Source organism: Pongo pygmaeus, chromosome 17 (assembly GCF_028885625.2).
Source record: "Pongo pygmaeus isolate AG05252 chromosome 17, NHGRI_mPonPyg2-v2.0_pri, whole genome shotgun sequence".
In the NCBI taxonomy this organism is placed as follows: Eukaryota; Metazoa; Chordata; class Mammalia; order Primates; family Hominidae; genus Pongo; species Pongo pygmaeus.
In genome coordinates, this window is record NC_072390.2 from 20,174,995 (window position 1) to 20,463,352 (window position 288,358).

The 288,358-nt window shown below is 40.7% G+C and overlaps 1 protein-coding gene, 1 non-coding gene and 6 pseudogenes across 4 annotated transcripts; 4 read left to right on the forward strand and 4 right to left on the reverse strand.

Annotated features, from left to right (window-relative positions):
- The first annotated feature begins 29,780 nt into the window (after positions 1 to 29,780).
- On the forward strand, positions 29,781 to 31,784 carry LOC129019041 (protein fem-1 homolog A-like; annotated as a pseudogene).
- Positions 31,785 to 65,194: 33,410 nt separating this feature from the next.
- Positions 65,195 to 66,393, reverse strand: LOC129019028 (glucoside xylosyltransferase 1-like; annotated as a pseudogene).
- Positions 66,394 to 68,244: 1,851 nt separating this feature from the next.
- On the forward strand, positions 68,245 to 69,165 carry LOC129019061 (calponin-2-like; annotated as a pseudogene).
- Positions 69,166 to 82,185: 13,020 nt separating this feature from the next.
- On the reverse strand, positions 82,186 to 136,583 carry LOC129018832 (ankyrin repeat domain-containing protein 18A-like; annotated as a pseudogene).
- Positions 136,584 to 141,436: 4,853 nt separating this feature from the next.
- Positions 141,437 to 202,668, reverse strand: LOC129018833 (putative ankyrin repeat domain-containing protein 20A2; annotated as a pseudogene).
- Positions 191,223 to 191,329, reverse strand: LOC129019260 (U6 spliceosomal RNA). The gene has a single exon (XR_008495591.2). It is a non-coding gene; the product is annotated as a U6 spliceosomal RNA (small nuclear RNA).
- Positions 202,669 to 216,505: 13,837 nt separating the features above from the next.
- Positions 216,506 to 230,591, forward strand: LOC129019158 (serine/threonine-protein phosphatase 6 regulatory subunit 2-like; annotated as a pseudogene).
- A 12,529-nt stretch (positions 230,592 to 243,120) lies between these two features.
- ZNF519 (zinc finger protein 519) lies at positions 243,121 to 272,975 on the forward strand. Of its 3 annotated transcripts, XM_063653338.1 has the most exons (4): positions 243,146 to 243,336; positions 251,103 to 251,229; positions 267,444 to 267,521; positions 269,225 to 272,975. In XM_063653338.1, exons 1-4 carry the CDS (start codon positions 243,334 to 243,336, stop codon positions 270,715 to 270,717), a joined length of 1,701 nt encoding a protein of 566 aa, XP_063509408.1. In that variant the 5' UTR covers positions 243,146 to 243,333; the 3' UTR covers positions 270,718 to 272,975. The 3 variants fall into 3 exon arrangements, with proteins under 3 accessions (XP_054317308.1, XP_063509408.1, XP_063509409.1); XM_054461333.2 differs by lacking the exon at positions 267,444 to 267,521 and having other exon boundaries at positions 243,121 to 243,336; XM_063653339.1 differs by lacking the exons at positions 243,146 to 243,336; positions 251,103 to 251,229 and adding an exon at positions 259,306 to 261,749 and having other exon boundaries at positions 267,407 to 267,521.
- The last annotated feature ends 15,383 nt before the right edge of the window (positions 272,976 to 288,358 follow it).

Genomic DNA, 288,358 nt, shown 5'->3' on the forward strand with positions numbered 1-288,358 from the left:
GGCTTTGGGTCCAAAGTCAGCATTTTATGACACTTAGGTGCTCTCATCAAAGACGTGTGTATGAAATGGCTTAAGGAGAAAATAGACACAGAACAGCTTGCCTTTGCCCTGTAGAGCTTTCAGGTAGGTCCAGCCCATCCTGGGGCCTGGAGTGGTTTCAGATACTCTGAATGCCTCTGGTTCCCAAACTGCCATGGGCTTGCTGGTGGAACAAAAACAGACCTTGATACCCTTACTATGAATTATATAGATGATTGGCTAACTGAAAGCAAAACCATAATGGAACATGACTGCAGACACGTATATATTCTCCAGGGGGTCCATGTTTTGTTGGGGCAAACATATCTCACCAGGTGAATGACCTCAATGGCTGAAGCCAGCACGAACCCTAAACTCTTAGATACTTGGATAATTCATTAGGAACAACAACAGACAGAGTTGAAGCTAGTCTTTAAGAATATTCCCTACAAGGCCGCACAGACCAAAATCTTTCAGGTATAAAATTCTCTTCTTTCTTACTGTAGTGTCTCTTTGGCAACAGGGGCACACAGACTATGGAAAACTTAAGAATGTAAGTTACATTTTAGTAGCTCCGTTGGTGGAATATATATGTGTCCAAAGAGCTTTCTTAATTGGATGTGGGCTTACCCTGGTCTACTTTACTCCAGATTCCCTGTTATTAAGCTTTTTATTGCTGCAGCATATTCTCTAAATATAATTTACTCATGATAATAATTAATCAACATTACAGAAGAAAGCTATAAATATAAGGTGATAATATAACATAAAATATATATTTATATGTCATATATTACATAGCAAATAAAATACATGCTAAATCAAAATAAAATAGTATTATAGGCTAAAATATATATGTACACATAAACATTTAGTGTAAATGTGCATATAAAAGGAGAAAAAAGGAAATACATTAAGATGATAATACTGTAAGTAGGTAGGGAGATTGTGGTAGTCTACTTTTTCACATATTCCAAAATATTTAATTACTATTTTATAACTTACATAAATTGTAGAATAACTTCTCTGGTTTAGTAACAGCACAGAGAGGGGTAAAACTGGCAGAAATGGATACGTTTGATCAATGTTGATCCTTCAAACTACAGTGATCCACTTCTGAGAACAGGGACTCACATTTAATGAGGGAGTAAGCCAGGTTCTTACAGAGCCTGAGATTCAGCTTCTCCTGTCATGAGATGGGGTCAGGCTCTGGGCCAGGAGAGCAATGGCCAGCTTTGGAAGCTATATCTCAGGTCACATTCAAAAGCACGCCTTTCCAATTCTTTTCCCAACACTGCTTTTGTCACATTAGAATGAAATTTGCCCTCTGAGTCGAAATATTCTATAAAAAACACAATCTTGCTTAAGTTAAAATTTAAAGTTAGCTTGTCTGACAGCTGGGATGTAAAGAGACAGTGAAAGGATTCTGACTTTTGGCATTGTCAGCAGTTTCCCTTGAGAGTGGAGCCCTGTCTTCCTGCAACCTGCAGCTCTCGCTTTCCTGCTGTGACTGAGCCAGTGGGATCGTCGGCCAGGAGAGGGCGCCTCACTCAGTGAGACATAAATCCAACAGCGCCCTACGAGGGCACTAGGAAGGTGAAACGCAATCCTCACCTACACTTGCTCTGCTCTCTGCGGTTTCAGCATTCCACCTTAGGGCGTCAGGCTTAACTTTGCAGGTGTTAAATCTCCGTGTGTCCGTGAAACACTTCAAGTACTATTTCAGCAGCTTGGAGAAATCCCAAACACAAGTCAGGAAGTTATCTCCGTCAGAGGCTTGCCGCCTCACCCCTGCGTGGCTCTCAGAGAAAGCTTCCTTTCTGTAAGACACATTCCAATCATCGCACTGTGGCTAAAAGGCCAAATATAGGAGAGACATTTGCCCAGATATAGCAAAGCCGATGCTGGTTTGCCTAGGCAATTTGATAAATGATGATTGTGTGCAGGTGTTGGCTAAATAGACCATAGACTACGTATTACGATAACTTATGAGGTCTGCTGGAGAGAATGGGAAAGTGGGTGTGTGTGGATGTTTGGCACAGCTTGGGGCTATGGCTATAAGAACCTGAGTCTAGGATTTGCCATAGAATATTCTGTGAGCAAAAAAGACACCTACTTCTCAGTTATCATCCTTATAAGAATTTTTATAATATTTTTTAAGTTGTGCAATCCACAGCTGTGTAACTGAGACAAATCACTTAACCTGTCTGAACCTAGGTTTCCTCAAATATATTCAGTCTGCACTCCCAGGACCTCACTTTAAGAGAAACCTGAATCTCTTGAGCACGAGCATTTGGATGGGTGTTATTCCCTTCCTGCACACATGCTGTGCTTCAAAGAGAGAACTTATATAACCTTTTTGCTTATGTATCCCTGCTTTGAAACCTGTAAATTTCTATCTTTCTCTGCCCCTTTCTGACTTCTTTTATTATTAGTTTCAACCTCATCGATTTCTTCAAACTACTTTCCATCCACTAAATATTTTTAATGAGCCCTGTACATTTTTCTGTACCACTGTGGAAAAAAAGTAAATAATTTCTGTCTTAACAAAGGATTGCCGCACCCATCTAACATTAAAAGGAAGAAGAAAAAGCGGGACACATTAAAAACAATAAGACTTGATTTCTCTGGCTCTACCTACAGACCTGTTACTGTGAGGCCTTTAGTCCATCTTCACTGCCACTTTCTTCCTTTGCTTTGTCTTTTAAAGTTTCAGGGGACTCTCACAAACAGGGTCTTACTCAGGGCCTCCTGCTGCTGCTCTGTGGCCTTGTTGAGCCTGTGGGGCTGGTTCCTGTGGCTCCTCCTGGCCGGTCGTCCACTGCAGGTGCCATGGATTCAAGAATTACCTCTGCTGGGCAACTCCCTCCCACACAATGGCACCCTGCTTCCAGGACATGCTGAGTCCTATCTCAAGGCATTCTTGGTCTTCCCTCAATGTTCCAGAGTTATATTGTTTAATCTAGAACATTCCTGTGTTGAAGCTCAGTAAATGTCAGCACAAGTAAGCAAAAGTGTAATGCTTTGGGTAGTAAACTTTCTCCGTGCTCTCCCCGGACCCCTTCTTATCCACTTTACCAGCCATGTGCATGCATCCTGTAGCTTCTCTGTGCTTTGTTCCAAATGGCCTGCCCCTGTAACCTTCTTCAGAGGCTGACCATGGGCCAGTCCATCCCTCCCAGAGACAGCCTGGAATGCCTGGTAGTGTAGATCTAGGGAAGCCTATAGCCAATGACTGTGCAAGATTCTGAAAGCCTGACTCCCTTTCCTCAAATGGGGCAGATTCTGACATAATTTATGGTCTAGAGCTCCCCAAAGATCTGGCTAAGGCCAGGGAGTTGGCTAAAATTGTGCCTTTCTCTGTTCTTCATTTCCTTTTCTCTTGCATTCTTCTCCTGGCCCTTAATAAATACCTTGTTCATGGTCTGTGTCTCAGAGTCGGCTTCTGGAAGTCCAGCCTAAGGTATTTGGTTAGGAGTGCAAGGATGATTTTTGGAGGCAGATTCTAAGGATGGGATTCTAGAGTTAAGTCACCAGCTAAGTGGCAATAAATACCCCATCACAGGGGGTATATGGAGCCCAGAGGGGCCCTGACACACTAGAGCATTGCAGTTGCTAAAACTTTCACCTGGAGCGAATTAAGATGATGTTATGGGTTGAATTATGTAACCTCAAAAGATGTTGAATTTCACCCCCAGTACCTGGGAATGTGATATTACTGGGAAATAAGATACTTGCAGATAATCCAATTAAAATGAGATCATTAGGGTGGGCCCTAATTCAATATCACTGTTGCCCTCACATAAAAAGTGAAATTTGAACATGGAGACATACATGCTTAGAGGAAAGATGGTGTGAAGATACAGGGCATCCACAAGAACAACTTGAGGCCAACAGGGAGGTCATGGAACAGATTCTTCCCTACGGTTCTCAGAACCAACCTTGCCGACACCTTGATTTTGGACTTCTAGTCTCCAGAACTGTGAGGCAATGAATTCCTCGTGTTCTATGCCACCCAATTTATTGTATTTTGTTATAGAAGCTCTAGGAAACTAATACAGAAGGGATTCTGACAGAACGGGTATGCTAGATTGTGCAATTTTCTTTGGCTTTTGATGGTACAAGGTAAATGGTCGTTACAAAGGCTGTGAATGGGTTCCATGATAAACGGAAAGGAGAAAAGGACAGACCCCAGTTGGTCAGCATAACGCAAAGTGAGAAAGTCAGAAAGTCCTTTGGCAGCTCTTAAACAAACCCCCTTTTTCTATAGCCAAGGGAGACCATGCTGAAGACCAGGCCAGGACCAACTGTAAGAACAGTGGACCTTTGGTGGCTCATGCCTGTAATCCTGGCACTTTGGGAGGCCGAGGCAGATGGATCACCTGAGGTCGGGAGTTCGAGACCAGCCTGAGCAACATGGAGAAACCCCATCTCTACTAAAAATACAAAATTAGCCAGGCATGGTGGCATGTGCCTGTAATCCCAGTTACTCAGGAGGCTGAGGCAGGAGAATCACTTGAACCCAGGAGGCAGAGGTTGCAGAGAGCTGAGATCATGCCATTGCACTCCAGCCTGGGCAACAAGAGCAAGACTCCATCTCAAAACAAACAAAACAAAACAAAACAAAACAAAAACAAAACAGTGGACCTTCAGGGACGCCCAGTTTATATCTTCAGCAATCCCATGTAACAGCCAGGACCTTGGTAAGGAAGAAATGGCATCTTAAGACTTGGAATCAGAAAATGTGAATAGATGCCATTGATAAATGTGAACCTGCAGCTGTCCCTGAATCCTCTGGGCCTGCAGAATGGGCCCACATCTTCTTTCTAGAGAGCAGAGCTCTCTTGCTTGAAGATTGTAAGCAAGTGTACAAATGTAAGCGGAGAAGCCTAACAAGAGATTAATTTTATGGCTTATATCTTTATTAGAACTTAAATCCAATATGTTTATTAGACCTTACAGTTCTGTCTGAGAGAAAAGAGGGATGTGTTAAAGTCCTTACTCCACAGAATTTCTAACCATAGGCATAAAACCTTTAAAGGATATACTTTATGGCACTGCATTCCAAATTTACACATAAAACAGATTTCTGCTATTGCATTCCAAATTCAGACATAAAACAGATTTCCAACTTCTTTCACCTGTTGGGCTGGTCCCATGTCATATACTCAATGTGCAGTACTCACTTCTTTGAGCCTCAGTAACACATGAGTAGAAATGGGATCATTGTAATAAATCTACTTGCATCAATTTATGTTCCTTGTCTCATAACAGCTGTTTCTCCCCAACCTTAATTAAATATTTCTGAGGGGTAACTAAAGAATACTGGATTGCTGTTGGTTTCAGATGAAATCTGTGCAGAGTCTGTGCCATGAAGGGCTCTGCCTATATTTTGGTTACAAAAGTTATCTTATTTTGGCAGGGTGCGACGGCTCATATTTGTAATCCCAGCACTTTGGGAGGCAGAGGTAGGAGAACTGCTTGAGCCCAAGAGTTTGAGACCAGCCTGGGTAACACAGTGAGATCCATCTCTACAAAAAAAAATTAATTAAAAAAATTTTATAAATTTGTAAAGATCGTTGTGCGTATATTGTCTTACGTCATGTTCTCCTCAAGCAGCCCCTGAGATGAGGAGTCACCTGGGAGTAATTCATTAAGAAGGTGATCTCAAAGGAAGACAGGGAAGGAGAAGGGAAAGAAGGATATGGAAGAGAGAGAACCCAAGAAAGTGTGTGGTTTTGTCAAAGTCCAGCTTCATCCTCATCCAACTTCAGGCCAGGGAGTCAGACTGTCAGACACTTGGACCAGTCAGTCATTGCCTAAGAACTGCCCAGAGGGTTAAAACTCCCCATTCTCCCAGCTCCATGCAGAGATCCTTAAAGACAGTCCCAGTTGCGGCTGGGTGCGGTGGCTCATGCATGTAATCCCAGCACTTTGGAAGGCCGAGGCAGGCAGATCAAGAGGTCAGGAGTTCGAGATCAGCCTGGCCAATATAGTGAAACCTCATCACTACTAAAAATACAAAAATTAGCCAGGTTTGGTGGCAGGTGCCTGTAATCCCAGCTACTCAGGAGGCTAAAACAGGAGGATTGCTTGAACCCAGGAGGCAGAGTTTGCAGTGAGCTGAGATCATGCCACTGCATTCCAGCCTGGGTGACAGTCTCAAAAAAAAGAAATCTCAGTTGCAGGCCTTCGGAAGCAAAGCACAAAGCAGCTGGAAGAGGCTTACAGAAAGAGCAAGAGGAATGCCGGGTATCTGTGTGTGGTGTCAACAGTGCTCACTATTACTGTGAATGAATATCTGTGTCCCGCCAAAATTTATATATTGAAGTGTAACCCCCAAGTTGATGATATTTGGAGGTGGAGCCTTGGGGAGGTGATTAGGTCGTGAGTGTGGAGACCTCTAGGTGTGATTCCTGCCCTTATAAGAAAAGATATCTCTCTCTCCACCATCTAAGGATACAAGAAGACAGCTGTCTGCAAACCAGGAAGGGGGACTTCGCCAGTCACAGAGTCTGCTGACATCCGGACCCTGGACTTCCTAGGCTCCAGAACTCCAGAAATCAATCTCTGTTGTTTAAATCACTCAGTCTATGGTGTCTTGTTATAGCAGCCCAAACTGACTGAGACAATTACACATGTCAAAATCCTTTCTAATCTGTGGATCCAGGCTTTGCAACTTTGCATGTCTCACAGCCAGCAGAGGATTCTATTATTAATGGTAATCCATGTTGAATTTAATACTGTAAGAATTTTTCATAAAATCAATTTGTTTTTAACTTTTGACTATCAAACTAGTTGTGATTTGAAATCCAAGACAATTAAATCTTTGTAAAATGTGGGTCTTTTTGTAAGATGACTTTAACCACAGAGAAAATGTAAAATTTTAGAAAGCATAAGGCATGTAGTTGGCACTGAGATTACTATGTGAGGCCTAATGTCATCTATGTGTAAGGCAATCATCAGTGTTACATTTCATTAGAAAGATGGTTTTTAAAAAACAACTGGCGCCAAGGTGGGCAGATCACCTGAGGTCAGGAGTTCGAGACCAGCTTGCCCAACATGGTGAAACCCCATCTCTATTAAAAATACAAAAAATTAGATGGGTGTGGTGGCAGATGCCTGTAATTCCAGCTACTTGGGAGGCTGAGGCAGGAGACTCGCTTGAACCCAGAAGGCAGAGGTTGCAGTGAGCCAAGATTGCTCAACTGTACTCCAGCCTGGGCAGCAAGAGTGAAACTCCATTAAAAAAAAGAAAAGAAAAGAAAAGAAAATTAAAGAAAACTAGCCAGCTTCACAATGGAGGCAGTTCCATAATTTGTTGGGATTTTGGAATGGCAGTGAGCAACATATCTTTTCTTTAATGTTCTAACATATAGAAAACAAACTAAGTCTTTGTATATTGGCTAACTCAGCAGAACAGTCTGTGGGAGATTATACTGATCTTGAATACACAGTGTACACGTATTGGATATTGATGCATAATTTGGGTCTAATTTCTTGTCATATCTAAATACCCATAAACATTTAGAATGGTTTAAATGTACAGGCTCAGAATGACTTTAATAGGCCCTTTAAAATTTATATTTATATATTTAAATAAGTGCTGATAGCACTGTTGTTTATAATATTAGGTTTCTTGCTGACCTCTCAGAATTTTCCTTAGAGCCTGAGACAGGCTGACTGGTTGGTTCCCTATCTTAAGATTGTCTGAAGGAAAAGGATAAAAGCCCCTCAACTCAAGCTCTAGCTTATCTAACTCTCAGCCAATCAGCAATAAAAGACCAAGGAAGCTATTAATTGCAAATTTCTATTTCAGGGGGCTAGAGGCTTTCCCAGAGTCCCATATATGGAGTCAGACTTAAACTCCAACCTAAAGTTGTCTTTTCCTCATTTTAACACTAAAGTTCATGCCCAGGGGTGGAGATTTAAAATGCTAATGCTACATTCAATGTATGAAGAAACATGTTGAGCCATTGTGCAGGTGCTAGCAAAACTCCCCCTATACATTCCCCGAGGGAACTCTTCCCTATGGAAAGACCCTATACCTAACCTAACCACACAGTATCTTCAGGGAGCAGCCCACTCCTTTTTGCTCTCTCATGGCTGGCTCCCTGAGAGGTAATAAACTCTCCTTCATTGCTGCATCTGGTGATCTCTCTTGATTTCTATCCTGGGAAATCACAAGATCCCAGGGCACTGGTAAGAAGCTTATCACAGATTCTTTGAATTTCTTCAATGGTTCTGAAACAGGAGTGTTCCCTCGACCCCTTTGCGGATCTTGTGACATGAGTGACTTGTTTACTTGTTTACCATGCTGAATCCCTTGTGGAAGGAAGCACATGAGTGGATGGGTGTGGGAACCAGAGCAAATGAATGCTGGAACTGGCCTGTTGCTCCTCTCCAGCGGGAACAGGCTTTGTGTGGGTTCTGCAGCAGTGTCAAAGTGTGTTACAATGGTCTTTTAGCTCTGCGGTCTGGGAGAGACTGTCAGCAACCCCCCGAGCCCCAGAGGGCATGTGTTAACAATCAATGCTCCTTTAACATTTGCTGTCTGTGGATGGCTAAGTGTTAACCAGCTCAGTGGAGGGTCAGAGTGACAGCCTTTTACACTTTGCTGTCTTGGTACCTGAGTTCTGATCCAGCATCCAGGAAGAATCAGGTCACATGAACAAATTGAAGGTGGTGAATGTGGAGGACTTTATTGAGTGGCAAAAGTGGCCCTTTTGGGAAAGGGAGCTGGAAAGGGGATGGAGCGGGAAGGTAATCTTCCCCTGGAGCCCGGGTGTCTCTAGCTGAACTCCTCTCTGATCATAGTCCCTGACCTCCAGCTGCTTCTTCTCATCTCAACATCCAGACACTTCTCTCTTCTGTGTGTGTGCCCACTGAGTCTTGGGCTTGGGGTTCTTATGGGCACAGGATAGGTGGTGGTGTGGGGTGGGCCAAAAGGCAACAATCAGGTGGGAAAACAGGGATAGTTCTCACTTTGGGCTGCGAGTCCAGGCTTGTGGGTGGAGCCCTTGCCAAAGATCCTGCCCTCTTCTGCCAGTATTTGCCTGCCTTCTGTCCATTTCAGTTCAAGACAGTTTGTGCAATTTGGAAACAGCCAAATCTAAACAGTGTAAAATCTGGATAGTAAGGTGGAATAAGGCTGGAAAAAATATATAATTATATAGAATAAAGCTGAAAAAATTTGCTGAGTAATACTCTGTGTGTGCACCTACATGCACATGTAACAAAGTGATAATTTCTATTTCCTTAGATGTTTCAAAATGTATCTTGAACATATGACAAATATTTAATGTTTTCTGGGTGACTACATTGAAGCCCACACCTCACTTGGGTCAGAAAAGTCATTTTTTGCTGTGTGATTTTACTTGCTATCTTATGGTCACAACTTTTAAAAACTACATAGAAGCATTAATATTTTTATTTTTCCTTTTAGATCCTTCACTGAATTCAACCCAGTCTGCTCAACAATTCACCAAGGGTCTTGCTATCTCCAATTTCAGGATATGTTTTCCATCACCAATACCCAGGTTAATGGACACTCCTCAACCCTTTGTCAGTCCCTGCCCAGCATTGCCTTTGAGACTGAACTCTGGACGGCCTTTCCATGTGCTCTTTTCTGTAAAAAGGAGACTTTTTATTTCTGGCAGCACTTGCCTAGGAGATAGCAAAGTTAAATGTTGTGTTTCATCACAGTCAGTTTTAACTAACTAAAACTAATTAAACACTAGGGATTTTGAGTAACCCACCTACCCTCACTAGACCCTTTCTGGATCTAACTGAAGATGTTCATGATCAAGAAGCAAGAGGCTGTTTCAGCTCTCATGTACAAATCTCAGCCTTGTATGAAAGGTAGTTCTCAGTGCTTAATTAGCACCAGCAGCATGGCCCTACACTTCATAGCATTTAAAACCTTCAGTTTTGCCCTTAGGTCCACCTATGCAGTTGTTCCCTAATAAGCTCAGCTCAGCTCCAGGCCACCCCTGGCTCTGTGGCCCATGGTTTTTGTATTATTCTTTGTAATCTCTGATTAGCCTCTTCTGTCTCACAATTACTTAATTATTTATCCTTCTCAGAGCTTCTGGAGTGTATTGTACTATATTTTACTTTTAAAATATGTTGCCAGTGTTCTCAGTTTGTCATTTATATGACATGTTCCATGACAAAGTCCATCCCTAATACAAAGCCTTAAGCAATCTCATTAAGGACAGATTGCTGATATCTAATTTCTTTTCCCATTCCTAGAGGCAGTGGTCTTCAAAGTGTGGCCTCCAGACAGCAATATCAGTATCATCTGGGAATTTGCTAGAAATGTAAATTCTGAAATCCCAGCTCAAACTCAATGAATCAGAAACTCTGGGTGTGGGGCCCAGCAGTCCTTCAGGTGTTTCTAACCACATATTCAAATTTGACAATCATTTACTCAGGGTCTCGCCCCTGGTAGTGTCTTAATAAATGCCTGTTAGGTTGGCTCTGATAACCCTTTCTCTCAAGCCATCTTAAAAAAAGGGAATCCAAAAATTCCAGAAAGAACTGAGGAAAAAAGTTACAAAGAATAAAGTGGGGATTTTAGGTTTATGAGCAATTAGAGCGAACTGAGTCTTCACAAAGAAACACAATATCCTGATTTCCTATCTCATGCTTGATTTTCCTACATTGTCTCACCTGAGCTGCGTGATTCCGTGTATCTCGCTAACTCTTCTGTTTGCCTTCTGTAAGGTTACATGTGGATTCTGAGAAAATTCTTTTTCAATTTTCTATCTCTTACTCCCATTTCAGTCTATGTCTTCACAGAAAATTATCACTGCAAAGCTGAGCGGTTTCTGGAGAATCTTGGCACATTCACTGAATTTTTCGGGAAGGGCTGGTTCCCTTTGTGCATCTTCACTAAACTTGGACCTTTTTGATGACTCTCATTTTCTATCACCACCATAGTCTTTAGATGTCCAGTGAAGCAGGGAAACTGATGGTTTCCTGCACAGGTTGCTCGGGGAAAAGATGGAAGTTGGAAGTAAGGAAAAGCATGCAGTTGGAATTGGATGCTGAATGCTGAAGCAAAAGAGTACTCAACGTCACTATGGTTTTGCTTTGTGCTGGGCCTTCCTAAACCTTGTGAACACCTGATAAATGTTCATTTGATTATGTCAAGCTCTTTGGAGCAGTGGCTTTCAACCCTGATTAGGATGTCAGAATCCTTTGGAAGAATTTTTTAAAAATCTATGGGCATGGAACCCATCCATCAGTATTTTTAAAAATTTCCCAGGTGGTTTCCATGAGTAGCTAAGGTTGAGAACCATGGTTTTGGATTTCCCACTTGATGGTTGTAAACCATAACATCACTTTGCCTATTTTTCTAAATATTCCTCTTTCTACAGTCAGCTTTCAAAAGTCAGACTACAACTGGATCAAAGAATTACACAAGAAAAGGGAAACTGAGCCATCCTTCAGCAACTCCAGGAACAAATCAAGGTACATATAATGATGGGGTAGTAAATGCTAATACCATCTATCTCCTTCCCTTGTATTTATCCCTGTTTTTGTTCCCCTCTTTCCACTCTGGCTTCCTATTCTCCCTTTGTGGCAAAATATCCACTATTCTTGAAGAAGGTGAACCAGCAAACCTGCTAATATTAAAGCTTCAGTGACCCAAAAGGTAGCTACACTTTGAGGAACATTTGTATTTCCAAAGAAATTATCTGAAGACAAAAATGTCTAATTCAATGGGCTGAAATGCAAATTGTTATATTTCAGGCTAGAAAGATATCTAACCCAAGGAACTTCCTTATCATGCTCTGGGAGACAGTATGCTGCCTCATGGAAGGCTGTTATAGATGTCCAACTAAACATTGCAAAAAACAGGTATAGAAGCATTGGCTTGGGACTGAGAAACGATATTCATTTGGTGCAAAAGTAATTGTGATTTTTGCCCTTGAAAGTGATGGTTAAAACTGCAATGACTTTTGCATCAACCTATGGATTAATAATTGATACACAAAGACATGACACATGAGAATACCAAGTGCACTGCTTGGCACATAGTAGACAGTCAACAAATGCTTCTCGCTAACAACTATTGCTTTCCTCCTCAATCACCCACTTTTTAGGATCCTTGAAAAAATCTTACAAATTTTTCAAATATTCAGGAAATTTAAATAACATCAGATCTAGAGAAGAATTATTGACTGTAGCCAATTTTTGGACCTATACATTTTTAAAATTATGTGATGGGAATCTCTTCATTTTTTAGAGCAACATGGATGCATATCAATTACAAACCTTGCTAAATCATCCTTTCTATCTCTGAGGCAATAAAATTCATTATCCTGGTTAGTTTGAGGATATACTTAACACATAAACACCAACAGCAAGTATAGATTCAGACATTTGTATCTATAATTTAGACAGTTTAAAATGCAATATTAAATAATTCAAAAATTGTTCAAAGCTCAGTACGTTTTCACACATTAATACTTTGATTATCAACTTCCTTTTAAAGAGTAAGTGAGTAGAAAACGGTTAGTAAGTAGAAAAGAGTAAAAGAGGCCTTTCTTTCACAATTTGCCAAGACATGCATCACTTATTTAAAATCAAACAAAATGCTGTTTGAAAAACAAGAAGAATGGCAAGAATGAAGCTCCTTCATGCAAGGTACCTCTGACTGCCCTCTGAAGACAGATACTATGGCATGCTCATAGAATTACCACAGGAAAAATTTGTCCACTGAGGCTGCTTCCTCCAGAGGAAAGGTTTAACTTATGGTAACTTGCTATGGATCAACAGCTCAAGACGATGTGTGTGGCTGGCAATTTAAGTGTAAAATTAGATTTCCAGTATAATCAGTCATCTGATAGCCCATCTAAATGTATTCTGCATTTGCACATTTAATTAATTATGTCTTAATTGAAAACATTTTGCTCATAACAATCGGTTCTAATTTTATTCCAAATTAAATTAGTAGGGGAGAAATTTAGTTTGGAAATTGATTGATTTGTATATATATATATTAAAGAAAAAGTAAAAATAATGGATTTTCTCTTTTCTTCTTAAAAGGAAATATCTTTCTGCTCATTTAGAGGTGCAAAGGAAAACATTTAGAACTTTCCAGATGAATAAATTGCATTTCATCTGAATGAACATCTAACTTTGGAGATGGAGAGAACATTCTTTTGTATTGTTGTAGATATGACTAGTATAATATTGGTATAATTACTTTTTCAGCTACAATGCAGATTCCTGGGTCAGTGCAAAAGACCTTGTTTATTTAGAAGTGATTCTCTGAGAAAGTGGTTCATTAGTCTTAGATTCCTGGAATGCACAGTCTGGTCTACAAATTAAAATAGCTATTTAAATTCCCTTTATGAAAATTGTGCCTGATAGGGCACTTCCATATGCAGTGAGGTTTGTAGTTGCACATCTAGGGCATCCAGGAAATCAGCGAAGGTGGGTTTTGTGTCTTTAGATATGCTACAGTTGATAAACCCTAAGATTCAGATATTAAGTATTGGATAAGCTCTTGCATTTCCCATAACTTTAGCTTTGAAGCCATTCATTACCTTAATACTAAGGAAAGAATGTCAGAAAATCCAAAGAGAGAGAATTCTCAGTTATGATTTTTGGACATATAATTGGAAAGAAGTCAGATTTGGCTTTTACAATTAGTGCCATATAATGTCACACAAAGTATTTCCTGCAGTGTGCTCAAAGAAGTCAATTTGTGATTTATTTGCCAGCCATAGTTCTGAAATTACTGACTTGTGTGTGTATCAATTTAGCTTTAACTTGGGCACTTAATTTAGCATTAAGTGCAACTCCTCTTCAAAATTGATCCTTGCCCTGAACAAGATGTCATTTCATAAACTCAATTAAACATGGTATCTACTGTGGTTTAAATACCAAGACAGATTACATTATTGTCCAGTTTCACAGATCAGCAATGTTTCTCTTCCTGTATCACTAGCTCACCATAGTAACATAAGGGACCAGTCTGTGCCAGTGGATGGGCCAGAATTAAAAGAGGATAAATATTGATGTCCTGTCTGAAAGAAAACTGGGCACCCAAGGTGTCAGAGAGTTGTCTGATATACTGTGACATGAATGTCCCATATATATAAATTGCAGCCTTTTTAAAATAAGGTAGAATTGTGGAAGATTAAAAACTCTCTTTCCAAATCATTGAATTAAAATATTTAGTGAATAAATAAATCACTGCTATTTTCATCAATATTGGAGTTGTTTCTTCAAGTTTGTGTGTTTTCTCAATTAGAAAAAAAGTCTAATTTGTTTAAATAGTGAGAAGTCAACATTGAACTGTTGTCTACTCAATAGCCACAATTCCTTATTTCTTGTTTACAATGACCATAGATTGTTTATGTTTGTATTGTTGCAACAAGTTCACAGACGATGGATTCCTCTCCCAATCTGAGAGGATGAGCCATGATTGGTCTAGGCCACGAATATTGTGGTAGATTTTATTGTGTGTTCATAATTCTTTGTTCTCTGGCCAGCTGCAGTGTCTCACGCCTGTAATCCTAGCACTTTGGGAAACTGAGGCAGCCAGATTGCCAGAGCTCAGGAGTTCAAGACTGGCCTGGGCAACATGGCAAAACCGCTCTCTACTAAAAATACAAAAAATTAGCTGGGCATGCTGGTGTGCACCTGTAATCCCAGCTACTTGGGATTCTGAGGTGTGAGAATCACTTGAACCCAGGAGGCGAAGAATGCAGTGAGCCAAGATTGTGCCACTGCACTCCAGCCTGGATGACAGAGCGAGACTCTGTCTCAGAAAAAAATAATTAAAAAAGATGATTCTTGTTCCATCCCCATCCTTACCATGTTTTAATGAGGAAAGAGAATATTTCCCTGTATCACTGACTTTGGGCTTGGCTATGTGACTGCTCTACCCAGTAGAATTTGGGTAGGTTAATAGTAATAGAAGTAACTAAGCAGAACTTTAAAGAAGCTTCTCCTCTTCAACTCTTGCTCAGCATTATAAAAATCAAATGCCCTAAGTAGTCTGTGTCCTTCAACATGGGTCCAGGAATGAGAGACTCCTGGAGCACACCTGAATCTCATCTGTAGTCTAAGGTAGAACTGCAACCAATTCACAAAACTCATGAGCAAGGAGTAAATGCTTGTTGTTATCGGTCATTAACTTCTTGTCATGTTTCTTAAGCATTATTGGAGCAAAAGCAAACTAATACAAATGTTAATGTAATTCCCTTTGCTTGTGATTGATTTAGAGATGAACATTTGTCCTGTTTCCAGCTAATAGAATGTATTTAGGAAGAATGCCAAAGGAGGGAGCTTGGTAGTAGGATTTTGACCTCTACTGAAAATGATGGCCAAATATATGAAATTTTTTCTTTCTTTGGTTTTATTGTTTAAAGACATAATTATTTAAGTTGTGTTAGTTGTGTGTGATCTTATAACTGTGAGGAATTACACAGAATGAAAATGCAATGTGCTGTGGTGGCAGAACAGAAAGAAGTTGGGTGATTGACATTGTCGAGCTGCTGCAGGGAATCTGGTACTCTCCATTTCCAGAGGTCTTGTTATGTAGAAAAATTGGATAACTTTATTGCTTAAGTCACTATAAGAATGTCTTCTGTTACCTGCAACCCACTGCACCCAACTAATAAAGAATGTTTCTAGAAATACACTTGCCTGCACTTTTTTAAGACACACAGACCACATACACAAGGAGAGATATTTTTAAACGTCTTGTACTACATAAATTGTACTGTTTTTCAACCTAAAAATATAGGTCAGGTGCAGTGGCTCACACCTGTAATCCCAGTACTTTGGGAGGCCAAGGCAGGTGGATCACGAGGTCAGGAGATCAAGACCATCCTGGCCAACATAGTGAAACCCTATCTCTACTAAAATACAAAAAACTAGCTGGGCATGGTGATGTGTGCCTGTAGTCCCAGCCACTTGGGAGGCTGAGGCAGGGGAATCACTTGAACCCAGGAGGCAGAGGTTGAAGTGAGCTGAGATCACGCCACTGCACTCCAGCCTGGTGACAGAGCGAGACTCCGTCTCAAAAAATAAAAAATAAAAAAATAAAAATGTGATTTTTTTACATTACAACACTTGTACATTACAAGACTGAAATCTGTCTCATTTTTTAAAGTAACTGCCTAGTACTTTGTGCATGAACATCCTTTGCCTTCAAATTGAATTTGAGGATCGACCTCAGCTATTTTCATAAAATAAATTTAAAAATATATAAAAAGATGAAAAATGTGAGGGAAACATTAACTGAAATGGAATTTGAATTCATAAGTTGTGATATCCATCTAAATGAGTCATCAAGAGATAAAACATGAAAAATGAAAAACACATACAGAATTTATAGAAGAAAACTTTAAAAGGTAGAGAATAAAGAAACACGTGCAGTAATGTCACTACCTACTCAGTGCTAAGTTAAATGGATAAGTTGAGAAGACTCCAAAAGCCGGTATAAATTTTGAGTGTGTATGTGCACGTGTGTGTGTATGTGTGCACTCCTATATAAAATATTTTAGAAATCACTTTTATTGAAATATTACATATGCACATCTAAGAACAAATTTTAAGCTTGATGAATTTTTACATTGTTAACACAGTCATTTAACTATCAGCTAAGAGAGGAAATAAAATATAACCAGCAACTCTCACCTTGTTTATATTCACTATCAATCCTTACTCTTTTTTAGATTTGAGACAGAGTCTCATTCTGTTGCTCAGGCTGGAGTGCAGTGGCGTGATCTCAGCTCACTGCAACCTCCACTGCCTGGCTTCAAGCAATTCTCATGCTTCAGCCTCCCAAGTAGCTAGGATTACAGGCACTCACCACAATGCCCAGCTAATTTTTGTAATTTTAGTAGAGACAGGATTTTGCCATGTTGGCCCGGCTGATCGCGAACTCCTGGCATCAAGCAATTTGCCCACCTCAGCCTCCTAAAGTGCTGAGATTACAGTCATGAGTCACCATGCCTGGCCTATTACTCTTTTTTAATATCCCAAAGGCAACTAATATCCTAATTTCTCACACAAGAGATTGGTTTTGCCTGGGTGTTGAACTTTATACAAAGGGAATATCAGTACGTTATTTGCCATATTGATCTATGTTATTTTATGTAACAATAATGTATATTTATTCGTTGTTCCATAGTATACCATATAGAAATACATCACAATTTATTTGTTATTTCCTCTCCTAATAGATGTATTTGGGTTGGCTTCAGTTAGTGTTATTATGAATATGATGCTTTAAATATTCTTTTTTTTAGTAAAAATATGTGCAGATTTATACCTGAACAGAAAAAGCTCTGTCTTTTAACCTAGATATCTGGATTTTTTACTCTTGGTGAAGATAACTGCAATGAGATTTATCATGTACGATTTAAAGTCAAGAAATGCCTCCTGGTAACCTACAGGGTCAGTTTTTCACTGATGGGTTACAACTGGCCTAATTGGTTTGACAAACCTAGCTTGATTACATGGACAAGGAGACACAAAAGCCTTGTTGAGAATTTCTCCTCCAAGCCCTCCTGAAAGCATGACTCCTAGCACAGAATCCTGGTGGTTCACACTGGAGACAGAATGCACACACTGTGTCTGTGAATACTGGGAGCCGTGGGTAGCTTTCAACATGGGATGTCTTTCAGACTCCCAGTCCATGCCTGCACTCTCTTTCACTTGCTGCACCATATCCTTTGCCTTTAAATAAAAGCCCCACGTAAATATGTTCTGTGGAATGTGGTGGTTCCTTTCAAATATCCAAACAGGAAGCTTTTCAGTACATATACATTTCTATTGAGAATATACCTAAGAATGAATTTGCTATTTGCCGGTTCATAAAAGTATATATATTTATATATTGAGCTTTAGACAAAATTTGCAAGTAAAATACAAAAAGAAATTTCTTGAAACAATAGAGAATAAGTTACTGACCTGATTCCCAATTACCACCAAATATTTTGGGGTTTAATCCTTACAAACAGGTTTCTCCTACATGTTCGCAACACAACTATCAGCATTGGTTGTATTCCCACTAACACCCTGTTACTGTCTAATCCTCAGACCCCATTCAAGACCCTGGCACTCTACATTAAGCTACCCCTGTGTGTAGTTACCCTCTTCACTCTACTCTGACTCCAACACCTCATGCTTGGCCTCTGTCATTCTTGGATGCCATCTCTGGGCTCTGACCTACTCCCTAGATTATCATCCATTTCACATAGATACTCTTCTCATCCTTCCTGGGTTAAATCCACATGGGTGCTCACCCCACCCTGCTCAGTCAGGCTGACACTCCAACCATGCTACATCACTGCGGTGATGCCCTTTTCATCTTGCTTGGGTTCTTCCACCACTTCTGTGTGGACTCCTTCTCCTGTTCTTTGGCTTCGATACCTGGCACCTTGGAGCCCTTCTGTACAGATGCCCCTTTCATTCTATTTAGACTAGAAAATCCCACAATGATCTGACTCTTCTACATGCAAATCTTTTATATCCCATCCTGTGCCACTGCCTTACATGGGTGTTCTCTTCCCACTAGCCTGTTGGGTTTAAACACCAGGTGATGGATAATACTTCTATCTGGATTCTCCCTCACCTTGTTTTGATTCTGACACCCCACGTTGGTCCCCTACATGCACTGAAGCCCTTACTCAGTTGTGGCTTCAATCCACATGAGGCAGCCTTCCTCTGTAGACAGAGGAATTAACCATTTTTCCCTATTCTAAAAATTAATCATTTCCCCAAAGAGCATGGGTTTCTTTCATGGAGTAATAGTGTTTGGATACAAAGGTCTAGAGGCTAGGTGTTCTACTAGGGTGTCATTGCTTCTAGGTTCTTTCACTTCACAAAGCTGAGAAATACATATGCATATACCAAGCAAAGCATACCATAAGGGTAAAATGATGACTTTTTTGAGGTTGGAGGTCACTATCTCTCCATCCTGTCTTCCTTAGAGTATTTCCTTGAAATCTTAATAGGTCCAAATAACAGGTTTACACTTTTTATTTTGCAATGGAAGAATGGGGACTTTCTGACCCTTGGAATCGTAAACAAATGCCTCCAAAACTTACTTGGGAGTTTTTCACAAGAGGACTATCTTAGGATGTAGCCCTTTGTCTCTTGAGGAGATGAGAAGTTATTCTTACTTCTGCTTTGCTAAATAAATTATGTGAAAGTCTGTCTAGACATTTTAGTCACTTTTGTAGTACCTACATGCATAGAAATCTGACCATGTTCATGTAGTAATAAACTGTGTTCTGTTTTCTATGTTGGTTCAGAGAGGTCTTTGTTAGTGTTATTTTATTTCCAACAAAAACACACCCTATATTTCTGTATTGTTACTTTCTAGAGATGGATGACTTTGGATGGTCAAATATTGATAGAAAGGCACTAGTGAAACGTAATTCAGAAAAAACACATTTACGGATTTGGTGACAAGAAATGAAGAAATTTTTCATGTTGAGCTCCAATTATCTCCGAAAGGTAGAAGGGAAGTCATTAGTTGAGAGTATACATGGCATTGGAGGTGGAAGCTTTGAGAAAAGTGGAGGCTTATAAAATTAAAATAGTTGTTTCCAATAATGTGAAATAGAACTGATTAAAGAACAAGCAAACATGATTGCCGAGGAGTCTCTCAGACAAGTTCACGTTGATCACTGTAGTCTACTGTTTCACAATAACTCATTCCAAAGCAAGCTGCATATTGGATTCACATGGGATCTTTTAAGATATACCGATTCCTGGGTCCCATCTGCAGAGATTCTGTTGTAATCACTCAGGAGTCTGACATCAGCATCCAGATTTCAAAGGTTCCCAAAGTGATTCTAAAGTGTCCTGAAGATCAAGAACCATTGACACAGATAGAATGTTATCACTTTTACTGTTTTCCACAACAACCTACCCATGTAAAGCATTTGTGAGGATAGAAAAATTTACTGAAAATTAGAAATTGAGAGTTGAATTGGCAAACAAATTTAGTCAAATTAAATTCTGAGTTTTAATGCTTTCCTATGGCCACTCCAAGTGTGTGGAACTTTCCCTGAGCCTTCACCCCATTGTCTCCAAACTCAAATCATTTCACTAACTCTTCTCCACCTCCCCAGTCTCTGCTTTCTGAATGCCTCTTCCTAGTCTACCTGACTCGGGGAACTATCGGTTGGAGGAAAAGTAATTGCACTTTTTGCCATTAAAATTGAGGTCAAAAACCACAAATTGCTTTTGCACCAGCCTAATAAAACTTCTCACTCCATAACTTAGAGTGATTCAGCTCTCACTAACAACCTGGTGTTCTCCATTTTCCTTTAGCGTGGACTATAGCTATTCATCACTTTTGAGAATTTTTAAGAGGCAACATTCTTACATGTGATCTGGTTTATAGAATCAGGATAAAAGGTCAATGTTGACTCCAAAGTTTCCCAGGCCCAGGATCTCCTCAGAAATATGTGGCAGAGACAGACCTGCAGGATAAAGACAAGATATGCATTCTTTTCTCATTCACTCCATTGATAGCTAGTAACAGCCGACCATATCTCAGTTCAATGAAGGCAAAAAGATAGACAAATAGATACAGTAGAGTGTAGTCCATATAATAGTTTAGTATACATAGGAAATACACAAGTACAGTAACATCTGGACAAACTAGAGAATGGAAGAAGAAGGGAATTGAGAGAGCATTGCAAGAAGTGAAGAACACAGGGTTTGAGCTAGCCTCCTGAATCCACATGCACAGAGTTGTAGAATTGGAGTACTACAAAGGATATCAGAAATTGTCTAATCTAGTCACACTATGAGACTAGAAAATAGAAGTCTCATAGCCTAGGAGTTGAACTGAATTGCAGAAAGTCCCATAACAAGTCAGGGGCAGCACCAGGATTAAATTGGAATCGGGATTCATTGACGACTGGCCCAGCGATACTCCCTCAACAGGTAATGAATTTCTAAGGTTCTATGAGCACAGCTACAGGAGGTATTAGGCCAGCAATAGGGTCGCTGGTGGCAGTAGAGGCCTAAACCTGCATGGCTTACACCTCTGTCTGCAAAGTGACTGACTCATTCCAGCCCTATCTGTGCACTCTGCAGTACCTCTGCTCAGAAGGTGCCAATGGGGGAAATGCTAGATAGATCATTTGGCTTGAGCATAGAGTGCGAGGGAAGGACACATACTGAAAATAGGAAGGAGAATGAGAAACCGGAATCAAGAACCAGCCTAACAAATATTAGGCCTTTGAATTATAAAGCAGAAATATGGTATGGCTTTAGAAAATTACAAGATAACAAAGATGAGCAAATAAGACTAGAAAATTATGACTTTGGGACCTTGTGTCTGAAGTAAATGGAGAGGCACTTTGGGGAGTGGCAGGCAATGAAAACACATCTACCACCTGAGGAGGTGACTCAGAGAAATTCAAAACAGCCTCTTTTTTTAAAGTCCAATTCAAATATAGTCAAGTGAGGGAGCGTAGATCGTTCTTTCTCAACTCACTGTGTTTAGTTTCTTAAAAGCTGGCTGAATTGTAAAAAAACATTTTTGAATGGGGCAGTTCTAGTGTCAGTTTTTCTCTTTTCCTTTTTTACTTACCCACTACTATAAACTACCGTAGATAGAGAGGGCAGCCAAGATGGCCAAATAGGAACAGCTCCGGTCTATAGCTCCCAGTGTGAGCGAGGCAGAAGACGGGTGATTTCTGCATTTCCATCTGAGGTACCGGGTTCATCTCACTAGGGAGTGCCAGAAGGTGGGCACAGGACAGTGGGTGCAGCGCACGGTAAGCGAGCTGAAGCAGGGCGAGGCATTGCCTCACTTGGGGAGTGCAAGGGGTCAGGGAGTTCCCTTTCCTAGTCAAAGAAAGGGGTGACAGACGGCACCTGGAAAATCGGGTCACTTCCACCCTAATACTGAGCTTTTCCGATGGGCTTAAAAAATGGCGCACCAGGAGATTATATCCTGCACTTAGCTCGGAGGGTCCTATGCCCATGGAGTCTCACTCATTGCTAGCACAGCAGTCTGAGATCAAACTGCAAGGCGGCAGCGAGGCTGGGGGATGGACGCCCGCCATTGCCAAGGCTTGCTTAGGTAAACAAAGCAGCTGGGAAGCTCGAACTGGGTGGAGCCCAGGACAGCTCAAGGAGGCCTGCCTGCCTCTGTAGGCTCCACTTCTGGTGGCAGGGCACAGACAAACAAAAAGACAGCAGTAACCTCTGCAGACTTAAATGTCCCTGTCTGACAGCATTGAAGAGAGCAGTGGTTCTCCCAGCACGCAGCTAGAGATCTGAGAATGGGCAGACTGCCTCCTCAAGTGGGTCCCTGAACCCTGATCCCCAAGCAGCCTAACTAGGAGGCACCCCCCAGTAGGAGCAGACTGACACCTCACATGGCCAGGTACTCCTCTGAGACAAAATTTCCAGAGGAACTATCAGACAGCAGCATTTGCGGTTCATGAAAATCCGCTGTTCTGTAGCCACCGCTGCTGTAACCCAAGCAAACAGGGTCTTGAGTGGACCTCCAGCAAAATCCAACAGAGCTGCAGCTGAGGGTCCTGTCTGTTAGAAGGAAAACTAACAAACAGAAAGGACATCCACACCAAAAACCCATCTGTACATCACCATCATCAAAGACCAAAAGTAGTTAAAACCACAAAGATGGGGAAAAAACAGGGCAGAAAAACTGGAAACTCTAAAAGTCAGAAAGCCTCTCCTCCTCCAAAGGAACGCAGTTCCTCACCAGCAACGGAAAAAAGCTGGATGGAGAATGACTTTGACAAGCTGAGAGAAGAAGGCTTCAGATGATCAAACTACTCCGAGCTACAGGAGGAAATTCAAACCAAAGCAAAGAAGTTAAAAACTTTGAAAAAAATGTAGATGAATGTATAACTAGAATAACCAGTACAGAGAAGTAATTAAAGGAGATGATGGAGATGAAAGCCAAGGCTCGAGAACTACGTGAATAATGCAGAAGCCTCAGGAGCTGATGCGATCAACTGGAAGAAAGGGTATCAGTGATAGAAGATGAAATGAATGAAATTAAGCGAGAAGGGAAGTTTAGAGAAAAAAGAATAAAAAGAAATGAAAAAAGCCTCCAAGAAATATGGGACTATGTGAAAAGACTAAATCTACGTCTGATTGGTGTACCTGAAAGTGATGGGGAGAATGGAACCAAGTTGAAAAACACTCTGCAGGATATTACCCAGGAGAACTTCCCCAATCTAGCAAGGCAGGCCAACATTCAGATTCAGGAAATACAGAGAACGCCACAAAGATACTCCTCGAGAAGAGCAACTCCAAGACACATAATTGTCAGATTCACCAAGGTTGAAATAAAGGAAAAAATGTTAAGGGCAGCCAGAGAGAAAGGTCGGGTTACCCACAAAGGGAAGCCTGTCAGACTAACAACGGATCTCTCGGCAGAAACTCTACAAGCCAGAAGAGAGTGGGGGCCAATATTCAACATTCTTAAAGAAAAGAATTTTCAACCCAGAATTTCATATCCAACCAAATTAATCTTCATAAGTGATGGAGAAATAAAACACTTTACAGACAAGCAAATGCTGAAAGATTTTGTCACCACCAGGCCTGCCCTAAAAGAGCTCCTGAAGGAAGCACTAAACATGGAAAGGAACAACTGGTACCAGCCACTGCAAAATCATACCAAATTGTAAAGACCATCGAGGCTACGAAGAAACTGCATCAACTAACGAGCAAAATAAGCAGCTAACATCATAATGACAGGATCAAATTCACACATAACAATATTAACTTTAACTGTAAATGGACTAAATGCTCCAATTAAAAGACACAGACTGGCAAATTGGATAAAGACTCAAGACCCATCAGTGTGCTGTATTCAGGAAACCCATCTCACGTGCAGAGACACACATAGGCTCAAAATAAAAAGATGGAGGAAGATCTACCAAGCAAATGGAAAACAAAAAAAGGCAGGGGTTGCAATCCTAGTCTTGATAAAACAGACTTTAAACCAACAAAGATCAAAAGAGACAAAGAAGGCCATTACATAATGGTAAAGGGATCAATTCAAGAAGAGCTAACTATCCTAAATATATATGTACCCAATACAGGAGCACCCAGATTTATAAAGCAAGTCCTGAGTGACCTAAAAAGAGACTTAGACTCCTACACAATAATAATGGGAGACTTTAACACCCCACTGTCAACATTAGACAGATCAATGAGACAGAAAGTTAACAAGGTTATCCAGGAATTGAACTCGGCTCTGCACCAAGCGGACCTAATAGACATCTACAGAACTCTCCACCCCAAATCAACAGAATATATATTTTTTTCCGCACCACACCACACCTATTCCAAAATTGACCACGTAGTTGGAAGTAAAGCTCTCCTCAGTAAATGTAAAAGAACAGAAATTATAACAAACTGTCTCTCAGACCACAGTGCAATCAAACTAGAACTCAGGATTAAGAAACTCACCCAAAACCACTCAACTGCATGGAAACTGAACAACCTGCTCCTGAATGACTACTGAGTACATAACGAAATGAAGGCAGAAATAAAGATGTTCTTTGAAACCAATGAGAACAAAGACACAACATACCAGAATCTCTGGGACACATTCAAAGCAGTGTGTAGAGGGAAATTTATAGCACTAAATGCCCACAAGAGAAAGCAGGAAAGATCCAAAATTGACACCCTAATGTCACAATTAAAAGAGCTAGAAAAGCAAGAGCAAACACTTTCAAAAGCTAGCAGAAGGCAAGAAATAACTAAAATCAGAGCAGAACTGAAGGAAATAGAGACACAAAAAACCGTTCAAAAAATTAATGAATCCAGGAGCTGGTTTTTTGAAATGATCAACAAAATTGATAGACTGCTAGCAAGACTAATAAAGAAGAAAAGAGAGAAGAATCAAATAGATGCAATAAAAAATGACAAAGGGGATATCACCACCGATCCCACAGAAATACAAACTACCATCAGAGAGTACTACAAACACCTCTACGCAAATAAACTAGAAAATCTAGAAGAAATGGATAAATTCCTCGACACATACACCCTCCCAACACTAAACCAGGAAGAAGTTGAATCTCTGAATAGACCAATAACAGGCTCTGAAATTGTGGCAATAATCAATAGCTTACCAACCAAAAAGAGTCCAGGACCAGATGGATTCACAGCCGAATTCTACCAGAGGTACAAGGAGGAACTGGTACCATTCCTTCTGAAACTATTCCAATCAACAGAAAAAGAGGGAATCCTCCCTAACTCATTTTATGAGGCCAGCATCATCCTAATACCAAAGCCGGGCAGAGACACAACCAAAAAAGAGAATTTTAGACCAATATCCTTGATGAACATTGATGCAAAAATCCTCAATAAAATACTGGCAAACAGAATCCAGCAGCACATCAAAAAGCTTATCCACCATGATCAAGTGGGCTTCATCCCTGGGATGCAAGGCTGGTTCAACATATGCAAATCAATAAATCTAATCCAGCATATAAATAGGACCAAAGACAAAAATCACCTGATTATCTCAATAGATGCAGAAAAGGCCTTTGACAAAATTCAACAACCCTTCATGCTAAAAACTCTCAATAAATTAGGTATTGATGGGACGTATCTAAAAATAATAAGAGCTATCTATGACAAACCCACAGCCAATATCTTACTGAATGGGCAAAAAGTGGAAGCATTCCCTTTGAAAACTGACACAAGACAGGGATGCCCCCTCTCGTCACTCCTATTCAACACAGTGTTGGAAGTTCTGGCCAGGGCAGTTAGGCAGGAGAAGGAAATAAAGGGTATTCAATTAGGAAAAGAGGAAGTAAAATTGTCCCTGTTTGCCGATGACATGATTGTACATTTAGAAAATCTCATTGTCTCAGCCCAAAATCTCCTTAAGCTGATAAGCAACTTCAGCAAAGTCTCAGGATACAAAATCAATGTACAAAAATCACAAGCATTCTTATACACCAATAATAGACAAACAGAGAGCCAAATCATGAGTCAACTCCCATTCACAATTGCTTCAAAAAGAATAAAATACCTAGGAATCCAACTTACAAGGGACATGAAGGACCTTTTCAAGGAGAACTACAAACCACTGCTCAATGAAATAAAAGAGGATACAAAGAAATGGAAGAACATTCCATACTCATGGGTAGGAAGAATCAATACCGTGAAAATGGCCATACTGCCCAAGGTAATTTATAGATTCAATGCCATCCCCATCAAGCTACCAATGACTTTCTTCACAGAATTGGAAAAATCTACTTTAAAGTTCATATGGAACCAAAAAAGAGCCCACATCGCCAAGTCAATCCTAAGCCAAAAGAACAAAGCTGGAGGCATCACACTACCTGACTTCAAACTATACTACAAGGCTACAGTAACCAAACAGCATGGTACTGGTACCAAAACAGAGATATAGATCAATGGAACAGAACACCGCCGTCAGAAATAACGCTGCATATCTATAACTATCTGATCTTTGACAAACCTGAGAAAAATAAGCAATGGGGAAAGGATTCCCTATTTAATAAATGGTGCTGGGAAAACTGGCTAGCCATATGTAGAAAGCTGAAACTGGATCCCTTCCTTACACTGCATACAAAAATTAATTCAAAATGGATTAAATACTTAAACGTTAGACCTAAAACCATAAAAACCCTAGAAGAAAACCTAGGCATTACCATTCAGGACATAGGCATGGACAAGGACTTCATGTCTAAAACACCAAAAGCAATGGCAACAAAAGCCAAAATTGACAAATGGGATCTAATTAAACTCAAGAGCTTCTGCACAGCAAAAGAAACTACCATCACAGTGAACAGGCAACCTACAAAATGGGAGAAAATTTTCGCAACCTACTCATCTGACAAAGGGCTAATATCCAGAATCTACAATGAACTCCAACAAATTTACAAGAAAAAAACAAACAACCCCATCAAAAAGTGGGCGAAGGACATGAACAGACACTTCTCAAAAGAAGACATTTATGCAGCCAAAAAACACATGAAAAAATGCTCACCATCACTGGCCATCAGAGAAATGCAAATCAAAACCACAGTGAGATACCATCTCACACCAGTTAGAATGGCAATCGTTAAGAAGTCAGGAAACAACAGGTGCTGCAGAGGATGTGGAGAAATAGGAACACTTTTACACTGTTGGTGGGACTGTAAACTAGTTCAACCCTTGTGGAAGTCAGTGTGGCGATTCCTCAGGGATCTAGAACTAGAAATACCATTTGACCCAGCCATCCCATTACTGGGTATATACCCAAAGGACTATAAATCATGCTGCTATAAAGACACATGCACACATATGTTTATTGCGGCACTATTCACAATAGCAAAGACTTGGAACCAACCCAAATGTCCAACAATGATAGACTGGATTAAGAAAATGTGGCACATATACACCATGGAATACTATGCAGCCACAAAAAATGATGAGTTCATGTCCTTTGTAGGGACATGGATGAAATTGGAAATCATCATTCTCAGTAAACTATCGCAAGGACAAAAAACCAAACACCACATGTTCTCACTCATAGGTGGGAATTGAACAATGAGAACACATGGACACAGGAAGGGGAACATCACACTCTGTGGACTGTTGTGGGGTGGGGGGAGGTGGGAGGGATAGCATTAGGAGATATACCTAATGCTAAATGATGAGTTAATGGGTGCAGCACACCAGCATGACACATGTATACATATGTAACTAACCTGCACATTGTGCACATGTACCCTAAAACTTAAAGTATAATAATTAAAAAAAACTACCGTAGATACATTCTCTACATTCAGTTAGTTTAGTGTTACGTTTCCCAATTTCCACATTTGTAATTATAGCCTAGGAAGCTTCTTTGCTTGGAGAAAAATGTTCTTATATTAAAACATAAAACTCTTCCTAAGCATCCACTAGTTCATCCAGTAAGCAATTTCATCGTTACACACCAGAGGTCAGTATTGGATTATTAATTTACATGAGTGATTAATTTTTACTTTCCCAGTAATAAAAATGAGAAACAAAATACCAAAAATTATTACTATATTAGAGCTTTGGTGTTAGTTCCTTAAGCAAGTATCATCTGTGCAGGCATGCATAGATCATGAATGGCTTAACAAAAATACAAAAGAAAAAGAAAAAAGCCATCACAATGAAGGTGGCCTTTTTTCTTTAGGAAGACATTCATAACTCATTCCAGGCATATTAATTATGCAACTTTTACAAAAAAGTTACTTTATATTGAGAAATGTTCACAACTAGCAGTATTAACAGACATGCTGGCAGTGAATTAAAAAGATAACAATAGTTTTTAGAGCCTCATTCAAATCTGCATATCTACAATAGTGTATCAATTCGCGATGGCCAAAGTTATAGATAATTTGGATAAATAAAATAGGGGCCCAGCAGTAAAATAATGACTGTATCTCCAGAAACTTTAAGATTAAATGAAAAGAAGAAAAGACTAAAGGCAGATCAAGCTATCATGCTGACTACAGACATATTACAGGCTTTCCACAGAAAGAGAATATAGATTAGTCTTGTTTTACTCTGGTCAACAAAGGGTGGAATTAGGGAAACGGAGATTGCTGCTGCGTGTAGATAGAACTGTTAAGACTCACAGCTATTCCAACATCTTTGCTTAGGGGGCCATAGGGAGTGCCAACATCGAGTATCAGAACAAACTAGATGAATGCCAAAATCTCTTATATTCTAAGGTTATATGAGGAGGTGATTTTGATGCCAAAGAGTAAATATTCCACAAATTCCAAACCTCCTTCCAGGCATATATATTCGGGTGGCACCTGCTTTAAGAAGTCTCCCTTAATCTGCCAGAACACAGTTTGCTTGTGCTTCTAATACTTTGACCATATATTGTCTTTTGTCATCTTTTGACCATATTGTATGGTTATGTATTATTTAGCTTTGTGTTGTTATGTCTTATCTAAAACCAAGATTCTTCTTTTAGGAATACATGTTATTTTATCCTCTATGACACCTAGCACAATACAATGAAGTTAGTAGATACTCAGATAATATCTGTAGTCTGAACCTATTTCCTTATCTAAAAAGTGATGAATAAAAACACCCACTTTACCTGTCTCACTGAGCTGTTTTGAAGATCAAATGAAATAATGTGCCTGAAAGCACTTTGAAAAGTATAACATGTTATACAAATGTAAGGCATTCTAATTTCAGAGGGAGGTTTTCTCAGTTATAAGCTCCATGTCAGCTTGAATAAAGGAACATTTTTTAAAACTTAATCTGAAAAGAAACTTGTCCCTTCTGGGCACAAATTATAAAACTCCCCAAAAAATGTTTGTATATATTTTTGTTTGTTCCTAAATAGTATAATGAGCTATGATCTTTCAGGGAAAATGTTGCTCTGATACTAGTTCACAACGTAGAAAATTGCCCTTATATACTTTCAGGAAAGAATTGCAAACAAATGAGCTATTTTCTCTTCTCGAGTAAAGGGACTTCCCAAGCATGGGTGGCAGCTGTTCAAGTCTATCTGGTCAAGAATTCACTAAGATCATAATGTGAAAGTTGCTGAAATGCAGATTTGCACGACAGCCTGCAAATGTTCCTTTGGAGACAAAATGGTTTCTCAGGTCAATAATCTGCATATTTAAAAGTCTCTAGACACCCTAAGATGGCTGCGAGGGAGACGGTGAAGGTTGGCTCCCGCCCGTCTGGGCTCTGATCCTCTGTCTCCCCTCCCTCTGCGGCCTGCTCATGGCCTGGCGGAGGCCCGAACCATGGACCTCCGCACCGCCGTGTACAACGCCGCCCATGACTGCAAGCTGCAGCTGCTCCAGAAGCTGCTCACGGCCGGAGCCGGGAGGAAGGGGACGAGCTGACTGGCTAGGTGGCCGGCAGGGGGACGCCGCTGCTCATCGCCGCCCGCTACGGCCACCTGGACGTGGTGGAGTACCTGGTGGACCGGTGCGGCGCCAGCGTGGAGGCCGGTGGCTCGGTGCACTTCGATGGCGAGACCATCGAGGGCGCGCCGCCGCTGTGGGCGCCGGCCACCTGGAAGTGGTGCCTGGCCTCGGTGAACCGCACCACCGCGCGCACCAACTCCACGCCCCTCCGCGCCGCCTGCTTCGAGGGCCACCTGGAGGTGGTGCGCTACCTGGTCGGCGAACACCAGGCCAACCTGGAGGTGGCCAACCGGCACGGCCACACGTGCCTCATGATCTCGTGCTACAAGGGCCACCGTGAGATCGCCCGCTACCTGCTGGAGCAGGGCGCCCAGGTGAACTGGCGCAGCGCCAAGGGCAACACGGCCCTGCCCTGCACTACTGTGCCGAGTCCAGCAGCCTGGAGATCCTGCAGCTGCTGCTGGGGTACAAGGCCCGCATGGAACGTGATGGCTACCGCATGACCCCTTTGCTCCTGGCCAGCGTGACTGGCGACACCAACATCGTGGAGTAGCCCGTCCAGGAGCAACCCGTCCAGGAGCAGGTCACAGGGGGAGAGGCTCAGCCTGGGCTGCCCCAAGAAGGCTCCTCCACCAGCCAGGGGTGTGCGCAGCCTCAGGGGGCTCCGTGCTGCAGCTTCTCCCCTGAGGAACCACTGAACGGGGAATCTTACCAAAGCTGCTGTCCCACCAGCCGGGAAGCTGCCGTGGAAGCCTTGGAATTGCTGGGATCTACCTCTGTGGATAAGAAACGAGATCTGCTTGGGGCCCTTAAACACTGGAGGCGGGCCATGGAGCTGCGTCACCAGCGGGGCGAGTACCTGCCCAAACCGGAGGCCCCACAGCTGGTCCTGGCCTATGACTATTCCAGGGAGGTCAACACCACCGAGGAGCTGGAGGCGCTGATCACCGACCCCGATGAGATGCGTATGCAGGCCCTGTTGATCCGGGAGCGCATCCTCAGTCCCTCGCACCCCAACACTTTCTATTATATCCGTTATAGGGGCGCCGTGTACGCCGACTCGGGCAATATCGAGTGCTACATCCGCTTGTGGAAGTACGCCCTGGACATGGAACAGAGCAACCTGGAGCCTCTGAGCCCCATGACCGCCAGCAGCTCCCTCTCCTTCGCCGAACTCTTCTCCTATGTGCTGCCGGACCGGGCTGCCAAAGGCAGCCTAGGCACCCAAATCGGCTTTGCAGACCTCATGGGGGTCCTCACCAAAGGGGTGCGGGAAGTGGAATGGGCCCTGCAGCTGCTCAGGGAGCCCAGAGACTCGGCCCAGTTAAACAAGATGCTGGCCATCATCCTCCACCTGCTCTACCTGCTGGAGAAAGTGGAGTGCACCCCCAGCCAGGAGCACCTGAAGCACCAGACCATCTACCGCCTGCTCAAGTGCGCACCCAGGGGCAAGAACGGCTTTACCCCTCGGCACATGGCTGTGGACAAGGACACCACAAACGTGGGCCGCTACCCCGTGGGCAGATTCCCCTCCTTGCACGTGGTCAAAGTGCTGTTCGACTGCGGGGCGAACCGGGACAGCAGGGATTTTGACAACAACACCCCGCTACACATAGCAGCCCAGAACAACTGCCCGGCCATCGTGAATGCCCTGATTGAAGCAGGGGCCCACACGGATGCCACTAACGCCTTCAAGAAGACGGCCTACGAGCTGCTGGAAGAGGAGCTGCTGGAAGAGAAGCTGCTGGCCAGGGTATCATGCAGCCCTTCAACTACGTGACCCTGCAGTACCTTGCGGCCCGGGCCCTGGATAAGAACAACATCCCTTACAAGGGCTTCATCCCGGAAGATCTGGAGGCATTCATCAAACTGCACTGACCTGCCCAGAACATCTGCACCCTCACCTCTCCCCTCTCCTGCTGAGACGGGGGAAATCGGGCTGGGGCATAGCAGATGCTCGTTCTTGCCTCCTGCAGGCACCAGTCAGGAGAAGGGTTCTGCCTCTCATCCCCTTTACCTGAAGACAGGGTCGGAGGTGTTAGCCAGCCTTTGGTGCTAGAAGTCTTCAGGGTCACGTGCTAAGAGGACAGTCTTTCTCTGGGAGCCACTGACTCAGAAATTCTGAGTTAGGAAAAGACACAAGACCTTCCCCACATCCTGTCTGCCTGCGTTAGGGAGGCCTTTGCCTTGTTACTTAGAGGCAGAGGAACTGAAGCCATTGCCTTCCTTCCCTGCTAGAAACACAGGAAGAAGTTGAGGACGGTCTGCCTTCCCTCGTCCTTTTACATGGCCAGGTAACTCCAGCTGCTGAATACAGTGTTAGGACTGAGGGCTCCTGAGATGAGAGTTTGAAAGTCAGGGAATGAGACCACCTCTCATTTCTTCCAGCATGATCACGCCCTGCTCCCGTGCCACCGTAGTCCCTGTCAGACGGGCAGGGCTCTGCCCAGGGCAGCCTGCCAGCTGCGTAGCTTTTGGTTAGTTTGGTGTTCTGTTTATTTAATAAGTGGGCAGGTTACAAGCGTTGCACAGAAATTCTGAGATTTTACTGCCTTTTTTTTTTTTAAAGAAAGTTGTTTGTTGAACTCCATAAGTGAATTTCAAGCAGTGAGGATTTTGTGGTGCCTGAGATGGCCGAGGCCGCAGGGAGTGAGCTGTATGTGTGAGGAATTTGGTGAGTGAGATAAAAGTCCATGGTGTCGACCCCTAAAACATGGGTGAGTGTACATTTTATACATCTCCACTCTACAGCCTTTTACAGGCTTTCCAATTTTACAGGCCTTTCCAATTTTCCGTTCTCATTAGAAAGAGAACTGTGCTTCCAAACAGAAATCAGGAGTGACCACAAAGCCTGACAATACTTTGCCACCCAGCAAGAACTGGCACAATTGGTTTGGGTCTGCATTGCCATAGTGCCCGAGTAAAAACTACAGGCCACTCCACCTTGCAAACCTCACGTGGCCTCTGATTTCATTGTGGGTGCATCCACAGGTGGCGCTAGCTGTTTTTTCAGCTGCTCCGAAGATTGGGACCCAAGTCATCATGAAAAAGGCCCAGGTACAGTCTTAATGTGATAAATCCACTAGCTAAGAGTTGAGTGCCAAGACAAGCCTTCCAGCCAAGGTTTGGACAAAGTCTCAAGTTCCTATGACTCAGGGTAAGGTGCTGGGGCTGCCAGAGGACCTGCCCCAGCAAGATTTTTCTCAAGAGTGAGACTCCATCAGCCCGGGCAGATGGGAGCAGGTTCTTGGCCAGTGCAGACAGCAGCAAACAGCAGAAGGGAAGCCATTCTCACTACATCCTCCCTTCAGTAGCCACAGCCAGGCCCTTAGGAAGAGCAGCGACCGGGGGTGTCCAGAAACATCCTGTCCCTGGATGGAAACTAGGTCTCGTTTGGGCTTTTTTTTTCTTTTTTTGCCATGTTAGTTAGGAAATTATTTATTAATTTACAAGACATGTTTTATCTCAGCCAAGGTGGGAGATGGAGTCCCTGTCCCTCCCAAAGCACAGAGCAGACAAATGAGGCTGTTTACATCACGAGTCTCCACGCTGGTGTATAAGTCATTAAAAAGATATTTTTTAAAAAAAGTCTCTAAATACAGGTTTATGGAATAATTCATAACAGCTTTAAGGAACTATCATGGTACACTGGGAAAGTCACCCATATTGCAGGATAGATTTCTTCTGTTGGCTGGTGAGCATTTGTTTATAGGCGGCCTTGACTCTACCACAATTTTATAAGTAGCTCTTTTGTTTCTTTAAAAGCAACATTTTGGGACAAAATATTGGGAACAGATAAGGAATATGACTATATTTGTGAAACCCCTTGTTAATTTCCAAGTGATATTTTAAATCTTGAATAAGACATGTATGCTCATAAATAAAGAGGGAAAAGAAATAATTAAATCAATGTTCATAAGAGCTTCTCAGAAAATAAGAAAGAGATAAGTGATAGAACTATAATCTACAATCTACCCTAATAGTATATTTGCATCACTTCTTAAACTTTGTTTAGTTTAACATGCTGTTTCTTATTGTATGTGAAGAATGCTGTGAGGTAGCACGTCAATGTTTTGCAGATTAATAAACTGATGTTAAAAGAGGTTAAGTGACTGATTTTGTATTTTCATTATCTCAAAAGTGCAACTAAAACTGCACTTAGGATTGCCACTCCTGTTGGGGGCCATGGCTTTGGTCCTATTTTCTGCAAGTCTCTGGATGACGTCTGTCTGCCCACTGCTTCTGAGTGCTCTCCTCACCTCGGCCTTCCTCCCTTATTTTAGTCCAACACCTGTCACCACTCTTCAGAATCCTCATGAAACTTCAGGAAAATTGACTGGGTAGGGCTTGTTTCAGAATTATCATCCAGCATTCTAGGGCTGATTTAGAATTCAGAGAAAGAAGCAAAAGTACTTATCAAAGTGTCTGTTCTAGAGGTAAGCTCAGAGGCACCATGGCAATCCCCACATTTCCCCAGGATGTCTTCAGAAATACCTGATACTGTCATCTCAGGCCCAGATATCATCCACCAGCTGAAGGCCATGGGCAACATTCACATCTCAGGGTAAAGAGTGTTTTAGAAGTCTGTGGGCAATCACCAGTCAGGCAGGGAGTTCCAGGGACCAGCCAGTTGTTCCTTTCCTGAGTTAGGAGGCAGTAAGGACATCACGGTGATCATTTCCACTGAAAACACAAATTTAAGTCCACTCTGCTACTCAGCAGTTAATGCTGACTTCTGAAAATTATGAAGTATTTATCACTATGGTCTGCTTCTAGGTTTATCAGTGCAGTCAGCTCAGAAAACTTTCATTCCTTCAGTATATCCAGCTCCAGCTAATCAGGTAGGGAACAATGAAAACAGGTTGACATTTGATTCAGAGGTACTGGAAAGAAAGTGGACCTGGCAACAAAGTGACTGCACTTACAATCCCCCAACCTAATGTCATCAGGGTCCAGGGTAGAACATCTGGGGCTACTGGGGAGAGAAGCCAGTTTCAGAGGCTGTCCGTTATAAGCAGCTCCGATTAACATCTTAGGACCACAAGACAAATTATCATTGGTATTTGAAGGCAAAAGGTCGTGGATGTTCTGGGCCTGGGCGAGTATCTGAGTCTAACTCACAATTCTCAGAAAGGCCCTCTGGGTCCATTCCCAATGTATTTACAAAATGCCTGAAACACAGTGGGGTTTGAGCAAATGATAGAATGAATGATTATGGAAGGACAATTGTCTAACCTCCTCTACTATATACTTTTGAGAAAGGTTCTCAGAATGTATGGTTAAAGTATTGTATAGGTTGAACTTTCCCAATCCAAAAATCTGAAATTCACATTTTTGAATGCTGACACAATGTTCAAAGGTCATGCTCAAAAGGAAATGCTCATTAAAGCTTTTTAGATTTCAGATTTTTGAATTTGGGGTGTCAACCAGTAAGTTTAACGCAAATATTGAAAAATATTTTAAAAATCCAAAACACATCTTGTCCCGAGAATTTTGGATAAGGAATATTCAACCTGCATTTCAATTGTTTGCTTGTTTGCTCTGTCATCAAAAATGAGCTAGGTGCAGTGGCTCATGCCTGTAATCCCAGCACTTTGTGAGGCTGAGGTGGACGGATCACTCGAGGAGTTGGAGGCCTGCCTGGCCAACATGGCAAAACCCTGTCTCTACTAAAAATTAAAAAAAAAAAATAGTCTGGCATGGTGAAAGGCTAATTTTGTAATCCCAGTTACTCAGGAGGCTGAGGCAGGAGAATTGCTTGAGCCCAGGAGGCAGAGGTTGCCGTGAGCCAAGATTATGCCACAGCACTCCAGCCTGGGTGAGAGAGTGAGACTCTCTCAAAAAAAAAAAAAAAAAAGAAGAATGAGTTTCTTCAAGAGAGAAATTGTACCTTGTTCATATCCATCACTCCCATCGATAATATGGTTCCATTAGAACTCAGTCCTTATGAAACTCCATTCAGTAAGGACTGTTTTTTCAGAAGGAATGGACCAAGTAAGAGCAATTACTTATTGTCATATAGCTCAGATGAGAAAGGGCTGGGATTTGAGAAAAGGCTCTGTTACTGAATAGGATCTGAGTGGATGGATTCCACCACAGACGTAAAGCAAGACTACAGTAGTCTGTCCAACAGGATTGAGTGATAGCAGGCTGTAGTGCAAGTAAGTAGATATCCACGAAGGGTTGCAAATGAAATGTTGACCTGTCCAAACAGATGGATGCAGTATGAGACAATTTATCCTTACAAGAAGGATAGCAAATTGGAATTAGGAATATTTGTCATTTCAGTGGAGGGTCCAAGACAATGGTCCAGGATCCAGGACTTGGGAACCCCATCCTGAGGACGATGACAGGTAACAAAAAAGGATCAAGCTGAAGCTCAGAAATCAGACTTGGGTGCCCTGAGAGCAGGAGACTAAGGAACAGACTGAGATCCACTTACCAGAACCAGAGTATTATCTCTGCATTAGCTCAGAGACAAAGAAAAAATGATGAAACCACAGCTGGTAGACACGTAGTCATGTAAATCTCCTTACCATCATTGCAGGATTCGTGCTGAAAGTCAAGGCAATGGTTAAGCTGCAAGAGGGCTGTAGGTGGCCGTAGCTCAGGAAGGAAGGGTCTTTCAGAGACTAGAAACTAGGCCTGAGCTAAAATATTTGCAATCTTGGATTTTCTTGAGGATGTTCATTCTACTAACAAACAAACACCAATTTAATTTCCTGATGTTTATTTTGGGAGGTCTACAAGTATTAATTTCCTTGGAAGTAATTTTTTTAAACATCCATTATAGAAAATTCTTTTTCTCACTTGTGAACACCTCTGAAAATGAAGTATTATTTATAAAAGTTGGTACCTGTTGAACTATTAGAGAGTTGTAGGGAAAAGCCTTTACAGGGTTCACAAGAAAAAGCCTTCTCCAACTATGCCTTACAGATGTATTTTTAAATAATGACTTGACATATTTATATGTACATCGTTAGTTTAATATCTTACCTAATTGTCCAACAAACTAATTCAAAGTTGTTTGCAATGCATTAAATGAACAAAAGATAAACTGGGTAATAGAGAATCCAGAGAGCCTAGTGGTCCATGAAATCACTAGATTTGCAAAGCTATTTTCTCTTCAGCGCTGTGCACTATCTCAGAACAAAATCTCTTGGCAAAGCACTTTAGTGGCAACCAATGGATTAGAATATAGAGACATTAGGAATGCCACATGGGGTCCAATCAATGCTCCTTCCAGGCCAGCCTAGTGCAAAGGCAACATGACAGGATTTTGGAGCGTGAGGTTGCCCGATGTGGTATCAGTTTGTAGTGTTGGAATTATTTAACATATCTTCCCGAAATCATTTTGTGAACTAACATGTAATTCTGATCTATCATTTTATGCAAATCCCTTGATTTTTTCCCACAGCTCTCCCTCTTTGTGTTAGAGTTCCATTAATATAATGCCCGATATGTGAAGAGAAAATTAACATTCCCATTTATCTACTTGGAGACTTGCAAACATTTCCTGAAACCTTAAATTCTTCCTGATTCTTTAAACTCTCCCCAATTCTTTAAATTCTCCCCATTCCACTTTTCTCTGCAGCAAGTAGCTCTCAATGGGTAGTCCTCAGATTGGCAGCATCCACTGGACAACTGCTAGAAATGCACATTCTCAGGCCTCACCCAAGATCTACTGGATCAGAAGCTCTGGGGTGGAACCCAACAACCTGCATTTTAACAAGCCCTCCAGATGACTCTGAAGTATGCGCCATACTGACAACTAATGCAATGCATTATGCTAAATTTGCCCACCCACCCTCTGGCAAAAGTAACATCTAATTGCATTTACTTTTTAGTTTGATGAGTACTTATCTTGGTATCTTTTAATTCACCTGATGTTTCTGTTGGTAACAAAACCAACAAAAACGTTGTAAATTTGGTACACTGAAATACAAAATAAGAGTAAAGGAGAGGACACTGGTAGTGAAATCAACAAGTATAAAGCAGTTTGGGGCAATTCAATTTAGGGACAGGCATTATATCTCAAAAACCGAGTGAGCATCACATTATAGAAGCACAGCTCCAAAGGTGATGATTTCAAGTGAGGACCCTTCAGTCACAAAGAGAGGATTAGTTCACATTCATTATTTCCAAATTTCCCTCACTAAAGCACACATTATTAAGGCATTTTTGAGACATTTTTATCAAAATGAAAATGTGTTTGACAAATAATGGAGCAAACTGAGATATATTAAATATTTACTTGTTTGAATATCTGAAGACACTAGAAAGGTGTCCTTAATTTACTCTGTCTTATATGAAATGTAAACCAATGCTATCCATTAGCTTCTAAACCTGTTCCAACCGATGCATGTTCCAACTGCTCCAGCCCTGTTGCATAGGATAAGACTCAGTTTTTTCAGTATGAGCAGACCAAGTAAGACCAATTGCTTATTGTCATTGAAGTTTGTGGTTTCTGATCACATTTTATAAGGGCAAAATATAATGTATTTAATCATCATGATGGCCACTCTTTATACATAACTTTTTAAAAACTTAAATGCAAACTTCACAACCTTTGCCTCACACTGAATGAGGCCTCATAACAAGCCCTCCAGCTGACTCTGTACCAGTAGAAGTCTGATTTCACATTTCATGAGTGTTTGTTGAAAGAGAATATGTGTCCCTGTGTTCTGCTGGTCATTTCTGAAGGATATTGACCAGAACAGCATATAAATCCTATGCTAGCTGTATCAGAGATTGGCACAATGGCAGAAAGAATATCTCTGAGAATTTACATCCTGGCAGAGGCAAATCAATCAGTCAACTATGAAGTAAAACATTGTTAAATTCAATTGGAGAAAGAAGTTGAAATTTTCTAATATTCTTTGTCATCTAATATCTGATATGTTTTTCTCCATTCAGTTACTCTTCTCTGGATTTCAAATACAATTTCTAATAATAAACATGTACCAATTCTATCATCAAGCTATGTTCTTTACATTTCTGTTCTTGATAATTATATACTAGTCTTTCAATATGAAGATAATGCCTCTGACCCAATATTCACAGTGTATGTGCCTCGAGTTGTTATGTTTTGCAAGAGAAATAAGTTTATTTTGATCTGATGCATTTTCTTTCCCAGTCTTCATGTGACCAACAGCACCAACTGCAAGACTATCTGTCACCTGAGTGTGGCTTGCAACCAAGCACATGTGGGAATTCAGTGAAGGCCCCTGCCTTGGTCTCATTATCAACAGGAACCAGCCAAAGACAGTGGTCACTCTTTATCCATGTAAATAGACACTGTAATTTATTTTCAAAAAATCCAAAGGACAAAATCTGAGGCCATTGTAATATCAGAAATTGGCACTGTGAGTACTTGGAAGATGACAGTTGATAAACCTGGGAGGTTTACAATGGCTAGATTGTCAGAAGGAGTTAAGTGTATGTTCCAATAATAAGAGAACAAGAAAAAAGAATGCCCTGGTGATGTGTACATTTAAAATACAGTGGTACATGTTAGGAAAACCAAAAATCAATCCATGAACTTTGAAATGAAGGGAGATAGTTCTGAGAGAACTAGAGGAACTGGACTTGAGATCCAAGTTTACAATTTACTCAATTTTTTATAGATACTTTAAGTATGGAGAATTTAATTTTATTCTTATAGATAGTAAGGTATAATACAGAATATAAAGTCCATTAAATTAAGGTGGTTATAGATCCTGGTTTTCTTGACACTCCTATATCATGCTGATGGTTCCTGTGTGAATATTAACATTATCCCCTTCAATTCACAAGTGTCTTGCGGTGTGTGCGTGTGTGCATGTGTGCGTGTGTAGCTTTTGGTTTTATTCTTGTTTGTTTTGCAAAAATGAAGTGATAGCAAACATGTGATCCTGAAACTTTCTTCACTGAATACGTGTCTTAGAATCTTTATTTCTCTTATTATTCAAAATAATTCCTTTTTTAACCTACTACTCACTCATCATTAAATATAGTTATTTAATCCTCCTTTAAAACCACTTGAATTGTTTTAAATTTTGCTCTACTGCAAATAATTTCATCATATTCTTTTAACCTATAACTGCACATATGTTTTAGTATTTCTGTAGGTTAAATTTTGGAAATGGCATCAGATCAAAAAATTGACATTAAAATCATAATCAATATTCCCAAATATAGACACATTTTTGAATCTTCAATTTAATCACTTTCATACAATTTCAACTTTCCTTAATAATACTTCCAATTTAAACTAAGGAGCTTTAATTGTTTAGGACCACAAAGATTTCTATCAGAGGGAGGACAAAATGTGAAATATTTCATTTTGTAATTTATTTGTTGCAAAAAACATCACTGCTGTTTGGAAATTGAGAAATTGTCCAAACAAGTACACTATGGACAACAAATGTCGTGAACTGCCTGTCCGCACTGAGGTTTGAGAGCCACAGGAGACTTGAGACTTCTTCCAAGACAGTTTAAAGAAGTCTCATTTATTTGTCTTTTTATACAATGTAGCAAATCAATATATTAAATATCATAAGAACACCAAGTTTTCTTACATATAAAACTGGAATAACTTATCAAACAAAGCTGTTCCATGTAACTGAGAACTCATTAGCCCTGAGGTCCTAGGACTATATGAAGTCAGTGCAATAGCAGGCGATAGTCTCTCATGTGCAACTAGGGCTGCTGGTGGGGAAAAGTACAACATACCAGATTCATCAGTGATGTGGCTGGATCGTTGGGCGTGAGAAATGCACCAGCCCTGACTCAGAGATGCCCTCTCTTACTCATCTTCCTGGCATTCTGGTGCTGAACACCTGTGCCACCCATAGTGACCTGTGACCGAGGACAAGGGCACAAACACTTTCCCTATCTCCCTGTCTTTTTTCTTTCCCTCTTTTCCCTTTATTCATTCCACCATCCTTCTTCCTCCCCCTCACAACCACAACTCTTTTCATATCATCAACAAATGGCAAGTACAGGCCCTGAGGAAGACACAGCTGACTAAGACAGAGCTTCTGCCCTTGAAAAGCCCCTGATCTAGTCTGGGAGACTGACGTATAATCAGAGGATCAGACAGCCTGATGGACACCATGATCATGTGCCTGACACCTTAGAATAAAGAAAATGTGGCAACTCATGTTGCTAGGAGGAATCAGGACAGCTTTGCAGAGCACCTGGCATTTGTGATGTGTCTGGAAGTTCATTGTCTTTGAGTGTAGGAAACAACCGTTGGAGCATATAGGCTGGACCTAGGAACCCTGGGCTCTGCACCAAACACAGGCTGCTGAATGGAAGATAGGTGACATTGTCACTGTCCTCAGTCACTGCCCTGGCTTGCCTAGAAGGCAATAAATTAGGTTTTTATAGGTGCTGTGTACTTGTACCTAAAGACGTCACTGCTAGCTGAGGGGAAATAAGGCCCTGAAGATTGTTAGGGCAGTGAAATTATTATTTAAGATACTGTCATGGGAAATATATGACATAATACATTTAGCAAAGCCCATAGAACTGTACAACACAGGGACTAAACCCTAATATAAATTGTGGATGTTAGTTAATCGTAATGCATGAATATTAGTTCATCAATTGTAACAAGTGTGCCACACCAACACAAAATGTTAATAATAGGAAAAACCAGAGGCTGGTGGGGGAAGAGAGTATACAGGAACCCCATATATTTTGCTCACATTTTCTGTAAACCTAAAACTGGTCTAAAAATCAGTCTGTTAATTTTTTCAAACACCCTGAAACAGTATGTCTATCTTCCCTTAGCTCCCTGCCTTTGTGAAAATAAGAGCAGAATTTTGGTTTTTCTTCTTTAGGACAAGAATTATATTTTTATAAAAATTCCTCCATTATGTTTGATATATCTGATTATTTCTTTAATAACTGATCAAACACTTTAATATTAATGAAGGTAGAGCCAATAGGCTATCTTGGTAGATTGGAAGAGACAGTGAGAGAAACAGAGGCATAAAGGATGATGCTGAAGTTTTTGGCTTGAGCAAGAAGCAGCAGGGCTGGTACTAGGGTGAGCCAAGTGAGATGCTGAGGGCATAAAATTTAAGGAGGCCCTTGCATAGCCATGCGAAAGCAAGGTCAGCACTTCCTTGATGCTCTGAATGCCTTAAAGCTTGTGCCTAAGTGTTTGGCTTACTTCACTCTTGTCATAGTCCTGACTGGGTCAATGGTATCGCCATCCACTGAGTTGGTGCAGGCTGAGCAGAAGCAAATTTGGGGAGGCTGGATTGAATATAGAAGCCTGGTTCTGGACATGTTGACTTTGAGATGGCCATTGAACACTCTGTGGAGACATCAGGTAGTCAGCTGGATCTCTGAGTCTATATCTCAGGAAAGAGGCTGAGACTAAAGTTATGTATTTAGAAGTTATCACAAGCCTAGATGAACTCATGAAGAAAGTGAGTGTGGATGGATAGTTAGATAGATAAGGGAAGACTTTCAAGGCCTGAGCCATGAAATGCTTGTATTTGTCAGAAAGAAAAATAGGAGCCAGCAAGGAACCTTGAAAAAGAGCAGGCAATAAGAGAAGGAACACTGGCAGTGTATATTCCTGGAAGACAAGACAATGCTTCAAGGAGTAGAGAGTAATAAATTATTTCATGCTGCTAGAGTTGAGTTAGACAAAGCTTGAAACTTGAACTTTGGTGTTAGCAGCATTGAGGTCATCGACGATGTTGACTAAAACAGTTTTAGTGGAGAGATGACAACAAAAGCCTGAACAGAGTACACTGAAGACAGAAGAAGAGAGGAGAGAAATTTGATTCTGCAAATACATAAAACTCTTTCAAGGGCTTCTTTTAGAAAGAGGAAGGAAGATAGAGAGAGAGAGAGAGAGACAGACAGACAGACAGAGTGAGAGAGGTGAGAGAGAAGCCAGAGGGGGAAGAGAGATCCAGAATTTAATACTTTTCCAGTTTTTCCAACTTGCTTCCCAACCCCTTATCTCTGGGTTTAGCAGTGGATACTTTGAGATTCTAATATTTATCTCCTCAGAAGGTGAGATGCAGAAGAGGAGATAGGAAATTGAGATAATAACTACTTTCTTCTGATGGGTGGGAAAAATTCTATATGAGAGTTTTTCTACCAAGACACAGGTGAAAGGAAGTGGCAACATGTAGCAATTCATCTAAGATCAGCAACTTTTTTTCTCTCTTTTAGTTTGTTGATTTGGAAGTTATTTGTCTGGCTCTGCAACTGAATCATTATTTGCTTTACCAGTTTTTCTAAAGTTTCACATACAGATGCCAGTTAAGAAAGAATACATTTCAGTATGTCAACTTCTGCTTACCAAAGAGGATCTAAAAGTGTGTTCCAAGGTAATTTTAACGGACTTTTTCAAGATAGTTCATCTTTTAGTAGATCCGCAGAACAGTAAATATAACTTGATAATCACGCCAAACATTTCTTGCATTGTAAAATTGAATTGGCAGCTTTGCATAATAAAGGGCTAAAATTATGACCCACACAAGATTTGCCCGAAACTTGATTGTTCAGGCTCAAGATTCTCTACTGAATACTCTTGTGCTTGCTTTTGTATTTATCCATTTTCATGTAACTGCTTAGAACAGACATTTCTTTTTAAATCTTTTTTCATAAAAATAAATTTTAATAAATATGCCAAACTCATTCAATGGCATCCATCATATCATATGTATTATATAAATACATATTTTACCATTATAATTGACAAACCAGCAATTATGAGCTTGATTCTTTGTGGATGCATTAGGAGCAGTGTTTCTTCATAGGATATAATATTTAATAATTTCTTATTCTTTACTGCTTGCTGCACTGTGAGATGTTTATAAAATGAGTTGCTTTTGGGGTGTGAAATGAGCAATCATCAGAGGAAAAGCATTAAGGACAAGAAAGTGGAGTGAGGATCATGAAGAACTTGCATTTCTTTCTCAAGGTCATGGGTAAATTTCAGCTCCATGGAAAATCTTGAGAAAGAATCCAGCAAGAATGAGATCATGAAATGTTAGCTTTCCCCAAGTAGAAATTCCATAATAGAACTATAAAATTGCTGCTTACAAATTTTTTCTTCTAAATTCTACTTGAAATTAGGGAATTGAAAGGGCCAGGAGGGACCTTGGAATTCATCTAATCTGAACCCATTATGCATAGGAAAAGCTAAGCTGAGCCATTTTGCAAGTCACACTAATGTGACATGGAAAATACTAGAACCTAAGGTTCTGAATTACTGTTTCAGGTGTTCATCTGCTACAACAAACATTTATCAAACACCTAGTAGGTATAAGAGATCATTTAAACCCACCCCAAAGGATACAAAGTTGAGGAAAGCACTCTTTGCCTTTGCAGAAATCACTATCTATTACCAAAGCATATGATAGAAATTTCAATATCTAAAACACAAGATCTAATTTGTTAAGTGCCATGAGAATGACGTAAGAGTTTAAGAAGTGAGAGACACAATGAAGTGTGGGTAAGCCAGTATGTTTCTTGAAGGAATAGCACTTAATTTGTGATGTGAAGGTAAAATCTCATTAAAGAAAAATGGGGAAGAAGATGGTAAGCCTGGCAGAAGGAATATTATTAGCAAGTGCAGGAAAATATACTCTAATCAAAAAGAGCAAGTAGCCTCCTAATGTGACTGGATTTCAATTTACCTTTACATTTTTCTATCATGCTATTTCATGCCCATAAATTATGGCAATAGCCTAAACAAACTTGAATATCAGACCAAATTGACTTGTCCTATGTAGTAACCCACTCAAGTTTCTATGCAGAAAATAACCTGACCCCCATTCTCTGAGATTTGAGAAAAAAATTTGTGTATCCTTTACTAAAGTTTGGAATGTATTTTGGAAGGAAAGAGGAAAAGAGAACGAATATGTCCTGACCACGTGTATTACTCATTTTCTCTGAAAGCCATACCCTGCCCTTTTATCTGCTCAGCTCTGAATGTTAGTCTCACAGTTAGGTTTAGCTAAGTGAAGGCAGAGGAGCGGGCATCCAAAGGGTGGAAGGGAAGGAAAAGCCACACTATTTCTTTTCACTCTCTGTACTTGAAGTAGCATCTCTTCCCTGGTTTCAGTTCCTGTTGTGCAGTCTTTGCCATGCTTCCAGCCTGGCAGCCTCGGCATTTCCTAAGCAGTTCCTTCTCCATGATTCCAGGTCCTGCTGAGGCCCCAACTCAGAGAATCCTGCAGTGCCACCACCTCCCTTTGAGCTCCATTTCTGATATCATAGAGACTTTCTGTTGTTGCTAACCTCTGGGTGCTTCACATTTCCTTATTAACCTCTTCCACTCTTCCAATATAGGATATTAAAAAGCATATCACTGAAATGTTAAAAAGCATAACTGCCTTTAGATATAATTAAACAAAGGGCCTCAAACAAAGTTACCAGGGACCTGCCTCTTTCTCCCTATTCCTGGACTCTTCTGTGCTCTATTTGCATTGTCTTTGATGTCAGGCTAGTTCTTTCTATATAATTTGAAAGATGACTGTTGCTTGGCCCAAGTCTACAACCTTATGGCTCATAATCCAAATGAAAAAGAGATTCTCTATTTTCCAGAAACCCTGTATTAAATCTCAAAGTTGAATTTGACTGATTTGCTAGAGGGTAGGGTGATGAAGTTCTCTGGTCCTGGTCATTGGAGAGGGGTAAATGTTGTTTCAGTCTCATTCAAGTTTTATGGAGCGAGCCATAGCATCTACTCAAAAGAAGAGCTACTGGGCAAACAACAGCCATCTAATACAGAGAGATGCTGAAAATTATCTATTTGCTCCTCCATATCCACTCTTCATCCTTTTCTAACCTGATTTTGTGCAAAGGAAGCTCACCTCCTTGTCCACTCTCTTCCTTTGTCCTCTGACTTTATGTCAAGTGTGGCCAATGGAGCACATTGCCATGGGATTGGAAAGCAAAAGGAAAGAGCCTTAGTGGGGTTTATTCCACCCTCACCTGGCCAGGCAGGGATGTGGCAGTGGCGGTGGCAGCATCCCTCAGTGAAGCAGCTCTTGCTGGGTAGTGTCTCCCATGTGCAGCTTCCCCAGTGCTCTGATAAGAGCTTCCACCTCCCCCATCCCTACAGGCCTGATGGTGGGAATGGCCTTCACCACCACGAGTCCCTGGGTGCCTCACTGCTTCTAGTGGGCTCCTTAGCTTTGTCCATATGCTGAATGAACTCTTGATTAAACCGTCTTCAGGTATCCTTTTTTTTAGCATGCCAACTGATCCAGCCAGGACCTGGTACTTATGGGTTAAATGATTATTGCCACTTTCTGGCTGACAAAGCCAAGCTTAAACATTTTCAGAAACTTACTAAAGACCACACAATGAGGAGGAGGTGGTGTTGGGACTGAAATTTTGGTTTATTTGCCTTCAAAGTCTGGATCTTAAAAGAACAATTTCTCCCCCTTTGACAGACATAAACCCAAGAGCATCTATGCCATTGTCACGTGCCTTGTCTGTCTACCTTCTACATACATCCGAGTATGATGGGCCAGGCCGACAGGGATTTTGGCTTCCTTAGCAAAATTGGCTCTTAAGTTACAAAGAAAAACAAAATAAGATGGAGAATCCCCTCTCTTACATTCACAACTTCATGGCTGACTCCAGTTTGCTTTTTGATAATATTCACATTCCACTTCTTATAGTCTGTGAGTAAATGGGCCTTTCATAAGCCCATCCAAAGGGTAACTTATAATTTTCATTCTGTCCCCTCTCCTTGCACTTTTCTTAGAGTGAATTGCTAGTTAATGCCTGAGAGAGTAAAATTCCTGATCCAATTTTTTCACAAAATGTGTAGTTTTATGTGGAGGAAATAGGAGTCTGGAAGATACTCAGTCTCAATGAACTTTACTCCTCTGAGGAAAGTTAGCAACAGGGATAGGAGTCAGTAGAGGCACACTCATTAGTCACCAGCTCTGATTGTAAACAGTGGGATAATCGGTTTCAATTCTTTACCATAGAACTTTCCCTGGCACCAGATTCATGTAAGCATGATTCAGAAATGTAAGTGGACAACAGCTTATTGTCCAAGGCTCCCAAGGACCAAAAGAGAAGGTGTGAAAATAAAAGCTTAAAAGTAGCCAAGTAACTCTGACCTGGAGTGCTGAAGTTCATTCCCTTTCTACATCATTTCCATAATATCTCCATACCCAAATGGTATCCCAGAATACACGAAGGAATTAGGAAGTCTAAGAAGTTAAATGGAAAATAATAGCAGGGGTAAAGTGCAATTAATGCCATAGGCAGGAAAGGCAAATACACTGATTTAGCTGAGATTTAACACAACTTTGGAATTCAACTTGGCAAAGCAAGAGGGGACACTGGAAAAGCCATACCTTGCTAAGAGAGAAAGTAGCTTTCTATTCTGAAGCAGCTATATATGTGCAGTCATAGAAGGCCCAATCTATGAGAGAAATGAGCAGTCCAGTTTATGGAAAGAATCTAATGCAAGAAGGCATTTACTTGTAGCTAAATCACTGATCTTGAGGGATCAAGGAAGATAGAAACCTTATTTAATGACAAGGTAACAAAAACAGAAATAATACTTTTAAAATTATTTTTAAAATCTTACTTGTGATGCATTCTAATGTCCCAGAGTTGTGTGGGCTTTTCTCCACAAGTACAGATTCACAAAGGGTGATACATGTACAGAATGTGCAGGTTTGTTACATTGGTATACACATGCCATAGTGGTTTGCTGTACCCATCAACACATCATCTACATTAGGTATTTCTCCCATTGCCATCCCTCTCCTAGCCCCTCACCCCCTAATAGGCCCCATTGTGTGATGTTCCCCTCCCTGTGTCCATGTGATCTCATTGTTCAATTCCCACTTGTGAGTAAGAACATGTGATATTTGGTTTTCTGTTCCTGTGTTAGTTTGCTGAGAATGATAGTTTCCAGCTTCATCCATGATTATTTTGAGAAAAGTTTAGAGTAAAACAAAGGATAGACCAAGGGCCTCTGTGGTCAGAGTTTGTGCTCTGAAAGGGGGTCCCTTTCTCCATGGTGCTAGGCAGTCTCGGTGATACGCAGACAAAACAGAAATGATCTCCCTGTTTTCTTCAACAAAGTTCCAATTACTCCCAGCATCTTCACAATGGGTGAGAACGAACCTCTGTTGAGTGCAACATGCTCCATGGTTTGTGTTTCTTTACTTTTTTGTTTTGCTGCAAGGTTGCAGGCTCCTTTGTAGTCTACAAACACCTTGAGAGCAGGGATGGCCTTTACTCATCATTGTTCTTATTCCTTAGCTCAAGGCCTGGACACATAGCAGATATTTAATAAAGTGAGTTCTGTTAACTTCATCTTTAAATGTTGTTGTTGTTTTCTTTTCAGGAGAAAAACTTATTTAGGTTACACACATACACACACACCACATGCATTCACACTCTGGAAAAGTAAATCCAACACATACACACACACAAAGAACAATTGATGTAAAAAATAATAACGGTAAATGGAAGGCAATAAAGCATTTATTTTTATACTAAAATTAAAAAATAAGATATGAAGAAAGCTGAGCATAAAAGATTGACATATACAGAAGCTACAGGCAAACAGACCCACAAAGCATTATTTCATGTCTTCATGTATTGATTTTTTTTTCTCTAACATGGGGAATGAGGTAGGATTTCCATTGCCTCCCACTTTCTGTTGGCTGCTGATGGCTACATTTCCTTTTCTGAGAATCTCACATATTGACCATAGATAGTGTTGTCACTAAATTAACCACAGGCACCATTAATCAAATAGGAATTAGTGAAAGGGAAAGAGGTATAGTGGGTTGAATAATTTTTCCCTAAATGTATACGCATCTGTGTCTTAGTTCATTTGAGCTGCTATAACAAAAATACCATAGACTAGGTAATTTATAAAGAAAAGAAAATTTACTGCTTATAGTTCTGGAAGCTGGGAAGTGCAAAATCAAGATGACTTCCTATTCAGTGTTTGGTGGGGGTTTACTCACTGCTTCATAGATGGTGCCTTTTTGCTGCGTCCTCACATGGCAGAAAGGTTGACCAAAGTCCCTGAAGCCTCTTTTATAGGGTATTAATCCAATTCATGAGGAATCTGTGTTCATGGCTTAATCACCCCACCCCCCAAAAAAAGCCACATCTCTTAACACTCTCATATTGGGGATTAAGTTTGAACATATGGGCTGGGCATGGTGGCTCATGCCTGTAATCCCAGCACTTTGGGAGGCTGAGGTGGGTGGATGACCTGAGGTCAGGAGTTCGAGACCAGCCTGGCCAACATAGTGAAACCCTGTCTCTACTAAAAGTACTGGGCGTGGTGGCACACACCTGTAATCCCAGCTACTAGGGAGGCTGAGGCAGGAGAACCACTTGAACCCAGGAGGTGGAGGTTGCAGTGAACTGAGATGGTGCCACTGCACTCCAGCCTGGGTAACAGAGCAAGACTCTGTCTCAAAAAAAAAAAAAAGTTTGAACATATGAATTTTGGGGGTACACAAACATTCAGAGCATTCCAACCTGGAACATCAGAATCTGACCTTATTTGAAAATAGAATCTTTGTAGATATATTTGGGATATAAAAAGGATTCTGGGATAAAACCATCCTGGATTTACAGTGCATACAAAAATCTAATGTAATGACTGATGTCTGTATGAGGAGAGGGAAAAATACAGAGACACAGGGGATAAGGCCATTTGTAAACTCTAGCAGAGATTGGAGTTATCCTGCCACAGACCAAGAAATGCAAAGGCCCACAAGAAGCTGAAAGAGGCAAGGAAGGATTGCAGCCTTCCAAGGAAGGGTGTCCCTGCTAACACCTTGATTTTGGACTTCTGACCTTCACAACAGTGAGAGAATACATTCTTGTTGTTTAAGCCACCCAGTTTGTGGTACTTTGTTACAGTGGCCTCAGGAAACTAATACAGGAGGTTTTTTGTTTAGCATATTACAAGATATTGACTTGAGTAGGAACTCAGATTCCATAGAGATAGTTGGATGAGGTCTATGTATTAACACCACATGGAATATGAACTCTATAAGTGGGAAGCATTGTTTCCAGGAAGAGCAAATACCACATTCCAACCATATTGATGGTTGTTGAGTGAGGGCCCTCTTATTCTACGAGATTCCTGTCAAAACTACCTTATCAGCAACTGTCTGGCTGAGAGCAAGAATAATCTTTCGCCTCTTTTATACACATATTTTATGTAGTTAAATAAATAAATGTTAATTTAAATTAATAAAAATCATACTAAAGCAATTTCTAAAAATATATTTATCAGCAACTTTTCTTTTTTATGTCTTCAATAGAATAATGAAATCCATGAAAAATCCTCAGGTTTTCAGAGTTTCATCTTGATAGCTTATCATTCTGTCAAACTATAGGCTGAGGGAGAAACATTCTGCAGCTTCCCCTAGAAGACCCACTTTGGATCCACCTTTCCACAGAGGCATTTTTCAGGATTTCTGTGTCTGGATTTCTCCCTGGGAAAACCAGGGATAAAATCATCAGTCACATTAATTGCAGCCCAGGGAATGTTCAGGTGGCACACGTGACTAGACCAGTGGTAGAAGGCATGCAGGACTTAGGATTTCACATTTCTTTACATTTGACCTTTACATTTCTAACAAGAAAGGCATTGTTTATTAATGTCTTCATTTTACACAGGAAAAAAAATGAAGATCAGGATAGTTAAGGCAGTAATTTTCCTATGTTTTTCACTCTTTTGAGAAACAGGCTGGCCCTGGGAGATGGGCTGGAGTGAGAAGGAAGAAAAGGCAGCCTAGCTTTTATCCAATCAAAGTCAAAAGCCTTACGGACACACCTTTGCAATACCTCCCTTGGAAGTGACTTAAGTGTTATGTATTTCCATGTGCCCTTATTTTAGTAATTTTTCCATGGGAAAACAAACCCATGACTCAGTAAAATTTGACAAAGTAAATCGCCTAAAATTTCACAACAAAACTCCCCCTAAATGGCGGTGGGAAACCACAGTTAGAAACAAATTTTGGCCTACTATTTTTCAACTAGTTTTGAAAATAGTGGTAAAATACACATAACATAAAATTTAGCATCTTAACCATTTTTAAGTGTGCAGTTCAATAGTGTTAAGTGAATTACATTGTTGTGTAATCAATGTCCAGAACTTTTCCATCTGTCACAACTGAAACTCTATCCCCATTAAATAACTCCTCATTTTCCCCTCTCCTCAGCTCCTGGCAACCATAATTCTACTTTCCATTTCTATGCATTTTATTACTTTAGACACTTCACATAAGTGGATTCATAGTATTTGTCTTTTTGTGGCTTGCTTATTTCACTTAGCATGTCTGCAAGATGCATCCACGTTGTAGTATTGTGTCAGAGTTTCATTCCCATTTAAGGCTGAATAATATTCATATATATGTATATACAAATTTTGTTTCCATTCATCTGTAGATGAACACTTGGGTAGTTTCTAATCTTGACTATTGTAAGTAATGCTGCTATGAACATAGGTGTACACTCTACCTACTACTTTTAATCACAATTTAAACCCTTCCATTTTGAGAAAAGTTGTAAAATAACAATATGTGTTATTTAGAAAATTAATCATTTTTATTCTCAGATATGAGAACAACACAAAGAAAGTATTTTTCTTTGAAGTTCATAAAATGCCATTGCATAATTTATTTTTACATAAAAATACTTTCTGGGTTGAGCATGGTGGCTCATACCTACAATCCCAACACTTTGGGAGGCTGAGGTGGGAAGATCACTTGAGGCCAAGAGTTCAAGACCAACCTGGGCAAGAAAGTGAGACCCTATCTCTACAAAAACTTTAAAAAATTAACCAGGCATGGTGGTGGATGCCTGTAGACCCAGCTACTCAGGAGGCAGTGGTGGGAGGATAGTTTCAGGCCAGGAGTTCAAGGCTGCAGTGAGCTATAATCATGCCACTGAACTCCAGCCTGGACAACAGAGTGAGAATCTGTCTCAGGAAGAAGAAAAAGAGAAGGAAGGAAGGAAGGAAGGAAAGAAGGAAGGAAGGAAGGAAGGAAAACAAGAAAGAAAAAAGAGAAAGAGAAAAGAAATGGAGGGAGGGAGGAAGGAAGGAAAGAGAAATAAAGAAAGAGAGAAAGAGAAAGAAAGAAAGAAAGAAAGAAAGAAAGAAAGAAAAGAAAAAGAAAGGAAGAAAGAAAGAAAGAAAAGAAAGAAAGTAAGAAAAGAAAGAAAGAAAGAGGTGAAATTTCAGAGTACATTGCTGCTTTGAATTGAGTTGTGCATTGAGAAGCATCAGTCTCCCAGGGAGGGACAGAGAGCTGATAAGGTAGCATGGATTCTCCCAAATCTGTCCTACCCAGGGAATAATGTGCTAGATTTTTCTGGCATGCTTCTGGAGGGTGAGAATGCTAAAAGTCCCTCGCAGAATCATTTCCCATTACTAATCATTACTAATCATTTCCCATTACTAAATTCACCTGGTTTTTAATTAATTTAATTAGTTTAATTAATTTAATTTTTCAATTAAGTCTTCCCCTTGTTTTTGTTGTGTTGCAACTACTTTAGGATGACTGTTCTACTTACAGATGGTATCTTAGTCCATTTAGGCTGTTACAGATATTTTTGTTACAAAAATACCATAAACTGGGTAGGTTATAAACAACATAAATTTATTTCTTCAGTACTAGAGGCTTGGAAAGCTGAGATTAAGTCACTATCAGAATCAGTATCTGGTGAGGCCATTTCCTGGTTCACAGACAATGGCTGTCTTCCCGCTGTGTCTTCTCCTGCAATTGATTTCTCTTGCAGTGGATCTGTTGCATGTCTTTGATAAGAGCACTAATCTCATTCACTAATTCATGAATCACTAATCACTTATGAAAGGCTCCATCTCCTAATGCCATCATATTGGGAATTAGAATTTCAACATAGGAATTTTGAGGGAATATTAGTCTATTGTTGATGGTTTGATGACCTAATTCTCATGGTGGTTTTAACCCATGCTCCCTTTTAATAAACATAAAATGTTGTAAAATTATATACTTTTTCTCATAGACAACTCCCCCCTTCCTCATACTTTATCCTCTTTAAAATCGCTGATATATTTAGAAGATGGTTTATTTTCTAGGCATTTCTGCAGACTGATTAGGTAGAGCTTTTATTTTTCTTTGGCCAAATATTATATTTATTTTCAAGTATGTGCATTCTACTTTGATCCGCCTAATTCTGATCCTCTCTCCATTACCTCCTCCCCAAAAACCTTCTAAGGATCATATCATTTTAATTAGGAAGTTATTTGGCTACATTCGAAATATGATTTTTCTTTATAAATATTGGACTAATAACTCCAATTTGTGCACACGACATCTGAAGAATGTTACAAACATGTGTGAACTCTGTAAGGCTCCCAGTCCAACTTTTTTTTTGAGATGGAGTTTTTCTCTTGTTGCCGAGGCTGGAGTGCAGTGGTGTGATCTTGGCTCACTGCAACCTCTGCCTCTCAGGTTCAAGTGATTCTCCTACCTCAGTCTCTGGAGTAGCTGGGATTACAGGCAACTGCCACCATGCCCAGCTAATTTTTGTATTTTTAGTAGAGACGGGGTTTCACCATGTTGGCCAGGCTTGTCTCAATCTCTTGACCTCATGATCCGCCCGCCTTGGCCTCCCAAAGTGCTGGGATTACAGGCGTGAGCCACTGCACCCAGCCCCGGTCCAACTTTTATTTCATTTTCATCTTTCCTAATCCAGCCTTGTGTTGGAAGCTTCTTCAGACTAAACCAAGAAAACCTTAGGTCTTCATGTTCATATGGGGACTTTAATGTTGATATGGTGTTTGTACACTTTAAAATATTTCCACATACGTTAACCTTGTGGTGATTATCTGAGGCATGACAGATACTATTTTCCTTGTTTCATAGAAGAGAAAACTTGAATTACAGAGAGGTGAAGTGACCGCCCTCAGGGCTTCCCCAGCTAGCAAGTTCAGGATAGGCTGAGCTGGATTCCAGGTTCTCTGGCTTCCAGTCTGGTACTCTTCCTGCTATTCCATGCTGTGTTTTCTGATTGAAAATTCATAAGTCTTTGGTATTTCTCAGCTTGGTCAAATCTGTTTTAAGATCACTTAGCCCACTTTTGTCTGAGTCCATATGAACCCAGTGATCCTTTAATCTGTCTTACTGAGTAAATGCATCCTTCCTGAAGTAAGTGAGTGCCCTATGGAGTTAGGTGCCGAGCTGAGCTGCAGTCCTGGGTTATTTATCGCCAATTTGGCATCACCAACTCTCCCTTCTAAGGGTTCCTCTGTCTTTCAGAAAAGTTGGGAGCTATATTTGCAGAATGCCCTTCCCATATGCTTACAGGTTGGTTTACCAAGAAGTCCCTTCCCTTGCTGAAGATTTGGAAGGCTGAAACGAATGACAGGCTAGAGGGGGTTAGAGGCAGAAATGTGGACAGCCATGAGATTCTAAGAGGCTCCACCAGAAAGCCACTCCCTTCATCACTGCAGACTGTGATGGTTGAAGAGAAATATCTAGAAGTTCAAGGACAATGGACAATGAACAGGAAACTGTTCAGCTGGGAGCTGAGGCTGAGGTTGTCCACCATGGCTTCGTTGACCTCAGCTTCCCCCAGTCTTCCAATGGTTGTATAGGCTTCTTGACATCTGCATTAAACCTTTTTAATTTGGATTATCTACAGCAACCAGTTTTTCTTGACTAAACCCTGCCCGAAAGAATCATTCCCATGCTAAGTGCTAACATTTTGATTATGACTTTTATTCTTATTGCTAAAGTATAATTTCAAAAGATATAATTAGGACACTGATGCAAATATAATTTGAATATATGGCAAGGATTTTGTTCAACTCATTAGTTAGGTGGGGAAACAATTAGATATTAAGACCAGTTCAAACAATATTTGAGGAGCTAGGTATTTATAGACCATTTAATTTTAAAATGTTAAGATATTTGGGTTATACATAAAACTTGTTAATATCTTACAGAGCAATGCATAATAACATTTGGGGTTATATTTTCCACCAAATAATATGCCTTTCCATGGGACAAAAATCAACATGTTAAAGTAAAACTTCTGGGACCTTCAATAGATATTTTTTAAATTAGCATCATCATCATAGTTTTTACTCAACTTTGGTACTGTCCTTTGAGAATCTGCAATGTGGTTTGGATATGGCACTTTTCATCAGGATGTCACATCAGAGTTGATAATTCAAAGTAATATTGTTCTTTTTCTTGCCAAAGTCAGCTCTTCCTTTCCACTGCAGTTTCCTGCCGATGCCACCACTCTTTCTCCTTTTGTGTGGGGAGAACACAGGTCGCCTCCCTGGCATGAAATGTGCAGGTGCTCAATAAAGATTTGTTGAATACATGAATGCATGTTCTTAGAGTACACCCTTGTAACTTGACTGATCATTACATAGGTGTAAGTTTTATTCTCTAAAAGGGGTGAGTGAGAGTTTATGCTAAGATTGTAAGCACCCCTCAGGGCAGACTCTGAATGTATATTACAGAACTGCTGAACTTGTGGAATGTGCATATTTATACTGAAAATATTTAATGCCATATGTGTAAGACTTTTGCCAACTGGAATCCGAACATCAACAACTTTGAAGGGCTTATTCTACCTTCTCAGCACAAAAATACTTTTTATGAATGCACATATTTATGTGCAAAATATAGAAAATTGACTTTAAAATATACAACAAATTCATTTTAGCAATTGGCCCTGGGGACCTAGAAGGAGAATGAGATTGGGGTGGTAGGGGTGGAACATTAGCTAATAATGCTTTATTTTATTGAAAATAATTACTGAAAACCAATACAATAAAATATTAACATGTTAATTGAGTATAGTGCTATATTCTTCTTTACATGTTTTAATATCTTTACGATTCCTTTTTTTGCTTTTGTTAAGGAAGTCACAGTTTAATTGGCAGTATATCTATAATGGTACATGAAATAATGTCTGATTTCTAAACATTGACATCCTACATTAGATGAAATATATTAACCAGTAAGCTTTGATATTACACCATAAAATTAATGGAAGACAGCCACCCCTCTTTGTTTCTTTTTGTTGTTGTTGTTATTATGTGCCCCATATGATGTGCAGGAATTTTTTTTCTAGGCTTTGATTATTTTAAATAAAATCAGAATTTGTTAAAGTTCAGTTAACCCTCAGCTGTGAACCCTAAGGTACTGGGGTCTTTCAATGGGAGATCTTTAAGCATTATTCCAAACTATTCTATGCTAATTGATCTATTGATAATTTATAATTTATTATTAAATGCATTAAATTTCTTAGAAAAAGCAAAGAAGCAAAGGGAAACATTTATTACAATTTAAATAAAGAAATTAGCAGTTGAAAACAAGAAAACCTATTCTGAGCATCCATACTTCTTGGCAACCAAAACAATCAATGAAATCAATGCATTGGTTTAAACAGTTCCCAATTTTCCACTATGTTACCTGGAGAAAAACACCCTGTATCATAGGGTTAAACTTTGGGAAGGATTTGCCATAAGAATCTTAATATAAAGGTTCTTGAATGGCATAATGTACAAGGTCTTTGATAGCAATGCAACCCACAGTGCAAAGATGTTTTACTAGTCCTGTTGGTGTCTCAAATTGGCTCTCAGTAAGTAATCTGGACATACTGTGAAATTATAATTCTGTGTAGACAATTCAATTTAAGGGGTTAGAGTGATGCAATCCAAATAGATGGCTTTCTTCTGATCTGGCTTAACAGAAATCTTGAAAAATCTGGGAGTAAATGTTTAATATGTCCTCAGTTCTCAACCACTCTTCTTCCCTGACAGACAACATCACAGGCAGGACATCCTCCCAAGGGTACACACAATATTATGTACAGTTCCCACACAAGAAAGCACATCATAATCTTAGTGAGAACGATGTTCCCATAAGGTCAGTTATACTCAGTGTGCATAGTTGTCCAAGTGTGAGTATGCAACCAAGTCATTCGCAAGTACCACTACTCTGATTATTAGTAATAACAATCCGCTTGGGACACAGCTTTTCTTTGCTGAAACAAAATATTGCTTTCACATCATGGTCAAAACATTGGTCTTAGGCCAATGCTCTCTATTATCTATTGTTGTTGCCAAGCCTTTGAGAGGTGTTTTATGTGGGGCAAAATGTCCCTTCCTGTCTCTTCGGTCAAAGCAAAGGAGGAGTACAGATGACTGAGAGAGTGATCACGCTGCTGTGCCCACCTATGAGGTAGACCTTGTTCCTGGATTGGGAGATGTTTTATGCTGAGGGTGCAGTAGAAAGAGCACACAGCTAGCAGTAAAGAGAGGGGACCCTGACTGCAGCTCTGCCTCTAATTTCCTGAGTAACCTCACACTAGTCACGCAGTGCCTGCTCCCACATTTCTTTTTGTAAGCTGCAAGGATTGACTCAGACAATAGCCTCTGAGTTTCTTCTGAACTCTCATACTCAGGGATGCCAATGATGTTGGCAGGATGAGCTACATAGTTTGTAGGGCCCAGTGAAAAATGAAAATACAGGGCTCCTTGTTCAAAAATTAAGCATTTCAAGATGCAACAGCAGAGCATTGTAAACCATGTGCTCAACGCTTCTGAGACCATGGCTCTCTGCAACTGCCCAGTCATAGCCCTTGAAGACAGCCTGGTGTCAGCTTCCCGTTACAAAGCTGATTTGTCACTCAGGGCTCAGAAGTTGGATCTTCCAGGCTGAAAGTGGGAGGAGAACACATGTTGTGCTAGTCACAGCCAGAGATAACACAAAGATGGCTTAACAAGGGCCCAGACACAACACACATTGTTATAAAGAAGAGAAGAGGGTCACCTAGCGACTCAACACAAAAATGATCCTCTGTCCACATCTCCTCTCCAGGTTTCAGTCATGGTAAGGACTGTCCCAGGTTTCAGAGCCTTCAGAGAAGATCCTAACTCTGAAACCTGTGCAAAGTCTGGGGATAGCAGGTTGTGTACCACCTCACTCTCCTGTCTCTTTCTCTCTGAATAAACATCTTTTATCAGGAAGCCCAGCAGAACACAGTCAAGAAGCAGATAGGTGACTGCTATTTCCCTCTTGCTGAAAATGCAGCCACTTGGAGTCAGCTTGATGGCAGTGGTGGCTCAGGCGTTGAACACGTGAGAATAGACTGTGTTGTCAAGGTGCTGATGCAACACACTTCAGCCTGACTTGGTGCATTGTCTCAGGTCTCAGCACTCACAATGGATGCTCATAATCCTACACACAATCCCCAAATGTCAATGAGGATCATTGGCCAACCATACCTCAGTGCATGGGGGACATTAGGGATATCCATTAAGGCCCCACCTTCCACCTCACAAATGCTTCTGATCAGAGGGATGAGCTTGGGTAATTTGGGGATGCATGACACAATGGTGTCAGCAGATTGGCCAAATCCACATTCAGTATTTCCCATCATGAGGTCTTTGGTGTCAGGTGACATTAAAGAATGAGAGTGGTGAAGAAACACCTCTGGTGAACCACTTTCCAATAGGCTGAGAATGCAGCTTTCACGTCACTTCCGTTACTTGGCTTAAAGAAACTGGAAAGCTAGGTGAAATGGAGAACACAGGGCTGAAGTTTGGAGGACCTGAGATCCCGCTCTCAATTCCCACTTACAGACTGAATGACCAAAGGTAAGTCATTTGTCCTCCTGTATTTCTGCTTTCCTATTGAAAAATGGCAATAAACTACTTCCTTCGTGGGGACCCTGTGACCAGAAAATGAGGCAATTATAAAACACACTTTTAAATATAAAATCACTGCTGGGCACGGTGGCTCAAGCCTGTAATCCCAGCACTTTAGAAGGCCGAGGCAAGTGGATCACCTGAGGTCAAGAATTTGAGACCAGCCTGGCCAACCTGATGAAACCCCATCTCTACTAAAAACACAAAAAATTAGCCAGGCATGGTGGTGGGTGCCTGTAATCCCAGGTACTCAGGAGGCTGAGGCAGGAGAATCGCTTGAACCCAGGAGGCGGAGGTTGCAGTGAGCCAAGATCCTGCCACTCCACTCCAGCCTGGGTGACAGAGCAAGACTCCATCTCAAAATAAATAAATAAAAATAAAATCACTCTGCAACTAGTGGGTACAACCTGAGTTTCTTTTTTTTTTTCTCTCTGTCTGTTGCCCAGGCCATCACTTACACCGGTGCAATCTCGGCTCACTGCAACTTCCACCTCCCAGGTTCAAGCGATTCTCCTGCCTCAGCCTCCTGAGTAGATAGGATTACAGGGGCCCACCACCACGCCCGGATAATTTTTGTATTTTTTGTAGAGACAGGGTTTCATCATGTTGACCAGGCTGATCTTGAATTCCTGACCTCAAGTGATCCGCCCAGCTCAGCCTCCCAAAGTGCTGGGATTACAGGCATGAGCCACCATGCCCGGCCCAACCTGAGTTTCTTAAGACCTCATAAGCCTCATGGATTCAATAAAATAAGTCATGATTATAACAATAATTTTTAGAGGTTCCCGTAAGGTAGAAACTGCTGTTATTGGGCAACCCGCTCAGGTTCCCTTCCACACTGTGGAAGCTTTGTTCTTTTGCTCTTTGCAATAAATCTTCCTGCAAAAAAAAAAAAAAAAAAAAAAAGAAACTGCTATTATTTCAACCCCCGAAAATGCCTTGTGGGGCCCTAAGGCTATCTGTAGAATCTAGAAAGAGACACATTCAAATTAGCCATGTCACATCAAAATTTGGAGAAGAAGAAAAAAATGAAAAGAGATTTAAGAGATTTACTCCACCAATCTCTTGGTAATTTTCGTGTTCATTATCAATAAGCTGTGTGCATTGTTTTAGAGGGTTACTGTTTAAGAAAAGCAACGTTGAAGCTGCTGCTGATCTTTTTAATGCATTTGCAGAGCGTGCTTATCAGCAAACTTGGATGCTATTGGGGTTCTGTTTTTGATCTGAAATTTTTCCAGGACAGGCTTTCTGTTGCCCAGGCTGGAGTGGGTAGCTGCTGTTTCTCAATAGACAAGTCCTAGAAGTAAAGATAATTCAGTTTTCATTCACTCTTAGCTCTTCTGCCACTGGTGTTCCTCTTTGACCCCGACAGGGCTGCACCTGTCTTCTGGGCCTGATGTAGCATTTGCATGGTTTGCCACTTGCCAGAAGATCCACAAGCCATTCTAAAAGCCTTTTGCCCAGTAGAGACTACTCCAGTGAGCACAAACTGTCTAATGGGTTTTTTTAGATGGTCTTCCTCCTTAGCTCATTTTTCTCCAAGAACAAAGATATCAAGGTGTTGATTTAGCAGCAGCTCCTGAAGGACAATCCAGCTTGGTTTAAATCTTTAAAGGTTTTCACTGTAATAGAAAATATAATAGCAACAGTAGCATCCCCTGTTACACTGAAATTAAATGACTTCTCTTTCACTGTTGGGGTGGCAAGTATAATTTCTATCACTTCTTTGGAAAGCAATACAACTTGCTAAATATCACCAAAATGTTTGTACTTTTTGGAACAAAAACCTCACTGAAAAAAATTATTCCAAGAGTATATTTCAACAGAAAAAAAAACAAGTAATATATATGTGCATGTTTCTCCCTGTGAAAACAACAACACAGAATTTATTAAACAAGTTTTGAAACACTTAGCTATGTGGTAACATGGAACAATGTTCTCCTATAATGTTAAAGGATAAAAGCTTAGAGAATAGAATATATTCTATGACTGCAACTATGAAAGAAAACATAGTTCTACATAGGGACAAAGATGATAAACATGCAAAAACAGGTGTTTGTTTCATGGATTATGTGTATTTTTCCTGCACTCAAATTTATCTTTTATTATTGCTTTTTTATGTTACCCCCTCCTCTCATAAAAAATCCTAAAGACCTTGAATATGCCCCATCAGTATTTAACATTTCGTCTGAAACTGGTTCTAGATGACTCAATCTGCTCCAGTTTTTTGAACAAGATGAATAGCAAGGTTATTCTTTCCATTGTTTTTTTTTTTTTCTTTTTTTCAACAGCCAGACACAGGTCTTTAATTGTACAGCTGGCTTCTTTGTTTGGGATACGTTACTTTCAATCATTTTCCTGATCCTCTGCGTGATTTACAGAGGCCGAGTGGGAGGCTTTAGCATTTCCACGGTCCTCCTTCTCCACTATCATGAGATTCTTAGGTGAATTTTTTCTAGAGCCATCATTCTCCATTTACAAAGGCAGAATGCAGTGGCAGGAGCTGGGACTCTGGGAAACCAACAGCCAAGAATTCAAACTACAGCATACTATGAAACACTCAGATAAGAGTGTTTCATAGTCTGTCATTGGGCAAAGTAAAATGTAAACTATGTACTCAAAACAGAAAATATGGTGGGTGACAGTGACACTGGTATTCGGAAAGATGAAGAAATGCAATTAAGAAACCAGACAAAGAAGTAAACATGCCATGTAGCTTACAAAAGACCAGCCACATTGTGTGTATTTTAATATTATTTAATGGTAACACCTAATAGAGCATCATGATTGTGTGAACTACGTTTTCAGTCATAAAAAATGCTACAAACTTCACCTCCCAAGTTTAAATAGGCTACAATGTCTTGGGAAAAATGCAAGAAGAATTATTTGATAAAGCGGATGGTTTTTCACACCTGAAAATAATGCTTTTCTTCCAGCCTATCTTGGTCAACAGCCAGCAGCAACACATTGCGGATATAATCTCAAGACCTTGTGGCACATACTTGTCACTTCGTTCATAACTTACTGTGGACAGAGGATCATGGAGATTTTGAACATAATTTCCCACATGACAGGAGATTAAATAGACCCCATTGGAAGAAGGCAAGAAGAAGCTAGCTCTCTGAAGTAGCAAAAAGTAAACTTCAGCCAGTTCTGGAAGCAGATAGACAGCAGGAAATATACTTTCAGATGGGCTAGTTTCTCAATAGTTCTTGCTTACAGGAGCTCTAGGGAAAGTATGAGTTAATGGGTAAGAATGTAATAGAAAAGGGGCCAGCCTTAGGAAAATTTGCAATGAAAGAAAATCAGTGTCTCCTCATTTACATCTTTCTTTCTCCTCTTCCTTTGTAATGCTACCTTTCTTGGGGTATTCCTTCCCCTAGAATACCCTGCCTGTCACCCCACGAGAACCTGCTCTTGAGACTGCATTTCTAATACCTATAATGAGATGTTATGTCAATGCCTTCTCTCTCAGTGTGTGTATAGACATATTAAGCTTTCTCTCTATGCTGTGTTTTCTCATGCAGGAATATCAGACATTAATGAACCAGTAAAGAGGATACTGGGGTGCAGAAGAGCTTTCCCAGTGTCCCGGGAGCCATTCCACACAGCATCCTACAGCATGACTGTGGATCTGCTGTGCTTAGTTTCTTTACTGGTGAAAACAATCACAGGATTGTTCTGAAAATTAGAGGGGTTCTTTCATGGAAAGCTCTAGAGCAGTGCTTGAGACATGGTAAGTGCTCAACATGTGTTCATTATTATTATCATTATCATTATTTGATGTAAAAGCCTTTCTGAAAGAAATCACACAAAAACATGATCAGTTAAAAAATATATATGAATGAAAAATGTTTGGTGCTGTCACAACACAGAGTGGCATAATGGTTAGGAACATAGACTTTTGAAGTCAACCATCTGTGCTCAAAGCCTAGTGTCACCACACGGCCATTGTGGGACCCTGGGCCTCAGATTTCTAGCCTGAAAAATGGGGGAAGAATGTCTGTCATATAAAGTTGCTGTAAAGATCAAACCAGCTAAGAAATGTAAAATACTGAACAGTGCCTGACACAAAACAAACACCCAATTAATGGTAGCAGGAAGAAAAGAGCACTCTTCAACCAACATTCTACCTTCAGAAACTGGTTAAGAAGAAATAAGTGCTTGGGAACCTTCCTGTTAGAGCTGGGGAACACAAATAACCCCAAGATGTGACCTAACTGGGAAATGAGGCACCGGAGTCAGCAGGTCTCAGGACTCGAGAACATGTCATAGATCTGGGGCCAAGGGGACTTCCCAATACCCCAGTCCTGAATTAGCCAGATGTGCCCTTCAGTCCTTGGCTGAGGTGGACTGAGGCCTCCTCCAAAGGGAGAAATAAATGTGCATCCTGAAGAGAGCTGACTCTGAAAGAGAGAGAAACCCACAGAGGCTGAGTTTCACCAGCACAACTACTTCCAAGCACATTCCTCAGGTAAGTCATTTCTCTTCCCAAGGGGATTGAATGAGTTTATGGTGAGAGGCTGAAAGCTTTTCTCCTTTATTTTCCCTCATGGGAAAGGAGTGGAAGTGCTATCCTCTCTGTGGGAATCTGCAGACTACGGACGTTTCCCCCAACAGTTGGCACTGACTGATTGAACTGCATGTCTCTCTGTCCACGTCTTCTATATGAAGAATCTAAGTGGGAATAGCCTCCAAAGTAATCCGATAGTACCAAAGCACTATTCTAGTTTTGTATAATTTTTAAGTATCTTCTTTAAATTTTTTTTGCAGACTCCATCTAAGACACAGCATACCAGAGTCTCCAAAGGGCTAAGCTCAGGAATCTATTCTCAAGCTCCCAACAGGAGTCTTATATAGCCAGGCAGGCAATGATCATATTTGGGGACCATTAGAAATAATCTAATGCATATCCTCTGAACTTCAAATTTTTAGTATTCTCGTTTTCTGCTCAGTAAGCTCAATTTCAACACAGTTCACAGTTTCTCATATCCACTATGGCATTCTGCCAAGGAACTACAATTTGTATTCTCTAAACCCATCTGTTCTAAGAATGCTGGGCTGCTTATCAACTTCTAATGTACCTTGCTTAAACTTTCCTCTCTCGATGTGTCCCTGACTGAACTGCAGAAGACAGAACAACTGTACTCACCATCTCTTTCTGCATACCCTATGTCTCCACAGAGGCCACGGTGTCTTCACAAAGCTAACTGCCACGATTTTCGCAGGTGATATTTTCCCTTCATGATTTTCCATTTTCTACTTGAGCATTAAAATATCAGGAAGAAAAAGAAGATAATCATATAGCAGTTGAAGATATCTGCCCCAGCACAGTCCATACTAAGTATTCAGAATTTACAGTTATATTAGATAACTATAAATTAGATAACTATTAACATAGTTATATTAGATAAGTAATATTCTTCTCATCTTCAAGACTTAAAAAATTAACTGTTTTAAGTGATATTCAAAAAAGGAAGATACTCACTCATATCAACCCAATTAAAACCACATTTTCTATAGCTGGATGTAACAATCTTAATCCAAATCATTCACCAAAGTTGTTTAACTTTCTTAAAGTAAGGCTCTAGAAGTTTGCTTCTTTAAAAGTATCTTGCAAAGCCATTATGAGGTAGAAGAAAAGTTTAAATGCACCACATTTTTCTACTCCATCGTAACTAAAATTACTACTCACGGGACATATATAGCTTCTGCATTTTGGTCCATCACATTTTCCACCATCAAATGAGTGTACTGTTAAGGTTCTCACTTTATCATCAGCATAATATATTTTGCTTCCAGAATGCCCAGTAAAGCTGAAATTTTTCATTTAAAATGATTTTAAAAAGTCACAAATATCTGCTTAACAATCTTAGATCCGAGTTTTGGCAAGACAGTTTAATGCATACACAATGAAAACACTTCATTTGTCACTCTCTCACACGTGCACAGATTAAAACCCCAAAGTTTTCACTGTATTTCCTCTTTCTTATACAGCTCAATTTTTAACATGCAGCTTACTTATAATCTAAAAACAATTTTAAACATGATTGTCATAAAAATATTTTAAAACAGAGATGAAATGTATAAAGGCAGACATAGATCATCCATGGTTACATCAGTTACATTTCTTTAGAAACAGAACTGTTTCTGCTCCTGTAAACAAACTTTTTTCTCACACATTTAAAGTGAGGTTAGTGCTGACATAAAATTATCACTCTACTAACAGTCTGAGTGTTTGCACTGTGCTTCAGGTACATTATCTTCATCTTCACAGCCCCAGCACTCTCACTTGAGAGTATGAGTCAACAGAAGTTTGTAGGCTAAAACCATTCAATAATATTTTCATCAATACTAGAATGATAGTAACATTACAAAACATCAGAGGCCAAAAATGTTTCTTTGTTGGAGCCCAAGATTTTAACTTACTCTTCATTGCCTGAAAATACTGTTCATTTAACCTCTTTAGGAAAAAAAAAATATTCTGGAGATGAGTAATTCCTTCCTTAATACTTCACCCAAGACGATTCCTTCACACTTATCCTCCAATGCTTTGTTGTTTTCATCCATTTGATGTACCAGGCACCAAGAATCACCTTTCCTTTGGTGATCTGGCATAACGATCTCTTATGCTTTTTGCTAGTTGTTTGATAAATATTTTGTAAATTTTTCCACGGTATGTATGCACTGTTTTTTGTAGTTCCAGTTCTAAAGGTTTTATTAGGGAATGAAATCTTAAAAGAACAATTTCTCAGTGCTTCATAAACAGCTCTAAATGGTGGTTGCTTATCATCATGGTAAACACCTCTGTTCCCGTGAAAAATAAAGATTCCTTCTTCTGCTTCTTGGCAACTGCTTCCATATAGACAATGATCTGGACAATAATTCCATTGATACAGAAAGACAAAAATGCTTTCTGGATGACGAAAAAACATGATATCCAAACATGATATCGCCCATGTGATGTTTAGTTCGTATTTTTTAAGCCATGTCATAAGTATATCTCCTCATTGTAGTCACACCGTTGTCATATCATTCTTGAAATACTTCCTTCTCATTCGAGTCATATTCCTCAACGTAACTCCAGGGTTTACTCCAGTTTTTCCACAGTATGGTTGCCTAGCGAAGCAACTATACCATCTTATTTGAGGTTCCCTGTGTTCTGAGGCCACAGCAGCAATTTATGTGGAATTAAATTTCTTTAGTAAAGAACAAATATGATCAACTTGTCATAAAAAAGGCTATCAGTGTGGGAGTCAACTTCTTTCAGGAATAACAGCAAGAACAATCTCTGCGAGCTACACGGTTTAAAGAGATTTTCCACTGCTGCATTCTCACTTGGAAAGGTCATGGGGTATATTGTATAATTAAATATTTGGAGAAATGACCCCTGTCTAGCCTTCCTTTAAAGCTATGATGTAGCTGATCTTCAGCAAAAACCTGGAATTGAAGAGCTTTGATCCTGAAAATGACAGCTGACTTCAACATAGTCATAGTTTCTTCCAGTCTTTCACCACAGGCAACTACAGCCAGATGCATTTTCTCAACAGGCTGTATTTTCAGACTACACCTGTCCCACCCACCAGGATGCGCAGCGGGACCAGCGCTGCCCGCGCCTCTCACGGCACCACATCCGCCTCCTGCCAGCCAGGAAGCCACTGAGGCCTGCGGCTTCCCGACACCACCGCCTGCTGCTTCCTCCAGGGACATGGCGAGCTGGCTGAAGGCATAAAGGAGCGAGCAGAAGCTGCAGGCCAGACACAGCGCCACCACGTGCGGGTAGCGCCGCATCGCCCCAGCAGTGTTCCTCGGTCTCGGTCTCCGCCCCGCCCACCTGGCGAACTGGAGCACAGGGACCATAGTTCTGGAAATTTACCCTTTTTCTCTCCATGGATTCAGCAGCAGTGTCTAAAAGAAAAAAATTCATCAATCAATCATTTATATATATTTTAATATAAAGATAAAACACTGCGAGCCAGTGGAACTGGATAGAAAGTAATTCAATTTTACAGAACACATCTGTTTTTCAGGCTCTTTTATATTTAATATAATTTTATATTTAATATAATTAATATTTATATTAAATATTAAATAGAAATATTTTACATTTAATATTTCTGTGGAATTCCCCTTTTACTTAAGAATTCATTATCAGTGAATTAGTTTAAGGAGGCTGTTTTGTTAGAGGCTGTGGTTGCATTAAAAAATTAAAATAGGAAAAATGACTTGTAAAAATTCAACATTTTATTTTATTTTTGAGATGGAGTCTCGCTCTGTTGTCCAGGCTGGAGCGCAGTGGTGCGATCTCGGCTCACTGCAACCTCCGCCTCCAGCGTTCAAGTCATTCTCCTGCCTCAGCCGCCTGAGTAGCTGGGATTACAGATTTGTGCCAGCATGCCTGGCTAATTTTTGTATTTTTAACAGAGAAGGGGTTTCACCATGTTGACCAGGCTGGTCTCGAACTCCCAACCTCAAGTGATCCACCAACATCGGCCTCCCAAAGTGCTGGGAGTATAGGCGTGAATCACTGCACCCGGTCAAAATTCAACATTTTAAACTACCACTTATTATATTCACTGTGTCTGTGATTTAACATATCTGTTTCAGTGGCCACAAAATTATAAAATGTATACAGAAGAGTCTCTTAAAAAAATTAAGGAAGCTCTTTCTTTTTTCTTTCTTTTTTTTTTTTGAGACAGAGTCTCGCTCTGTCACCCAGGCCGTACTGCAGTGGCGCTATCTCAGCTCACTGCAAGCTCCGCCTCCCGGATTCACCCCATTCTCCTGCCTCAGCTTCCCGAGTAGCTGGGACTACAGGCCCCCGCCACTACCCCCGGCTAATTTTTTTTTTTTTTTTTTTTTGTATTTTTAGTAGAGATGGGGTTTCACCGTGTTAGCCAGGATGGTCTTGATCTCCTGACCTCGTGATCCGCCCGCCTCAGCCTCCCAAAGTGCTGGGATTACAGGCGATTTTTTTTCTTTTTTTTCTTTTTTTTTTTTTTTTGAGACGGAGTCTTGCTTTGTCACCCAGGCTGGAGTGCAGTGGCGCGATCTCGGCTCACTGCAACCTCGGTCTCCTGGGTTTAAGGAATTCTCTGCTTCAGCCTCCTGAATAGCTGGGATTACAGGTGCATGCCACCACGCCCAGCTAATTTTTTTGTATTTTTAGTAGAGACGAAATTTCAGCACCTTGGCCAGGCTGGTCTTGAACTCCTGACTTCGTGAGCAGCCCACTTAGGCCTCCAAAAGTGCTGGGATTATAGGCGTGAGCCACCACGCCTGGCTGGAAGTTCTTTCTTCTTAAAAGAATTATAACTATAATTCCTACTGGCATGACAGTTTTACTAATATAGATTGACTTTTTGCTTCAAATAACCCATTCATACATCTAAATTAATTTTGGCCAGTATGTGTGTGTGCATGTGTGTGTGTGGATGTGTGGATGTAAACGGCAGTAAAGGGTAAAAGGGAAGGTGGAAAAAAGGGAGATGGTCTAACGTTTTTCATACATTTTTTAAATACACAAAAGATATGTAGTAAAAACAATGGTGTAGTGAAAACAAAATATTGCAAACTAGAAAAAAGACTTAGTCCCCGGTCCCATTCGGTCCCATCCCATCGCGGCGCCAGCCAGCCGTAAGCTCCACGCAGTTCAACAAGGGCCCCTCCTACAGGCTCTTGGCGGTCGTCCAGAACCGGCTCCTGTCCAAATATGACTCCCAGAAGGAGGTAGATCTCCGCAGCTGGATCTAGGGACTCACCGGCGTCTCCATCGGCCCGACTTCCAGAAGGGCCTGAAGTACGGGATTATTTTACGCACACTCATGAACAAACTGCAGCCAGGCTTAGTCCCCGAGATCAACCGCTTCCTTGTAGAACTGGTACCAGCTAGAAAACCTCTCCAACCTCCTCAAGGCCATGGTCACCTGCAGCATGAATCCTGTGGACCTATTTGACGCCACGACCTGTTTGAGAGTGGGAACGTGACGCAGGTGCAGGTGTCTCTTCTCGCCCTGGCAGGGAAAGCCAAGACTAAGGGGCTGCAGAACGGGGTGGACGTAAGTGAGGAGTACCTGGAGAAGCAGGAGCGGAACTTCGACGACGCCACCATGAAGGCTGGCCAGTGCGTCATCGGGCGCAGATTACCAACAAATGCGCCAGCCAGTCAGGCATGACTGCGTAAGGCAGGGCACGAGGGGCATCTCTACTACCCCAAGAACCACTTCCTGCCCCCCGCGGACCACTCGACCATCAGCCTCCAGATGGGTACAAGCAAGTGCGCCAGCCAGGTGGGCATGGCGGCTCCCGGGACCCAGAGGCACATCTACGACACGAAGCTGGGAATCACAAGTATGACAACTCTTCCATGTCCCTGAAGATGGGCTACACGCTGGGTGCCAACCAGAGCGGCCAGGTCTTCAGCCTGGGCCGACAGATACACGACCCCAAGTACTGCCTGGGAGAGCAGTGGCCCACGGGGCTCCCTCGGGCGCCGGCGACTGCCCGGGGCCAGGGGAGGCCCCTCAATATCTCCCTTACTACCAAGAGGAGACCGGCTACTGAGGCTCCCAGCACGCTCTCTCCCCACATGGTCTCCCCCGTCTGGGTGTTTGGGTTTTTCTGTGTTTTCATCTTTTTTTTTAAAACCTGTTCAGTGCTGCCAGTCAACCGAGGGTCTGTGAGTAGCAGCGTGGGATCAGGCAGCAGGGCTTTTTTCCCCCTTGCTTTCGTTCCTTCGCAGGACTGAGCCACCGGGCTGTGGGGGAAGAGATCAAGGCCCTATCCCGATGCGCGTAGGGTGAGGGTCCCCGCTGGCACGTCCAGGCTGTGGGCCGAGCTGTGCTGGGGAGACGAGACCTGGGCATGGAGGGAACCGGTCCCCGAAGGTTTCCGGTTGCCTCTCCTCTTCCCCCTTTGTCAGCCAATCAGTTTGTTGTTTCTGTACCCGCAAAAGTTTCAAGAAGTATTAACAAAAGAAAAAAAAATTTTCCCTCCTGGGGAACGGGGCGGGGAAATCCCAGTGGGTGCTGGGAAATCCGTCCCCTGAGAGACGGGGCCCGGCAACTATGCTAAAATATCTCAGGATCCTGAGTGGCTGGATTTCCCTAGGACCCTCAGACCAACAGACCTCAGACCCTCAGACCTACGCTGGGGCCCGGTGAGGAAACTGAGGCCGGTACAAGGTAGTGGAATTCTGAGTTGCTAGTGTTAACCCTGACTCCTCTCCATCCTAGCCCCCCTATCCCCGTGGCCCTCAGTAGGGTTTTTTTGTTTGTTTTTGTTTTTGTTCTTTTGAGATGGAGTCTCACTCTGTCGCTCAGGCTGAAGCACAGTGGCCTAATCTCGCCTCACTGTACCGGCCTCCCACGCTCAAGCGATCCTCCTGCCTCAGCCTCCAGAGTAGCTAGGACTACAGGCCTGTGCCACCACGCCTGACTAATTTTTTGTATTTTTAGTAGAGACGGTATTTCACCATGTTGGCCAGGCTGGTCTGGAACTCGCCCTCATGTGATCTGCCCGCTTCATCCTCCCAAAGTGTTGGGATGACAGGTGTGAGCCACCGTGCCCAGCCCCTCAGTAGGTTTTAAGGAGCCGCAGCCCTCCTTCTCCCCTTCCGGGCCTGACCAGGTATACTGCTGTATCTCCCCTGGCCACACGCCCCGCCAAGTACTGCACAGGGCACCCCACCCAGGGACCCTGCGCATGAGATAATGTGAAATACTGACTGTTGACCAAACGCAATAAAACCTCTGTTTTTAAGAAGAAAATGAAAAGACTTAAAATTGGCATTTTAAGACTTTATATATATTAAATATATATTAAATATAAATGTTATGCAATTTAGCGCCTCTATCTCCCAGTCTCTGGAAGAGGTTAGAGGCTTAACTTTCTTAAGCCTCAATTAGTAAACACATCTGGCCTAGCTACATTGACCAGCCTCTCTCCCAACATCGTCCAGTAAATTTCAGAAGCTCATGCAAAACTCTCCCACCTTTTGTTTCAACAGATATGTCAACTGATACAATTACACAACAATTGTATAAGATAATATTAGATTTAATCTCACAATCACACTCAGCTTGATTACCAACCCTTCACCTATATCTTGCTCACCTAAATTTATCTACATTTTCTATGAATTGAATAGCTTAGAAATGTATGTAGTCTCTGTATTATAGTGTAAGTTATTGTAATGCAGAAATATGGACTTTCTTTAACTCCCATTTGCTGCCTAGGAAATACCAATATTTTTTGAGCATGGCAAGTGTTTCCAAGCATTCAGAAGTGCAGAATGAGGTCTGCTTGTCATCCTCTCAGTCTCAACTGCTCTCCCTCCTTCATATCTCTGTTTCATTGATGAGTATAGAAGATCAGTGATTTTTATATGAAATGAAAATTGATGGAACTAAGGTGTTGATTTGATTATCCAACCGACCATTTATTGAGTGTTCATTACAAGGTAAATTGTGTTCTGGAGAACAGCTCAGGAAATGAATGCTTGACATTGATGTACATAATAGAAATACAAACATACCATTAAAAAATCAGACCTCTTATGACAATCCAGATTCTCATGTAAGTTTTGTGAAGCTCTTTCAAGATGAGGATGTAAAATTTCAAAAAAAAAATCATTTTAACAAGTTCTTCTTGAGACAGAAAAGTGGAATTAGAAGATCATATATGGTTGTTTCACTAGCTCAAATCTCAAGTACAGTTTTTAGTCAATTGACAGCCATATAATTCTTAGTTTTGTATACTGATATTCATTAGAAATTACAAACTTTAAAAAATATTCCTGTCTCATTCTACTAATCAATTTAAAATTTTCATTCATTTGGTTATATGTCTTCATTTTACCTGGCCTTGAATACTTCTTTCCTGCCCAGCATTAAACTTAATTAATGTCTAATTTGTTTACTTGGTTTAATTATTTTTGGCCATGTTCAATACACTTCTTATGAAGCAGGCATGTAGGAATGTTTACAAGTTTATGGTTCTCACTCTTCCAAATGCCTGATGGCAGCACCCCAACAGACACACACCACAATATAAACACATACACACACACACACCAGTGCACACCCATACTCACCCACCTACACACAGAAACACACCCACACACACACTTCAGTGGATAAACACAGAAAACACTCTACAGGCAAAGACATCATACATCAGGGATCTCTTAGTGCACTACACACTTCTGTAAATTATCAGGACTGCTCAATTGAGGTGAGTCTACAGAGATTTCAAAGGCTATTTGAGTGCTAAGCTATCTAATTAGTGGTTGGAGACTATTTAAATAGTGCATTAAACACAACTCTTGAGGCTCTGAAGAATTTCTGTGCTTTCCAATGAACCAGGAGTTACAAGGTCCTGAAAACCACAAGCTTGTTATATGCTTTAATAGATAAAGCAAAGCTGATATTAATGTGAATATACTTCATATTTACTTCCATTCATGTTAATTTTTCTTTGCCTGTGATATGCATTTTTATATAACTGGGAATAAGAAACATCTTAGGAAAAAGAAAACAGAAAATAAAATTTCCCTGATTACACTGTGCCTTGGTCCAGTAACCCTGCACTGCACGTATAGACTATAAATGGGTGTCTTGGAGAGCCACTTTGGTATTTCATTTTAACAGCTCATCCTGGAGAATATATTTGTGAGTGGATCATGTATTACAACTGATTTAAATTTTGACCCATAGAGAAATAAGTTTTCAAAAACATGTCTGAAGCCTGGATACTGTAAAAATATTTATCATCATAGAATAATAAAAGGCTAGCCATTAGTTACTCAGAAATTGTTCAATAACTCTAAGAAAACTTAGACATAAATAGTTATGAGTGAGTATAGTTCATCATTAATGTTTGTAAAAATTAATGCTGTCATTTATGGTTGGGAATAAAAAACTAGAAATGTAACTTTATTTGATAGAGATAAATGATAGATATAAAGTACATAAAGCAAGAGAATAATAATAGATGTGTAAAAATGTTGTTTTGTAGATAAGATTTTATGATGAATTTGTGTTGAACAACATGAATCAAACGTGTTTTGCATACTACATCTGCAGTTACAACATCTCAGCCTTTTAAGTATTTCATTAACTTCAAAATGTAACTTATCACTGAAACAATCTGATTTAATGAATTGGGATAATGGATAATGATTGGTGTAAGCTGAAAGCAATACTATACTTTTAAAGTTATATCTCTTTGTGTATTCATACACCAGAGAAGATGGTCAATAAATTAATTACTGTACAATGTCTATCATAATACTTAAACCTGGAAGAAAATCATTAAATGTTTAGTGAATAGAATTGGTGAATTTCTTCCATTTTATACAATTTTCTGTTCATTTTAGGGCTTACCAAAACTTGCAGCTGTAAGGCCCAATTATTTACTCCTTCAAATAAAGCAAGATTCCAAGAATAAGTGTCAATGTTTTGTTTTGTTTTTCACTGAAATATTCCGGTCTGGAGCTACTCCAAATCACACTAATCTTTCTAGACTCTGGTAGAGGTCCCGGTCTCAAGGCCACTGTTACCACCATCACCATCTTTTGTGCCTCAAGGTTGAGCCCTCCTAACTTACCTGCGTGGAACTGGAAAAGTCCCATTTCATGATACTTTAAGCAACCCAGATGTCTCTTTCACTGAAAGTGGTATTCTTCTTGTGTTTTTTCTTTCCAGCAAGTGATGTCAACCTCTACCTACACCTGACATCTCAGTGTAATTCTTGACATTCTTCCTCACATTTCCATTTTCAATCACCAAGTGTTGTCAGATTTTACCTTCTCTCTATTTCCTGAAAGAATTTTTCTCTTTCTCTCTTCATTGCCATCATGGATTCCAGGCCATCACTCTCTCACCTGGGCTACAGTGAGCACCTCTGAAGTGCTCTCCCTGATTCTCTCTCCAAAAATGTTTCTGTGCTATATCCAAAATGACTTACTTGAAATGTAAATACAATTTACATTGTAAATTGCTTGGCTTAAAAATTCCCAAAGACTTCACATTGGTACAAGGAGTCCAATCAAGAGTCCAAAAATGCGTTCAAGCAGTACAAAATTTGTTACTTTTCTCTCTCCCCCATCTTATGGCATGAACGTTATTGAGCTAAATGATTCAGATATATTTTTTCTTGCCTTCTAGACTTTGGTCTTCTTATTCATATGCTTTTCCCTCTACAATCCCAGATTTATATAATTAGCTCTTACTCTTATTTTCGTTTGCTCTTCATCTTCCCCACCAAGGGAAGCCTTACCTGATATCCCTAAATATGAAAGGCTTTCATAACAGTGCATAGCTTTTCTCTGTTACTTATAATATTGTTTTTAGGTTTTTATATTTTTATTACTATTTATAATAGATAAATCTGGGCATGCCCTTTGATAATCAGTCTAATCACATTTTGATGCAATTAGTAATTCAGTACATAATTGTTTTCTATAAGCCATGATTCTAGAGATTGAGGGGAAAATGCAGCGGTAATCTGTCCCAAGTGGAAGGACAAATAGCCAAGCAATATTGACCTACCCACTCATCTCTCAAAAACAGGGTTAAGACATTGATTCTCCTGTTTTCAGGATGAAGAAGGGACAGGGAGTTTCTTGCTTGTTATTTTCTCAACTCATTCTTTTTATGTAAAAAGTTATTAATCTGAAAAATGACACAGAAGATTTTGATGTTCATTAGCAAGGCGGTGATTCCAAGAAGTTGAAATAAAAAGGCTTCAGAGCCTGTATCTCTCAATCACTATCTTTGGGCTCTTGAGGCTGCTTGTGCACAAAATAGGAAGCACTTGTGTAAGAGCTGCATAGGCAGGCTCAGTCCAGCTACTGGTTTCATAAATCCAACTTTTCCAAGCATGACAGAATGTCAGAATCCCATGAGCCAAAAGTTTTATGATGAGAGAGAAAGAATGATATTTTGCTCCCCAATCTAATTTTCAAATTAAATTTTAAACAAAGTTAATAAGGTTAAATAAATTTAACAAAGCTGAATATACACACACATGCATATACCCATGCACGTGCACACAAGCTTCTTGCATTCATTTTTTTAATTGTTTAATCATTCATGAGAAACGGCTTGATTTTGTATTTTCTATCTACCAATACTTGCACAAGCTCTGGCTGCAAAATTTTTGTTGGTCAAACATTAGCATTTGGGGAACATGTCCCTGCTGAGAGATAGATCTTGATATAGCCTTAACTACGTCATCAGTAGACATGGGACTGTTTTTAACTAGAGGGAGGCAAATGGCTTTCAGATGGTTGTGTAGCTGGTTTTAACAGTAGCCTGCAGTGGCTTTTTGACAGACATGAACCTTACTAGTTATTATTAGGCTTCAGAGCATTAGTATGAGGTTTTAATTTGCTTATGTTAGGCATGAGAAGGTAGCACTATCCTAGATGCCCTAAATATTGTTCCTTGTCACTTTTTTCCCACCGAATTCAGAGGTAATTTGGGGACTGTGTCTAAAATGGTCTTATATTCATGTGCCATAGGTTTCTGAAGCTTCCATTCTGAACATGGTCTCAAGTTGGCTCTTGAGGGCTAATTTCATTACACATGATCATAGGCATAAATTTAAATTTATGGGGGATTGTTTTGTACATCCCACAGAATCTGGATTCACTACCAAGAGACTGTAGAGTTTATCAAAAAAAAGATAAAGAGGAATAAGAGTTCTTGCTGTCTAGGGAATATATCATCTTCTTTGGGTCATGCTTATTAATGCTCCTCAAAATAGCTAGAGCATTCAAAGTTTGTAACCAGTTCACAATGAGTGAAGTAGCTTCTACTGGAAATTAAATATATTAGTTCTTCATTGAGTAACTATTGCTACAAGAATATATTTGCTGAATAAACTAGCATGCTTATTGACATAATTGATTTGCATACCATGGCAACACTTCATGGACCAAACCCTAAGTCCCATGAAAAATTGAATAGAATTATTTGACAGTTAAGTATCATTGGAAAAGCCTGGCTCTAGGTCTCAGGAAGCAATCTGGTTGATTATGTGTTTTCAGTTTGTAGTCATAATACAACTGTATATTACTAGTGTACATTAGATACTTTATGCACTCTACATATATTTTCTCATTTGATCCTTCAATACATGCATAATATAGGAAATAGACTTGAATTTAATTGCTCCAGTAAGGCCAAAGACCAAAAACCTCATTACAACGTCTACATTAGAAATTCTTCTTCCAATTAAAAAACAGTTACCAAAGGCAATTGCTCCTGCCATAATGAAAAGACATTGGATGAACTTAAAAATTTTTTTTGTTGTTTAAAGCCATCAAAACACTGTGGGCGTAAAGTAACAATGAACTAAATTTGAGATAAAAACAAGCCCTTCCTAGGTGATCACAGACTAGCAGTGGAGCCCATCTCTGAGGACATTTGCTGGATCTGGGGCCTTGAGTAGGTAGAAGGACAAGCCTGCAATGTGAAGAAACACCTGGAACATTGGAAATAAGCAAAACAATCTACAGGGAACTGCAATAGGGGCTGAAAACTAGAAAGATCATGTGGTCTCCTAGCTCGTACTTATTTTCACTTAAGAGACAGGGTCTCATTCTGTCACCCAGGCTATGGTGCAGTAGAGTGATCATGGCTCACTGCAGCCTCAAACTCCTCCCTCAGGTGATCCTCCTGCCTCAGTCTCTCCAGTAGATAGAACTACAGGTGCGCAGCATCATGCTTGGCTAATTTTTATTTTTTCTTGTGGACACAAAAACCCACTATGTTGCCCAGGCTGGCCTAGAACTCTTGGCCTCAAGTGTTCTTCCTGCCTTGCCCCCCACCCTCAAGCACTGCTATGACAGGTGTGAGTCACCACATCTGGCCTCCCCTAGCATTTAGATGCTAAACTGTTGGAAAAATGAGTAAAAGATAAATATAAGTAGCATTTTGAGTATTTTCTTCCCATACACCCATGGGATTGTTTCGTGTATCTTACTACTTCACATAGGAGACCATTCCTCCATCCAACTATGCAAACTAAGTCTTTAAAATTTGATTTTTGCCCTACAATAAGCTCTATGCTAAAGCTCGTTACATGTGATTTTGACAATCTCTGTTTTTATACCACAGTTGCAAAAAATTAATCATATTCTTTACTTCATGAGACATTATTATTATTGTTTCCTGAAAGTTTCTTTCTGGTTTTACTTATTCAGTTTTTTTATTCCTTATCCCTTGTCACAGACAGGCATGCTAACATGTTTGATATAAGTTCTTTACTCTTAAAGAATTCTTACAAGATAAGAAGGTTGTTTTCTGAGTGTGTGTATGTGTATATACACAAGTGTATACATTTTTCTTAAAGAGTATTGTGCTATAAATCTAATTGTATTTCTATTTTTTTCACAGAGCATCGCATCCTCCATATATTCCCACACTGCTGTAGGTTATTTTTGGTTGTTTACTCCCCTGTAGCTGCTGCATAGTTTTGGACAAAATGAACCAACCACATTTTCCCTATCGAGTCTTGCAGTAGAATTCACACTGATATCCTGCTACTGAAATATTCACTTCCTTATGGTATCCTTATGAAAACACTTTTTGGTCATGTGTCACAATTTTTCAGGGTCTATGTTAGTCCGTTACTATTGCTATGAAGACACACACGACGCTGGATAATTTATTTATTTATTTTTTATAAAAGAGGTTTATCTTGGTTCAGGCTTCTGCAGGCTGCACAGGAAGCAATGGCATCTGCTCCGGGTGAGGCCTCAGGAAGCTTACAATCATGGCAGAAGGTGAAGGGGAGCCAGTGTGTCACGTGGTCAGAAAGGGAGTAAGAGAGAGAAGGGGGCAGTCCCAGACTGTTTTTAACAATCAGATCTCTCATGAACTCACTGAGAAGAACTCACTCACAAGGGGATGGTGCTAAACCAAGCTTGTCCAACCCGCAGCTTGCAGGTTGAATGCAGGTCAGAACAGCTTTGAATGTGGCCCAAAACAAATTTGTCAACTTTGTTAAAACATAAGAGGTTTCTTGTGTGTGTGTGTGTGTGTGTGTATGTGTGTGTGTATGTGTTTAGCTCAGCAGCTATTTTTAGTGTATTTTATGTGTGGCCCAAGAAAATTATTCTTCCACTGTGGTCCAGGGAAGCCAAAAGGTTGGACATTCCTGTGCTAAACTATTTATAAGGGATCTACCCCATGATCCAATAGCTTTCACTGGGCCCCACCTCCAACATGGGGGATCACATTTCAGCATGAGATTTGGAGGGGACACACATACAAACTATATCAGGGATATGTGCCCGTCATTGAGACAGGCTGTAGAGTATGCATACTTTCAAATGGGTCCTGTCATGTTATTTTCTGAAATGTTTAAAACCATTGAATTTCCCATCCATTGCCCATAAAGGTTGTTTTCCTCATATCCTCATCACACAATGTTATCTAGGATTCTTATATTTTCTAAGCAAGTGGTGAAAATACAGATCTCATTTTATTGTGTACATTAGCATCTGTCATATTGTTAATAATGTATTGGAATTTTTTGGCCCATTTTTCTATTGAGTTGACTATCTTCTTTGTTCATTTGAAAATCAATCATATTCACTTTGCCCTAAGCATTGTCAACATTTTCTATTACTCTGTCACATGTCTGATAACCTTGCATGCCAGCCTTTATTAAAATGAATCTTTATGATTTTTATACTCCTCCAGAGTTTATGTATTTAAGTAAATTTTTTGGTTTAGTAAATCCTTTATTAAATTGTAACAACAGGCCCAAATCTCTGTTTTATTGGGTTCATTCAGATTTAGAATTCAGAAAACTTTTTGGTGGATAAATTCTTTTTATCATAATAAAGAATGGCTATGATAATGCAATATGATTATTTCTGCTAATGCTTATTGTTTTATAGTCTACTTTGTTTATGTGGTCAGAAGGACAAGACCTGAATGGCCTTGACCAAAACTCAGCTTTCTGTACCTCCTGGTTCTCAGAATAATTTTAGAATGTTCCAAGAAGACAATATCCTGAGATAAGGAGAAATTGTCTGGGACAGTCTGGGCTCTGTCCTTGTTGTTCCTAGAACAGGATATTCCCGCAACTCTTAAACTCAGAGAGCCAAGTAGCACATGGGGTGTGAAACCTAGGGCGGAGAACTCAGGGGCTCCTCAGCTGCAGTACACAGTGGGGCACGTGCATAGGAGACTCCATCAACCCTGGGCAACTTTTCTGACCTCAAGGGTCAGGCTTGCCATAGAACTTAGGCTTTTGGTGATTCTTCCGGCTCCTCTGTGAGTAATAAATTTGGTTTATCTGACTTAGTGTGTGAGCATTCTTCTGTTTCTCGCAGCTTGGTTTATATAAAAAACCTCTTGCTAGACCTATGAATCTATGCAATGTGGAAGTGTCATAGAAGTAAATAGGAAGCAACTTAACTGAGTTGAAAACTAACATACATAACATGGGGCCACTGCACCAGGGGGCAAAATGAGCCTGCCAAAAAGACCACATGTGACAATTCCAGACACACTGTGGAAGAAGAAGGATGCTGAAACTCAGAGAGATCTGAAGATCTTATCCAAGCCAACAGGAGGCAGGGAATTCCACTGTACTTTGATTCAAGAGTACAAGCTTCATCTCAGAGAAGAGCAATGCAATGGCCTCAGCGATCAGACCAGAAAGACCCTCTGTCACAGAGAAAGCAGAGGTCTAGAGAACTGCATGAAGACAATAAGAGACTTGAGACTCACTTTCACTTTGCCTTGAGGCCACAGAAAGCCCAAAGCATCTGAATATCTTCTTGGAGGCATTTTCCTAAAATAGAGCTATTGAAACTTGAAGAAAAATGTGAATCAAGAAGGTAAATTTAAAGATATGTTATTTTCTCCTGCCCTCCCCCACAAATTAACCACAGGATGAGTCTAGTGAGATAAAGCATATCATTTACACAAAATACAGAAGTTATATGGTCTTTATGTGAGCAGAAATATGTTCAAATTTTACTCAATAAATGTATTTTGTTTTACTACTAGAAATAGTAATTTTCACTTGGTAATTACTTTATTTTATAATTATCTCTATTTAAATTTGTATTAGCCCATTCCTGGGTATCTACCTAGAGGAAAATAAGTCATATGAAAAAGACATTTGTACACACATTTATAGAGCACAATTTGCAGTTGCAAAAATGTGGAACCGGGTTAAATGTCTATCAGCCAATAAGTGGATGAAAAAAATGTGTTATAGATACACCATGCAATACTACTCAGCCCTAAAAAGGAATGAAATAACGGCATTTGCAGCAATCTGGATGGAGTTAGAGATGATTATTCTAAGTGAAGTAACTCAGGAATAAAAAAACAAATATTGTATGTTTTCACTTATAAGTGGGAGCTAAGCTATGAGGGTGTAAAGACATAAGAATGATATAAGGGACTTTGGGGACTCAGAGGGAAGGTTGGGGGGATGAGGGATAAAAGACTACACATTGGGTACAGTGTACACGACTCGAGTAGTGCATACACCAAAATCTCAGGAAATCACCACCAAATAACTTTTCCATGTAACCAGAAACCACCTGTTTCCCATAAACTATTGAAATAAAGTGATATGTATGAAAACAATGCATATGCATTTGCAGATATGCAAATTTCTGGCAACAGTACTTCATCTCCCCATTATTTATCCAGGGCATTGAAAATTGGCACACACCACGGATCCTTAAGTCATTCTCTGAATCAGGAGGAGAAAAGAGGAGAACACAGAGAGGTTACCATATGCGCCAGTCACTGGGCTGAGTGCTGCGCCTACAGGATCCCACTTGATGCTTGAAATAACCCTGCAAGATCAAACTAAAAACTCATACACACTCACACACACACACTCACACATACACACACATGCTCAAGCACACACTAGAAACTACAGAACAAAGAAAACATTGACAACTAATAGAAGTATAGTGCTGGCTAAGCACAGTGGCTCATGCCTGTAATCTCAGCACTTTAGGCCAGGAGTTCAAGACAAGCCTGGGCAACATAGCAAGACACCATCTCTACAAAACATTTTCTCAGATAAAAATCATTTTTAAAAAGTGGTATAATGCCTAAGGGCTCAGGGAAGCGGTACCCCTATGGCTGTATGGTAAGCAGCAGGCAAGGCTATTTGTCAGACCAAAGTGGTAGTGATTCCAGGATTCCTTTGCACACTTAACCAGGAGCCTGGCTAGCTCAGCACTGCCTGAGTTTACTTTATACCTTCTACAGCTCTAAAGCTCTGGCAGGTGGGACCTAAGCATAAGGGAAATTGCTATTACACAGGACTCTCTTAACTGCAAATGACTGAAACCTAACTCGATCCAGGAGAACATTGAATTACTTGACCCTAATTACTAAAAATATCCTTAAGTAGATGGGCTTCTGGCTCAGTGAGATCAGGGGCCAACTAATATAAACCAAGACTCATTCTGTCCCTTCATTTCCTGTGTCAGCTCTGCTTTTCATGCAAGCTATTTTGAGAGAACAGCAAAAATGGCCCCATAAATTTCATATCTTTTACTTCCTTGCAAATAGCTATGCCAATAAAAGGAAAGCACCTCATTCCCAGCAGTTTCATCAAAACTACAGGGATGACTTCCATGAGCCCAGCTTGGATCACATGCCCATCCCTGAATTAATTACCCTGCTGATTGCCCAGGGTGGCCAGCCTCTCCCCAATCACATGGACTAGTATTAAAAGAGTGGTCCTCATATGAAAAAAAAAAAGGAAGAATAGTAGCAGAGAAATATGGGAGGGAGGGCCTCATCTCTATATAAAAAGTATGAATATATTTGTGTTCTTTTGTACACTTATTGATATAGTGACTGGGAAAAAAATTGAGAAAAACCCACACATGACTTTCTACATGCCTCTGTGCTTTGTATTCAACACTGAGCTGTGAGAAATGTAATTATTAAAATAAAACTTTGAAAAGAAGTAACAATTTGGGACAATGGGGACCCTTAGCTGATGCAACACCAGTGAGCAGTTCTTCTTTTGTGTGCATGAAGATGCAATTCCCAGGAGCCCGCCTGGGGTCTTCTAGGACAAGCACGTGGGCACCTACTCGCTGCAGTTCCACCTTTCCTTCCCTGGAGTCTCAGGGAGAAACAGGTTCTAGATTCAGCTGAATTGAGTTCAAGTTCAGGCTCTGTGACTCACTGGGTAACTCTCTTGCTCTCCTTGAGTCCCATATCCTCATTGGTAAAATGGAGAGATAGAGTTATTGTTAGGTTTGGAAGGCAAGGTGAGGGTTAAAGAAAGACAGAGATAGTTGGTGGCTTCAACAGCAACATCTTTATTGCCAGCAAAACCCTGGGGAGAAGGAAACCAGCTTAATGGCAGCACCAACTGCCACTCACAGGCTGGGCTAATCATGGGACTGGAAGGGAGGGGTCTGGGTGGTAGAGCTTGCTGCCCAGCAGGATATGGCAAGGATGTCCTTGCAGTCAGGCTGTTGGGCCTTTGCCTGGGAGGATGTGATAAGGATGTTCCTGCAGTCATGTGGTTATGAAGGATGTTTCTCATGGCCCAAGTTCCCATGGAATGTTTCACTCCGACCAGGGTCTGCAAAATGGCTGGAGGTTTACAAAATGGTACAGGTTAGACTAACAGTAACATCTCCCAGGTAAACAGTTCTACAAAATAAACTTCCCTTGAGCATCTACACTGTACCAGACATGGTGCTAGGACCCAGGCCACAGGAGGAACAGGAAAGATGAGGCCCCTGCAATCCTGGTGCTCATGTCTGATGAAGGAAGCTAACACGTCATAAGACCAGGTCAGATGGTGGTGGTAATCATAGACATTACCAGAGTGAGATGAGCTAGAAAGAAACTGAAGGAGCTGTTACAAACACAGTGACAGGTGGAGAACCCTCCAAAAGGTGACTTTTGAGCAGAAACCTGAGAAATGTGGAGGGGGCTATGGAGAAGGACCAGCCTCTGAAGCAACTCCAGTATTAAAGACCCAGCACCAGGAGGGAAATGGAATGGCCTGACTTGTGCGTCCTTCATGCTTCCTTCCTCAGTGATACACAAACAGAAACATGGGGCAATTTCGTACAGGGTCCATGGATGAATCAAGAAGCAGCTGCACTGCAGAGCTGGGGTGGAGATAAAATCTGACCCAACAGGAAAGCTAGAAGCAGGTGCTGCTTACCACCGACCACAGTGCAGGTCATGAAACATAACCAGACCCTGAAGGCACGTCCAGGGCCAGACCAGCTGGCCGGGCTGCCAACATCTTAGTAGAGATCCCAGGAGATCAGATGAGCTGGTGAGAGGGAGAAAAAAAAACAGGAAAGCTTCAGAAAATTCCAGAGGACCCATGACACTTAACATCAACTTCCCCCGAGTGGGATCTGTTTGTCATTGCTGGTTCTAAAGAGTTGGTCCCACCACCCCCACCTGCCCATTGCCTAACCAGGGGAAAACTCAGGGTGGGGTCCACAGAAACAATCCCTGTGGAAGGGGAAAGGGTGTTTCTCATCAAAAATCAAGGGAAAACACCACTCGTAAGGAGCAGAGGGGCCTGCAGGGAGAAACAGGATTCTGCTGCTCATTTGGGTATCTGCTTACGAGCAGGAAAGGGGACCATGCAGGATACAGGGGCTAAGTGGACCCTGCGCTGTGGGGCTAGGGGAGCTGGTGCTGACTCACTGTTGGAGGTGAGCCACTATAGGAGGCTTAGAACCCCTCCCTGCAGCCTCTCCAGTCTAATAAGGGGATGGTAGTGTGGTCAGTGGGGGCATCTGGATGCAGTCAAAAGGCACAGGGAGTGATGTCTCCTCTGGCCTCCTCTTTCAGCTGCAGATTCTCTGAGTTACTGGAACAGCTTCTCCATGGCCCCACCAGCCTGGAGGGTGGTGACAGCTCCCAGATGACGCTAACCCCAGGGCCCTGCACCATCCCTCCTGGTTCCCCTTGGCCCTGCCCACACCTTTGTAAACAGCTTTTTCTTAATGACCCTTCAGCCACTTCGAGGTCCCTGCCAGTACCTGACTGCCACATTCCCCAAAGGGAACAGGCTCCTCAGCACAGGAGCTGAGGTTTCTACAGGCACAGAGAAAACACTGTCCCAACTGTTGGAATGGAGTCGGGAGTGGAAAAAAGAACGTTTTTTCTCAATGCTTAGACTCACCAATTGTTTCATTTTATCATATGAAGGCTGTGTGGCATTTTGAAATAGAATTAATAATATACATAATTACAAATTATATTCTTAAAAGAAGGTTCTCAGTGCCATGCCTGATGCATGGTGGAACTCCATGATGAGACGTATGAGAAGCCAGGGTGCCATGGTTACAGACAAGGACTCCAGGTACAGACTGCTTGCTTCAAACCTGGACCAGCGGTGCGAATTTTGGCAACTCTCTGTATTGCTCTTTGCCACAGTTTTTAAATCTAACAAACAACTAGAAGTAAAAACAAGCTTATTGTGAAAATTAAATGAATTAAAGTAAGCAGTGCCTACAACACCCCCAGGCACATGGTCAGCACTGAGCATGTTTTTCATTATTACTCTTAATGAGGTAAGAGTAAGAACACAGATGCCAGCCATGAGCCTGGGGTTTCTCTGGCACAGGCATCAGAGACCCTACTTTTAACATCCTCCATTCATTCATTCGACCCTGATAAGGGAGGAGTCTCATGGGATAGAAACAAGCATCCACCTTGGGGCCAGACATCCCATGGTCAAAGTTGAACTCCACCACTGTTCAGCTGGGTGACTTTGGGCAAGTGACTTCCCCTCTCTGATCCTCATATTCCCTTTTGATAAAAACAGCACAATGGCAGGCCTATGGGGATTGAAGGAGCTGACAGAAAAATGTGTGTCTTAGTTTGAATTTCCTGGAAGTAGATCCTGAGGCAAATATTCAAATACAAAAATTCTATTTGGAGATAACTCTAGGATAGTAATTCGACTGCCAGTTCTTCCTTAGGGTGCGAATCCCAGGAAACACCAGTGGAGGAGTGGGGAACTGAGACAGGAAAGGAATGCAGCAGTTAAAGGGACCTTCATCAAGAAAATTTCCCCTGTGGCAGCCAGGACTCAGCCCTCCCAGGTACGTCTGCGAGACAGCACAGAACATGTGCCTCAGAGTCATCCCACCCAAAGCAAGGGAGCTGGGGTATTTATCCACCAATACCCACCAGTCACTCCTCAGGGATCCTTCCAAGGGCATGATTCCTCCAGAAGTTCTTGCCTGAGCTGCAAGGATCAGACCCGGGGTTGAAGACAAGGCCCCTGACAGTGCCTCCAGCAATGAGCAGGAACACAGCCTGGTGTGGAGAGTTTCAGTCAGTGATTCCAACTCATACACACACTCACACACCACAGTCTAACCCCAACAAAGTGTGTATGTACATACACATACATGCATACATGACGGTTACCCACTTTGATCCTGGTGACTCCGTGGGATATACAGTAAGGCAGAAATCAGAGGGAAGAGCAGAATTAAGGGGAGTGAAAATCTTAAGAACAAAATGCAAGTTTAGGCAGAAAATGAAGGGGGAAGAGGAGTGGTCTGGACACCAAATGCCAGCTGGGTGGCACCTGCTCTACACACACTGTCACTAATTATCCAAGAAGCTTCATGGGGTAGAAGAAATTCCCTCAATTTACAGATTACAGAAATGTAGTTCAGAAAACTGATTTTTACTAATATCTCAGGAAGCTAGTGGGTGATAGATATGGACTCCCAGATCTTTCTATCCACAAAGCCTATAAGTTCTCCCTTGTTAGGCAGGCTGCATACCAGGCCCTGCTTCTGGGCTCTGCTCCTTTTCTGCTAGGCAATCATGGCAGAATTGACAGAAATGTTATCCCCCTTCACCACCTGGAGCAGAGCCAATGAGAGGAGCTGGGGAATAGGCCATGAGGCCCTGCACCCACCATTCAATGTCTTCAGGATTGCGGTCCCTCAGAACTCTTGCACCACGTGATGGCATCACTCCTGGGTGTCTTCTGAGGTTGCATAGGATTCAGTAGAGGCCACTGGCTGTGTGGTCATATCCTAAGAGGCAGCCACGCAGGCTTGGGTCTCTTGGCTGCTTCAGCGCCAGAGGTTGGACAGCGCCCATGCACTGAGGCCCTTGGGAGAATGGGAGGAGGGAAAGGAAGGGCAGAATAGAGTGACGTAGTGTCCATCCACCATGTCCCTGGATGAAGAGACCCACACCAGTACCACTGGTACTCATGAAGATGTCAACCTCCATTTATATGTCCTCATCTGACAACTCCTTCCCATTTTCATCCTGGAGACAAGACCTCTGAACACACTAGCTCTGAGGACACCTGAGTGTAACCTGAGACAGTCCTTGAAGACCATTCATCCAAGCAGGATCCCTCCCTTGCCATCTCCAGACCTGCCCCACAAGCTCCCTCCCTGGTCTCCTGGCTCTTGTTCACTCCTTCCAGGCAGCCTTCTACAGTCATCTCTAAAACTTATCTCACTGTGCCTCCTTTATCCAGCACCTTCCATGGCTCCCCAGAGCCTTTCAGATCAAGTTCAAATTCTTTGATCAGACACTTGATCTCAAGCTGCATTCTACCTCCCAAATTAAGATCCTGGAGAAGCCAACTTGCCCAGCACAAGTGCATCACTGAAGTCCCAAGTCTTGAACGTGGCCTTGGCCTTGAGGAAGTCATCAACACCCTGGCTAGTGAGGGTGCAGTGCTGCTCCAGGATGATGGTGTCTAAAGTTGTGCACCAAGTCACAGGCCCTGCAGAAGCATCACCCCTCAGGAATGGGTAGTACAGGAAATCCATGCACAGGCAGATCTGCTGGTGCTGTTACACTATGAGGGCACTGAGCTCAAATACGGTGGCAATATATTCACTGGGATTCCTGCAAGGTGAGGCTGGGGAGAGGAAGCAGCTCCATAACACATATGAAACCCTGGAAACCCTTCTCAGCCAGAATCTCAGGACCACATTACACCCAGAAACAGGTGCCCTCTGAGCACACTTGTCTCTCTGTCTCCCACTCTAAGCTCCCTCCTGGCCCCCCATGCCCCAGCCTGGCCCAGAGCTTGGAGCCCAGTAAGTGTTCGGTCCATGGTGTTGACTGCTCCCTGGGCCAGGAGAGCCCTTGGTGGCTCTGGGACTCCTCCTGTGGAACCCCTGCCTCTGCCTTGGGACCTCCCAATTCCCATGGGAAGCCCCCATGGCTCTGGATTGCCCCACCTGCCCTGGGATCCTCCAGCCCCATAGGTCTTACTTGATGCCTTAGCCCTCCAAGAACATGACATGTTTCTCAGAATGTGGCTGATGTCCAGGGCCATCTGTGGATGTTTGCTGGGAACCTCTTGCTGATTTCTTTTGTGTCTGTAGGGCGGGGCCAAGAGGAGAAACCAGACCAGCCTCAGAATGGACAAAAGGCTCACTGCCACAACGACAACAACCACCAAACAGTCAGCAGTGCTTCTGAAAGAAAAGGAGGTTTCATTCTGCAGAAATCTCCTTGTTTGGCTTCTCTCTGAAGCCAGGGAGGGGTACCAATCCCTGCATACCTGTGGTGCCTACATTACCATCTGTGCCTAGGATGTGCAATGGACCCCTGCTCCCACTGCAGGGTTGACGTTCCCTCCAGCTGGAGACCTGGGCTCCTGACACCGCCTGGTCTCTTTGTCCTGCTCTGGATGAGAGTGCAAAGGCTGTATCTGGTATTTCCCTAGGTCCTTGGTTTCCACCTTCTAAACATCCAGCAGGAGTGACCATGCCCAGCACCACACCTGAAATGGGACTCCCTTGTGGAGCAGCCAAGACATCTACAGATGGAAGAGTGCTCTGGTGAGACAGGCCACAGGGGTCCCTGGGGAGGACTGGGGGCCAGAGGATTCTGGAGGTTTCCAGGCTTGGGCTCTGTGGGAACTCTGATCTGGACCTATTTTTTTCATTTAGGTCACCAAGAGACAACCCCTAACCCCTGAGCAAGGCATGGTCCAAGCTCTGGCATGAGATTCTCTTCCAGCAACGCAATGCTTGCAGGGACAGGTACAAAAGCTGGTGACCAGGCCTGCTGTCCCCCAGGTAAGGACAGTGTGCTACCCACCCACTGAGAGGTGGTGCCAGGCCACAGCACTGGGTGCCTGTATCACTGGCTCCGCAGACACCGGTCATGGAGGTCCCACGGGGGTCCTCCCCTCTCCACATTACCTTCTTCCTGCTCCTAGATTTCTTCTAGTCATTAAGCACGTTGAGCCATTTTTCTGTGCATCCGATCTGACATTTTTGCTCTCAGATGAAACAAGACAAAGTAAGCTGAGCCACCAGGATTCCTGGAGGGAACCTTGGATGCTGGGTCTTGGGCTCCAGGGCACTGATGGGAAGGAGCCAGGGAAGGACAAACACTGGGGCTGAGCCCCTGTGACCCAATAGCCACTTGTGGCCTGTCCTTATGGTCCCAAGACACCCTGTCCTCAGTCCACAGACACCATGGGCTTTGGTCAGGTCCCAGCCTCCCAGTAGTGTCCCAGCACTAGCGGGTGCTGACCCCTGAGCCACAGCCACAGTTCTGGGTTTGGGGTTTGGTAAAACCACCTCAGGGACAGAGTTCTGGGGCCGGGTTTGGCAGGAACCAAGGCGCCTCCCAGGGATGGTGTGTCACTCCTACTTGCCATGAAATGTGCACACAGGCTGTCCCCCTGCCCGTCCCATCCTGCTGGACAGGATGGAGGAAGTGAGGGAACAGGCAGGGTGGAGAGCTGGGGTGCAGGGAGAGGCAGGTGCATGCTGGGAGGTCAGGCCCTGTGAGGGCTGTGGGGGTATGAGGTGGAGTGGGCTCCAGGTGCACCCTCAGTTCACTGGGCAGGTCTCAGGCCAGGCTCCCTGGATCCCTGCTGGGTGATGCAGTCACTCCCTGGGGGACTGTTGTCAGACCCTGGCCACCCACCCTGGGCAGCACCGTCCCATCCCAGGACTGGACTTTCTGAGTCCTAAGACAGGACAGCACTGTCCAGGCCTGACAGACTGGGAAGACCTGTTAAGTCCTCCATCCCTAGACCAGCCTTCCAACAGCAGGGACAGTCTCCTACATTTACCTTCAGGGCACTGACTGATCCATCTCACTCTAAGGCAACCAAGGCAGAGCTGAAGACCTGTGCCAGGCTGGGAGCCAGTCCCCTCCCTAAATAGGCCTTACGGAAGCCTCATCCCTGTCCCAGTGCACAGCAAGTTTCAGCCCAGGAGACACATAGGGAAGGGAGGATGGGGCCTCCCCAGTGGCTGACCCTGGAAAAGCGGGACCTGGGAGAAGAGGGAGTGCAGGGCTGGCAGGGGATGCTCCAGGCCCATGAAGAGCTCAGGCTGCACCATGGGGCTGCCCCGCCTGGGCTGGAGGCTGTGCCCTCTGCAGGATCTGAGGAAGTCCAGTCCTGAGATGGGACAGTGCTACTCAGGGTGGGTGGCAGTGCCTGACAACAGTCCCCCAGCAAATGACCACATCACCCGGCCAGGGTCCAGGGAGCCTGGGCCAAGACATGCCCAGTGCACTGAGGGTGCACCCGGAGCCCACCCCACCTGACATCCCCACAGCCCTCACAGGGTCTGACCTCCCAGCATGCACCTGCCTCTCCCTGAAACCCAGCTGCCCACCCTGCCTGTTCCCTGGCCTCCTCCATGGTGTGCAGCCCATAGACTGTGAGCATCTCTCCGGCCACTCTGGTCCTTCCTTTACCTTTGTCCTGTCAGAGTCTCTGAGCAAGATCTCCCAGGTCCATCCAAACACCTGCTTTGTCCACTTGTGATTGGACCATTGAACACCACTGGGCCATCCCAGCTGTCCACAGGGCCCTCCATAACATGCATTTCCCCTGACACCTCCCAGCAGTGCTCAGCAGCCCACACTGACCAAGCCCCTGCTGACCAGATCCAGCATATCAGATCCTCCCCGACCACACCCTCACTGATTAGACCCCCATCACCAGGCCTCACTAACTAGATTCCCGCTGACAGGCCCACAATGAACAGGACTCCACTGATGAGGACCTTACTGACAAGGCCTCACTGGCAAGGCCTCGCTGACCAGGTCCTTACTGACAAGGCCTCACTGATCAGGTTCCGCTGATCATGACCCCATTGCCTGGTCCCACAGATGAAGCCCCACTGACCAGGCCTCCAGGGAATAGGCTGCCAGTGACCAGGCCCCTGCTAACCAGGCCTGAGGTGACCAGATGTCCCTGACTGGGACCCTACTGAGTATGCCCCACTGAACAGGCAAGCACTGCTCAGATCCCCGCTGACCAGGTCACCCTGTAGACCAGTGCTACAAAAGCCACCACTGATCAAGTCCTCTCTGACCAGGCCCCCACTGATTAGGTTCCAATGACCAGCCTGCCCTGACCAGGGCCCCACTGACAAGCGCCTCTGCTGACTAGGTCCCAAGTGATCAGGCCTCCACTGAATAGCATCCCTTGACCTGGTCACCAGTAACCCAGCCCAATCTGACAAGGCCACCACTAAGTCCCAGCTGACAAGGTCTCCAATGACCAAGTCCCACAGCCCAGGTTTGCACTGACCAGACACCAGACATTTGTCTGCCACTAGGAACCCAGTCACCAAGACCTGCACTACTAGATCCCTCTAATGAGACCCACTCTAAGCAGACCCCTGCTGACCACCCCCCACTAAATAGGCCTCACTGACCAAGTCCCAACTGACTAGGTCCACTGAGCAGGCCCACACTGATCAGGCCCCTCCTAACCATATCAGAAGGCCAAGCAGCAATGAGATGTTTCATATGGCAGGAGTAGGAGCAAGACAGAGAGAAGAAAGAGGTGTGACATCCTGTTAGACAACCAGATCACATGAGAACTCACTATCAGGAGATCAGCATCAAGAAGACTAACCAACGGTGAAGGATTCTCCCCCCACACCACCGCCCACTGTTTCCAGGCAGAAGCCTCCTGCAGAGGCAGAACCTCTTAGGAAACTTCCACTATGGCAGTGCAGAAGGAAAATATAGGCTTTGAGCCCCCACACAGGAGGCCAGCATCCTCCAGACTCCAGATTCATAAGCCCACTAACAACTCACACCCTCAGTATGGAAAAGCTACAGGCACTCCACACCAGCCCAACCCATGAGAACAGCCATGTGGGCTACACCCTGCAAAGCCACAGGTGTACTGCCCTAGTAGAGGTTTCCAATGAGCCTCTGCCCCTGAAGCAGGTTACTCCCACCCTCCCACCACCCTACTGATGACCTCCTCCTCCCCACACTGCCCCTCCTTTTCCTTCCACCCCAACCCCCTCCCATCCAAGATTAAATCACCTCCCACCTGGCCCACCTCCAACATTAAGGATGACACGTGAGTTTTATAGGGACACACAGCCAACCCATATTATTCTGACCCTGATACCCCAGAACCTCATGTCCTTCTCACAGAGCAAAACACAACCATGCCTTTTCAAAAGTTTCCAAAAGTCTTAACTCATTCCAAATGTAAAAATTTCAAAGTCTCATCTGAGACAAGGTTACAGTCCCTTCTGCCAATGAGTCCCTGAATTTAAAACGGATTTCTTTTCCTTCAAGGTACAACAGGCATTGGGTAAGGTTTCTCAATCCAAAGGGAAGAAATTTCCCAGAAAAATAACACCAATGCAAGTCCAAAACCCAGCAGGACAGTATTCACTCAATCTCACAGCTCCATAATCATCAAGAGAACTCACTATCATGCAGAAAGCATTAAGGAGATAGTGTTTAACCATTTACGAAGAATCCAACCCCCACCCTCATCTTTCACCCCCACCCACAAAATAATCTCCCCCATTCTCCCCACACCCCTACCTCCAACACCCACTCTTCTCCATGATTAAATCACCTCCCACCAGGCCCCACCTTTAACATTCCCCATTACAATTCCATGAGAGTATTGGTAGGGACACAAAGTCAAACCATATTATTCTGACTTGGGTCTCCCCCAGTCTCATATCCTTGTCACACTACAAAATATAATGATGCCTTCTGTAAGTCCCCCCAAAGTCTTAACTCATTCCAGCATTTACTGAAATGTCCAAAGCCCAAAGTCTCAGTCCCTTCTGCCCCCCATGAACCTCTGAAATACAAAGCAAGTTAACCGCTTCCAAGGTGCAATGATTGTACAGGCGTTGGGTAAGCATTCTCAGCCAAAAGGAAAAAATTTGCCAGAAAGAAGCACAAAACACAGATGGGACTTACAGATCCCATGCAAGTCAAAAACCCAGCAGGCCAGTCATTGAATCCTACAGCTCCCAAATCATCTTTTCTGAATCTATATCCCACATCTGGAGCACAGGGGTGGATGGCTGGGCTCCCAAGGCCTTGGGCAGCTCAGCATCTGTGGCTGTACAGGGTCTATCCCCCACAGGTGCCCTCATGGACTGGGCTGGTGTGGAGTGCCTGTAGCTTTTCCACACTGAGGGTGCAAGCTGTTGGTGGGTCTATGAATCTGGGGTCTGGAAAATCGTGCATCCCTGTGTGGGGGCTCCAACCCTATATGTTCCTTCTGTACTGCCCTAGCAAAGGTTTCCCATGAGGCTCTGCCTCTTGGAAAAGCTTCTGCCTGAACACCAGGTTTTTCCATACATACTCTGGAGTCTAGACAAAGGCTCCCAAGCCTCTAGTTTTGTGCTCTGTGCACCTGCTGGCTTAACACTATGTGGAAGCCACCAAGGCTTGAAGCTTGCACCCCTGAAGCAGTGATGCAAGCTGTACCTGTGCATCTTTCAGCCATGGCTGGAACTGGAGCTGGAGCTGGAGCTGCAGGGATGCAGGCAGCAGTGTCCTGAGGACGGACACAGCAGTGCGACCATGGGACTGACCGAGGAAAGCATTCTTTGGTCCTAGAACTCAGGGCCTGTGACAGCAAGCTCTGCTGCAAAGGTCTCTGAAATGGTTTCAAGGCCTTTTAAACATTGTCTTAGCTATTAGCACTGGGCTCCATTTTATGCAAATTTCTGAAGCCTTCTTGAATTTTCCCACTGAAAATCAGCTTTTCTTTTTGACCACTTGGCCAGGCTGCAAATTTTCCAAACTTTTAAGCCCTGCTTCTCATTTAAATATGTTTCAACTTGAGGTCATTTATTCAGTCACACAGAAGACCACAAGCTGTTCAAAACAGACAAGACACCTCTTGAGCTTTGCTGCCTACTTCATTTCACCAGATATACCCTAAATCATCACTCTCAAGTTCAAAGTTTCAGAGGTCTCCAGGGCAGGGACACCATCCACCAAGTTCTTTGCTAAGGCAAAACAAAAGTCACCTTGACTCCTGTTCCCAGTAAGTTGCTCATTTTCATCTGAGACCTTCTAAGCCTGGCCTTCACTGTCCATCCTTCAGTCACTCTTTTAACAAGTCTCTATGGTCACCCTTTTAATTTAATATGTCTCTACAATAGTCCAAATTTTCCCTCATCTTTCTGTCTTCTTCCAAGCCCTCCAAACTGTGCAGCGTCTGGTTGTTACCCACTTCTGAACCTGCTTCTACATTTTCAGCTACCGTTGTGGCAGCCTGGCAATGTGGTAAAAAAAGAAAAGTCCATTTTCAGGGGGAAAATTCAAGAAGGCTTCAGATATTTGCATATAAAAGAAGCCAAATGCTAATAGTAAAAAAAAAATGAGGAAAAAACCTTGAGGGCATTTCATAGCTCCACTCTACAGTACAAATTTTCTGTAATATTATTTTTAAAAGAGGTTTAACTGGCTCATGTTTCTGCAGGCTGTAAAGGCAGCAAGTGGCTTCTGCTTCTGGGAGGACTCAGGAAGCCTCCCAATCATACCAGAAGGCCAAGTGACAATGAGATGTTCCATATGGCAGTAGTAGGAAGAAGACAGAGAGAGGAAAGAGGTGCCACACCCGGTTATACAACCAGATCTCGAGATTTCACTATCAGGAGATCAGCATCAGGAAGATTAACCAATGGTGAAGGATCCACCCACACCACCCCCACTGTTTCCAGGCAGAAGCCTCCTGCAGAGGCAGAACCTCTTGGAGAACCTCTACCAGTGCAGTGCAGAAGGAAAATATGGGCTTGGAGCCCCCACACAGGAGGCCACCATCCTCCAGACCCCAGATTCATAGACCCACCAACAGCTTGCACTGTCAGCATGGAAAAGCTACAGGCACTCAACATCAGCCCAGCCCATGACAGCAGCCATGGGGGCTACACCCTGCAAAGCCACAGGTGCACTGCCCTAGTAGAGACTTTCCATGAGCCTCTGCCTCTGCAGCAGGCTATTCCCCCTTCCTACTACCCACCACCCTCTCACTACCCTACTAACAACCTACTCTTCACCCTACCCACCCCTTTTCCTTCCACCCCCGGCCCCCTTCCATCCATGATTAAATCACCTCCAGCCAGGCCCCACCTCCAACATTAAGGATTACAATTCACATGAGTTTTGGTAAAGAAACACAGCCAAATCATATTATTCTGACCCTGATCCCCCACAGTCTCATGTCCTTCTCACAGAGCAAAATATTTTCATGCCTTTTCAAAAGTTTCCAAAAGTCTTAACTCATTCCAACATTAACTCAAATGTAAAAAATTCAACATCTCATCTGAGACAAGTCTACAGTACCTTTTGCCTAAGAGTCCCTGAATTTAAAAGGATGTTCTTTTCTTTCAAGGTACAATAATGGTACAGGCTTTGGGTAAGCTTTTTCAATCCAAAGGGAAGAAATTTCCCAGGAAAAAAACACAAATGGGACCACAAGCCCAATACAAGTCCAAAACCCAGGAGGCCAGTACCCTTTCAATCTTACAGCTCCAAAATCATGAAGAGAACTCACTATCACAAGGACAGCAATAAGGACATAGTGTTTAATCATTTGTGAAGGATCCACCCCCCATCCCCAATTTTCACTCCTCACCCGCACCATAAATCCCCCATTCTCCCTACCCCCGATCTTCCAACCCCCACTCTCCACCGTGATTAAATCACCTTCCACCAGGCCCCACCTTTAACATTCTGATTACAATTCCACATGAGTTTTGGTAGGGACACAGAGCTGAATTTTATTATTCTGTCCCTGGCTCCCCAAATCTCATGTCCTTCTCACATTGCAAAATACAATGATGCCTTCCCTACAGTCCCCTAAAATCTTATATCATTACAGCATTTACACAAATGTTCAAAGCTTAAAGTCTCATCTGACACAAGGCTACAGTTGCTTAGGCCCATGAGCCTCTGAAATACAAAGCAAGTTAACTACTTCCAAGGTACAATGCTTGTACAGGCATTGGGTAAGCATTCCCAGCCAAAAGGAAGAATTTTGCCAGAAAAAACAAAACACAGATAGGACTTACTGGGCCCATGAAACTCCAAACCCAGAAGGCCAGTCATTCAATCCTACAGCTCCAAAATCATCCCTTTTGAAACCTTGTCCCATATCCATGGCACAGGGTTATGAGGGCTGGGCTCCCAAGGCCTTGGGCAGCTTGGCACCTGTGGCTTTGCAGGGTTTATGCCCCACTGCTGCCCTCATGGGCTTGGCTGGTGTTGAGTGCCTGTGACTTTTCCCCACTGAGGATACAAGTTGTTGGGGGGGTCTATGAAACTGGGGTCTGCATGATGGTGGCCTCCAGTGTGGGGGCTCCAACCCCATATTTTCCTTCTGCACTGCCCTAGTAGAGGTTTCATATAAGGCTCTGCCTTTTTGGGATGCTTTTGCCTGGACACCAGGCATTTCCATACATCTTCCAAAACCTATAGAGAGGTTCCCAAGCCTCTAGTCTCATGCTCCATCTACCAGTGGCTTAATACTATGAGGAAGTTACCAAGGCTTCTAGCCAGCACCCTCTGAAGCAGTGACCCAAGCTGTACCTGTGCATCTTTCAGTCATGGCTGGAGCTGGAGCTGGAGCTGCAGGGATGCAGGCAGCAGTGTCCTGAGGCTGCACACAGAGCGGGGTCATGGAACCAGCCCAGGAAACCATTCTTCTCTCTTAGGCCCCAGGGCCTGTAACAGCAAGGGTTGCTGCAAAGGTCTCTGAAATGCCTTCAAGGCCTTTTCCCTACTGTCTTGGCTATTAGCACTGGGCTCCTTTTCATGCAAGTTTCTGAAGCCTTCCTCAATTTTCCCCCTGAAAATCAGCTTTTCTTTTTGACCACGTGGCCAGGCTGCAAATTTTCCAAACTTTTGAGTTCTGTTTCTCATTTAATTTAAGAGTTGGGACTCATTTAATGTAAGTCCCATCCAGAGGTCTTTTCCTCCATCACACATAAGAGCACAGGCTGTTCGATGCAGACAGGACATCTCAAGCTTTGCTGCCCAGTTCATTCCACTCAGTAAATCATCACCCTCAAGTTCAAAGTTTCACAGATCTCCAGGGCAGGGTCACTGTGCAGCCATATTCTTTGCTAAGAAAACAAAAGTAACTTTGACTTCTGTTCCCAGTAAGTGCTTCATTTTCATCTGAGACCTTCTAAGTCTGGCTTTCACTGACCATTTTCCTGTGAGCCTTCTGATCACAAGTGTTTAACAATTCTTTACAAAGATCCAAACTTTCATTCATTTTCTTGTCTTCGAAGCCCTCCAAACTCTCCCAACCTCTGTCTGCTACTCCCTTCTGAACCTGCTTCTACATTCTCACTATCTTTGCCACAGCCTGGCAAAGTGGTAAAGGAAGACAAATCCATTTTCAGGGGGAAAATTCAAGAAGGCTTCAGATACTTGAATGAAAAGAAGCTGAGTGCTGATTGCCAAGACATTAGGGAAAAACTATTAAATGAAGACATTTAATAGTTCCACTTTGCACTACTAATTTTCTCTATGATCATAAAGAAAAGAGGTTTAATTGGCTCATGATTCTGCAGGCTGTAAGGAAACATAATGGCTTCTGAATCTGGGAGGACTCAGGAAGCCTCCCAATCATACCAGAATGTCAAGGGGCAATAAGATGATTCATGTGGCAGGAGTAGGTGCAAGACAGAGAGAAGAAAGAGGTGTCACACCCTATTATACAGCCAGATCTCATGAGAACTATCACAAGGTCAGCATAATGAAAATGGTGCTTAAACATTGGTGAAGGATCAACCACCCACCCCACCTCCCACTGTTGCCAAACAGAAGCCTGCTGCAGAGGCAGAGCCTCTTGGAAAACCTCTACTAGGGCAGTGTGGAAGGAAAATATGGGCTTGGAGCCCCCACGCAGATGGCCACCAACCTCCAGACCCCAGATTCATAGACCCACCAGCAGCTCACACCCTCTGTGGAAAAGCTACAGGCACTCAACACCAGCCCAGCCCATGAGAGCAGCTGCAGGGGCTAAACCCTGCAAAGCCACAGGTGCACTGCCCTAGTAGAGGTTTTCCATGAGCCTTTGCCTCTGTAGCGGGCTACTCCCCCTTCCTACTACCCCCCACTCACCCACCATTCTACTGCCAGCCTACTCCTCCCCACCCTAACCAACCCTTTTCCTTCCACCCCCAACTACCTCCAATCCATGATTAAATCATCTCCCCCAGACCCCACCTTCAACATTTGGAATTACAATTCCACATGAATTTTTATAGGGACACACAGCCAAACCATATTATTCTGACCCTGATATTCCAGAGTCTCATGTCCTTATCACAGAGTAAAATACAATCATGCCTTTTCAAAAGTTCCAACAGCCTTAACTCATTCCAAATGTAAAAAGTTCAAAGTATCATCTGAGACAAGGCTACTGTCCCTTCTGCCTATGAGTCCCTGAATTTAAAAGGGATTTCTTTTCTTTCAAGGTACAATGATGGCACAGGCATTGTGTAAGCTTTCTCAATCCAAAGGGAAGAAATTTCCCAGAAAAATAATACAAATGGGACTGCAGGCCCAATGCAAGTCCAAAACCCAGCAGGACACTTATTCACTCAATCTCACAGCTCCAAAATCATCAGGAGAACTCACTATCATGTGGACAGCATTAAGGAGATAGTGTTTAAACATTTGTGAAGAATCCACCCCCCCACCCTCGTCTTTCACTCCCACCCACAAAATAATCTCCCCCATTCTCCCCACACCCTTACCTCCAACCCCCACTCTTCTCCATGATTGAATCACCTCCCACCAGGCCCCAACTTTAACATTCACCATTGCAATTCCACATGAGTATTGGTAGAGACACACAATCAAATCATATTATTCTGGCCCTTGCTCCCCAAATCTTGTATCCTTGTATCCTTGTCACACTGCAAAATACAATGATGACTTCTCTACTGTCCCCCAATGACTTAACTTATTCCAGCATTTACTGAAATGTTCAAGGACGTACAGACCCCATGCAAGTAAAAAACCCAGCAGGCCAGTCATTGAATCCTACAGCTCCAAATCATCTTTAGATCTAGAGCACAGGCATGTGATGGCTGGGATCCCAAGGCCTTGGGCAGCTCTGCACCTGTGGCTGTGCAGGGTCTATCCCCCAGAGCTGCCCTCCTGGGCTGGGCTGGTGTGGAGTGCCTGTAGCTTTTCCACACTGAGGATGCAAGCTGTTGGTGGGTCTATGAATCTGGGGTCTGGAGAATGGTGCCTCCATGTTTAGGGACTCCAGCCCTATATTCTCCTTCTGTACTGCTCTAGTAAAGGTTTCCCATGAGGCTCTGCCTCTTGGAAAAGCTTCTGCCTGAACACCAGGTTTTTCCGTACATACTCTGGAGTCTAGACAAAGGCTCCCAAGCCTCTAGTTTTGTGCTTTGTGAGGCTGCTGGCTTAACACTATGTGGAAGCCACCAAGGCTTGGAGCTTGCACCCCTGAAGCAGTGATGCAAGCTGTACCTGTGCATCTTTCAGCCCTGGCTGGAGCTGGAGCTGCAGGGATGCAGGCAGCAGTGTCCTGAGGCTGCACATAGAGGGGGGTCATGGAACTGGCCCAGGAAACCATTCTTCTCTTCTAGGCCCCAGGCCTATGATAGCAAAGGCTATCATATGCAAAGGTTTCTGAAATGGCTTCAGGGCCTTTTCCCTATTGTCTTGGCTATTAGCACTGGGCTCCTTTTCATGCAAATTTCTGAAGCCTTCCTCAGTTTTCCCCTGAAAATCAGCTTTTCTTTTTGACCGCTTGGCCAGGCTGCAAATTTTCCCAACTTTTGAGTTCTGTTTCCATTTAATATAAGAGTTGGGACTCATTTAATGTAAGACCCATCCAGATGTCATTTCCTCAGTCACACATAAGGGCACAGGCTGTTTGATACAGACAGGACACCTCTTGAGCTTTGCTGCCCAGAAGTTCATTCCATCAGATACGCAGTAAGTCATCACCCTCAAGCTCAAAGTTTCACAGATCTCCAGGACAGGGAGATCTTTGTTCTTTGCTACAGCAAAACAAAAGTAACCTTGGCTCCTGTTTGCAGTAAGTTCCTCATTTTCATCTGACAGCTTCTAAATCTGATCTTTACTGTCTATTTTCCTATGAGCCTTCTGATCACAAGTATTTAACAATTCTTTACAAAGATTCAAACTTTCCCTCATCTCCCTGTCTTCAAAGCCCTCCAAACTCTCCCGAACTCTGTCTGCTATCCCCTTCTGAATCTGATTCTACATTATCAGCTATCTTTGTCACAGCCTGGCAATGTGGTAAATGAAGACAAGCCCATTTTCAGTGGGAAAATTCAAGAAGGCTTCAGATACTTGAATGAAAAGAAGCTGAGTGCTGATTGCCAAGACATTAGGGAGAAAGCCTTGAAGACATTTAATAGATCCACTTTGCAGTAATAATTTTCTCCATGATCATAAAGAAAAGAGGTTTAATAGGTTAATGATTCTGCAGGCTGCATCTGAGAGGACTCAGGAAGCCTCCCAATCATAGCAGAATGTCAAGGGGCAAGGAGATGTCTCATATGGCAGGAGTAGGAGCAAGGCAGAGAAAGGAAAAAGGTGTCATGCCCCATTATACAAGCAGATCTCATGAGAACTCACTATCACAAGGTCAGCAGCAAGAAGGCGGTGCTTAAACATTGGTGAAGGATCTGCCCCACACCCCCAACTCCCACTGTTTCCAAGCAGAAGCCTCCTTCAGATGAAGAGCCTCTTGGAAAACCTATATTACAGAAGTGCAGAAAGAAAATATGGGCTTGGAGCCCCCACGCAGGTGGCCACCAACCTCCAGACCCCAGATTCATAGACCCACCAACAGCTCATGCCCTCAGTGTGGAAAAGTTACAGGCCCTCAATACCAGCCCAGCCCACGAGAACAGCTGAGGGGCTAAAACATGCAAAGCCACAGGTGCACTGCCCTAGTAGAGGTTTTCCTTGAGGCTTTGCCTCTGCAGCAGGCTACTCCCCCTTCCTACTACCCCCCACCCTCCCACCACCCTACTGCCAACCCACTCCTCCCAATCCTACCCATCCCTTTTACCTTCCACCACCAACCTGCTGTCCATAATTAAGTCACCCGCTTCAACATTAGGGATTACAATTCCACATAAGTTTCAGAGGGACACACAGGCAAACCACATAATTCTAACCCTGATATTCCAGAAGCTCATGTCCTTATCACAGAGCAAAATACAATCATGACAAAAGTTTGCAAAAGTCTTAACTCATTCCAAATGTAAAAATTTCCAAGTCTCATCTGAGACAAGGCCACAGTCCCTTCTGCCTATGAGTCCCTGAATTTAAAATGGAATTCTCTTCTTTCAAGGTACAATGATGGTATGGGCATTGTGTAAGCTTTCTCAATCCAAAGGGAATAAATTTCCCAGAAAAATAATACAAATGGGCCCACAAGTCCAATGCAAGTCCAAAACCAAGCAGGACAATTTTCACTCAATCTCACAGCTCCAAAATCATCAAGAGAACTCACTATCCTGTGAAAAGCATTAAGAAGACAGTGTTTAACCATTTGTGAAGGATCTGCTCCCCCATCTTTCAATCCCACCCACAAAATAATCTCTCCCATTCTCCCCACACCCTTACTTCCAACCCCCAATGCTTCTCCAAGATTAAATCACCTCCCACCAGGCCCCACCTTTAACATTCCCCATTACAATTCCACATGAGTTTGGTAGGGATGCAGAGCCAAATCATATTATTCTGACCCTGGCCCCCATATCTCAGGTTGTTCTCACACTGCAAAATACAATGATGCCTTCTCCACAGTTTCCCAATGTCTTAACTCATTCCAGCATTTACTGAAATGTCCAAAGCCCAAAGTCTCTTCTGAGACAAGGCTGCAGTCCCTTCTGCCCCTGAGCCTCTGAAATACAAAGCAAGTTAACTACTTCCAAGGTACAATGATTGTACAGGCATTGGGTAAGTGTTCCCAGCCAAAAGGAAAAAAATTGCCAGAAAGAAGCACAAAACATAGATGGGACTTACAGACCCCATGCAAGTCAAAAGCCCGGCAGGACAGTCATTGAATCCTACAGCAACAAATTATTTTTTCTGAATGCAGATCCCACATCCAGAGCACAGGGGTATGAGACCTGGGATCCCAAGGCCTTGGGCAGCTCTGCGCCTGTGGCTTTGCAGGGTCTAATCCCCATAATTGCCCGCATGGGCTGGGCTGGTGTTGAGTACCTGTAGCTTTTCCACAATGAGGGTGCAAGCTGTTAGTGAGTCTACGAATCAGTCATTTGCAGAATCGTGCCTCCCTGTATGGGGGTTCCAACCTTATATGTTCCTTCTGTACTGCCCTAGGAAAGGAGGCTCTGCCTCTTGGAAAATTTCAACCTGGACACCCAGGTTTTTCCGAGCATACTCTGGAGTCTAGACAAAGGATCCCCAACCTCTAGTTTTGTGCTCTGTGCACCTGCTGGCTTAACACTATGTGGAAGCCACCAAGGCTTGCAGCTTGCACCCTCTGAAGCAGTGACCCAAGCTGTACCTCTGCATCTTTCAGCCATGGCTGGAGCTGGAGCTTCAGGAATGCCACCAGCAGTGTCCTGAGGATGGACACAGCAGTGGAGCCATGGGGCTGGAGAAGGAAACCAGCCTTTTCTCCCAGGCATCAGGGTCTGTGACAGCAAGGGCTGCTGCAAAAGTCTCTGAAATGCCTTCAAGGCCTTTTTAACATTGTATTGGCTATTAGCACTGAACTCCATTTTATGCACATTTCTGAAGTCTTCTTGAACTTTCCCACTGATAATCAAGTTTTCTTTTTGACCACTTGGCCAGGCTGCAAATTTTCCAAACTTTTAAGCTCTCCTTCTCATTTAAATATAAGTTGCACCTTGAGGTCATTTCTTTGGTCACATATAGGACCACAGGCTGTTTGACACAGACAGGACACCTCTTGAGCTTTGCTGCCTAAAATTTCATTCTACCAGATATACTCTAAATTATCACCCTGAAGTCCAAAGTTTCACAGGTCTCCAGGTTAGAGGCATCATGCAGCAATGTTCTTTGCTAAGGAAAAAACAAAAGTGACCTTGGCTGCTGGTCCCAGCAAGCTCCTCATTTTCATGTGAGATCTTCTAAGCCTGGCTATCACTGTCCATCCTTCTGTCACCTTTTTAATTATAACTATTTAACAAGTCTCTACACCAGCCCAAACATTTCCTCATCTTCCTGTCTTCTTCCTGAAATGGCTTCAGGAAGCCGAACTCTCCAACCTCTGGCCATTACACACTTCTCAACCTGCTTCTACATTTTCAGCTACGTGTGTCACAGCCTGGCAATGTGGTAAAAGAAGAAAAGTCCATTTCAGGAGAAAAATTCATGCAGGCTTCAGACATTTACCTGAAAAGAAGCTGAGTGCTGATTGCCAAGACAATAGGGAAAAGGTCTTGAAAGCATTCCATAGCTCCACTTTACAGCATTAATTTTCTGTATAATCAGAAAGAAAAGAGGTTGAACTGGCTCATGGTTCTGCAAGCTTTAAATAAATCATAGAGGCTTCTGCTTCTGGGAGGACTCAGGAAGCCTCCCGATCATACCAGAAGACCAAGCAGCAATGGGATGTTTTATATGGCAGAAGTAGAAACAAGAAAGAGAGAGGGAAAATGCGCCACATGTTGTATAACCCTGTTATACAACCAGATTTCCTGAGAACTCCGTATCACAAGGTCAGCATCAAGAAGATGTTGCTTAACCATTGGTGAAAGATCTGCCCCCTACCAACCCCACCCCCCACTGTTTCCAGGCAGAAGCCTGAGGCACAAGGAGAGCCTCTTGGAAAACCTCTACTAGGGCAGTGCAGAAAAAATATATGGGCTTGGAGGCCCCACACAGGAGGTTACCATCCTCAGACTCCAGATTCACAGACCAACCAACAGTTTGCATTCTCAGTATGGAAAAGCTACAGGCACTCAACACCAGCCCAGCCCATGAGAGCAACCATGGGGGCTAAAGCCTGCAAAGCCACAGGTGCACTGCCCTGGTAGAGGTTTTCCATGAGGCTCTTCCTCTGCAGCAGGCTACTCCCCCTTCCTACTGCCCACCACCCTCTCACCGCCCTACTGCCAACCTACTCCTCCCCACCCTACCCACTCTTTTTCCCTTCCACCCCTACCAACCTCCTGTTTGTGATTAAATCACCTCCCACCAGGCCCCACCTAGAACAATCAGGAATACAATTCCCCATTAGTTTTTGTAGGGAAACACAGTTAAACCATATTGTTCTGACCCTGACACCCCCAAATCTCATGTCCTTCTCACAGAGAAAAATACAAACATGCCTTTTCAAAAGTTTCCAAAAGTCTTAACTCATTCCAGCAGTAACTCAAATGTAGTAAGTTCAAGTCTCATCCAAGACAAGGCTGCAATCCCGTCTGCCTATGAGTCCCTGAATGTAAAAGACAATTCTTTTCTTTCAAGTTACAATGTTGGCACAGGTACTGGGTAAGCTTTCTCAATCCAAAGGGAAGATTTTCCCTGAAAAATAACACAATTGGGGCACAGGCCCAATGCGAGTCCAAAACCCAGCAGGACAGCATTCTGTTGTCATGAGAACTCACTATCACACAGACTGCATTAAGGAGATAGTATTTAATCACTTGTGAAGGATCTGCCGCCCTTCCCCATGTTTCACCCCCACCCATAGCATGAACCCCCATTCTCCCACATCCCCCTTCCAACCCCCATTCTCTACCATGATTAAATCACCTTCTACCAAGCCCCACATTTAACATTCCCCATTACAATTCCACATGAGTTTTGGTAGCGACACGGAGCCAAATCATATTATTCTCCCCTTTCTTGGTCCCCAATCTCATGTCCTTCTCATACTGCAAAATATAATGATGTGTTCTCTAAGGTCCCCCAATGTCTGAACTCATTCCAGCATTTACTCAAATGTCCATTTGTGAAGGATCCACCCCCCACCCCTGCCTTTCAGCCCCAACTGCACCACAATCCCCCAACCCTCCTCACCCACCTATAGCCCCAACCCTCCCCACCACCCCCAGCATCCACCCTCCACTCTCCACCATGATTAAATCACCTTCCACCAGCCCCCACCTTTAATATTTCCCACTAAAATTCCACATGAGTTTTGGTAGAGACACAGAGCCAAAACATATTATTCTGTCCCTGGTCCCCCAAATCTCATGTCTTTCTCATATTGCAAAATGCAATGATGCCTTCCCTAGAGTCCCCCAAATCTTAACTCATTCCAGCATTTACTCAAATATCCAAAGCCCAAAGTCTCTTCTGAGACAAGGCTGCAGTCCCTTCTGCCCTGAGACTCGGAAATACACAGCAAATTAACTACTTCCAAGATACAATGATTGTGCAGGCATTGGGTAAGCATTCCAAGCCAAAAAGAAGAAATTTGCCAGAAAGAAGCACAAAACACAGATGGGACTTACAAACCCCCTGCAAGTCAAAAACCCAGCAGGCCAGTCATTCCATCATACACCACCAAATCATCTTTTTGGAATCTATGTCTACATCCAGAGCACAGGGTGGTGTGATGGCTGGGATCCCAAGGCCTTGGGCAGCTCTGCACCTGTGGCATTGCAGAATCTTTCCCCTACAGCTGCCCTCATTGACTAGGCTGGTGTTGAGTGCCTGTAGTTCTTCAACACTAAGAGTGCAAGCAGCTGGTGGGTCTATGAAACTGGGGCCTGGAAAATAGTGCCTCCCTGTATGGGGACTCCAACCCTATACTCTCCTTGTGTACTGCCTGAGTAGAGGTTTACCATAAGGCTCTGCCTCTTGGAAAAGCTTCTGGCTGGACACTCAGGCTTTCTGATACATCCTCTGGAGTCTAGATGAAGGCTCCGAACCTTCTAGCCCTGTGCTTTATGCACCTGCTTGCTTAACACCATGTGGAAGCCACCAAGCCTTCGAGCTTGCATCCTCTGAAGCAGTGACACAAGCTTTACCTGTGCATCTTTCATCCATGGCTGGAGCTGGAGATGGAGCTACAGGGATGCAGGCAGCAGTGTCCTGAGGCTGCACACAGCAGTGGAGCCATCGGGCTGGCCCAGGAAACCATTCTTGTCTCCCAAGCCCCAGGGCCAGTGACAGCAAGGGCTGCTACAAAGGTCTCTGAAATGCCTTCAAGCCCTTTTTCCCATTGTCTTGAATTATTAGCACTAGGCTCCTTTTTATGCAAATATCTGAAGCCTTCTTGATTTTCCCCCTGAAAATCAGCTTTTCTTTTTGACCACTTGTGCAGATTACAAATTTTCCGTATGTTTAAGCTCTGCTTCTGATTTAAATATAAGTTCCAACTTATGGTCATTTCTTTGATCACACATAGGTGCACAGGCTGTTCGATGTAGGCAGGACAACTCTTGAGCATTGTTGCTTAGAAGTTCATTCCACCAGATACACTCTAAATCATCACCCTCAAGTTCAGTTTCACAGATCTCCTGGGAAGGGTCACTGTGTAGTCAATTACTTTGCTAAGGCAGAACAAAAAAACCTTGGCTCCCTGTTCCCGGTAAGTCCTTCATTTTCACCTGAGATCTTGTAAGCCTGGCCTTCACTGTCCATCCTTCTGTTAGCCTTTTAATCACAACTATTTAACAAGTCTCTGCAATGGTCCAAACTTTCCCTCATCTTCCTGTCTTCTTCCAAGCTCTCCAAACACTCTAACCTCTGGCCATTTCCTAATTCAGAACCTGCTTCTACACTGTCAGCTATATTTTTCACAGCCTGGCAATGTGGTAAAAGAAGAAAAGTCCATTATCAGGGGGAAACATCAAGAAGGCCTCCAATATTCGCATTGAAAAAAGCTCAGTGCTAATAGCCAAGAGATTGGGGGAAGGCCTAGAAGTCATTGCATAGCTTCACTTCGCAGCATTAATTTTCTGTATGTACATAAAGAAAACAGGTTTAATTGACTCACAGTTCTTAAGGCTGTAAAGAAAGCATAGTGGTTTCTGCTTCTAGGAGGATTCAGGAAGCCTCCCAATCATACCAGAAGGCCAAGCAGCAATGAAATGTTTCATATGGCAGGAGTAGAAGCAAGACAGAGAGAGGAAAGAGGTGCGACATCCTATTATACAACTAGATCTCATGAGAGCTCACTATCAAGAAATCAGCATCAAGAAAATGGTGCTTAACTATTGGTGAAGGATCTGCCCACCACCCCATATCCACCACCCACTGTTTCCAAGCAGAAGCCTGAGGCAGAGGCAGATCCTCTTGGAAAACCTCTACTATGGCAGTTTAGAAGAAAACTATGGGCTTGGAGCCCCCACGCAGGATACCACCATCCTCCAGAGCCCAGATTCATAGACCCACCAACAGCTCACACCCTCAGTATGGAAAAGCTACAGGCACTCAACACCAGCCCAGCCCATGAGAGCAGCTGCAGGTGCTAAACCCTGCAAAGCCACAGGTGCACTGCCCTAGTAGAGGTTGTCCATGAGCCTTTGCCTCTGCAGCAGGCTACTCCCCTCCTGCTACACACCACCCTACAGCCAGCCTACTCCTCCCCACCTTACCCACCTGTTTTTACTTCCAATCCCACCCCTCTCCCATCCATGAATAAATCACCTCCCACCAGGCCCCACCTGCAACATTCGGGATTACACTTCCACATGAGTTTAGGTAGGGGCACACAGCTAAACCATATTATTCTGACCCTGATCCCCTGAATATCATATCCCTCTCACAGAGTAAAATATAATCACGCCTTTTCAAAAGTTGCCAGAAGTCTTAAGTCATTTCAGCATTAACTCAAATGTAAAAAGTTCAACGTCTCACTTGAGAAAAGGCTACAGTCCCTTTTGCCTATAAGCCCCTGAATTTAAAAGGGAGTTCTTTTCTTTCAAGGTACAATAATGGTACAGGCATTGGGTAAGTTTTCTCAATCCATAGAGTAGGGGTTTGCCAGGAAAATAACACAAATGGGATCACAGGGCTAATGCATGCCCAAAACCCAGGAGGCCAGTATCCATTCAATCTCACAGCTCCAAAGCCATCACGAGAACTCACCATCATGAGGAAAGGATTAAGAAGATGGCATTTAACCATTTGTGAGGGATCCTCCCTCCACCCCCACTTTTCAACCCTCACCCCCACCATAATCCACCCATTCTCCCCAATCCCCACCTTCCAACACCCAGTGCCCTCCATGATTAAATTACCTTCCACCTGGCCCCACTTTTAACATTTCTGATTACAATTCCACATGAGTTTCCATAGGGACACATAGCCAAATCTTATTATTCTGTCACTGCCTCCCCAAATCTCATGTCCTTCTCACTTTGCAAAATACAATGATGCCTTACTTACCATTCCCCAAGCCACTATGCTTTTTTTATAGCCTGCAGAACCATGAGCCAATTAAACTCCTTTTTGTTATGATCATACAGAAAATTAGAACTGTGAAGTGAAGCTATGAAATGCCTTTAATGACTTTTCCCCATCATCCTGGCTAAGACTCCCAAGCTCTTAACTCATTGCAGCATTTACTCAAATGTCTGAAGCCCAAAGTCTCATCTGAGACAAAGCTGCAGTCCCTTCCGCCCCTGAGTCTCTGAAATACAAAGCAAGTTAACTACTTCCAAGGTACAATGATTGTCCAGGCATTGAGTAAGAATTCCCACCCAAAAGGAAGATTTTTGCCAGAGAGAAGAACAAAACACAAATGGGATTTACAGGTCCCATGAAAATCCAAAACCCAGCAGGTCAGTTATTCAAACCTACAGCTCCAAAGTCATCCTTTTTTAATCCTTGTCCCACATCCAGGGCACAAGGGTATGAGGGCTGGGTTCCCAAGGCCTTGGGCAGCTCTGTACCTGTTGTTTTGCAGTGTTCCATCCCCACAGCTGCCCTCATGGGCTGTGCTGGTGTTGAGTGCCTGTAGTTTTTATGCACAGAGAGTACAAAGCTCTGGGTGGGTCTACGAATCTGGGGTCCACATGATGGTGGCCTCCAGTGTGGGGGCTCCAACCCCATATTTTCCTTCTGTACTGCCCTAGTGGAGGTTTCCCAGGAGGCTCTGCCTTTTTGGCAGCATTCTTTCTGGACACCCAGGCATTTTCATACATCTTCCGAAATCTATATGGAGGCTCCCAAGCCTCTGGGCTAGTGCTCTGTGCACCCACTGGCTTAACACTATGTGAAAGACATGAAGCCTTATAGCTTGTACCCTCTGAAGCAGTGATGCAATCTGTACCTGTCCATCTTTCAGCCAAGGTAGTAGCAGGACCTGGGGCTGCCGGGATGCAGGCAGCAGTGTCCTGAGGCTGCACACAGCAGCAGGGCCATGGGGCTGGCCCAGGAAACCATTCTTCTTTCCTAGGCCCCAAGGCCTGTGACAGCAAGCGCTGCTGCAAACATTTTTGAAATGCATCCAACGCTTTTTCCCCCATTGTCTTGGCTATTAGCACTGGCCTCCATTTTATGTAAATTTCTGGAGCTTTCATGAATTTTCCTCCTGAAAATCAGCTTTTCTTTTTGACCACTTTGCCAGGCTGCAAATGTTCCAAATTTTGAGCTCTGCTTGTCATTTAAATATAAGTTCCAACTTGAGATCATCTCCTCAGTCACACATAACATTGGTCACACATAAGAGCACAGGCTGTTTGATGCAGACAGGACCCCCCTTATGCTATGCTGCCTAGAAGTTCATTCCACCAGATATGCACTAAATCATCACCCTCAAGTTCAAAGTTTCACAGATCTCGAGGGAAAGGTCGCCCTGCAGCCATGTTCTTTGCTACAGCAAAACAAAAGTAACCTTGGTTCCTGTTCCCAGTAAGTTCCTCATTTTCATCTGAGACCTCATAAGCCCAGCCTTCACTGTCCATCCTTCTGTCAGTCTTTTAATCACAACTATTTAACAAGTCTCTACAATGGTCCAAACTTTCCCTCATCTTCCTGTCTTCTTTCAAGCTCTCCAAACTCTCTAACCTCTGGCAACCCACTTCTGAACCTGCTTTACATTTTCAGCTATCTTTGTTGCAGCCTGGCAATGTAGAAGAAAAAGAAGTCTATTTTCTGGGAGAAACTTCAAGAAGGCTTCAGATATTTGCATTAAAAAGAAGTCCAGTGCTAATAGCCAAGATGATGGGGAAAAGTCATTGAAGATACTTCATAGCTCCACTCCACATTACTTTATTTTGTGTATGATCATAATGAAAAAGGGTTTAATTGGCTCATGGTTCTGCAAGTGGTAAAGAAAACACAGTGGCTTCTGCTTCTGGGAAGACTCAGGAAGCCTCCCAATCATACCAGAAGGAAAACAGTAATAAAATGTTTCATATGGCAGGAGTAGGAGCAAGGCTGAGAGAGGAAAGTGGTGCCACACCCTGTTATACAACCAGATCTCATGAGAACTCACTATCACTAGGTCAGCATCAAGATGGTGCTTAACCATTGGTGAAGGATCCGCCCCCTGACACAGCTCCACCCCCTACTGTTTCCAGACAGAAGCCTGCTGCAGAGGCAGAGCCTCTTGGAAATCCTGTTCTATGGCAGTGCAGAAGGAAAACAAGGGCTTTGAGTTGCTATGCAGGAGGCCACCACCCTCTAGACCCCAGATTCATAGACCTACCAACTGTTCACACCCTCAGTATGGAAAAGTGATAGACACTCAACACCAGCCCAGCCCATGAGAGCAGCCATAGGGGCTAAAGCCTGCAAAGCCACAGATGCACTGCCCTGGTAGAGGTTTTCCATGAGCCTCTGCCTCTGCAGCAGGTTACCCCCCCTTCCTACTACCCACCACCCTCCTACCACCCTACAGCTGGCCTACTCTTCCCCACCCTACCCACCCCTTTTTTCTTCCACCCCCACCCCTCCCATCCATGATTAAATAATCTCCCACCAGGCCCCACCTCCAACATTTGGGATTTCAATTCCACATGAGTTTTTCCAGGGCACACAGCCAAATCATATTATGCTGACCTTGACCCCCCAAATCTCATATCCTTCTCAAAGAATAAAGTACAATCATGCCTTTTCAAAAGTTTCCAAAAGGCTTAACTCATTCCCACATTAACTCAAATGTAAAAAGTTCAAAGTCTCATCTGAGACAAGGCTACAGTCTCTTCTGCCTATGAGTCCCTGAAGTTAAAAGGGCATTCGTTTCTTTCAAGGTACATCCAAAACCCAGCAGGCCAGTATTCATCCAGTCTCACAGCTCCAAAATCATGAAGAGAACTCACTATCAGAAGAACAGCATTAAAAAGATGGTGTTCAACCATTTGTGAAGGATCTGCCCCCAACCCCTGCCTTTCAGCCCCAACCCCACCACAATCCCCCCCAACCCTCCCCAACCCCCAATCCACCCCAACCCTCCCCACCCAACAACCATCTAACCTCCACTCTCCACCATGATTAAATCAACTTCCACCAGCCCCCACCTTTAACATTTCCCATTAAGCTTTGGTAGAGACAAAGAGCCAAAACCTATTATTCTGTCCCTGGTACCCCAAATCTCATGTCCTTCTCACATTGCAAAATGCAATGATGCTTTCCCTAGAGTCTCCCAAATCTTAACTCATTCCAGCATTTACTCAAATGTCCAAAACCCAAAGTCTTATCTGAGACAAGTCTACAGTCTCTTCTGCCCATGAGCCACTAAATTATAAAGCAAGTTAACTACTTCCAAGGTAAAATGATTGTACAGGCAATGGGTAAGCATTCCCAGCCAACAGAAAAAAAATTACTAGAAAGAAGCACAAAACACAGATGGGACTCATAGGATACATAAATGTCCAAAACCCAGCAGGCCACTCACTCAATCCTACAGCTCCAAAATCATCCTTTTTGAATCCTTGTCCCACATCCATGGCACAGGTCTGTGAGGGCTGGGCTCCCAAGGCCTTGGGCAGATCTGCAGCTGTGGCTTTGCAGCGTTCAGCCCCCGTGGCTGCCTCTCATGGACAGGGCTGTTGTTGAGTGCCTGTAGCTTTCCACACTGAGGGTGCAAGCTGTTGGTGGGTCTACGAATCTGGGATTTGGAGAATGATGCCTCCCTCTGTGGGGGCTTTAACCCTATATGTCCCTTCTTTGCTTCCCTAGTAGAGGTTTCTCATGAGGCTCTGCCTCTTGGAAAAGCTTCTTCCTGGACATCCAGGATTTTCTGTGCATCCTGTGGAGTCTAGATGGGGGCTCCCAAGCCTCTATTCTCTTGCTCTGTGCACCTGCTGGCCTAACACTATATGGAAACCATCAAGGCTTGGAGCCACCTCTGAAGCAGTGATGCAAGCTGTACCTGTGCATGTTTCAGCCATGGCTGGAGCTGGGGCTGCAGGGATGCAGCCAGCAGTGTCCTAAGGATGCACACAACAGCAAGGCCATGGAGCTTGCCCAGGAAACCATTCTTCTGTCCTAGGCCCCAGGGCCTGTGACAGCAAGGGCTGCTGCAGAGGTCTCTAAAATACCTTCAAGGCCTTTTTCCCACTGTCTTGGCTATTTGCACTGGGTTCCTTTTTATGCAAATACCCCAATCCTTGAATTTTCCCCCACAAAGCCAGCTTTTCTTTTTGACCACTTGGCCAGGCTCCAAATTTTCCAAACTTTAGATCTCCACTTGAAGTTCCAACTTGAAGTCATTTCTTAGGTCACACATAAGAACACAGGCTGTTCAATGCAGACAGGATACCTCTTGTGCTATGCTGCCTAGATGTTCATTCCACCAGATACATCCTAAATCATCACCTCAAGTTCATAGTTTCACAGATCTCCAGGGCAGGTTCACCGTGCAGCCACATTCTTTGCTAAGGCCAATCAAATGTAACCTTGGCTCCTGTTCATAGGAAATTCCTCATTCTCATCTGAGACCTTTTAAACCTGGACTTCAGTGTTTATTCTTTTGTCAGCCTTCTGATCACAAGTATTTAACAATTCTCTATAGTGGTCTAAGCTTTTCCTCATCTTGCTGTCTTCTAAGCTTTCCCAACTCTCCCAACCTCTGTCTTTTACCCATTTCTCAACCTGCTTCTACATTGTCAGCTATCTTTATCACAGCCTCACAATGTGGTAAAAGAAGAAAAGTCTATTTTCAGGGGGAAAATTCAACAAGGCTTCAGATATTTCCATGAAAAGAAGCTGAGTGCTATTTGCCAAGACAAACGGGAAAGGGCCTTGAAGGCATTTCATGGCTCCACTTCATGGCACTAATTTTCTGTATGATCATAAATGAAGAGGTTTAATTGGCTCATGGTTCAGCAGGCTGTAAAGGAAGCATAGTGGCTTCTGCTTCTGGGAGGATCAGGAAGCCTCCCAATCATACCAGAAGGCCAAGGGGCAATGAGATGTTTCATATGGCAGGACTAGAAGCAAGACTGAGAGAGGAAAGAGGTGCCACACCCTGTTATATAACCAGATCTCATGAGAATGCACTATCATGAGGACAGCGTCAAGAAGATGCTGCCTAACCGTTGGTGAAAGGTCTGCCTCCCACCCCCACCTCCCACTGTTTCCAGGCAGCAGCCTGCTGCAGACGCAGAGTTCTTGGGAAACCTCTACTAGGGTAATGCAGAAGGAAAATATGGACTTGGAGCCCCCACACAGGGGGCTACCACCCTCCAGACCCCAGATTCATAGACCCACCAACAGCTTGCACCCTCCGTGTGGAAAAGCTACAGGCACTCAACACAAGTCCAGTCCATGAGAGCAGCCATGGGGGCTCAAACCTGCAAAGCCACCGGTGCACTGCCCTAGTAGGGGTTTTCCAAGAGGCTCTGCCTCTGCAGCAGGCTACTGCCCCTTCCTACTACCCACCACCCTCCCACCACCCTACAGCCAGTCTACTCCTTCCCACCCTACCCACCCCTTTTTCCCTTCCACATCCACCCCCCCCACCCATCCATGATTAAATCACTCCCTCCCACTCCCTCTCATACTCTAATCCCTCCAAACCCTTCCAATCTTTGTTTGCTACCCACTACTGAGACTGCTTCTACTTTTTCAGATATCTGTATAGCAGGTTGGCTATGTAGCAATAACAAAAATCCCATTTAAGGGGAAAAATTCAAGATTTCAGAAATTTGCATATAAAGAAGCCCTGTGCTAATAGCCAAGACAAAGGGAAAAGGGCCTTGAAGACATTTCACAGCTCCTGTCTGCAGTTCTAATTTTCTGTATTATTGTAAATAAAAGAGGGGTAATTGATTCATGGTTCTGCAAGCTGTGAAGGAAGCATAGTGTCTTCTGTTTTGGGGAGGAATCAGGAAGCCTCCTAATTATATCAGAAAGCCAAGGGACAATGAGATGCCTCCTAAAGCAGGAGTAGGAGAAAGGCAGAGTGAGGAGAGAGGTTCCACAGCCTGTTAAACAACCAGACCTCATGAGAACTCACTCACTCTCAGGAGGATAGCATCAAGGTGATGGTCCTTTATCATTTGTGAAGGATCTACCTGCACCATTTTATGACTAAATTTTTTTCCACCTAGGCCCCACCTCTAACATTACAGAATACAATTTCACATGAGTTTTAGTAGGGACATAGAGAAAAACCATATTATTCTGTCCCTGACCCCATGAATCTCATGTCCTTCTCACACTGCAAAATACAGTCACTCCTTGCCAGCAGTCTCCCAAAGTCTTAATTCATTTCAGCATTAACTCAAAGTTACAAAGTCCAAAGTCTCATCTGAGTCAAGGCTAGAGCCTCTTTTGCCTATGAGCCTCTGAAATAAAAGCAAGTTCGCTGCTTAAGGGTACAATTGATGGTACAGGCATTGTGTAAGCTTTCCATATCCAGAAGGAAGACATTTTCCAGAAAGCTTCTTATTTCTATCTGAGACCTCCTCAGCCTGGCCTTGACTGTCCATGTTTCTGTCAGGATTTTTATCACAACCATTTAACCAGTCTCTTAGATGGTCCGAAAGTTTTCTCATCTATCTGTCTTCTTTTGACCCCTCCAAACTCTTCCAACCTCTGTCCATTACCTGGTTCCAAAACTGCTTCCACATTTCCAGGTATCTCTATAGCAATGCTCCAATCCTCATTTGCCATTTTCTGTATGATTTATTTTGAAAAAGAGGTTTAATTGGCTTGTGGTTCTACAGGTTGGACAGGAAGCACAGTGCTTCTGCTTCTAGGAGGCCTCAGAAATCTTTTAATAATCATGGAAGGCAAAGAAATAGAGTTGTCTCACATGGCAAGGGGAAAACACAGAGAGTAGGGATAGAGTTTTCAGTGACCAGATCTCATGAGAAGTCACTCATTATTGTGAGGATGGTACAAGGGGATGGTGCTGAACCATTCATGAGAAATTTGCCTTCATAATTCAATCACCTTATACCAGGATCAACCTTCCAATTAGGAAATATAATTCAACATGAGATTTGGTGGGGACACATAATTGAATTGCATCATCAATCTTTGAGTATAAAGACATCCACAGCAGGCTTTATCCAGCCAACTTCTTTGAGACCCTTTATAGGGTTTGAGGTCTAGAGCACTAAAATATTCATACTTCAAAAAGCAATAAAGTGGTATTATCATTCTTCCAAAAGTTACAGTGGTAGTGTAGGCATTCATAGCATGATTTAGTTCACGTTTGCTACTGTTTCTATTCTATCACCATATTAACTGTTTCTTATACAATTCTGTATTCAGCTCGATTTCAGTTAAGCCCAAAACCATCCTTGAACTAGCTCTTTGCTAGTGTTATTAATCTGCTGTAGAAAGTATCCTTGAACTGGAAACAGTCCACAATTGAGTATCGAGTCATTCAACACTATCAATTCCTGGGTGACTTTTTGAAAAAGTAGTATCTCTTGTTGCAAGAAATGCTACATCTGTGAGTCCACGTCTCTCACTGGAATTGGATGGAAGTGGTGAATTTCAGCCAAAGTGGCCAGAGAAATCCTGTTCCTGTGATTCTGACATCATCAGCCTCTGCACCTCTATCTTCCCTTCTGCCACTTGTTGTCTGTTCTCCGTGACTTTGGTAAGAGCTTCCTTGTGTATGTGGATGATGTCCAGGATGTTGGTCTGGTGTCCCTGAGACAGCACTAACAGGTCCATGGCTGGGTCCAGGTCCTGCCTGGACTGATTGGCAAAGAGCTCATTGATTGTGTGGAAGGCATCTATACTGAAGTGGATGGCCTGGTCCAGCTCCAAGGCCTGGCTGAGGCTGAAGGAGAACTGGCAGCCTTCTGATGCTCTTTCTTAAAGCCTGTCACCATCACCTGCTTGCATATCAACTCATTGGCTGTGAAGTTGAGCTGAGGGCCCTGTTGTCCATCTTCTTAGTGAGGCACTTGAAGCCATCAATCTTGCTCTCCCACTCCTAAAGTTTGAATGTCACCCTGGGGGTGGGCTTAGGGCCAGGAAGAATCTGGCACTCACCATCTCATCCTTCTCAGCCTTCCTCTTGCTCTGTCTCCAGGCTGTCTCCTCAGTGCTGGTGGGGCGCATCAGGAAGTGACAAAAGATGTGGCACTGTGCCTGCACCCAGAAGCTGGCCATGTGGTTCATCCACCAGATTGGGCCCTTTCTGCACTTGAACATAGATGCCACTTCACCATAGATGCCTTCAACACTGTCAGTGAGCTCTTTGCCAATTAGCCCAGGCAGGACCTGGACCCAGTCATGGACCTGTTAGTGCTCTTTCAGGGACACCAGGCCAACATCCTGGACATCATCCACATACCCAAGGAAGCTCTTACCAGAGTCCCCCTCAAGATGGCCTGTGGTCTGCCTCTTGGCACCCAAGAAGCCCGCAGTGCTATAGAAGCCCCGATGCATGGACTGGAGCCCCAAAGGCAGTGCACACCCTGTTCCTGAGCCTGCTGCTCATTTTCTCTCTGTGGCTCCATTTGCAGCACTTTTGTTGCACTGAGGCCTGTGCATGCCAGGCAAGGCCAAGCTGGTTCCTCAAAGAGGAACCAGCCACCTCTGCAAGGGTGTGCCAGGAGCCGGTGGACCAGCCACCAACCTCCTCACTCACTGCCAGTCAGGGTAAATCAGTTCTTCTGCCCTGGAGGTAGGGCCCCAGCACCATCTGCTTTTCCTCAGGCCTCCGCTCCATCAGCTGTCAGGTGGTGGTCACTCAGGCTGTGGGAACCTGGCCATCCCTGTTTCCTTGAGTGGGGGAGGTTGGTGACTGCTCCATCTGCTCCTGGCACACTCTTGCAGAGGTGGCTAGTTGTTCTTTGAGCCAGCTTGGCCTTGCCTGGCACGCACAGGCCCCAAGTACTGAGAAGCTGCTCTGAGTAAGCTTGTCTTGGGCCAAATTCTAAGTCTGGCCAGGGCCACAGAAGGCCAAGTCTGCTGGGTGGTAATCCTGGCTGCTGCAGGGGGGCCCATGGTGCCCCTCCCTTCTCAGGGCTCAGCATGTGGTCCAACTGGGACAGGACCATTTAGGTATGGGACTTGTGCCCCAGGAGGAGGCCTCTGTCACACAGGTTGGGTGAGAAGATGTATGGCATGCTGCTGGCTGCCAGGGCTGTTGGGAAGCACGTTCGCCCTTCCCTCCAGGGACCTCAAAGTGACCAACTTCCCCTTTAAGAATGACTTCCCAAGGCCCAGGAGCCATCTGGGGCTGCAGGGCAGCTGGCCTCATGCTGCCCTGGCTTCTTCCATGTTGTGCTGGTCACTACCCACCAAGGGGGGTCAGAAGCAGGCACCATGCAGGGCGGTTGTCTCTGGACCTGCGTCTTGGTTATCATGGAGCTGGACTGGGCCTGGTGACAGGGCCCTGATGGGGTTGTCCTGGGTGGTCATGGGGGTGATCAGAAAAGATGCAGAATGGCATTGCTGTGAGGATGAATGAGATGACTGTCAGCACAGAACAGGCACCCAGTGAGTGTTCAGGGATTACCCTCAGTAGCTGCCCAGAGGCCAAAACCACCCACCTGATAGTGACTGTCCCCAAGCCAGGAGGAAGAGAAGAGAGCAGGTCCCACTCACCTGAGTCTAATCGGTCAGCTGTGTTGAGATGTGCCTCTCACCTGGAAAACAGTCCTTCATGCAGAGCCACTCACAGACACTGCTGTGTGTCTCTAACTGCTCCACAACACAGAGGTGATGGGGGCTCAGCAACAGTGACATTGTGGGGTGACACAATCCACCACAACGGGAGCCTGCTTGGGTCAACAGGGCCCAGAGTCAGTGTCCTCTATCCCCTGAACTGACATGTGCATGCAATGTGTTTGTGCATGTGTGTGCGCCCGTGCGTGTGTGCATGTGTATGTGTGTGTATGCGTATGTGTGTGTTTGTTTGTCTTGCTTCTCCAGCCAGGCCTAGCTTCTCACTCACGGGTGCACCCAGGTCCTCATCACTGTCACCACCAGGGTGCATGGCCAGCATTAGAGCCTCTACAGGTTCTCCCCAATCTCTGCCCTCCCCACCCATGGTGGTCTTGGGGATGCAGACAGAGGAGGGGCACCCGGTAGAGCAGAGAAGGCTGGCACCCTCTCTAGGTGGAACACAGGTCATGTGTAAAGTTGTAGGTCTGCCAAGCAGTGCCGGATTCAACACATCTTCTCACCTTCTCTTTCCAGCCACCCTCCAGGGTGCCCTGACTCACCTTCCCTGCAGATGGAGGCAAGGAGGCTCCACAGACAAACCCCATGCCTGAGGTCACATGGTGGCCAGCTGCCAGGTTCCTACTGACCAGCCGCCCCTGACCAGGTTCCCACTGATGAGGCCCCTAATGACCACTCCTCCATTGACCAAGTCCCACTGACCAAGTCCCCACTGACCATGTACCAGGCCCGCACTTAAAAGGCCTCATGGACCAGACCCCACTGACCAATTTCCCACTGACCTGGTCCCCACTGCCCAGGTTCCCACTGACAAGACCACAACTTACCAGGTTGCTACTCACCTGAACCCCCACTGAACAATTCTCCATGGATCAGTCCCCAGCTGACTGAGCCCCCTCTGACCAGGCCCTCACTGACCAGACTCCAAGCCACTAAGGCCCCACACTGAGCAGGCCCCTGGTATACTGTATATGCCCCACCAACCAGTTTTTCATTGTTTATGTTCCAACCAATCAGGCCCCACTAATAAGGCCACCACTGACGAGGTCCCCCCACTGACCAGGCTTCCAATGACTAGGTTGCCAGGTCCCCACTGATGAGGCCTTTACTGAGGAGGCCACCACTAACCAGGCCTCTGCTGATCAGGTCCCAACTGACCAGGTCCTGATGACCAGGTCATGTCTGACCATGGTCCACTGACCAGGCCCCTGAGCGGTGCTCAAAGTCTTATTACAATGACCCCCTCAGCTCACAGACCCTCCCTCCCTGCATGTGTGCCCAGAGGTCAGGCCCTGGGGATTTTTTTGGGACACAGCCTTTCCTCCAAGACACAGGGAGAGAAAATCAACCTCAGGCTCCAGGTGCCGAGTTCCAGACTCACCCCCAAAGGCCCTCTAGGCCCATCTCAAAGGAGACAGTGAGGTGGCCTGGCACTGCCTGGACATGCCATCTACCTTATTCCTGAGTGTCAGAGTGTGAGGAAGGGAGGGACATTTGGCAGATGAGACATGCTGTGCTGTTGGGTCTCCCAGGGTCCTTCCCACAGAGCCCCGTTCTAAAGTTACAGCACAGAGGCTACAGGAAGACTAATCCACAACCTTTGAGGCTCAGCCAGGGACCACAAGAGGACTGTCCCCAGACAGCCAGAAGGTCCCTTGCTAGTTTCTTTGTACCTCAGTGGATGCAGCAGTTGTTCTTCTGTTGGGGACCAGTGACCATGCACTGGGGAGGGCTCGCCTGTGCTTCCTCAGTGGCTCCACCTCTGCTTCTAAGAAAAATTACTCATTCCAGCACTGGGGCAGAGAAAATACAAGATTAGCTTAGAACATCTTCTGCCAGAAAGTAAAAAAGTGCTGACAGAGTAATGGGGACAAATCAAAAAGACACAAAGTCAGCTTGGAATGTCTACCACTGGCCTAATCTTGGGGAATTGGAGCGCCAGAATCATGAGCTTTCCCTTCTCCTTTATTTATTGGTTTTATTTCTCCATGTAGAACAAAGAAGAGAATAAGAAAATAATCATCTGGCAACCATCATAATAGTAATAAGTGTTCAAACACAAGTCATCCATGAAATGCTAAATCTAGTGGGTTCTGAGGAGTAACCAGATATCTACAGAGCCTCAAAGTATCTCCATACAAAATACAGTTGAACTACAAAAACAAAATCGTAGCATTAGCATGGACAAACCTGGCAGGTACTCCTTAACTCTCCTAAGTAATAAAAACTGTAAAATGCAAATAAGCCTTCGATGACCTTAACTAAAGTATCAATGATGACTTGGTTTTTTGGCTATTTAAACAGCTGACATTTGGGCAATTTGAGTATGTCAAACTCAATAATACTTGTTTTCATTTGCAAGATCTACTTAAAACTTAAGGAGGTTAAAAAACATTATTTAAAATACCCTATAAATTATCATCGTACATATGATACAAAAATATCCTACTTCAGTAAATATTGTAATGTTATATATTTTATGAGAAACAATTAAAATGTTGTGTAAATAGCCCAGTAATAAAGTTTTATAATCTTTTAAATCATACAATTTTTCCTTAAGACTTTATTGTTAAACATTCTCTTTATTAGATGTGGCTTACCAGTGGATTCTAGAGAAGAAAGTAGATGGGAGCAAGTGTCCAACACAGCAACAGCTGGAAAGAAAAAGAAAGAATTATGTTCTTTATCCAAAACACTTCAGTTAACTAAGTGTGAGTTTAAAAATTAAAGAGTTGAGAACTTTATCAGAGTTAATAAGAATGGGAAATATGTATGTACATTTACAATACAAAATTACTATCTAATAATTTACACATGGCATTAATTCTAATTGTGTTTAAATATCAGAGCTTTTTCATTCTTCATTCATGAAATCAACAGCCACGTGCTAAGGTACTAGAACCAGCACTGGAATTACAAGATGAAGATGGTGTGGTCCTCTCTCAACAGTCATATGCTATAACCTAAAAAACCAGACAGGCAGGTAATGTCCATATAGAGTCATAGATACCATGACAGGTATACAGCAGGGCACTACTGGAACACACAGAAGGGACACCTACCCACTTTTATGTCAATATCATGGGCTTTCTGGTGGAGGAGATAACATAGGTTGATACCTGAAGGACAAGGAAAAGCTTGCCAGATAGAGGGAAGAGGTGAAGGCAAATAGCCTGAGGTGAGGAAGAGCCCTGTGGAGTTCCACTCCATACAGTTTGGTGCTGGAGCAAAGGGCAGAGTGTGGTAAGTGGTGAGAGACAAGGCTGAGTAACTTGACAAGAATCACATTGACGTGGGTGTTTTTATTTCATGGTGAAACATTTGGAATTTTTCCTGAGAACAGACATAAGCCAATGACACAGTAAATGACAGGAGATTTAAAATGTCTCCTGTCAAGTGACTGCTTATGAAGGGTTATTGCTCAGCTAAGGATTTCAAAATGACTCTGAGGTCTGTTGGCCTTCAATCTCTGCCAAAACCCTGAGAACTTGATGATGCCTGTGTTTTCTGAGAATTGTTTCAGTGTGCTGGCTGACAGTTCCATGGGGATGGCAAAAGGGAAGAAATTGCAGAGCCAGTGAAAAAGAGATGCACAGACTTCTTGGGAATTTTTTAAGCTATGGAACATGATGAATTTATGGTGCATAAGTACAGTCTTCTCTGTGAAAGTTTTTGTTTTCACATCTTTCATTAGATGTGTGTAAGAAAAAAATACTTGATATAGTATCTACTAGCCCAACAATGAAAAGGAATGCCATTTGCTATTTACACTTTATTTCTAAAATAAAACTAAATTTAATTAAAAAATTTTGGCAACATACTTCTCTATGTTTCTCTAATTATTTGTTTTACACAGTCCAGCTCCATCTAAAACAAGTAAAAATAATAATAATGTTTAAATTAAACAAGAAACATTATAATGAAAATAATATATCACTTACAAAATGTGGCCTTTAGTATTTTTAGTGACTAGACATAACTTGAAGTTTGCTTAAATAGAAAAATAATCACATAAATAAAGTAAAATTTCTACTTATTTTAAGCTTAGATAACAGAGGATGTATCTGTGTAATGCTGTTTAGAGTAATCGGACAAAAATACAGTTAATATTGGTCTACTGCATATACATGATTTTAGAAAGGTAGTGTTTTATTAGTACAAAGGTTAAACAATGGCCAGGCATGATGACTCATGCCTGTAATCCCAGCACTTGGGGAGGCCAATGCAGGCAGATCACGAGGTCAGGAGATCGAGACCATCCTCGCCAACGTGGGGAAACCCTGTCTCTACTAAAAATACAAAAATTAGCTGGGCGTGGTAACGTGCACCTGTCCCAGCTACTTGGGAGGCTAAGGCAGGAGAATTGCTTGAAGCCAGGAGGTGGAGGGTGCAGTGAGCCAAGATTGCACCACTGCACTCCAGCCTGGAGACAGAGTGAGACGCTGACTCAAAAAAAAATAGTAATAATAATTAAATAATTAAAGTCATCTTTTGCAATGAATGCATTGCTTTGAAATTCTTAGCGAAACTCTGCCCTTTATAAAAGTTTAATCCATTTTTTACTTCAATAAATTTTATCTTAAAATGAAATTTCTATTCTCTACTTATAGTAAACTTTTTTTATAGTAAATTTTTCTTGTTTTTTTTTTTTTTTTTTTCTAGTTTGTATTCTAAATTACGGCAGTACCTGTGTAGGTATTGAGGGATGCCGAGGTTTGGAGTACAATTGAACCCATCACACAGGTAGTGAGCATAGGACCCAATAAGCAGTTTTCCAACCCTGGCCCACTCCGTCCCTCCCCGTTCTTATTTCCCAGTGTCTATTATTCTCATGTTTATGACAATGTGCACCCAATGTGTAGCTCCCACATGAATGAAAACATGAGATATTTGGTTTCTGTTTCTGCGTTAGTTTGCTTAGGAGAGTGGATTCCAGCTGTATCCATGTTGCTTCAAATGACATGATTTTGTTCTTTTTATGGCTGCATAGTATTCCACGGTATATATGAAATTTCCCATCTAACTTGGATTTTCAATCTACCTTGGATGCACCTGGATTGACTCCATGTCTTTGCTATTGTGAATAGTGCTGCAATGAAAATACATGTGCATGCATCTTTTTGTTACAATGATTTATTGTCCTATCGGTATACCCCAGTATAGTTATGGGGTTGCTGCATCCAACAGTCATTCTTAGTTCTTAATTTCCAAACTTCTCTCCATAGTAGCTGAACTAATTTACATTGCCACATACAGTGTGCATTCCCTTTTCTCCACAGCCTCCCCAACATCTTTTTTTGTTTGTTTTTTTTTTTTGTTTCACTTTTTAACAAAAGTCATTCTGACTTGTGATGTTTTGTTTCACATTTTTCTGGTGATTAGCAATGGTAAGCACTTGTTAATATGCTTGTCAGCCACTTACATGTGTTATTTTGAGAAATGTCTGTTCATGTCCTTTGCCCATTTTTACTGGTGTTATTTATTGTTTGCTTGTTGATTTGTTTAACTCTCTTATGGATTCTGGATAATAGGCATTTGCTGTATCCATAGTTTGTGAACATTTTCTTCCATTCTTTAGGCTGTCTGTTTAATCCTGTGATAGTTTCTCATGCTGTGCAGAAGCTCTTTAGCTTAATTAGATCACATTTGTCAATTTTTGTTACTCTTGCAATTGCTTCTGAGGACTTAGCCATAAATTAATTGACAAGTATGATGTCCAGAAGAGTATTTCCTAGGCTTTCTTCCAGGATTTTTACAGTCAGAGGATGTGCTCTTATGTAAGAAAAGCACAAACCTTTTTTTTTTTTTTGAGATGGAATCTCCATCACCCAGGCTATAGTGCAGTGGTATGATCTTGGCTCACTGCAACCTCCGTCTCCTGGGTTCAAGTGATTCTCCTGCCTCAGCCTCCTGAGTATCTGAGATAACATACGCCTGCCAACATGCCTTGCTAATTTTTGTATTTTTAGTAGAGACAGGTTTCATCATGTTGGCCAGGTGGGTCTCAAACTCCTGACCTCAGGTGATCTGCCTGCCTTGGCCTCCCAAAATGTTGGGATTACAAGTGTGAGCCACCGTTCCTGGCCAAGCACAAAGCTTTTAACATAAAAATGGAAATGAACATTTTAGGATTTTGTGTAATTTATAAAATGCAATTATTTTGGATTCTACTATAATAAACATCCATATATGGGGTAAAGTGTTTAGACGCCAATCATTCAGTTGTGATTATGAGTGGGAAGAGTTGAGACGGTGCAAATAAACTTTTTTAAAAATTTTTTATTTTCAAGACGTAGTCTCGCCCTGTCACCCAGGTTGGAGTGCAGTGGCGCAATCTCGGCTCACTGCAACCTCCACCTCCTGGGTTCAAGCAATTCTCTGCCTCAGCCTCCCTAGTAGCTGGGATTACAGGGGCCCACCACCACACTTCGCTAATTTTTTTTTGTACTTTTAGTAGAGGTGGGGTTTCACCATCTTGGCCAGGCTGGTCTTGAACTCCTGACCTTGTGACACACCTGCCTCAGCCTCCCAAAGTTCTGGGATTATAGGCATGAGCCACCATGCCTGGCCGGTGCAAAGAAATGTTAAAAATGACATGAGCTGGGCACTGTGGCTCATGCACTTTGGGAGGCTGAGGCAGGCAGATCACAAGGTCAGGAGTTCGAGAACAGCCTGGCCAATATGGTGAAACCCTGTCTCTACTAAAAATACAAACATTAGCGAGGTGTAATGGTGGGCCCCTGTAGTCTCAGCTACTCAGGAGGCTGAGGCAGGAGAATCACTTGAACCCAGGAGGTGGAGGTTGCAGTGAGCCGAGATTGTGCCACGACACTCCTGGGTGACAGAGTGAGACACTGCCTCAAAAAAAAAAAAAAAAAAAAAAAGGTGGTATGAACCACAGCTAAACTGCAATCAATTAGAGAGTAAGCCAAAGCATCTCAAAGTATATCGTCAGTTATCAGGCAATAACGTGCAATTTCTAAAACCTAACTTAAATGCAGCTTTTAAAGATATTTTAAACATGTCAGTTTAGTCACATTTATTGAATAAACTTAACAAATGGGTATCTCTTGAAAATGAGAGCTCCAGGGAATTAAAAAATGTAAAGTTCCCATTTTCTTTCTGTGTTAACACAGCTAATTATGATCTTTACTTCACATGCATAAGTCAACAGAACAACTCAGTATTTCACCAAATTAAAGACAAGAATTATATTAGAGAAATGAAACCCAAAAGAGAAACAGTCATATAACTAACCTCAGTCAAGTAGTTCTTGCAGTTATTTGAAGTCTGAGGGTTTGAAGTGGAATTCTTACAGGCATTTGGGGAATATATTTTCTGTTGAGTCCTATACTAGTAAGATTTTCAACACAAGGTGACTCTGGGCCTCGCCTTGTAGGAAGAGTGCTGAGAAAATATTTCACCCACTCTTTCTCCATAAGGAGTTTGGTGCTGATCATTGCTATTTTCTTATTCGATCTGTAAAGATAGCAAAGACAAATGCTTAGTATTTCATTTTTCCTTAAATAATTCTTAATGACTTGGCAGTTTTTAAAAATTTGCCCTGAGAGTAAACCAAATTACCCACTAAACAGTGTTTTCACACCAAAGATGTGTGAGAGCATACCTGTTGTAAGGAATTATACTTTTAAAATCATTCTAAAGAAGCACCTGTGTTTCTGAGGTGATTTATACTGAACATGCAGCTCAAACAAAGTAGACAGGGAAGAGAAATGGCTATCAGTGATGTATGGCACAACAGGTAAAACTTGCTGCCTTCTAAAATGGCTCTACTTGTAAGATTCTGAAGATTCCATTTGAAATACTTGTATTTAAAGTGTAACAACGTGGGAAAAGGAATATGTTGATTTGCTTGATTATAAGAACCACTTCACTAGAAATAATTATATCAAAACATCATGTTGTACTCCTTAATGTAGGTTAAGAAAACTAAAGTGAACAAAAAAAATCTAGGAATACTTGTGTTTAGTAAGCCAGTTTTAGGTTTCACCCTTGTACATTTCACCAATTATCTAGGACCAATTAAACATTTGGTAATGAGGAATAATTCAGAGCAACAACTCCTAGGGGAGAACTAGATTGTTTGGTTGTTGATCAAAAAGAACTAAAACATCTCTGAAGGCAATTAGCCCCCAGCACTGTGACCAAGGCACTGGAGGTGAGGCTTGTTCTTTCTGCCTTCCACACACCCCTTCAGGCTGAACAAGGTGTTATTTTTCAACCACTTTGTGAATTACACTTCTTTAAATTCCTGTGATAATTATTCCCTATTTCACAAGGATGCCTTTCTGTAACATCTTGAATATGTTACACAAATAGTCTTTCTTGAGGCACCCTCTAGTGATAATACTAAAGATCACACTCAAAAACGATTGTGCCCAGAGTAGCAGTACCACTTGACACTTTGGGTTTAGGTTGTGATCTACTGAAAAATAAACTCATTAATATTACTATTTAGGGAAATTCTGACAAGAAATTTAAAACAAGATCACTTTATTAATTATAAAGCTTCAAAAATACTTAGTGAAAAAAACTAACAGATTAAGTTAACTACAAGAGACTTTTCAGGGGAAAAAAGCCATACAAAAGCAAAAAAAAAAAAAAAAAAAAAGAAAAATGAGAGGAGAGACAGAAACTATCCTTGACTAACATTTTAAAGGTAAGATTACTTACTACCATTATTTTCCAAAATTACATTGTCAAATTAGCATTCCCTTCCTACTAATATCCTGAAGCGATATCACTAAAAATTATACTTTCAAAACAAATTAATGAGCTTAATTCATTTTCTATGAGTGTATGTTTGGACTTACTTCGTTAATTTTTTTGACATGGAATTGTTAGCTTTCAATGCTGCTGTAAAGCCTTCCTTATATTCTTCTAATTCGGTTGTAACCTCTTCATAAGTAGTTTTCATTTTGGAGAATTTACATTCCATATCTTTAAGTGTGAGTTCCTTCTTATTTAGTGAAGCCGTATTATCCTTGTTTAACTGCTCTAATTGTTTTTCATATTATGCTTGTTTCTAAAACAAATGAAAAGAATATACTTTTAAAACACTCATAACCTAATTATTATATGTTTGTTGCCTTTCATTTTGAGTCAGTGATTCAAAGAGCAATTTTTAATATGTTAAAAAAAGAGGCTGAAGCTTAAAATGTTTATCAGCAGTATCAAAACTAATAACTGAATTCAGAATTAAGTCTGATTTATAAAAATTTGAAATCATAATTATGTTAGTATTAATGTAATCTGGTCATATAAAAAGCAATAGAATCCATTCATAATTTTAAAAAGTGATCAACGAACAATGTAGCTTAAGACCAATTCAAAGGTATCACATAATTTCTAAATCACAACTTTTTCTTATGCCAACTGGTCTTAATCATCAAATGACTCCATAGTAAGAATCATTACTCTGAAAGATTGATTTTGTTGTAATAATAATGGAAATTTAAATATTTAAAAGAAAAAACAGACACCATTTTTTTTCTAGAACTCTACAAAGCAAATTGCTACAAGAGAGGCAGAGGAAACACAATATGCACATATCCAAAATATAATTTGCAGTGAAATAAAGGAAAGCACATTACAGATAAACTTACCTGATTTAAAAAACTGACCTGTAAATGGATTTCTTCTAATTTTTCTACTGCCTGCACTGCCCTTTCATCTAGCTCCGATTTATATTCTTGTAGTTTACTAAGTTCTACCATATTGTTTTCCATATGTGTCTTAAGATTTAATATTTCTTCTTCCAACATCTTTTTATCCTCCTCAAGTTTTTCACATTCCTGTCGTACTTTTTTCATATATAATAACTCCTGTTGAAGAACTTGACTGTCTTTAGCCAAATTGACACATTTTGAAGATACAGCTTCCTTCTCTGCTGTAAGATCATCAAACTGCATGAATAAAATAGTATAGCTTGATAATGAAGTAGGCTGAGAATAATCTAATACAAAACCAACAGCAAATTTTGAAATGCATTTACTTGGAATAAACTGTTATCTGTAATGCGGTACATTCTTCAAATGTGAACCCTTAAATTACTCAGAATTTTAAGAACAAAGTTGAAGCTACCATGAGTCACAAAAATACATTATTTAACTATCATCATCTTTGCCACAGAACTTTTGCACTTCATCTTTTATTTTTCTGATAATTTATTTTTGTTCTTCCTTAAGTGGCACTAAGTTATCTCTTAGTAAAAAGTGTCTGTCCCCCTTCCCTCATTGTCATTCCCCATAATATGTCAAAAAAAGTTTCAGAGTTATTTAGGCCAAATATCATATTTATTTCATTTATTTCATTATTTAGGCCAAATATCATATTTCAGAGATATTTAGGCCAAATATCATATTGAGTTATTTAGGCCAAAGTCAATAAATGGCTCTAGGAATAAGACTTTGAAAATAATATAACACTCTATACTAGGCATAGTGGCTCATGCCTGCAATCCTAGCACTTTAAAAAGCTGTGGCAGAAAGATTACTTGAGGCCAGGAATTTGAGATCAGCCAGAGCAACATAGTGAGAACCCATCTCTACAAAAAAAAATTTTTTTTTTAATTAGCCGGGCGTGGTGGCTCATGCCTGTAGACCCAGCTATTTGGGAGACTGAGGGAAAAGGATGGCTTGTACCCAGAGTTCAGGGCTGCAGTGAATTATGACCACATCACTGCCCTTCTGCCTGGATGACAGACAAAGACCCTATCTCAAAAAAACACAAAATAATGAATCCTATAAGTAAGGATTCTGATGCCATAAGCCTTTCCTTAAACTGCAAATGTTTCATGCTAATTGGAATTGCATTTTAAGAAGTAATGATTCTTGGGGTAAAGGCCATAGAATACAGCACCCAGAAATAAATCCACATATTTCCAGCCAATTGATTTTGGATGAACGTGCCAAGAACATACACTGGGGAAAGGACAGCCTCTTCAAATTAATGGCACTGGGAAAACTAAATATCCATATGGAGAAGAATGATACTATCCTATGTAACACCATATAACAAAATAAACTCAGAATCAATTGAAGACTGAAATGTAAGGCCCAAAATTATCAAACTACTATAAGTAAACATAGGGAAAATGCCTGAGGACGTTAGTCTGCACAAAGATTTTTATGGGTAAGACATTAGAAGCATAGGCAAAAAACAAATGATAGACAAATGGTACTACATTAAGCTAAAAAGCTTCTGTCCAGCTAACAACTGAGTGAAGAGAAAACTTGTAGAATGGGAGACAATATTGTCAAGCTATTAATCTAATAAGGGACTAATATCCAAAATGTACAAGAAATTCAAACAACTTGACGGTAAAAAAAAATCTGAGTTCAAAATTGGGCAAAATATCTAACTATAGTTTTTTTTAGAAAAAAGAAATACAAATAGCCAATAAATAAATTTAACAATGCTCAGTATCACTAATCCTCAGAGAAATACAAATCAAATCTACAATATGATATAATCTTGCTTCAATTTGAATAAATTATTATCATTGAAAAGATTAAAAAAAATGCTGGTGAGGTTCCAGAGAACAGTAAATTCTTACATGCTGTTGGTGGGAAGGTAAATTAGTGCATCCACTATAGAAAACAACATGAGGTTTCCTCAAAAAATTGATAATGGAACTGCCGAGGGATCCAGCAAGCCCACTACTGGGTATTCAGGCAATAGAAAAGAAAACAATAGATCAAAAGGATACCTGTCCTCATATGTTTATTGTAGCACTATTCACAATGGCTAATGTATGAAATCAACATACATATCCATCACCAAATGAAAAGACAAAAAACTGTGGCACACATACACAATGGAATACTATTCACCGTATAAAGGAATTAAATCTTGTTATTCGTGGCCACGTGGATCAGTCTGGAGGATGTTATGTTAAGTGCAGACACAGAAAGATATAAATACTGCACATTCTCACTTCTGTGTGGGAGCTAAAGAAAAATTGAGGGCTGGGCAACATGGCTGATGCCTGTAATTTCCTAGCACTTTGAAAGACAAAGGCAGGAGAGTCACTTGAGGCCAAAAGTTCCAGAGCACCTGGGCAGCATAGGGAGATGTTTCTATAAAGTCAAAAATCAGACGGGTGCAATGGTGCATGCTCATAATCCTAGCTTCTCAGGAGGCTGAGGTGTGAGGATCACATGAACCCAAGAGTTGGGGGCTGCAGTGAACTATGATCAAACCACTCTCTCCCATCTGGGTGACTACAGTTGCCCAGAGCCCAGACTACACTAGCAAGACCCTGTCTCTTAACAACAAAAATCTCAAAGAAGTAGGGGAAGGTAGGTTGGTTAATGGATATAGAATTACAGTTAGATAAGAAGAATGAGTTCTGGTGTTCTGTGGCATTGTAGGGTGAATACGGTTAACTATGATTTATTGTATATTTTTAAAAAGCCAGAAGATTGTGAATGTTCACAATTCAAAGAAATGAAAAATGGTTGAAGTAGTAAATGTGCTAGTTAGCTTGATCATTACACCCTATTTACATGTATCAAAATATCACTCTATAACCCATAATTATGTATATATGTGTCAATTAAAACAAAAGAGAAGCTACATTGATCCCATTTAAAAAAACAGAATATGGGCCAACCTTACTGCCTTCCTCCTAATGAATAGAATGCAGTAAAAGGGATACCATGTGGCTTCCCTATCTCAGACTGCTTTCCCTTGGAACCCAGCCCCCAGATTGTGAGAGCACTCAGGCCACAAAGAGAACCTGGCAGTGCCAGTGTCAGTGTTCATGCTGCCTGTCCCAACCAAGGTTCCAGCCAATGGCCAGCATCAACCGTCAAACACGTGGGTGAGCAAAGCTTCAGAGGATTCCATTTCCCCAACTGATAGCTGTTCCTAGGGAAGCTGAGGGGAGTAGAGACGAGCTGTCCTGGCCAAGCTTTTTCCAAACCACAGGTTCATTAACAAAATAAATGTTTTTCTTTTAAGCCAGAAAACTCTGGGTAATTGTTAGAAAAATGTTTTTAAAAGAGACAACAGGAAACACAACTTATGCAGCAGAAAAGAGTCTCCTTTAAAGTAGGATCTAATAAATGTTGAGGTTAATTTATTGATGGCAAACATTATTGAGAAGCAGCAGATAACCAGGAGAGAGACTTAAGCTGATGAGGAGGAACTTTTCCTAAAACTCCTTCAGTTATGAACTCTGATAACAAGGCAAGGGTGTCTCCTTACAGTTTCCCCTCAAGTTAGGAAATAAGACTGGGAAGCAAGAAGAAGACATATGGTATGAAAAAAACTAGAAATACTTGGTTACACAATCAAAATCAGACATTTACCTGATTTAAATTAACTAAAATTCTAAAAGATAAGCTTTGAGTATTTATTAATCAATCTAGTATTTAATTTTTATTTTCCTTTTCTCAATGAGGAAATAAGGAGACCATTATGAAATGATTTTTAGTCTTCACAGAAGTAAAATAAACATAGTGTGCTTTGAGTGTTAAGCAATCAAATGCAATTTCTCCTTTACCTTACTTCAAGCTTGTTTGTTTGGAGAAGTTAAGACCATCCCATCTCTATGTTATACCACAAGGCTTCTCTACAGCACACAACTTGGCTCTGACATTTTGAAAGTCAAAATACTAATCTACTATGTGTCTCTGATAAATTGCCTGAACATTACCTGATTTTGAAGTGCTGCACTCCTAAGACCTTTTCTTGGAATGAGTTAAACTTTATATTCCAAGAATCCTCTACTGAGCTAGAAAGCAGAGCTGTGCATCTCTGTTTCAGTAAAAGGCAGTCGATACAACTAACTGTGGTTTCTGAGAATGCAAGATCTGCACCAAGAAAAGGATTAGCCACAGTGCTACCCAAGAGAACCAGCTACCAGGTGGAAAGAGGATCTGTCAACTGCAAGATGATGACTTCACTTGATTTCCACTGAGGAAAGCTGGCGGCTCAGACTTAAACTTCTCCTTCCTGGATGGTAAACACCTATGGAAGAGTCTATGAATTATAATGAGTTAGCAAAACATAATGCACTAAATATTAGACTATGTCAGCAGATCCTGTGACCAAAGCTTACTGAAAACAAAACTATAGCGGGAGGCAATGGAAAAGAGACTAAAGATTTGAATGGAGAAAAAAGAAATAAAGTGTGTCTTATAAGCCTGGCTTCCCATCATGTCTTAGAGTAAGTAAGGTATAAGCTGGCCAGAGACTCCTTTGAGACACAAAAGGTGAAGTTAAAGATATTCCACTAAATTTAATTTTTATTATGACATAAGACAACTGGTAATATGCAACATGATTGAAAAAAACTTCTCAGTACATTCATTTTGGCCTTGCATAAGAATAGATATAAACAAACTAAGAATTGATAATATAAAAATAAACTTGTGCATATACAGCCAATTGATTTTATATAAAGTTAACAAAAGAACAACATGGGAAAAGAATAGTCTTTTCAACAAATGGTGCTGGGACAACTGGCTATCCATGTGCAAAAAATAAATAAATTTGGACCAAATATCTTATTTAAAAATTAACTCAAAATAAAACAGTTAACTGTAACAGCTAAAACTATAAAACTCTCAGAGGAAAACACTGGCATAAATCTTTGTGACTGCATTTGGCAGTGTTTTCTTAGCTATGACTCCAAAGGAGAAATGGATTCAATGGACTTCAAAATTGAAAACTGCTGTGCCCGAGAAGACAGTATCAAGAAGTGAAAAGGCAAGACACTAAGTAGAAGAAAGTATTTGAAAAGCATATATCTGATAAGTGACTTACATATATAGGATATGTAAAGAACCTTTGCAATTCATAAGTAACAAGATAATGCAATTTTAAAAATGGGCAAAGATTTTGAATAGATGTATCTGCAAAGAAGATGTAAAGATGGATAAGGATAATGAGCACATTAATAGATGCTTGATGTAATTAGTCGTTAGGAAAATGTAAATCAAAACTACATGTGGTATCACTTCACACCACAAGATAAAATCTTTGTTCAATAAAAAAGTGAAAATAAGTGTTAGGAAAAATGTAAAGAAATTAAAATCGTTATCCAATGCTGCTGGGAATGTAAAGTGATGCAGCCACTTTGGAAAACAAACTGGCAGCTCCTCAAAAGGTTAAGCATGAAGTTACCATACGACCCAGAAATTCCAGTCATAAGTATATACTCCAGAAAAATAAAAATCATGCAAACATCAAAACTCATACATAAATGTTTACAGCAGCATTATTAATATGAGTCAAAAAGTGGAAAGAACCAGAACGTCCATCACCTTTGGGTGGGAAAGAACCCAAAGGTCCATCCCCTGGTGAATGGATAAATAAACTGTTTGATGTATCCATACAATGGAATATCACTCAGCAATAAGAAGAAATTAAGTACTGATACTGTATTAGGAGGAGACAGCAAAATACCTAGGCAGATATGGAAGGGTCCCCGGAGAATCTCCAACCAGCCCCACAAGTGTTTACACCAGATGTTAAGTGCAGATAAGGGAACCTGGACTTGTCTTGCCTGGACATGCTGGCAGCAGACCAGAGGCCAACATGCACTGGGGGGATGGGGTGGAGCTACCAGGAATTCACGCCTTATGCAGAGGGGGATCCTGGCCTCTTCAGCTCATGTGCTCCTGATATTCAATTCTGAGGTAGAAACCTGTTTGCAGGACCCCTCTCTTTGCTGAGAGCTTTCCTTTCACTTAATAAATTCTGTCCTCCTCACCCTTCAATGTGTCTGTGTACTTAATTTTTCCTGGTCATGAGAGAAGAACCCAGATGTAGCTGAACTAAGGAGAAAAACCCCACATCAATACCTGCTACAACACAGATGCAGCATGAAAAATTATGCTAAGTGAAATAAGCCAGTCACAGTAGTCCACTTGCTTTTTATTTCAGAGGCTTATAAGCAAATCTATATAAAGAAGGTTGGTGGTTCCCTATGGCTGAGGGAGGAAGGGAAAACTAGTGAGATGGCTAAGTGATGTGGGGTTTGTTTACAGGGTGATGAAAATGTTCTAAAATTGATTGTAATGATGACTGCATAACTCTCTGAAAATACTAAAGTCAATGACTAGTATATTTTAAATGAGTGACTTGCATGGTGTGTTCATTATTTCTCAATAAACCTGTTACCCAGCCCCCCCAAATTAATTTGGTACTAGTGGTCTGGAGACAGGTACTGCTTGGTTTCAGATCACTGGCCAGAGTTAAAGACAGACACAAGAGAATCAACAGCATGTCCTTTTATAGAAAAAAGGTTTATATTTTAAAAACTATTCCTTTTCATTAGTATCAATTGTGTAAAATTAAATGAAAAATCTTTCTTTCACTGCTCAAAGCACTGAGAGATTTATATTGAGGAATAAGACCTTGTTTTCTTTGGCCCCAATTTCTATCTAAAGGTCTGAGAATCACACACTTCAAACTATCAAATCTCATCAGATGGGTTTTATTAATTCTTATAATGTGGCTTATTTTCTCACCTGATTCTGGTACAGCATCACAGAGAGAAGAAGCTGAAGGAAATCAAAATATTTAACCCCCAAATATATTTTTCTGACATATTTTGAAATGGCTGCTGCAGGTCCAAGAGATTGAAATGGCCCTCATTAATGAAGCCCAATCTCTCCCCTTCTAGGTCTCCCCAGATCTGGGGAACATTAACTAAGAGGCTGATGCATTTAAAGTCTGAAAAGATATATTTATCCTCTTTTTCTCCACATATTTTGGCAGAATTTGGGTTTTTCCATTATCAGTATGTTCCCAAATTACATGATTTTTAATCCCAAAACTGATTTAAAATTACCATATGTTGGAATATAAGTTATTCTATTATAAAGATACGTGCATTTGTATGTTCATTGCAGCACTATTCACAATAGTAAAGACATGTAATCAACCCAGATGTCCATCAGTGATAGATGGGATAAAGAAAATGTGGTATATATATACCATGGAGCCATAAAAATGAATGAGACCATGCTCTTTTCAGGGACACGGATGAACTCAAAGCTGTTATCCTCAGCAAACTAATGCAGGAACAAAAAACCAAACACTACATTTTCTCACTTATAAGTGGGAGCTGAACGATGAGAACACATGGACTCGGGGAGGGGAACAACAAACACTGGGGCCTGTTGGGGTCAAGAAGGAGAGCATCAAGATCAATAGCTAATTCCTGTGGGGCTTAATATCTAGGTGATGGATTGACAGGTGCAGCAAACCATCATGGCACACGTTTACCTATGTAACAAGCCTGCACATCTCACACATGTAATCTAGACCTTAAGATAATTTTTTTTTAAAAATTACCTTATGTTTTAGCTTCTTAATCAGAATATCCATTTTCAGTTGATCTGTTTTTAAGTCTCCATGGCAACCGAAGTCTTCATTTCCAAATACACTTAACATATTTATTGTCAATTCCAGGAGTTTCTTATATCTGCAGAAATGTACGGAATTAGTAAGTCAAATATTTTTAAGAGTAAATATTTAATAATTGTTTAAACAGATATTATGTTATAGCATATCAAAGAAACACATCTATAAACTATGATCTTTTCAGTTTCAACTGAGCATAGTTTGGAAGCATTCTATATGAAATTATAATCTAAGAACAATTTTATGGCATATATGGCAGGTAAAGTGGTATTACAACCATAGAGTTTTTTGTTTTGTTTTGTTTTGTTTTTGAGAAGGAATTTCACTCTTGTTGCCCAGGCTGAAATGCAATGGTGTGATCTTGGCTTACTGCAACCTCTGCCTCCTGGATTCAAGTGATTCTCCTGCCTCAGCCTCCCAAGTAGCTGGGATTAGAGGCATGTAGCACCACGCCTGGCTCATTTTGTATTTTTAGTAAAGATGGGGTTTCACCATGTTGGTCAGACTGGTCTTGAATGGTCAGACTGGTCTTGAACTCCTGACCTCAAATGATCCACCCGCCTTGGCCTCCCAAAGTGCTGGGATTACAAGTGTGAGCCACCACACCTGGCCTAACCATACACTTTTTGTAGATAAACTATTCTTATCCATGTTGGTATGCTAAGATAAAATAACCTATTACTAAATATAAGCCATAACCCAGAAATGAGTAACCAAGATAAAAAAGTAAAACACATACATTTGAAAAAGACAAAAAATTATATTTTGATACCCATTCACAGTCTATAAGAAGAAAAAAAAGTACACACAAAAAGCATCAAGGCCATTATTCAATGTTGAAAAAGAGAAGACCAAGAAAGAGGCAGAGAGTTGTGTGACGATTTAAAGACTTTGAAGGAGAGATCTAGAGATCTTTGCTGACATAATGTCAACAAAATGAAAGAGATACAAAACCATATAGAGAAAGGCAATGACAGAAAAATGTAGATTAGAATCAGAAAACCAACTTAAGTGCTCAGTAAATAAATAGAAAAGTAGCTGTGTTCGGGGCTTCAAAGACACATTCCATTTTTTTAAAAAAAATCTGTAATCAAAACATGAATGCTCATTTTACTTTTAAGTTATACATATATTTTTATATATATGAAATTTATTTCTGTAAAACAGAAGTTTAATAATAAGTATACTTCGTGTATACAACGGAGGTATCTGTGTAAAATGAGTAAATTTCCATATGTTTTATATCTAAAAGAAAAAGAAGCAGAAACAAAATATAAGCTATATATCAAGATAAATTTTGATGTTAAAGAATGACACAATAGGTCTTCTTTAAAGAATTTGGATGCAGCAGAGGATACTACAAAAGGAAGAAAAGATGACCACAGACAGCAAAAATATCTTCAGAAATAAAAATTCAAACTAGATAATGAAGAGTGCACTTGACATTGTATGTCCAAGGCTTTGGCATTGTTTTCAAAATCAATAAAGAATAAGTGGCTGGGCACAGTGTCTCATGCCACTTTGGGAGGCTGAGTCGGGCAGGTCACGAGGTCAGGAGTTTGAGACCAGCCTGACCAACTTTGCAAAACCTCATCTCTACTAAAAAATACAAAAATTAGCCGGGTGTGGTTGCACACGCCTGTAATCCCAGCTACTCAGGAGGCTGAGGCAGGAGAATTGCTTGGAGGCATAGGTTGCAGTGAGCCAAGATGGCGCCATTGCACTCCAGCCTGGGAGACAGAGGCACTGTCTCAAAAAAAATAATAATAAATAAAAATAAAAATAAATAAATAAATAAGTATAATATTTTGGCATTCAAAAAATTTTCAGATTATGTTGTTTTTCTTTTATACATATTTTTAATACAAATTTTTTCATCCCAACCTTGCCCCAGCAGCTCAACTGACTCCCAACCCCATGATGCACATGCCTATAAAGTTGTGTTGTGAGTTTCTGAAATACATTTTAAAATAGAGTTCATTTAATTATGAAAATGGAGACATAAAATGAATTTGTATCTCGGTTTTAGTCAAGTAAAATTAGAGCTAAATCAATTAATAAATGATTAACATGTTCTACAATACGAAAACCATACCCAGTTGCCTCTTCTTCTAATTCATGATTTTTCTTTCTTATTTGATTCACATTATACTCCAGTGATGATACTAACACAAAAAGTTTCCTTAATTCTTCATTTTCTTCTTCAGGCTTAAAAAAAAGTGTTTAAAATTATTTTTGTAAAATCTAGAGACCCTGTTTTATCTTAAAAATATTATTTCTCATAAGTTAATGAGTAATATGTATTTAGGCAGGGGTATAAAGTGCATTTTATAAGCCTGATGCCAATAAGGGTAGATTTCAAAAATAGTCACTTTTCTTAAAACTGCTAAAAATGATACATACTTTCATCATTATATTTTCTGAAATTTAAACTGTCAAAATGTTTGTTACAAACAAGGGTTTTTACACATAAAATACTAAGGGTTAGTAAAAAATGTGTAGTTATATTTACATTTTACTTTTTAAAGATGCTCTAGAAACATTGTCATTAATAGTTTAAGATATTCCAAGTTTTCTTAAATTACATCTTACTAAGATGATTTTTAGAAAACTCTTATCTATTTCCCATTACATTTTTGATCCTCATCTGTCTTCAGGCTGAGCTAAATACTGTCATTCTCTGTAAGTATTCACCCACAGGTTTCAGTTTTTCCCTTTCTCTTAACCCTTTCTCTTTAAATAAAGTTGTTTTCTATAATAAACAAAAACACAACTTTTGTCTACTTTTTGTGGTTTTTCTATTATCCTGTTTCTCCCCTTCCATTGGCCTCTGTGACACATGGTCTCATCCAGAAATCTATTTTTCATCACTTATTGTGTTTTTAATACGGAAATCTGATTTTTAATAATTCCAATAAAAAAGTCCAAGGGTCATGAAGGACTTTATCCTGCTTTACTCAGCAGCAACTGCGAGCAGTGACCAAATGTTCCCTCTGCTCCTCTGACCCCGCTTCATTTCTAAATGCAGCAACCTCTGTTCTTCAGTCCTATTCCTTTCTGTTTGTTTGTTTGTTTGTTTCTGAGATGGAGTCTCCCACTGTCACCCAGGCTGGAGTGCAGCGGCACGATCTCAGCTCACTGCAACCTCCGCCTTCTGGGTTCAAGCAATTCTCCTGCCTCACCCTCCCAAGTAGCTAGGATTACAGACGTGTGCTACCACGCCTGACTAATTTTTCATATTTTTAGTAGAGATGGGGTTTCACTATGTTGGCCAGACTGATCTTGAACTCCTGACCTCATGATCTGCCTGCCTTGGCCTCCCAAAGTGCTGGGATTACAGGCGTGAGCCACCACGCCTGGCTGCTATTCCACTTTTTAAATTCTCTCAGGACTCCTAAAATCTCAAAACTTTAACCTAGATTCCCTAATCTACATTTCCAGCTCTGACCTTTTTCTTGAGGCCTCTTCCTTCTAGTACACATATGACAGACAATATTCTCAACCACACGCTCAGACATTGCTACTTGGTGCAGATTACTTTTGTAGACAGTGAATCTTGTCTATTTTATGTTGGTTCTTATTGATGTTACTTTGAGTATACCGTTATTTTCTAATCTCAAAGGGGGACAGTCTCACCGTTACAATATTGACCAGTATACTTTGTCCTTTTTTTCTTTCTTTCTTCTTTTTTGGACCAGTCTACTTTGTGCCTTTTTTTCTCCTTCTTTTTTTTTGAGATGGAGTCACACTGTGTCATCCAGGCTGGAGTGCAGTGGCACCATCTTGGCTTACTGCAACTTCCACCTCCTGGGTTCAAGTGATTCTCCTGCCTCGGCCTCCCAAGTAGCTGGGACTACAGGTGCACAACACCACACCTGGCTAATTATTGTATTTTCAGTAGAGACAGGGTTTCACCATGTTGGTCAGGCTGTTTTTGAACTCCTGACCTCAGGTAATCCACCCACCCCAGCCTCCCAAAATGTTGGGATTACAGATATGAGCCACGGCACCCAGCCCTTTTTTTCTTTTATAATGAAAACTTTCCCATGAGAATCAGATTATCAATTGTTTGCCTTTGTTTTCTTTTAAAGAGTTTCCTTTTCCATAGAGATATGGCATGATGAAAGTCTTGTTCTAAAGTTTCTAAAGTTTCTTTCGGGGGACACTCAACTATATCATTGGGAAGCTCCAGTCAAGTAGATATCTCCCTTCTTCCCATTTGAGATTCTTCATCTCAAAATGGTGTCCACCAAATGTCTTCATCCAGGTAGTCTGTTGCTTAGAAATTCATGAGATAAGAAACTTCTTGAGAAGTTAGAGGCTATTGATTGAGATGGTTTAATGCTGTCCCTTATTATATGTTTTACTCCCAAGGCAGACATCAAAGTGGCTAATAATACTATGCCTGATGTCTAACTCACTTCTATGGGAATCTATACAAAACGTTTTATTTATGAGACAGAGTCTCACTCTGTTACCCAGACTGGAGTGTAGTGGCTTGATCACCACTCACTGCAGCCTCAATATTCCAAGCTCAAGTGACCCTCCTACCACAGCCTTCCAATGTAGCTGGGACTACAGGCATGCATCACCATGCCTCTAAGTATTTATTTATTTATTTATTTATTAAAGACAGGGTCTCATTATATTGCTCTGGCTGATCTCAAACTCCTGGGCTCAAGTGATCCTCCTGCCTCAGCCTTCCAAAATGCTAGGATTACTGGCATGAGCCACCTCCCCCAACCAGGTGTTTAACTGGGGACTAACATGAAGCACTTAGAAGAGTACGTGCAACATAGTGAGCTACATAAAATACTTGCTATTAGCATAATAATTTTATTGTATATCTTAACAAAATTGTGTATATTAGGCAGGTGGTATGCCAATGGAAGTAGTCTCCTACAGCTGCACTGAATCATTCTTCTCACCACTGAGAGTTGCAGCAAATGGGGGGCATATAATTTATAACTTACCTTTCTCTGTGCATGACTGAGTAGGCAATGACTATGTATGTACTACAATGTAAATAGCACCTCCTGGATTGAATAGTACATAACTGACATGACCAGCAGAGACAGGCTAAAGACACTGAGCTGAAAACCCTGGACTCTATTGCTAAATCAAGGCTCCTGAATCAGTTACCTCTGAGCAACTGTTGCTGTGGTGCTGGTTCACAAGCACTCTGCTGAGCACTCAGATTGAGAAGCTGTGCTATTGTTCATCAGACAAGCTGCAGCCAGAACTGTTCAGCTGACAAACTGGTAGCAGTCCAGAAACGCAATTCTGGCTGCATAGTGAAAAAATGCCAATTTAGATTCTTTTTCATAGTGAGAAAAACATAAACATGTGATTGAACGATTCACCTCTATTAGACTAATTGGTTTAGATTTGATATTTAATTGCTAAAAATACATTTAGAATATAAACCTTACTGTGCCAAGGTCTCAAAGAACAAATAATTGGTATGGTATAAAGTATTTAATTGTATGCTAAAAACTTCTAAGCTAAAATATTTTCAATGTATGCAGGATAGGTGGCATACATATTATATATTATTCCCCCATTAAGCAAATTTATACTGAGACAAAATTATCTTCCATAAAAAAATAAAAGCCATGAAAAATTAAGGACTAAGTTTTATGCACAGACTAGACAACAATTCCTAACACATAAGGTCAATCAGAGTCAGAACAGTCAGAGAAAGCTTCATAAAAACAAAAAAATTGTCTGCCAGGTCTGAATGAATGAGGCTAGATGAACAGAAACTGAGAAGGCAGAAAGGATAGCATGAGCAAGACAAGTACTGAAATCTGCCCAATTAACTCTGAGGATAAAGTCCAATGGCAGGGAAATAAAAACACGTGTCCACATAATACCCTGTAAGTGAATGTTTGCAGCAGCATTTTTCATAACAGCTAGAAGTGGAAACTAACCTAAAGGTCCATCAACTGATGAATGAATGGAAAACCAGTATAGCCATGCAATAGAGTATCATTTAACTATAAGAAGAAATAAACTACCAATGTGTGCTAAAACATGCATGAATTCTGAAAACATTAAGCTAAGGGAAAAAGCCAGTCACAAAGGACTGCATATTGTCTAACTCTACGTATATGAAATATGCATAACAGGCAAACCTATGGAGACAAAAGTAGATGGTGGTTGCCTACAACAGGGGTAGGTGGAGGGACATGGAGGAAGGTTGCAGTCATGCCTAGCAGATGTAGGGTTGCTTTTCAGGGTGATGAAAATGCTGTGAATATACTAACAGATACTGAATTGCACATTTTAAATGGTTGAACTGTCTGATACATGAATTATATCTCAGTGAAACTGTTTTTAAAATCCAATGGTGATCAGATAATTTTCTCAGCTCTCAAGTTTTGATGTACATACTGTATCAGATCTAAATATTTCTATACTTTTATAGTATATTTTAAATAAAAGGTAAATAAAGAAAATGCCTAACTTTTCAAATAGTTTGTAAATTAACATAAAACACGTACATTTCAAAGAATAGTATAATGGTCTTTCTATACAAGTTAACTTAGAATCTGCGAAATAGACACAGATTCTGTGTCCATTCACAAAAGTGAAGAAATAAGACAATTTTCTGGAACATTCCATTAAACATTGTCCTCTGATTTAATCGGGCCTGTCTCATCATAGCAATACAAAAATTACTTGAATATATGTTTAACAGGAAAAAAGTCAATTTTCTCTGAGGAATGATGTATAATTATCAACTTTTCCAAGGGTACATATTGTAAGAGAATAGGTATGCAATCCTTTTTCAAAATGGTAGAACAAAAGTCACAATATAAAAAAAAGTACATTTTAAAGATAGTAAAATGGAAATAATTAATTATAATGAAAGTACAAAATCAAGCTTCTGCCAAAATTAGTATCCTAAAACATGTTATATAATTCAACCAGCTACAGAATAACTGTCGACATGTTAAATTCCATACATACTTGACTTTCCACTTGAAATAATTTCTTCTTTGAGGCCTGTGTCTCACCCAAATTAATGTGACAACATGATGTACCTTCCAGTGGAGACTCTAACATAGTTAATTTTTTTAGGCTGTCAGCCACTTCTTGTTGAAGTTGTCTCACAACCACCTGATAAAATATTTTTGTTACTGATTTTATAAATTGCCTTATTATTAAATTATGTTAATAACATTTAACTCTAACATACCTACGTTGAAAATTATCTCACACACATCAATTCACCTTCTTTTCATCATATGTACACACTTTTATTTATTACTGAATTCAGTGAGGGATGCAGAATGTGTTATCCTCCTGCCAAATTGGTATTCTCTTAATACAACAGATTCATCCCACCATTCAATCATCTTAGAAGCTCAACTCAACCTCAAAGTTCCTAACATATTCAATCAACCGTTCAAATCCTTCCAACAGATTCCCGTCTCAGAATAAAAGTAAAATTCCAATGGCCTTTGAGGCCCTAGGTAAACAGGCCTCTACCTCCCTCTCTGACTTCAAGCTCCTACAACTCCCTCCTGTAATTACTCCATTCCCACTGTACGTGAAGCCTGCCACCCCTCTTTAGTCTGAAAATGGGGATCTAATGCCTAACTCATAAATCACAGGCAGCTACAGTATCTTTGTACTGGACAAAGTTATATTCAAATGATAGTCATTGAGCCTTGAAATAAAAATTATGAGCTAATTATTAATAAAAATATTCTAAGTAAATTATGAATACCAGTGGGAAGACTAAATCAAATATGGTTTTGCTAAAATTTACCACATTTACCCTAAATTATAATTTTATAACAAGTAGGTGCCTTTAAAACATTACGTGGTCATAGAAATACGTAATTTGAGACTGACATATTTTCAGATTTAAGTTAAATTAATATGAATAATAATAAAGCTATACCAACTAAAATATATAAAAAACTACTTAAAGCAAGATATTATAAGACACAGCAATACACTTCAGTTCATCTGGGAAATCTAGAATTAAGTGTCGAAGCAAATCACTTAATTAAATTTTAATTTGAAAATACTCATTTCAGGTGTAAACATTTCCATTTATAACTTCATCATGGTCTTAACATGTGGCAACATAAAGACATTAAAATTATTATTTCAGCAGTACAGGACTATCTACCTTAACATATGACTCTGTGCCTAATAAAATGTCATAGATGACACAATGTCTTCTCTCAAAGTAAATCATCTCTCACCTCTATGGAAACAAGGTATGTTTCTAAGCTGATATAGTAAACATATTTTTCCTTTTTTTTAATTAAAAAGCTTTGTTGAAATATAATTTACATACTATAGAATGTATCTGTTTTAACATAAAGTTAAAAGATTTTCAGTACATTTTCTGAGCTGTGCAGCCATCTCTACAATCCAACTTTAGAGCATTTCCATCACTGCAAGATCCCTCACGCCCATTAGCAGTCACTACCAGCTTCCAGCCCCAGCCCTTCGCAAACATTAATCTACTTTTTGTACCTATACATTTCTCTTCTCTGGATGCTTCATGTAAATGAATTATACAGTGTAGTAAACACACTTTTTATCTACTGATTTTTATATTCAACTAGGTTCAACATGTATCCAGAACCAAATGTTTAAATTTTCTTTCTAGAAGTTTGAAAATATTTATCTTCCTTGATACTTACTACTCTTTCTGCTTCTGCTTTCTGTCTCATATTGAAAGAGACTTTCTTTTAAATGATCATATTCATTCATTAGCTTCTTATTTTTCTCTTCTAGCATGAGGTCTTTCTTTCCACTCTTAATAAAGCCTCTTTGGATATTAATTAATATCTCTTTATGATCCTCTTTCTGATGAACATCAACTAGTTGCTGTTCAAGCCATGGATTTTCACGTTGCAGTTGACATGTCCTCTCTTCTACACAGTTCCACTTTGCAGTGGATTTACTCACTTTAGCTTCTGCACTTTGATACATCTCTTTCATTTCCTTTATTTGCTGCTGTGTTTGGCTTAGGTCGTTTTGTACAGTTTCTAAAGCCAATGACTTTTTTCTGAGAGTATCTCTTGTCTTACAGAACTTATCTTTTAAGGTATTGAATTTAATTTGCGTTTTAGAAAGTTGTTCAGTAAGAAACTCATTCTTATCTTCTACTTCGGAAATATCAGAACTCATTTTTACTTGTTCAGAAACATCTTGTGTTCTCTTTAAAGCAAGTTTTAGGTTTCTTTCTCTTTTCACACTTTCACTGTGTTTACTTATAGCAGCAGCCTGTCTAGACTGATAAGATTCAATTTCAGCTTCCAGTTTTTTCCTGCTTTCTTTTTCCTTCAACAGTTCAGAATTGAGCCTTATATTCTCAGCTTGAGATCATTAAGCTCTTGTTGATACCGGAATGCTGTTTTTGTTATCATTTCCTCATTGAGTTTTCTACACTTTTCAAGAGCAGCATTTGTATCTTTAGCAATTTTAATGTCCTTAAGATATTTATTTTCTTTTTCCAGGTTGTTATTTTTCATTGTGCATATTTCCTGTCTGAATATAGCAATATCTGTCTTCAAAATTCAATTTTCATCCATCAGATGTTTCATTTCTTCATGATTATGAAAATCCTAAATAAAACAAAAGAAAGTTTTAGCTAGTACTCAATAAAAATGATTACCTTTGAAGTTAAAGAATAACCTGCACATCCATGCACTAAAAAGGTTACTGTAAGTGGATATCCAACTGGAGAAAAAGTTGAAGCAAAATTTTGAACCTTATAGAGCATAAATTCCAAAAAGTTCAGAAATTTATTTAAAGTCAATGAATTTATAAAAGTAAACACACACACACACATGCACACCAGATAATTTTTAAGAATTTCAGAATTGGAAAAGCCTTTCCCTGAATTACAACAAACTCAAAAGTATAAATTAAAGCATCAACAAATTTGACTAAATTAAAATATATCAAAAAATTGCATTTACACTTTGATATCTAACCCATACACCACCCTATAGTAAGAACCTTAGTTCACACGTATTTGGACAGATAAAATTTCCCAGAGTTACTACAGTTCAGTTTCACTGATAACATTCTATTTCAATTTGACTCCTTTAACACTTTTATAGTCAGTTATAAGAATTACATTTACTAAATCATAAATCTAGACATTATACTAGTCACTCCTATATATATTCATTGGTGAACTCATCTAGTTACCACAATTTTGAGAAAGAAAGGTTAAAAATATAAGCAAGCTACAGGATTTTCCCCAGGACTTCTGACTCTACTTCTAGTTCTCCAACAGATCACAGTTACTTCTGTGGTGTAAATATATCCATACAAAAGAAAACTTTTATTTCAAAACACCAATGGTAAATAAGATAAAATTTATAGAGCTCTTCTTAGAATATCATGAGATTATTTGTGATTGCAATAATTTCTGCTTCCTCTTTATAATATTAGGTACAGTAATCAATATGAAATAGGGGAAAGTACAAGGAACAATTTTACTGGGAACAAAATCTTTATCAATAGGTTATCACTAAGTATATATTATGGCATATTATTGTTTTCAAAAGCTCTTTGTAATAAAATAATATCCTATGTGGTTGCCAAGATTTATAATAAATATTAATAATTGTACCTGTACGTGTCATCATTCATTTTTAAAAATGAGATAACATTTCTGGTTTGTTTTAGACCTAAATAATATATATTAAATCAAGTGGATATTATAAGTAATATTGATAAAATAAAGTTTAAAATATAGAATTTTTACTAAAGATTGATTTACCTGATTTGGAGTATTTCTTGCAGTCTTTGATTTCATCTCTAGTGATTGAACAGTCAGTTCAAGTTGTTTTGCTTCAACTTCTTTCTTATATTGTTTCTCTTTCCTTTCTAATTCTTCTCTATTTTTTTGGTACAGCATATTAACATTTGTTTTTCTTCATTTTCTTGTTTTAAGGTGCATCTGCAGATAAAGACATTTATCTTAAAATTCATTTTGTTAAAAAATAAAGAGTTCATCCTGTGATCTACCTCTGCAGATGTTGTTTATTATCCTAATAAAATTTCTATGTTCTGGATTATTTTTCCTTTGCAGTTCTCAGATATTTAATTTCTCACTTCAACATCTTCAAAAGAACGCATATACTTGAAAAGTAGTAAGGAAAGAATATTCTGCTAAAGTTTTTATTACCAGTCACTCTAGTATATATTATAAAAAAGGATACTGGAGATAATTCAGTAAAGTTACAAGTTCAAAATTACCTTCTCAAATCACACAGTCATAATTACTCCCTAATTAGAAAAGGTCATTTACAATCAACTAAAATTTTAAAGTTACTATTTATTGACAAGTGTATAAGTTCACTAGAAATAAATTTTCATCTTTATGAAATATTGCAGGTGTCTCTCCAAATGATTTACAGAGTAAGATGTCTCTCACAAAAACTATATCTGCAAATGACTGTCATCCAAAACTAGGCTAAAGAGTCTAACATCTGTTACCCCACACTTTTATAATTCTTTCTTAATACTTTCAATTCACCTTCTTATTATATATATTTTATATATTTATTAGCCTATTGTTCATTATGTGTAATATATAATTAATGCCCTTAATAAGTGTGTGTATGTTTACACAAGTTATGTTTTCCTGGGAAATCTAGTCCCAGAAGTGGAGTTGTTGAGTTAAAGGGATGTCAGGTTATTTGAAATTTTGATACACAGCACTCAGTTACCCTTCAGAAATAATTTACCAATTTCATATACCAACAGTGTATGAGAATGCCTTTTTCCTCACATTTGCCAACACTAGTAACTACTTTTTAAATATCAGCATGACTTTACAAAATATATTGTATTTTATGTTAATTTACATTTTTCTGATTACCAGGTGGGCTAAATATCCCTGGTAAAAATATAAAACTTGTTTTATATTTTTATAAAACATATTTTTATAAAAATATATTTTTATAAAAAATATCATAAGGAATATTAGTCCAATTTTGAATTAGTTTATAGCACAATGACAATTATCTCCTGTGAAATACTGCTACAGGTGGCCAGGCACAGTGGCTCACTCCTGTAAACCCAGTACTTTGGGAGGCTGAGATGGGCAGAACACCTGAGGTCAGGAGTTCGAGACCAGCCTGGTTAACATGGTGAAACCTCATTTCTACTAAAAATACAAAATATTAGCCGGGCATGGTGGCACATGCCTGTAATCTCAGCTACTAGGGAGGCTGAGTCAGAAGAATCACTTGTACCCAGTAGGCAGAGGTTGCAGTGAGGTGAGAACACACCATTGCACTCCAGCTTGGGCAACAAGAGAGAAACTCCATCTCAAAAAAAAAAAAAAAACCCAAACAAAACAAAACAAAAAAAACACACTGCTATAGGCTTACTTACCTATCATGCTCTTCCTTCAGTTTCTTGGGAAATTGCTGAGGATATGTTTTCCCAATCTTTCTTTGTTGGGTTAATCTGTCAGCAGCAGCAGCAGATGTACTATGACATATATTTTCTGGTAGTTGTATTTTTTCACTTTTGATTGTATTATTTCCTTCTTTGACCTTTAATAAGAGTAATATGAATAATAATTATTATTTTATTCAATAAAAAGAACTTTTTCCTGGAATTTTTCACTTGATTCAGGTTAACTATCACCATTTTAATAAGTATTTTGTGCTTACTTTAATTTTATCATTATACATAATTATTATAATTATAAGGTACTCATCATTTTATCATTGAAATTTTTGTCACGTCTGCTCATTTCTGTTTGAGTGAATGGAAGAATTTTCCAAAATTTCAAAAAGGCCTCTTCTCCATTTTGTGCTTTTATTCCCATCCACTCTTTGCTATCTGACATAAACGTTTATGCTATCTGACTGGCAGAAACAGAGAAATAAAAAGACACAAGCATAACATATGTCTTCTGTCTTTACCACCTGGATTTTACATGAAATAGCCAGATTGAGAGGATGTGACTTTGTAGGGCTTCAGGAACAGTAAAGAAGTTTTCCCTTTTCTGCACTAAGCTATTCTTTTCCCCACTGCCTTTTATCTCTCTCTCTTTTTTTTTTTTAATCCTGGGATATCAAAAAAGTAAAGGTTCTCCCTGAACTATGGGAACCAAAGTTTGCCACAACACAAGAAGCAGAGTGAAACTGCTGAGTTTCTAGTGCAGAATTCTGGAAAATGAGATGCTTCCCAGATTTCACATTCAATTACCACAAAAGTTTATAGGTGGAAAACATATGGTACAGTTACCTACTTTAGCCCCATTATCTACTGATAATGGGAGTCAAACCAACCAAGACATATGAAATGTTTCATCCAGAGCTCGAGGTGGCATTCCCTAGCATTTCATGGCACCAAATAACATGATCCAATTCCATATTGCTGAATTACATAAATTACCAGATAAATTTATCAAATTAGTCAGATATATTAAAAGTCTAACTTAAGCAAAGCAATTTAATGCCTCACAGGGTGGAAAAAGGCCTCATCTGCTTTTACTTTTAAAGAAGAAAATCTCTAGATTTTTGTCTATCTTTAGAACACAATGTACAGAACTCAACTTTCTACTAAAGAGTCAAAAGCTAAATTTTTGGCTAAGAAATTATGCTTCTTACATGATAAAAATCATACATGCCAAAACTTACCATACTTTATTAAACAACATAATGTAAGGTCTGATTCAACAGAAATACTGGAGAGTGATGATTTTTTAAAATATGTGGAAGTATATATTTGTTTTCAAAATATTGGAAATAACCATGATGGGACTATAAGTTCAAACAGTTTGAGCTAAGCAGATAAACTTGCATGCATGAAAACACATTAATCAGACTCATTTGGCTGGGAATATTCGTTGCAACTCTCAAGGCTAGATGTGTTTTTGTGGCTCGTCTCAGTCATGGCTTCCCTCCCATTGTATTCCCATTCTATCATTAAATAAATGTAATTCATCTCTAAATGAATACAGAAAAAAGAATCTAGAATCTAGAGCTTATTTCTTTAGCAATTTCTTTATGTTGATCTGGTTCAGAAGGTCACATTGTATATGGCTGAATTAGTTTCCCAGCTCACACGCCACTTGGAAGACTGATAGGGAGACTTAGGTTGAATAATGAACAAACATTATGAGAACGTTCTCCAGAACCGTTATTTAGATAGCAGAACTAATCTACTTTGACACATAATTACACATTTAGATAATCCCACTGTAACTGTACACATGAGATTTTCTTGAATAGAAAATCTGACTAAATCAAATAATTGATAAACAGAAAAAAGAAGCAGCAAGTGAACCTCTGTCTTTTTGAAGTTGGACTTTCTCTTTCTCCAAAGCCAGGAACTCAACTTGTAACATGCCTACCTCATTCTTTTTTACTATTATTATACTTTAAGTTCTGGTACATGTGCACAACATGCAGGTTTGTTATATATGTATACATGTGCCATGTTGGTGACCTTGGAATATCTTGCTGTGTCTTCTAGCTGTATATTTGATGTTCTCTCACTATGTGGCAAAGAATAACTCACATTTTATAATTCAAGATTCATGCTTTTGTAGTTATTAGCACTGGGATTGTCATATAGTGGCTTCTGGAGTAAGCACTGTATTGGTTTTCTGTTTTTATAAGTATCTGTAGCAGCAGAAATACTGTGGCTTTCTATCTGAATCATATGCTTCATTTCTTTGGGGTGGGTAAACCACAAATCAAAAACACTTTCTGGATCTCTAGACTGAGGCCAAAGCCTAATGTCTAAATTTCCAATTAGTGGTATTTGGGTTTATATTTTTTGCCATTTGCATGTCAAACTCTTAATCATCTTCCATTTCAATCATAATTACTGGGTTCCCTAATTTTTCAGTTTCTGTATCATTACAAAAATTTTCATCGTCTGTGTTACAAACAAGCTATGTGTCTGGTTTGTTATCATTTTTATAGTCTGATTTATTTTCATTTAAATGAAGCTTAGAAGATGACTGGTAAGTGTATTTCAGGGACCTGGAGTATGAATGGAATAAAAAGACATTTGACATGGGCTTCCTCTGTTCAGGCACTGCCCGGAATGCCACAGAGTTAGACCCTCCAGATGCATTTTTCTCCTCACAATCAGGGACCTGATTCATCAGATTAGAGGGCACTCCTTTTTCATTCGTCCCTCTTTAGAGTTACTATGTAGGAGCTCTTCCTCAGGGCAAGCAGTAATTTTGGAGTTTTCAAAACTTTTACCAATATTCAGCTTGAACTTGTTTGCAATGAATTTTAAAGAAAGCCATAAATATACAGATAGATTCCCTTTATCACAATTCTTACCCAGTTCTGGTTCTTGAGACTTTTTTTTTTTTTTTTTTGGCAGGTGCAAAATGGAAAACAAGTTTGCTTATTTTGTTTCTCAGATGTCTTTTCTGTCAGATTGCATGTTTTAAAATTAGCTTTAATCAAGTATAAACAAAGAAATATTAGAAAACAATTAAAATTTAACCGTGAAAATCTATGTGTTGCCACTCTTAATTATGGGATTATAACTAAAAAGCGAAAAATAATTTGCCTTGGCTTAACATAGAACAGAAACATGAACTGGCAAGCTGAACTCTCAGTGTCTGTTTGGACTAAACTTAATGCATTATGTGTAAAATCTACCAGAAATGAATTCAAAGATGATAGGTAGTATTATAAAAGCTTCCTCTCTTACAAAGACTTTACCTCAGCATACCAGAAAGAGGGAGCCCCTACAGTGCATGTATATTTCTGAAGATTAACTAGAGACTAGGCAAACACTAAATTATTAAGAGCCAAACTGAACACCAATAAGAAAGAGAAGCAAAATTTTAAATTCTAATTCAAATGATATACTATGATAGTGTTATGTATCTAGAGATTTTCTGCTTATATCCACTTCTAATATATTTTAAGTTCCAGTAGTGATACTGTTTGGATTTTTTTAATTTTAGTAATATTTACTATGTATTTATGTTGAAATAAAGTTATTGTTTGTACCCTGACACCAAAGGTCCCATTCTGCAAGGTAGGATTCTCTTAACAGGCAACTGGGTTGATTTTTACGACCCCATTCACTCCCTGAACACAGACACAGAAGTCAAATGGTGACCACAAAACAGAACAAATCTTTAAACCTGGGACTGGTGACCAGCAATATAAAACTGCAACATTTGAACCACTGGCAATGATGACTCCTTTAACACTGGTTTAACTCAGTGGCCATCATTGCTAAATTGTTCATAATTTCTGTTTCTTAGTAATATGACCCAATATTTCATGTTACCTTCTGTATTATGAGTAGGGTTATACAAATAAAAGAGCAAGATAATTCTGAAAATTTCTTGCCTCAATTCCAAGGGTAAAGACAGCTATGAGTTACTAGAGATAGTAAGAATTACTAGAATAACTAATAGTTACTAGAGATAGTAAGAATATCTTAAGTTTCATAACTGGTTAAAATGTTTTAAAAATTAAATATAAAATTATGATCTATTGGATTCTAAAGGTATAGTCTAAAAGGTCGTGTCATTTTGAATACGCTTTTTTACTAAAGCAAAAAAAAAACTAATATTAAACAAGAAACTTAAATTTTCATATACCTGTGGTTGCTTCTTTTCACTTCTTTCAAGCCTTTCTTGCTCTTCCTCTGAAGCCACTGGTAAGGCTTGTTCTGTTGACAAATTCATTGGTTTAGTTCAAATAAACTAAGAACAGTTAGATAAAGACTATAATCTTTATAAAATAAATAGAGAATGACATTTCTTTGTATTTTATATTTTGAGAGTTTAAATGAAGCTGAATGTTTACTGAAATATTTACTTCTTTAAGAAATACTTCTAATTATCCAAAACTTCAACAAACCACTTGGGGAGACACTAGATATCACCAGGTTCAAGCCATACAAAATCTCAGGGTCACTCACAAATTGTTCCTCCCAAAATAAATCAACAAAACTGTTAGAAACAAAACAAAATTTTAAAATACAGTCAAAATATACAATGTACATAACAGTACCTTTTTAACAAGACACTAATTGAGTTGGCAGTTACTAATAATTTTCAAAATTATTGTTGTTTATACCTTAATTAGTGTGCACCCCATTTTTTACATCACAAGTGTTTTCCCCTACTATTCTGAAAAATTTATTTTCATCTTTTAAGACACAGAATGTATGCTGGGCATAATAGCTCACATCTGTAATCCCAGCACTTTGGAAGGCCAAAATGGGAGAATTGCTCAAGGCCAAGAGTTTAAGACCAGCCTGGGAACCATAGATAACTTTGACTCTACAAAAAATTAGACAGGTATGGCGATATGTGCCTGTAGTCCCAGCTACTCAAGAAGTTTAGGTGAGAAGATCCCTCGAGCCCAGGAGTTTGAGGTTGCAGTGAGTCTCGATCATGCCATTGCACTCCACCCTGGGTGATAGAGTAAGAACTTGTCTCCAACAACAGAAAAAGAAAAAAAAAAAAAAAGGCTCAGAATGCTGTGTGAAGTCTTCCTTGATTCTAGCTAACTTTCTCCACACACACAGGTGTCTGTTCATTGGGGTCCCTTAGTACTTTGTCAATTTTTCTAGTGTCACTTTACCACCTGAACTGCACATCATGTCTTTACATGTCGATCCCCTTTGCTGCTAGACTGTAGAGGACAATCTTTTGAATCATCTTTGTATAAACAGTCTTAATTTTGCTAAATAATTAGTTACTGAGTTCCTGCTAAGTGTTAGGCACTGGGGTATAAGGAAGGAACATGAAAGCTGTCGGGGATGGCTTTCCTAAAGATCATGCATGAGCCGAGACTTAGAGAGTGAGGTTAGCCAGATTAAGTGAGGCAGAGGGCAGGAAAGGGTGAGCACATGCCAGGCAGCAACAAGAGAGGGAGAGAAGCCTCCAAGAGAGTATGTATTTCTCTGCAAAAGAGGCAGGGTGAGGGGGCCATTACCAGCAGCTCAGTAATTCCAGAGAAAAAGGCAGATGGGGAAAGGGCTACAGATGGAGATTTGGGCAGAAATCAGTTTCCTTTTCTTTTCTTTTTTTCAGACAAGGTCTTACTCTGTCTCCCAGACTGGAGCACAGTGGCATGATCTCGGCTCACTGCAACCCAGTCTCCTGGGTTCAAGTAATTCTCCTGCCTCAGCCTCCCGAGTAGCTGAGATTACAGGTGCGTGCCAGCACCACCTGCTAATTTTTGTATTTTATTAGAGATGGGGTTTCACCTTGTTGCCCAGGCTGGTCTTGAACTCCTGACCTCAAATGATCCACCTGCCTCAGCCTCCCAAATTGCTGAGATCACAGACATGAGCCACCATGCCCAACCCAGAAGTCAGTTTCTGAAATCCTTATATAAAGCTTTAAGATGCTTGGACATTAGGTATTCAGGAGTGGTTCATGGATCTATTTACATTAGAGATAATTAACTCTAAATACTGTGAGGAGCATAAAATTCTGAGGCATATAAATAAATGAACAAAGATAAAATATAAGGCAATGTTGCAAAGATGATGCAGGCCTGAGGAGATGTTTTCAGAAATATTTAGGATATAAGTATCAGTGGCCACTATAAGAATGAATTTTTATTGAATGAATAAATGTATGTATCTGGGTCCCTGGAGAAATACACTCTGCTCATTACTTTACAAATTTTATCAAATGAGAAGTAAGATAATATACATAAACTGTTTCAGTTACTTGTATTTACTTTACACTTTTTCTGTTTCAGTTTTATTGTGCCAAGGAAATGCATTTGGGTTTTGTGGTGGTGGTTGTTGTTGTCATTGTTGTTGTTTTTTGAGATGGAGTTTCACTCTTCCTGCCCAGGCTGAAGTACAGTGGTTTGATCTCAGCTCACCACAACCTCTGCTTCCCAGGTTCAAGCAATTCTCCTGCCTCAGCCTCCCAAGTAGCTGGAATTACAGGTATTTGCCACCATGAACAGCTAGTTTTGTGTTTTTAGTAGAGATGGGTTTCTCCATGTTGGTCAGGCTGGTCTCAAACTCCCAACCTCAGGTTATCCACCCGCCTCAGCCTCCCAAAGTGTTGGGATTACAGGCACGAGTCACCGCGCCCAGCCACATTGGGGATTTTGTTTTAAAAGTTCTGTTTCCTGGATCTACCAAGCTCATAAGAAAACAGAAGAAAACAAGTCATTTGCATAGGTAAGAAACTTTGGATTTATAGCTTGTCATCACTACTCTAGAAGTTTATCATCATGTTTTGTAAAACAAAATGTTAATTCTAGACATAAGGGAAAAAGAAATTAAAACTATAGGGGTGGGTGAAAAAATAGTAGACCAGGTGTTCTAGCAGAATTAAATTTGATGCTCCTGTGTTATCTTTAAATGACACAGCTCTTCTGAAAACCTATACTCCTAGTGCATGATTATCCATTAAGACAAAGTGATGGAATGTGTGAATACAGCTGAGAAGACACCACAAGGCAAATTCTTAATGGATCCCATTAATATTGGGAAAATCAACACTATAAAACAGAAAGCCACAGGCATTACTTAATATTTGGTTTTGGAAGGTATTTTTAGTGACACTGCATACAGTTGTACCTAATAATTGCAAAATTAGAGATGTAAACATAAAACAAAGGCACATTGTGTTTGAGTAGGAAATCTGTAGATGTCTAGCTGGTTTTCCCATCCAGCCCCAAAATTCTAAAGATAATCATGGTACCCACACTCAAATTTATGTCAAATAACAACCTCAACGAAATTACTCTTTCTCCTCATTCTCTTTGTTATTTATATGTTGCTTTCCTTAAGGGAAGAATACAAATGCCTTGCTAAGAAGCATTCTGTTTGGTTGTAGGCTGCATAAGGGGAGTAAGCACAAAGTACATTTGACCACAAAATGACTTTTTAAAAGTCAGAACTATGGTAGCATGAAGCCAACCGAGGTAATCTAGAATAAAATTTTCTGTGCTTCTTTCCCTTCTTTGCTCTCTTTCTACTCTAATAACTGCAATTCATGCAGGTAATGAAGAGTATAATTCCCTGATAGAAACACAGCTCCAAGATTAATCCTTTCTTTAACTATGAAGTTCGCGTGTCCAAAGTCTGTAGTTGCTGTCTGATTTTTGATCACTGATGGGGATACAGATATTTATCATCAACTCACAACTCCCCAAATCTTTGAAAAGTCTTACTATTGATGGTTCAACTAGTGGACACATAATCTAAAATATCTGAAAATAAAGTTTTTATTTATTAGAATGTAAATAGTAATACAAATTGTAATAAGGTGTAAAAGTTCTTTCTTCACTGAAGCAGTACCATGTTGTCCTCTACCCCACAAACACACCCCTCCCTCATGGTCTAATGTATTTTAAAAGACCTGTAATTGCTATTAACTCAGACAAGTTTACTTAACTTGTTCTAAGCTTCTGTTATTTACTACAATTTACTTTCCATCACTCAATGATCTCTATTATATATGTTGTTTTCCATGAGAAATTTGTTTATTAGTAATTAAGATTCTTCAGGGATAAGAAAATATTTGAATAACTAACTTTATGCATAAACATATTAAGGTCAAGTACCCATGACATTGTTGTGTGTTTCTGTGTACTAGAGACAAAAACTTCAAAAAAAATTTTAAGGAATATACATTAAATTAAAAACTGCTTTCATTAAACTGAGATAATCTTCCCTCAATGCATGAATACCTTCAGAATTCACATAGACCAAAGAATTGTATAAAATATAATAGCCTTAAAAATCTTATTTGTAGCTGGCACAGTGGCTCCTGCCTGTAATCCCAGCACATTGGCAAGCCGAGGTGGGCAGATCACCTGAGGTCAGGAGTTCATTCAAGGGCAGCCTGGCCAACATGGTGAAACCTCATCTCTACTAAAAATAGAAAAATTAGCAGGGTATGGTAGCACGTGCAGGTAGTATCAGCTACTCGAGGGGCTGAGGCAGGAGAATTGCTTGAACCCGAGAGGCAGAGGTGGTAATGAGCCAAGACTGAGCCACTGCACTCCAGCCTTGGTGACAGAGCAAGACTCTCTCAAAAACACAAACAAACAAACAAAAAACATAATTGTTCCCATATAAGTCTATGTTCACACAAGATCTGAAGAGTACACAACACCGTGAGACAGGACAGACATATATTTTAAAAGTTGTATTCCTGGTTTCTGTAAAAATAAAACGGTTGAATTTAAGCTTTTAAGACAAGTCAAGGAAAAGAGCAAAAAATGCAAAAGTGAAACTTGAAAGGTCATTTCCCCATCAAGGGCTCATGATCACTGGACATTCACAAACAATATTGTTCAAAACGTTAGTTCTGAATTTTGATCCGAGTATCCCTGGAGTTGCAGTTTCATTCAAGGATGTCCAAGAGGTCAAATAAGACAATATCATTTGCTATTTTTAGTTTTCTTTTCTGAGAACAGCACAGCAAACTTCTTCAGAGAAAAGAATTGCCTTAACTTCATAGGCTAAAGGCTCACAAGTCATAGTTCTAAGGACATTTATAAAATGTGGTGGTGCATGCTTGTATTCTGAACTTTTCAACTTTAAACTCTCATATAGTAAATATTAATAGATACAAACTGATTAAAGAAAAGCCCTCTTAATCTGACATTATTTTTATTTTTCTTTCTTTCTTCATTTATCAGCAACAGGAGAGTCTAACTAAATGTGGTAAAGTGGTATAAGGGAATACAATGAAAAGTGTAAAATGAATTAAACCAGAGATAATCATATCAATGTGGATACATCTGGAAAATATAATACAAAATACACCAAAGAAAGCGGCAGAAAGGTATGTAAAGTGTATAACCACTCACATACCATTTTAGGACACAAAAAATTCTGCATATTATTTCTGAACATCATAATATAGTTAAAGATTTCAAAAGGGCATTGAAATGAAAAACAACCAACTTATATGTCAGTAGCCTGTATGCAATCATGTTTTAAAAACCTTAACACCAAAAAGTCTCAAAATCACCATTTTAAAAGACTGTGCCTACCAGTTATAAATGAATAATTACTTTCCTCATTTTTAATAGTCAAAGATGCCACAAACACACACATACACACACCTATACATACACATACACACACAGTCTTGCTCACTAGAACATCTCATTGGCTTCAGATCATCAGTGTAATAACACTAGCAGCAAGCCTCTGAAGTTAAAACAGAAACAGACACGTTAATAAGTAAAGCTTTCCTCTAGGTAAAGATCAGAACTCCAACTAGCACATAAATCAATGGAAATATCTTAGAGTCTTAAAATTCACTGCTTTGAGTCCCTGACAAGTATAAAAATTTTATACTGAAAACTTCATGCTATTCAAAACATTAAAAGAGAAATATCTGAGTTAAAGCTTACATTTTTAAAATCTTTTTTATGCTTCTAAATTTATTTTTATTCAAATATGGATACCAACAATAACATTTATGTCAATGCCTTCCATTCAATTTTGAAGAAACAGAATTGGGGGTAAGAATAATGTGAGTACTTCCAATCATTTAATGTACTTATTTCCAGCTTTCCATTTGTATTGAATATGTACCTGCTCTCAATGTCTGTACATTGTTTCTTTATACTGCTCCTTTCACAGCAGGATCTTCCATTTCAGTGCTAGGCTGAATGGGTTTTAAAAGAAAATGATTCATAAATCATATATATTTTATACAATATGGAGTTAGTGATTCAAAAAATATACATAATTAATTACCTTCAAGGAAGGATGTTTTGCAGGAGGCCCTACAAAGCAAAGGGGATATGTCATCAATTATATGTAAGTATGACAGGGCCAACCAAACATTCATGTGGTGTTACTATCGAGCTGAATTCTCATGCCTGGCTATAAAAATAATTACTTAAGGTTTTGAGGGTTTGTCTTGGCTTCTTCTTTTCATTGCCTAGGACAGCAACGTAACAGAAACATAATGAGGAAAATAGGAATATAAGATTCCTAAAATGCACAGTTTACATTTCAGTAGTGAGATTATGTTTCAAATGCCTATACCTAAAATAGAAAATCATGGATATCTCCATGAACATGTGGGCCAATGAGGAGCAAACCAAACCTGAGGGAATCAATGTCAAAGCTGATGGTGAATGTACAGAGTATTTTAACTCAACACATCAGAGGCATTGCTGCCAGCACACCACAAATAAATTCCCCTTGTCCTGTTGCTGAGGAAATACACAGTTGGGATGACAGTTCAGGTGAATGTGTGATTCACCTCTCATCAAAGAAAGTGTTCTACATTGATCAGCTAGGATACACACTTACAAAATGACAGCTAATCAAAGTATTCATTTTTCCCATGACCACATGGGCTACTGCAGCACCTACATTTCTCCTATCCCCTCATTTGGCCTTGAATTAAAGCTCCTTGATCCACTTGTGCAAGGTGGTCCATAAAAGACATCAAATAAACTATGTCAAATAAGCTTCCAATATCAAAATATTTATCAAAAAAGAAAACACTGAATTACCACAGACTTGCTGGATATGAATACACATTTATATTTCAAAATCAGTGCAGTATTTATTGAAAATGAGAATTTTGGTATTCACAGAATGAATTTTATAATATGATTGCTTCTAAAATTAACTAAGTTTGGTATATTATCTTACACTGTAAAGGACTTTTATAAAACAGCTATCATATCAAAGAACTGGCTGTCTCAAAAAAAATTAGCCAAAGCATCTATATGCAACTTAATCACATCTTAGTCATTCATGTCAGTGAAAGTTCTCTCTCTGAGGCCTGACAGTTATCAAGTGAAATGAGCTGCTGTGGTTTACCCAATTCTAGCACTCCCTCCTGCCTCCAGTACCCTCCACAGCAATAACCTCTTTTGTGAGACTGGGCATATGCTGAAGCAACTGCAAGTGAGTTGTCTCAAGTTCACTTGGCTTTAACTCACAAGACCCCAGCAAATGTCTTTCTTTCCTCCCTGTGTGTCCTTTCACAATCCCTCTTCCTTTGAAAAAGTGATTTTTAGTTGGGAGCCAAGATGGCCAAATAGGAACAGCTCCGGTCTACAGCTCCCAGCGTGAGCGACGCAGAAGATGGGTGATTTCTGCATTTCCATCTGAGCTTTGAAGAGAGCAGTGGTTCTCCCAGCAAGCAGCTAGAGAACTGAGAATGGACAGACTGCCTCCTCAAGTGGGTCCCTGACCCCTGACCCCCGAGCAGCCTAACTGGGAGGCACCCCCCAGCAGGGGCAGACTGACACCTCACATGGCTGGGTACTCCAACAGACCAGCAGCTGAGAGTCCTGTCTGTTAGAAGGAAAACTAACAAACAGAAAGAACATCCACACCAAAAACCCATCTGTACATCACCATCATCAAAGACCAAAAGTAGATAAAACCACAAAGATGGGGAAAAAACAGAGCAGAAAAACTGGAAACTCTAAAAAGCAGAGTGCCTCTCCTCCTCCAAAGGAATGCAGTTCCTCACCAGCAACGGAACAAAGCTGGATGGAGAATGACTTTGATGAGCTGAGAGAAGAAGGCTTCAGAAGATCAAATTACTCCGAGCTACGGGAGGATATTCAAACCAAAGGCAAAGAAGTTGAAAACCTTGAAAAAAATTTAGAAGAATATATAACTAGAATAACCAATACAGAGAAGTGCTTAAAGGAGCTGATGGAGCTTAAAGCCAAGGCTCGAGAACTACGTGAAGAATGCAGAAGCCTCAGGAGCCGATGCAATCAACTGGAAGAAAGGGTATCAGCGATGGAAGATCAAATGAATGAAATGAAGCAAGAAGGAAAGTTTAGAGAAAAAAGAATAAAAAGAAATGAGCAAAGCCTCCAAGAAATATGGGACTATGTGAAAAGACCAAATCTACATCTGATTGGTGTACCTGAAAGTGACGGGGAGAGTGGAACCAAGTTGGAAAACACTCAGCAGGATATCATCCAGGAGAACTTCCCCAATCTAGCAAGGCAGGCCAACATTCAGATTCAGGAAATACAGAGAACGCCACAAAGATACTCCTCGAGAAGAGCAACTCCAAGACACATAATTGTCAGATTCACCAAAGTTGAAATGAAGGAAAAAATGTTAAGGGCAGCCAGAGAGAAAGGTCGGGTTACCATCAAAGGGAAGCCCATCAGACTAACAGCAGATCTCTCGGCAGAAATTCTACAAACCAGAAGAGAGTGGGGGCCAATATTCAACATTCTTAAAGAAAAGAATTTTCAACCCAGAATTTCATATCCAGCCAAACTAAGCTTCATAAGTGAAGGAGAAATAAAATACTTTACAGACAAGCAAATGCTGACAGATTTTGTCACCACCAGGCCTGCCCTAAAAGAGCTCCTGAAGGAAGCGCTAAACATGGAAAGGCACAACCGGTACCAGCCACTTCAAAATCATGCCAAAATGTAAAGACCATCGAGACTAGGAAGAGACTGCATCAACTAATGAGCAAAATAACCAGCTAACATCATAATGACAGGATCAAATTCACACATAACAATATTAACTTTAAATGTAAAAGGACTAAATGCTCCAATTAAAAGACACAGACTGGCAAATTGGATAAAGACTCAGGACCCATCAGTGTGCTGTATTCAGGAAACCCATCTCATGTGCAGAGACACACATAGGCTCAAAATAAAAAGATGGAGGAAGATCTACCAAGCAAATGGAAAACAAAAAAAGGCAGGGGTTGCAATCCTACTCTCTGATAAAACAGACTTTAAACCAATGAAGATCAAAAGAGACAAAGAAGGCCGTTACATAATGGTAAAGGGATCAATTCAACAAGAAGAGCTAACTATCCTAAATATATATGCACCCAATACAGGAGCACCCAGATTCATAAAGCAAGTCGTGAGTGACCTAAAAAGAGACTTAGACTCCCACACATTAATAATGGGAGACTTTAACACCCCACTGTCAACATTAGACAGATCAACGAGAGAGAAAGTCAACAAGGATACCCAGGAATTGAACTCAGCTCCTCACAAGCGGACCTAATAGACATCTACAGAACTCTCCACTCCAAATCAACAGAATATACATTTTTTTCAGCACCACACCACACCCATTCCAAAATTGACCACATACTTGGAAGTAAAGCTCTCCTCAGCAAATGTAAAAGAACAGAAATTATAACAAACTATCTCTCAGATCACAGTGCAATCAAACTAGAACTCAGGATTAAGAATCTCACTCAAAACCACTCAACTACATGGAAACTGAACAACCTGCTCCTGAATGACTACTGGATACATAACGAAATGAAGGCAGAAATAAAGATGTTCTTTGAAACCAACGAGAACAAAGACACAACATACCAGGATCTCTGGGATGCATTCAAAGCAGTGTGTAGAGGGAAATTTATAGCACTAAATGCCCACAAAAGAAACCAGAAAAGATTCAAACTTGACACCCTAACATCACAATTAAAAGATCTAGAGAAGCAAGAGCAAACACATTCAAAAGCTAGCAGAAGGCAAGAAATAACTAAAATCAGAGCAGAACTGAAAGAAATAGAGACACAAAAAACCCTTCAAAAAATTAATGAATCCAGGAGCTAGTTTTTTGAAAGGATCAACAAAACTGATAGACCGCTAGCAAGACTAATAAAGAAAAAAAGAGAGAAGAATCAAATAGATGCAATAAAAAATGATAAAGGGGATATCACCACCGATCCCACAGAAATACAAACTACCATCAGAGAATACTACAAACACCTCTATGCAAATAAAATAGAAAATCTAGAAGAAATGGATAAATTCCTCGACACATACATGCTCCCAAGACTAAACCAGGAAGAAGTTCAATCTCTGAATAGACCAATAACAGGAGCTGAAATTGTGGCAATAATCAATAGCTTATCAACCAAAAAGAGTCCAGGACCAGATGGATTCACAGCCGAATTCTACCAGAGGTACAAGGAGGAGCTGGTACCATTCCTTCTGAAACTATTCCAATCAACAGAAAAAGAGGGAATCCTCCCTAACTCATTTTATGAGGCCAGCATCATCCTGATACCAAAGCCAGGCAGAGACACAACCAAAAAAGAGAATTTTAGACCAATATCCTTGATGAACATTGATGCAAAAATCCTCAATATAATACTGGCAAACCGAATCCAGCAGCACATCAAAAAGCTTATCCACCATGATCAAGTGGGCTTCATCCCTGGGATGCAAGGCTGGTTCAATATATGCAAATCAATAAATGTAATCCAGCATATAAGCAGAACCAAAGACAAAAACCACATGATTATCTCAATAGATGCAGAAAAGGCCTTTGACAAAACTCAACAACCCTCATGCTAAAAACTCTCAATAAATTAGGTATTGATGGGATGTATCTCAAAACAATAAGAGCTATCTATGACAAACCCACAGCCAATATCATACTGAATGGGCAAAAACTGGAAGCATTCCCTTTGAAAAGTGGTACAAGACAGGGATGCCCTCTCTCACCACTCCTATTCAACATAGTGTTGGAAGTTCTGGCCAGGTCAATTAGGCAGGAGAAGGAAATAATGGGTATTCGATTAGGAAAAGAGGAAGTCAAATTGTCCCTGTTTGCAGATGACATGATTGTATATCTAGAAAACCCCATTGTCTCAGTCCAAAATATCCTGAAGCTGATAAGCAACTTCAGCAAAGTCTCAGGATACAAAATCAATGTACAAAAATCACAAGCATTCTTATACACCAACAACAGACAAACAGAGAGCCAAATCATGAGTGAACTCCCATTCACAATTGCTTCAAAGAGAATAAAATACCTAGGAACCTAACTTACAAGGGATGTGAAGGACCTCTTCAAGGAGAACTACAAACCACTGCTCAAGGAAATAAAAGAGGAGACAAACAAATGGAAGAACATTCCATGCTCATGGGTAGGAAGAATCAATATCGTGAAAATGGCCATACTGCCCAAGGTAATTTACAGATTCAATGCCATCCCCATCAAGCTACCAATGACTTTCTTCACAGAATTGGAAAAAACTACTTTAAAGTTCATATGGAACCAAAAAAGAGCCCGCATCGCCAAGTCAATCCTAAGCCAAAAGAACAAAGCTGGAGGCATCACACTACCTGACTTCAAACTATACTACAAGGCTACAGTAACCAAAACAGCATGGTACTGCTACCAAAACAGAGATATAGGCCAATGGAACAGAACAGAGCCCTCAGAAATAATGCCGCATATCTACAACTATCTGATCTTTCACAAACCTGAGAAAAACAAGCAATGGGGAAAGGATTCCCTATTTAATAAATGGTGCTGGGAAAACTGGCTAGCCATATGTAGAAAGCTGAAACTGGATCCCTTCCTTACACCTTATACAAAAATCAATTCAAGATGGATTAAAGACTTAAATGTTAGACCTAAAACCATAAAAACCCTAGAAGAAAACCTAGGCATTACCATTCAGGACATAGGCATGGGCAAGGACTTCATGTCTAAAACACCAAAAGCAATGGCAACAAAAGCCAAAATTGACAAATGGGATCTAATTCAACTAAAGAGCTTCTGCACAGCAAAAGAAACTACCATCAGAGTGAACAGGCAACCTACAAAATGGGAGAAAATTTTCACAACCTACTCATCTGACAAAGGGCTAATTTCCAGAATCTACAATGAACTCAAACAAATTTACAAGAAAAAAACAAACAACCCCATCAAAAAGTGGGCGAAGGACATAAACAGACACTTCTCAGAAGAAGACATTTATGCAGCCAAAAAACACATGAAGAAATGCTCACCATCACTGGCCATCAGAGAAATGCAAATCAAAACCACAATGAGATACCATCTCACACCAGTTAGAATGGCAATCATTAAAAAGTCAGGAAACAACAGGTGCTGGAGAGGATGTGGAGAAATAGGAACACTTTTACACTGTTGGTGGGACTGTAAACTAGTTCAACCCTTGTGGAAGTCAGTGTGGCGATTCCTCAGGGATCTAGAACTAGAAATTCCATTTGACCCAGCCATCCCATTACTGGGTATACCCCCAAAGGACTATAAATCATGCTGCTATAAAGACACATGCACACGTATGTTTATTGCGGCATTATTCACAATAGCAAAGACTTGGAACCAACCCAAGTGTCCAACAATGATAGACTGGATTAGGAAAATGTGGCACATATACACCATGGAATACTATGCAGCCATAAAAAATGATGAGTTCATGTCCTTTGTAGGGACATGGATGAAATTGGAAATCATCATTCTCAGTAAACTATCGCAAGAACAAAAAACCAAACACCGCATATTCTCACTCATAGGTGGGAAGTGAACAGTGAGAACACATGGACACAGGAAGGGGAACATCACACTTCGGGGACTGTTGTGGGGTGGGGGGAGGGGGGAGGGAGAGCACTGGGAGATATACCTAATGCTAGATGATGAGTTAGTGGGTGCAGCGCACCAGCATGGCACATGTATACATGTGTAACTAACCTGCACATTGTGCACATGTACCCTAAAACTTAAAGTATAATAATAAAAAAAAAAAGAAAAAGTGATTTTTAGATCTGTCGTCCTGATGCTTCCCTTCCTAACTGCTTTTTATGGATAATTGCAACCACTTTTTTCATCTGTATTCAGCAGTAATATACACCTGTAATCTCTCTTTTTTCATCTCATTTTCCTTCCCCTGTGGCTAGAATCATGCTCAGAAATAAAAGGAAATTAATGCTTTCCCTGGATTCTGTTATTTTTTAAATTGCTCTCCAATGGTTCTTTTTCCAGATTTCTCTAAAGGAAGGCTCTTCCCTTGCTATTCAGAGCTGTGTCCAAGGACAAGCACCAACATCACCTGAGTACTCATGAGAAATGCAGACTGCCATACCTGCTGAATCAGAATGTGCACTTTCCAGAAGCTCCTCAAGTAATTCATGACAATCTGAATGCCCTGTTTTACACTTTATGTGATTCCATATTGGTTTACCCTAATTGCCCTTTTTGGCCTAGCCTCAATTTCTTCCCTATTATGTCCCTGAATTTAATACTACATTATGAGCCATAATGTTTCTAATGAACTTTTAATTAGGCTATACCTTCTCTAATTAACTTCTTCTGCATAAATCACCCAACACTATTCTTTTCAATTATGTTAATTTGGCCTATATGATACTATCCTATAAGGTTACAACATTTTCTTTAAAACAAAATCATAGCCATACATGGCTGACCATTTATGGTGATGTTCACCTATGGTAGATAAAACACAGGTATGTGTGGTAAAGTACTTCAATCCTTAATGCCTCTCCAGTAGTGAGGATGGCAGAAGGAGCAGGAAAACGTTTCTCTAATTCTCTGACACATGTTGGTACTGGAAGCTCACTTTATCTTCCTTCCTATTTCTAACACCCTGTTCTTCCTTCTTCTACAGATCAATTTGACTTTACTACCCTCCATTACATACATCCACATATATGTTTTTATTTATTCCATGTACACTCTGCCCTCCTCATTCTTTCTTTCTCTTTTATCCATTTCCTCTTGCCTCTCTCCTGACCTGCCTCAGGTCTTAGAGTATGTTAAAATGGAACTCATAACTCAGCTCCTTTAGTGGTACTCCCAATAGAATCAACTGCTGACCCTTGGTTAAAGACACAACTTATCACCATTTCACTTCTTTACTTATTATACAGTTAATAGGACATTTTCTTTAGCTATCAGACTCTATTAGTGCTCATATTTTCAAAGAAACATTCCATCAAATGATTTTTTTTTTTTTCTAGACGGAGTCTCGCTCTGTCACCCAGGCTGGAGTACAGTGGCGTGATCGCCGCTTACTGTAAGCTCCACCTCCCAGGTTCACCCCATTCTCCTGCCTCAGCCTCCCAAGTAGCTGGGACTACAGGTGCCTCCCACCACGCCTGGCTAATTTTTTCTATTTTTAGTAGAGATGGAGTTTCACCATGTTAGCCACGATGGTCTCAATCTCCTGACCTCGTGATCTGCCCACCTCGGCCTCCCAAAGTGCTGGGATTACAGGCGTGAGCCACCGCACCCAGCCTCCATCAAATGCCTTTTTAAATAAAATACGGTTCTCACCTTCTCCTTTTCCATAGACTATTCTGTTTCCTTTTCCACGGGAAGGTTCAGGTAAAGGCTCTGACACTTTCTCGGGGACACGCTGCTAAGGTAATATCAAGAATTAGTTTCCATTTTAAAATTATAATGAGTTGCATCAATAGTTTCTTATCAATCTCTTTTTATGAAACTCTGTCTCACTCTGTCAACCCAGGGCTAGAATGCAGGGGCCTGATTATGGTTCACTTTGGTCTCAAACTCCTGACCTCAAGCAATCTTCCCACCTCAACTTCCTGAATAGCTGGAACTACAGGTGCGTACCATCATGCCATGCTAATGTTCTTATTGTTATCTTTGTAGAGACAAGGCCTCATTATACTGCCCAGGCTGGTCTGAAACGCCTAGGCTCAAGTAAATCTTCCACTTCTGCCTCCCAAAGTGTTGAGATACGCAGTGTGCACCACCACACCCAGCCCTAATCAATTTCTTTAAATCAATCTCAATGTTGCCCAGGCATGGTGGCTAACACCTGTAATCTCAGCCCTTTGCAAGGCCAATGTGGGTGGATTGCTTGAGTTCAGGAGTTTGAGACCAGCCTGGGCAACATAATTAGAACACATCTCTACACAAAAAGTACCAAAAGGAGTCAGGCATGATGGTGTGTGCCTGTAGTCTCAGCTGCTTGGTAAGCTGATATGGGAGGATCACTTGAGCCTGAGAGGTGGAGACTGTAGCGTGCCAAGACCCAACAGAGCAAGACCCTGACTCCCCCAAAATTTCAATTTAAAATGTGAGAACAAAGAGAGATACAAACAAAAAACAAGCCTAATTGGTCAATGAAATATGAGCTTAAGCCAAGAAAGAAAAGAAACAACATGAAGTACAATAAAGTACGTGGGGAAATAGATCTATAATAGAGCCTTTTGGTCTTTCATATCCCTGATAATACTAATTAATATTTATGCTACAATTAGTTTTTTGTAAGTACTTCTGTGATAGAGTTTATTACTATAAGACATTCAATTAGCTAAATATGGTCATCTAACACTACCTGAAAGAACATTATTATAACAGAGAGAGAAAACTGGAACTTTCCATCAACTTTCCACCCAGAAAAAGAATTGGTCACCAGAATTCTAAAGAGTAATGTATGGCAGACACATGGAAAAATGCTCATCATCGCTGGCCATCAGAGAAATGCAAATCAAAACCACAATGAGATACCATCTCACACCAGTTAGAATGGCAATCATTAAAAAGTCAGGAAACAGCAAGTGCTGGAGAGGATGTGGAGACATAGGAACACTTTTACACTGTTGGTGGGATGGTAAACTAGTTCAACCATTGTGGAAGACAGTGTGGCGATTCCTCAAGGATCTAGAACTAGAAATGCCATTTGACCCAGTCATCCCATTATTGGGTATATACCCAAAGGATTATAAATCATGCTGCTATAAAGACACATGCACACGTATGTTTATTGTGGCACTATTCACAATAGCAAAGACTTGGAAGTAACCCAAATGTCCATCAATGATAGACTGGATTAAGAAAATGTGGCACATATACACCATGGAATACTATGCAGACATAAGAAAGGATGAGTTCATGTCCTTTGTAGGGACATGGATGAAGCTGGAAACCATCACTCTGAGCAAACTGTCGCAAGGACAGAAAACCAAACACCACATGTTCTCACTCATAGGTGGGAAGTGAACAATGAGAACACTTAGACACAGGAAGTGGAACATCACACACTGGGGCCTGTTGTGGGGTGGGGGCAGGGGGGAGGGATAGCATTAGGAGATATACCTAATGTAAATGACGAGTTAATGGGTGCAGCACACTAACATGGCACATGTATACACATGTAACAAACCTGCACGTTGTGCACATGTACCCTAGAACCTAAAGTATAATAATAATAATAACAATAAAGAGTAATGTATGGCTTGAAAAGGTATATTTAATAGAACATGAATTGGGGCTAATAAAAAGCTTAAGAAATGTTAATCTAAAATCTCAATGTTAAGATTCCAGTTGAATGATACTAGAAAATATATTGTAACCCTCTTTGCTACTGATGACCTATATCTAATTTATTTCCTTTTTAATTATGGTATAATTTCTCAACATACATCAAAACTTATACACCCTTAAATATTAAAAAATAATACAAAAGTAAGCAATATTTTAAATAAAATATTTAATTGTTAGATACATTAGGTATATTATATTACTTATAACATTCCATTATATAAAAATTCATTTGTCTATTTATTTAGATTAAACAACTATTAAGACTGAATGTCTCATGCCTGTAACCCCAGCACTTTGAGACGCTGAGGCGGGCAGAACACTTGAGCACAACAGTTAAAGACCAGCCTGGGCAACAAGGCAAAACCCTGTCTGTACAAAACTCAGCCAAGCATGGTGACACAGGTCTATGATGACATAGCTCTATTGCTTCAAATACTTGGATGGCTGAAGTGTGAGGATCACCTGAGCCCAGGAAACGGAGATCGGAGTGAGCCAAGATCTCACCAGTGCCCTCCAGCCTGGGTGACAGAGTGAAACCCCATCTCAAAAAACAACAAGTAAAATGCTTCTTACATGGAAGACTGTATTCTAGGTACTCCAGGATACACACAAATATGTTTACCGACCTCCAGTACCTTATGGTATGCAGGAGCTTCCAATGATTGTTTAAACAACTAAATAGAAAACCTTCTGACATTCAAAATTTCAGAATATGATATAAGGACTTTGAGTGGTTATTTTATTTTATTTTGTTTTTTTTTTTTTTTTTTTTTTTTTTTTATTTTTTTTTTTCTTTTATTGTAATTATTATTATTATTATTATTATTATACTTTAGGTTTTATGGTACATGTGCCCAATGTGCAGTAAGTTACATATGTATACATGTGCCATGCTGGTGCACTGCACCCACCAACTCGTCATCTAGCATTAGGTATATCTCCCAATGTTATCCCTCCCCCCTCCCCCCAACCCACAACAGTCCCTGAAGTGTGATGTTCCCCTTCCTGTGTCCATGTGTTCTCATTGTTCAATTCCCACCTATGAGTGAGAATATGCGGTGTTTGGTTTTTTGTTCTTGCGATAGTTTACTGAGAATGATGATTTCCAATTTCATCCATGTCCCTACAAAGGACATGAACTCATCATTTCTTATGGCTGCATAGTATTCCATGGTGTAGATGTGCCACATTTTCTTAATCCAGTCTATCATTGTTGGACATTTGGGTTGGTTCCAAGTCTTTGCTATTGTGAATAATGCCGCAATAAACATACGTGTGCATGTGTCTTTATAGCAGCATGATTTATAGTCCTTTGGGTATATACCCAGTAATGGGATGGCTGGGTCGAATGGAATTTCTAGTTCTAGATCCCTGAGGAATCGCCACACTGACTTCCACAAGGGTTGAACTAGTTTACAGTCCCACCAACAGTGTAAAAGTGTTCCTATTTCTCCACATCCTCTCCAGCACCTGTTGTTTCCTGACTTTTTAATGATCGCCATTCTAACTGGTGTGAGATGGTATCTCATTGTGGTTTTGATTTGCATTTCTCTGATGGCCAGTGATGGTGAGCATTTTTTCATGTGTCTTTTGGCTGCATAAATGTCTTCTTTTGAGAAGTGTCTGTTCATGTCCTTCGCCCACTTTTTGATGGGGTTGTTTGTTTTTTTCTTGTAAATTTGTTGGAGTTCATTGTAGATTCTGGATATTAGCCCTTTGTCAGATGAGTAGGTTGCGAAAATTTTCTCCCATTTTGTAGGTTGCCTGTTCACTCTGATGGTAGTTTCCTTTGCTGTGCAGAAGCTCTTTAGTTTAATTAGATCCCATTTGTCAATTTTGGCTTTTGTTGCCATTGCTTTTGGTGTTTTAGACATGAAGTCCTTGCCCATGCCTATGTCCTGAATGGTATTGCCTAGGTTTTCTTCTAAGGTTTTTATGGTTTTAGGTCTAAGATTTAAGTCTTTAATCCATCTTGAATTGATTTTTGTATAAGGTGTAAGGAAGGGATCCAGTTTCAGCTTTCTACATATGGCTAGCCAGTTTTCCCAGCACCATTTATTAAATAGGGAATCCTTTCCCCATTTCTTGTTTTTCTCAGGTTTGTCAAAGATCAGATGGTTGTAGATATGTGGCATTATTTCTGACGGCTCTGTTCTGTTCCATTGATCTATATCTCTGTTTTGGTACCAGTACCATGCTGTTTTGGTTACTGTAGCCTTGTAGTATAGTTTGAAGTCAGGTAGCGTGATGCCTCCAGCTTTGTTCTTTTGGCTTAGGATTGACTTGGCGATGCGGGCTCTTTTTTGGTTCCATATGAACTTTAAAGTAGTTTTTTCCAATTCTGTGAAGAAAGTCATTGGTAGCTTGATGGGGATGGCATTGAACCTGTAAATTACCTTGGGAAGGATGGCCATTTTCATGATATTGATTCTTCCTACCCATGAGCATGGAATGTTCTTCCATTTGTTTGTATCCTCTTTTATTTCCTTGAGCAGTGGTTTGTAGTTCTCCTTGAAGAGGTCTTTCACATCCCTTGTAAGTTGGATTCCTAGGTATTTTATTCTCTTTGAAGCAATTGTGAATGGGAGTTCACTCATGATTTGGCTCTCTGTTTGTCTGTTATTGATGTATAAGAATGCTTGTGATTTTTGCACATTGATTTTGTATCCTGAGACTTTGCTGAAGTTGCTTATCAGCTTAAGGAGATTTTGGGCTGAGACAATGGGGTTTTCTAGATATACTATCATGTCATCTGCAAACAGGGACAATTTGACTTCCTCTTTTCCTAATTGAATACCCTTGATTTCCTTCTCCTGCCTAATTGCCCTGGCCAGAACTTCCAACACTATGTTGAATAGAAGTGGCGAGAGAGGGCATCCCTGTCTTGTGCCAGTTTTCAAAGGGAATGCTTTCAGTTTTTGCCCATTCAGTATGATGTTGGCTGTGGGTTTGTCATAAATAGCTCTTATTATTTTGAGATACGTCCCATCAATTCCTAATTTATTGAGAGTTTTTAGCATGAAGGGTTGTTGAATTTTGTCAAAGGCCTTTTCTGCATCTATTGAGATAATCATGTGGTTTTTGTCTTTGGTTCTGTTTATATGCTGGATTACATTTATTGATTTGCGTATATTGAACCAGCCTTGCATCCCAGGGATGAAGCCCACTTGATCATGGTGGATAAGCTTTTTGATGTGCTGCTGGATTCTGTTTGCCAGTATTTTATTGAGGATTTTTGCATCAATGTTCATCAAGGATATTGGTCTAAAATTCTCTTTTTTTGTTGTGTCTCTGCCAGGCTTTGGTATCAGGATGATGCTGGCCTCATAAAATGAGTTAGGGAGGATTCCCTCTTTTTCTATTGATTGGAATAGTTTCAGAAGGAATGGTACCAGCTCCTCCTTGTACCTCTGGTAGAATTCGGCTGTGAACCCATCTGGTCCTGGACTTTTTTTGGTTGGTAAGCTATTGATTATTGCCATAATTTCAGCTCCTGTTATTGGTCTATTCAGAGATTGAACTTCTTCTTGGTTTAGTCTTGGGAGGGTGTATGTGTTGAGGAATTTATCCATTTCTTCTAGATTTTCTAGTTTATTTGCATAGAGGTGTTTGTAATATTCTCTGATGGTAGTTTGTATTTCTGTGGGATCGGTGGTGATATCCCCTTTATCATTTTTTATTGCATCTATTTGATTCTTCTCTCTTTTTTTCTTTATTAATCTTGCTAGCGGTCTATCAATTTTGTTGATCCTTTCAAAAAACCAGCTCCTGGATTCATTTATTTTTTGAAGGGTTTTTTGTGTCTCTATTTCCTTCAGTTCTGCTCTGATTTTAGTTATTTCTTGCCTTCTGCTAGCTTTTGAATGTGTTTGCTCTTGCTTTTCTAGTTCTTTTAATTGTGATGTTAGGGTGTCAATTTTGGATCTTTCCTGCTTTCTCTTGTGGGCATTTAGTGCTATAAATTTCCCTCTACACACTGCTTTGAATGCATCCCAGAGATTCTGGTATGTTGTGTCTTGGTTCTCGTTGGTTTCAAAGAACATCTTTATTTCTGCCTTCATTTCGTTATGTACCCAGTAGTCATTCAGGAGCAGGTTGTTCAGTTTCCACGTAGTTGAGCGGTTTTGAGTGAGATTCTTAATCCTGAGTTCTAGCTTGATTGCACTGTGATCTGAGAGACAGTTTGTTACAATTTCTGTTCTTTTACATTTATTGAGGAGAGCTTTACTTCCAAGGATATGGTCAATTTTGGAATAGGTGTGGTGTGGTGCTGAAAAAAATGTATATTCTGTTGATTTGGGGTGGAGAGTTCTGTAGATGTCTATTAGGTCTGCTTGGTGCAGAGCTGAGTTCAATTCCTGGGTATCCTTGCTGACTTTCTGTCTCGTTGATCTGTCTAATGTTGACAGTGGGGTGTTAAAGTCTCCCATTATTAATGTGTGGGAGTCTAAGTCTCTTTGTAGGTCACTCAGGACTTGCTTTATGAATCTGGGTGCTCCTGTATTGGGTGCATATATATTTAGGATAGTTAGCTCTTCTTGTTGAATTAATCCCTTTACCATTATGTAATGGCCTTCTTTGTCTCTTTTGATCTTTGTTGGTTTAAAGTCTGTTTTATCAGAGACTAGGATTGCAACCCCTGCCTTTTTTTGTTTTCCATTTGCTTGGTAGATCTTCCTCCATCCTTTTATTTTGAGCCTATGTGTGTCTCTGCATGTGAGATGGGTTTCCTGAATACAGCACACTGATGGGTCTTGAGTCTTTATCCAATTTGCCAGTCTGTGTCTTTTAATTGGACCATTTAGTCCATTTACATTTAAAGTTAATATTGTTATGTGTGAATTTGATCCTGTCATTATGATGTTAGCTCGATGTTTTGCTCGTTAGTTGATGCAGTCTCTTCCTAGTCTCAATGGTCTTTACATTTCGGTATGATTTTGCAGTGGCTGGTACCGGTTGTGCCTTTCCATGTTTAGCGCTTCCTTCAAGAGCTCTTTTAGGGCAGGCCTGGTGGTGACAAAATCTCTCAGCATTTGCTTGTCTGTAAAGTATTTTATTTCTCCTTCACTTATGAAGCTTAGTTTGGCAGGATATGAAATTCTGGGTTGAAAATTCTTTTCTTTAAGAATGTTGAATATTGGCCCCCACTCTCTTCTGGCTTGTAGGGTTTCTGCCGAGAGATCCGCTGTTAGTCTGATGGGCTTCCCTTTGATGGTAACCCGTCCTTTCTCTCTGGCTGCCCTTAACATTTTTTCCTTCATTTCAACTTTGGTGAATCTGACAATTATGTGTCTTGGAGTTGCTCTTCTCGAAGAGTATCTTTGTGGCGTTCTCTGTATTTCCTGAATCTGAATGTTGGCCTGCCTTGCTAGATTGGGGAAGTTCTCCTGGATAATATCCTGCAGAGTGTTTTCCAACTTGTTTCCATTCTCCCCATCACTTTCAGGTACACCAATCAGACGTAGATTTGGTCTTTTCACATAGTCCCCCATTTCTTGGAGGCTTTGCTCGTTTCTTTTTATTCTTTTTTCTCTAAACTTCCCTTCTCGCTTCATTTCATTCATTTCATCTTCCAGGGCTGATACCCTTTCTTCCATTTGATCGCATCGGCTCCTGAGGCTTCTGCATTCTTCACATAGTTCTCGAGCCTTGGTTTTCAGCTCCATCAGCTCCTTTAAGCACTTCTCTGTATTGGTTATTCTAGTTATACATTCTTCTAAATTTTTTTCAAAGTTTTCAACTTCTTTGCCTTTGGATTGAATATCCTCCCGTAGCTCGGAGTAATTTGATCGTCTGAAGCCTTCTTCTCTCAGCTCGTCAAAGTCATTCTCCGTCCAGCTTTGTTCCGTTGCTGGTGAGGAACTGCGTTCCTTTGGAGGAGGAGAGGTACTCTGGTTTTTAGAGTTTCCAGTTTTTCTGCTCTGTTTTTTCCCCATTTATTTTGTTTTTTAAGATGTAGTCTTGCTCTGTCACCCAGGCTGGAGTGCAATGGTGCAATCTTGGCTCACTGCAACCTCCGCCTCCTGGATTCAAGTGATTCTCCTGCCTTGGCCTCCTGAGCAGCTGAGATTGCAGGCATGTGCAATCATGCCTGGTTAATTTTTGTGCTTTTTTTTTTTTTTCTTACAGACAGAGTTTCACCACGTTGGCCAGGCTGATCTTGAACTCCTGACCTCAGGTGATCTACCCACCTCGGCCTCCAAAAGTGCTGGGATTACAGGTGTGAGCCACCACGCCTGGCCAAGTAAATATTTTAAATAAACTACAATGACAAAATTATGATGACAAAGTCTTACAATATCGGTATTAAGAGTCTCTGCTTCTAGAACTGGCTATTTGCAGCAAAATACATGTTATTCAATTAGATGAAGTGTCTTATATAAACTCTTCATGGACAACTCATGAACCACACAAAAATCCCTTTGCAATACAAATTTTGAGAACATAAATTTAAATTTCTACATTTCCACAATTTATATTTTTAAATCAGATACAATGTTGCCCAGGCTGTTCTCAAACTCCTGGGTTCAAGCAATCTTCCTGCATCAAACTCCCAAGTAGCAGGGACTACAGGTGTACACCACCACACTCCACTATTTTTCTATAATTTTTAATTTTTTTTAGTCTCACTACAGAACCAACAATGTAAGTAGAGAAACAATCTCTCCTAAAAACTATATGATACCAAAATAATAAGTTTCCAAGAACAAAAGCTATATGCTATGTACTGAACATTTTTGCCACTAAAAATTACCAGGAGGATTCCATGATTACTGCAAATAATTTGATCCACTGAAGAGTTATACAGGAATAAATATTAAGAAAGTCACACTCGTATGATTTAAAAGTCAAAGTGTTAGTATTTATCCAAATAGACCTTAACCAAATTTCATATTTCCTCTATTGGAGAAAGCATTTCCTAATGTGATTTTCCTGTCGCTACTTATTTTCCAGTTCATTTTTTTTCAGCTCCCCACTGTCACAGTACTTATCAATCTGTTAGTTACCAAAGTTAAACAAATTTTTTGAATCAACTAGCCATATATATGTTTTTCTCTGACCAACTTTCAATTACCACCATTAAACAATGATAGGTAAACCACTGCTAAATTTGAAAAGTAAATACTATGCAAAACTACATTCAGAGTGAGAAAATTAATTTTGCAAGAGACCACTTTACCTTAGTAGCAACACTCAAGTCTTCATCATCCAGTGCAGGCAATGAATCCACACACAGTTCATGGAAAATGCTTGAGAGCAAAAATAAACAACGAAAATGAGCAAGTTGGTTTCTTTACAATTTTTTTAACTGCCAGTTTATATCCAGCTTCCCCCTCAAAAAAAGGAAAATGTAATCTAGGGAAAGGTCAGTGATCTATATATTAAATTATGATTCTTGATATAATTAAAATATGTCCTCTGTTCCAAAAATAGATTTTAGTTACCTATTTCTGCCTCCACCTGTCTAAATCTATAAAATACTCAATGAAAACTAACCTTGAGGGAGGAGCCAAAATGGCCGAATAGGAACAGTTCCGGTCTACAGCTCCTAGCGTGAGCAACGCAGAAGACGGGTGATTTCTGCATTTCCATCTGAGGTACCGTGTTCATCTCACTAGGGAGTGCCAGACAGTGGACGCAGGTCAGTGGGTGAGTACACCGTGCGCCAGCCGAACCAGGGGCGAGGCATTGCCTCACTCGGGAAGCCCAAGGGGTCAGGGAGTTCCCACGGAGTCTCCCTGATTGCTAGCACAGCAGTCTGAGATCAAACAGCAAGTCAGCAGCGAGGCTGGGGGAGGGGCGCCCACCATTGCCCAGGCTCCATTAGGTAAACAAAGCAGCTGGGAAGCTTGAACTGGGTGGAGCCCACCACAGCTCAAGGAGGCCTGCCTGCCTCTGTAGGCGCCACCTCTGGGGGCAGGGCACAGACAAACAAAAAGACAGCAGTAACCTCTGCAGACTTAAATGTCCCTGTCTGACAGCTTTGAGGAGAGCAGTGGTTCTCCCAGCACGCAGTTGGAGATCTGAGAACAGGCAGACTGCCTCCTCAAGTGGGTCCCTGACCCCTGACCCCCGAGCAGCCTAACTGGGAGGCACCCCCCAGCAGGGGCAGACTGACACCTCACACGGCCGGCCAGGTACTCCAACAGACCTGCAGCTGAGGGTCCTGTCTGTTAGACGGAAAACTAACAGAAAGGACATCCACACCAAAAACCCATCTGTACATCACCATCATCAAAGACCAAAAGTAGATAAAACCACAAAGATGGGGAAAAAACAGAGCAGAAAAACTGGAAACTGTAAAAAGCAGAGTACCTCTCCTCCTCCAAAGGAACGCAGTTCCTCACCAGCAACGGAAGAAAGCTGGATGGAGAATGACCTTGACGAGCTGAGAGAAGAACGCTTCAGACGATCAAATTACTCCGAGCTACGGGAGGATATTCAAACCAAAGGCAAAGAAGTTGAAAACTTTGAAAAAAATTTAGAAGAATGTATAACTAGAATAACCAATACAGAGAAGTGCTTAAAGGAGCTGATGGAGCTGAAAACCAAGGCTCGAGAACTACGTGAAGAATGCAGAAGCCTCAGGAGCCAATGCGATCAAATGGAAGAAAGGGTATCAGCCCTGGAAGATGAAATGAATGAAATGAAGCGAGAAGGGAAGTTTAGAGAAAAAAGAATAAAAAGAAATGAGCAAAGCCTCCAAGAAATGTGGGACTGTGTGAAAAGAGCAAATCTACATCTGATTGGTGTACCTGAAAGTGACGGGGAGAATGGAAACAAGTTGGAAAACACTCTGCAGGATATTATCCAGGAGAACTTCCCCAATCTAGCAAGGCAGGCCAACATTCAGATTCAGGAAATACAGAGAACGCCACAAAGATACTCCTCGAGAAGAGCAACTCCAAGACACATAATTGTCAGATTCACCAAAGTTGAAATGAAGGAAAAAATGTTAAGGGCAGCCAGAGAGAAAGGTCGGGTTACCATCAAAGGGAAGCCCATCAGACTAACAGCAGATCTCTCGGCAGAAACCCTACAAGCCAGAAGAGAGTGGGGGCCAATATTCAACATTCTTAAAGAAAAGAATTTTCAACCCAGAATTTCATATCCAGCCAAACTAAGCTTCATAAGTGAAGGAGAAATAAAATACTTTACAGACAAGCAAATGCTGACAGATTTTGTCACCACCAGGCCTGCCCTAAAAGAGCTCCTGAAGGAAGCGCTAAACATGGAAAGGCACAATTGGTACCAGCCACTGCAAAATCATACCAAACTGTAAAGACCATCGAGACTAGGAAGAGACTGCATCAACTAACAAGCAAAATAACCAACTAACATCATAATGACAGGATCAAATTCACACATAACAATATTAACTTTAAATGTAAATGGACTAAATGCTCCAATTAAAAGACACAGACTGGCAAATTGGATAAAGATTCAAGACCCATCAGTGTGCTGTATTCAGGAAACCCATCTCACGTGCAGAGACACACATAGGCTCAAAATAAAAGGATGGAGGAAGATCTACCAAGCAAATGGAAAACAAAAAAAGGCAGGGGTTGCAATCCTAGTCTCTGATAAAACAGACTTTAAACCAACAAAGATCAAAAGAGACAAAGAAGGCCATTACATAATGGTAAAGGGATCAATTCAACAAGAAGAGCTAATTATCCTAAATATATATGCACCCAATACAGGAGCACCCAGATTCATAAAGCAAGTCCTGAGTGACCTACAAAGAGACTTAGACTCCCACACATTAATAATGGGAGACTTTAACACCCCACTGTCAACATTAGACAGATCAACGAGAGAGAAAGTCAACAAGGATACCCAGGAATTGAACTCAGCTCTGCACCAAGCAGACCTAATAGACATCTACAGAACTCTCCACCCCAAATCAACAGAATATACATTTTTTTCAGCACCACACCACACCTATTCCAAAATTGACCACATACTTGGAAGTAAAGCTCTCCTCAATAAATGTAAAAGAACAGAAATTATAACAAACTATCTCTCAGATCACAGTGCAATCAAGCTAGAATTCAGGATTAAGAATCTCACTCAAAACCACTCAACTACATGGAAACTGAACAACCTGCTCCTGAATGACTACTGGGTACATAACGAAATGAAGGCAGAAATAAAGATGTTCTTTGAAACCAACGAGAACCAAGACACAACATACCAGAAACTCTGGGATGCATTCAAAGCAGTGTGTAGAGGGAAATTTATAGCACTAAATGCCCACAAAAGAAAGCAGGAAAGATCCAAAATTGACACCCTAACATCACAATTAAAAGATCTAGAGAAGCAAGAGCAAACACATTCAAAAGCTAGCAGAAGGCAAGAAATAACTAAAATCAGAGCAGAACTGAAGGAAATAGAGACACAAAAAACCCTTCAAAAAATAAATGAATCCAGGAGCTGGTTTTTTGAAAGGATCAACAAAATTGATAGACCGCTAGCAAGATTAATAAAGAAGAAAAGAGAGAAGAATCAAATAGATGCAATAAAAAATGATAAAGGGGATATCACCACGGATCCCACAGAAATACAAACTACCATCAGAGAATATTACTAACACCTCTATGCAAATGAACTAGAAAATCTAGAAGAAATGGATAAATTCCTCAACACATACACCCTCCCAAGACTAAACCAGGAAGAAGTTGAATCTCTGAATAGACCAATAACAGGAGCTGAAATTGTGGCAATAATCAATAGCTTACCAACCAAAAAAAGTCCAGGACCAGATGGGTTCACAGCCGAATTCTACCAGAGGTACAAGGAGGAACTGGTACCATGCCTTCTGAAACTATTCCAATCAATAGAAAAAGAGGGAATCCTCCCTAACTCATTTTATGAGGCCAGCATCATCCTGATACCAAAGCCTGGCAGAGACACAACAAAAAAAGAGAATTTTAGACCAATATCCTTGATGAACATTGATGCAAAAATCCTCAATAAAATACTGGCAAACCGAATCCAGCAGCACATCAAAAAGCTTATCCACCATGATCAAGTGGGCTTCATCCCTGAGATGCAAGGCTGGTTCAATATATGCAAATCAATAAATGTAATCCAGCATATAAACAGAACCAAAGACAAAAACCACATGATTATCTCAATAGATGCAGAAAAGGCCTTTGACAAAATTCAACAACCCTTCATGCTAAAAACTCTCAATAAATTAGGTATTGATGGGACGTATCTCAAAATAATAAGAGCTATCTATGACAAACCCACAGCCAATATCATACTGAATGGGCAAAAACTAGAAGCATTCCCTTTGAAAACTGGTACAAGACAGGGATGCCCTCTCTCACCACTTCTATTCAACATAGTGTTGGAAGTTCTGGCCAGGGCAATTAGGCAGGAGAAGGAAATCAAGGGTATTCAATTAGGAAAAGAGGAAGTCAAATTGTCCCTGTTTGCAGATGACATGATTGTATATCTAGAAAACCCCATTGTCTCAGTCCAAAATATCCTTAAGCTGATAAGCAACTTCAGCAAAGTCTCAGGATACAAAATCAATGTACAAAAATCACAAGCATTCTTATACATCAATAACAGACAAACAGAGAGCCAAATCATGAGTGAACTCCCATTCACAATTGCTTCAAAGAGAATAAAATACCTAGGAACCCAACTTACAAGGGATGTGAAGGACCTCTTCAAGGAGAACTACAAACCACTGCTCAAGGAAATAAAAGAGGATACAAACAAATGGAAGAACATTCCATGCTCATGGGTAGGAAGAATCAATATCGTGAAAATGGCCATACTGCCCAAGGTAATTTACAGATTCAATGCCATCCCCATCAAGCTACCAATGACTTTCTTCACAGAATTGGAAAAAACTACTTTAAAGTTCATATGGAACCAAAAAAGAGCCCGCATCGCCAAGTCAATCCTAAGCCAAAAGAACAAAGCTGGAGGCATCACACTACCTGACTTCAAACTATACTCCAAGGCTACAGTAACCAAAACAGCATGGTACTGCTACCAAAACAGAGATATAGATCAACGGAACAGAACAGAGCCGTCAGAAATAATGCCACATATCTACAACTATCTGATCTTTCACAAACCTGAGAAAAACAAGAAATGGGGAAAGGATTCCCTATTTAATAAATGGTGCTGGGAAAACTGGCTAGCCATATGTAGAAAGCTGAAACTGGATCCCTTCCTTACACCTTATACAAAAATCAATTCAAGATGGATTAAAGACTTAAATGTTAGACCTAAAACCATAAAAACCCTAGAAGAAAACCTAGGCATTACCATTCAGGACATAGGCATGGGCAAGGACTTCATGTCTAAAACACCAAAAGCAATGGCAACAAAAGCCAAAATTGACAAATGGGATCTAATTAAACTAAAGAGCTTCTGCACAGCAAAGGAAACTACCATCAGAGTGAACAGGCAACCTACAAAATGGGAGAAAATTTTCGCAACCTACTCATCTGACAAAGGGCTAATATCCAGAATATACAATGAACTCCAACAAATTTACAAGAAAAAAACAAACAACCCCATCAAAAAGTGGGCAAAGGACATGAACAGACACTTCTCAAAAGAAGACATTTATGCAGCCAAAAAACACATGAAAAAATGCTCACCATCACTGGCCATCAGAGAAATGCAAATCAAAACCACAATGAGATACCATCTCACACCAGTTAGAATGGCAATCATTAAAAAGTCAGGAAACAACAGGTGCTGGAGAGGATGTGGAGAAATAGGAACACTTTTACACTGTTGGTGGGACTGTAAACTAGTTCAACCCTTGTGGAAGTCAGTGTGGCGATTCCTCAGGGATCTAGAACTAGAAATTCCATTTGACCCAGCCGTCCCATTACTGGGTATATACCCAAAGGACTATAATCATGCTGCTATAAAGACACATGCACACGTATGTTTATTGCGGCATTATTCACAATAGCAAAGACTTGGAACCAACCCAAATGTCCAACAATGATAGACTGGATTAGGAAAATGTGGCACATATACACCATGGAATACTATGCAGCCATAAAAAATGATGAGTTCATGTCCTTTGTAGGGACATGGATGAAATTGGAAATCATCATTCTCAGTAAACTATCGCAAGAACAAAAAACCAAACACCGCATATTCTCACTCATAGGTGGGAATTGAACAATGAGAACACATGGACACAGGAAGGGGAACATCACACTTCAGGGACTGTTGTGGGGTGGGGGGAGAGGGGAGGGCTAGCATTGGGAAATATACCTAATGCTAGATGACGAGTTAGTGGGTGCAGCGCACCAGCATGGCACATGTATACATATGTAACTTACCTGCACATTGCACACATGTACCATAAAACCTAAAGTATAATAATAATAATAATAATAATAATAATAATAATTAAAAAAACAATTTTTAGTATTTTGAAAAATTATATTTAAAAACTATGAAAATATTCACATATTTTTCAAAAAGTTATAGGTGCATATTGTTTTTAATTAAATGTATAAGATATTATATATCATATATACATATATTAGATTTTAATTACATTATGATAAATGATTATTTAATAAATACCTATTAATAACCAAAAAAAAAAGAAAGAAAACTAACCTTGAGCTTCATAACAAATAGTGACAGTCAATATATTGGCAGAGCCTGACAATAATTTACCCTCACAAATTACCTGTCCTGAAGCTGAACTTAAAATTCAATTAATGGATGACATAAATTTTGTTACCTAAACTGGAAGAAAACTGATGACCTAAAACAAAGTAGAAAGATCCACTGTCTCTTTTCCATGATCTATCTCTGGTTAAAAGACTAATCTGCATCACTTCAAAATGGCGGTCTTGATTCCTCAACATGGAATCCACTTAGGAAGGTCCTATTGCTTTCCTTTGCCCTAAATCGGTACAGGAAATCCCCTGCAATATTTGAATTGTATGAAAGCTGCATGTATAAAAGTCAAATAACAAAGGTGTATGTTCTTATTGAGAATACTTTTCCCAGAAAGATTAAAATATTAACAATTATAAAATCCCATTATTTTCACTCTATAGGTCCTACCTTATTCAGGTCCACATAAACTAGCAAGCCCTTAAAAATTTTCATAGGCACTCAGACACCCGAGGAGAGAGACTGCCAGAAAAACAGAGTCCTGGTAGTTGTACCTCTATTTCCCTAAGTACTATCTAAGTATCTGTCTTTCTATGGGCTCCAACTTCCAGATTCCACTTCTGCAGGGCTCCACAGAAGTCTCCAATCTTCAAATCTTCAGTCTATGAAAGCACAGATTCCTGAAAGGATGGCCTCAAATGACCAGGAGTAGGAGCTCTCTATATCCCTGCTCCTAAAAAACAAGCTAACTGGAGTCTCCATCACCTGCCCCCAGCTAGACACACTACCAACTACCCAGCTGAACTCCATGACTGATTTTCCAGCCAATCATGCCCCTGACCCAGCCTACACGGACATGGGAAGAACATCAGTGAATTGGGAACAGAGGCAGAGGTGAAGAGACACCTGCCCTGTGCCACAGATCTATGTAGTTCAGCAATCTCCAGCCCCTTAGTACTCCAGGGGCTCTAAGCCACCCCTCTGTAAGTCAGGATGGAAGTAGATGACACCACATTTCTATCTGCTGTAGACACTCCTCCCAGTGTCTCAAAATGTTTTAGCATCTTTCAGTAAAAATCTTCAAGTTTGTCAGTCCTTGATTTAAAAAAAAGCAGCAAACTTTTTAGAGCCCCCTTGAACCTTCTATTTTAATGTGCCTTTGTAGATAATTCCCAACATCTTGTGTCCTTCATCTTTATAATTTCTCTTTATCAAACTTGTCATAAACCCCAATATTTTGATCTCTTATTGAAGACTCCATACTCCTATCCAATCCAGTGTTGTTTATCTTCAAACTTGGCCTTCCCCTGCTCATTCCATTCTTATCTACTTCCACTGGGTTCACCAGCTAATTCCATTCTCATTCTATCCACTGGGTGTACCAGACTCACTCCCGTTTGTATTATTAAAACACACGCCAATAGGATATAAAAAGAAGCAAGAGTACTGGGCTTTACCATGAGTTCAAATCTCATTTCTGCCCATTCCTATGTCTAAAAAAAAGCATCCTAATCTCTTTGAGCCTCACATTCTCTATCTAGAGAATCACTTGACCAGAATGTTCAACACAGGTAAAAATACTAGAAGGCATTTTAATTCATTCCAAGATTCCTTAAAATTCTGTAATTCTATGTCATCTTGATTCTGTCTATAGAAAAACTGGGAATACATAGCCAGCAGAGTTTGAAAAAATAATAGAACAAAAGAAACACCAAGAAAAGCAGAGAAGAAAGTTTTAAAAAATGAAGACGAGATTATAGAAAAGTCATGGAAAAAGCAACGAGACTAAAAAAATTATTATGGAAGTAAGCAAAAATACTTGCCTAAATGGAAAACCAAACTGGGAAGTCAAAAAATTTCTCTCTAAGACTTGCCTAAACTTGCTTTTGTAAAACTTACAGTCCTATGGCTAAAGCTAAGTAAGATCTGCCCTAAAGCCTTTGATGGTAAAAATAAGATACTGGTTACCACTGAAATTGTCCAATTTATTAGGACAATCTCTTGGACTAACCACATTCTAACAATAACCTTAAATGAGAGTTCAAGGTATTTAAACTCTCATTAATTTAGACATTAATCAAATTAATGAATCTGATTAATCTGATTCAGACCTATACCTTGATCCAAGGGCTGCACAGATATCTATCAATCTATGCTGAGGAGCAAGAGAAAGGGTGTGGAAGGCAGGCAGGCTGATGGTCAAACTGTGGGCCAGCTACTTTGTTAACTATGGGATCACGAAGCAATTAATCAACTGCTCTAATCCATAGTTGTTTATTTAATAAACAGTAGGTTATAGGAACACAGATGTTATGATGGATTTATGAGATGATAAATGCATAGAACGTATTAGGATGTCTAGCCCAAAATACAACACTCAACAGATATTAGTTTCTTCCATCTACATTTTTTTCTTAGTTAACATAATTTTTTAAATCTATAAAATCACACCTGACTGCAGATTCATCAGAACTTCCAACATCTATTAAAGACAAAGGTAAAATGCATTATAAATCAATAATAAATGTACAGAACATTAAAAGCATCAGAATGCACAGTGATGCATACCTCTAATCCAAACTACTTGGAAGGATGAGGCAGGAGGATCACTTGAGGACCCCAGAAGTTTGAGACCAGCTTGGGAAACATAGCAAGACTCTATCTTCATAAAAAAAATTGTGCACACTTGTGTGTATGCTTTAGATCCTGTTTTTTGTTGTTGTTGTTGTTGTTGTTGTTGTTTTGTTTTGGTTTGGTTTTTTAAAGCACAAGACTGATGCTTTGTTACACAGCATTCCTTTGGGAGCATGCCTGGGACCTTATTAAAATTAACATTCATTATACATATTGGTAGGTAATTAATGCAGTAAGAACTCTTCCTTTTGTATTTATTAGATGCAAAGAAGAATACATTTATTAAAATTTGGTATCTACAAGTGAACTGCAGTATACAAGTCATCCTAGCCAAATCCTATGAGATTGAGTAAAAATGGTATTGTTAGCAGAACAGGTGTGATGAGTCAACAGTGTCAAAGAGCATGATTTCTGGACCAAAATATGAGGGGAAGTTAAAACAGAGGATACAGTAATACCCCTTATCCACTATATGTGCAGAAAGACACACTTGACATGTTTTTCTGTGCTCTCACGCCACAGCAACAATCATCAACAAAGAAGGCTTCTGTGACCAAATGTGTGGAGAGTTTTTCCCCACCAACAAGCAAGCAATCATTCCTGCTGATGACACAATTCAATTCTCACACCATATCTACAGATAACATCAGATTTAATTTAATTTATAAATTAAACTTTATCATAGATATGTATGTATAGAAAAAAACAGTTTGTGATTCAGTACTATTCATGGTTCCATGCATCCACTGGGGGTCTTGGAATGTATCTCCCACAGTTAAGGGGGAGCTACTGCACTTATTTTGTTATAACACAACACAGCCTCTCTAGCTCTTCAGTTCAAACTGTTCAGTTTAGGATAAAACACCCTATCACCAGAAGCCAGCAAAACATGGGAATCAGACTAGAAACAGGAATCCTTGCAAAGACATTCCAGCCACCAGTGGAGAAGAGCTCAAGAGAGATCAGTGTGTTACTCTGGCTAATACTCTTCTGGGGAAGGTACTGGGTGGTTTCCTTAGTTGTAGTTATTTGCTCTGGCCTATGTATAACAAGGCCCAAATTCACCTGCCATTTTACCTCCCACAGAAAGAAACACTGGAAAGATCACTCCTTTAAGAGCTTATCCACATTCAGAGAGAAGCTTAAGAAACACTGGGGAGGTATGGCAGGCTGCTGGGCAGTATTATCTGATGTGAAAAACATATAGAAAGAAAACTATCAATGCCCTTTTACTACCGGAATGTCCACATGCTTGCCCTTCTCCCTAGTAGGAGAAAAAAAATTTTTCACCTCACATAAAGCAAAACTCCCTTGCCATCCCTCATGACAGAATCTAGTTGTAGGTGAGTCACGTCATCGTAATACAGGCTGTTGTCAACCTCATCCCTCAAAGGAAGAGGATCAGTGAGGAACTTATGTATTTACCTATAGCATTCACTGCCTGGTCTTATTTCCAACCAAAGGTAAGTATGAAATATTTTGTGATTCCAGTTTTATAAAGTACAACCCCTTGCGTTTGTCCCCTTCCATTGCTAGAGAGTCTATCTGGACCCACCTCATAGAGCAAGATGCTCCAGTTTGTGCTGTGTGGTATGGCATGGTGTCCTTTTCCTCAACCCTTTCTATTATGTGCCCAATATCTATACAAATCATGTTTTCTAAGTATGTAAAGCATACCTCATCAGCATATATCATTCTTTCCAATGATAAAGAAGCAAAAGAAAAACAAAAGGACAAAGAACATCTTAAATGACTACATTCAACTGCCATGGAGCTTTAATTTTTTAACCATTCAAAAAGATATCCACTGTATTATTCCAACTATATGACTCTTCTGAAAAAAGTAAAACTATGAAGACAGAGTAAAGATCAATGGTTGCCATGAGTTGCTAGGGAGAAAGGGAGAGATGAACAGGCATAGCATAGGGAATTTTTAGGGCAGTGAAACTGTTCTGTCAATAATATAACAGTAATAGATACATGTCATGTCATTATACATTTGTCCAAATTCACAGAATGTACAGCATCAAGAGTGAAGCCTGATGTAAACTATGAACTTTGAGTGATAATAATGTGTCAATGTAAGTTCATCAGTTGTAACAAATGTACCACTTTCTGGTGGAAAATACTAATAATGGGGGAGGCCATGCATGTGTGGGAGGCATGGAATATATGAGAAATCTCTGTACCTTCCTCTCAATTTTGCTGTGAACCTGAAACTGCTCTAAGAAATAAGGTTATTGATTTAAAAAAGATATTCAGCTGGGCTCAGTGGCTCATGCCTGTAATCTCAGCACTTTGGAAGGCAAAGGCAGGTGGATCACCTGAGGTCAAGAGTTCAAGACCAGCCTGGCCAACATGGCAAAACCTGGTCTCTACTAAAAATACAAAAATTAGTTGGGCATGGTGGCGGGCACCTGTAATTTCAGCTACTCGGGAGGCTGAGGCAGGAGAATCGCTTGAGCCTAGAGGGCGGAGGTTGCAGTTAACCGAGATTGCACCACTGCACTGCAGCCTGGGAGACAGAGTGAGACTCCATCTCAAAAAACAAAAAAGATATTCACTGTCTATGCATCCCAGGATCTCCAGAACAAAAATTAAAATAAATAAATAAATAAATAAGATGGTTGGGCACAGTGGCTCATGCCTGTAATCCTAGCACTTTGAGAGGCCGAGGTGGGTGGATCACCTGAAGTCAGGAGTTCCAGACCAGCCTGACCAACATGGTGAAACCCCATCTCTACTAAATACGAAAAATGAGCCGGGCATGATGGTGCATGCCTGTAATCCCAGGTACCTGGGAGGCTGAGGCAGGAGAATCATTTGAACCTGGGAGGTGGAGGTTGCAATGAGCCAAGATTGTGTCATTGCACTGCAGCCTGGGTAACAAGAGCAAAACAATGTCTCAAAAAAAATAAAGAAATAAAATAAAAAATAAAGATATTCACTGAACTTGTTATGATGATATATTTAAGCAAGACACAGTGACCCTAAAAATTAGAGATCATTGAAGACCAAAGTAACAACATGCAGTCATTATTTCTCAAATTGAAGTATATAAAATGTATAAAATAAATAAATTTAACTGCATGCTTAGGCAAGAAAATATTGATAAAAATGATTGAATATTTTATCTTACTTCAAAATTCTAAACAGGGATTTAGCACAATATGAAAACTAGATTATTCATGTAATCAAAATAAAAGATGATTTTTATTCTAATTTTAACTCAGAAGTTATTATGCTTATTTAATTTAACAATTTTACTGAAAGCTTAATGAGATAAATAGGACAGATTATAATTACCTAACATTGCCATGGTAACTTATTTACAAATAGCTGTTCATCACCAAAAGTCAAAAAAGTAACCAGCATTGCAACTTAAGATGGATCACACAACAGAAATTAGTACCAAGTTACCTTATCTTATAATATTATGTGTTATTAAAATGAAATTTTAAAACAACACCAAAAATTAAGTTGGGGTTATACAAAGTGTGCAAAAAAGATTTCATATAGCAGGCAAGAGACTGCCATCCTTAGAAAGGCCTGCATGCAAGGCTGGCCCTTGGCTGATGTTTAGGAGATTGAAATTGGGAGGGTTTCCACCACTCCCTGAGAAGAGTGGCTCACTGTGTCTAAAGTGTTTATAGAAACAGTGTGTTTCCTCTGAACAGCTGCTTTCCTTGTAAGAGTCTGGAATTTGGGTACATGTGAGGGAGAGTAACTTCCATAGAAAAACTTGGATACTTAGTCTCTAATGAGACTCTGGTACTGGTAGACATCACTGCACATATGTTGTCAAAATGCGAGCCTGGGAGAATTAAGCAGATCCCGGGAACTCCACAGGAGAGAACTCCTGGAGGCTTGTGCCTGGTTTCCTCCAGAATTGACCACAAGCACCTTTTTCCTCTACTAATTTTGCTTGTCCCCTTTCTTGTAATCAGTTAAAGATCTGAGTATGACTATTTGCTGAGTCCTGTGAGTCCTTCTAGTAAACCACCAAACCTGGGGTGGTCTTGGGAAACCTTGACACAAATGCATTGTGTAAGATTTGTATTAAGTTGATATGATATATGTAACTGTAATCAGATGGTTATTTCACAGAATAACTTCCCTTGAAGTTTTTCCCTTGATATTTGACAGAATATTTCCCTTGATATTTGACTTGGAGATTCCTGTATTTCTATATCTATCCAATCGAATAAAGCCATAAAAGGAATAAATGAAACAATAATGTCAGAAAATAATGTGAAATAAGCAGCAATCCTATTTTAACTGAATAAAAAATAGAGAATCTGGGTGATTGACAACATGTTCTATAATATGAATGCTTCTAGAAAAAAAAAATGAAAAGGTGGTCAATTTTCTGCAACTCAACTGGGCTTCATTCCTTTTTATAATAATTTTGCAGGCCAGGTGCAGTGGCTCACACTTGTAAATCCCAGCATTTTGGGAGGCTGAGGCAGGAGGATCACTTGAGCCCAGAAGTTCCAGACCAGCCTGGGCAATATAGTGAGACCTCATCTATTAAACAAAAAAACAAAAAACAAAAAAACCTTAAAAAGAAAATTAGCCAAGTGTGGTGGTGCACGCCTGGAGTCCCAGCTACTTGGGAGGCTGAGGTGAAAGGTGAAAGGATCATTTAAGGCCAGGAAGCAGAAGTTGCGGTGAGCCAAGATGGCACCACTGAACGCCAGTACCAGCAACAGAGGGATACCCTGTATCAAAAATAAATAAACAAATAATTGTGTATCAGGCCAGACGTAACCACACAAAACTGTAGTCCCAGCTACTCAGGAGGATGAGGTAGGAGGACTGTTTGAGCCCAGGAGTTCAAGGCTACAGTGAGCTATGTTTGCACTGATGAATAGACACTTTATTCTAGCCTAGGTAACATAGAGAGACCCCATCTCCTATAATAACAATAATTGATTGTGCATCATTCAAGTAAATTGCATAACTGGAGAAAAACATATGACTATTGAATATACTATAATAGTCTACTACTGATCATAGAGTTCCTGTTTACTTGCTTCTAATCTTTTTCTTTGTTTCTCAGAAAACTAAAAACATGATTTGAAACCATTAAAGGCAGTTCATCACAAAACAAGTCAAAAAGTCAAAAGAATTGCATCCAAACTGTAGGATGTGTTACCCACCGCTCTCTGCGAACAGTTGGATTTGGTCATTAAGAATCAGCAGGACTTTTAACTTTGTGTCTGTGCGCACACGTGTGTGCACATGTGCATGTGTGTATGTGTATGTATGTAAACTATGACAGATAAAACCATTTTGCTTGTGTAAGAATATGTAATATAACTTGTGCTTCTCATGAAGGGAATTGCTTTTCTGTCTTCTGTGCTCAGTAGCTATCTTCAAAAAATAATCTCCTATATGTATGGGTGCATGCTGGTTCAGTTTTACAGTTCTTATTGCCATTTGTTTATGGTACCAGAAAGGGATTGCTGAGTTCCCGGTTCTAAAGATAGTTACTTTCTTAGTGACACAAATCAATATGTAATACAGTTCACCCTTGAACAGCAAGGATTTCAACAGCAGGGATTCACTTATATGCAGATTTTCTTCTGCCTCTGCAACCCAGAGACAGCAAGATCCACCTCTCCTCTTCCTCCTCAGCCTAATCAACCTGAAGATGATGAAGACCTTTGTCAGGATCTACTTATGGTTTATGAAAAGTCAATATATTTTTCCTGATGATTTTCTTTCTAACAGCTTCATTTTTCTAGCTTACTTTATTGTAGGAACACAGCATATAATAATGCAGCACAAACAGAATAGGTGTTCATCAACTGTTTATGTTATCAGGAAGGCTTCCAGTCAGTGGTGGGCTATTAGTAGCTAAGGTGAAGGAATCAAAAGTTATACTCAGATTTTCAACTGCACAGGGATCAGAGTCCCTCACCCCCACATTATTCATGGGTCAACTGTAATTATTTGTTTACTAAATATAAACAATTTATTATAAAAATGAAATAGAAGATCCATTTGTATAACAAGTCCAATTTGTTATAATGTGATTATAGAGGAAACATACAACATACTAACTTAAAAATCTTTTTTCTTATTTATGCAAAAATATTGTATGGATTTTAGGGATCATAATTAAATAAATGAATGTTTTCAGGCAATAATGTTTGAGATTATAAATTAGCTACAACTACCTTCTTAAATAAATCTGAATTTCAAACTAAAGAAGTTAAATTTAAAAAATTAATTTACATATGTATATACATATGTACACATTCAATTTACACATATTTTTAAACTGGTCTTTTTTGACTGACACTACCTTAATCTTACATCTTACTTTTTATTTTCTTATCAAGAGTAAGACCAAGAGAAGTAAGAAATTCACTATCAGAAGTCTTACCTGGTTTGTCCTTTTTAAGTATCTTCTTTTTATGTTCCAAAATTTGTTGTTGAATTCTATGTATAAAAAAGTAATAAATAAAATTGCTATTTTAACACTGGTAAAAAATATTTACCAAACATATTAAATTCCAAAACCATTTCAGGCAATATCAGACCTAATATCAGAATTTTAATGCCCCATACACTTCAAATTTTTAAACCTTACAAGCTTATTAAGCTTATAATTAAAGAAGAAAAGAAAGTGAAGTACTCATAAATGGAGGAAGCACAGCTCAGTAAATGAACTCTAGTTAGCTGGACATCATGCAAAGTGTCCTGCACTCAGAATAAGTCCTCAGTATGTAACTAATAGATATTTTGTTTTCAGACAAGTTGCTTCTCTTAGGCTCCATGGTTTCTTCTAAAACATAAGGATTTTGCTACCTTACTTCACTAGGTTGTTTGGAAGATGTAATGAGATTACATGTTTAAATGTTCAGAGAAATAGTAAAGCAATGGAATAATTTATTCTTGAATTTTATTGCTGAAACCATTTTGGAATCCCAAATAATGCTCACTGTATGTTTTTCTATAAGTTCTAATATTCAAATGTTGCAGTTTTCAGAAAATGTTATTAAGTGTTAATTTTGGTTATTAGTTGTATTCATTGTGGCTTGTAATTCAGGGCATTTTAACTAATTCATAACTTATTACTAAATTTATATATATATATTTATATTTTAATGAGGTTATGTATATATATATATATATATACATAACCTCATTAAAATACATTACTTAATTGTCTCCCATCACTGAGCTCATCAATCACACCAAGGGCAGAAAACTAATAGGTGTCAAAACCTGGCTTGGATAACTACCACTCCTTCTCTACCTCCTCACACTCTGAGCCAGCAGATCTGTGCTTGGATGGTGGATCTCCATGGTCCTCTCCAACTAACAGACAAGACAAAACCTTGCTTTTATTGTTTTTCAGTCCCATGAAAGAAAAGCAAGTTGACATTTTGTCATTTCCAAGACATGTACTAGCAACAAGTAACATCCCCTTATTACTCAGCTCTGTTCTCATTTCAGAGATCACCTTACATCAATAGTTTTATAGTGATAATCACAATTTCAATATTGGGTGTCTTCTATTTTGGTTTCACTCACACTGCTTCCTTGGAGCTACTCAACAAATAGTCAAATGACCTTCCCGGGACTATGCAAAATATGGAATGCTTTTTGAATTTATGTGCCATCCTTAGGCAGCAGCCATGCTTATCTGCTCTGTATTGATCCAATTTTAAAATATGTGCTGCTGAAACAAGTACAAAGCCCTGTTTGATACATGGATACTCATGAGTCATGGATGAGGCTTAGCTCTGTTAAATCCAACTCACCTACTTTAGATTCAGAGAATTTTATTGAATGGCTTCCTGTGAGGTAGAATTTTAAAATATATTTAAAACTCCAGGAAGAGTTGTGATTAGCCCAGATTTTCATTATCATAGAGACACATGACTTGAGGGGCCAACTGCAAGCTGGTTCCCACTACATGGTGGAAAGATAACATGGAACCTTCTGCTATCTAACCCAAGCTGCTCCACAGGATGTAAAAAAGCCTCAAGGTACAGATCTGATAGCAAAAGGGAAAGGGAACCCTAATCTCTTCCTGCAACATTATTTGAACATCCCTGACTGTTGAGAGCAATCCCAACTAACATTGGTTAAAGAAAGACAAACACAGGTCTCAAAGGATAACATACCATGAATTCCTAGGCTAAGTCTAGCTAAGATGTGGGCTCCAAACAAGGTTTTTAGTGTAGGGTGAGGATCAACTTGCTCAATATTTGTGTGGGTAAAGCTAGGAGGCCTAGCTGCCAGATCAGGGTGCTGGGAACAATGACTGAGCATAAGTACATAAATTAATAAACACCATAGCTTTGAATTCTATGTATGAATCACCACAAAAACTGAGGGGTCTGAATGAGTGAAGGCATCCTGGTGGCAAAGGTCAATCATTATCATATTACAGGACTGGTTACAATGGCAACAATACAGGAAGTGAGTCCATTGAAACAACAGAATGATCAGAATGGCCTTTTTCCCCCTTCTTCTGACTTGTAAAGAAAGATTGCCTTCCTTGGACTTAGGAAACCCCTTAGCTTCTTGGAAAATTCAAAGAAGGAAGACACAAGAGATAGCCCCAGGGGAAAATACAAGATTTTCTGCAAATTGGACATTTCAACACCTAATAACTAATTAGAAAAGTCAGGCCAGGCATGGTGGCTAGCACTGTGAGAGGCCGAGGCAGGAGGATTACTTGAGCTCAGGAGTTCAAGACCAGCCAGGGCAACAGAGTGAGACCTTGTTTCAAGAAAAAAAAAAAAAAAAGAAAAGAAAGGAAAAGAAGTCAAAAATATGGCTCTTTTTATCCCATGCATGGGGATTACACTTAGAATAAAATGAACAACATTGAGATCCCTAGGGATAAAGTTCTTAAAAATCCTGAAAACATCTTGCACTCTACTTCTAACTAATCTAGACTTCTGCTTGATTTCTGGCTAAAAGGTAGACTAACTCATTGCTATTTCAAACTATCTGAACCAAACTAGGAACTCTCACCTAATGTATAAGATGAAATAGTTGCAATTATTTTAAACTTCAATTCAATATTAACTGGCCTTTTAACATAAACACTTACTTTGTCAAACGGCGAGAAATAGCGTAATCTTCTGCATCTCGTCCACACATGTCTTGAGTAAAGACACTAATATTTTGCTTAAGAAGGATGTTGACAATACCCGGTGAGTCATAGTGCACAGCAAGCATGAGGGCTGTTCTAAAATAACAAAGAAATCACTCCACTCAAGAACTTTAATAAAGACTTTTTTAAACAGCTAGTTTGATACATTTTACCAATTTAATATCCACCTGTCAGTGTAGACATAATAACATTTTGCATGTACTAGCTTGGGTCTATAAGCATCTAGGGTGCTCAAGTGTTCATCTTTGTAAATTATCACCAAGGCTAAAAGAAAAGGACAACAAGGAAGCCTCTTGTCCCACTGGGGTATGACATAATACAAGTTGCTAACTTATAGTCCTTTGATGGCCAAGAAACTGTGCTGAGGTCACTTATCTAAAGTAGGTAAAGATTTAGATGAAGATTTCCCCATTGCTTTCCTAGTCTGATATATTATAATTCAAATCAGCTAGGGGTCAGATAAGAGTTATCTGCAGGCTGAAAACAACAACAACAATAATGATGATGATGACAATACTAATAGTCATAAACTAAAAGTCTACACTTTAAAAATTAATAAAACTGGCCAGCTGCAGTGGCTTATGCCTGTAATCCCAGCAGTTTGAGGAGCCAAGGAAAGCAGATCACAAGGTCAAGAGATCGAGACCATCCTGGCCAACATGGTGAAATCCCATCTCTACTAAAAATACAAAAATTAGCTGGGCATGGCGGCGCGCACCTGTAGCCCCAGCTACTTGGAAGGCTGAGGCGGAAAAATCGCTTGAGCCTGAGAGGTGGAGGTTCCAGTGAGCCAAGATCACACCACTGTACTCCAGCCTGGCAACAGAGCCAGATTGCATTTCAAAAAAAACTTAATAAAGCTAATACAAAACCCTTTAGCTAATAAAAGATTACAGTACCAAAAAACATCCAATTATAAATAACAAACACTCTATATTATAGGAGAAGATGAATCCTACTATATACTGTTCTTTATGTTACTCAGTCCAAATATTTGCTGATCTATCTGATTATTCATGGTGATATTTTTCACTATATGCCAATAATTATGTTAATCTTCTTATTAATATTTCTGACTTTAGTGACTGTTACCACTCCAGAATATACAGGTTTTTATTTTAAAAAAAAAAGAACTACTGTACCATCTCAGGCTGTCAACGGCATGTGTACTTGCTTTGTTTTTCAATAAAAATTCCACCATTTTCTCTTTCTTGCAAATTATAGCAAATAAAAGTGGGGTATTATTGTCCTATAAAACAGCAGAAAAAATTAATAATTCACAAAATTACATATTTCTCAACTGAACTGAAAATCTTCCCTAAGGTGCTTTGAACTTCAACATACAATATAGAAAGGAAGTAAAAGAAAAGCAGTCCCTTCCTTCTCACTCTGTGCTTTCTGATGTGCTGCTCTTTGCCTTGCAAACAACCCTCCTCTGTCTCCCCGGATTAACTGTGGTCATTGCCAAAACTCACTTTAAACATTTACCAGTCCCAAGAATCCTGGCTTTGATCACAGCACTTAGCATGGTACATTGTAATCATTTCACTGTTTCCCACTGAAACCAAGAGCTTCTTGAGGCAAGGTCTGTATCTTTTGTCTCTATAGCCTCAAAACCCTAAGATATTGTAGCAAACATTTTAAGTTTTTTACATAAATTAATGATCTAAATTATTCTCACTAAAGCAGTGTTTCTTAAACTATATTCCAAAGAATATTTGCTTTACCAGAAGTATTATACCCCAAGAGAAAGACTCCATGACCATCTGCATTTGAGAAGTATTATAAAATTGTATGTTATGTCCAATAATCAAGAAATCTCTTGAATTTTACCTAATCCCCATTTGACAATACTGTTTGTGGCAAACATTAACATTTGAGGAATTAAGAGTTTTAGGGGTACAGTTGCCAGAGCTTCCCAATGCAGGTGGAGGTTTCTTCTGGGTGGTACAAACTTGCTTGATTCACTTCTGTCAATGGTGTCAGGATCCCAGATGCCAATGTCAGGCACTCCTGCTCCAGATGGGTCACTATGGAAATGAGCTCTGAATTAAGAGAGATTGGCTTCAAATGCACTTATTTTCCTTATTATTAAATAGTCCATGGGTTTTTTCCCTAATACAAGAGAATAGATTTTTATCTTTACTGTTAGAAAGCTCAGTATGTTCTGTGTAAGAGAAATAGGTTTAAAAAACTTAAGAACAAATATTTAAAAAACCAAAGCTCAGTAAGAAATACTATTCTCAATTATAATGGTAATCCCAGGACCCCAGGGCAGCTCTACTTTTTAAATCCATTTTTATTGGCTTCCACTTAAAGGGCTACTTAAAATTATTTCTTATTTTAGACAAAATATAAATCAGAAATAAAAACATAATGGCTTATCAATAAAAGTTCTCATGCTGATCCATATGAATTATTTCTGGCATAATAAAAGCCAGTAAGTCACTTGCATTTCTAAGGAAGAGCACTGAGGAGAAAGATGTAATGTCTGCAATATTCATAAATTATCCAACTATAACCAGGAATAACCTAAAAAGGCTTCTAGGCATTCTTATGGGCAGATAATTATTTGTGGTATATATAAAGAAAAGAGTTTCAAAAACTTCTAAATTCTAAAATTCAACTCCATAACTGAGGGATTTATATACTCTATAGACTATATATTATAACAAATACGCACTGACTTAAAAACCTTGAAATCTTTATCAAAATGTACTATAACATAGGAGTTGTGAACTCAGATACTTACAAGGAGAAAGGAAGGTTGCCTGAGTAAGGAAGTACTAAGGTGGGCACAGCAGCAAACTGCAGAATACATGCCTTCTCTAAAGGGGCAACCTCTGCACAGCAGACCAAACAGTGATAGAAACCCAGGGGACATCAGATTTGATTTTTTAGAATAAGCCTGAAGTCCAGATTTCTATACCAGTCTTCTAAATTTTACATGTTGATTCAACTTATAGAGGCAAACAAACAAATCTGTGTACCATATTAGAATATAGCCCTTGTGTTTTTATATTCGCTATTAATGTGTTACTAAATGGTTGTGTATAATCCAGGTATTTGCATGTAAAATATTTTCTTTCTCTAGTATCATATGTTTTACCAAAAAATCAGGCTCTCGTATATAATAAAAATTGCTAAAAAAGACTCATAATACCTGCTTCAAGAATTTTTCCAACATTTATTCATTTAAAATATATTTGTACATAATTTTCCCAGATTGTTAACCAAATAGATAACTGGTTCATAGGACTGCTAAAACTAAATTATTAAAAGAATTCATATCTGTATTTTTATTAACTCCATGGACTTCAGTGTTTAAAACTGACATTTTGGTTATGCTAAAGCTCTATAAACTTAACAAACATACTGAGCTAGTTCATAATACAACTTCAACTAAAAAAAAAAATTTAGGATTTCCTACTATTCTAATTGAGAAAGCCCAACTTGTAATGAACATTTGTTGACACATAATCACGTGCATGGTGACAAAGGGACATCAAATCATGGAAGGGTCAGCCTCTACTTATTGAAAGATTACCCATAAGCAAATTTCTAAAGACTCTCTGAATGTCAGTGAATGATTAATGGTGGGAAGGAAAAGGTGTTATTCTGTAAGCTGAGAGATATTGCCAGTAATATTTCCTTTCACTTCCCAATCACAGATGTAGAGAAAGACAGAGAAGTCAGGCTAATATTACTGAAAAGGAGCACTTTGAAGGAAGTAGCACCTATCAAACACCAATTCTTCTAGAGATTTCTTACGTCTTTGAGATACAGAAACTTGTATGTTGCACTTATCTATTCTGGGGTTCTTAATCAGGAGTGTATCCGAAACTTGAGGGTTTTTTGTTTGTTTGTTTGTTTGTTTTGCTGTTATTGTTGTTAGAGGCAAGAGTCTCACTATGTTGCTCAAGCTGAAGTTAAACTCAGGCTCAAGCTGGGACTACAGGAACATGTCACTGTGCCCAGCTTCAAGAAAATATTTTTAAAAATGTTCAGGCCTTATTAGGTCTATTACATCAAAACCCTCAGGGGAAAGCCTACAAATGTAGATTTTTAACAAAGTGTCCTCAGGTCACTGTAATGCACAATTCTGAGAATTAGTGCAGCAATCACTTCAGTCTCATCTCTCACCTGCATGGCTGATTCCCTTCATCAGTTGGACATGTGGCCAAAAAGAGAAAAGAGTAAGAGATAGTGTCATTTATTAAAGCTCCAGTTAAGTTTCCTGGGTATGGGTAGAACACAGACAAGTAAACTCAAAATCCCACTTAATTTTGCTATTTACAAGCTGCTTATCTCCCACCTTCCCACCAAGACATTCTAGGTTTGAGAGGAGTCTTTAGACTCTTATCTAAGTGGCTGTTTCTGCCAGGATGGACAATAAGTCAGTTAATAATTTGTTCCACCTTCTGCTGAAGTGTTTCTCACTTCATCACCACATATTCACTGCCAATCTGGTTTCCTCAAAGTCTTCCTAAAATTCATCTCTAGGCAAGTTTCAACTCACTCTCATTTTCAAACCAAAAATTATTAGACCCAAAGCTAAGGAGCGCTTTGTCTCAACACATAAACTGGAAGAACAACAAACTAAGAGAAAAAAATAAAACTCTTCTTGGCATTTCCCTCATTACCTAATTTCCAAGTGACCTGCATATTTCTGATTGTTCTCCTTTTCCCTTCCCATTTTTCCCTTTTAAGCCTTGTGCCACTGAGAGATGATACATCAGTTTTTCAGAAAATTATCAGCAGAAGCAACGTGTCCACTTATTGTAAGTTGCTTTAGTTTTGTTTGAGTTTTAAGATAAAGCCTATTTCCAGGGCATATTTTCTTTCCTGTGTTGTTTTACACTAATTAGGGGGGAAAAAAAGGAAAGAATAACCCTGCCTAGAAAAACAGTTGAAAAGGTTTTACCTTTAACAAATTCACAAATATTTTCCAAAGTGCGTTTTATAAAGCTGTACCCTTTAATGCTCCTTTAAAAGTATCAATACTTCAAATAAAATCTTAGACAATTATTTCAAAATAATTTGCATTTGCATTCAGGGAATGGTTGAGCTTCCAAATACAAAAAGTTGACCCTTACCTATCTGAATGTTAAAACAAATATTTTGGAAAGAAAGTTGATTGATCTATACCTTGTCCAGTGCCTCAATATTTGCACCATGGAAAAGCAGTATTTCTGCCAGTGAGGTGGTCTCACTATACACAGCATAATGGAGAGCAGTGTTGCCATAGATATCCTTAAGGTTTGGATTGGCGCCATGTTCCAGCAGAATAATGGCACAAGCCTCTTCCTGGCAATGGACAGCCTGTCTGTATTAGACCAAGAAATAGATTGTAAATTCCAAGAATTCAAAATACACATTCCACAGGTTTCACCAACTAGTTATATTTAAATGAGATCAATTTATTTTAATTCTATAAATGCAAATCAAATCCACATCATGCTAAAAGAGTTGGCTCTAATATAACTGTATCAAAGGCATTCTGTTTTCTTTGTCACAGATAGCAATCTGGCATTTTCTGCTAACCAGGAGAGTGACCACTTTCACATGGCCACTGGCACAGGCCAAATGTAGAGCAGTTCTACGAGAGTAAGAGAACTTGTTAGGAAACTGTAGTGCAACATCTCAAAACATACAATCATTCATGTAACTGTGAAAATTGAATAGCATGTTTTTCCTCTGCCTTCAAAACAAATACTTAATTTTTTTGAAGAAAGTACAATACTTACCAGCTCTTATTGCTTGCTGCCTTAATGAAAACAGCAGCCTATTTGAATAGAAAGAGCTTAGTCTTTAGATTCAGTTCAACTAGGACTTGAATCCTACTTTAAACCCTGTCACTTACCAACTATTGCTTAGCCTTTCTGTGTCTCAACTTCCTCATTAATAAAGATGACAATAGTAGCTATCTCATAGGACACCATCGTGATGCTTAAATGAGAAGCTATGTATTTAGAATAGTTCCTACAACAACTCAATAATTGTAAGATTTTTGTTTTTTGAGACTAAGTCTCACTCTTTTGCCCAGGCTGGAGTACAATGATGTAACTATAGCTCACTGCAGCCTGGAACTCCTGGGCTCAAGTGATCCTCCATCCCCAGCCTCCTGAGTAGCTGGGACTACAGATGTGCACCAGCATACCCAGCTATTTATTTAAAAATTTTTGTAGAATAAGAATCTCACTTTGTTGCGCAGGATGGTCTCAAACTCCTGGCATCAAGCAATCCTCTCACCTCAGCCTGCCAAAGTTCTGGGATTACAGGTGCGAGCCACTGCACCCAGCCAGATATTATAATTGTTACTATTACTACTACTTCACAAAAACATTTTAATTAGGTAAAAGATACAATTATAACTACTTTGCAAGATGGCTTAAAGAGTAGGTCACATTTTAATACTTCTGACATTGGAATGCCACTTATATTATTATAATTGGTAGCATTTTAAAAATTATCTTATTGATATATAAAATAGCAGGGCATCACACAATCCATGAGACCTTATATTAAGTAGAATATGGTGTACTCAGCAGGTCTAGGGCAGTTCTAGGCATATAACTGGCACGTAAATACATTTCAGTTCTTAAAGGTACTATGGGGATAGAGCACTGAAATAACAATAATGCATTTTTTAAACAAATGAATTCCTTGATTTTCAAACAAATTGAAGCCAAAGGAAACTCATGATTCAAATAAATACATATGGCTCATTTTACTCAATATTTATACTTACAGAACATATGCAAATAAGACTTTCCAATGATTAATATTAGTATTTAAGACTGATAAACTTTTGAATGGGCAGTTAAAGGTTATCTTCTACTATTTTCTAACTTCAAAAATGCTTTTGTTTGAAAGGTGGGAGACAAAGTTTCAAGGAGATTAAGTCCCAATATTCCTATTTTAAATCTCTCAGCTTGTGCAGGCGGGGCAGGTAAACATGAAGTTTTTAAGGATAGAAGGGTCCTGAGAGGTAGTAGAATATGTCTGCTACATAACAGGTACTCAGGTTATGTTTGATGAATAAATGGAATGAAAGAATGGATAAATACAGTTGGGGAGTTCAATATTTTTAAATAAACTCCTATAAAGCAATATTTTTGCAATAGTAATTATTTATATGTTATTTTTATTTTTAAAGAATACAGTTAAAATGAAATGATTAATCAATCATTATTTGCATAAATTGAATGAATACATAATAAAAACATATGTACATAATAAAATATATAGATAATAAAATCTGGAAACAGATAAAAACATTCCCTTTTTACTTCTGAAGAGGCTAAAAGTTCAAAGAAGATAACAATACACACAATAATGATAAAAAATAGAAAGCGAGAAATTATTTTTAATATTGTAAGATTCATATTCCTCTTTTCCCAAGGATTATTCCTTTATTAATAAACTTTACTAGAAGTTTTGTACATGCTCACTGCAGCAATCACAGATAAGAAAAAGGAAAAGAACTTTACTTAAAATACAAATGCTCAGAAATTACAAATTTTATATTTTGTACATATTTTTTGCTAAAACAAGACCATAGTATGTTTGTGTGTATGTATAATTTAATTGATTTTTTTCCCTCACTAGCTATAACAAAATACATCTTTGCACATCAATATACTTCTGTATCTATTGCCACCTTCAATGGTCACATATTAGTCCATCCTATGGATGCAACTGAAATTTATTTATAGGATCCATTCTATGGGTTCTTTTTAAAATAAGTGCTGTGAAAAATAAAGTTCATGTATCTTTATTTCCTAAGGGTGTTTTAGTATAATGGAATTGATGGGTAAAGGGCATACACATTTTTTAAATGTAGTACTTACCACCAAATTATCTATTTGAAAAGTAATCAGCAACTTAAACTTTAAGCAGGAGTATAAAACATCCTCACAAATATTGTGGATAGAAAACTGTTTCATTCCTCTTTTAATTTAAATTCTTATACCAGAAATGCGAAGGACTTTTTCCTGTGTACACAAGTAACTTGCAGATCTGGAAAAAAGTACTTTGCCCAATTTTAGAGTTTTTGATGATTTGATTTGAAAGAATTCCCTGTAAAATGAAAATGTACTTTTCATCTAATGTGTATATATACATACAACTTTTCATCTAATGTGTATATATAACTGATATATATATAACAGATTATATCTGTAATAATATATATGGTATATGTATCAGCAATATATATATCATATGATATACAATAAACAATATAGGCTGGGCACAGTAGCTCATGCCTGTAATCCAAGCACTTTGGGAGGCCGAGGCAGGCAGATCACTTGAGCTCAGGAGTTCGAGACCAGCCTGGCCAACATGGTGAAACCCCTCTCTACTAAAAATAGAAAAATTAGCCAGGCATGCTGGCACCTGCCTGTAATCCCAGCTACTTGTGAGGCTGAGCGAGGAGAATTGCTTGAACCCGGGAGGCAGAGGTTGCAGTGAGCCAAGATTGTGCCATTGGACACCAGCCTGGGCAAAGAAGTGAGACTGACTCAAAAAAAAAAAAAAAAGAAAAAGAATAAATTCCCTCTAAAATGAAAACACACTTTTCATCTGAATATATATATATATAATATAGTTAATATTTTTCAAGTAAGCTCTCTTTTGTTATTTTTTTTCTGAAACACAGGCAGTTTTAATTTTTAGTTTGCTAAATCAACCTTCAGAATGTCTGCTTATGAGGTCATTCTTAGGAAGGCTTTTGTCAACATAAAGTGTACCTGTAAAATAAGCGTTTGTGTTTTCTTCTGGTATTTTACTCATTTGCATATGTAAAAATTTCAATCTGTATTCCATCAGGAACTCATGTTTGTGACATAAAATTTCATTAGTTTTCTTCAAACAGCAAACTTTTTTTCGTTAATAATTCATCCTTTCCTGCTCATTAATCCTTACGTATATCTTACATAATTTCAGTGTTTCTGGGTTGCCTATTCTGTTCTATGCGTTTGTCTTTTCAGCTGTTAGTAAACAATTAATTGTAGAAATTAATAGCACATTTTGATATCTAGAGGAGCAAGTGTTTTTTCACTCCATTATGAAATTTTTTTAAATGTCATCACAATAGTGAAAGACAGCAGGTGTCATACAAAAATGTTAAAACCTTGATATTTTCATTCGGTCTATGTAAAATTGATAAACACAGAAAGAGCTCACATTTTGAGAAAAATGTGCCTTCCCATTCAAGAACACAGAACCCACCTCCCACTTCCAAGTTTCTCTCTAAGAACCTTCAGTAAAGAACCTACCTACACAGGGGGATACGGATGTAAAACGGACAGTTTTATGTGAGAACTTTTCGCCTACTGAAAATAACTCACGGTATTTTTGATAGGGGAATGAGTTCTCTCATTAGGCACCTCCTATAATGTATATAAACATGTTTTAAACGTGTACGTTAAAATTAACAACACTGTATATGCTTAACCTTGTGAGTTAAATCACTCAATTCTCCACCAACTGCTCCAGCCAGGGAATTATGAGGGATGGAAAACAGCTGAGGGTCCGTTTGGCTGCGCCGCTCAGAGGGTGCCCGGCGCCCTCCAAGGCCCTGTCCCAGGGGCTGCCGGAAAGCCGGACCTGGGGACCCCCTCCCACCCCGGGCTGAGCCCCCGCTATCTGTGCTGCTTGTCCAGGGCGTCCAGGTCTCCCCGCTCCTGCGCGCCAGACAGCGCTCCACCTCCGCGGCGTCGCGCTTGACAGCCGCCTTGTGGATCTTCTGCAGTTCCGAGTCCCGGATTCGGTACCCGGAACCCGTGTAGACGTGGTCTATGGAGCCCAGGACCGTCTGGCCCCTGCGGCTCCTGAAGCCGAACAACTTCATGGTGGTGGCTTCTCAGACCCCCAACCACCGGCTCTGGAGAGGGGGCAGCTCCCTGTCACCTTTTCACCACCCACCCCCCGCCCCTGCCGACCCAGCCCCAAATCCCCTATCCAACCCCAAATCCCAGATCCAACCCCCAATCCGCGATCCAACCCCCAATCCGCGATCCCAAATCTATTATCTAATCCAAAATCCGCGATCCAGGCCCGTCCACCACAACCTTCAGCAGCGACACTCGCAGCCTCCGACCTCTCCGACCGAGTGAGCCTCGCAAAGCCGTTGGGCGCGCGCCTGCGCCGCAGTGGCCGCCCGGCTCCCGGAAGTCGCTCGGAGGCGCACGCGCTGGCAGGTGGGGCTGCAGCTGCGAGAGGGGGCGGGCCTGGGAACCACCGAGGGTATAGGGGTCTTGCCATTCTCAGGATTCCTGCGGAAACGCTGTGCGCTCGCTGCGCGCCAGGAGCAGGAGCAGCAGCAGGAGCAGGAGCAAGAGGAGGTCGCCTCTAGAGTCTGGAGTCTGGGGAGAGGAGGAAGGCTCCTTGTTTGGAGGCCACTGGTGTTGCTAAAACCTCTGCCGCCACCTGCAGGGCACCCCCGGATAGCGCCCCTAACCCGCCGCCCGCTGTTGGCCCCGGGATAGCGCCCCTAACACCCTCCCCTAGCCGCTGCAGTGTAGAACCCAATAGCGCCCCCAACCCGTCCCCGCCTCAAACGTTGCAGCACCGGATAACTCCCCCAACCTGCCCCCTGCCGTGGGCCATGCAGCCACGGATTGGACCCCCAACCAACCCCCCCGCCGCAGGCAGTGACGCCCCAGAAAGCGCTGCAACCTGATCCCCGCCGTGAATAGTGCAGCCACGGATCCTTAAGGCCCCCAACCCGCTCCCCACGATGGGCAGTGCAGTCCCAGATAGCGGATAGCACCCCCAACCATCCCCCAGCCGCGGGGTATGATGCCCTGGATAGCACACCCAACCCGCACCCGCCGTGGACAGCTTAGCCCCCGACAGCTCCCCTAACCCCTATGCCACTACCGAGAATATGGTCCCGATAGCGCACCAAACCTGACCCCCGCCACAGGCAGTGCAGCAGCTGATAGCTCCCCTAACTCGCTCCCACTGACCACAGTACAGCCCCCTAATGGTGCCCACAACCCACCACATCTCCCCACCTGCCACCGGTGGGGTATCGCCCCCAAACTGCCCCTTGCCGCTGGCAGTGTAGCCCCGAATAGCGCAGCCAACGCCCCCCTCTATCATGAGCAGTCTGGCCCGCCATAGAGCCCGAAACCACCCCCTCCAATCACCTCCCTGTTTCCCCCCCTTTCCCGCCCCCCCCCCCCGACCTGCAGTGTACCACCGGATACTGCCCCTAACCTATCCCCTGCGGGGGGCATTGCAGCCCCAGATAGCGCCCCCAACAAGCCCCCCGCCGAGGGCGGTGCAGCCCCCATACCACCCCCCACCCCACTGTGGGCAATGAAGCCAGACCAGTCAGCACTCCGACCAGTCCCCTCACCCCAGCGCCGCCGGCAGCTTAACCACAGTAGCGGCCCTAACCCGCCCCCTGTCGCGGGCAGTGTAGCACCCAATAGGGCCCCCAACCAGCCCTACTGCTGCTGGCAATACAGCCCAGGATAGTGCCCCCAACCCGCCCCCCAGCTTCTGTGGGCAGTGCAGCCCGGGATAGCATACCTAAGGTAGTGACGCCCGGAATAACACCCCTACCTGCCCCCGGCCGAGGGCAGTGTAGCCCCGGATAGCGCACCTACCCCATCGCCTTTCTACACTCTGGCCGGCTGCAGCGTCCGCTGCTGCCACCCACAGCAGCGAGGCAAGCCAGCGAGGCCCGCCGCAGTCCCACAGACTCTAGCCTCCAGCCTGTGGTAGGTGCCTCCTCTTTCCCTTCCTGTATCCAGGCAAGGAGCAGCTCTCGCTGCCAGCTGCCTGTCTCCATCGCCGCCACACACTATGCAGAGGCAAGCCCTGGTGCCACAGGATACAGCCTCCAGCCTCCAGCCCCCAGCGTGTGGCGGGGGACTCCGCTTTCGCCTTCTGTAAGGTGTGAACGGAGGGGCTGGGAACGCTGAGGCACAACAGCCTGCAATGGCGCCACTCCCCTTTAGCATGCTTTATATGCTGAGGTTATGCAAGCCAGGTTCCTGGACTTCATGTTCTGATTGGATGAGAGAAAACCGCTAGGCCTTCTAGTTGGGGGCACTATCCCAGACTGTATTGCTGGCAGCAGTGAGGTGGGTTAAGGGTGCTATCCAGGGCTGCACTGCTCGGGGGTGCGGGTGGGGGGGTTTCGGGTTGAGGGCGCTATGGGGTGCTGCAATGCCCACGTGCGGGGAGAGGGGGCAGTTTGGGTGTGTTGGGTGCGCTATGGGGGGGGCTACACTGCTGGCGGCAGGGGGCAGGGTGGGTTGGGGGCCATATCAGGGGCTGCACTGATTGCTTTAGCTAGGATTTCCAGTACTATGTTAAGTAACAGTGGTGACAGTGAGCATCCTTATCATGTTCCAGATCTTAGAGGAAAAGCTTTCCATTTTCCCCCATTCTATATGATTCTAGCTGTGAGTCTCTCTCATGTGGTTTTTATTATGTTGCGGTATGTTTCTTCTGTACCTGGTTTTTTGAGGATTTATAACATGAAGGAATGCTGAATTTCATCAAATGCTTTTTCAGTTTCAGTTGACATAATCATGCTGTTTTGTCATTTATTTGGTTGATATGATGTATCACATTAAGTGTTGAATGACCCTTGCATCCCAGGGATACATCCCACTTGATCGTGATGAATTATCTTTTTCATGTGTTGCTGAATTTGATTTGCTGGTATTTTGTTGAGGATTTTTGCATCAATATTAGAGATAGTGGCCTGTAGTCTCCTTGCTTGATGTCTTTGTCTGATTTTGGTATTATGGTAATAATGGCCTCATAGAATAAGTTTGGAAGTATTCCCTGCTGTTTTTCAAAATAGTTTGAGTAGGACTGGTACTAGATCTGTAAATGTGTGGTGTGAAGCCATCAGCAGTGAAGCCATCAGTTCCTGGGCTTTTCTTTACTGGGAGACTTTTTCTGAAGGCTTCGATCTCATTACTTGTTACCAATCTGTTCTGGTCTTGGATGTTTTCACTGTTCAACCTAGGTAGGTTGTATGTGTCTAGGATTTCTACTAGGCTTTCTAATTTATTGGCATATAATAGCCAGTTAAGATCCTTTGAATTTCTGAAGTATCAGTTGTAATGTCTATTTTATTTTTTGATTTTATTTATTTGAATCGTCTCTCTTTTTTCTTAGTCAGCCTGGCTAAAAGTTTGTCAGTTTTGTGTAGCTTTCCAGAAAACCAACTTTTTGTTTAATCTTGTGTATTTTTTATTTCAATTTTATTTCTGTTACGATCTTTATTATTTCTTTTCTTATTTTGGGTTTAATTTGTTCTTACTTTACTAGTTCTTGAAGATGTATTGTTTATTTGAAGTTTTTCTTCTGTTTGGATGGTAGGCACTTATAGCTATGAATCTCTGCCTTGGTACTGTTTTTGGCATATCATAAGTTTTGGTATATTGTGTCTTCATTACCATTTGATTCATGAAATTTTTCAATTTCCATCTTAGTATCTTCATTGACCCACTAGTCATTCATTCAGGAGCGTATTGTTTAACTTCCACGTGACTGTATGGTTTCCAAAATTACTCTTCTCATTGATACCTAGTTTTATTCTTTTGTAGTCAAAGAAGATGGCCATGGAGACAGCAGCATGGTTGGAGTGGTAGCAGGTGGCCGTCAGCAAGAGCTGCTCTGTGCCTGGCTGCTGGAGGCTAGAGCCTGCGGCCCAGTGGCTCGCCTCACTGTGGTTGGTGGTGGTGAACCACACCAATGAAGAAAGTCATTGGTAGCTTGATGGGGATGGCATTGAATCTGTAAATTACCTTGGGCAGTATGGCCATTTTCACGATATTGATTCTTCCTACCCATGAGCATGGAATGTTCTTCCATTTGTTTGTCTCCTCTTTTATTTCCTTGAGCAGTTGTTTGTAGTTCTCCTTGAAGAGGTCCTTCACATCCCTTGTAAGTTGGATTCCTAGGTATTTTATTCTCTTTGAAGCAATTGTGAATGGGAGTTCACTCATGATTTGGCTCTCTGTTTGTCTGTTGTTGGTGTATAAGAATGCTTGTGATTTTTGTACATTGATTTTGTATCCTGAGACTTTGCTGAAGTTGCTTATCAGCTTAAGGAGATTTTGGGCTGAGACAATGGGGTTTTCTAGATATACAATCATGTCATCTGCAAACAGGGACAATTTGACTTCCTCTTTTCCTAATCGAATACCCATTATTTCCTTCTCCTGCCTAATTGCCCTGGCCAGAACTTCCAACACTATGTTGAATAGGAGTGGTGAGAGAGGGCATCCCTGTCTTGTGCCAGTTTTCAAAGGGAATGCTTCTAGTTTTTGCCCATTCAGTATTATATTGGCTGTGGGTTTGTCATAGATAGCTCTTATTGTTTTGAGATACGTCCCATCAATACTTAGTTTATTGAGAGTTTTTAGCATGAAGGTTGTTGAATTTTGTTGAAGGCCTTTTCTGCATCTATTGAGATAATCATGGCTTTTCTCTTTGGTTCTGTTTATATGATGGATTACGTTTATTGATTTGTGTATGTTGAACCAGCCTTGCATCCCAGGGATGAAGCCAACTTGATCATGGTGGATAAGCTTTTTGATGTGCTGCTGGATTCTGTTTGCCAGTATTTTATTGAGGATTTTTGCATTGATGTTCATCAGGGATATTGGTCTAAAATTCTCTCTTTTTATTGTGTCTGCCAGGCTTTCGTATCAGGATGATGTTGGCCTCATAAAATGAATTAGGGAGGATTCCCTCTTTTTCTGTTGATAGGAATAGTTTCAGAAGGAATGGTACCAGCTCCTCTTTGTACCTCTGGTAGAATTTGTCTGTGAATCCATCTGGTCCTGGACTTTTTTTGGTTGGTAGGCTATTAATTATTGCCTCAATTTCAGAACCTATTATGGTCTATTCAGGGATTCAACTTCTTCCTGGTTTAGTCTTGGCAGGGTGTATGTGTCCAGGAATTTATCCATTTCTTCTAGATTTTCTAGTTTATTTGCATAGAGGTATTTATACTATTCTCTGATGGCAGTTTGTATTTCTGTGGGATCAGTGGTGATATCCTCTTTATCATTTTTTATTGCATCTATTTGATTCTTCTCTCTTTTTTTCTTTATTAGTCTTGCTAGCTGTCTATCAATTTTGTTGATCTTTTCCAAAACCATCTCCTAGATTCATTGATTTTTTTGAAGGGTTTTTTGTGTCTCTGTCTCCTTCAGTTCTGCTCTGATCTTAGTTATTTCTTGTCTTCCGCTAGCTTTTGAATGTGTTTGCTCTTGCTTCTCTAGTTCTTTTAATTGTGTTGTTAGGGTGTCAATTTTAGATCTTTCCTGCTTTCTCTTGTGGGCATTTAGTGCTATAAATTTCCCTCTATACACTGCTTTAAATGTGTCCCACAGATTCTGGTATGTTGTGACTTTGTTCTCATTGGTTTCAAAGAACATCTTTATTTCTGCCTTCACTTCCTTATGTACCCAGTAGTCATTCAGGAGCAGGTTGTTCAGTTTCCATGTAGTTGAGTGGTTTTGAGTGAGTTTCTTAATCCTGAGTTCTAGTTTGATTGCACTATGGTCTGAGAGATAGTTTTTTTTAAATTTCTCTTCTTTTACATTTGCTGAGGAGAGCTTTACTTCCAACTATGTGGTCAATTTTGGAATAACTGCGATGTGCTGAGAAGACTGTATATTCTGTTGATTTGGGGTGGAGAGTTCTGTAGATGTCTATTAGGTCTGCTTGGTGCAGAGCTGAGTTCAATTCCTGGATATCCTTTTTAACTTTCTGTCTCGTGGATCTGTCTAATGTTGACAGTGGGTTGTTAAAGTCTCCTATTATTATTATGTGGGAGTCTGAGTCTCTTTGTAGGTCTCTAAGGACTTGCTTTATGAATCTGGGTGCTCCTGTATTGGGTTCATATATATTTAGGATAGTTAGCTCTTCTTGTTGAATTGATCCCTTTACCATTATGTAATGGCCTTCTTTTTCTCTTTTGATCTTTGTTGGTTTAAAGTCTGTTTTATCAGAGACTAGGATTGCAACCCCTGCCTTTTTTTGTTTTCCATTTGCTTGGTAGATCTTCCTCCATCCCTTTATTTTGAGCCTGTGTGTGTCTCTGCACATGAGATGGGTCTCCTGAATACAATGCACTGATGGGTCTTGACTCTTTATCCAATTTGCCAGTCTGTGTCTTTTAATTGGAGCATTTAGCCCATTTACATTTAAGGTTAATATTGTTATGTGTGAATTTGATCCTGTCATTATAATGTTAGCTGATTATTTTGCTTGTTAGTTGATGCAGTTTCTTCCTAGCCTCGATGGTCTTTACAATTTGAGATGTTTTTGCAGTGGCTGGTACCAGTGGTTGTTCCTTTCCATATTTAGTGCTTCCTTCAGGAGCTCTTGTAAGGCAGGCCTGGTGGTGACAAAATCTCTCAGCATTTACTTGTCTGTAAATGATTTTATTTCTCCTTCACTTATGAAGCTTAGTTTGGCTGGATATGAAATTCTGGGTTGAAAATTCTCTTCTTTAAGAATGTTGAATATTGGCCCCCACTCTCTTCTGGCTTGTAGAGTTTCTGCCGAGAGATCTGCTGTTAGTCTGATGGGCTTCCCTTTGTGGGTAACCCGACCTTTCTCTCTAGCTGCCCTTAACATTTTTTCCTTCATTTCAGCTTTGGTGAATCTGACAATTACGTGTCTTGGAGTTGCTCTTCTTGAGGAGTATCTTTGTGGCATTCTCTGTATTTCCTCAATTTGAATGTTAGCCTGCCTCGCTAAGTTGGGGATGTTCTCCTGGATAATATCCTGCAGAGTGTTTTCCAACTTGGTTCCATTCTCCCCGTCACTTTCAGGTACACCAATCAGACGTAGATTTGGTCTTTTCACATAGTCCCATATTTCTTGGAGGCTTTGTTCATTTCTTTTTACTCTTTTTTCTCTAAGCTTCTCTTCTCACTTCATTTCATTCATTTGATCTTCAATCACCGATACCCTTTCTTCCACTTGATCAAATCGGATACCGAAGCTTGTGCATGCGTCACATAGTTCTTGTGCCATGGTTTTCAGCTCCATCAGGTCATTTAAGGACTTCTCTACACTGGTTATTCAGTTAGAAATTCGTCTAATCTTTTATCGAGGTTTTTAGCTTCTTTGCGATGGGTTCGAACATCCTCCTTTAGCTCAGAGAAGTTTGTTATTACTGATCGTCTGAAGCCTTCTTCTCTCTACTCATCAAAGTCATTCTCCATCCAGCTTTGTTCTGTTGCTGGTGAGGAGCTGTGTTCCTTTGGAGGAGAAGAGGCACTCTGATTTTCAGAATTTTCAGCTTTTCTGCTCTGGTTTCTCCCCAACTTTGTGGTTTTATCTGCCTTTGGTCTTTGATGATGGTGATGTACATACAGGGTTTCGGTGTGGATGTCCTTTCTGTCTGTTAGTTTTCCTTCTAACAGTTAGGACCCTCAGCTGCAGGTCTTTTGGAGTTTGCTGGAGGTCCACTCCAGACCCTGTTTGCCTGGGTATCAGCAGCGGAGGCTGCAGAACAGCGAATATTGCTGAACAGCAAATGTTGCTGCCTGATCATTCCTCTGGAAGTTTCATCTCAGAGGGGTACCCGGCCATGTGAGGTGTCAGTCTGCCCCTACTCAGGGGTGCCTCCCAGTTAGGCTACTCGGGGTTCAGGGACCCACTTGAGACAGTCTGTCCATTCTCAGGTCTCAAATTCTGTGCTGGGAGAACCACTACTCTCTTCAAAGCTGTCAGACAGGGGCATTTAAGTCTGCAGAGGTTTCTGCTGCCTTTTATTCAGCTAGGCCCTGCCCCCAGAGGTGGAGTCTACAGAGGCAGGCAGCCCTCCTTGAGCTGCAGTGGGCTCCACCCAGCTCCAGCTTCCCGGCCACTTTGTTTACCTACTCAAATCTCAGCAAAGGTGGGCACCCCTCCCCCAGCCTCGCTGCCACCTTGCAGTTCAATCTCAGACTGCTGTGCTAGCAATGAGCGAGGCTCCGTGGGCATGGGACCCTCCAAGCCAGGCACGGGATATAATTGTGCCATTTGCTAAGACCATTGGAAAAGCGCAGTATTAGGGTGGGACTGACCCGATTTTCCAGGTGCCATCTGTCACAGCTTTGCTTGGCTAGGAAAGGAAATTCCCTGACCCCTTGCACTTCCTGGGTGAGGTGATGCCTTGCCCTGCTTCCGCTCATGCTCGGTGCACTGCACCCACTGTCCTGCACCCACTGTCTGACAAGCCCCAGTGAGATGAACCCAGTACCTCAGTTTGAAATGCAGAAATCACCCATCTTCTGTGTCGCTCACCCTGGGAGCTGTAGACTGGAGCTGTTCCTATTTGGCCATCTTCCACTTTACCACTTATCATTAGTTTTAAAGAAAAAAAAATTGACATAATGGAAATTTTCACTGTACATCAGGAAGGGAATTCAGTGGAAAAGTAAGCTTCCTATTCCCTCTTGAACTTCAGTTTATACTTTTCTTCCTAAGTCAAGTACTGCTACTAGTTTCTTATGCTATTTCTAGAACTAGCCTATCTATTTGTTGTCTATTTAAAATAACTCATTATTCACCTTTTATTTGAGCTGCCTTATGGATCTATGTAGCTTTTCTCTCTCTTTTTAAAATTTTTTATGTGGTAGAATACACATAACATAAAATTTACCATCTTAACCATTTTTCAGTGTACAGTTTAGTAGCACCATCTTTCACATTGTTGTGCAACCAATCTCCAAAACATTTTCATCTTGCAAAACAAATTCTGTGTCTATTCAACAGCTCTCCATTCTTCCCCACCCGCAATTCCTGCTACCATCCTTCTACTTTCTGTCTCTCTGAATTTGAATACCTCACATAAGTGGAATCATACAGTATTTGCCTTTTTGACATGGGCTTATTTTACTTAGCATAATATCCTCCAGTTCCATTCATGTTGCCTTGAAAGACAGGATTTCATTATTTCTTTATGGCTGAAGTAGTATTCAACCATGTTGTAGCATGTCAGATTCTCTTCCTCTTTAAGGCTGAATGATATTCTATTGTATGTATATACCAACATTCTATTTATCTAAATTTATCTGCCAATGGATTTTTTGGTTTCCACCTTTTGGCTATTATAAATAATGTTACTGTGAACATGGGTGTAAAAATAACTTCAAAGCCCTGCTTTTAATTCTTCTGAATATATATCCAGAAGTGAAATTGCTGGATCATATCTTTATTCTATTTTTAATTTTTTGAAGAATTTCTTTTTTTAAAGTCACTTTTGATCGTTTGTTCTTTGCCAGAAAATATATTTTTCAATTTTATCAGTGCAGAGTTGTATATAATATTTATATATTTTACTTGTACAATTATATAAAAGTTGTATTATATTTCTATATTCTCATATAATTATCTTCAGTATCCATGTTTGTAATTGTTTCCTCATTTCTCTTTTTCCTCTTTCATGTTTACTATTTTATTGGTCTTTAAAACCTAGACTTTGATTTTTGTTGTTGTTGTTGTTGTTTTTGGGACAGAGTCTTGCTCTATCACCCAGGCTGGAGTGCAGTGGCATGATCTCAGCTCACTGTAACCTCCGCCTCCCGGGTTCAAGTAATTCTCCTGCCTCAGCATCCTGAGTAGGTGGGATTACAGGTGCCCGACACCATGCCCAGCTAATTTTTGTATTTTTAGTAGAGATGGGGTTTCACCACGTTGGTCAGGCTGGTCTCAAACTCCTGACCTTGTGATCCACCCACCTCAGCCTCCCAAAGTGCTGGGATTACAGGCATGAGCTACCAAGCCTGGCTGTTTCCTAGCATTTAAATTTTTCTGTTTCATTAATTTTAGCTTTCATTTTATTTATATTGTTATTTCTTCAGGCAATGGCTTGGTTCATCTATTTTCAGTTTTTTTAAAAAAAACTGTAAAGTGTAAGACTCTAAATTTTATTTTTTTAGTTATAGGAATTTTTAATATATTCTGGTTATTAATCCCTTATGAGATATATTATTTGCAAGTATTTTCTTCCACTCTGTGGATTGTTGTTTCATCTTCTTGATAGTGTCCTTGATAGACACAAGTTTTTATTTTGATGAAGTCCAATTTATCTGTTTTTTCTTTTGTTGTCTGTGTTCTTTTGGCATCATACACCAGAAATCTTTGCCAAATCCAATGTTGGAAACATTTCTTTCCTTTGTTTTCTCCTAGGAGTTTTATAGCTTTACTGCTAAGTTTTGGTCTTTGATCTATTTTGATTTAATTTTTGTATATGACGTAAGGGAAGGGTCCATCTTCATTCTTTTGCATCTGGATAATCAGTTTTCCTAGCATCATTTGTTGAAAAGACTGTTCTTTCTCCATTGAATGGTCTTACTACCTTTTTCAAAAATTGTTTGGTCATATGTGTGAGGTTTCTTTCTGGGCTCTCTATTCCATTGGTCTATATGACTGTGCTTATGCTAGTACCACATTGTTTTGATTACTGTAAATTTGTAGTAAGTTTTCAAATAAGAAAGTGTGAGTTCTGCAACTTTATTCTTTCTCAAGATACTTCTGACTATTATGTGGTTCTTTGAGATTCATATGAATTTTAGGATGGGTTTTTCTTTTTTTTTTTTGCAAAAAAATACCATTGGGATTTTGATAGGGGTTTCATTGAATCTGTATATTGCTTTGGGTAATATTGTTACTTTAACAATCTAGGAACGTGGGATATCTTTCCATTTATTTATATTTAATTTCTTTCAGCAATATTTTGTAGTTTTTTATTGTATAAGTTTTTCACCTCATTGATTAATCCCTAAATATTTTCTTTTTGATGTTATCATAAGTGGAATTGTTTTCTTAATTTCCTTTTTGTATTTTTTGTTGTGAATGTATAGAAATCCACCTGATTTTTGTGTGCTGATTTTGTATTCTATGACTTTGAATTTATTAGCTCTAACAGTTTGTTTTTGGTGTGTATGTGTCATCTTTAGGGATTTCTACATATATATCATCTGTGAATAGACATAATTTTGCTTCTTTCTGTCCAACTTGGATGACTTTTCCATCTTTTTCTTGCCTAATTGCTCTGTCTAGAATTTCTAGTATTATGCCGAATAGAAGTAGAAAAAGTGGGTATCCTCATCCTGTTCCTGATATTAGGGGGAAAACTTTGTCTTTCACTATTGAGTATGTTGTTAGCTATTGGTTTTTAATATATGGCTTCTATTATGTTGAGGAAATTTCCTTCTATTCCTAGCTTGAGGGTTTTTGTAATCATGAAATGTGCTGAACTTTGTCAAGTGGTTTTTCTGTATCAATTCAGATGATCATGTGGAGTTTCTTCTTCATTCTATGAATGTGATGTATTACATTGATTTTTTGTTGTTGTTAAAGCATTTTGTGCTCCTGGAGTAAGTTTCACTTGGTCATGGTGTGTCATCCTTTTAATAGGCTGCTGCTTTTGTTGAGTTTTTCATCAATATTCCTAAGGTATATTGGCCTGTAGTTTTCTTGTAGTATTTTTGTCTGGCTTTGGTATCAGAGTAATGTTGGACTCATAGAACTAAGGGGGAGAAGTGTTCCCTTCTCTTTAATTTTTTGGAAGTGTTTGAGAAACATTCTTCTTTAAATTTTGGGTAGAATCAACCCGTGAAAGCTATCTGGTCCTCACCTTTCCTTTGGGAGCTTTTTGATTACTGATTTGATCCCTTTACTAGTTATAGTTCTATTTAGATTTTCTATTTCCTTATGAGTTAGTTTTGGTAGATTGTGTGTTTGTAGGGATTCGTCCATTTTGTCCAGGTTATTCAAATTGTTTGCATACAGTTTTACATGGTATCATCTCATCATCCTTTTTAGTTTTGTAAATCAGTAGTGTCACCACTTTTTTTTTTTTATGGAGTCTTGTTCTTTCATCCAGGCTGGAGTGCAGTGACACGATCTTGGCTTACTGCACCCTCCACCTCCTGGGTTCAAGCAATACTCCTGCCTCAGCCTCCCTAGTAGCTGGGACTACAGGCGTGCACCACCATGCCTGTGTAATTTTTGTCTTCTTGGTAGAGACAGGGGCTTTACCACATTGGTCAGGCTGGTCTTAAACTCCTGACCTCAGGAAATTCACCTGCCGCGGCTTCCCAAAGTGCTGGGATTACAGGCATGAGCCACTGCTGTGTCACCACTTTCCTATATTTAGTAATTTGGTGTTCTTTCTCTCTGTCTCTCTTTATTTATTTTTTGGTTAATCGAACTAGCTAGAGTTTTCTCAACTTTTTCAAAGAATCAGCTTCTGGTTTTGTAATTTGTCTCCATGTTTTTCTGTTCTCTGTTCTCACTCTAATCTTTACTATTTTCTTCCTTCTGCTAGCTTTGGTGTAGTTTACTCTTTTTCTGGTTCCTTGAGGTGTATGGTTAGGTTATTGAGTTGAGAATTTTCTTGTTTTTTTTTAACGTAAATGTTTACAGCTTTAATTTTTTCTTTTAGCCCTGCATTCACTGCATCCTGTAAGTTTTAGTGTACTGTGTTTTCATTTTCATTTGTCTCAAGATGGTTTCTAATTTCTTTCATGATTTTTTCCTTTGATCTATTATGATTCACAAATTTTCCCATATTTGTGAATTTGTTAGTTTTTCATCTGCTGTTGGTTTTTCATTTCCATTATGATCAGAAAACATACTTTGTATGATTTCAATTTCTTTAAATGTATTAAGACTTCTTTTGTAGCCTAATATATGGTCTGTTTTGGAGAATGTTCCATGTACACTTGAGAAGAATATATCGTGCTGATGTTGGGTAAGTTTAGTTGTTGACATGTTACATTTGAGCACACATGTAGGTGGAGATGTGAGATATTCATTTAGGAGAAAAGTCAAGGGAAGAAATTTGTTAATGAACTGTAAAGAGGGGTTGACATTCACAAGAATATGTAATTTTTTTTTTGAGAAGCAAATTTAGAGCGATAGAACAGCCTTGAATATATTCTTATTTAGAAGGCTGAAGTTTGAATATAGCCTGGAGTGTTAGAAAAGGATGGAACAGTTTATCATAGACCAGAGCCAAGAGAGTACAATATTTAGATTTTAAATATCAAAAAGAAGATATGATCAGCTGAATTCAAAGTTGAAGCCTAGGCATGGTGGCTCATGCCTGTAATCCCAGCACTTTGGGAGGCTGAGGAAGAAGGATCACTTGAGCCCAGGGGTTCGAGACCAGGTTGGCCAACATGGTGAAACCCTGTCTCTACTAAAAATACAAAAATTAGCCAGGCATGGTGGCAGGCACCTGTGATAGATGGTGCCTCTGCATTCCAGCCTGGGCAACAGAGGAAGACTCCATCTCAGAAAAAAAAAAAAAAAAAGTTCAGAAAACAGCTCCCTTGTTTGGGAAGGACTGTTTTTGACATACCCTTAAAAATTCAATAAAGAAAATAGAAAAAAGATTTTTTTTTTAATTTGAGACACATTTAAATGATGACCACTACTTAAATTATGAAATTGAAAACCAGAAATATAAATTATGCACTCTTTATAGTATGAGTTTTAGAGGTTGTTAATTTGCTATCATATTAGGTAAATCTGGAATAGAAGAAACTTCATATATTATCTTATCGCTGTATTTGAATTCTGTAGAAATTGTTTCTGGACAGTCTGAAAAGCTCTTGCTGGCCACGGAGGAAGTAGGCAGCTGACAGAAAGTGCTGCAATTGCCTGTGCCAAACTGTGTAAAGCAAGTGCTTACATCAATCGGGAAGATAACGCTGTCACTTTCCTACTTGTTCAGTCCATGGTAGTTGATCTTAAGGTAACATGCTTATTCTTTCTCTACTACAAAGTTTAAGAAAATTAAATTAATTTTCTAGCATAAGTATTATGTCAAAGAGAATTGCTAACATTAAAGTTCTGATTCTTCTTTGATAAGTTCATAGGACTTGCTTTTGTTGTTACTGCGTTCATCAGTCTAAATGGACTGAGAATATGAAGCAAACACTGTTTTCTTAAATGAGCATAAATATACAGACTTGGGTTTAAAATAATGTGGCAATCAGGGCCTGAAAGGAACCTATATATGGTATAGGAAGAATTGTATCAGACTGATGAACCACAGTATTGGTGCTTTGTGCTGCTTCTGGCAACTGAATTTTACTGCCATGTATGTGGATAATGTGTTGATGTTATTACATATTAGTAAAGAAATACTGCATGGGTATTCAAAGGCTTTTGTTTTCTGTTGGGGTTTTTATAGAACCTGCTTTTCAATCCAAGTAAGCCATTCTCAAGAGGCAGTCAGCCTGCAGATGTGGATCTTATGATTGACTGCCTTGTTTCTTGCTTTCGTGTAAGCCCTCACAACAACCAACAGTTTAAGGTGAGGGCATTGGTTTTTATCTATGTTTACTGATGCCGTTATCCTTTATAAATGGAAAGACTAGAGGGATAACAGGTTCACCTTTATCGGTATTTCTCACTATTACGTATTGATGTTCATTTCAAGACCTTAAAAACAGTGTTGTTTTTTTTTTTAAATTTTTTATATATATATTTTTTATTATACTTGAAGTTCTAGGGTACATGTGCACAATGTGCAGGTTTGTTACATATGTATACATGTGCCATGTTGGTGTGCTGCACCCATTAACTCGTCATTTAACATTAGGTATATCTCCTAATGCTATCCCTCCCCCCTCTCCCCACCCCACAACAGGCCCCAGTGTGTGATGTTCCCCTTCCTGTGTCCAAGTGTTCTCATTGTTCTTTTTTTTTTTTTTTTAATTGGTCTTTTTATTTTTTTATTTTTTTATTTTTTTTTATTTATTTTTTTCTTTTTATTATTATTATTATTATTTAAAAACTTTCTATTTGCTGTTCTTTTTGTCTTCGTTTGTATTACTGAGTATTTTTCTCATAGAAATAATCTGCTTTTTTTCTTTTTCTATAGATCTGCCTGGTGCAGAATTCACTCATACTCTACAACTCACTATGTGCTGGTAAATTCACTCATCAAATCACCACCAATGTAAGTCCAATACGCATTGCTAAACTACTAAAAAAAAATTTTTATTATTTTCTTTGCATATTTCTTTTTACGAAACGCACTCTTGGTTTTCAAAAAGGTTCTGAATTTAGATGTATGGAATAGGAAAATTTCTCCACGGTGATTATATTTGATAATTGATAAATACTTGTATTAAATACTATGTATTTAATACATCATATTAATACATATATTAATACATATATTATTAATAATATATTATTAATTCTTAATTATTATTAATTATGATCCATATATTAATATATTATTAATTATATTATTTATTAATTATATGATTAATAATTATATCATTAATAATATATTAATACATAGTATTAAATACATAGTAAGCCTTGACCGAAGGGCCCATATTAAGGAAGATGGAGTTAATAAGATGCTTTGGAAAGATAAAGCTAAAGCATTTTATTCAGATCAAAAGCCCTAGAGAAAAATGGCACTGAAAATATAATATAAAATTTTCATTCCAAAGCTTTTCAAACATATTATTTGAATACTCTTAGCCCTTTCACAGCATTTGATACATCGACTTGCCACCTTACCATTTAAGTTAAAAGTAATAGTATTTATGTTGTAGTCCAGTATAGCACACTGACAAAACGATGGGACTATATTCGATGGTACTTTTAAATCTTTTGATCTTAAATTTATTCATATTGTAAAATTTCATTTTTCTTAAACAAAATAAAATATTAACATACTTTAAAACAGGTATTCACAAGATACAAAAGCATATCAAACAAAATAAGTGAAATCATTAAAAGGTACTTGAGAAAACTTCAACTCTGATATGGCAACATTAAATAAAGAGCAAAACTTTATCAGATTTGGACTGTGGATTTTTAAAATTCTAATTATGAACAACCCAGTTTTGAAAGTTCTCAGGTGTTGGCCGGGCGCAGTGGCTCATGCCTGTAATCCCAGCACTTTGGGAGGCTGAGGTGAGTAGATCACGAGGTCAGGAGTTCAAGCCTCACCAAGATGGTGAAACCCCATTTCTACTAAAAATACAAAAAATTAGCCGGGTGGGGTGGAAGGCACCTGTAATCCCAGCTACTCGGGAGGCTGAGGCAGGAGAATTACTTGAACCTGGGAGGCGGAGGTTGCAGTGAGCTGATATCACACCATTGCACTCCAGCCTGGGAGACAAGAGCGTGACTTCATCTCAAAAAAAAAAATGGTTTAGCACTTATTACTTAGTCATTGCTTCCATATTTGTGTACATTGCTATTGGTCCCATAAATTGATACATTTCTTGTAGTCTTTTCAGAACCCTATTTGGCAGGAGCTATACAAACATTTCATTTTTTTTGTACAAATAATTCAATTTCTATGACTTTAAAAATGTTATGAATATAACTCAAAAGGAAAAAGCTGCACACATAGGTACTTATTGCTCTTGATTATAATAGGAGAATATTAGAAGAACTTTACTAGGAGGAGAATGGGTTAATATTCAATAACGAGAATGGTATTTTAACTTGATGAGCTGATAAACATTCATTAAAACCTATATAGGGCCGGGCGCAGTGGGTCTTGCCTGTAATCCCAGCACTTTGGGAGGCTGAGGTGGGTGGATCACAAGGTCAGAAGTTCAAGATCAGCCTGGCCAAGATGGTGAAACCTGTCTCTACTAAAAATACAAAAAAAAAAAATTAGCTGGGTATGGTGGTGGACCCCTGTAATCCCAGCTACTTGGGAGGCTGAGGCAGAGAATTGCTTAAACCTGGGAGGTTGGAGGATGCAGTGACCCGAGATCACATCACTGCCCTCCAGCCTGGGCCACAGAACGAAGCCACGTCTCAAAGAAAAAAAAAAACAAAAACCTATATATATCTGCGGGGCATGGTGGCTCATGCCTGTAATCCCAGCACTTTGGGAGGCCGAGGCGGGCTAATCACGAGGTCAGGAGATCAAGACTATCTTGGCTAACATGGTAAAACCCCATCTCTACTAAAAATACAAAAAATTAGCTGGGCATGGTGGCGGGCGCGGTGGCATGTGCCTGTAGTCCCAGCTACTCGGGAGGCTGAGGCAGGAGAATGGCATGAACCCGGGAGGCGGAAGTTGCAGTGAGCCAAGATCGTGCCGCAGCACTCCATCCTGGGTGACAGAGCAAGAGTCTGTCTCAAAAAACAACAACAACAACAACAAAAACCTATATGGATCACATGGCAGTATGGAAAAATATGATACGTCAAGTGAGTATACTGTGTTTATGGCTTTGTTAAAACGTAGAAAATACAGAAAAAAAAAGGGAACATGAAAAGAAAATCAAAGCAGGGAAAAGGCTAACACGTTTTCTTTCAATATATATTTTTAAAGTTTTATCAAACAAAAATATAGAGAATTTGCCACTTGAAAAAGCTACTGCCAGTAAATTGTACCAAGTTTTGGTACAATAGTAGCAAATTTGATTTTTAATTTGTCTTGTTTTTTCTTGATATGAGAGCTTTACATTAATAGTTTTTTGAGATTCTCACAATTAATTGCAATTTTCATTAAATATCTCAAAGTAATTACAATAACAATGTTTGAAATGAGATAATATGGGTCTGGCCTTTATATGTTGGTATGTTGAGCAAGGACTGAAAGGAATGTCCAGAGCTTCACAGTGTCTGCTGGGTTGGGGGTGGAGGAGTGGTGGCAGGAATGTGAGTTGGGATTATAGAATTGGAGTTAAGATAGGATCAGTTTGAAGGAAGAGTTTACGTTTTATTCTTTACATCTTTGATGGTTTTAATTTATATAATAATCTATATGTTATACATTATAAGTGAATTATTTAATTCCTGTTAATGTTCCCTGAACCAAATTCCAATTTCAGTTCTATGGTCAATTGAAATACTTTAGAATGGATAATCTGCTATGAAATACAAAATCCATTTTGCTTCCTCTCTCTTGATTTTGAAAAATAGTTGCTCTTTTCTGTTACAAGCGACTTTGTGGCAAGTGAGACAATTTTTACTTATCTTTTGCTGTGTGTATTAATTTTGGCAAGCCCTTCTTATTTGGGGATTAACTTTTTGTTTCATAGAGTTCTTTAATATCTGTTGAAATTATTTTGTTTGTTTCTTAAAGGAGTTTTTACAGTTGTATATTGTTCTGAATTCATCTTTTAGCTTTATATGGTTATGCCAGTTAGAGTAAGAATGATGGGAATAAAATGATTTCATTCTGTCTGTATTATTCCCTAGAGGTTTGTGTTCACCAGAGTTTATCTCTTTTTACCTTTTACTATGTATTGAAACTACAAATGAAATAGCTCAGTTTCTTAGCATTTATACAATACGTACTCCAGTGTTATGTTTACCAAACATGTTTGAGTGAGTCTTCTCTTTGCCTTTCTCTTTTTAAAAAAATTCAGGCTCTGCTGGTTCTTCGTCAGTTAGATAGCATTGATTTGTAGAATCCTGATGCTCCTGGAGAAAGATTTTGGGAGATTAGGTATATGTACTTTTATTTTTTTAAATTCAACTTTTAAATTTTATTTTGTATTTTTGTCTTGAAATATTAACTCTATAGTATTTAGTATATTGTAAAACGTATACTTCCAAAGGTTTTATGATTTTGTATTTTTTGACTTCAAATTATTAGAATTTCTTGTTTTAACTGTAAAAAAAGCATCACAGCAATTTGGAAAATAAGTTTTAAGAATAGTGCTAAATTTTGTCACCCAAACATAAGTACTGTTGTTTGGTATATTCCCTTTTTCAGATTTCAATGTGGTTACTACTGTGATTTTAATAGATTTTCACAGTTTTAAGCCTAGAATGATAAAATTTTGTAAAAATATTGTTTTTTCAGTTTTTTGAGCTGTGTGATCTTTCACAAACTTTCTGTAATACCAATGCTTTTGATGAATGAATTAATCATGGACAGCTGCTTAGAAGACAAAAATATATGCAGAATTTTGTGGTCTATTTCCTAGATTATATAAGTCACTACATTTTCATGAGCATAAAGTCACCACACTGAGGAAAATGGAAATGTGTAAACCTCAAGTTTGCCATTATCTTATAGGATAATGTGTGCTAAGTTACTTGGCAGCTGAATTAAACCTTACTCTAGAGCAATGCTCTCCACTAGTAATATAATGAGAACCCCATATGTTAAAGTTTCCTACATTAAAGAGTAAAAAGAAGCAGGTAAAGTTAATTGTATTAATATTTTATTTAACCCAGTGTATATTATCTATAATATAATTTCAACATGTAATCAATATAAAAGTTATTAATGACATATTTCATTGTCTTTTTTTAATAAAGTCTTCAAACTTTGATGTGTCTTTTATACTTGCAGCACATCTCAATTTGAACAAGCCACACTTAAAGTCCTCAATAGCCATGTGTGGCTGCCCAGTGGCTACCATGTTAGACACGGCAGCTCTAGAATAGGGATCAGGAAACTTTTCTCTTAAGGCCAGATAGTAAATATTTTAGGCTTTGTGGGTCATACAGTTTCTGTCATAACCATTCAGTTCTGCCTTTGAAGCGTGAAAGTGGCCACAGACAATATGTGAATGAACGGGCATGGCTGTGTTTAACTAAGACTTTATATTTACAATAGCAAGTGATAGGCTGGATTTGGCCTATGGATGGTAGCTTGCAGACCCGCTGTCCTCATTGAGCTACCTCTGTCCCCCAGGGGAGTGCCTAGGTGGCCAGAACCTCCTCTGGGCTTCAGCCCATGCTGCTTAGGTCCGGGCTCCCTTGGGGAGTCTCTGAATGTGCACCTCACAGTCTCACGTTTGTGTGGTGGACAATGTGCACACGCCTGCCCATCCTGGATGGAACCCTCACGTGCTTGAGAGTCTAACACACTTCTAATAACTTATGAGGAAGACAAAATTATAAAGGAACTTTTCAAATACTTAGAACTGAAGAATAATAAAAGTACTACATAGCAAAATGTGTAGAATGTAGTTAAAGTTCATTGTATACAGGGAAATGTAGCCTTTTAAAGACAGACTGGAAAAGAAGAAAGGCTACAAATCAATGAGTTAAGCTTCCAACTTAAGGACAAAAGAGGCAAGGCATGGTGGCTCACGCCTGTAATCCCAGCACTTTGGGAGGCTGAAGTGGACAAATCACCTGAGGTCGGAAGTTCACGACCAGCCTGACCAATATGGCAAAACCCCGTTTCTACTAAAAATACAAAAATTAACTGGGCATGGTGGCGGGTGCTACGCAGGAGGCTGAGGCAGGAGAATCGCTTGAACCTGGGAGGCAGAGGTTGTGGTGAGCCAAGTCAGACCCTGACTCACGCTACAGCCCCTGCCACCCCCAGTTGTTTCAAAAGTGCTGCCTGGTGCAGAGGATCCTGGAGGCCTGGCAAGCCAACGACCACACACAATAAGAGCCACTCGGACATGGAGGGACCCAGCCTGGCCATTCAGGGATGCAGAGATGCACCTCAGCCGGGCACTGGTGATGCTGCGTGCAGGACTGCAGGCTCTGGTGGAGCGCTGGGTGTGCGACACAGCTCCACACTCTGAGGCTGCCATGCAAGGGGCCCTCCTGCTGGGTGGACAGCTGCAAATGCTACTTGGGGAGAGGACACAGGGAGCTGACAGGAAGCAGTCCCATCCCCACCAGGCACCTGCTCTGGCCCCTGCCCAGCCTGGCTTGCCTAGGCTTTGCCCTCTTGTGGGTCCCCTGTCCATTCTTGATCTTCCCCAAGAACTCGGGTGCTCCGTCAGCACTCGCACATGGGGATACATTATTTTGGTCTTTCCATGTCTTCTGCTTAATGGATGCTCCCTCTGGTCAGGACACATGTCCTGCTTATTGTCCTGGACCCAAAGTCATCCCTACCCATTCATTGTCCTGCTTGGAGCTGTCTGGTTCTGGGCGATATGAGGAGGGACTCACTGAAGCTGGGAGGGGTTTGAGTGCAGCTGTGGGGAAGCAGAGGCTAAGCTGGGCTGCACAGCATGGAGGTCCCGCCCGACCCTCCCCGCAGGGTGCTGAGCCTGAGCTTTGTAGCTGACAGCGTGGGCTCAGCTCCTGCGCCACTGCTGCCACCAGCAGGGCTTAGGCCACACCACAGCCTTTCTGCCTCTGTTTCCCTGTCTATAAAAGGGGATGAGAGCAATGTCTGTCTCCACATCTGTCTCAGTGGCACTTTTGGTAGTGAGGTTGGGGTGAGCCTGCTGCACGTGGCAGGTGCTGCTCAAACAGAAGTGTCCTGGAGGCAGGGCCAGGGGCACGGGTTCTGGGCAAGGGCCGGGCACTTGCTCTGGAGGTGAACCTGGAGGCCTGTGCCACTTGGCTCACCGGGTCATGGGTCTGGCAAGGTTGAGGCCAGGCAGCCACCCTCATGGTGCCTGTGGCTTTTAGGGCGACGGGTGGCATGAGGTGTGGGAACATAGGCCACCTCACGCAGATCACCAACGTGCTGGTGCAGAACCTGGTGTGGGGCTCTGTGCAGACGCACATCAGTGAGGTCATCTGAGGTGAGCCCCCCACCCGGTCATCCTTTTGCTGGTCGTGAGCACCGGGGCTCTGAAGGAGCTGCCGCCTGAGGCTCCCCTCTGCCCATCAGCAGGTGCTAATTGCACTGACAGTGAAAGACCCCGCAGCCCGTCTCGTCCTCTCACTTCCCTCATCAGATCTGTCCTCAGGGAGACCCGGGTCTCATGTGTCAGTTCTGTTGGGCAGACTTCTGTGGAGACCCTACCAGGCGTCAGCATGTGGCACAAGAGACAGTCCCTGCTGGGGGCAGTTGGTGACTCCGGAGCTGGTGCTCCGAAGCCATTAGCGCCTCCAGGCTCCTTGCAGCTCATGGAGTCCTGCCTTGGTGCTGGCAGTCCTGGCCATGTGCCAGCTTTGCTCTGCATTCAGGTCGTTGGAGAGTCTCACATTCTCACTCAGGTGTGAGACTTCATAGCACAAGTCTCAGGGGAACAGGTAGCACCCTGTTTCTTAAGAGCACAGTGGGTTAGGTGGACAGGGGCACAGCACATGTGTGGCAGAGGCGGGCCCAGCCGTGGCCCCTCCTCCCTATACCGGTACAAGGTGAGGAAGCTCTGGATGGTCCTCCCCGCACCCCAGGACCATAGGGTGAGGGGTCTCCTGGGTTGGGCCCCATTAGCCCCTAGCAAGGTCAGGCCTGCCAGCCGCCGTCACAAATAGTAAGAGCAGGGCAAGAGGAGGGCAAAAGAGATGGGTGGACGTGGAGGCCAGGGAGGGCTCCCCAGGGCAGGGGCAGTTTAGGGAGGCGAGGGGCAAGCAGGAAGCTCTTGGATCATCCCACACAGTCTCCAGATTGTGAATCCTTCCAGGGTTCTGACCTCCCCGGAAAAACAGACAGGACACACACCCAGGCCTGTAGGCTGCTGCTGAGTTTGGGCCTGTGAGGCAGGGTGAAGGAAGCTTGCTGCTTTCTCAGATTCTGTTCCACAGCTTCTGCGTTTCTGGGAGTTCCTCAGAATGGGCTTGCACACCAACAGACTTGGAACTCGGTTGCCCACTGAGGTCTCACTAGGGGCAGAAGTGCCCACCACCCTGCCCACAGTTGCTGCACCTCAATCTCACTGTGGCCCCAGGCCCCTCTGGACACACGGCTATGCTGCCTCCTTCCCATCCAGCAAAGCCCCTGCTTCAGGCCCTCGGATGGGCTGACCACAGTAGCACCACCCCATCCTCCTGGACCCAGGATGCACCTGCCGGAGCTCCTGAGTGCCCTGAGCCATCTGCACGGGGTCTCCCAGGGCTCACCAGGCAGCACTTCCCTTGCAGGGCTCCCTGTGGATTACCATGGCTGCTAGGAAAGCTTCGTGGAGGAGACGCTGATGGAGACCAACCGCAGGAACACTGTGGACTTGGAGAGGAGGCTCGGGGCTGCCCCCTCGGCACCCGCAAGGTGCTGGGACGCAGGAGGCTCAGGGCTGCCCCCTTGCTGCATGCATGGTGCTGGGACGCTGTCAGACGCTCCTGTCTTTGCCCCGAGGCAGAGGCCAAGAGAGGCACAAGGGCCGCACACCTGCCTGCTCCTCTTGGACGCGGGTGCCTGAGCATACCCTGCAAGTGTGCAGTCTGTCCTCCAGGCTGATGTCTGCAACACAGACCCTGTCCTGTGCCACACCCAGGGCTGGTCTCTGAGGACCGCTGTGCAGAGCCGGTGTTGGCCCCAGGTCCCTTCCCTCCCACTCCAGGAGCTGTAGCTTGTTGGCAGAGGGCTCCATATGCCTGAGACCAACCTGCCCCCTGCACATGGATGTTGGGCTGTCGCGGGGCCTTGGCCTCACCTGGGCACCTCCTTACACAGCGAGGCCTCCGGGGCCCAGAGATCTGATGAGTGACATGCTGGGCAGGGTCTGGGAGCCCTGGGCTGGGCAGGGTCTGGGGTGCTGGGCTGGCTTACACACCCACCCCATCTGGCCTGTGTTTTAGGCGAGCACTCACTACCTTCACTCCTCGAGTGAGGACATTGAGGGTGCTTTCCCTAATGAGGGAAAGCACCTGCCTTCAGCAGGTGAGGGTGTGGCCGGCCCCTGCACCCTGCCGGGCCCTTCCCACCACCTGTGTGCTCTGCGCTTGGTCCTCCAGGCGAGTCTCTGATGGCATCTCACTAGCAAAAGGGAGAGGGGGCTCGTCTCCGAGCACATATGGGGCAGGGTGGGTCTGAGGGGAGAACCCCAAAGTCACTCCACCTTGATGAGAGCACTGAGGACACAGCAGATAAACTCGAAAGTCAAAGAATATGGGACGTGTATCAGGTGACCACAGTGAGCACGCAGCCTGAGTTTTGGTAGAATCGTGAGCCCTGAACAGTCAGAGTTTACTGTCCACTTTTGCTGGAGGAGAAGCTCCTGAACAACTAGAGAGACTGTGGTTCCCAAAGAGCAGCCTGTAGGCCTGAGGACTGCCTATGACCGGCATCAGTCCCTGCCTCCCTCTCTCCCTCTCTCCGTCCCTCCTTCCCTCCCAGGCCTTCTGTGACTACCAGATCCAGCAGATGACTGCCAACTTTGTGGATCAGTTTGGCTTCAATGATGAGGAGTTTGCAGACCATGACGACAACATCAAGTGAGTCCACTTGGATGCCCCCTGCACGAGGCGCAACTCCCCCTCCTCGCTGCTGAAGTCCCATGGGGGCAGCTCCCTGAAGCCTTGCCGGGAGATAACAGGTGTTTCCAGTTGCGTGAGGGTGCTGAGGCCCCCGGTGAGCACCAGGGGAGGAGCACTGAGGCCCCAGATGAGCACCAGGGGAGGAGCGCCGAGGCCCCAGGTGAGCAGTGGGGGAGGAGCGCCGAGGCCTCCAGATGAGCACTGGGGGAGGAACACCGAGGCCCCCAGATGAGCACTGGGGGAGGAACACCGAGGCCCCCAGATGAGCACAGGGGGAGGAGCACTGAGGCCCCCAGATGAGCACCGGGGGAGGAGCACTGAGGCCCCCAGATGAGTACGGGGGGAGGAGCGCTGAGGCCCCCAGATGAGCAGTGGGCGGGGCAGGGAGCGCCGAGGCCATCCCCCTTGCTCTTGCAGCGCCCCATTTGACAGGATCCCGGAGATCAACTTCAACATCGACACTGACGAGGACAGTGTGAGCGAGCGGGGCTGTGCGGGGTCATGCAGGCACCCTTTTCCCAGGCAGCTCAGGCCGCGCCCATGGCTGGGTCTGTCGTGGGCCTGTGCGGTGGGGCTGGGAGAGGCCCCTCTGTGGAGCTAGGAACAGTCGCTTTTCTTGACCCTCCCCATCATGCCCTCTAGCCCATGGCGCCCACATCCTGAACTAAGCCTCTCTGGGAGCCCTGTGGGGAGAGCGCCTCCTGTTTCCCCCAGACCCTCTGGAAACTGACCTTGGCGTTTTACTCTGCAGCCCAGCGCAGCTCTGAGGCCTGCTGCAGCGACCGCATCCAGCACTTTGATGAGGACGAGGACATCTGGGAGGACAGCGACACTCGCTGTGCTGCCCAGGTGAAGGCCAGAGCCAGGTGTGGGGCCTGCCCATCCCCCCAAAGCCTCTGCCGAGGAGGTGCAGCCCCCATAACACCGGTCAGATGCCCAGATGCCCTGCTGTTTGTTATGCTGGCTCGCAGAGCAAGCACACCCGTCTTGCAAGCACTGGGGCCCAATGCAGTGGGTGACCCTCAGGACCCCAGAGCTGAGGCCTGGAGCAACTCGTGCTCCTCACTCAGGACATTCTGTGCTCACCCTCAGCCTGGAGCCTGGTGCCGTCACTGACTCTCAGTGTTAGGCATCTGTCCTGGGCCACCAGGCATCTGACTCTGCATCTCCCCGAGGTTTGGAGCCCCCCATGCTTCAGAGAGCTGCTCAAAGAATGGCCCAGAGTGCGGAGGCCAGGATGGGAAGGCGAGCTTGGAAGCAGACGGTGATGCGCCTGGGGCAGGTGCCCCCCAGCCCCTGGAAAGAACAAAGCCCCTCCTCTGGAGGGTGACTCAGAAGGTGGTGCTGTGGGTCAGGGGCCGGGGACGTGTGTGTTGGGGACAGGACATGGTACCCTGGCCTAGGGGTGTGGAGGCTTCATTTGGAGCTGAGGCATTTGGGGCTCACTGTGGCCCGAAACCCGCATCCCCAGCTCTTTCCCAGCCATCCTGAGTAGGGGTCTGTGCTGCCCTGTGCCCGGCACAAGGTGGTCTCCTGCCCCTGCCTCTCGGTTGTTGTCACTCCGCCACTGTCACCAAGGTTGGTGGGTGGTGTCCCCCTAGTCCCAATAATCCACCCGGCCCCCACACAATCCGGCACAGGCGTGATGCCCACCCCAGCAAAGCAGCACAGGCTGGCCTCCACTGTCACGGCTGACATCTAGGGCAGGAGCCAGTCCACCCCGCAGGCTGCATGGCTGATAAGACCCCTCTCCTTACCCCTGCCCTGGGGGCAGCACTGACCCACTCAGGACTTTGGGGAGGGGGCAGGGATCTCCGTTAGGAGGTGCCGAGCTCTTAGCTGAGGCCAAAAGAGAGAGCAAGGGCAACACCCTGGGGAAGCAAGAACGTCCCAGATAGGAGGAAGGCACCTCATCCTTGAGGCCAGGGAGGGCCCAGTGGTGCTTGGTGAGCTGCCGTCTCTGTTGGATGCGGTCCTGGGTAGGACAGGGCAGTGGTGTCACCTCCACACTGTCAGCATCAGCCATGCTGGAGGCCTAGGGGCCCTCAGGCGCCTAACTGAGCCCCAGGTCATGGAGGGCAGTGGCATTGCCTCCACACTATCAGCGTCAGCCCTGCTGGAGGCCTGGGGACCCTCAGGCACCTGGCTGAGCCCGAGTTCACACGCCCCATGGCTGTTGGCAGCTTGTCAGGACCCTCGAGCTGTCCCCTGTTATTCTCTGAGGGGCTGAGGGGCACTGCCTGGGCCTCCATCCTGGAGCAGCCCCATGTTCCTGTCAACCTCTGTGGGGCCCCCGGTGGGGGGTGCGCTGCCTCCCCTTTGCCTGCAGCACCCCAGGCAGGCCTGCCCACACCTGACCACTGTGTCTCTCCCCCAGCAGGCGCCATGTGGATGGCAGTGTTTGATGAGCCAGCGAACTCGACGCCCATAGCCCCGGGAGTGGTGAGGGACATGGGTCCCAGCGTGTGGGCAGCTGGCACCTCAGCTCCAGAGGAGAAAGGCTGGGCCAGTTCACTGAATTCCAGCCTTTCTGCTGGTAACAAATGCATTGGCAGGAGGGGGCTGTGTCAGGAAGTGCCTGTCAGGGTCAGGAGGCGCCCGTCCCCCGGGAATGACCCTGTCCTCGTCCTTGTCTGTAGCTCTGAGTCAGGGCCCAGGTGCAGCTCTCTGATGGACACAGAACACAGCCAGGCTGAGGCAGCCAGAGCCAAGACCTCGAGAAAGCCTGTGAGTAGCAGCAGTGCAGGCGGCAGCCAGCCTCCTACAGAGGCCTAGCCTTGCCCAGTTTAAGGCCTGAGGCCAGCTGGCCCCCCTCCTTGGGGTCAGTGGGAGGAGGTGGCCAGGGCCCCGCATGCTGCTAGGTCTCTGGTGACATTGGGGTTTGATACAGCAGTGGGACTGGAGCAGCCACGTGCAGATGGGGAGGCCCCCAGCCTCCAGAGGGGAGGCGGCAAGGCCATTGGGCTGGCCCTGAGCCCCGTCTGAGCAGGTGGTACAGCCCAGGTCTGCACCCTTGGTTCTAGACAGCAGCACCGGGACCCCAGCATTGAGATGTGTTTGGGTGGGTTGTTGGCAGGAAGCCGTTCTGGGGCCTGATTAGAGCCCCTGGCCCCCAGGCCCCTAGTAAGGCCCAGAGGCTCCCCCAGACAAGGCTGAGAGCTCCAGGCGAGCGACAGCTGGCTCCCAACACTGGTGTCCCCGGTGCTTGAAGGAGCTGTGGCAGGACCACACAAGGCAGAGCGGGCCCCTTCCTGAGCCTCTGCATCTTCATGTGAGACCAGGGCACATTGCCCTGTATCATGGGGGAGGCAACAGTGTTGCTTGTGTGGAGACCACATGGAAGGTGTGTGAGCCTGTTTGCCTCATCATGCGGTTTCCACACAGGTACACATGTGCAGGCAACAGGCTGCATGTGAGAAGGCTACATGTAAGGGAGCCCTATGGCCAGGGTTGCCACACCCTGTGGTCCCTCCTGCCTCACTGGACAGCACAGGCCTCCTACTTTGCAGTCAGCCCAGCTTCTCCATGTACCTCCGTGTACCTCTGTGTGTGTCACCAGGAAGGCCCCCCTGCTGGCCTCTGACAGCAGCTCCTGTGGGGGCTCCGACAGCGATAGATGACGACCAGAAGGCAGTGAGTGCCATGGATGCTGTGAACAGGGGTCTGGGCCGGGAGGCCCCCCCTCGCTGCCCACAGTGGCCAGGACAGAGGAGGCTGTCAGCAGGTGTGTGGGGCGTAGGGGGTAGGTGGGCAGGCCTGCCTGGGTGCAAAGGCTGCGGCTTCCAGGCTCTGTCCCCAGCTCTTAGCTCCCTTGGGAGCAGGCTGAGGCCAGGCCAGAGGTCTCCTCCACACTGCTTCCCCGATGGCCCTGTGACCCTTTAGAGGCTGGCTCAGGGTGGTCATGCCCACGCATTTAAATAGAGGCAGGATGGGAGGAGTGTGGGGGCTTCCTTCTTGGACAGAACATCTGTGTTCTCTGTTGTGAGTGGTTAAGACAAGAAGACAGGGCCTAGATGTCCCAGACAGTCCCCCAGGGACTTGGTGGGGGCAGCCCCTACCCCAGATCCCAGTTAGAGAGAACAGCCCAGCTCTTGGGGCTCTGGGCCTGGCTGAGCTGCCTGGGATCTGGGTACCCTGGTGATCGGGGAGGGGCACAGACTTTAAGTCCAGCAGGCGCGCAGGCATCTGTGGGGCTCATGCAGACCTTGCCTGCTGCTCCCCTTCCATGGGAGGCCTATGATTTCCAGACGCCTCAGAAGCCGGGACAGTAGAATGGGGGGCGGGGGCTTCAGGACTGCACTTGGGGCATCCAAACCCTGACTGAGAGTTGGAGGCAGCTTGCAGATGGGCAGAGGCTCAGGCTCCCTTGAGCCCACAAGAGCCATTCCTGGGGAGAGAGTGGAGAGGGAGGTGCTCCCTGTGAGGAGGCTGGAGTCTGGCCGGCCCATCCAGCAAGCTGAACCCCATCCATCCCCCCACAGGAAGAAGGTCCCTGGCATCCTTCAGTGAACAGATACCTCTTCTGGCCTTTGGGGTCAGGGGTTGGGAGTTTAGCAGGAGGGCAGGACAGCTGGGGTAGATGCCAGGGCCAGGTAAACCTGAGGGGGAAGGTAGGACTGGGCTTGAAGTGGGGAGGAGGGTGCACCCGGCAAGGGCAAAGCTGTGCAGAGGCCCTGGGGCCTGAGCTCCCAGTAGGTCCAGGCAACAGTGGGGAAGTCCTTGGGCTGGATTCCTCTAGGAGAGGACAAGGTGCCTTTCACACCTGGCGGTGCATCCCAGTCACTCGTTTCCATGCTTATGAAGGGCGGGCCCGGAGTGGGGTGAGGGTGCCCCCAGCCTCACCGCCCAATGCAGCTCAGCCTGCAAGCGTCCCACCTGTCCTACCCTCCCCCCACAGGTGGGGCAGGTCTGACACCTCAGAGGACCCTGCTCACTGACCCCCAGCAGTCCTGGAGGGTCTATGTGGTATTGGGGCTCCGGGCATCTCCCCCAGCCAGGCTGCAAGCTCAGCGCCAGGCTGGCTCTCCCTGCCCTGTTGACCAGCAGGCCATGTCTGCTCACAACTCCTCCCCTTGTTTGGCCATGCTGCCCTCAGGGCATCTGCAGCAAGTTAGGGGCACAACACGGGAAATGGGGCCCAGGCCACAGCAGTGGCTGTCCCGATGCTGCAAGTCACTGGGAAGCCCAGGCCAGAGCCCCTCAGGTTGAAAGTCATACAGAGTTCTTGCGTGGGCTTCATTCCTTCTTAAAGTTTAGTCACTGAAATTCTTAAAAATCTTTATCCAGCCAGGCATGGTGGCTCACGCCTATAATCCCAGCACTTTGGGAGGCCGAGGCAGGTAGATCACGAGGTCAGAAGTTCGAGACCAGCCTGGCCAATATGGTAAAACCTGTCTCTACTAAAAATACAAAAATTAGCCAAGCGTGGTGGTGCACGCCTGTAGTCCCAGCTACTCAGGAGGCTGGGACAGGAGAATCGCTTGAACCTGGGAGGTGGAGGTTGCAAGTGAGCCAAGATCATGCTACTGCACTCTGGCCTGGGCATCAGAGTGAGACTCCATTTCAAAAAAAAAAAAAAAATCTTTACCCTCGGCTGAGTGTGGTGGCTCACACCTGTAATCCCAGCACTTTTGGGAGGCCGAGGTGGGCGGACTGCCCAAGCTCAGGAGTTTGAGACCACCCTGGGCAACATAGCGAAACCCCATGTCTACTAAAATACAAAAAATTGGGCGGGCATGGTGACGTATGCCTGTAGTCCCAGCTACTCGGGAGGCTGAGGCAGGAGAATTACTTGAACCTGGGAGCCAGAGGTTGCAGTGAGCAGAGATCGCACCACTGCACTCCAGCCTGGGTAAAGAGCGAGACTCTGTCTGCAAAAACCAAACTGAAATAAACCTTTACCCACTTTTCCTAAACAACCCCTAAAAAACTTTGCTCTGAAAAGCAGGGAATATCACTGTGCAAAGTAAGTTGCTTTTCTCCACGGGGCTATCTGTGTAAAACTTGCCACTGAGAGCTCTCCTTGCTCTGTTGTGACAGCCCAGCCTGCAGGTGAGCTTGCTTGCACTCCCACCTAATCAGAGCACGCCTCCCTGGGTCAGACACTCAATATCCTCACCCTGCAGAAGGCCAGAGGGCCTGTCTGCTGCTCATGGCCAGGCTGGGCCTTGGGGTGCCTGACCCCCTCCAGAGCAAGCCCCTTAGATGCCCGGCAGAATCCTCTCTCCCCTCCTGTACCTTGGGAGTTTTCCCCACACTATGCCCAGTGTCAGGCTGAAGTTGGGATCATGGCACAGGAACCTCTGGGGCCCTCAGAGAATGAGGCACTTGATGATGAGCAGGATCTGAGCGCGGCCTGGACGGAGGTTTGAGGTCATCAATGGACAGAGAGCTTGTCCCAGCACTTAGAACTCAGGGCAGCAGAGCTACCTAGCTGAGCACAACCTGGGCCACCCCACAGAGGGCAGGAGTGGGAGAGGCCAAAGGTGGTGATCCCAGGACATTTTTGTATCTTTCGTAGAGACGGGGTTTCACCATGTTGGCCAGGCTGGTCTGGAACTCCTGACCTCAGGTGATCCACTCACCTCGGCCTCCCAAAGTGCTGGCATTACAGGCGAGAGCCACTGCACCCAGCCTATTTTTTTTCTTTTTTTAATTTAAGACAGTCTCACTCTGCCATTCAGGCTTGAGTGCAGTGACGCAGTTTCAGTTCACTGCAGTCTTCGCCTCCTGGGTTCATGGGATTCTCCTGCCTCAGCCTCCTGAGCAGCTGGGATTACAGGTGTGCACCACCACACCCAGTTAATTTTTTTTTTTTTTTTTTTTTTTTTGTATTTTTAGTAGAGACAGTGTTTCAGCATGTTGGCCAGGCTGGTCTCAAACTCCTGACCTCAGGTGATCTGCCCACCTTGGCCTCCAAAAGTGCTGGGATTACAAGTGTGAGCCACCATGCCCAGCCCAGAGTGCAGTTTAAACCACCATTTCTGTGAAGCTTTCTCTGCCTGTTACCAGGTACTGCCCATACATACACTACCCACGAACAAAGAAATATGCTTTGTTCTGTGCCACACACCACCATTGTAACAATTGTGATGATTTACATTATGAGTTTATCTCCCCTCTAGACTGTTGGCTCTTACATTTTTACATCTTTATATCCTTTCATGAGTATTTAGTATGGTGTCGCCTTGTAGTGAACGCTTTATAAATATTTGTTAAATGAATGAATTTTAACCGATTATCTTTTTCTAAGCCGCATGTTAAGATGTTCTTGTCTGTCTTTCAGTTAGGACTTTATTTTTACTTTTAAGTTCAGAGCTTCTTGATGGTTGTTCTTTCTAAATAATTATTATTTAGCAAGTGACTGTCATAAGAGATCCAAAATACATCAAATGTCTAACACAAAATATAAAATATGCAGTAATCTTAGCCCTCAAGGAAACCCAGATTCCCCAATTCTGAGTATATTGCTCAAGTTCCTTTTCCAGGACAGCTCAAGGTTTTGTCATTTATTTTTTCTTTGTTTTTGTTTTGAGACAGTTTCATTCTGCCATCAAGGCTGCAGTGCAGTGGTGTGATCATGACTCACTGCCCCTCAACTTTCTGTGCTTAAGTGATCCTCCTGCCTCTGCCTCCAGAGTAGCTGAAACTATAGGCACACGTCATCATGCTCCACCTAATTAATTTTTTTTTTTTTGAGACAGGGTCTCACTATATTGCTCAGGCTGGTCTCCAAATCCTGAGTTCAAGCAGTCTTCCCACTTGACCTCCCAAAGTGTTAGAATTACAGGTATGAACCACTGCACCTGGCCAATTTTTTTATTTATTAACAAAGTGTGTCTAAAATTGTCACTGCTGGTCATTTGGAAGAATCTGAGAAGTAGCAGCTCTGTTCTTGTTTCCAGAACTGCATCCTCTGCTGAATAGGTCTGGGTGCCCCCAGCGCAAGCCTCAGCTTATTCACTTACTGACTCAGTTATCTCCTGACTAGAGAAGAGGCAGACCCATCTCCATCCTAGGAGGAGCTCTTAGTTCCTCCAGACAGGGATGTCTCCCTGGGACCAGGCAGTGTGGCTGGGATGAGCCATTCATCATCAGGGAAGACACAGGCTACCTGGGTAGTCATGGTGTAGAATGCCTCCAGCACAGTGCACAGAAGCCCCTGAATCTGGGAAGAAAGCTACTTCCACATCAGGTGAGAATGTACCTCTGCCCATACCTGGACTGGATCTTGATAACGCCCTCAGAAATAGCATGCAGGGAGTCACCAGTCTTTTGAAGTGGTGGTGGTTGGTCTCTTGGTAACCAAGATCTGGGCTGCTTGCTGTGCCCAGTGGCACCCCTTGAGGGTCTCTTATGGTGGGCATCACTGGTCTTCTTAATTTGCTACTGTGTCCATCCTCGGAGTCCTTTGCTTTCTTTTTCAAAGTCAAGCTGTGCTCATATCCTAGACTCTTTCCTGTGGAGAAAGCACGTGAGTTAAAGATTCACCACAATAGTTCACACAGAAGCTCATTCCAGAACCTTCCCATGCACATTCAGGTGACCCCCACTTGTCTCACCTCCCGTTTGCCAGCTCCCTTAGCCTGCCTAATAAAGTGAGATTGAGTTCGCTCCTGGGTCCCCAAATGCTCTCTGAATGCCAAGATCTCTAAAATTCTCTCAACCACCAAGAGGACCCCTTCTTACCCAAGCCTTGCTTGTCTTGTTTGTCTGTTAGGATAAAAAAGCAAGACTCTACCTGCTCTATCTTGTCAGGTGTCCTTGAAATTATTATTTTTTCTTCATTTCTTCTGCTCATCTGAGCTGGACTCTGATTCTGTTGATAAAAAGAGAGTGTGTGTGAGTGCCTCCAACTGAACACCTTGGAAGCCTTAGTCCATTTTTGATACACTAGAGATGAGGTTTCCACAAAAACTCAGCTCTCCTCTGTGCTCCAGCGCCCAGGATCTATAAAGTGCTTTATTCAAAAACGCTCTCAGTTTCTTTCCCAGGGGAGACTGTATTAATCTATATCCTGTCCCTTCTCATGTTGGAAGAGTCAAGTCTTACTTGATCTAGCATTGCTGTTCCTGATTTTGAGCTTAGTTTTCTTGGAATTCTACTTCCCATTTGGATTGGGGTCTGGTCCTAGTGGAAAAGGGAGTTCAGGTGACTCACCTCTCTCTAGACCCAGAGTCCCATAGCCTATTTCTGACTCATATTTGTGGGTCATTTTCTCAACTGACACTGTTCAGCCAGCATCAAAAGTGAGTGGGAAGAATACAGTTCCAGGAGATCATCACCACATTTCTCAAAGCCACCTGAGCGCTGTAATCCATTTCCTGTCCTCAGTTACAAAATAAACTCCTACCAAAGACATACAGCTTAGTATCCTTGATTCTACCCCTCTTTGCAACCTTCATAAGAACAGCCCAAGGTCTTACCTGAGCTTTGAGTGCAGCTGTCACTGGAATGGAAAGAGAGCATCTTGCTTTTCTCTTCAAATCATTTCTCCTCCTCATCTGAGCCCCTTTCTGCAAAGGAGATATGTTGGAAAGGGGGCTGGCCAGTGAGGTCTTGGATGGAGGCACACTGAGAATTTTGGTCTGCAGTTCCCCATTCCATGTTGAAGCTCAAATGAAAGGTCCTCTCTCTTACACATCCAGATTCAGAGTGTAGCGTGTTATGCTGGACTTGTCTTTTTTAAGTCCCTCTTTGCTTCACTTTTGTTTTTGTTTTGTTTGGTTTTTTTGAGACGGGGTCTCGCTCTGTCGCCCAGGCTGGAGTGCAGTGGCGTGATCTTGGCTCAATGTAAGATTCTCCTGCCTCAGCCTCCTGAGTAGCTGGCATTACAGGCGTGTGCCACTAGGCCTGGCTAATTTTTGTATTTTTAGTAGAGACGGGGTTTCACCATGTTGGTCAGGCTGGTCTCGATCTCCTGACCTCGTGATCCACCTGCCTCAGCCTCCCAAAGTGCTGGGATTACAGGAGAGAGCCACCGTGTCCAGCCATAAGCCCCTGTTTATAAGCATGGCTCACTCTTACTGGCTGAAGAGATTGATTTCTCTTGCCTGCCACTCTTCATAGCCTCCATAAGGAATGTTTCAGGTTGTGATTATGCTGGGAACTTAGACACACGTAAGGGGAGACTTTTGCAGAGTCCTGCCATAGCATCAAAAAACAAGATATAACAAAACCAGGAGGCACAGGGACTAGAATGCAGGAGGCTCATCACCTTTTGTTTCCCAGCCCAGTTCCCACCCAGCAGTACTCAAAACTCTGCACAGATTCAAAATGCAAAATTAAACAGACCATATATTAACAGTTGTATATATATTTTGCACATGAAGAAAATCATTATAGTATTACAATTGTGTGTGTGTATATATATAGGTCATAATTTTTCAAATGCTTGGAAATGACAAATATTAAATTATACTTGATTGTATTAGATATATATATATGATAAAATAAAATTCTATGACAGGGGATGTGTCATCTTGAAGGCCTAGTTGGGCTGCGTGTGCCATTAGGATATACAGGGCTGCAGAAAAGTAAACCCCAAATAGAATATTCCTTTATCCCTTGAATGTTGGAAGGATAATTAGATAAAATATGATCACCTTGAATTGATCAGATTGGAGCCAGTGCTAACTCAGTCAACTTCCAACTCCTAAGGCAGCAGAAAGACCAGCTGGAGAGGGAAACTTCTGCTCTATCCCACCCTCCCTCATTCATCCTGGGAGCCACACTGTGTTCTGCAGAATTTGCTCAGGATTCACAATCTGGGCTGATAAACTTACCTGGATTATCACAACCCTTACCATTTTGGTATTTTCTTTTTGTTTCTCAGTTTAAAATGGGTTATGAATATTACTAATGCATCATAAGTTTTCAGACACCTAGTATGTCACTTGTCTGGGTCCCATCCTAGGAAATCAATACCTAAATTCAAAAAATCATCCTAACATTAATCTTTGAAAGCTGCCTGTGATGATTCGGACTCACTGACCTCCCTTCTCCTCAACCTACAGAGAAAGTGAAAGAGCTACGAAGTCTTAGGGCACATGGACAGAACCAGAAGATGCCCAGTGAAGTGCTAGGATAGGGTACAGTCCCATAGCTTTTGGGCCAAATGAGAAGGAAAAGCAGAACCTGGGACCAAGAAAGCCCCAGCATCTCCAGACTCCAGGGCTCTTTACCAAGACTGATGGGAAGAACTAAGGCAAAGATGAGAAACCTATCACTAAGACACTTGTCTTGGCTGCTTCCACCTCTGACTCAGTTGTGTTGGTGTGAATGCAAAACTGGCTCTCTGCCTCCCAAGAATGTATAAATCCAGGACAGAAAACCAAGCATTTGGGCACCAGGCAAGAGGTCTTTCCAGATTCCCCAGACTTTTCAGAATTCCCCAAAGATACTGAAACTCAGACCCATTCTGACCCCACCCCAAAAAGTATCATAAATGGAATCTGGGAGCCATTCAGAGTCTCCAGCCTCCTCTTTGGTGAAAATGGACTTGGACCTAAAAAGGCACCCCACTGTCCACAAGGACACAAATTCAGATGCTGAGCACTGGCCTCCTGCCTTCCGATGATGGATCTTACCTGAGTCCCATCAAAGCCCATACTGTTCCCCAACCTCCACCATCCAGATATTAGGAACAACCCCTCAGAATTGTCTTAATGAGATGGGACAAGGGGTGGTAGAGGTCCAGGTTCAGAATGGTTGCCTCATCTTTCCCTTCTGAGAAGTCTGTACCTGCTGGTCTGGGCCTTCATCCCTTACACGGCTTAGCCCATGTCCCAGGAAGTGCCCCCTAAAAGAATCTTCTAGTATTTTTCTCCCCTGAAGAGAGGGTCCATGAGACACTCTATGCCAGGAAATACATGACCTCCATTCTCACATGACTTGATTGACTGATAAACTGATACCCCCGAGAAAGAAAAAGATGCAGGGAACACCTTGTGTGTGGTGAATCTGCACTCCTCAGCTGTGGTGCCTGTGCAAATGGTGGAACCCAAAAGAATATTGGGTGGTAGACACACAGACCCTACCTAATACAATTATGTAAGTTTAAGTTTAATATAGATGGAACTTATAATGTGATATAAAATGTTGTTACTTATTTTGTAAGAAAGCTGAGTTAGATTTTGTAAAGGCATTAAATATAATTGTAATGGGAAGCTATGAAAATTGTGTGCATTTGGTGTGTAAATGACTGCATTTTGGGTAATTCTGTAAAGGCCACCTATGAATGTGAGTCATTAGTAACCAAATCTCCTATAGATAGCATATTGCGTATGCATTTTAATGTATTCTTTTACCTGAGCTCAATTTTTCTTAATTTTATTCATCAAATTTTATACGCTTTAGATAAAAGACACCTTGTAGTTACCATGTGCTCTATGGATCTGTATTTTGTTAGAAATACAGATTTTTCAGGCAAAACCCAAGTATATTGTATCAAAATCAGGTTTTTAAATAATATTCCCAGGTGATTCACATGCATATTAATAATTGTTAAGTGGGGGTAATTCTATAATTAAAAGGGAAAAGGTTATATGAGTGTATTTGTTTGTCAAAAAGGTACAGAAAAGATTGTATGTTTCAATATATATACATCTTATCTCATAGAAAATAACTAAAAACAATAATAAAGTGGGGATGGGGAATGAGTTGAAGTAGAAGTTAAACAGAAATGGCACATAATTAGTAGATGTTTAGGCTGACCATCAGTCTATTATACTACTTTGCTTATTGTATATAGTTTTAAAATATTCTCTAATAAAATACTTGTATAAAAAGACAAACTTTATCTACAACATTAGCTCTTAAGACTGTGGTTACTTTTGGAGGGGAGGAAAAGAGAAAGTGGTTTGTGTGGCAGAAACAAGGCTAGTTCTATCCTACGGCTACACAAATGTATTTGCTTGTAATAATTTACTAAGCATTATGTTAATGCTTTGGACATATATTTCTGTATGCATGTCATTCAATAAAATTTGAATATTACATATTTAATCTTAACAGAATAATAGCAATGTTTGGTATTGTTTTGTTTGAAAGTGAGGCATTTAGTGTTAGACATCATGAGATGGGTATTAATATTCCAAGGTATTTATTCACATCCTGACTCTTGGGGGTCCCCCTCAATCTTTCATTTTTACCTCAATTGAGTAAGTAGCATGGTTGTAGTTTTGGGGAATGCAATTTTTTACAGCAAAGTCCTTCCTCCACGATAGTACTCACCACAGCCAGGACACTTAGCACAGGGCCCTGTACATAGTGTGCACTCAGTGTGTGTGGAACTGGTTTGAATCAGAAACAAAACAAGTAGCAGAGGTCAGTTCTGCAAAGGATAGAAAGTAAATAATCAAGACTGAAAGGCCGCAACTCAGCAGCAAACACTTCTATGTTAATTTGAGAAATAATTTCAACTGGCTCTCCAAAAGATGTTGGTTTAAAGCAGTAACATGGGAGTTGAGCTGTGTGCTGTAATCACCCGAGAGCTTTAAATCACACTGTTGCCTGGGTCTCACTCCAGAGATTCTGACTTAATTATTCCATTGCAACTTGGGTTTGAAGACTTTAAACACTCCCCTACAAGGTTATTGAAATATTCAGCCAAGGGTGAGAAGCATTGATTCAGGGTGAGGAATACATTGGCTGTATGTGATTTTTATGTGTGCTTTAGGGATTTGCCCCATAGCTGCTCCTGAATGTGGGGTCTTAGAAAACATCTTTACCCTTCAAAGCATATTCTGCTGGTTGGCTAAATTGCAGCAGGAAAAAATATCAGCAGCTCTGTTTTTATGTCACTTGCCTTTAAAGCAAAAGGTTTTTCAGGCACAGTAATTTGATTTAGTCTGTGTTAAAAATCATAAATAGCCTAGAAATACCAAAAAAAAAAAAGAGAGAGAGAGACAGAGTTTGCAGATATGTGGAGTGCATTATAGGTGTTTTCAAGTTTCTCCTATGATGAGAAATTAAAAATAGAATGTTGGGCATTAATTTCCTAAACTCAGTGCTCAGCCATTTCCTCAAATTGTTTCCAGTTTTTCTAAGAGACTTCAGAAGCATTCCCTGGAGTGAATTATTTCCAATGGTGAAAAGTACTAGATGGACAGGATGAGAATCTCAAAGAAATCTTGCTTCTATTTCAGAAGTGCCACTGTGCAGCACCTTGAAGGAGCAGGAAACCTGGCTGAGGAGTGTGGTCTATGGAGGTGCATGGGCTTCAGAGTCAGGCAGAGTTGATCCTGAGTCCCAGCCCAGCTGGGTTAGAAGCTGTGGGACAGTTATATAAACCTCATCTGCAAAAAAAGGCCATACTAAAATTCATTGAAAACAACAGCAAATTTTTTAAATTTCTTCTTGTATTCATGCCTTGACAATGGATTTTATAGTGGTTCCCATCAAGAGACAGAATTTGTTTTCCACATCTTGAATCTTTATGGCCTTATTTGCACAGGCCAAAGCTGTGCATATGACAGTGTGCTAGTTTGGGGCCTAGGCTCAAAAAGTCTCAAATGCTTCCGTTTTCTTTTTCAGAACCCTTCCATCTCCATGAGAACAAGCCCATTTTGGTCTGCTGGGCAAAAGCCAAAATGTCCCCATCGACAGCTCACTTCCAGAAGCAGAGCCACTTAATTCACCAGCCGTTCACCACTCACGTCTGAAGAAGCCATTCTGAGCCCTGAAGAATAGCCCAGCTGAGCCCAGCCTAAATTTCTAACCAGCTCAATCATGAGCGTTTGGGATTGTTTATTATGCTTACTAATATATACAACCATTAAAGACAGGATGCCAGGATGCCAGGACAGATTGATTACAAATAACCTGCAAATGCTTGGCGACCTGTAAGTACTGATTTTATTTTCCCTTTATTTAGAGTTAGATTTGTTGTTAGATGGTATTGAGTTATATGGAAGTGCAGGTAGATGTGGATGCATATGACTGGTGCTTAAACGCACGCAGTGCCCCACACCACAGGAGAAAAACACACAGTTACAGACAGACAATTAGGTCCAAAGCCAAATAGCAAAATAAGGAGTTTGCCTTTAATCTATTCCCTCCATATCTAAACTCTGAAGGTCAAGGCTGTAAAGAGATCTGAAGACATGGTGTTCTCCCCTCCTGGGGCCCCATCATTTTTTGTTTACTGTTTGATATTTGAAAGGAAGAGAAACTCCCATCAAACAGCAACTGGGAGACAGTGGTCTCTACGTGACACTCTCTGCTTGCAGCCCCTGATCTCTCTAGGGGTACTGACCCTCCCACCCTTGAGCCTGAGGTGAAAAGTTGGTAGAGAGAGGCCAGTAGATGGTAGGGAGGGAGTGCACCTCCAGCAGAAAAGAAGTGTTCAGGCCTTCACCTCCCTGAGATCGGAGCATCAGAGCCCTCATGGCTGCTAGTTTGAAGTAAAATGTGCTGCAAACATAAAATACAGAGTGAGTTTAAAAGATTTAGATCCAAAATATTTATAATTATTTGTTGACCACACATGAAAAATAATATTTTGGATATAATGGCTTAAACAGTATTACAAACAATTTCACTTGTTTCTTTTTATTATTACTATTATTTTTGAGATGGAGTCTTGCTCTGTCACCCAGGCTACAGTGCAGTGGCACAAACTCAGCTCACTGCAACCTCCATCTCCTGGGTTCAAGCGATTCTCCTGCCTCAGCCTCCCAAGCAGCTGGGATTACAGGCGTGCACCACCACGCTTGGCTAATTTTTGTATTTTTAGTAGACAGGGCTTCATTATGTTGGCCAGAGTGGTCTCGAACTTCTGACCTCTGGCCTCTCAGAGTGCTGGGATTACAGGCGTGAGCCACCGTGTCCGGACTCTTTTTACTACTATTTTTGATCTGGCTAATAAAACATTTAAAATTCACAATAGCTAACGTTTTATTTTTTAGAGGATTGCTTCTCTCTTAAAATCTCAGGTGTCCCACTCCAAAGACCAGCGGCGAGAAAGGTTATGAAATCTGAAATATTAAATAATTGTCATTATATTGCTTCCATTTGTGAACAACGTGTGTGTGTGTGTGTCTTATAAACGAACATAACCTTCATAACGTTCTACACCACAAGGTTAAAAAATGACCCCTGGGCAGAGCCAGGCGCAGCGCAGACAGAAAGCTCTGACTGAAAGTGACTGGAGCCAAGAGCCTGTCACTCTCGGCTCATTCCGTACAGTGTATGGTAGCATCTTCTGACACGCAAGGCCTGAGGGCGCGGTGCCTGCAGTACTATCCAATCAGGGCGCTGGGGTGGGAACTGTCCAATCAGGCGCACAGCCAGGGAGGAAGGGGCGGCTTCTGGGATCTGGCGCGGCCTTTGTCTCACTTCAGCCAGAGCGCGGGGTTGGGGCTTCATTACCTTGTGTCCTCTGCTCCGGGAGGCTTCGGTGATTCTGCCACTCCCTCCGTCGCTGTGTGACCTGCTGGCATTGAATGATTTATAGCTAAGACTCCAGGACACCCCTGAAGCCGAGAAATGGTGAGTGTAGGGGGCAGGGCGTCCCGAGACTGGGGAGGGGGCTCCTTGGAACCGGCGGGACATGGCGGTGGCGGGACCTAGTCTGCGAGTCGAGTCCTCTGCAGCTCAGCCCTCAGTCCCCTCCGGTGCAGGGACTCCGGGCGTCCTGTCCCGTCCCTGCACGGCGGCTTTGGCCCCAGCCTGTAGCCCTCTGCGCAGCTCTGCGCCCGCAGCGCTGCATCTTCCCCAGGTTGTGAGGTGATGAGGCGAAAGTCATCGGAAAGACGCCGACTCGATGTGCAGGGTTCCTGCGTGGAAGGAGCTGTGGTCCGTGGGGTCCACCGTCCCTACCTTACCCTGTTCAGAATTAGACTGAGGCACCATTAAAACATAGACAGCTTATATGAGTAAACAGTGATTCATTAATGGGACAGCGCTCAGCAATGGTTTGTGGTTTGGGGGCTACTAGAAGGTCTTGAAAGAAAGGCTTGTATAAGGTGTGTGAGGAAGCAAAGACAATTAAATAATTGGGTACAGTTATGTAGTCGCTTTATTTGGAGTGTCTGGGTGGAAATTTCCTGGTTATGTAATCAGGGATTAATTGGAGGTTTGTAGTTGTTTAAGCTTGAATTCCTTTCCTCCTAAGGTAGTAACTTAGAAAAAATGCATTTGAGTTAGATTTCTTTTTTTACATAGCGACCTAGACCGCTAGAGCCACTTCAGTCTAATTGACTGCTATGTAATTATTTTAACTTTTATCAAAGACACTGGTTTTCGCCTGCATTTTCCAAATGTGTGGCAAGCAGGGTCTCACATCCACTACTCTGTTCTGCCAGCCTAACCTGGCTTGAAGTAAAATCTTAAATTTCCGGTTTCTTGCTGACATTCCCCAAAGCCACCTTCTACCCTCCCATACATTGTCAACTATTTTTGTCCTTTATTGCACATTTCAGAAACAGTATTTTAATTAATCACTTTTTCACAGAGCAGTGGATGGCAATTTGTAAAATACTTGTTTTCTACTTACAAATATTTCACATGAGAGAAAAGCAGAAAATAATCCCTTGGCACTCAACTGTAAAAAATCTTTCTGCTGTTTCTCCTTGTATCCTCCCTTGGCACAAACTCCTTATTAGGACATCTTGGGATTGAGGTTTTCCTTGGGAAACTTTGTGGGGCAATGTTTCCTTAGCCACATTCGGGCCTTTTTCTAGTCCTGAGTTTTAGAACTGTCTTGAGATGGCCCAAGATACAAACCAGAGCCATGTCTTTTGGGAGTTCTGGTGAATATCAGCCCTTTGGTAATCTTCCAGAGGACACACTGAGGGATGGGAGTGCAGCTTCTCAAAGGAGCAGCTGAATGCCCTGGGGGTGAGAGAAATATCCAGGCTTACCCTTCCTGTAAAAAAAGAACCCATTGGGATTTTTAAGATTTTTTTTTTCCCCCAACCCCAGTTTTCATTCCATGGAAACACATTGCTTGTCAGCCAATCAGATGCTGGTATTCAGAGAAAAAGATAGACTATTCCTGTCTTCTGAATTGTCTTATATTCGCGAAGGGAGAGAAACTAACCTGAAGGACGAGACAAACCCACCCCAGGGAGGCAGTGCAAGAACCTGCAAAGCAAAAAGCGGAGTGGGGCACAGTGCAGTGTCTCCTGGGAGGGTGGGCATTGAGCACTTCAGTGAGGAGTATGGGGGTGAGAGAAAGTCCCAAGGGATAAGGTGGCCTGATTTGACACTTGAGTCAGACGTCCCTGTTCCAGAAAGCACTGCCACTCCCTGAGTTTGTCCCCCTGTATAGATTTGTTCACTTATTTCAACTTCGGTTTTCTTGCTTGACTGTAAATTGGATCTCAAAGGATAGACAGAAAAGGGCTTTTAAAAAAAGTTGGAAAGAGCAAAGAAGATTAGAAGGAAGGTGAGAGAGGGTGGGCAGAATGAAGGGTGGCAAAATCAGATTCTAAATCAGAGTGTTCAACCCTGAAGTCAGCTTGTTCTTAGGAGATTAATAAAGAGAGATTGAATGTTGAATCAGGCTGAGAATGGGTCAAAGTTCAGGAATCTGAACAAATAGGCTTTTTTTTTTTTTTTGACCGCTGAAGATGAAATTGTTCAGCCAATTGTTTATGAGAAAAAAATGGAAATGTGTGGTCCATGTCTGACTCTGTGATAGGTTTAGAAAAAAAAAAGAGAGAGTATTATTGAAGTCATAATGGGAAAGGTGTCTCTTTTCATTAAGCTGATTTCGGAGAACAAAAAGCATGAGGAATTTTTTGTCACAGCTATTTAGCAGAATTACCTACCTGCCCCAGCTTTCACCACCACTTTTTCTTGCCCTATGCATCTCTTCCATGTGGCTGTTCCTGAGCTGTATCTTCAATAATAAACTGGTATATGTAAGTACAATGCTTTGCTGAGTTCTGTGAATAGTTCTATCAAATTATTGAGCTTGAGGAGGGGAATGTGGAAGCCCTTGATTTGTAGGAAGTAGTCGAGAAATAAAGATGGGTATCCAGAGGCATGTGACTGGCATCGGCAATGGCGACAGTGTTATGGGACTTAGCCCTGAACTTGTGGGATCTATGCTGACTCTGGGTGGTGTTGGAATTGAGTTGTTGGACAGCTAGTTGGTGTTGGATGATTGGTTGGTGTTCAGCAAACTCCTTATGTTTTGTGTCAGAAGAAAGACATCACTGGGGCCTGGTCTACAAGGAGACTCCAGGTGTCTGAGGGAAGTGAGGCTTTGTTCTGCACACAGGCTTGTTATCACCCTGTGCATTGTCCTGTAATTCCAGGTCTCCTCCTACCGTGAGAGGGAACGAGAGCTTAGAATGAAGGAGCTCTGAGAACCTATTCTCTCCCCTGACCCTGCTGCCAGCCCCCATATGCTTCTAACCCACTCCTGAACATACCCACTAAAAATTGATCTGGCCACACTCCTCCCACGACAAGGTTTTACCCTCAGGACTTGTGCTCACAATAGCTTTCCTCCTGGAGTTTTCTGCCAAGAACATACACAGGTGCCTAGAAGACTCCTGGCTTATCTCAACTCTAGACACTGAATCTCTATCGGAAACCTGTTTTTTTCTCACCAGCCCGGGTTTCTTGGACTACCTGCTCATAATCTCTTCTGACTGTATGAACACAGAGCATGGCGCTGCCTGAGCCTGTATCTGTAGCACAAACCAGTTCCTTAATCAGTTCTGCCCTGCATCCCCACCCATAATTCTTGATAGCATCTTTCTCTTTTCTGCTTTTTTCTTCCCCACAAATCCTCTTTCATGTGTACACAGTGTGCCCAAGGCCATCCCTCCAGTGCCTGAATCCAGTGCCTACTAGAAGTCAGATGTTAATGAGTTCAAGACCATGTCTTTAGACCCAGCTGTTGTAGGAGCAAATACAAATTAGAAAGAAACAGCTTAATGCTTTCTCTTTAAAATGAGGGAAGAATTTTTGCTCGTCTCTCTTTTCTTAAAGCATTTAGTTTGAAAACTTTTCTCTACTTCTTTGAAATATATGTAAATCATTTTTATCAGTTAAATAGGTCATTTGGTTGTGTGTGTGTGTGTGTGTGTGTGTGTGTGTGTGTGACTCAGAATTGTCTTAATCTAGGACCTGGAAACTATTGCTTTGAAATGTAAATAGCAAGTTTATACACCCTATCCCACAGTTTCTGTAGAAGAGTAGAAGGCTGCCTTCAGCAGGTGTCTAACTCCACATTGCAACACTACCTCGTGTCATGAAGATGAGGGAAGTTTATTTTTCCTTTAAACATTACCAATTAGAAAACCCAGATGACATCCCAAATTATAATAAGCTGTGTATGACAAATGGTACACTTGAGTACTAATTATGTTGACCTTTCTCTGTTTGCAATCTCTTAGTATATTGCCTGTGATGCACATCACATTTTAGTTTAATTATATAACAAAACAGTTTTCTTGCTGTTTTGTTATGGTGGAGAGTTTTTTTTTTTTTTTTGAGACAGAGTCTCGCCCAGGTGCGATCTCGGCTCAGTGCAAGCTCTGCTTCCCAGGTTCATGCCATTCTCCTGCCTCAGCCTCCCGAGTAGATAGGACCACAGGCGCCCACCACCATGCCTGGCTAATTTTTTTTTTTTTTTGTATTTTTAGTAGAGACGGGGTTTCACTGTGTTCGCCAGGATGGTCTCGATCTCCTGACCTCGTGATCCGCCCGTCTCGGCCTCCCAAAGTGCTGGGATTACAGGCGTGAGCCACCGCGCCTGGCCGATGGAGAGTTTTTTAGGGTCGGAAATTAGTTTGCTTTCAGTTATGTTTTCCACACTGTCCAGCATTACTACATGTTATACACAAGGTGCCCACCAGGCTTCACTTTAGAGGGAACTTTCTTTCTCAGGATTCCAGTCACAACCCACAATTGTGCAGCAAAGTGCCCCCCAGATCTTCAAACAGAATGGTCTGTCTTTGGCATCTACAGTCCCTTCTAGAGCAGGTAGAGTAGATTTTTACAAAAATAACTTTTTAGGACAGCAGTCAAGTATTCCACCTCCGTTAGTGCTCCTGGCATCTTCACATCTGACACTGATTCAGAGATCATGGGGCCCATAAACCCAATTAGGATCACACATGTGCATTAATTAAACCTGAAAACTTCAACTCCCTCCCACCTCCCCTTGCCCAAATGCCCACACATGTGCCACCGCTCATCAGCCCTTCAAGACCTAAATGTGCAGCTCCAGATTCTGAATTTATGTCCTGGGATTTGAGAGAAGAAAAGGTATTGAGGGAGCCTCCATGAGAGGATCTTTCCTCTGGTTTTACTCTGCTTGCTGTAACCCCCAAGAATGCAGAGGCACATTGATCCCACCTAGAATCAGCACATAAAAGCTGGCTTCTGCCTGGGATTCACAAGACAGGGCCAGACTTTGGGTTGAAGACATACAGAAAACTCACAGAAGACATTTTCTGCATCATGAGAGGTCAACATAGACATCTTAAGTGTCAATTTCAGAGTGGAGCCCTTTGAGTTTTCCAGATCTTGTCCAGTGACCTGCTGCAGCTCTGTGAGAGGCTTCTGGTGTCAACAGAATCCTGTAAGTTAAACAAGCACCTTAGCAGTGGGAGATCAGAGCTACAAAATAACCAGAGCCATAATCACAACTGTGCCTCCCTGTAAACTGTTAGTGGAGTAGAGTATTTTTGTTCTTCCCCTTACCTCAGACTTAGCTGGTCAGGGACAGGGGATATTACAGCTAGATTTGGGATCTGCCGCTCCACCAGGGCAGAACCATTTTCTATAATATTTGCACCCCACAAAGCCTGAGTGTCTCCTGCCTCAGGATCATTATGGAGGCGTCAGCCCATAGTCACTGGGGACACTCACCCAGCACCTGTGAATTTTGGAGACATTTGAGGATGTTCTGTGCAAATTGGGGTCAGTCTGACTACAAGGTTTAATTCTGCCCGCATTTTAGAGGAAGATAAGTGGCTCAGCCAGGATTTTTTCCTCGCCTCACAGAAATAATTTCCTTGATTTGTACCCAGATGGGAGTTGCTTCAGTTTTCTGGTTCTTTGGTGAAAAATGAGGAGATCTGGAGACTCAAACTGGTCAATAAGCTAATTGCTTCTATTTCATATGTCATTAGAAAAAGAGATGAAGCAGTCATGGTCCCTACCATGAAGGAACTTGCAATCTAGAGCACATGAATAAGTAGTTGAATTCAGCATCGTGTGTTAAGCACAAAGATGGAAGGTGTAGAGGAGACTTAAGCTTCATTTGGGTCACATCCCTTGTTTTGAGTTTTGATGCCACCAACTGAAGGTCTGTTCATGGACAGAAGAGAAGTTATTATTTGTATTGTTTTTACCTTGCTAAGAATAAATATTTACCTTCTAATATAATTGCTCTAGGAAAACGTAAGGGTTTTGGTTAAATTCTTTCTTATCATATGTTACAAAATAGGGAAGTGGCTAAAATAGATTAAAATTGCACAAACTCTGAAAATCAGATTTCTCTTGGTCAGGCTTAGAAAAGACAAAACTGAAAATTCTTAGCAGCATGGAGATCTGTCCCAACCCTGCGCAGATCCACCCTCTACTGCTAAACTTTTTCCAGGTCTGATCCCACACTGAAATCTCTCACAGAACTGCCTAGAGGAGATCAGAGTTTGGAGTGACTACCCCTACTGCCTCTCCACAGCTGGTGCTCACAATTTCCCGAAACCCAAAAGGAGATAAAAGGGGAAAAACTATATACTTTGGGGCCTTAAATTCTTTTTTAAAAAATTAGGCCGGGTGTGGTGGCTCATGCGTGTAATCCCAGCACTTTGGGAGGTCAAGGCGGGCAGATCACTTGAGGTCAGGAGAGCAAGACCAGCCTGGCCAACATGATGAAACCCCGGCTCTACTAAAAATACTAAAAATTAGCCGGGCGCGGTGGTGGGCACCCGTAATCCCAGCTATTTGGGAGGTTGAGGCAGGAGAATTGCTTGGACCTGGGAGGCGGAGGTTGCAGTGAGCCGAGATCGCACCATTGCACTCCAGCCTGGGCAATAAGAGCGAAACTCCGTCTTAAAAAAAAAAAAAAAAATTACAACCAGTGTTTCTAGAGACATCCCATCCAGCAACCTGTTCTCCATTCCTGCAGTTTCAATGATTTCTTCACAAGTCTCAAAGTAAATACAAACACTGAATTGCAATTAACAGTTCCTTTCTGTATCTCTCCATCTGTCTAAAATGAGCTATTATTCTATACATTTTATTTTTAAAATCAGTGATAGGAAAACAGAAGAAATAGAAATGCCAGGCCCTGCATTTAAATCCTGGGAAGTGTGGGACAATTAGTACCCACCTCTACAGAAACCTGTTATGAGAATTAACACATAATGTGAGCTTCCCAGCACAGTGCTCTGTGACATACTCCTGAGCACATAGTACATGCTCCATAAACATTGCATTAATGCTTGTGCACATGTTTTTCAGCTGCAGACTTACTCAGACGTTGCCATTATCTCCAGCCTGTGTAAACTATGTAAAAGGGCCTGCAGAGAGTGCCAAGTTTCAGGATGATGATTGGTGGTCTTTTCTTTGGATGAAGGATATGTGTGTTGTGATAAGGGTGTTGGGATAAGGGATTCTGTGTGTGCCTGCTTTCTCTAGCTGAGTGGTACTATAATGAGTCTAGGAGGAGGAATATCAGCATTAACAGGAGACTTGTTATAAGAAGCTAATTCATGGACCCTTTTTAAACCTGCAAAATTTTGTAACAGTGAGGCCTAGAATACCAAATAATTTATATGCACATTGAAGCTTGAGAGGCAGTGCTTAGTTAAGTGCCTCTCAGCGCAGTCTTTCAATAGGATCACATGGAGAGTTTGAAGAGAGACCATCACCTGTGCCCTCCCCAGAGATCCTGTCTATTGTTCTGGGTGAAAACATCCCTGTTTTTTAAATTAAGTTCCTCGCATGATTCTGTGGTGAGGCCGGGGTCAAACATGAGGGCTTCCAGATACTTTAATGAGAGGTGAGTTCACCCGTTGTTCCAGAAGGAGGTCATAGGGCCTGCTCTGCTTGGTTTTGGTAGGGGTAGGTCAGTGCAGCTCATATTTCCATTGCAGCAGCAGAAATTGCTCGCGTGGCATCCTTTTCCCTCAGAGTTATAGAATGCTTTAGAGAACATTACTGTGTTAAAAGTTATTTTATCAGATAATCCTAGTCAGCCACATAAGTCAGAACTAGTTATTTTAACTCATTTCATCTCTAGTCAAATTAAGAACTCTGTCACTTAATATATGTGTTTTCAGGAACTCTTAACATTCAGGGATGTGGCCATAGAATTCTCTCCAGAAGAGTGGAAATGCCTGGACCCTGCCCAGCAGAATTTATATAGAGATGTGATGTTGGAGAACTACAGAAACCTGGTCTCCCTGGGTGAGAATAACTTTAATACATAATTCCTAATTCTCCCTCAGAGTTTTATTTTCTTTCTTCGTAGACTGTCTCATGAGAGCTTCTGCTTTGCATGAATTAATTTCAGTTCTTTTCTTCAAGAAAAAATGGGAGTTTGCTAGTGTAAAAAAGAAAATCTTTTTTTTTTTTTTTTTAATTGAGACAGAGTTTCGCTCTTGTTACCCAGGCTGGAGTGCAATGGCGCAATCTTGGCTCACTGCAACCTCCACCTCCTGGGTTCAAGCGATTCTCCTGCCTCAACCTCCTGAATAGCTGGGATTACAGGCACCCACCACCACGTCTGGCTAATTTTTTGTATTTTTAGTAGAGACAGGGTTTCACCATGTTGGCCAGGCTGGTCTCGAACTCCTGACCTCAGGTGATCCACCCGCCTGGGCCCCCCAAAGTGCTAGGATTACAGGTGTGAGCCACCATGCCCAGCCAGAAAGAAAATCTTTAAGATGATTCATCTTTACATAAACCTTCTCTTTTTTTGAGCTAATTTGTTTCCTTTACTCTAGATTAGTGGTAGTTTTAGAAATTGAATGACATAAAATATTGTTTCCCACACCTTTACATTCATTTTGTACCACTTATTTATTTATTTATGTATTTTGGAAACGGAGTCTCACTTTGTCACCCAGGCTGGAGTGCAGTGGCACAGTCTTGGTTCACTGCAACCTCTGCCTTCTGGGTTCAAGCACTTCTGCCTCAGCTTCCCAGGTAGCTGAGACTACAGGCATGCACCACCACACCTGGCTAATTTTTTGTATTTTAGTAGAGACAGGGTTTTGCCATGTTGCCCAGGCTGGTCTTGAACTCCTGAGCTCAGGCAGTCGTCCTGCCTCGGCCTCTCAAAGTGTTGAGATTACAGGCGTGAGCCACCATTCCCGGCCTTGTACCACTTATTTTTGATTCGGTAGTACTGGGTAGTGGAACTTAGAACCTGCAGATTTAAAATACTTAAATATTCTAAAGATTCTGTCAGGAAACAATTTTTGGATTAATTTTCTAGAATCATTTGTAATTTCTCTTTTCTGCTTAGCATAGTACTAGGTTGGTAATTGGAGAATCCCCAGCAACAGTCATTTTTTTTTTTTTTTTAATAAAACAAGTGTTACTATCTCTAACCAGACCTGGTCACCTGTCTGGAGCAAAGAAAAGAGCCTTACAATTTGAAGATAGTTGAGACGGTAGCCAAACCCCCAAGTAGGTGAGGGTGAATGAAGGAGGTGACACAGACAAGGGGACCAAAGGTCAAGAAGGAAAGGAAGGGGAACATCACACACCGGGGCCTGTCGTGGGGTGGGGGGAGGGGGGAGGGATAGCATTAGGAGATATACCTAATGTAAATGACGAGTTAATGGGTGCAGCACACCAACATGGCTCATGTATACATATGTAACAAACCTGCACGTTGTGCACATGTACCCTAGAACTTAAAGTATAATAAAAAAAAATCACTTGGAAATGTGAATTTTCAAAAAGAAAAAAGAAAATGTAGTTTGGGAAGCTTTGCTCCAATGAAAATAATTTCTGAAAAGGTTGTGTTTTTTGTTTTGTTTTGTTTTCATATTCACAGATAGGGACATCTTCTGTCTCATGCTCTTAAATTTTCTAAGAATTTTTTTTTTCTTTAGTGATCTCCCTTCAAGTTTACAGTGAGACCCAGTGTCCACTTTATCACTTACAAAGGGCTGCATGATCTGTCTGCTTTTCCATTGGTTTTGGATACATAGGAATATTTGTATTTTTGAGGAGTTCTATGTTAAAGTATCTTTTTCAGATATTCTTTTTGCATCATGTCTAAAATGTGTAAGGTGAGTAGGGGACATACTGGGATTTGGTTCAGAAATCCCAGGAACACCAGGGACAGATGTTGCATCTTTTCTGCTTAATAATTTTTAATCCTGTAGAGGTTGCAAATGTGATTCTACAAAAATCCTTACTCAGCAATTTTATCAGAACAATAAGCATTTTTCTAAATATGAAAAAATGTAATATTATTTTACCTCAAAGTGTTACTGCTTTAGAATAAACTGAGATTTGTAATTTAAACTCTATATGTGCAAATTTTCAAATTATAGTTTAAAGAATGAGTGTCCAACCTTTTGGCTTCCCCGGGCCACATTGGAAGAAGAAGCGTTGACTTGGGCCACACATAAAACACACGAACACTAATGATAGCTGATGTGCTAAAAGAAAAAAGGTTCGTGCAGTTTTCATGATATTCATCACCACAGATAAGCAAAAAGTCCTCTCATTCAAAGAGTTGGTTGGACACCACTGATAGAAGGTGAGTATCTACTCACCTTCTAGATTTTTTAAATGCCCTGTGTCATTAATGAGCTTAGAACCTTGCTAAGCAAATACTAAGCCATCTATTATCTTATTTTTTAATAACTATTATCTTATAAGTTTGTCTTATTTAGTAGGGAGCCTGCTGGGACTGTGTCATTGATATATATCTATATATATAAATGTGTAAGGTGATACACATACACATACCTATATAAATCGTATATGTTTATAGTCAGTTCTTAATGTTGATAGTTCTTAGAAGCTATAACTGTAAGTGAAGCAACATATTGTTTAAGAAAATGAATTTTACCATAGTTTAATTGATACAAAAGAAAGGTATTTGAATGGCATATAGCAATGTCGTTTCATTTAAAAAAAAGCCCACAGTTTTCAAGAACCTATTTTGACCATTAAGTGAGGACTTACTATATGACTGTGTTTGTGTGACATGGATTTTTCAGATAAATAAAAATTGTATAACTATATATTTAATGTGTACAATGTAATGATTTGATATGTGTGTACATTGTGAAATAAAATATAGTCAGGTTGATGAACACATCTATTACCTCACATAGATAACCTTTTTTTTTATAGTAAGTATACTTAAGGTCTACTGTTGTGGCAAATTTTAAGCATATGTTACAGTATTACTTACTATAAACAATGCTGTTTTGCTAATCTAATGCTAATGTACATTAGATTTCTCAGACTTGCTCAATTTGTAACTAAATTTGTACTCTTTGAACAACATCTCATATTCCCACCCTCAGGCACTAACAACCACCCTTCTACTCTCTGTTTCTATGAGTTTACATTTTTAGATTCCCCATCTAATTGAGAACATACAGTATCTTTGTCTCTGTTTGCCTTATTTCGTTTAGCATAATGTCCTCCAGGTGTATCCATGTTGTAAATGGCTAGATTTCCTTCTCTCTTATGGCTGAATAGTATTCTTCCCTGTGTGTGTGTATGTACACACACTCACACACACACACAGCATATTTTGTCTGTTGTAAACAATACTACAATGAACATGGGGGCTGAAGATACTTCTTCAAGGTGCTAATTTTATTTCCTTTGGTAGTAGTATGCCTAGAAGTGATATTACTGGATTATATGATACTTCTATTTTTATTTTTTATTGGTTTTTATGATGACTTTATCAATTTACATCTCACTGACAGCATACAGGATTTGCCTTGTATGTGTATGTCTTCTTTGGGGAAAAATAATCTTTTGTCTATTTTTGAATAGGTTATCATCATCATTGTTTTGCTTTGAATTGCAGAAGTTTCTTACACATTTTGGATATTAACTTCTTATACATGGCTTGCAAATATTTTTCTATCCTGTAAGGTTTAAAAAATTTTTTTTTCCTTTCCTGTGCAGAAGCTGTTTACTTTGATGCAGTCCCACTTGTTTATATTTTCTTTCAATGTTATGCTTTTGGTGTTATATCCAAAAAGCTGTTGCCAAGACCAATATCAACAAGGTTTTCCAATATGTTTTCTTCAGGAGTTTTAAGGTTTTATGTCTTACATTTAAGTCTTTTATTTTTAGTTAATTTTAGGGTATGGTCAAAGAAAATAATCTAATTCTTTTGCTTGTGGATATCCAGGTTTTCTGGCACCGTGTATTGACAAGACTATTCTTTCTGCATTGTATATTCTTGGTGCTCTTGTCAAAGATTAGTTGACCTTGTATGCATGGATTGCTTCTGGGCTCTCTATTGTGTTCCATTGGTTTTTGTATCTGTTTTTATGCACATACCACACTCTTTTCATTACTATAACCTTTAAATAAAGTTTGAAATTAGAAAGTATGATGCCCCCAGCTTTCTTTTTCAGTATTGCTCAGGTTATTTCAAGTTGTTTTAGGTCACACTTAAATTTTACAATTTTATTTTCTATTACTGTGAAAAATTCCACGAAAACTTTGAATCCGTAGATTACTTTGGATAATATGGTACTTTGACAGTATTAATTATTCCAGTGGAATATGTTTCTATTTATTTGGGTCTGCTTTAATGTCTGTCATCAATATCTTACTGTATTTAGTGTATAAATTTTTTATATCATCAGTTAAATTTATTTTGATTAAATTTCTTTTATATAATTGTAAATAAAAATTGTTTCTTTTTTTGTGGAAAGTTTGTTGTTACTGTATGGAAATGCAACAAATATTTGTATGCTGAGCCTGGTGCAGTGCCGCATTTCTGTAATCTCAGTGCTTTCAGAGGCTGAGGCAGGTGGATCATTTGAGCCCAGCAGTTTGAGGTGAGCCTGGGCAACAGAGTGACACCCTGTCTCAAAAAACTCCACAAGTATTTATATGTTGATTATCCTGATACTTTAATAAATGCATTTATTAGTTCAAACAGTTTTTGTTGTTGTACTCTAAGGTTTTATATACATATGTATGATCATATCATCTACAAACAGTGACATTTTTACTTCTTTTCCAAACTGGAGAGCCTTGTTCTCCTTTCCTTGCCTAATTGTTCTGATACAAACTTTCAGTAATATGTTAAGGTAGAAGCATTGAGAGTGGCACAGTATAACTACCCATGGCCCTGGAGGCAGACCTACAGACCTTGACCTCAGCTGTGGTCCCTGAAGCAGCCCTGTTTCTGTACATTTGAAGGATCTAACAATGGTTACAGTTTCTGTAAACTGTTTTTGGCAGGTAAAGATCTCCTTTTGTTGGGTTTCCAGGTTGACGACATTACCTCTGGGGTTGCAGAGAAGAAGGGTTGTAAAGCTGAGTCACAAGGGTGCTGCTGGGTCACTGTGGGGTCTGCCTTTGATGTCGTGGATTCTTTTTGGGACCTGGAAAGATTAGATTTCCTTTAGGACATTAATCTATATAGCAGGCACTAGGGTAGAGATTTCCTTGTGGGCATTAATCTATACAGCAGGCACTAGGGTAGGGTTTTGAAATTTGTCTGCATATGATGGGCCAAATACCAGGTGTATGAATGGGTTTGTCTTCTACTAGCTACCTGGAAGCAGTTTTCACAGGTCTCTAACTAGGTGCCTATAACTGGCCATGGACTGTGGCTGTGAGGGCTAGAACTGAGTTACAGGGCTGCTTCCAGGACCACAGCTGAGGCCAAGATCTACAGACCTGCCTCTAGGGCCATGGCTGGGTATGTCTTCCTGCATCTCTCTTGATGGGAAGACTATTTCTGGACTATAGCTGAGAGGAGTTTGAGACAGGTTGCAGAACTGCTTCAGGATCCTCAGTAAGACCAAGTTTGGTGCACCATTTCCTTGTCTGTAGCCATGTCCATGGGCTCTTGAGTTTGCCACCTGGGTGAGGGCCTGCTTTTTCCAAATGACCCTCCTTGATCTTTGGCTCCACAAAGGTTTCACAACGCCAACCATAGGCAGTCATCTTTCTACTGCCTGTTTCTGTAAGTTTATGACATAAGATATCTTATGTAAGTGGAATCATACCCTGTCACTTCATTAGTGTCTTATTTCACTTAAAATAATGGCTTTAAGATTTATTCTTATTGTAGCATCTGACAAGATATTTTCATTTGAGGCTAAAGAATAATTCATTGTGGCCAGGCGCGGTGGCTCACTCCTGTAATCCCAGCACTTTGGTAGGCCGAGGCAGGCGGATCACGAGGTCAGGAGATAGAGACCATCCTGGCTAATACGGTGAAACCCCGTCTCTATTAAAAATACAAAAAATTAGCCGGGCGTGGTGGAGGGCACCTGTAGTCCCAGCTACTCAGGAGGCTGAGGCAGGAGAATGGTGTGAACCCAGGAGGCAGAGCTTGCAGTGAGCCGAGGCTGTGCCACTGCACTCCAGCCTGGACGACAGAGCGAGACTCTGTCTCAAAAAAAAAAGAATATTTCATTGTATATATAAGGCACATCTTTAAAAATTACCTATTCATTGAAGAACGTTTGAGTTTTTTCCCTTTTTGTCTTTTGTAAATGATATAGTTTGGATCTGGGTTCCCATTTAAATCTCATCTAAGATTGCAGTTTCTAATGTTGGAGGTGGGGCCTGCTGGGAGGTGATTGGATCATAGAGTTGGTTTCTCATGAATGGTTTAACACCATTCCCTTTGGTACTGTCTGTGCTGTAGTGAGTGAGTTCTCCTGAGATCTTATTTTTAAAAAGCATGTGGCACCCCCGCCCTCACTCTGTCTTGCTCTTGCCCCCACCATGTGAGATGACTCACTCCTCCTTTGCTTTCTGCCGTGATTGGAAGCTTTTCGAGGACGCCACAGAAGCAGAAGCTGCTATGCTTCCTGTACAGCCTGCAGAACCATGAGCCAATTAAACCTCTTTTTTAAAAATACCCAGTCTTAGGTATTTATAGCAGTGCAATAATAAACGAATACAGTGACTATTGCTGCAATGAATATGGATGTGCAAATATTTCTTTCAAGTATACTCTGCATATTTTGATTAGATGCCCAGAAGTGGAATTACTGGGTCATATAATGACTTTATTTTTTGAGGAATCTCCATACATTTTTCAAGTAACTGCATCACTTTTTCCCCACCAACAGTGCACAAGGGTTTCAATTCCTCTATGTTCTTGACAACATTTGTTATTTTTTGTTCGCTTGATATTGGCCATCCTAATTAATGCCCAATAATATCTCATTGTGGTTTTGCTTTACATTTTTCTAAAGACTAGAAATGTTTTCAGTAATTGCTATGTGTATTATTTCATCTTTGGAGAAACATTTTCATCTGTTGTCCATTTGTTAATCATGTTACTTTTTGTTGTTGATTTTTCAAAGTTTATATATTCTGGGTGTTAACTTCTGTCAAACATACAATTTTTTATTTTTTCTTCTTCTGCTTACTTCACTAAATGTTTAACGTGCAGAGATAAATTTAATGTAGTCCCATATTTCTGTGTTTTTAAATTTATTGCTCATGTATTTGATGTTATATGCAAGAAAACATTGCTGAGACCAATGTCATAATCTTTCTCCCTATATTATTATTATTTTGAGATGGAGTTTTGCTCTTGTTGTCCATGCTGGAGTGCAATGGCATGATCTTGGCTCACTGCAACCTTCCGCTCCTGGGTTCAAGCGATTCTCCTGCCTCAGCCTCCTGAGTAGCTGGGATTACAGGCATGTACCACCATACCTGGCTAATTTTTAAAAATATTTTTAGTAGAGACAGGGTTTCACCCTGTTGGTCAGGCTGGTTTTGAACTCCTGACTTCAAGTAATATGCCTGCCTTGGGCTCCCAAAGTGCTAGGATTACAGGCATGAGCCACCACACCCAGCCACTCCCTATATTTTCTTCCAAAAATTGTAGAGTTATAATTCTTACATTTAAATATTTAACTCATTCAAGACAGTTTTTGTGTATGGTTTAGGGGAAGGATCCAACCTCAATTTTTCCCGTGTGGATATAGAGTTTTCCAACACCATTTATTGAAGAGACTATCTTTTCCTTAATATGTTGTTATAGCAACCTTGTTGAAGATCATTTGACCATATACACAATGCTTTGTTTTTGAGTTCTCCATTCTGTTCCATCATCTGTCTTCCTGCAAGTTCCGCAATGTTTTTATTTATGTAGCTTGTAATCTATTCTAAAAACAGGAAGTGTGGTGCCTCTAATTTTGTTCTTTTTTTCTAAGAATGTTTGGGCTATCAATGGTCCTTTGAAATTCTGTGTAAATGTAATAATTTAAAAAAATATTTCTTCAAAAAGTATCTTTTGGATTTTCATTGAGACTACATTGAATTTGAATATCACTGGAGATAGTATTGTCATTTAACAATATTAAATCTCCTGACACTTAAAGAAGAGTATCTTAAAGAGTGTGTTAAGTTTCACAGATTTTTCAATTTGGCAATTTTGCTTCTGCTTTTGATTTCTAGTTTTATTCCATGTGGTAAGAAAGGATACATTGTATGATTCAATCTTTAATATGTACTAGGCTTAATACCTTGGTGAAAAAATAATCTTACAACAAACCCCCATGACACAAGTTTACCTATATAACAAACCTGTACATATAATCCCAAACTTAAAAGTTAAAAAGAATAAGAGTTGCTTTGTGTCCTAACAGGTTGTCCATGAAACAACAACTACCCATTTTCTCCACTTAGCCCCTGACACAGTTCAGTCTGTTTTCTGTTTCTAGGAGTTTAACTACTTTAGGTATCTTACATAAGTAAAATTGTATAGTATTTGTCTTTTTGTGCCTGGCTTCTTGCACATAAAGTCTTAAAAATGTATTTATTGTGAATATAACAACATTTTCTGCTTTTAAAAAGCTGAATAATATTTAATTATTTGTATATTTGAAATGGTCTTTATTCATTTATTAAGTTGGTTCTTTCCACTTACTTGCTTCTGTAAATAATGCTACAGTGAATATGGATGTGCAGATTACTCTTCATTTGATAATATATGCAAGGGATTATTGATGTGCTCTGTTCTGTTTCACTGGTATTGTCTCTTTTTAATCCGGTTATAAACTATTTTGATTACTATAACTTTATAATAGGTTTTTAAAATCAGGGTGTATGCCTCCAATATTTCTCTTTTTGACAATTGTTGAACATTTGTGGTCTCTTTAGTTCTGATATAATTTTTAGGATTGCTTCTTACATTGATGTAAAATATGTATAGCCATCATCCAGAGTATACCACCATTTCCTTCAGCACTCTGTCAGGGAAGCCAAACCCCATCTTTGGATAGCCCCTCGGAAACCAGAGATGTGGACACATACTCCACACTTCTTTCTCTCCTGAGGAAGAAACGTAGAGTTGGGAGTTTCTCCTGGTTGTACCATGCTGTATTGAGAGAAGATAAGGCTGTGCTGGGCACATGTAATAAAATTTTCCTTCTCTTCTACATGCTTTTGGCATGGATAAAGCTACAGCAACTGAAGTAGTACAAATTCTTAACTGTGTTTTGGAATTCCCACAAAGGCAATGTGATCAACATGGTGTTAAGTTCATATATCATGAAGAAATGAAGACCAGTGGTCTTTTTTTAAGCTTTGCAACTTAAATTTATATATACTTTTTTATTTTTAAATTTTATTTTTTAATTTTTGTGAGTACGTAGTAGTAGCTATATATATCTATGAGTTACATGAGATATTTTGAAGTAGCCATGAAATGCATAAAAATCACATCAGGGTAAATGGTGTATTCATTACTTCAAGTATTTAATCCTTTGTTTACAATCTAATTACATTCCTTTAGTTATTTAAAAATATACAATTAAACTGCTTTTGACTACAGTTACTCTGTTGTACTAGCAACTACTAAATCTTATTCTAATTATTTTTGTGCTCATTAACCTTCCCCACTTCCCACCAACCCCCCACTATACTTTCCAGCCTCTGGTAACAATTCTCTCTCCCTCCATGAACTGAATTAATTTAATTTTTAGCTCCAGCAAATGTGTGAGAACATGCAAAAGAAACTGGAGGAATCATAGTATTTGACTGTAAATGATACTACAGAGCTATAGTAATTAAAACAGCATGGTATTGATCAGTGAAACAGTAGAGAGAATGCAGAGATAAATCCATATAGCTATAGCAAATCTATTTTTGACAACGGTTTCAAGAATATATATTGAGGAAAGGAATTTATTGAATAAATTATGCTACAGAAACTAAATATCCATATTCAGAAGAATGAAGCTAGACCCCTATCTCTTACTATATTAAAAAGTTAAAATGGATTAGAGACTTAACTAAGACCTAAAACTATGAAAGTACTATTAAGAAAACATTGTAGAAACTCACCAGGAAATTAAATGGGGTAAAGATGTCTTGAATAATACCCTGCTGGCACAGGCAACCAAAGCAAAAATGGACAAATGGAATCACATCAAGTTAAAGAACTTTTAAACAGCAAGTGAAACAATCAACAAAGTGAAGAGACAACATACCAAATGGAAGAAAATATTTGCAAATGGCCCATCAGAAAAAAAACTGATAACCAGATTATGTAAGGCACACAAACAACTCTATAGGATAAAATTTAATAATCTGATTAAAAATGAGCAAAAAATGTGAATAGACATTTCTCAAAAGAGGACATACAAATAACAGTGCATGTGACAAGGTGCTCAACATGTGATCATCAGAGAAATGCAAATCAAAATGACAGTGAGATGTTATCTCATCCCAGTTACAATGGCTGTTCTCCAAAAGTCAGGCAATAACAAATGCTGGTGAGTATGTGGAGAAAAGGGAACTCTAGTTCTCTCTTGGTGGGGATGTAAATTATTACAGCTAGTATGGAGAACAGTTTAGAGGTTCCTCAAAAAAAAAAAATAGAGCTACTATACTACCTAGCAACCCCGCTTCTAGGTATGTACATAAAAGAAGGGAAATCAGGACATCAGAGAGATATTTGCACCTCCATTTTTATTGTAGCTGTGAACACAAAATATCTGAGACAGGTCTCATCCAATTTAGGTAGTTTATTTTGCCAAAGTTAGGGATGCACACCTATGACACAGCCTCAAGAGGTCAGGGCACAGCTTGGTTTTATACATTTTAGGGAGACATGAGACATCAGTATGTGTAAGTTGTACATTGGTTCAGTCTGGAAAGGTGGGACAACTTGAAGCAGGGAGGGAGTTTCCAGGTCATAGGTAGGTGGGAGACAAACGGTTGCATTCTTTTGAGTTTCTGACTAGCCTTTCCAAAGGAGGCAATCAGGTCTGCATTTATCTCAGTGAGCAGAGAGGGATGACTGAATAGAATGGGAGGCACATTTGCCCTAAGCGGTTCCCAGCTTGACTTTTCCCTTTAGCTTCGTGATTTGGGGGTTCAAAGATTTATTTTCCTTTCACACAGCATTGTTTACATTAGCCAAGATTTAGAAGTAACCAAAGTGTCTATCAAAAACAGATGAATGGATAAAGCCAATGTACATATACACAAAGGAGTACTTTTCACTTATAAATAATAAGATCCTGTTGTTTGCAACAACATGGATGGAACTGGAGGTCATATGTTAAGAAAAATAAGCCAGCCACATAAAGGCAAAATTTTTTCTTGCAAGACCTTTGGCTCTTCTGAGTCTTTTTTGGTTCTGTCCGCTTTATAGGATTGTTTTTCCTATTTCTGTGAAGAATATCATTGATGTTTTGATAGGGTTGCATTAAGTCTGTAGATTGGATTGGGCAGTATAGACACTAAAAATACTGACTTATGAACAAAAAATATATTTTCTTTTTTGTCTTTTTAAATTTCTTGCATCAGTGTTTTATAGTGTTCACTGTAGAGATCTTTAATTTCTTTGGTTAATTCCTAGGTATTTTATTTTAATTTGTGGCTATCGTAAATGGGATTACTCTCTTCATTTCTTTTTCACATTGTTCACTGTTGGCATATAGAAACACTGCTAGCTTTTTAATCCTATATCTTGACTAAATTTATGAGTTCTAATAGTGTTTTAGTGAATTAGGATTTTCCAAATAAAGAGCACATCATCTGCAAGCAAAGCTAATTTGACTTCTTCCTTTCCAATTTGGTTGCCTTTTATTTTTTTATCTTGTCTAATTGCTCTAGCTGCCATATGTTGAATTAACAGTGGTGAAAGTGTGCATCCTTTTCATGTTCTCAATCTTAGGAAAAGCTTTTCATTTTTCCCCATTTAGTATCATACAATGTGAGTGTCATATATAGCTTTTATATGTTGAGGTATGTTTCTTCTATAGTTTTGAGGGTTTCTGTCATGAGGGGATATTAAATTTTATCAAATGATTTTCAGGATCAAAATGATCTTGGTTTTTGTTCTTTCTTTTGTTGATATGATGTATTACATTAATTGATTTGCATATGTTGAAGTATCTTTGCATCCCTGAGATAAATCCTACTTGATCATGAGGTATAATAATCTTTTTAATCTGTTGCTGAGTTTTACTTGCCACTATTTTTATTAGAAATTTTGCATCTATAATAATTTTTTAATATGTTGCTGAATTTTACTTGCCAGTATTTTTATTAGAAATTTTGCATCTGTAATAATCTTTTTAATATGTTGCTGAATTTTACTTGCCAGTATTTTTATTAGAAATTTTGCATCTATTGCTGATATTGGCCTATAGATTTTTTTGATAGGCGTTTGTCTGGTTTTAGTATGAGAGTAATGCTTGCCTTACAGAACAAGGTTGGAAGTATTTCCTCCTCCTCTGTTTTGGAATAGTTTAAGTCAGATTGCTATTAGTTTTATACATGTTTGGTTGAATTCAGTGAAGCCATTAGATTTCAGGCTTTTCTTTCATAGGAGGCTTTTTATTATGGATCTCAACATGTCTTGTTTGTCTATTCAGGTTTTGGATTTCTTAATAATTCAATCTTGTTAGGTTCTATGTGTCTAGAAATTTATCCATTTGTTCTAGATTTTCCAATTTATGGCATCTAGCTGCTCATAGCACCACTAATGATCTTGAATTCCTGCAGTATAAGTTGTAGAGTTGAAATGTCTCCTTTTTCATCTTTGATATTATTTATTTGAGTCTTTTTTTCTTTTTTCTTTTCTTTCTTTCTTTTTTTTTTTTTTTCTTTTTTTGAGTTAGAGTCTCACTCTGTCGCCCAGGCTGGGGTGCAGTGGCTTGATCTTGGCTCACTGCAACCTCCTTCTCCTGACTTCCAGCAATTCTACCTGCCTCAGCCTCCCAAGTAGGTGGAATTACAGGTGCCCGCCACCGTGCCCAGCTAATTTTTGTATTTTTTAGTAGAGACGGGGTTTCACCATGTTGGACAGGCTGGTCTTAAACTCCTGACCTCAGGTGATCCCCCTGCCTTAGCCTCCTAAAGTGCTGGGATTACAGGCGTGAGCCACTGTGCCTGGCTGAGTTTTCTTTTTTTTTTTCTTAGTCTGGCTAAAGGTTTTTTTTTTTTTTTTTTAGAAAACAACTTTGCATTTTATTGACCTTTTGTATTTTATTTATTTCAAATTCATTTATTTCTGCTTTGATCTTTATTATTTCTTTTCTTCTAATTTTGGTTTCGTTTGCTCTTGTTTTTCTAGCTCTCTAAGATACATCGTTAGGTTTTTTCAATGGTTTTGGAAATACAGGTGGTTTTTCGTGACATGGATAAGTTCTTTAGTGTAATTTCTGAGATTTTAGTGCACCTGTCACCCGAGCAGTGTACACTGTACTTAATATGTAGCTTTTATCCCTCACCCGCCTCCCAGCCTTCCCCCTCAAGTCCCCAAAGTCTATTACATTACTCTTATGCCTTTGCATCCTCATAGATTAGCTCTCACTTATAAGAACATATAATATCTAGTTTTCCATTTCTGAGTTACTTCACTTAGAATAATAGCCTTCAGCTCCATCCCAGTTGCTGCAGATGACATTTTATTTGTAAAGTGTTCCCATTTCACCACAACCATGCCAACATCTGTTGTTTTCTTGACTTTTGAATTATGGCCATTTTTGTAGGAGTAAGTTGGTATCTAATTGTGGTTTTCATTTGTATTTCTCTGATTAGTGATGTTGAGCATTTTTAGGTTATTGTTAGGTGTTTGTGTATCTTCTTTTGAAAAATATATATTCATTCTCTTTGCCTACTTTTGGATGGAATTATTATTTTGCTAATTTATTTGAGTTCTGTATGGATTCTGAATACTAGCTTTTTGTGCGTAGTTTGCAAATATTTTCTGCTACTCTGTGGGTTGTCTGTGTACTCTGCTGATTATTTCTTTTGCTATGCAGAAGCTTTTTAGTTTAATTAGGTCCCATTTATTTATGTTTGTTTTTGTTGCATTTGCTTTTGGGGTCTTAGTCATGAATTTTTTGCCTAAGTCAATGTCCAGAAGAGTTTTTTTATATGTTACCTTTTAGAATTTGTATGCTTTCAGGCCTTAGATTTAAATCTTTGATCCATCTTGAACTGATTTTTGTATAAGGTCAGAGATGGGGATCCAGTTTTATTCTTCTATGTGTGGCTTGCCAGTTTTCCTTGCACCATTTATTGAATAGGGTGTTGTTTCCTCAATTTGTTTATTTGTATGCCTTGTTGATTATTAGTTAAGATGAGTTGCCTGTATTTGGCTTAATTTCTGGATTCTCTATTATGCTTCATTGGTCTATGTGTCTATTTTAATACCAATACCATGCTGTTTTGGTAGCTATAGCTTTGTAGTATAATTTGAAGTAGGGTAATGTGATGCCTCCAGATTTTTTATTTATTTTGTTTTGGTTAGTATTACTTTGGCTACCTAGGCTCTTTTTTGATCCATATTAATTTTAGGATTGTTTTTTATAGTTCTGTGAAGAATACTGATGGTATTTTCATGGAAATTGCATTAAATCTGTCATGAAGTTGTTTATTTGAATTTTTTTATGTAGACACTTAGTTATAAACTTTTAGTACTGCTTTTACTGTATATCCTAAGTTTTCATGTATTTCCGTGATCACATATTTCAGAAATATTTCAATTTATTTATTAATTTCCTCATTGACCCACTGGCCTTTCAGGAGCATATTGTTTAAATTCTATGTGTTTGTATAATTTCAAAACTTTTTCTTGTTATTAATTTCTAGGTTTTTTCATTGTAGTCAGAAAAGATGCTTGATACTATTTTAATTTTTAAAATGTTTTAAGACTTGTTTTGTGACCTGACATATGGTCTATCAACAAGAATGATTCATGCACTGCAGAGAAAAATGTGTATTCTGAAGCCATTCGATAAAATGTTCTGTAAATATCCATTATGTCCATTTGGTTTATAGTGCAAATTAGGCCTGATATTTCTTCGTTGGTTTTCTGTCTGGAAGATTTATTCAATGCTGAAAGTGGGGTGTTGCAGTCTCTAGGTATTATTATATTGGGGCCTGTCTCTCTCTTTAGCTCTAATAATACTGGCTTAATATATCTGAGTACTCCAGTGTTAGGTGCATATGTATGTAACATTCTTATATCCTCTTGATGAATTAACCTCATTATTTTTTTTTTTTTTTTTTTTTTTTTGAGACGGAGTTTCTCTGAGTTTCGCTCTTGTTGCCCAGGCTGGAGTACAATGGTGCAATCTCGGCTCACTGCAACCTCTGCCTCCCAGGTTCAAGTGATTCTCCTGTCTCAGCCTCCTGAGTAGCTGGGATTACAGGCATGTGCCACCATGCCCAGATAATTTTGTTGTTGTTGTTGTTTTGTATTTTTAGTAGAAACGGGGTTTCTCCATGTTAATCAGGCTGGTCTCAAACTCCCAACCTCAGGTGATCCACCCATCTCGGCCTCCCAAAGTGCTGAGATTACAAGCGTGAGCCACTGCGCCCGGCCCTCATTATTATTATATAGATAACCGTCTTTGTCTCTTCTTATAGTTTTGTCTTGAAATCTATTTTGTCTGATATTAAGTATAGCTACTACTGCTTTTTTTGTTTGTTTTCATTCACATGGAATTGTTTTTATCTTTTTAATCTATGTGTTTATAGGTGAAGTATGTTTCTTGTAGCCAACAAATCAGAGTCTTTTTTGTTTTTTTTAATCTATTTAGCCACTCTCTGTCTTTTGATTGGAGAGTTTAGTCGATTTACATTCAGTGTTGTTATTGATTATATAAAGATTTACTCCTGCCATTTTGTTATTTTCTGGTCTTGCTATCAACAGCAAGAGGGGACCTGAAAGTGGGTAGCCATCTGTGAGGCTGAGTCCAGGATTTTTATGGGTTTAGAATGGGGGAATGCATGCTGACTGGTTCATGGGTGGGCTTGGAAAAGGCACCATTCAATTGATTAAAAGGAATCATTCTCAAAGAACAAATAGAGAGAGTGGGTTAGGGATGGAAGTTCTCACTCCAGTCCATGAATTCTTCCTGGAACTGGTAGCTCAGTTTTCAGGCTTTAGACTGTCCTTTCCTTGAAGGTCGAGTTTCACCAAGGACCCATCCCTGTCTGCCTAGGAGTTTGTCTTTTGTCACTATCAGTAGGACTGCAGTGGGTCAGACCTGAAACCAGCACAGCAGCTGATCACACCCAAGGTGAGCTGTAACCACTACATGGTACCACCAGTAATTGCTCAAGGTCCTGGGGCTTTATAATCTGTAGGTTGTAAGCCAGCCAGCCTTGTATCCTTTCCTTCAGAGTAGTGAGTTCCCTCAGGCTCTGGGCAAGCCCATTGGTGCCATCCAGGAGCCAGGGGCTAGTCAATAACCTTAGGAGTCTACTTCGTTTTCTGTTGTACTGTGGTAGAGCTAGCAATTAAACCATAAGATTCAGTTCTTCCCATTTTTCCCTCCTTATTCCACAGGCAGAGGAGCCTCATCCCACTGCTACCATTACCACAGGCCCGTGGGGAATACCGCCAGGCTATCACCAATGTTCCCTTAAGATTCAAGGCTCTTTAGTTCACTTGTAGTGAATGATGCTTGGCCTGGTATTCACCCTTTTTGTCAGTGGTGTCCCTTCTGTCTCAGCGCAGGTCCAGAAGTGCCATCCAAGTGCCAAGGCCTGGAATAAGGGACCCCAAGAGCCCACTTGATGCTCTTTCTCCCTTTGGCCATGCTGGGACCTAAGTTGCAAGATGAAATCCTCTATAGTTTTTCCTCTACCTTTTTCAGTGACTCCCTGTAGCCACCACAGTTGTGAATGTGCTGAGTCTCACCTGATTCTAGCAAGCCTCAGAGTCCCAATGAAAGCTCACAGCAAACTACCTGGTTATCACTGCAGGTTATTCCAGGTTTAGGGCTCTTTACTTAGCAGTTGATGGGTCTTGTCAGTGCCGAAATTTTTCATTCAAGGCAGCAGATTTCTTTCTGGCCCAGCGTGTACCCAGAAATTTTAATTAGGAGCTAGCGGCTGAAAAGGGGTTTCACACCTCTGACTGGTGGCTTTGCTGGTATCCAAAATGCAAGACAAAGTCCTGTTTACTCTTTTCTGTCTTCTTAAGTAGATGGACGTGGTCTCTTGAATCTGTGAGCTGTGCAGCCTTAGTTTGGAGGAGGGGTGGTGTAAGCACTCTCTTAGCTGCCCCAGCTTGTATCTCAGTAGGTAATGTGGCCCCCAAGTCCACTGGCTGTAAGCCCAGTTCAGCACTAGGACTCACCTGGGAGTTGCAGTCCTTGTGACCTAGACTGCCTTTCAAGTTTGTTTAGGGCCCCAGAGCACTTTAGACTATGTCGATGAGGCTTGCCAGAACTCAAGTTCCAATCACTGGGAAGGGTGATTCCTCTCTGCCCAGAGCCAGTTGAAATACTCCTTCTGTGGGCAGGCATCAGCTGAGTGCATTCCAGTTTTGCTTTCTGCTGTGATAGGGCAGTACTGAGTTCAGTGCTCACAATCCCAGTGGTCTCTGTCTCCCAAGTGTACAGCTTCTATCTACATAGTATGTGACAGCTGCCAGGGCATGAGTGAGGGGTGGCATTAGTGATTCAAGATGGTCTTTCCTGCCCTCTTTTAGTGAGTAGTACAAGGTTAAAACCGGGTACTGTGAGTGCTCACCTTTATTCTTATGGAGGTTTTTTTTTTCTTTTTCTTTTTTAATAGATTGTTGTTAAATTGGTGACCTTGCAGGGGAAATGATCACTGGAGCCTTCTATTTAGCCATCTTGCTCTGTCCTTTCTTGGTTTTCTACTATGGCATTGTGCTGATGTTCTCAGCTTGGTAAAATTTCATATTAGATTTGTAAAGTATATTCAACTGAAATCAGTATGTAGAATAATTAGTTATTTTTACTTCTTTCAGCTGCGTATTCTTATTACAACCAAGGCATTTTACCAGAGCAAGGCATAGAAGATTCATTCAAAAAAGCAACACTGGGAAGATATGGGAGCTGTGGCCTTGAAAATATATGCTTATGGAAAAACTGGGAAAGTATAGGTGGCGGTGAAGGACAAAAAGAATGTTATAATCTATGTAGCCAGTATTTGACAACTAGTCATAACAAACATTTAACTGTGAAAGGAGACAAAGAACATAGAATATTTCAGAAGAAGCCTCAGTTTCTGTCAGCTGCTCCTACAGAACCATGTATTCCTATGAATAAATATCAACATCAATTTTTGAAATCTGTCTTTTGTAATAAAAATCAGATAAACTTTAACCATGACTCAAATATTAGTAAACATCATAGTACTCATTTTCTAGAAAACTATTACAATTGTAATGAATGTGAGAAAGTATTTTACCAATCCTCAAAGCTTATTTTCCCTGAAAATATCCATATTCAAGAAAAGCCTTACGACTCTAATGAATGTGGTGAAACTTCTGACCCATTCTCAAAACTTACTCAACATCAAAGAATTTATATTGGAGAGAGCTCACAAAGATGTAATAAAAAATGTATAATAGTCTTTAGTCAATCACATCTAAAGAGACATAAGATAATTAACACTGGAGAGAAATCAGTAAAATATAAAGAATGTGGCAAAGCTTTTACCAGGGGCTTACATCTTGGACATCAGAAAATTCATACCGGAGAGAAACCTTACAAATGTAAAAAATGTGACAAAGCCTTTAACAAGAGCTCACACCTTGCTCAACATCAGAAAATCCATACTGGAGAGAAGCCTTTCAAGTGTAAGGAATGTGGCAAAGCTTTTAACAGAGGCTCATACCTTACTCAACATCAGAGAATCCATACTGGAGAGAGAGCTTTCAAATGTAAAGAATGTGGCAAAGCCTTTAACAGGGGGTCATACCTTACTCAACACCAGAGAATCCATACCGGAGAGAAACCTTTCAAATGTAAGGAATGTGGCAAAGCCTTTAATAGAAGCTCATACGTTACTCAGCATCAAAGAATGCATACTGGAGAGAAACCTTTCAAGTGTAAGGAATGTGGCAAAGCTTTTAACAGAGCTTCACACCTTACTCAACATCAGAGAATCCATACTGGAGAGAAACACTTCAAATGTAAAGAATGTGGCAAAGCCTTTAACAGGGGCTCACACCTTACTCGACATCAGAGAATCCATACTGGAGAGAAGTCTTTCAAATGTAAAGAATGTGGCAAAGCTTTTATCTGGGGCTCACACCTTACTCAACATCAGAGAATCCATACTGGAGAGAAATTCTTCAAATGTAAAGAATGTGGCAAAGCTTTTACCAGGAGCTCACACCTTACTCAACATCAGAGAATTCATACTGGAGAGAAACCTTTCAAATGTAAAGAATGTGGCAAAGCTTTTAACAGACGCTCAACCCTTACTCAACATCAAATAATTCATACCAGGTAGAAACCCTGCAAGTGTAAAGAATGTGCTAAAACCCTAAACTGGTGCTCACACCTTACTCAACATTAGAAAATCAATACTGGATAGAAATCCCATATGTATAATGATTTTTGAAACATCAAAATGAAGTCTAAATAAAAATCAGAAGTATCACTTTAGAAAGAACTAAAGTGCTAGCACTTCTGTAAATTACTCTGAATCAGTGTGTTTATTATAACAAATAATTCAAACTCAATTAGATAATTAAATTGTATGTTTAAAAAGAGTGACGACATTGATAGAGAGGCATAATTATATTCAATGTTCACTTATTTTTGTAATCACAGTATTCATGATTGAGAAAGTATTATTGATGTAATTAAATTCAAATTAACCTTTTTTTTTCCCCACTGTGGTTGATTATTGCTGTCTCTGACATGAGAGTCCCTTCTATGTTAGGTAGGCATCATTCACATGTCTCATGACATCATTCACAAGTTTCCCATGGAAGACTAAGAGCATTGGCATATAGGATGTATGATGAAATCTAAATGGAGTTGCTCTTTTGGTTTGACTTACAACAGTGAATATAAGTCATATATGAGTTAGGTGTTCAGAATATTATTGTTCTGCATTAAAGTGTGAGACAGAAACACTGAGTTTTAGATATGAATAGTTTTACCAACTACCCATTAAAAAGTCTTGCTAGTCCATTAATATTCTAATGTATCTTCATAGCAGCAAGTTAGAAGTCCTGACTATTACTGTGATAACAATAAAGAAATCATTACAAATATCAGAGAGTGGTGCAAATAACTTCTCTCTGGTAGAACATAGATTATTAATTCAATCCTCTAAATACTTAGGCTTAGTTTAAGAAAAGAGAGAACACTTTTTTTTAACATAGGTTATGGTATCAGAATAAGAATGCTTTTTGAATGTTTGCAGTCTAATTTTGATGATTGAGGAAACTGGATTTTGAAATGCTTTATTCAGTCTGTAAACTTAATTTGTTTTTAAGAATAAAATGAAATGTCTTTTAATTTGTTAACACTGTTAACATTATTATTGAATAATGTCTTATCCTGACAAAAATGTTAACTTATTCACCTTGTTCAAGATTCGAGGTAGTAAATGGTAATGATATACTATTGGGTATATCTAGTTCATGCTGTCTTTAGCATTTTTTACCCTTAGTGGTATTAAACTCCAAATAGTTTGGAGAATGTTGATTCCATAAGTTATTACTTGTTACTCTAACAAGTTCCCCAAGGTGTGATGAGTAGTTAATTAGCCCTTAGCTATTTTTGCCAAACATTAGGTTATTAATTTACAATTGTTTGTTTTTAATGTAGGTGTTTACTGCTATGAATTTCTCTGAACAGTTTGCTGCATCTCATGTTTTGATATGTCATAACTTCATTTTCATTTATCTGAAAATATTTTCCAGTTTCGTTTTTTCTTTAACACATTAATTAGGAATATTTTTAATTTCCATATATTCGTGAGTTCCCCACATTTTCTGCATTCATTTATTTTTAATTTCCTTTTACTAAAGTCAGGAAAAATACTTTGGATTATTTTGATCCTTTTAATTTTATTGACGTTTGCCTGCTGTATGGCCTAGCATATGGTCTATCCTGGAGAATGATTTATGTGTACTTCTAATTTTGAGTGGAGAATTCTGTAAATTTGAGAATTCTATCAGTTCATATTTGTTTACAGTGTTCAAGTGTTATGTTTTCCTGTTGATCTTCCCACTTTTTCTGCCCATTATTTACATTGGAGTATAGAAGTTTCTATACTTTTGATAAACTCCAAATAATGGATTTGATTATTTAATCTATTCATAGCCTGTAATATTATCAGTATAGTTGAATTTGCATCAGTCATTTTGCTTTTTATTTTTATGTCTCATGTATTTTTCTTTATTCTTTCTTTACTGCTTTCTTATTACTTTCCATGTAATCTTTTAATTTTTATAATTGTTCATGTTTTTGAAGTTACTTCCTTGTTTTCTCTAGCCCTTATATACCTTATCAGAATCTGCTTTATATTTATATTAACTTAATTCCAATGAGATAGAAAATATTACCACTATATAGCTTTTTTCCCCCAATTTGGATTGAATTTTTTAAATATTGTCTTAATTTAGTTTTATTGTTTTATTAAAAAAGCTAAACTTACAAAATTGGTTGTATATTAGTTTAGGTGAGATTGTTTTGTAATGAGAAAATAATTCACAACATATAGAAAATAAATAATTATTATTTTAAAAAGTACTTTACATTTTGTATCCTTACCATTTCCTTTGATAGTTTAAAATTGTAATTCTCTAAATAAGATATATATTCAGAAATGTGACTTGTAAATGTTGAAGTTTATATGTTTGCTTTTTCTGCATTCAGTAAGGGTAGTATTTTCCAGCATCTGTGCCTCTTTAAAGTGAAAGACAGGGGCAGGCGCGGTGGCTAACGCCTGTAATCCCAGCACTTCGGGAGGCCCAGGTGGGCGGATCACCTGAGGTCAGGAGTTCAAGACTAGCCTGGCCGATTTAGTAAAACCCTGTCTCTACTAAAAATACAAAAAATTACCTGGGTGTGGTGGCGGGTTCCTGTAATCCCAGCTACTTGGGAGGCTGAGGCAGGAAAAATCACTTAAACCTGAGAGGTGGAGGTTGCAGTGAGCCAAGATCATGTCACTGCACTGCAGCCTGGGCAGCAGAGTGAGACTCCATCTCTAAATAAATAAATTCAGCCTGGGCAACAGATGAGACTCCATCTCTAAATAAATAAATAAATAAATAAATAAATGATAGGATAGAATTAAAATAGTTTGAAAACACAAATTAACAAAATGGTGTTGACAAAGATTGTTCATTTGTGGTCTACCAGGGCATAAAATTCTCAAAAAACATAATCAGTAGGAAACCTCTTTGTTCCTGAATATTAGAGAATATTATATGTCTTAAAATTATTCATGTTGAAAAGCTGTGCCTTTCATGCATTTAGGAGAAAAAGTCAGAGGGCAGGGCCCCCCACTGATTCTTAGCAGGGCACCTGAAGTCCAAAAGATGTATCTCTGTTTTCTCATAAACTCTGTATTGGACACAGTTACTCTGCATGTTACAGTGATGCACAGATACATGGTGATAAAATAAATTGTAAGCTTTAAAAGAGAAGTGTTATGTTTTGCACGTGTATGTGTATATATGTATATGTATATGTACATGTATATGTGTAGACAGCTTTGTCATCTTGGCCAGAGTGCAGTGTCACAACTAGAGCTCAGTCCAACCTCAAACTTCTGAGCTCTCAGCCTCCTTAGTAATGGGGACAACAGGTACATGCCACTACACTGACTAGTTTAAAAACTTTTTTTTTTAAATAGAGATAGGGTCTCACTATGTTGCCCAGACTGATCTTGAATTCCTGTCCTCAAGTGATCCTCCTACTTCAGCCTCCTAAAGTGTTAGGATTACAAGTGTGAGCCACCACACTCAGCCTTCTCATATATTCTTTACTCTGGAGATGAGAAAAACATATGCTAGGAATTTTTAGAGCTTTCCAAATTTTGTAGCATGTAACTTGTGATCAGGCCCCTCCAGTGTTTTTTGTTTCCTGTCTCTGCAGGAGGCACTTCCACTTCTTTTTTTGTTTGTTTGTTTTGTTTTCCCTCTCAGGAAGCTGAGAATTAAATGTTTTGAGATCATCAGTAATTTAATTTATCTTAGCAAATGTTGTCTTTCCAGGTGCACACTTCACTACGTTAAATTTCCAAAAACTAAGATATTTTATTCAGCTATTATCGTACCGTTTTATTGGCATTTCTGCATTTTACAAGGTTTTTATTAAACTCTTGAGATAGAAAATATACATTTTTTTCTGAAATTGTGAGCTTTATTTCTCAGGTTGTCAGCTGTTGCAGCTGAACCAATCAATCCTGCTTCACATGCCACCTGAAATTTTCATAATTACTTTTATGTTGTATATAATCAGTCAAAAGTCTTACAAGGCTATTCATAGAATATGGTGAAAATAGTGGTGACTAAGAAATTATAATAGAACAAGCTCAGTATGCTATTTTATTATGTAGATTGTATGTAACTTTAAACTAGGCAGTAAAAATATATGGACAAATCATGTCATTTATTTAAAAATATCTCTACAAATTTGATATTATAAAAACAATGAAATAGATTTTATCAAACTTTTTCTCTAAATTAGAATGTTATCATGCATTAGCACTTGAGTCTTTGTAAATGACTACTAACTTTCATTACACTCTCTTTGCTTCAGACATCTGATCTAAGCATGCAGAATTTGTAATCTGTCTTTTTTATTGGTCCATGTAATGATGTTACCTTTTCACTGTTATTCATGAGTGAGTGTGTGTGTGTGTGTGTGTATGTATATGTATGTATGTGTGTATGTGTATGTATATATATACACACACACACACACACATATATATATGCTTAGGGGTTTACACTATTTAGAAGGTAAAGCAAGCACAATGAGGACAGACCTGCATTGTCTGTCTCTTAAGAGTGCTTAGCGACTTTCTTAGGCCCAGCCATGGCCTGTTTGCCAGGTGTTACGTTGAGAATTCAGGTGTACATTCTGGTTTATAATTTAATGTATAATTTAGGATTCAATTTTCTTTTACACTCTGACCAACATATATAACCTTAACATTATTTTTATTTTTTTGAGACAGATTCACACTCTGTCATCCAGGAATGAGTGCAGTGGTTTGATCATGGCTCTCAGAAGCCTTGACCTTCTAGGCTCAAGTGAACTTGCTGCCTCAGCCTCACGAGTAGCCAGAGCTACAGGCTTGTGCTACAATGCCTGGCTAATTTTTGAAATTTTTTTATGACGACGGGGTCTCACTATGTTGCCCAGGCAGGTCTAAAACTCTTGGGCTCAAGCAGTCCTCCCACTGTTGCCTCCTAAAACACTTACAGGCATGAGCCACAGCACTTGGCCTTTATAAGACCTTTGGTATTTTTTATTTTATTCTGTTTTCCCATGTTTGTAACATGTTGTTCCAAATTATACAATAGTTATATGGTGGCTGTGGCAGATACATGACAAAATACGAAAACATAAGTTACATTTAAATTTGGGATAAACAACAAATAGTTCTTATACAGCAATTGCATTGCTGTATAGCTATGCAATGTTTGTATAGTTTTAGTATAGTTTTAATGTTTTAGTTAAAATGTTGTAATATTGTAATGTTTTAGTATAGTTTTAGTATAGCTATGCAATGTTTGTATATTTGTGTATAATATGTGTAAGCAGTTATTGGAATATATACAAATAACAATCATTTACCTGAAATTCAAATAGAACCAAGTATGTTACATTTGTCAACCCTTGTTCTCGGGGGCCACTGTTCTTTTCTCCAGACTCAGCACTAATGACCTGAAAACCTTCATTAGAGAAAAAAAAAGGTTGATAATTAGCAGGTACATTCTTTTGCAACATGCAGTAGTCATCAGAGAGGGTGTGGCATGAATTAAAGTGTGTGATCTGGATACCTTATGGGGAGAAAAAATTAGAATTCTTACCTATGCTGTTTTATCTAATTATGTTATCTCTTTCTGTGATATAACTTATAATACATACAATATATTAGTAAAAGTGATTTCTATGTAAGTACTAAGTAGTTATTTGTATACTAATTGTCCATGTTTATTTTCTGGAACTAGACTGCAATACTTAATATGTGGAGATTATTATGGCTTTAATTTGATATTATCCTGGAGCTTCTTTTAGGTTTAACGTGACAAAAGAACCATATCATGTTGATGGCATCATGATTTTGGTGGCAACTATCCATTGTTTGGTTCTGGACATTGAGATAAATGTGTACCTATATTAGGTTATGTGTTAGGAGAAAAAATAAAAACTGATATATAAGCTATACAATTTCCTTTGTGTAAATTCATCCACATCAGGTGGTTTAAAACTGGTTAGCAGTTTTCTAATTCAGATGTTAAATTTCTGAGTATGAGGTAAAAAATACTGTCAAATTATCTTCATTACGTTACACATTTATATTTATGGTCTGTGCATTAGTACCATCACAACTCACTAGCTCACTGTAGCCTCAAGTTCCTGTGCTCAGGTGATCCTTCCATGTCAGCTTCCCATGTAACTGGGACCACAGGTACGTGCCACCATGCCTAGCTAATTTCTTTTTTATTTTTGATAGACACAGGGTGTCACTGTGTTGCTCAAGCTAATCTCAAACTGGCTTAAGCAATGTCCTTGCCTCAGCCTCTCTCAAAGTGGTGGAATTAAAGGCATGAGCCACCACACCTGGCCAAAGCTGTATTATTCTAAGTGGGCTAGAGTGCAGTGGCACAATCTCGGCTCACTGTAAGCTCCGCCTCCTGGGTTCACGCCATTCTCCTGCCTCAGCCTCCCGAGTAGCTGGGACTACAGGCGCCCACCACCACGCCAGGCTAATTTTTTGTTTTTTTAGTAGAGACGGAGTATTGCCATGTTAGCCATGATGGTCTTGATCTCCTGACCTCGTGATCCACCCGCCTCAGCCTCCCAAAGTGCTGGGATTACAGATGTGAGCCACCGCACCCGGCCCTCAAAATTTTATGGAGGGTTCTCATACAGAGATAATCGTGATTAAGATATGGAGAATTATCTTTACTATTAGAGACCTTAGTGTTTTCCAAGGCATGGAAGGGTATTTCTGTATAAAGTGAAGCATCAAGAAAATTATCACTTAATGCAAATTCATAGATCCCATAAAGTAGAAAAAGGTAGTCCATGTCCTTTTAGCATTTAAAGCTGGATTTTAGCAATTTCCTCCTGAGATGAAATAAAGCTTTCATGAGGTTTCTCTGGGATAAAAACAAAACTTGAACAGAGCCAGAATTAGTTTAAGGAGGTTCGTTTAATAGGACTTGTGGTAGGTGGAATCATGCCACGCAAAGGTGCCCATGTCTAACCACCAGGTTCTAGGAATATATTATGATATATGACAAAGGGGAATTTAGGCTGCAGATGAAATCAAAGTTGATAACCAGCTGACTCTAAAACCAAAAGATTAACTTGAGTTACAGATTTGGGCCTAATGTAATTACAAGCATTCTTAAAAGTGAAAGAAATAATAAGAGAAACTGAGTGCTATGATGTGAGTCAGTCAAACTTTTTTTTCAACTTTTTCTTTTGGTGATTATTTTCCTTTAACATAAAATTTGCTTTAGCTCAACTATACAAACATATGAGTTATTGTTACATAATTATACTCTTCATTAAGAAATGCTTTGTAAGAAGTGAGCCAATTTTTTCTTGATGAATCCTATCATACAGATTCTTCAAAATACAGTCTCAACATTATTTTACACATCAAATTATATATACATACATGCACACATACACTATATATATCAAGGATTTATATGATAGGTTTAAGAAAAAAATTAGTGGAATAAAATAAGTAATGGTGTTTGTGATGATTTTGGCCATCAAATACATAATATAGATGATGTGAAGTACAAAATATGTTTTTTGTACTTTATATTTTGATGTACAAAATATGTTCCTCTTTGCAGTTTAGACGATTACTTTCCACTTGTGTTCCCATGAAAAATGCCTCTCTTTTCTAAGCTGGTATTGGCATCTCAGCCAACACTTTTCTGCTTCTTTTCCGCATCTTCTCCTTTTCTGCTTTTTCTGCATCTCAGGCCAGAGCCCACTTACCTACCAGTCTGTCATGTGGCTCTTGTCCACACGGTGGTCCTTCTCACCACGGTGTTCTTGTCTCCACAGCTCTTTGAATCACTGAATTTTCAGAGTGACTTCAAATATGAGGCATCTTTCTACCTGAGGAGGGTGATGAGGGTCCTCTCCATTTGTACCACCTGCCTCCTGGGCGTGCTGCAGGTCGTCACCATCAGCCCCAACACTTCCTGGTTGGTGAGGTTTAACGGGAAATCCACCATTTTTACCTTCCATTTATTCCCGTGGTCTCTCAGTTTTCCTCTTAGTAGTAACCTGATCTTTTGCACTGTGGCTTCTTCCAGTGTGACCCAGACCAATCTGCATGTCAGTAAATACTGTTCACTTTTCCCAATAAACTCCATAATCGGAGGACTGTTTTTCACTCTGTCGTTATTCAGAGATGTTTTTCTTAAACAAACAATGCTGCTCTCAAATGTCTACGTGATGACTGTCTTGTGCAGGAACTGGAGGAGATCCTGGTACCTTCACAGCCCCAGCTGCTACCTTAGAATCTTTCCAGAGGAAAGGGCCATCAGCCCATCCTGCTGCTGGTGAGTTTCTTGGTGGTCAGGTACAAGATGGACTTCATCATCTCAACCTCCTCAACCCTGCTATGGGTATCTGACCCTGTCATCCTGGGTGTCCACAGGCTAGTGGGCAGTGTCTATACCATTGTCAGGTTTTTGGTGCTACTGAGATCTGATAAAAGGATAATCAATGTGATGTAAACTGTAAGACAGATGTTTTTAAAAGGTTAATTTTATAAATCCTGTGATGAGTTAAATTATTCACAGTGTTGATTATAGAGAATAATCCAAAGTTAAAATAATCGGATAATTCATTTGTATGTAGGATAAAAGTAGTAGGAGATTATTTTTTGAAGATTTAAAATTCACAGTGTAATTATTTGCATTAAAATAATTTTAAATGTTTTGAAAAGCAAGTATTGATATAATTAAACTTTCAAATAACTTAGTGCTTTGCCTTTATTCCTAACGTTTATATGGAAGCATGTGGTCAATTTTTGATGCATTACAGCTCTGAGAGGTCCTTGTATATCAGCTGGTCATCATTTATATACTTCTCCATAAAAGATTAAGATACATGAAGAAAATCTAAGTGGAGAGGCTGTTTGTGGTTAAGTGATAACAGTGTTGTAAGTGATGTGTGAGGTAGGTATTCAGCGCAATATCCTCTGCATTTTATTAATAAACACTGTAAAATTTAGAAGAAAATTGTTTCACCAAATGTACATTAAGCTAATAAAAGAGTGGATTTTGATACGTCTCTTAGATTATTTGTAAACTTTATTTGTTTTAACAAATAAAAAATGTTTTTAAATATGTTAAGGGTGTTATACATCGATTGAAGTGTCATCCTGCTGCCAACATTAACTTATTCTACCTTACTCAGGCTTGTAGGTAAAACATGGTCAGACTATACCATTAAGTAACATGGTAGAATAACATCTGTAGTGATTCTTTTTCCCAGTGGCCTTATACTTCAAATAATTTAGAGAATATTGTTCCTATAGGTTACATTTTTATTCATTTTGTAACTGTGAGGTTATTGTGATGGTTATACTGAAGATTATATAGGAGTATAATCAAAAGCCCTACATTTCTGAATTCTGAATAACTATTTACAAAATTCAGCCTACATTTTTTTGAACATGTGACCTCTTTGGTTCTACAAACACAAAATTTTAGTTTTAATTTACATGGTGTAAAATTTCTAAATATATTAATTTAAAGATAAACTTTAGATGTAAAAGAATTGGGGAAGAAGTAATTGTTTTTATGTAAGTGTGAGTGTGGACCTATTTTGAGAAGAAAAATATATCAGAACAAAGCAGATAATTTAAAGAGTGTTTATGATTTACTAGCAAAGTAGAACCTCACAGATTTTGAAAGCAAATTTATTTCCTCTGCTTCCCATTCATCTCTAAAATCTTATGGTTCAGAATCTCCCCTTGCAAATCCTTTGTTCTAACTTGCCTTTTACTCATGCTAGACCTAATATATAATTTTCTTCTTTCAAAGTTCATGAAATATTCTTTACGTAACCTGCCTAATGATTATAGTTCTTTCTGTAAAATGTAATGGTGCTAACTAAATAACTTGAAGATTTGAGTAATTTCACAGTGAGTGTATTAATTTAAATTTTATTATTTAATTAGTACCTTTAATCTTTTCCTCTCAATTAGAGAATCCTATTTAAGCCAAATGTTTTTATTGTTTATTTCATGTTTTCAAATAGATATATTTGATATAAGTATTGAATTTATTGAGCCATCTTTTAAGGTAAAAACTCAGCAGGCTTCATAAGCCATGGGATTTTCTTGCCATTTGTATGAAGTAAACACAAGACAGTGCTAGGTGTGTAACAAATGCTTTACAATTATGAGTAAATATTTCTGCTCGAGTGAGTTTGTATCTTCATATAAGAGATTAAAAACACCTAGAGTGAAGAAGTGGCATTGATTTTGCATGGTGAGAGAGGAAATCTCTAGCCAGGCTATACAACTAACTTGAAATTTAGAAAGATAAATTCTGTTTCTTTTATTTTCTAATTATCTTTAGTTTTTTTTTTCTTTTTTCCACTGTCTTTTTATCTTCACCCCCAAATGCATGTCCATTACAGCCCTTCTCTTTCTCTTGCCTGTGTTATGGCAATAGCTTTCTCACTGTTCTTCCCACCCCGTGTTATTTCACATAGTACTCTGCAGGTTCTGAGGAGACGTTAGAATTATTTTTAATGTGGTTAAAAATTCTTTGTAGCTGGAGAATTTGAGGTCATTTATAGATTACAAATGCAACATTCTGGTCACTTAATTTAGATAAGATAATGCAGTATCCATGGGCTAGATCGTTAGGCAGATAGCATTGTTTGTTAAAGAAAAATGTTATTAAATTATAACACAAAGAATGGTAAATATCAAATTAGAATAAGTGAAGCATTAATACCAGTGGGCCATATATTATTAGTGCTACATAAGAAAACAAATCAAAATTTGGATGTCTCATAAGAGATGTATCTTAGAAATAAATTCTTAAGGAGAGTTAGTGGTAAGTAAAACATTTTAAATTCGAATTTCTATGAAATATTTATCCCACCACTTAACGTTTCCATGCAGAATCTTCTGTTGTTGAGTGTGTATAGAAAGTCATGGATAATAATAAAATAACCTTTGTGGTTTTAAATTTGGAATAATATTTTTTCCAGATTGATATTGCAATCTTGGGCAATTTCTGACTCATATTACTACTATAACTTCTTTTACTTGAATGGGTACAGTTACAGTCCACAGTTTTTTTTCCTCAGTCACCTAGTTATAGCCAAATTCTAGGTCATTCTCTTTAGAGGAATCTCAAAGACAATGGCAGGCTTTTGGATTAAAACATTTTCTCAGTGATTTTGGAAGCAAACTTGTTTTCAGTGTTTACAGAAGGGCCAGAGGTGAAACCATTAGCACCACCTGCCTTTTTAGTGTCTTCTATACTTGGAATTCCAGGTGCCTGGAGTTCAAAGTAAAAGCTCTAAAGTACAGTGGCTTCTCCCATGGGCTGTGCTGGTTCTTGAACATTCTGGTCAATATCAGAGTTTCTATGCTTATGACTGACAAATGAAATGACAAAAACATCACAAAAACTATATATTTTGATACTACTAGGCTAAGCTTATGAATAAGACACAGACTCATTATTTGAAACACTACCTTTTCATGTTTTTAAATTTTTTTAATTGACAAAAATTCTGTGTATTTATCATGTAAAATGTGGTTTTGAAGCATGCATACATTGTCTAATGTTAAATTCTAGCTAATTAACAAATGCTTTACCTCATATAGTTATCATTTTTGTGATAGAGAACACTTAACATTGACTGTATCAGCATTTTTTAAACATACAGTATATCATCATTAACTATAGTCACCGGACTTTACAACAGGCTTTTTTTTTTAATTTATTCCTTTAATCTAACTGTAATTATGTATCTTTCAAAAGACATCTACCCAATCCCCTTCCAAAAAATCTTAGCCTCTGGTTCCACCATTTTAGTCTCTGCTTTAATGAGATCAACTTTTTAAAATTCTACATATGAGCAGAATCATGAGGTATTTGTCTTTCTGTGTCTGGATTATTTCAGTTAACATAATCTCCTTCAGTTTCATCCATGTAATCGAAAATGACAAGATTTTCTATTTTAGGGCTGTATAATACATTCTGTATGTATGCCACATGTTCTTTATCAGTTTATTTGACAATAAACAATTTGATTTTATATCTTGGCTATTGTGCATAGTGCTGCAATAAACATAACAGCACAGATGTCTCTTTCACATACTTGATTTTTTTTTTATATATGCCCAATGAGATTGCCGTGTCATATGATAGTTCAGCTTTTACTGTTGAGAAATCTCCATACTGTTTTGTATAATGGCTACACTGATTTACATTCAGTGTGCAAGCATTCCCTTTTCTCTACATCTTTGCCAATAATTAATTTTTTGGCTTTTTAATAATAGTCATTCTAACAAGAGTGAGTTGTTATCTAATAGAGGCTTAGATTAGCCCTAACCTTAGATTAGCCTTAACCTTAGATTAGCCTTATGATAATTTACCTAGCATTTTTTTCATATATTTGTTAACCATTTGTATGTCTTCCTTTAAGAAATGTTTATTTACATCTTTCACCCATTTTAGTAGTTACTTGTTTATTGTTCCATAGTTGTTTGAGTTTCCTGTCTATTTTGGATAGTAACCCGTTGTCAGATGTATAACTCATAAATATTTTCTCTTATTTATACATTATTTTTCTTCTGTTGGTTGTATCTAGTGTTGTGTAGATGCTTTTTAGTTTTCAAGTAATCTCATTTGTCTATTTCCACTTTTGTTTGCTGGGATTTTGAGGTTAAATAAATAAAAAAAAAAAAATTAATGTCCCCACCAATGTCATAGAGCTTTCACTCTGTTTTTTGTAGCAGTTCCAGAGTTTTGAATCTTCAATTTCTGTTGGTGGAGGGTCTCATTTCATTGTTCTGCCTGGGGATATTCAGTTTTCATAACACCACTTTTGAAGGAACTGTCCTTTCCCCACCTTATGTTCAGTTCCTAAAGCTTTGTAGTGTATTTCAAAGGTAGTGTAATGCTTCCAGCTTTGTTATTTGTGCTTAATTTCTTTTGCTACTTAGTGTCTTTTGTGATGCCATATGAACTTTAGAATTTTTGAAATACTCAGTAATTTCATTTGTATATTGATAGGGACTGCTTTGAATCTGTAGATTGTTTTGCTCAGTATAGACATTTTAACAATATTAATTCTGCCAATCAATGAACCGAAATATTTTTCCATTTATTTGTGATTTAAAAATTTTTTCAACTCAGTGTTTTTTAGTTTTTAATATAGAAATCTTTCACCATTTTGGTTAAATTTATTTATGAGTAATTTTTTTGTAGTTATTATAAATAACATTGTTTACTTGACTTTTTCAGGTAGTTTATAGTTAATGTATAGAAATTCTACTGACATTTTGAATTGTTTTAAATTTTTTATTTTTCTGGAGATATATCTCCAACCTAGTTGGAGATATATTTATGTGATACATGAGATACTTTAATACAGGCACAGAAAGCAATAATCACTTCATGGAAAATGGGGTAACCATCATCCCCTCAGGTATTTATTCTTTGTGTTACAACTAATCTAATTATACTGTTTTAGTTATTATAAAATGTACAATTAAATTATTGACTATAGTCACCCAGATGTACTATCAAACACTGGGTCTTACTAATTCTTTTTTTTGTACTCATTAACCATCCCTACCTTCCCCTACATTCCCCACTACCCTTCCCAGCCTCTGGTAACTATCTCTACCTACATGAGTTATATTGTTTTGGTTTTTAGCTCTGACAAATAAATGAAAACATGTAACGTTTGTTTTTCTATGCCTGGCTTATTTCACTTAATAATCTCTGGTTCCATCTATGTTGTTGCAAATAATAGGATCTTATTTTTTATGGTTAAATAGTATTCCATTGTGTATATGTGCCATGTTTCTTTATCCAATCATTTGTTGATGGACATTTAGGTTACTTCCAAATATTGGCTAGAGCACACTGCTGCAACAAACATGGGAGGGTAGATATCTCTTCAGTGTATGGATTTCCTTTCTAGTAAGTAAATCCCCAGGAGTGGAATTCCTGAATTATATGGTAACTTTATTTTTAGTTGTTTTGAGGAATTTTCAAAATGTTACATTCCTGCCAACAGCATACAAGGGCTCCCTTTCTCACTTCCTCTTCAGCATTTGTTACTGCCTGCCTTTTGGATATAAGCCATTTTAACTGAGTGACATAATTTCTCATTGTCGTTTTGATTTGCATTTGTCTGATCAAAAATGTTAAGCACCTTTTCATATGCCTGTCTGCCCTTTGTATATCTTCTTATGAAAAATGTCTATTCAAATATTTTGCCTTTTTTTGTCAGATGATTAAATTTATTACATTGAAAGATTTTACTGTGAATAGTTGATGACAATTAGTTAAGTCCATTATAACATGCTTCCTGCCCCTTACACTCACCCACGCTGTTCTAGTCTCTCTGTAAGTGTAAATTCTGAAGGCCACAACTTCCATATCTTCCGTATCTTCTCTGTATTGCATTTTGAAATGAATCTATTATGTTTACTCTGGCAACGTGTCTTCCATAAAATGAGAAGACACATCTGGAAGAAAGGAAAATAAATTATCCCTCTTACTTGACTCAGATGAATATGTGTTAGAAATGTAACGTATAAAGTTATATTAAGCACATTAGCAAAATGGTATAATAAAAATCATAAGCCCTAATTTCTTCATATACATATACACTTAACAGAAATATACTGAACAGAATTCCATTGTGATAAGTTTAAAAATCACGAGCTTGCAGCACCCCAGGTAAGCACAATGCCAAGAGCCAATTAGTAGAGGAAGGGAAATTGGTTGCATTTACCCACCACGGCCCTTCTTCCTCTCCAATGCAGCATGTTGCTTACAGAAGTAAACTTCTGACTTCTTTCTGAAGAGAGAAAGAAAATAAACACACAGTTCCAGAGTAGACACATCCTGAGAACAGGCTTGAGAGCTCAGCCTCCAGAATCTCTAGCCTGGTCAACTGGTGTCAGACTCTAAGCTACTTTATAAAGACCGTGACAGTTTTTTGTTAATGCTCAAATCTCAATGAAAGATGACAACAGTACCAGAGTAATATGGCCAAAAAACCACAATAAATTTACAGATATCAACCCTAAAAAATTGAGATGTACAAATTACCTGAAAATATTCAAAATAACCATTTAAGTGATGCTCAGTGTATGAAATGGGAACACAGACAACTAAATGAAAGCAGCAAAATGAGAATATCAACAAAAAGACTAAAAGTATAAAAACCTCCAAAAATTATGGAGCTGAAGAATACAGTAAGTCATAATGACTGAGAAATTCTCAACTTCTCAAACCTAAGAAAAAAACTTGTAAAATATCAAGAAGCTTAAATTACTTTGACTAAGATAAACACAAAGTTATTCATAACAAGACAGATTATAAGCAAAATTTTAAAAGTCGTGGGCAAAAGTAATCTTGGAAGCAGTAAGAGAAACCTGATGTGTCATCTATAGCATGCTTCAATGAGATTTGCAGTGGATTTATCAACACAGTCCTTGCAGGCCAGAAAAAAAGTTAAGTGATATAGTCAAAGTACTGAAACAAAAAATTTCCAAGCAAGAATACTATAACTAGGAAAATTCTGCAAAAAAAATCCAAAGTAACAAAATGCAGTAAAAGTACATCACTAGTGTATCTGCCTTACTAAAAATGCTAAAGGGAGTCTCTTCCATTGCAAATAAAATTCTAGAAAAAAAACACATTACGTAAAAAACATAACTCGATAAAGACATGCACATAACAAAACTAGTAAAATTATATAGAAAACAATTTTAATAATTTTCAAAATTTGATAGACAAAAACATGAAAGGAGTTATAAACACCTGTTAATATAAAAAGATAATTTGTGACATTAATAACAAAGTTGAGAGCAGACATACTGAAAAAAATTGTATGCATCTGAAGATCTTACCAATTCAAAATATATTGTAACTTTAAGAGGATTTTTGTAATCTCCATGATAACCACAAATACTAGAGAAATACACTGTAGGAAGGGAGAAAGAAATAAGACTATGTCAATACAGGAATCAGTAAGAAAGATGAAAAAGAACAAAATGGCTGCAATAATTGATTAATAACAGTTCCATTTTGGCATATTTTAAAAATATTTATGGACTAACTTTACCAACCAAAAGACATATTTCATGAAGAGATTCTAAAAATTAAAAGCTTCAACTATATTCTGTGTACAAGAGAATCACTAGATCCAATGACAACGATAGGATGGAAAAAGATATTCCATGCAAATGTTAGCCAAATGAGAGCGGAAGTAGTCACCGTTAACATTCGGGAAAACATTTCAAGTCAATAATTATCATATTTTATAAAATTTAAAACTACAAGACGACATTAATAACAAAAAGTTTCATTCATTGGAAACCTATAACAATTGCATATGTGTGTGTGTGGGTTCCTGTGTGTGTGCTTATACCTATATCTACATCTATATCACACATCAGGGTTTCCAATTTATAAAGCAAACATTGATGACATTGAAGCAAGAAATACACAGTGAACCGAAGACTTGAAAACACTATAAAAATCAAATTCACCATGCATAGAGAACACCCACACAGCAAAATACACAATTTTTTCAATATTTCAGAAAACATTTTTGATAGAATACTTCAGGCCAGAAAACAAGTCTTAGCTTTTTTTTTAATTGAAATATTGCTTCTTATTTATAACCAAAATTGCATAAAAAAATGAAACATTCACAAATATATAGAAGTTGAACAATACACCCTCAAACATGCTTTTCTTCGAGGGTGGGAATACTTAACATTATAAAGATGTCCAGACTACCTAAAGTGGTCTACAGATGCAATGCAGTCCTTTCCAAATTCTCAGTTTATTTTTGCAGAAATAAAAAAGCAACCCCAAAATTGTATGGAGTATAAAGAGACCAAGAAGACTCAACAATCTTGAAATATAAGAACAATACTGGGGGCATCACACCTCCTGATTTCAAAACACCTTATGAAGCTACAATAGCTAAAGGGGTTTGGAACTAAACAATAAAACCTAAGACATACAGAGTTATGAAGCTTTTCAAGAACTACCTTTACATCACAGTGTTTTTCTCACACACAAAAAAATGAATTCATCAATACATAGATGCAGAAATTAAGATAATTTTCCTGACTGCTCACCTAGGCTAGATGATAAAAACATTAAAAATCAGCCAAGGCCGGGTGCGGTGGCTCACGCCTGTAATCCCAACACTTTGGGAGGCTGAGGCGGGCATATCATCTGAGGTCGGGAGTTCGAGACCAACCTGACCAACATGGAGAAACCCCGTCTCTACTAAAAATACAAAATTAGCAGGGCGTTGTGGCGCATGCCTGTAATCCCAGCTACTCAGGAAGGCTGAGGCAGATCATCTGAGGTCGGGAGTTCGAGACCAACCTGACCAACATGGAGAAACCCCGTCTCTACTAAAAATACAAAATTAGCCGGGTGTGGTGGCGCATGCCTGTAATCCCAGCTACTCAGGAAGGCTGAGGCAGGAGAATCACTTGAACCCGGGAGGCGGAGGTTGTGGTGAGCCGAGACTGCACCGCTGCACTCCAGCCTGGGCAACAAGAGCAAAACTCGGTCTCAAAAAAAAAAAAAAAAGGCCAGCCAAGAGGCCGGGCATGGTGGCTCATGCCTGTAATCCCAGCACTTTGGGAGGCTGAGGCCGGCGGATCACAA

Excerpts from the sequence above, each read along its gene's own strand:
- ZNF519 (XM_063653338.1), top strand. Across the intron at positions 251,230-267,443 it reads CAGAAACCTGGTCTCCCTGG|GAGTTTGTCTTTTGTCACTA; the intron begins GTGAGAATAACT and ends CTGTCTGCCTAG. Across the intron at positions 267,522-269,224 it reads AGCAGCTGATCACACCCAAG|CTGCGTATTCTTATTACAAC; the intron begins GTGAGCTGTAAC and ends TACTTCTTTCAG.